We start from the raw sequence: 253541 nt of genomic DNA, 5'->3' as shown, positions 1-253541 counted from the left end.
CGCCCTCTAAAGCGCGTGTTAAGGTGTTTGAGAGCAACTACCCGCCCAGCATTCTCGCTGGGAAGCGATTCGGTTGATTAGCATAAGGATCTGAAGCCCTGACTGTCGACATAGCCTCCTTCGCATTCGACAACGTAACACGCACCACTGTTTAGCCAAAGCAAGCAGAAGAAATGGCTACAACTAGAAGATGAGCCATTATTATTATTTCTGTTTTTGTTGTTGCTGTTGCTACTGGGGTAACACATCGCACCAGAAGCTTCACAGTAAGTGGGACTGAACAATTTCAGATGACCAGTTCTGTGGACATGTCAGTGTCTTACGGTTTTCCTTGAACAATAAATTGATTATAAGCTGAGTCAGCCCTACTGACAACGCTTTTCGATTTATGTACATTTTTACTGCAACCATTCCGCCAACACTTCCTATTTATTTCATTCCTAAAGGGTTTATATTGCTGTATTCTTGTCTTTCCTTGGACATTTTTTGTATTTCCTTCTTTCGCTGATCAATTGAATTTCTTCTGTTAAAAAAGGTTCTTTCACAGTTGCCTTCCTTGGGCATAAATGTCTAACATTCGTTTCTAGGGATGCCCACTCCTCTTCAACTGAACTGTCTATTCTGGTATCTCGTTCTATATCTGTACGTCGGTACAAGGTTCGGCGTAGGTATTAACATCCATGGAGAAGAAATAAAAACTTTGAAGTTCGCCGATAATATTGTAATTCTGTCAGAGACAGCAAAGGACTTGGAAGAGCAGTTGAACGGAATGGACAGTGTCTTGAAGGAGGGTGTAAGATGAACATCAACAAAAGCAAAACGAGCATAATGGAATGTAGTCGAATTAAGTCAGGTGATGCTGAGGGAATTAGATTAGGAAATGAGACACTTAAAGTAGTAAAGGAGTTTTGCTATTTGGGGAGCAAAATAAGTGATGATGGTCGAAGTAGAGAGGATATAAAATGTAGACTGGCAATGGCAAGGAAAGCGTTTCTGAAGAAGAAAAATTTGTTAACATCGAGTATAGATTTAAATGTCAGGAAGTCATTTCTGAAAGTATTTGTGTGGAGTGTAGCCACGTATGGAAGTGAAACGTGGACGATAAATAGCTTAGACAAGAAGAGAATAGAAGCTTTCGAAATGTGGTGCTACAGAAGAATGCTGAAGATCAGATGGGTAGATCACATAACTAATGAGGAGGTATTGAATAGAATTGGGGAGAAGAGGAGCTTGTGGCACAACTTGACTAGAAGAAGGGATCGGTTGGTAGGACATGTTCTGAGACATCGAGGGATCACCAATTTAGTACTGGAGGGCAGCGTGCAGGGTAAAAATCGTAGAGGGAGACCAAGAGATGAATACGCTAAGCAGATTCAGAAGGATGTAGGATGCAGTAGGTACTGGGAGATGAAGAAGCTTGCACAGGATAGAGTAGCATGGAGAGCTGTATCGAACCAGTCTCAGGACTGAAGACCACAACAACAACAACAATAACAACAACGTCGGTACACCTTGCAATCCAATATCTGGTTTCGGAATCTCTGACTGACTACGATGTAATCCAGCTAGAACCTTCTCGTGTTTCCAGGTCATTTCCAAGTGCACCACTTCCTCTTGTGATCCTTGAACATATTACCATCTAATATTTATTACAGAACTCAAATATTCTTTCTTCTCTCTCATTTCTACTTTATTATAACGTGTGACGAGGGCCTCCCCTCGGGTAGACCGCTCGCCTGGTGCAAGTCTTTCGATTTGACGTCACTTCGGCGACTTGCGAGTCGATAGGGATGAAATGATGGTGATTAGGACAACACAACACCCAGTCCCTAAGCGGAGAAAATCTCCGACCCAGCCAGGAATCGAACCCGTGCCCTTAGGATTGATAGTCTGTCGCGCTGACCACTCAGCTATCGGGGGCGGATCTCATTTCTACTGCCAAGCACATATTACCCCGTAACCCTTCCTTTGGAATGTCAGATCTCTTAATCGGGCAGGCAGGTTAGAAAATTTAAAAAGGGAAATGGATAGGTTAAAGTTAGATATAGTGGGAATTAGTGAAGTTCGGTGGCAGGAGGAACAAGACTTTTGGTCAGGTGATTACAGGGTTATAAATACAAAATCAAATAGGGGTAATGCAGGAGTAGGTTTAATAATGAATAACAAAATAGGAGTGCGGGTTAGCTACTACAAACAGCATAGTGAACGCATTATTGTGGCCAAGATAGACACAAAGCCCATGCCTACTACAGTAGTACAAGTTTATATGCCAACTAGCTCTGCAGATGATGAAGAAATAGATGAAATGTATGACGAGATAAAAGAAATTATTCAGGTAGAGAAGGGAGACGAAAATTTAATAGTCATGGGTGACTGGAATTCGTCAGTAGGAAAAGGGAGAGAAGGAAACACAGTAGGTGAATATGGATTGGGGAGAAGAAATGAAAGAGGAAGCCGCCTTGTAGAATTTTGCACAGAGCATAACTTAATCATAGCTAACACTTGGTTCAAGAATCATAAAAGAAGGTTGTATACCTGGAAGAATCCTGGAGATACTAAAAGGTATCAGATAGATTATATAATGGTAAGACAGAGATTTAGGAACCAGGTTTTAAATTGTAAGACATTTCCAGGGGCAGATGTGGATTCTGACCACAATCTATTGGCTATGAACTGCAGAGTGAAACTGAAGAAACTGCAAAAAGGTGGGAATCTAAGGAGATGGGACCTGGATAAACTGAAAGAACCAGAGGTTGTAGAGAGTTTCAGGGAGAGCATAAGGGAACAATTGACAGGAATGGGGGAAAGAAATACAGTAGAAGAAGAATGGGTAGCTCTGAGAGATGAAGTAGTGAAGGCAGCAGATGATCAAGTAGGTAAAAAGGCGAGGGCTAGTAGAAATCCTTGGGTAACAGAAGAAATATTGAATTTAATTGATGAAAGGACAAAATATAAAAATGCAGTAAATGAAGCAGGCAAAAAGGAATACAAACGTCTCAAAAATGAGATCGACAGGAAGTGCTAAATGGCTAAGCAGTGATGGCTAGAGGACAAATGTAAGGATGTAGAGACTTGTCTCATTAGGGGTAAGATAGATACTGCCTACAGGAAAATTAAAGAGACCTTTGGTGAGAAGAGAACCACTTATATGAATATCAAGAGCTCAGATGGCAACCCAGTTCTAAGCAAAGAAGGGAAGGCAGAAAGGTGGAAGGAGTATATAGAGGGTTTACACAAGGGCGATGTACTTGAGGACAATATTATGGAAATGGAAGAGGATGTAGATGAAGACGAAATGGGAGATAAGATACTGCGTGAAGAGTTTGACAGAGCACTGAAAGACCTGAGTCGAAACAAGGCCCCGGGAGTAGACAACATTCCATTAGAACTACTGATGGCCTTGGGAGAGCCAGTCATGACAAAACTCTACCATCTGGTGAGCAAGATGTATGAGACAGGCGAAATACCCTCAGACTTCAAGAAGAATATAATAATTCCAATCCCAAAGAAAGCAGATGTTGACAGATGTGAAAATTACCGAACTATCAGTTTAATAAGTCACAGCTGCAAAATACTAACGCGAATTCTTAACAGACGAATGGAAAAACTGGTAGAAGCGGACCTCGGGGAAGATTAGTTTGGATTCCGTAGAAATATTGGAACACGTGAGGCAATACTGACCTTACGACTTATCGTAGAAGAAAGATTAAGAAAAGGCAAACCTACGTTTCTAGCATTTGTAGACTTAGAGAAAGCTTTTGACAATGTTAACTGGAATACTCTCTTTCAAATTCTGAAGGTGGCAGGTATAAAATACAGGGAGCGAAAGGCTATTTACAATTTGTACGGAAATCAGATGGCAGTTATAAGAGTCGAGGGGCATGAAAGGGAAGCAGTGATTGGGAAAGGAGTGAGACAGGGTTGTAGCCTCTCCCCGATGTTATTCAGTCTGTATATTGAGGAAGCAGTAAAGGAAACAAAAGAAAAATTCGGAGTAGGTATTAAAATTCATGGAGAAGAAGTAAAAACTTTGAGGTTCGCCGATGACATTGTAATTCTGTCAGAGACAGCAAAGGACTTGGAAGAGCAGTTGAACGGAATGGACAGTGTCTTGAAAGGAGGATATAAGATGAACATCAACAAAAGCAAAACGAGGATAATGGAATGTAGTCGAATTAAGTCGGGTGATACTGAGGGAATTAGATTAGGAAATGAGACACTTAAAGTAGTAAATGAGTTTTGCTATTTGGGGAGTAAAATAACTGATGATGGTCGAAGTAGAGAGGATATAAAATGTAGACTGGCAATGGCAAGGAAATCGTTTATGAAGAAGAGAAATTTGTTAACATCGAGTATAGATTTAAGTGTCAGAAGTCGTTTCTGAAAGTATTTGTATGGAGCGTAGCCATGTATGGAAGTGAAACATGGACGATAACTAGTTTGGACAAGAAGAGAATAGAAGCTTTCGAAATGTGGTGCTACAGAAGAATGCTGAAGATAAGGTGGGTAGATCACGTAACTAATGAGGAGGTATTGAATAGGATTGGGGAGAAGAGAAGTTTGTGGCACAACTTGACTAGAAGAAGGAATTGGTTGGTAGGACATGTTTTGAGGCATGAAGGTATCACAAATTTAGCATTGGAGGGCAGCATGGAGGGTAAAAATCGTAGAGGGAGACCAAGAGATGAATACACTAAGCAGATTCAGAAGGATGTAGGTTGCAGTAGGTACTGGGAGATGAAGAAGCTTGCACAGGATAGAGTAGCACGGAGAGCTGCATCAAACCAGTCTCAGGACTGAAGACCACAACAACAACAACAACCCTTTCTTCTATTCCTTCCTCTACAACCGCATTCCAGTTCCTCACGATTATTAGATTTTCATCCCCCTTTATATACCGAGTTACCAGTTCAACATCCTCATACACTTTACCTTCTCATTTTCTGCTTGGGATGTCGGCAGGGGCATCTGAACTAGCATTGTCGGCGTTGGTTTGCCGTCGAATCTGATAAGAACTACCTCGTCCGCGCGGTATGGCCGCGTGGTTTGAGGCGCCATATCAAGGATGGTGCGGCTCTTCCCGCCGGAGGTTCGAGTCGTCCCTAGGGCGTGTGTGTGTGTGTGTGTGTGTGTGTGTGTGTGTGTGTTGTTCTTAGCATATGTTAGTTTAAGTATTGTATTGTGTAAGTCTAGGGACCGATGACCTCAACAGTTTGGTCCCCTAGGGATTCACACACATCTGAACAACTACCCTGTCACTGAACTCCTCACAATAACTCAGTTTCTGCCCTACCTTAATACTCAAAACCATTTTCTGTTACTGTTGATAGTACCCTGTACTTGTCTGATCAGAAATCCTTAGCTTCCTTCCATTTCACTACATAACCCCTACTATATCCACTCTGAAGCTTTGCACTTTCCTTATCAGATTTTGTACTTCCCTATTACGTTCAAACTTCTGACATTGCATGCTCCGATTCGTAGAATGTTATCCCTTCATTGGTTATTCTACTCTTTTCCCATGGTTACTCCCCCTTGGCGCAAAGTACTGAAGTCCGCAGCACTGTTGTCTCCACTGTGACATCACGAGTCACTGGCCAATGGCAGCATATTGTCAAGGAGTGGGCCTATCTGCTAAATATCTACCTGCCTTGTTTATGCTTGGCCATTAGAAACCACACGCCACATCGAACCGGGCTAGTGTGCGCCGCCTGCGTACCAGCAAAGTCTGGCACAACTGACAAAGATTTTCTTTCACATAGCCGGTCGGTGTGGCCGAGCGGTTCTAGGCGCTTCAGGTTTGAATCCTGCCTCGGGCATGGATGTGTGTGATGTCCTCAGGTTAGCTAGGTTTAAGTAGTTCTAAGTTCCAGTGGACTGATGACCTCAGATGTTAAGTCCCATAGTGCTCAGAGCCATTTGAACCATTTTTCTCTCCCATACAGAGTACAGCCAAAGGAAGGCTAGTGATCACTGAATACGCACCGGGACGTCCTTGGCTCCGCTATAGTTAGTCTCAGACTTTTTAACTCATGGACTGATGACTAATCACGCTCGTGAGATCAAATGAGAAATTCTTGCGAAAGTAAGCAACGAAACTGGCAAGCAGGCCACTGAAACCACATCATCCCAAAAGCCTTGAACTAGGTTGAAAATCATACTACTTTTATTTATTTTAGTTGAATTTAGTACTTTCACTGAATGTTGTTGGCTAAAAAGAGGGAATCATGGGCGTTTGAAAATTTCATATTTTCAGGAAATAAAATACAATATTCTAATGTATTCCATGGTCACTCTTCATGTTACAGAGAAATTGTAAGTACTAATGTGGACTTATATTTTATTTCCATCGAAAATTATCGAGGCCTCCTAATTGCCTCTGTTTCTTTTCTCGAGTTAATAGTTAATATACGTACAAATATCAAATAAAGACAACAAAAAACAGAGTAATTCCAGGGAAGACCAACATACAATTTTTAGATGTAGAACTATATTGCAGATGAAACTGCACGAACTATACCATCTTTCAAGAAGGTAATGGTCTTGGCCAACGAGAATATCGTTCATGGTTTCGTGTCCAAGATCAGTTTGAGTGAAATGCATGAAGCACTCCTGAGACCACAAACGACAGCAAATACTGTGTTTCCATTTCTTCGCATTGTGGACTTCATCAAATGCAGTACGATCTACAGTTGTACAAAAACAGTATCGACATTTCGTTGGTCCATTTGTGGGAAAGGGAAAGTGTGAATTCCGAGATATTTGGTAAAGAACATTATTCAGTGACGACACAGTGTTTAACAGAAACATCCCATTTCAAACCGCTTTGTTGTATACAGTTTTGTCTCATATTTCTTATGCATGTAGACTAGTCTTGCAGATGAGACACATGTGCCAAACTGTTTGACAAGGACTGAGTAAATTGCTAAAGAATATTGACCATGTAAAAAGTCATTGAAACGTAAAACAATTTGAGACATGTTACAGGAGATAATAATTTTTTTTTAGTGATTTTCATTTCTTTATTTCAACTGTATAATCGGTCGAGTAATGTTAGTAGCTCCAGACGGCAGGGTTCATTTTAGAACTAGAACAACAGCATCAAGTGCGAGCTAAGAACACGGGCAAGCAAAATGTCAGATTACCTTGGCTGATCTTGGGGCTGAATATTGTGCACGATACTTTAAACATACTAGAGGTTGAAAATACCGCTTCAGTTGCACATTTATTTTATTATTATGACCGGTTTCAGCTCTCATAAGCCCATCCTCAGGTGTCGTGACCATGTTGTGGCCCCCTGAGCGCCGCGGTGAACGTGTACTAAGCGCGGTGTTCTACCCATGAGCGCAGACTCCATGTTCTGCGCTCAGTTGCGGCACCTGAGGATGGGCTTATGAGAGCCCGAAACCAGTCGCGATAATAAAAGAAATTTACCACTGAAGCGGTATTTTCAACCTCTAGTATAACGCTTAATTGCGGATTTTCTTCCAACAGGGTTGTTTGTACTTTAAACATACCAAAAGAAGTCCAAAGACTTTCATAGAAATGATTATTGAAATATCTCTTGTGCAGTTTGATGGTAAATTTAAATTACAGCCTAATGGTAAAATTCTGTTGTCTATCAGTGGAATTTGACTGTCTAATTTGCAATATGCTTTTAAGTAAATTGGAATATTACACTGTAACAGAAAGTGCCACAAAATGATTCATATTCTCTCTCTCTGGCTGGAAACAAATTTATCAATAGGAACGCTACCATTCACCACCCAGCTGGGAACTAATTATGTGTGACGGCCCTTAAAGTTCCATCTTAGAGCCTTTACATATTTTTACGTAAATTAATGAGCTTTCATCAGCAAAATTGCCAGATAGCAAGTTATTTTGTTTGCAGATGATACAATAAACATTGCAATGAATAAACCTCAGTATATGGCTAAAATATCACAACAAGCAAGTAGAAGAAGCTGGGATTACAACTTGATAATAAATGCAATTGGAAGGTGCACACCACAGAATTGCTGAAGCACCTAAACAAACTTTCATATGAAATGCAAATGTTGTCTGATACAGGTAACTGGTATTTTTCCCTTACCTTTTTCACTTACCTTCCATCCATAACATACAGGACAATTTTTTGGTGTAGCTCATCAATCCACACTAATTTTCGAAGTTGAAAAGTGTGCAATACAAACTATTTAAGTCAATTTAACAAAGTCTTGCAGAGTTATGTTTAAGGAACTGAGGATACTACCTAAGGCTAACCATGATATTTATTCCTTAACGAAACTTCTCATAAATAATCTTTTTTTTCCAAACTAAAGGTTCAATTCATGGGGTCAGTACTACAAATAAGATGATCTTCATGTAGATTTAACTTTACTTTGCTTCACAAACATATCCATTACTTCATGTAGATTTAACTTTACTTTGCTCCACAAAGATATCCATTACTCAGGAGCACACAGGTTTAAAATCTTGTTAGCAACCACAAAAAATTTAACTACTTATAAAGTTCACTTTAAGACGACCCTAAAGGCTTTACTGGTGGCCCACTGCTTCTACTCCACTGATGAATTTCTTGGAAGAGTCAATAGAGGTGTTTGTTATAAATAACATCAAATAAATGTGAATGATACATATAATTTACTTGTGCACATCTTGAGTGCAGTAATGCAAAACATTGTTCTAAACCTTTTTTTTATTGATGATGTGTGGCTGCAGTAACCTAATAATTATCATATAACATTAATATATTACACGACTTGTAACCAGTCTGTTAACACCTCTTAAAAGGAAATATGTTTGTAGTTTTTTGACCTGTTCTACATCTGTGAGGACAATTTCACTTATGGATATTTGCTTCTCTCTTTTTTGTGAATGTGTTTGATCTTTTCTTGTTTTATGGCATGTTCTACATCCTTAAGAATCCTCACTTTGGTGATCGAAGATGACTTGAATCGCAGAAACCAGCATTGGTTGCAATATCTTGTATTTTGGTAGTTAGTTCAGTTTCGCTGTCACATCCAGTTGGTCTCCATAAGAACACAGACGTAATGTTATGTCTGGTCTTTTTGTTGAATGCAATAATCAAAACCCATCGTAAATTTTTCAGTGTTGTTGGCTTGTAGAAACCCAATTATTTTTGTAATATTGACAATATAACCTTGGTTCACTGCATAAGATTAGCTCGTATACTGTGAATGCACACAACACAGAGCATACTGTTAGAAAATTCTTCGTTGCTACGTACATAAACCTAAATGAAAATGTATGTGAATAACTGTCACACTGCCTCGTTTAAAACCTGCTATTTGCATGTATAATATGTATTCAATAGGATGGTACACAGACATTGTCAGATGTTGGAGTGATGATGTACAGACATGAGTGATGCATTTGAACTGTGGACCACACAGTGGCAATTATCAGATTGTCATGGTGCCCATCGGCTGTGACAATCCCGTGTAAAAATGAAGGTCTTACCGAAAATACGAAACAGTAATCTCAGTTTAAAAAGAAAGAGTAATGTATTTATGTAGTAGTATTAAAAGCAAGAATTTACTGAACTCTCCAAGTATAATTCGTTTTGTGTAGCAACTTGATTTTTATTACAACTGTGTGACTTTTGTACTGATAAACTCAGTACTGGGAAATTACAGTAGGCTGCTTTTTTATTTACAAGTTGTCCTGTGTCATGAGAGTGATATTATACTGTTATTGATAGTATACGAGTAAATATACATTTATCAGGCCATCATTAGAAAGAAATTGACTTATTGTCTAATGCTAGACAAATTGTGACGATCATAAATCTGTGAGCGAGCAGCTGTGTAACATATGCTAACAATTATTATATATTTGGTGTAAGCTGTTTTTCGATGGTAGGTTATTTTAGTGGACTAATTTTGGGCGTTCACGCATCACTGGAGGTATCTCTATTACATGGGACAAATATTTCTTTGGCATAGAAATCGTTTCTGAAGAAGAAAAATTTGTTAACATCGAGTATAGATTTAAGTGTCAGGTAGTCGTTTCTGAAAGTATTTGTATGGAGTGTAGCCATGTATGGAAGTGAAACATGGACGATAACCAGTTTGGACAAGAAGAGAATAGAAGCTTTCGAAATGTGGTGCTACACAAGAATGCTGAAGATAAGGTGGGTAGATCACGTAACTAATGAGGAGGTATTGAATAGGATTGGGGAGAAGAGAAGTTTGTGGCACAACTTGACTAGAGGAAGGGATCGGCTGGTAGGACATGTTTTGAGGCATGAAGGGATCACAAATTTAGCATTGGAGGGCAGCGTGGAGCGTAAAAATCGTAGAGGGAGACCAAGAGATGAATACACTAAGCAGATTCAGAAGGATGTAGGTTGCGGTAGGTACTGGGAGATGAAGAAGCTTGCACAGGATAGAGTAGCATGGAGAGCTGCATCAAACCAGTCTCAGGACTGAAGACCACAACAATAACAACAATATTTCTTATGTTACCTGTAATACATAGTGTTTTATGAGTAAGTGGTTTTCTGTTTTATCATAATGTGACTTGCAGTACATGTACTGGTCTTGTTTGATGTTCTAGAACCAAATTATTTAAAAATTAAAAGGCAGGAAAAGTACAATTTTAAAGTTGCTTTGCACAATCAGCTAATCACAAATGTCATTGTTTTATTCGAGCTGCATATTGTGACTCACTTTACAGCTTGCCATTCATTTTACTCACAATGTATATTTGCCTAATTTGTATTAAACAAAATGAATTGTTTTTCTTTTCTCTTTGAATACGTGAACTAACTTTTAGTGTCGTCTAGCAATATGACAGTCTTCAATATGTAGCGTTAGTCATGATTTATCTGTAATTTGATTTATACGATTTTTGATTTTGTGACTTTATTTTCTTGTTTATTTTGATAAGTGCCTTTTTGTCCAGTTACTCCACTGAACAAATGAGGATTGCGTTTATTGTACAAGTTATTTGTTATTTCTAGTCTGGAACCCTGATTTTATTACATTAGTTTGTACTTGGAATGTGTAGATAAATTTTATTAGTTATTTTGGACAGAATAACTAAACTGAAGACAATTTCAAGAAGGTTAGATCAAGGTGTATTAAGTATTAGGGATAACTGGGAAAAACCAATACCATTACATTATATAACTTATTCGCCAAATGTTGAGCTACAACCGTCATCTCTGTGGCAAGATGCGGTACGATTTCGTCAGTAAGAGTACTTTGTTAGGATGATCAGCTAGTGTCACTGCTGCATTATTACATGTTGTTCGCTTTAATATCGACAAGGACATCATGGGAGGGGTGTGTATCTGTTGAAGTCATTATTTTTATCGTTATAAAACAATAATTTATTTGCTGATAACTTCATCTCTTTCCTTCTCTAGTGTAGTACATTTCAAATTTGATATATCTTAAAACACATTACATCCACACAGTACAGCGTTTACATTTAAAAAAGACGATAATGTTAATTCGAATGACGAGCAGTATACATACATTATGTCGATTATTCGAGAGTATTTTCAGATACATACACACATGGAGAAACACTGGAAGGGTATACCAGTGGCAATATTCAAATTAGGGACGGTTGGAGTCAGAAATGCGTTTTGGCGCTTTGTCTTTTAGCGTATGTCACTAAACACACACATTCTCTAGAATCATGTGTGAGCTGCGGATAAGAAGTACACTACACCAACACTGCGAGATACTCAGAGGAGCCCTTCCACTTGTATGTATACGGAAGAGGAATTTCAGTCACAACGGAAGAACAGTGATCCAACATGCTATCAACTGATGATCCCAACATCAGAAAAATCACGCATGTCAATCACATATATCACCAACTTTTGTTTCACTGTGGTACAGCCACTATAAAGCGATGTAGGTATCTGCTGTTTTGACACTTTTTTAATTTAATTTTTTGAGTTGGTAGGATTGAAATTTTGGTTCTAGTACGGAGCTCGTTAATTACCTACAAAGAATTTTGTATAAAATTCATGAGGAACAGAAATTGGATAACTATAGTGGAATCACGCTGGACTACTCCAATAGCAGACATGTACCGAGCTTATGATGTCTAAAAATGGAAGGATAATCTTCATATCTCTGATACCATTCAAATTCACAAACAGGACGAATTAACGCCAAGGAAAAGGAAGGGAAGACACAGAATTCCCATCTGCTTCTTAGGTTAATCAACTGTATAAACCAGTCCGCTTTCTGAGATTCTTGAAATGTGCTGTCATTCTCGGTAACAACACTAATGAGAATCTAGTCATCCAGTGGTCATTAGGTTAACGACCTGTCCACATAGTGTGGCTTTGTCCCTCCTTTCCAGTGCACCACTGAAGAAAGACATTGCATTCCTCCACACGTAACACACGACTCTTACGATTCAGTTGTTGTCCTGTCGAACACTCGTAAAGCTGTGTCCTTCCTTGCACACTGCTCTACTAACAATATGGGCATTATTCATCGCTACTAATTAACGTATTACTTGTCCAGTCACAAATCACAAGCACACAAAAATCGTCTGTTGGATGACCTCTGTTCCACTCATATCTCGGTCAAGTAATTTTCAACACACTTTATTCCAGTTTACGCAGCACAAATTGTGGTCTTCGCTGTAGACTGATGTTTTCTGAAGATAGATGAACGCCCAGGAACCAGGTGACGTAAATTGTGCAAACTCGTGGTGCTTTAGATCACGTGTTTTTCGCATGTTGTCGAGTTACGACGTTTGCGAACGCTACAGCTTTGATGACAACTACTGCCAATGGGACATGCCCAATTAGTTCTGCGCAGACCCCAGGTCTCCTCCCAGACTGTAAAATATTTCATATTTTGAGCCTTGTGCTCTGCTTACAATAATGCGTCTTATGCAGTCTCGTTCACATCCTCGCAGTCTTCGTATTCGGCTCTCATGAAGCCGTTTTGAAAAATTTCAAGCATCATATGTTCTAGAGGAAATGACACATAACAATGAACATGGGAGACGAACTGTGCATGTGGATGTACCCAGAGCGGTCTTACACTGGTCAGTAATTGTAAATGAAGAAGCCAGTTTCAGTTCAGTTGCACTGACAGTATTTTCTGCAGACATTATTAGTTTGTTTGGACACTTTGAAGTCAGTTAACGCTGATGGATTGTTTTATTATAGATACATGGACAAATTAAAAGTGATCATTACAATCAATTTTCGCAATATGCTAGTAGTTTTAAGAAAGCATTACTTGCTTTCATCTTTGAGCAAAAGCGTGCCCTAGTCTTCGGAGAAGGGTAATATGCTTGAGTGCTGAAGCTGAAAAACTGATGATTGCGTATGTCAAAAGGAGCTGCAATGTGGAATAGGTTCGTCTCGTGTTCCTGTCTAGCTTAATTCTGTTACTCGATAAAACTAAGTGGTTTAGGAGCTGAAATCTGCGTTGCCTGCAACGAATAACTGCTTATTGAAAATTATTTTCACATGATTGGATCTTTCTGGCAGGCATAGGTATATTTTAGCAATTTCGTTGAATCCACTGCCATCTAGAAACTGCAGCCAAGCAATCTCTCACACATATGCGAAGAATTACTGTTTATTCTATTAATTTTTAGTTGAATGAGACTGATCTGAAGATCAATTTGCAGCATCCCTGCAGTGCTTGCTGCATACTGCAATTTTTTTTTCACGTTAGTGGATCTTCTGACCTATGTTGTGTCGGCCCGATAAAATATACATTTTAGCGAATTCACTGACACTACTGTTATCTGGAATCACCACTCAAGCAATGTAATACCCACGCTGACTGGATACTGCTTTGTGAAAGACGATTCCTTGCTCCCTGATTGTATAGTGGAGTATTTTTCTTTTAACTTGTAATATTGCCTAAAATTTATCTGCGATTCTATTAATTTTTGCATGATTGAGGCTGATCTGAAGATCTAAGTCCAGTAGCATTTGTGTCCTGTTCACAGGTATGCAGGTTTGTAAAATGGCTGTTGCACATCTGAAGACACAACGGACCACTGAAAGAACTTTGGTAATCCCGAGCTCTCGCTGTACCTCTGGGGGTATTTACTAACACCGTCGTCACCTGATATCCAGCACAGGATGGCCTCATGTTGGCTGCACAGTCTTTTTTGCAGAGGTTTGCCCCAGCACCCCAATTTGTTGCTTCTCGGAATGAAAATCTGGACTCTGTGCCCATGTCGACTCTGGTGCCTTGCGAGTGAGCAGGAAGCTGGTGATACGCGGACGTGCCCAGCACGCGTGGCCTGTGGCTCTCGACAGCCCGGGCAGCAGACGCGCGAGTCGCCTTCCCTGGACCTCGGCACCAGTTGGTCCGCCCCTTTCCCCCGCCGTCCGCTGGCAGCCTGCGCTCACTGCTGGTGGTGCTGCTCGGCCGACCAGCAGTACAGCGATCAGAAGAGGTGGTGCGGCTGCTGGTGCTGCTGGTGCGGGTGGTGCGGCTTGAGCGGGTCGGCGGCCAGCAGGTAGGAGGGGAACGCCTGGTGCTGGTGGTGTTGGTGCTGGTGCTGCGGCGGCGCCTGGTGCTGGTGGTGTTGTGGCTGCGGCTGGGGCTGTGGTTGCGGAGGCTGGTGGTGGTGCTGAGCCTGCGCCGGTGACGGCTTGGGCGCCGCCTGTTGGTGTGGCAGCAGCAGAGGCGCCCACTTGGACTCCTCCAGCTTCGCCGCCGTCACTGCAACACGCGGGCCAACAGACTTCAGCAGGACAACACACACGGTAATGAAAGATAATTAAATCGAAGTATTACTATTCACAAAGTAAGGTCCGGTCGGTGGCGAAATGGAAACCAGTGTGAAAATCAAAAATGTTTTATATGAAACAGTTGGCTACACCTTCCAGCTACCGCTCTACATAGTCGCTGTTCCGACTTAGACATTAGTCGTAGTGTTCCACCAACTTTCCAATACCCTAGTCATAAAAGACAGCCGCCTCTGCTTTCCACCAATTCTCCACATTGTTCTACAGCTCGTTGTCTGTGCCAAAAACTTGTCTTTGTAGCCAGCGGTTCATGTGAGCAGAAATGAAACTCAGTAGGAGCGAAGTATGGGCAGTAATGTGGGTGATCAAACACTTTCCATCGAAATCGCTGCAGGAGCACCTTCAGTACCCCTGCAGAACGAGGCCGAGAATTGTCATGAAGAAAGAAATGCATGATAGTTATGTGAGCTGCATGACATAGGCGAAATCTCTCACCCAGCCCTCATGGTTTTCTAGGTGTCTTTATGTGCTCAGTGTGCGCCCAGAACTCAGAAGAGCGAATAGTGTACGTACTAGACACACTGCCGACAAATCTGTGCAAAGCACATTGGGTTTTCACTGTGGTTTCAGTTCGCGCCCAGTCGGACCTTACATTCCGTATATTACTGTGTGGATATGAAGGTAGTATCTGTTCCCGAAAGAACAGATACCATTGGTGGCCGTGCAGCTTCTCTACAATGAAATGATAATTAAATCGAAATCCTCGCTGCAAACAGGCGTTGATATACATAATTGGGGACATGTTGAAAATGTGTGCCCCGGCCGGGACTCGAACCCGGGATCTTACATGGCAGAGCTCTATCCATCTGAGCCGCTGAGGGCACAGAGGACAGTGTGCCTGCAGGGACCTATCCCTTGCACGCTCCCCGTGAGACCCACATTCCCAACATGTCCACACCACTAAATTCGTAGTGCGCCTAATAGGTGTTTGCCCAATTACACCTTTAAGGGATGTTGAACGAAATGATTCGGATAAGACGTCAACTGCCCAAGACTCACGGGGCTATCGACGCCGTCTGAACCCTTACCGTGCAAGCGCCTATAGGAGTACTGCAAAGTGCAAGTGTCAGACGGGAAAGAAGTATAAGGGTTGAGACACAGCAAACCGATTCGGCAGGTCGTTTGTGTACCAGATAAACTGACGGCTTGTAAGATACTTCCGCTCACTACCTTCCCCTCTTTCCACCTCTTTCCACCGACACTCCGTCCGTCACTGAGAAAGCCACCCCTAAAGCTGATGACGCTCAATCTATTTGTTTTGTTAATGTTCCTTTGTTGATGAATTTACCTTTTAACTCTCCTTTCCACACCAGTTTCGATAAGGGGAAAAATAAAAAAATAAAAAAAAGAACTTCTGAATACCGATCGAAATCGAACACTGATCCGACCGTTCGCCCAGCGCCGCTTTTGTTGAACGGGGTTAATCCTCTGGGTACACAGGCGGCAGTCGTGAAAGTTTCTTTTCTCGATTTCTCGGAAAATATGCGTTTGCGGATCCTACATATGAAAATGCTCAGATTTTAATTATTTATCGATCCCGTAAATTAGAGTGATTTTCTCAAAAAAATCTTTATCTTCCATTTTAGGGTGTCCACGAGCCACTTGTCAAACAGGGTCCAAATCGGTTGGTCAGATCAGAAAGCCTCCCTTTATGAAGCTTATAAATATTTGATTGTTAATATTCCAGCTTTTTTTCCCCTCGTTGGTGGGAACGCACAGGGAAGCCGCATGATATGGTGTTCATGTAGAGTGAAAAAACTCTTTCTTTTTCATATTCAAAACTGGTACTTCCGTCTGTTGTTAGTGTAACCTTGCCAGATGGCGGCGTACTTTCAAGTTGTCTTCCAAAAACTGTACATTGACGAACATACGAGGATTGGAACTTAAATAGTGGCAACTATTTATTCACAACCGAGACAAAAGAGTTACATGTTTGCACCTATTACTGTCCTTCAAAGTAGTCACCAGTATTGTGTAGAACCCATTGCCAGCGATGTGGAAGGCGTAGTATATCGTTAGCAGACCCTGTTCTGTTGATGGTGCGAACGGAGCGGTCTTAAGTGTGATTCTCGTGTACGACTGTGATGGTGTTATCCTAACGCATTACGTTCCTCCACGGCAGACCGTCGATGCACAGTATTACTGTTCGTTTTTGGAGCATCACCTGCTACCAGCTTTGCGGAAGAAGCGGCGACACTTTCTGCGCAACCCACCCATTTTGCACGACAATGCGGGGGCGCATACAGCGCAAGCTGTGGCTGCTCTGTTCGGTCGATGGGACTGGGAAGTACTGCACCATCCACCATACTCCCCGGACTTAAGTCCTTGTGACTTTGACTTGATTCCGAAGATGAAGGAACCACTTCGTGGCATTCGCTTCAGAACTGTTCAGAGATTCGACAGGCAGTAGACCGCTCCATTCGCACCATCAACAGAACGGGCTCTGCTAAATGTATACTACGCCTTCCACATCGCTGGCAACGGGTTCTACCCAACGCTGGTGATTACTTTGATCGACAGTAACAGGTGCAAACATGTAACTGTTTTGTATCGGTTGTCAATTAATGGTTCAAATGGCTCTGAGCACTATGGGACTTAACATCTGAGGTCATCAGTCCCCTAGAACTTACTTAAACCTAACTAACCGAAGTACATCACACACATCCATGCCCGAGGCAGGATTCGAACCTGCGACCCTGGCGGTAGCGCGGTTCCAGACTAAAGCGCCTTGAACCGCTAGGCCACACCGGCCGGTTGTCAATAAATATTTGCCACCTTTTAAGTTGCAACCCTCGTACACACGATGACTGCTCTCAACAGTAAGTGTTTGTAGTGTGACTACGTTGACCATCCCGACGTAATAAGTGATGATATTCTTGCTGGGTGTGCAGCAGAATCTTACATCTAGACACAGTATTTCCGCGGTCCATCTTTATGTGAGAAAGCTGTTTGCGAATCTCACCGGAACTGATTAATACCTATTTGCTGAAAATAACATGCCTATCCTGGGCTTGATTGTTGCGCAGGTTAAGCGTTTGGTACGCTATTCCTGCGGTACTCTTGCTTTCGGTGATTTTTTGCCTCTCTTTGTGGATTTTCCTCCTGTCTGGTTGGCTTCTGTACGCTTCTCAGGCAGCTGTAGGAGGTGTTTACTCTCACAGTAGGTCAGGCCAACGCGTGGTCGTCAGCTGACCCTCGGCCCTCTTATACGCCGCGAAAAACCATCAGCGCATACGCCAGAAATCGTCGCTGTTATCCCTAACACAAGTGAAGGTACAGCACCCCAGTGGTGAAAACTGACAAAAACGATAAAGCGCTACTGAGTGCCACCATTTGTACATTCTGGCGGCCGAGTTAACGACCGATGTTTTTTAATGTCAGATAAAAAAATATTCGAAATATTCCTTAATAGATAACCTTTGTCTCTGTTTATACTATTGTCTGACAGTCTAATTTCGATACCTTGTTTACAGCTCAGTCCAAACAGCGAGGTGCAGGGGCAATCATTTGTGTCTTACCATACAACACTTTGTGACCCTCGGTAAGGCAGTGCTCCGTGACCGCACATTTGTCAAGCTGTAGTAATCGCGTGTGTGGCGGTGATGCTCAACACATCTGTCATGAATGGTGCGAACTGTTTGGCCAATATACATTTTACCACTATAGCAACAGTTTTTTAAACCCCTGGCAGCCTCGTCTGCACCTACATCTACAAGAGTCCTCTGCAATGCACACTTAAGCGTGTGGCACAGGGTTCTTCGAACCATCTTCACATTTTCTTTACTGTTTCACACTCTAGGAGCGCCTGAGGAAACACTCTCTAGGAGCACCTGAGAAAATTAAACACTTCAGTCTTTGTGGACGATCTGTGATTTCTCTTATTTCATTACGATTTCATTTCTCCATATGTAGATTGGCGGAGGTAAACATTTTCACATTCAGAGGAGAAAGTTGATGATTGAAACTTCGTGCAAACATCTCGCCGCAACGAAAAACACCTTCGTTTCAATGATTACCACCCCACATCTCTCCGTGACACGCTCCCCTCTACTTAGCGATGATGCCCCTCTTTGAATTTTTTCGATGTCCTCTGTCAATCCAATCTAGTAAGGAGAACATACTGCACAGCAGTACTCTAACAGAGCACAATTCCTTTAAGTTTCACTTAAATACCTAATAATGCTGTTTTCACTTGATCAAAATTTGTCACATATAACATTTTTTGTGTGACGAAAGTCACAAGAAATATTCAGAACAGCAATGAGACAACTGAAACTTTTTTCTTTAAGCAGCTCCTGAATGTTTTATTTCAAACTCGTAGCTAAAGCACATCAAAGATCACTCTCCACGTTCAGGCTAGTGCGATATTTTGGTTTCATGATGGCCAGTCCAGTTTCATGCGATTTAAATAATTTATTTTTCCAACAAAAAACTATTTTTGTTTATTTTTCAAAGCCGGGTACCTGCCGTTCAATGACGTTCCAGGTGCACGGCATGCAATGAGTAGCTACTGAAGACATTACACTTTGTCACGTGCAGATTGCCTTTCTCAATAAATCATACTTAATATGATAAACCATACTTAATATATTCTTCATTGTAAAATCTTCTTTTTGCAGACATTTTCACTCTGCATATAAAAACAATAATAATCATATTCACTTCTACAGGGAACAACAACAGGCGTAATACTGAATTAAGAATGCAGAGCGCAGACTGAAGTACAGTGAGACCAAAAAGTATTGTCTGCATATCTTTTAGGAAACAAATTCTGTTTAACACGAAAAGAAATGTATACAAAATCTAAAGAGCCAGTCATGTAACAAGTACCTCGATAAGTCATTTTTGTTGAAAAGCAAGGAAAGAAATACATCCAATTCGACAGCAAGGTTAACAAAATAGAGTATTCGTCCCCCATCTGAACATGCCGAAATTTTGCGCGCAGTGATTGAACTACAACGCTAACCCACGGCACACACTACAGTCAACAGTGCGCGGCCCCATTCTATCGCCTGTTGTGGTTCTGTAAGGCGCCGATACAGTGCAATTAGCGCAATTGGCCCTAAGGGTAGTGAGACGACGCTGATCGAAAGGAAACTTATTCTGCACTTACATAATGAGTGCACATCGTCTTACGACATGCTAAAGTAGTCGGCAGACCTAAATCGACGGTTCAGTCGATAATAGATGGATTTTGTGCAACAAAATCATTAAGAAACCAACCACATACTGGACGCCCTCACACTTTGACTGATGCAGATGCGAGATTTATCGTGAAGGAAATGAAGAAGAAACCTAAAATCAGTGCTCATAAGTTGGCTGGGGAGTTAGAGTGTAGGGAAAAGAAGGTATGTGCCAACACTATCAGAAATACCTTCAAAACGTATGGGTATCGCGTCCGGGGCGCGCGCAAGAAATTTTGGGTCAGTGAACACAATCTAAAGATACGTCTTCATTTTGCGATGGAACATAGATTCAAAAAGGAAGACTTGTAGAATAGAGTAATATTTTTTGATGAGAGTAAATATAACGTACTCAGGTCGGATGGCAGGCGAATGCGGAGATGCCACGCAATCTTGTGCCAACGGTTAAACACAATGGTGGCTCCCTGATGGTGTGGGACTGTATGAGTGCTGCAGGTGTTGGAAAATTGCATTTCACAGAAGGTACAATGGATCACCATATGTGTATCAGCATTTTAAAGGACGATCTGAATCCTAGCGTCAAAAAACTAGGTCTGCAAGGAAATAATTTTTCACAAGATAACGACCCAAAGCCTACGGCTCTAAATACAAGGCTGTGGCTCGTGTACAATACCCCAAAACAACTTAACACCCCTCCTCAGAGCCCAGACATTAACCCTATTGAACACCTTTGGAAAGTACTGGAAGATAGGATCAGGAGAAGACACATTTTTAACAAAAGACACCTAAAAGTAGCACTTCAAGACAAAAGGGACAAAATTCTAGCCTCTCTGACGGCAAACTTGGTCAAGTCGATGCCCAGACGACTACAAGCAGTAATAGTTGCAAAGGGAAACCCCACTAAATATTAATTATTGTAACTGAAATCATATTTTCAGACTGTAAATTTAAAAAAATGAGCAGACGATTACATTTTGAAGTAGCCCTTGAATAAATTCTGCATTTTGTCAAATTTGCTATCGCTAAGGATGTATTTATTTCCTTGTACATCAATAAAAATGACTTTTCAAGGTTCGATGCATATGATTGGATGTTCACATTTTATGTTCCCTTCCTTTCACGTGACATATACTTAGTTTAAAAAAAAATACAACTACGAGAATACTTTTTGGACTCACTGTATGTCAGCAATCATTTGATGACGTGCGAGGCAAAACTGGTGCTGCCACCTCTACAAAAGAATGCACTCGCTAACTGTAATAAGAATGTAAAATTAAGGACAGAGAGAAACTCGGCATCGTTCGTAATGTCTTTTTTATTGCATTGCAGATCTAGATTTCAACTGGCAGCGCTATAAACACAAATAATGCAAGAATCAGACGTAGAAACATCACACTTATCAAACATCATGTCACCGCTGAACAGAATTTCAATTCCACAATCACATACCGTTATAAGCTGACCTTAGACTTATCTTAGAAGAAAGATTAAGGAAAGGGAAACCTACGTTTCTAGCATTTGTAGCCTTAGAGAAAGCTTTTGACAATGTTGACTGAAATACTCTCTTTCAAATTCTAAAGTGGCAGGGGTAAAATACAGGGAGCGAAAGGCTATTTAAAATTTGTACAGAAACCAGATGGCATGACAGGGAAGCAATGGTTGGGAAGGGAGTGAGACAGGGTTGTAGCCTCTCCCCGATGTTATTCAAAAGAAAAATTCGGAGTAGGTATTAAAATCCATGGAGAAGAAATGAAAACTTTGAGGTTCGCCGATAGCATTGTAATTCTTTCAGAGACAGCAAAGGACTTGGAAGAGCAGTTGAACGGAATGGACACTGTCATGAAAGGAGGATATAAGATGAACATCAACAAAAGCAAAACGACGATAATGGAATGTAGTCGAATTAAGTAGGGTGATGCTGATGGAATTAGATTACGAAATGAGACACTTAAAGTAGTAAATGAGTTTTGCTATTTGGGGACCAAAATAACTGATGATGGTCGAAGTAGAGAGGATATAAAATGTAGACTGGCAATGGCAAGGAAAGCCTTTCTGAAGAAGAGAAATTTGATAACATCGAGTATAGATTTAAGTGTCACGAAGTCGTTTCTGAAAGTATTTGTATGGAGTGTAGCCATGTATGGAAGTGAAACATGGACGATAAATAGCTTGGACAAGAAGAGAATAGAAACTTTCGAAATGTGGTGCTACAGAAGAATGCTGAAGATTAGATGGGTAGATCACATAACTAATGAGGAAGTATTGAATAGAATTGGGGAGCAGAGAAGTTTGTGGCACAACTTGACCAGAAGAAGGGATCGGTTGGTAGGACATGTTCTGAGACATTGATGGATTACCAATATAGTATTGGAGGGCAGCGTGGAGGGTAAAAATCGTAGAGGGAGGCCAAGAGATGAATACACTAAGCAGATTCAGAAGGATGTAGGTTGCAGTAGGTACTGGGAGATGAAGAAGCTTGCACAGGATAGAGTAGCATGGAGAGCTGCATCAAACCAGTCTCAGGACTGAAGACCACAACAACAACAGCGACAATAAGCCGAGCAATCAAAACATTGTAACCACTGCCCACCGCGACGTTGGATGCCCCCTGGTGGCGCTGCGCGCACGTGACGCAATAACAAAAGTATGCAAGCGATGCAGACACGGACGGGGAGTCACCCTGGCGAAAATATGGGCTGCAAACAGGGAAATCCATTGAGATAAGCGACTTTGACAAAGGGCAGATTATTATTACGCAGAGGCTCTGAACCAATATCTCTAAAACGGCGAAGCTGGTCGAACGTTCACTTCCTACTGCCATGAGCATCTAAGGAAAGAGGTAGGAGGACCGTGAAACTACCACTAGGCGCTAAATGGTTGGACGTCCTCGACTCGTCACAGAACGTGAGGTTCGGAGGCTTCTCTACTGATCTGTGGCATCTCTGTCGAAAGAGTACAGTGCTGGTGCACGCACAACTGTTTCGAAACACACCGTTCATCGTAAATTGTAGAACACGGAACTCCGCAGCAGACCACCCCTACGAGTTCACATGTTGGTTCAAGGGCATTGTCAGTTACAATTGCAGTGGGCACGGTACCATCGGGACTCGACCACCGGTCGATGGGATCTTGTCGGCTCTCCGGGCGAATCACGTTATAACGTCTCGTCTTGACAATATTTTTCAATATAGCAACTTTTGTTTATGTTCAACCCACGTGGGGTGTACTTTGTGAGACCAGTAACACGTGCTTATACAATTGTTTGACCCATCAGATTAATAGTAAGACGATAGAAACCAGTTCAAGGTTTTTATTTTGTAAATTGCGTTTCGATGTAATTTATTTTAATTATCAAAATTATTGTGGAGTTACACTCTTTGTGTAAACCAAGTTGACCACGTGAAGCATGTGGTGTAAGCATCAAAGTAGCCCTCAGCTATTCTTTTCGGGAAGATTTCACAGAGAGTTAGTTTGAATTTAGTATACCAGTGTGTGGTAATTTCATGACGGACAGGATTGCGCTACGAACGTAACTTCTTTGGGTGAAAATTGAATCGGTTGGTTGTGGTTAATTTCCTCTTGGATATGTTTCAACGTTCTTCTTGTGTTATTTTATGAATGCAGTGTTGTATGCAGTCTCCCAATCTTGGCTCCCTATTTGATGTGTTCCGTAAGATTACAAACTCACATTTTTACAATCCTAAATAAGGCACCAGTTTAGTTATGAATCAAGTTTGATATGCTGAAATTGTAACGGAACAATGATCAATGTTAAAATAAATGTACAAATATAAACTGATTTATTTCTTTTTATTTAAATTGTCTTTATATATATATATATATATATATATATATATATATATATCACCGGTTATCGTAAGATGAGTACTAAAAGATTTAGCTAGATGTTAGTCTGATTGGGAATTTGGTAATCTAGACTGGATACCTGGTGAAACAGTTGCGCAGTAATGCAAGGTTAACTTCCTCAGATAGCTCACAGCTTTTAACCCACTTTTATGGTCTTGAATATCAGCACCGCTTTCAGAACAAATTAATGCAACAACGTTACAACGTTTTTGCTACACTATGTCGATGGTCGTCTCGAAAGGTGGAGCGCGCCACGGACACCGGCTGGTGGGAGCATATTATGCTATAGGGGACATTCTTCTGCGCTTGTATGGGACCTGTGGTAGTAATCGAAGACTCACTGCTGGGAACCACCTACATTCCTTCATGCTTGGTTGGTTGATTTGGGGGAGGGGGTAAAACGGAGAGATCATCTGTCCCATCGGATTAGGGGAGGATGAGAAAGGAAGTCGGCCGTGCCCTTTCAAAGCACCCATCCTGGCATTTGCCTGAAGCGATTTAGGGAAATCACATAAAACCTACATCAGGATGGCTGGACGCGGATTTGAACCACCGACTACTCGAATGCGAATACAGTGTGCTAACCACTGCGCCGTCTCGCTCGGTCCCATACTTGTTTTCCCAGAAGGCAATGTCATCTTTCAGCAGTATAATTGTCGACGTCTCGGAGGCAGAACTGTGCTACGGTGGTTTGAGAAGCATTATAGTGAACTTATGTTGATGTCTCGGCGACCATATTCGCTTGATGTAAATCCTATGGAACCCATCTGGGTCACTATCGGGCTCCATCACCGCTACGCAAATCAGCGGCCCGTTATTTACACGAATTACATGACCTGTGCGTAGACATCTAATGCCAAACCTACCAACAAACTGTCGGATCCCTGATAAGCAGAATCAGTGATGTATTTCTTTCCAAAGACGGACAAACAAGCTGTAAGCAGGTGGTCATAATTTTTTGGCTCATCGGCGTATTCCAGTCTAACTAAGGCATGTACAAGTATTACTCCAACTGATCCAGGTGTTTACAAATCCATGTAGGTAACCTCGGTTTACGTCATACTAGATAGCCAACAAGACGGGGGAGGGGGGGGGGGGGTGTTGGTTGTTTGGGGGAAGAGACCAAACAGCCTGGTCATCGGTCTCATCAGATTAGGGAAGGACGTGAAGGAAGTCGGCCGTGCCCTTTGAAAGGAACCATCCCGGAATTTCCTGGAGCGATTTAGGTAAATCACGGAAAACCTAAATCAGGATGGTCGGACGCCGGTATGAACCGTCGTCCTCCCGAATGCGAGTCCAGTGTGCTAACCACTGCGCAACCTCGCTCGGTTAGATAGCCAAAACCCTCTACGTATTGCCCATATGTAAAACAATGAGTTAAGCAAGGAAAAAAATGCACATAAGAATAAAAGTAGAGTGTTTGGCTATCCAGTATGACGCAATGTAACACTTGTCAACATGAGTTTTTTTTTATTTTTTTTTATTTGTATGCCTCCATACAAAATTGTGTGTTATCATAATTACTAATTGAATTCCTTGTATTTTTACCTATAATTTTTTTGAACTTGACCCAATCTTTTACATGAGGCCAATAAATAGAGGACATTGGCTATACAGTATGACGTAAACCGACGGTACCTGTATGGCTTTGTAAACAATAGCCTGAGGTGAATTAATGTTTTTACATGCCTGAGTTAGATTAGAATATGTATCGTTATAATTACGTTCAGACTAGATGACTACTTACAACGGTATGCAATCGTGGAAACGTAACTGTGTACGACTGTGACATGTCGTTTGATGAGCGTGTTTTTCTATGTCTGAGTCATGTATTATTTGCATTTATAGCACTGATGATAGCTGCAATATCAGTTGAAGTCTGAATCTGCAATGCGATAAAAAAGACAGATGGCATTACAACCGATGCTGACCTCCTTTCTCTCCTGGATTATATCACGGTCGTGAGGCACTATCATTCACATGGAACTGAATATGATGGAGAAGATAACATCTTTGACCAGTCTGACCGGATATTTCTGTTCTGAGCTGTCTGCGCCAGCCCCCCCCCCCCCGCCCCCTCCCCTATGCACATCACATATCCCCCCCCCCCCCCCCCCAGTGGACTGCGGGCCCCAGGAAGTGAACCATTGTCCTAGATTAACGGCACGTTACCTGCCACTCTGTAACTGCTACTTGTTTAATACGCTACTGGCCATTAAAATTGCTACACCACGAAGATGACGTGATACAGACGCGAAATTTAACCGACAGGAAGAAGATGCTGTGATATGCAGATGATTAGCTTTTCAGAGCATTCACACAAGGTTGGCCCCGGTGACGACACCTACAACGTGCTGACATGAGGAAAGTTTACAACCGATTTCTCATACACAAACAGCAGTTGACCGGCGTTGCCTGGTGAAACGATGTTGTGATGCCTCGTGTAAGGAGGAGAAATGCGTACCATTACGTTTCCGACTTTGATAAAGGTCGGATTGTAGCCTATCGCGATTGCGGCTTATCGTATCGCGACATTGCTGCTCGCGTTGGTCGAGACCCAATGACTGTTAGCAGAATATGGAATCGGTGGGTTCAGGCGGGTAATACGGAACGCCGCGCTGGATCCCAATGGCCTCGTATCACTAGCAGTCGAGATGACAGGCATCTTATCCGCATGGCTGTAACGGATCGTGCAGCCACGTCTTGATCCCTGAGTCAACAGATGGGGACGTTTGCAAGTCGACAACCATCTGCACGAACAGTTCGACGACGTTTGCAGCAGCATGGACTATCAGCTCGGAGACCACGGCTGTGGTTACCCTTGACGCTGCATCACAGACAGGAGCGCCTGCGATGGTCTACTCAACTACCAACCTGGCTGCACGAATGGCAAAACGTCATTTTTTCGGATGAATCCAGGTTCCGTTTACAGCATCATGATGGTCGCATCCGTGTTTGGCGACATCGCGGTGAACGCACATTGGAAGCGTGTATTCGTCATTGCCATACTGGCGTATCACCCGGCGTGATGGTATGGGGTGCCATTGGTTACACGTCTCGGTCACCTCTTGTTCGCATTGACGGCACTTTGAACAGTGGACGTTACATTTCAGATGTGTTACGACCCGTGGCTCTACCCTTCATTCGATCCCTGCGAAACCCTACATTTCAGCAGGATAATGCACGACCGCATGTTGCAGGTCATGTACGGGCCTTTCTGGATACAGAAAATGTTCGACTGCTGCTCTGGCCAGCACATTCTCCAGATCTCTCACCAACTGAAAACGTCTGGTCAATGGTGGCCGAGCAACTGGCTCGTCACAATACGCCAGTCACTACTCTTGATGAACTGTGGTATCGTGTTGAAGCTGCATGGGCGGCTGTACCTGTACACGCCATCCAAGCTCAGTTTGACTCAATGCCCGGGCGTACCAAGGCCGTTATTACGGCCAGAGGTGGTTGTTCTGGATACTGATTTCTCAGGATCTATGCGCCCAAACTGCGTGAAAATGTGTAATCACATGTCAGTTCTAGTATAATATATTTGTTCAATGAATACCCGTTTATCATCTGCATTTCTTCTTGGTGTAGCAATGTTGCTGGCCAGTAGTGTAATTTACTAACAACGTCCGTTTCCATTTAAGCGTCAACGTCTTGCTTATGACTGCAGTGAATTCTTGGCTGCAACCGTACTTTCGTGAATGTTACTCTCGGCAATGCGAAAGTTCCTGGCTCTGATAAATGAATATTTTGCTGCTGATCTTTTTCCTTCATGCGCTGTAACCCCTGTTCCACCTCCTCAGTTTCTTAATTAATCAGTTTAGAACCCCTTGCAAGTAGGGACGAATTCGATTGCCTTACGCAGTTAAGACGGAGATTATAATTAATTTTACGGCAGACAGGGCAGAAAGAGGAGACTTTCTCCCCTCCCCTCATTCAAACGGAACGACTCCCTACCAAGCAAAAAGCTATTAAAGTTACACATTTATTGCAAATTTACTAGGTTCTTCCGCAGTGTTCTGTTCATTTGAGTCTTTTCAGTTTGAAGTTCTCATTCCGATGTAATGGTTCGCCTTGGAGTTGAAGTTGAGGTGACTAGTGTTTATTATTCAGGGACAGTGATGCACCCTTTACCGATCGCTGCCTAAACTGAGAAAACACTTTCTTTAATGAGACCGTTGCTGGGGTAAACAAAAGGAAATCAGGCGAAAAGGACGTCACTGTTCGTGGATTACAGAGAAGGCGGCAGAGGCGGCTCACAAGCTACAATTGACTTCACGGTGTTTCGCGTAACCTAGCAAACAAGGGTACGTCTCCGACTGTAGTTCTCCATTATGTCTGTTGATTACGGGCACCTGCAGTGCAAAACATAAAAAGCAACTTTATTTCTTTACGCTCATTTGATAACATTCCGGCTTTTGTCAATTAGAAATTTTTGACCTTCGCCAGGATTATTTATGGTCTTCAGCACGTGTATTTCCGTATTTTGCATTCGCTGAAAACGCACTTATTAAAGGACACACACGTTTCAGAACTGGGCGCGTTTGCACGAAATTGGCGACTGACAACCATGATACCACCGTATGGTGTACCACAACAAATACGTAATTAGCTTAAGGAACTTATGAATTCAACTATTTTCCTCAGGCCTAATGGAAGAATTTCAGCACCAGAACGTGCAAATAAATTTTTGTTTCCAATTAACAGCTGATTCGAAGGACCTCTTTGTTTGTCATCCACGGCATTTTTACAGCACAGCTGTACGTCGACGATATTCTACGCACGGTTTTTTTTTTTTTTTTTTTTTTTTTTTTGCCCTGGGCTTACATTTCAGCAAGATAATCCCCCCCCCCCCCCCCCCCCGAGAGTTTCTGCTGATCGTCTTCGTGTTTGCGAAGTTCTACCTTGGCCAGCAAGGTTGCCGGATCTCTCCCCAACTGAGAACATTTGTAACATTTCGTACAGGCCCTCCAACCACCTCGGGATTTAGACGATCCAACGCGCCAGTTGGACAGGATTTGGCACAATATTCATCTCGAGGACAGCCCACAACTCTATACAGCAGTGCCAAGCCGAAAAGCAGCTTGAATAAGGGCCAGAGGTGGACCAACTCGTTATTGACTTGCTCAATTTGTGAAGCTATCTCTCTTCAGAAACTCTCTCTCATCAATAAATCATCGAACTTCTCTCAGATTGTAATCATTTGTTCGTCTGTAAATGTGCAGCGCATCTGCTGGTTTCTGTCCCATACGAATAATTCTTTCATGGAACCTTTTTTTTCCCCGAGTGTGCTTCACGAACAGCTGCTGCTAGTGTCAAAAAATATTAAGTCACAGCTTAAACTGTAACTTTTCTGCTTTCTCTTGATCCATACGCTCATACGCTCATAACAACAACAACAACAACAACAATAATAATAATAATAATAATAGAAACAATAATATTAGAATACCGATCGATATTTGAACGTATCATATTTCCTGCTTTTTGAAAAGATCTTGAAAATTTTTAAAAATTAAAACAGACTGGCGAACTGTTTTGTGAAATGATTTGTCAAAAAGTAAAAAAATAAAATACATTAGACAAACATCTGGCGCGCCTTTAAGAATGCTCGAGACCAAATATAGCAAATGAGGTGGCGACTGAGAATTTAAAGTTCAATGTTTGACTTAGAATTTTAGGATTTTGAAGAGTACTGGAGGATATCTGTAAGGCGGAATTTCACTCAGTGGTCACCTTATGTCACTAACGTATAAGCATCTCGGCTGCTGTACATGATTTTGAGCATGTTTCACAGGCGGATAAATTGTTTCCCTAATCTATTTTATTTCTTCCTTACTGATAAATCATTTCACAAAACTTTGAGCCGATTAGATTTTTGTTTCCCAATTTTTTTATTATTCCGGGCAGAGTGTTGTCGCTATTAGGATGAAGTGGTCTTCGCAACGCACTGTGTAGTGGATTGCAGAGCATACACCTACAAGTTTCACTTATCGTGTAAAAAATATTGATAGACACCGTGTAATGGTTCTTTATTTACGTGACCATTACGGCACTCCAACCCCAGTTCTCGATACTACTTTTCTGCGGTCCGCCCCTGTTAGCTGAGTGGTCAGCGCGACAGAATGTCAATCCTAAGGGCCCGGGTTCGATTCCCGACTCGATCGGAGATTTTCTCCGCTCAGGGACTGGGTGTTGTGTTGTCCTAATCATCCCCATCGACGCGCAAGTCGCCGAAGTGGCGTCAAATCGAAAGACTTGCACCCGGCGAAAGGTCTACCCGACGGGAGGCCCTAGTCACAAGACGTACTTTTCTGCGAAGTAACAGACATATTTTTGTGACAATATTCACATTTGGTTTTATTAATGTATAGGTACTCCGATGTATCTATATATTACAGTGACATGGTTCTTGTGTGTATTCATTTCTGTGAGAATGTCATAATCTTTGACTTACTTGTAACCATTCTGGCGCGAATGCGCACAGAGCAATCTTTGTTTCACTTTGCAGAAGTTAAGTTGTTATTTCGCTTTGTAGAAGAACAGTCAAGTCTTGTGTTTGGTTAAAGTGGAAATTAAATATATCAAGATTGATACAAAACTGTTTTCTTGATGATGTGACAATTAAGAAGAAGTATATGTGAATTTACAAGAAGTTTAATAAAGATGTGGATCGTGAACACCAAGTCAAAAATAGTTTCTACCATACCATTGTTCTGATCTGGGATTGTTTGATCATTAAGAATTTCCTGAAAAACGCATTTGTTAGGTCTTCAAATATTGCTAAAATACAGATCTGGACCTTCTAGCCGTCAAAGTGGTATCACCCTAGAATCCACAAGATGAGCCATAACAACTTCGACGAAATCTACGTGGGAATCCATCCAAGATAAGTGCTAAAATTAATGACTTTTTTCCAGGTCTGACAATACCATCCACAGTCAATAACTTTGTTGTTGCCCGATAAAGCGAACATATGCTCCACGAGCAACATTATTAATCTGATTTCTAACCTACTTCGCAAGTGGTGGTATAGTTAGAACCGTCAATGAGATAAATATAGTAGCCCATTTAAACGAGCAGGAATAATCTCTCGGAAATTTCGTTTAGTTTGCCCGGTAGATGGAAAACTACATTCGGTCTTCCAATCCCAGATACTTCACAACATGGAAAACAGTACAGTGAAACACTGAGGTTGGCTCGAGAGCATTAACTGCATTTTATTTACAAATTGCATCAAACATGAGCCAGTAAATATAAATATCAACAAATCACTAGTAACGCAAACAGCACTGTAAAACTGTGCATGTGCCGACGAGAGCTCTTGTAGCACGAGCGCTGCAAAACATAATGTGCGGAATAAACATTTCAGTACAGCCGCTCGTGTCATTATGCAATATCCGATTTTGGGCACTTCAGGTTTTAAATTAATTCAGAGTCTGTTATTTTCTGTCAGAATGCTCGTCATTACGGGATTCGCGAAGTCTGCAACTGGTGCGTTCGACATTTGGCGACGAAGAACATTGACTACATCGGACCACAGATATTTACAGAACCCGCACACCCCGCTCTCAGTCGTCTTAAGATTTTACACCAATGTCTCAGTCACGTGAAGAAAACCACCAAGCAAGGGCAAAAATTGCCCGTACATTTTTCTTTCATTAAAAGGTCATAACAGAAATCCTTCTATGTTCATCGGGCTTTTTATATTTGTCTTTCACCTTAGAAAGTACTACACTATTCATTTATAGTTTAACATTTTAAAAATTGGATATAAAATACACAACTTTTATGCTCAACAGCAATTTTTGCCCTAGGTTGGTGCTAAATGTGATCACAATTCAAACTGTGTCTAAATTTCATTTGGAAACCTTGGCATGCAGTAGCTGAAGTTCAGAATACACTTTTTTGTGCAATGGAGGGGAGGGTGAATGTCTTTTATAAATGACAGTATTGTTTCTAATTAGAGTTTCTTGTAAGTTTTCAATATACCGTTACATATGTTAGTGCAAGTGTTTTTATTTCTATTTTTGAAACTTTTCCTCGAGAACACAAATTTATTGTTTATTTATTTATTAGATTAAAGAAATTAGATCATAGAAATTTTGGACAGTCTCTTCATTTCTTTATTTTCTAACCTACACAAACTTTTATTGTCCAAATCTTGACCACAGTTGCTTGTTATACGTTTTACCAGAGAAAAATAGTATATTAACTAATTATATTTTTGAGCGCCCTACATATTCGAAACATTGTTTTTGGTTATAACGTCAATGAGCACTTTTGAAAAATGGCTCTGAGCACTATGGGACTTAACTTCTAAGGTCATCAGCCTCCTAGAACTTAGAACTACTTAAACCTAACTAACCTAAGGACATCACACACATCCATGCCCGAGGCAGGATTCGAACCTGCGACCTTAGCGGTCGCGCGGTTCCAGGCTGTAGCGCCTAGAACCGCTTGGCCACCATGGCCGGCAGCACTTTGAAACTGACTTCACTTTGTAAGCACACTCACCACAAATAGTATATCACAAATTTATGGTCTATAGTAACACGGACAAGTTTTGCTCCTGGCTGGTCTTTCGTGTAACCTAAAATAACTTTGAGTTGCTACGGCTACGGACTCTGCGGGGTGGAGCCGGAAGTTACAGTTTCTCTCATATACAGTCAAGATCAAGTACTAATTCCAACAACTAAACGACATGGTTGTCAACAAAATCTTTTCGCATTCGAAGAAGAAAGTAGGTACCAGAAATTTCGTGAAAAGATATCGTCGCAATCAATAAAACTTTGTTTTAATGTCTGCCACTCGAGCTCGCGTATCATAACCGCGACACACTCGCCCCCTACTTCGCGATGATACAAAACAAACTGGCCTTTGGAATTTTTTCCAGTGTCCTCCGTCAATCCTGTCTGCTGAGGATCCCACAGCGTACAACAATACTCTTGGGGATGGAAAAGCGTAGTGTAGACTGTCTCTTCAGTAGACCTATTCCGTCTAGTGAGCGTTCTGTCAATAAAACAGTCTTTGGTTTTCCTTTCTCAGAACACTTTCTATGTGATTATTCCAATTTAAATTGTTCGCAATTGTATTCTCTAGGCATTTAGCTCAATCTACAATATTTAAATTTGTTTGATTTATCATGTAACCGAAATTTAACTGATTTTTTTTAGTACTCATGTGAAGGATCTCTCACTTTTTTTAGTGTTTAGGGCCAATTGCCACATACATTGTCTCAATCATTTTACAATTGGTTTTCATGTCCTAATGACCTTATTACACGGTAAACGACAGTATGATCAGCAAACAAACTAATAAGTCAGCTCAGATCGTTTCCTAAATAGTTTACATAGATTAACAGCAACAGAGAGCCTGTAGACGTCCTTGGGGAACTTCAGATATCACTTCTGTTTTCCTCTGTGGGCGGATTTCCATAATATTCGCGTGTTGATCAAACCTACTAGTAACAAATCTAGTAGTTTATTACAAAGTCTCAGTCGTCGGCAAGGCATGTGGCCAACTTCGATTATTGGCAGGTTACTGGGAAAATGCTGTCAATCTATAAAGGAGACAGATTATAAAAAAAAACTAGTGCATCACATCTCAGAACAACGCTCATGTGTTTGGAACCCATACAGCCAGAAGGAACGGTATAAAAAGAAGGCCGGTACGAGTAGTCACAGTTTTGACGCACAGAAATGTTGAAAATCGTGAAATTGCGGACGCTTAACATCTCGCTAAACACTTCGCACAAAATTTTGAGAAACAAAGGTATTTGTCAGCTCCTACCGTAACCAACACAACGACAAGGTCAGAATGGTTACAGCACGCACAGAGTAAGATACGTAGTCATTCTTCGTGCGCTCCATACGCAACTGGAACGGAACGAGACCCCAACATGATCTATCATATTAGGTACACTCTGCCACGCACTTTCCAGTGGTTCGTGGACTATGTCTGTATATGTACGGGGTGGGGGTGGGGGGAGGGCGTTCAATAAGTAAAGCAACACATTTTTCCCGTGGTAGCACTATACGAGGGGGTATGAAAAATCCGTGCAAATCAGAGAGCTGGCACCGCCGGCGCGTATCGAGGTCATGTTTAGTTAGTAGCATCTTTGGAAAGAACGCACACCAAGTTTCAACCATATTGGTCTATTACTTTGTGTTTGGCATTCATGTGAATCAAGGAAGCCGAGTGATTGTCTAAAAATGGACAAAGAAGAATTTCGTGTGGTGATTGAACATTACTTTATGAAAGGTAAAACGCCTCAGGAGACTAAAAGAGAAGCTTGATAAACATTATGGTGACTCTGCACCTTCGATTAGAACAGTTTGTAAATGGTTTCAAAATTTTCAGAGTTGCCATATGGGCATAAGTGATACTGAACGTTCTGGACGCCCTGTGGAGGTTACGATTCCAGAAATCATTGATAAAATCCATGATATGGTGATGGATGACAGAAGAGTTAAGGTGCGTGAGATTGCTAGTGCTGTGGGCATCTCGAATGAACGGGTACATAATATTTTGCATAAACATCTGGACATGAGAAAGCTATCTGTAAGATGTGTTCCGCGATTGCTGACGCTTGACCAAAGACGGAATCGTGTGAAGTAATGCAAGAATTCGCAGGACTTTAAGCGTCGTTTCGTCGCTGTGGATGAAAGAATGATACATCACTAGACTCCTGAGACCAAACAACAATCTAAACAATGGTTTAGCAAGGGAGATGGCTCTGAGCACTATGGGACTCAACATCTATGGTCATCAGTCCCCTAGAACTTAGAACTACTTAAACCTAACTAAACTAAGGACAGCACACAACACCCAGTCATCACGAGGCAGAGAAAATCCCTGACCCCGCCGGGAATCGAACCCGGAAACCCGGGCGTGGGAAGCGAGAGCGCTACCGCACGACCACGAGCTGCGGACTTTAGCAAGGGAGAATCTGCAACAAAAAAGCCGAAGACCAGTCCTTTGGCCGGAAAGGTTATGGCGACTCTCTTTCAGGATTCACAAGAGATAGTCCTCATCGACTATCTGAAAAAGGGTAAAACAATTACTGGAGCGTTTGAAAACCGAGCTGCAAGAAAAACGCCGGCGATTGGACCGCAAAAAAGTCCTTTTCCATCACGACAATGCACTAGCACACACCTCAGCAGTTGTGGCCGCAAAATTAATGGACATAGGATTCAAACTCGTTTCACATCCCCCCCCCCCCCACCCCCCTATTCTCCAGACTTTGCCCGCTCGGACTCCTATTTGTTCCCCAATTTGAAGAAATGGATGGCGGGACAAAGATTTTATTCAAACGAGGGGGCGATTGCAGCAACTAATACCTATTTTGCAGACTTGGACTATTCCTATTATTCGGAAGGGATCAACAAATTAGAACAGCATTGGAGGAAGTGTATAAGTCTAATAGGAGACTATGTCGAAAAATAAAAAAAGGTTTACCCCAAACACGTAAGTGGTTTTTATTTTTGCACAGACTTTTCAAACGCCCCTCGTATGTAGCCTTAAATATGGCGTCTGCAATGGAGGTGCGTTGCACGATGACGGCTGTCACTGGCGGAAAACCAGAGCATCGCAGATATTCATAGTCGCTTGCAGATTGTCTACGGAGACCTGGCAGTGAATAAAAACACAGTGAGTTCTTGGGTGAGGCGTCTGTCATCATCACAACTGCTCTTCCTGATCCGTCCTACAGCTTGGACCTCGCACCTTCCGGCTTCCATCTGTTTGGTCCTATAAAAGATGCACTCCGCGGGAAGCAGTGCATGGATGATAGGGAGTTTATTGATGCAGCAAGACATTGGCTGCGACAACGACCAGTAGTATCACGCGGACATACAGGCTCTCCTCAGTAAGATGGCGTACGGCCGTCGAATTTCACGGAGATTATATTGAAAAATAAGGTTTTGCAGTCAAAAGAGTGGGGAGTTATATGGTGTATTGGAATCCTGAAAAAAAACCTGCCTGCTTACAGGGAAAAAAAAATCTGTTCATCTTGGGTATTAGTAACCGCTTCAGCTGAAGCTGTGGTTGCCCCACCTACAAAATTGTCTGCAAAAAAAAAAAATATATTGCTTACTGAACGCCCTTCGTAGATGTTGAAAGTAAGGTAGGACTTTTGCGGCTTAATACTGGAGCCAATTCGTTGCAGATGTATATGACTCCGCTGTTATAAGCTGCGCCGTGTTCTCCCAGGGGCTGCTTCGGCATCCTTCACGCGAACCCGGTGCGTCTTTAATTTCGCCCCCTACGCCACACGGCGGCCAGTTGACAGGCGCCTTACGCCTGCCAGGACAGCAACCATCAATCCTCGCACCCTTTCACAACTTTACAGCCCATCTCCACCTTCTCCTCTCCCTCCCAACAACGGCGGAGCTTCTGGAAACAATACTGATATTCTAACAGGTATCACCGTCTGTTTTCTGGATTCCTGTCATATTCTTTCATTTATTGTTCCGAAGTACAGGGTGTAAATAATAACGGTTTACTGCGTACCACAGAGAATGAGAGACGAATAAACTTACATACGACACCTGTGGTCTATCGAGCCGGGAAACAGCCTCAAATTGGCCTACAAAAGTCACCAAAAGCTACAGCGTATGCGCACCACTCGATATTTTGGTTAAAATCGCTCTTGAATATCAGAAAACGCATGGCTCTGCACTGAAAACATGCAAAACTGACGTTTATGTAAATTTTACCTAAAAATGCTATGGATTTTAATACCACAAAATTAACAATTTAATCATTTTGTATGTCTAGCTTTCTTACTACGAAACTGCAAGTTTCGTGCATATGTTCGCAGCATTTTTCCATCAGCTTAATAAACACAACATGTGCACATAGCAGAGACTAATTACCAACAACATATTCTCCTTCTCAATTTACAACGGTCTACCAACGCAGGGGTAATTTCTCGATTGCGTGATTGTAATAATCACGTCGTTTTGAGGCTAAAAACTACTCGAGCCATGCTGGGAAAGTATTTTCATCCGGAAACGAAGTTCCTTGCGGGTTGTTCGGTAGAGAACGGAGGAGGAGATACTCTGAGGGCGGTTCTTGCCTCTTATTGGTACAATTTCTGTAGCACTTCGCCGAAACATCGCAGAACGCATTTTGTGATTAACTTGAAGCAATGCCTCCTCAACGAGAAATACACTAACGGAAGTTGTGCTACTTAAGCGAAAGTTGGTAGGTGTTTTCTACATGTGAAAGATGACTTCTGTTCGGATTCCGCGCCAGTAGCATAAAAGTGGCCCTAGTAGTGAGACTCTGAGGATCCGAATCAGGTTTGCCTTAAATACACGCTGTAACGGTCGTGAGCGTCAGGTACCTTTGAGAATAGACTTGATGAGTCGATGTTATTCAGGGATACCGTTAAGGAGCAAGAGCGCCGTTAGCAAGACCTCACTGAGTTTCAAAGATGTCGTGCAGTATTGCAGGAAGTCTCGGCATGAATGTGGCCACTGTACATGACTGTTGGCCGCAGTGGTAACGAGAACGTACGGTCGCAAGAAGACTGGTCAGGTGGCGCTATCGAGAAGGAAGACCATCGTGTTCGGCGTATGGATCTGACTCATCGTACTGCGTATGCTGCAGCAGTCTGAGCAGCAGCCGGTCGCTGTGGCCGAGCGGTTCTAGGCGCTTCAGTCCGGAACCGCGCTGCTGCTACGGTCGCAGGTTCGAAACCTGCCTTGGGCATGGACGTGTGTGATGTCCTTAGGTTAGTTAGGTTTAAGTAGTTGTAAGTCTAGGGGACTGGTGACCTCAGATGTTAAGTCCCGTGTGCTTAGAGCCATTTCTGAGCAGCAGTTGTCAACACAGTGACAGAAGAAACTGTTACAAATCAGTTACTTCATGGATAGCACAGAGGCAGACACCCTGGCCCCAAACCACTGCCATATGCGACTTCAGTGGTCGTGTGCCTAGGACCTCCCGTCGGGTAGACCGTTCGCCTGGTGCAAGTCTTTCGATTTGACGCCACTTCGGCGACTTGCGCGTCGATGGGGATGAAATGATGATGATTAGGACAAGCTGATTCTGCCTCGGTGCCAGTGATTGCCCTGTGTTGGTTAGAAGGCCAGCTGATGACCTGCAATCAAGCCCTTTGCGTGCCAGCGTACTACTGGTGTTACGGTCCGAGGTCCGATTTCGTATGACAGCAGGAGCACTCTCGTGGTAATGCCATGCTTCCTGACAGCAAATCTGTACATAAATCTGATAATTTTAGCTCCTGTGCTACCATTCATGAACAGTATTTCACTGGGTGATTTCCAGCACATACCGCTGTTGTAACCCAACGTGCTCTAAGGAGTGTGATCCCCAGACAACATTAACCGTACCTGTATTGGCCGACCAAGTTCATCAGTAACGGAACTTCATCTCACAAACTGACATCGTGCATCTGTACAACACAGGGTCTGCATGTTTGCAAGCTTGAATTCAACGTTCCGGCGGCAGACACCGGCTGGTAGCAGCATTTCAAGTTTGTAATGGCTTACCTCACGCTTATATTAACGTGTTATCCTGTAATGTTAATCATTTACATATATTACCTAGACACACATATTCCCAAAATTTCATTATTCTACATTAATTATTTTTTCATAAATTTAGACAACATTGTCTGTGACGTGCAGCGATCTGGTGCTATACTTACGTTAAAAACAACAGTCGAGATAAAAAAAAAAGGTTCAAATGGCTCTGACAAGGGAACCTCCCCATCGCACCCCCCTCAGATTTAGTTATAAGTTGGCACAGTGGATAGGCCTTGAAAAACTGAACACAGATCAATCGAGAAAACAGGAAGAAGTTGTGTGGAACTATGAAAAAAATAAGCAAAATATACAAACTGAGTAGTCCATGAGCAAGATAGGCAACATCTAGGATAGAGTAAGCTCAGGCGCGCCGTGGTGCCGTGGTTAGCGTGAGCAGCTGCGGAACGAGAAGTCCTCGGTTCAAGTCTTCCCTCGAGTGAAAAGTTTACTTTCTTTATTTTCGCAAAGTTATGATCTGTCCATTCATTCATTGACGTCTCTGTTTACTGTAATAAGTTTAGTGTCTGTGTTTTGCGACCGCACCGCAAAACCGTGCGATTAGTAGACGAAAGAACGTGCCTTTCCAATACGAACAGAAAACATTTGATCGCAAGGTCATAGGTCAACCGATTCCTCCACAGGAAAACACGTCTGATATATTCTATACGAAATTGATGACGGCATGTGCGTCACATAACAGGAATATGTTATCGACCCACCTAACTTGTACACTTGGCGAATGGGTAAAAAGATTCTTCTACCTTGCCCGATTTATGTTTTCTTGTGGATGTGATAATCACTCCCAAAAAAGTGGTGACAACATAAGAGTTTGTCACATAAACTGCAACAAATGAATGCAACAGTTTCACAGTCGCACAGTTTTCCCTGTGCTCTGTCAAAACAGATGTTTTTAACGTTTTCAAATTTTTCCGTTTATAGACCGTCAAATGCTGCATACGTCCAAGCAAATCTGAACATGTCCTGGAATTATGGATAGCGAAGTTGACTATATAAAAAATTAAACTTTTCACTCGAGGGAAGACTTGAACCAAGGACCTCTAGCTCAGTAGCTGCTCACGCTAACCACGGAACCACGGCGCTCCTGAGCTCAGACAATCCTTGATGTTACTTATCTTGCGCATGGACTACTCAGTTTGTATATTTTATTTTTTTCATCGTTCCACACAACTTCTTCCTGTTTTCTAGACTGATCTGTGTTCAGTTTTTCAAGGCCTATCCACTGTGCCAACTTATAACTAAATCTGAGAGGGGTGCGATGGGGAGGTTCCCTTGTGAGCACCTTATCATCTGAGGTCATCAGCTCCCCTAGAACTTAGAACTACTTAAACCTAATTAACCTAAAGACATCACACACATGCATGTCCGAGGCAGGATTCGAACGTGCGGCCGCAGCAGCAGCGCGGCTCCGGACTGAAGCGCCTAGAACCGCTCGGCCACAGAGGCCGGCTCTAGATCGCAATAACATTTGTTTATTGACCGGTTTCGGCTTATGCTACAAGCGTCCTCAGAATTTTTGGGTCCCCAATGACTGGTGCTGGCGGCTCCCCGGTTTTTCATGTGATACCACGATCGTAACTGAACGAGGTGGCGCAGTGGTTAGACACTGGACTCGCATTCGGGAGGACGACGGTTCAATCCCACGTCCGGCGATCCCGATTTAGGTTTTCCGTGATTTCCCTAAATCGCTCCAGGCAGATGCCGGGATGGTTCATTTCAAAGGGCGCGGCCGACTTCCTTCCCCGTCCTTCCGTAATCCGATGAGACCGATGACCCCGCTTTCTGGTCTCCTTCCCCAAACAACCCAATCCCCCCCCCCCCCCCCACGATCGTACATTGTGAGGATGGCTTAAAAATAAACGAATCTTATTTCGATCTCGACTGTTGATTTTAATCTAATTATTTGTTGGTGTTACGATTTTTTTCCGTAAGCGCATAAAACCAACCAAATATATGGGTTTAAACGGACGACGATATCCAATATAGCGTCTTCCAAGTTCATCTTGTGACGGTCGCAACGTGCATGCCTGTTATTGGCACAAAGTTTTGGAGCGTTTTGTGGAAATATCGCAGAACCTATTTTGTGTTATACGTGCAGCAATGCTTCCTCAACGTAAAATAACAGGAAGTGACGTCAGAAACTGTGGTGTCACCACCAGACAGCATACTTGCTAGGTGGTAGTCTTTAAATCGGCCGCGGTCCGTTAGTATACGTCGGACCCGCGTGTCGCCCCTGTCAGTGATTGCAGACCGAGCGCCGCCACACGGCAGGTCTAGTCTAGAGAGACTCCCTAGCACTCGCCCCAGTTGTACAGCCGACTTTGCTAGCGATGGTTCACTGTCTACATACGCTCTCATTTGCAGAGACGACAGTTTAGCATAGCCTTCAGCTACGTCATTTGCTACGACCTAGCAAGGCGCCATATTCAGTTACTATGAATGTATTCTGAACAGATAATATTGTGAATCATGTACCGTCAAGAGCGACGTTCATCATTAATGGATTAAAGTTAAGTATCAAACTAATTACGTCCGCTTTCTGAATTCTCATTCCTTGTCATGTTCCAGACCTCACGTCAGTATAGTTCTTCCCTCCTCACGCCAGCCTGCGTGAACAAAAACGCGCGCATTTCGGCCTCCACTCGTAACACGATGTTGGCTCTTCTGCTAACACAAAACAAAACTAGTACAGCTCCACGTCCACTTCGGCTTTGACGTTCCGTGAGAATGCTTTTAGACGAAGGTCGGAAGGGAAACTTCGGTGTGCACTGTTACGACGTAGAGATCAGCGTCGGCGAGCATATCGATCAGGTGTAACAGCGAGGGGAGTCGGCCAGTGGTCAGAAAGTGCTGCGGCCGGAGCTCGAACCGGGTCCCAGACGGCAGGGCCCCGGCGGCCAGCAGCGGCAGCAGTAGTGGCAGCGGCGGCCGGCACGGGCTCCCCAGCGGCGGCGCCTGACGCTAATGGAAACGAACGAGCGACGCGCTGCGGCAATTTTCTAGATTAAACGCCGAGGGGGGCGGCGGTGGGGCGGGGCGGCGCGGGGGCGGCATCGGTGCGGGGGCGGGGGCTGCGCGGGCCGCTGTCACAGCTGAGGCACGGCGTCAGCCTTCGCGGGACCGCCCACCGGCAGGCCGAGCCTACCTGCCGCTAAGTGACTACTCCCCACCCACAGGGCACAGACACCTCACTTGCTGCTGTAGTGTTCGAGATGAAGTCTGGTTTCGTGCACCTCCATCCGTAAGTCCATCCTGCGCCAGCCTATTCACACACTGAAGTGACGAAAGTGTGCACCGACGCAGATAGCGGTGCTATCCGGTATTCTAGGTACAAAAGGGCAGTGCATTGGCGGAGCTGTCATTTGTAATCAGGTAATTCACGTGAAAAGGTTTCCGACGTGTGAATTTTAAAATTTTCCCGGCGAAGTGACTGTTCAAATTTCGGGCTTCCAGCCGGTCGTCGTTCAATATTTCGCACGATATTTCAACTAGGCACCTGCCAGTCATCTTCAGGTGAGCCGTCACAGACTGGCGAAAACGTCCTCCGTTCCGCAGTATATAGCGTACTGTAACTATTCTGCGCATGCGTCGAAAACTTGATAGTTGAACCACACTGCCCGCCAGCAGCGCCCTCGCTGGTGGAATAGCGGAACTCAGTCGCCCTCTGCGTTGCTATTTGCCACGGCCGTCGACGCACTCTGTCGTCTTCGATTTGAGCAAATCGTGGAGATGATGGGATTCCATGCACTGTCCAGCTGGTAGCCGCTGTCACGGTTTAACATATTTTCCACCAGTCGTATTTCTACGGATTCTTTAATAATGGAGTCCCAGAAAGACGCTGCTGTGGACAAAATCATTGTTTTCTCATACTCCATTGAATGTCCAGTAGAAATACAATGTTCAGCAATAGCGGACTTGCTTGGCTGTAAAAGGCAGGTGTAACGTTGATGTTCAGTGCAGCGTCCTTTCACGGTGCGTGTGGTTTGACCTATGTAAGCCATACCACATTGGCACGGTATCTTGCAAATTCCGGCCTTCGTAGTAACAGATTGTCCTTAACTGATCCCACAAGGTCCGCAATCTTCGATGGTGGGCGGAAAACCACTTTTACCTGAAATTTTCAGAGGATTCTTGCTATTTTCTTCCTTTCGTTGGCAACACTTCGTTTAAAAGATACCGTGCCAATGTGGTACGCAAACTTACGTTTATGGGGGAGGGGGGGCGCAGTTTATGAAGTAAAGCCACCACGGCCGCATTAACCCTTTCGCTGCTACAGAGACGTGCTCCCCGCATTCCGCGCTGTGCGCGATTTTGTCATCACTGCACTGCTCGCCTGTGCAGACACATGGTGTTCCGACTGCTTTGACACACTTATCATTCGATTTCACAAAAACTATATGGTCCAAAAATTTGATTTTTACACATGTTCATGACTGATACCTTCCCCCCTTAAATGACTTAATTTTGTTTCGATGTTCAACGCAGTTATTGTGCAGCATTAAATGTAGTAAACCACTGCACGAAATTTTGAAGAGTTTGCAGAGGTAAAAGTCCATAGCGTATACTTTCCTTATGGTCGATTTTAGTTGCCACAAGAAATTTCAAAAAATTTCATTCAAACGAATAAAATTCATGAAATAAGACACTTCGATATTGTTTTTAAATAAAGAAAATATTAAGCACTCTACAACGTTTGAACTCAAAACTTTTCGCTTAGCAGCCAAACACTTTAACCATTGTGCTAACACAGCTTGTCATCCAACAGATTTCCTGGAGGATTTTAAAATATGAGGCAAAGTACCGACAAACACTGTTGGTATAACTATGAATTACTCACGTTTCGTCGAAGTACAATAGGAAATAAACAATTACCGCTGTTCTTTATTGCTAAAAAGCGGTTAGAGAGAATGATACAAACACCTTTCCTTGTTATCGCCTGAATTAGGAGGCTTATTACTTGTTTGGTTTAATTAATTAATAGAATATGAAGCAATTGGTATAAAGAATGCTTTTTCCAAACTTTCTATAAAAGAATTTCTGCTACCAAGACATTGCTTTTGTTCTATTACTTTATTTATGACTGAACGTTTCTAAAACTGAAGACACTCGTCTGTGCTCTGCACTGCAGTCGAGCTCTGGCAACGTCGTTCTCTGTTCATTGGCTGACTGTGCTTTGTGACGTCAGATGCGCAGAACGAACCTAAACTCGGTCGCCATCGTAAATGACGCGCACTTTAGACGCACGGGACATCGTTAGGAAATTCAATATTCCCAGATCCACGGTGTGAAGAGGCTTCAGAGAAGAATGCCGGACATTTGCCACACTTGCCCCTTCGCCAGGTAGCTTGAGTAGCGACCCCTCAGGTACGGGACGCCCTTCCTCATACTACTTCTGTCCGCTTTCAAACCGCCGTCTCCACATCTTAGACGATACAACCATTACGTAAGGGAACTACACTCCTGGAAATGGAAAAAAGAACACATTGACACCGGTGTGTCAGACCCACCATACTTGCTCCAGACACTGCGAGAGGGCTGTACAAGCAATGATCACACGCACGGCACAGCGGACACACCAGAAACCGCGGTGTTGGCCGTCGAGTGGCGCTAGCTGCGCAGCATTTGTGCACCGCCGCCGTCAGTGTCAGCCAGTTTGCCGTGGCATACGGAGCTCCATCGCAGTCTTTAACACTGGTAGCATGCCGCGACAGCGTGGACGTGAACCGTATGTGCAGTTGACGGACTTTGAGCGAGGGCGTATAGTGGGCATGCGGGAGGCCGGGTGGACGTACCGCCGAATTGCTCAACACGTGGGGCGTGAGGTCTCCACAGTACATCGATGTTGTCGCCAGTGGTCGGCGGAAGGTGCACGTGCCCGTCGACCTGGGACCGGACCGCAGCGACGCACGGATGCACGCCAAGACCGTAGGATCCTACGCAGTGCCGTAGGGGACCGCACCGCCACTTCCCAGCAAATTAGGGACACTGTTGCTCCTGGGGTATCGGCGAGGACCATTCGCAACCGTCTCCATGAAGCTGGGCTACGGTCCCGCCACCGTCAGGCCGTCTTCCGCTCACGCCCCAACATCGTGCAGCCCGCCTCCAGTGGTGTCGCGACAGGCGTGAATGGAGGGACGAATGGAGACATGTCGTCTTCAGCGATGAGAGTCGCTTCTGCCTTGGTGCCAATGATGGTCGTATGCGTGTTTGGCGCCGTGCAGGTGAGCGCCACAATCAGGACTGCATACGACCGAGGCACACAGGGCCAACACCCGGCATCATGGTGTGGGGAGCGATCTCCTACACTGGCCGTACACCACTGGTGATCGTCGAGGGGACACTGAATAGTGCACGGTACATCCAAACCGTCATCGAACCCATCGTTCTACCATTCCTAGACCGGCAAGGGAACTTGCCGTTCCAACAGGACAATGCACGTCCGCATGTATCCCGGGCCACCCAACGTGCTCTAGAAGGTGTAAGTCAACTACCCTGGCCAGCAAGATCTCCGGATCTGTCCCCCATTGAGCATGTTTGGGACTGGATGAAGCGTCGTCTCACGCGGTCTGCACGTCCAGCACGAACGCTGGTCCAACTGAGGCGCCAGGTGGAAATGGCATGGCAAGCCGTTCCACAGGACTACATCCAGCATCTCTACGATCGTCTCCATGGGAGAATAGCAGCCTGCATTGCTGCGAAAGGTGGATATACACCGTACTAGTGCCGACATTGTGCATGCTCTGTTACCTGTGTCTATGTGCCTGTGGTTCTGTCAGTGTGATCATGTGATGTATCTGACTCCAGGAATGTGTCAATAAAGTCTCCCCTTCCTGGGACAATGAATTCACGGTGTTCTTATTTCAATTTCCAGGAGTGTACTTCTTCGACGTCTTGGCGAAATACAGAACTTCTTTCCCGAAATCGAAATATTTATAACTTTTGGGAAACGAAAGCTATACCGACGATTATGTCAGTATGTAATTAGTTCTGCCAAGTATAAATATAGATCCCTCTGTCTGTACGGTAGCTTCCTTTCACGCTTACTGATTGCGATAGAAACACTCCATCGGCAGGGGAGCAACAAGTAAGGAACGATGTAAAGAGAATGTGAATGTACGCTAATAATTTCTTTTTGATCACTACATTTGTGCCTACTTTAATTACTACAACTGCATACCCAAAAGACAATAAGGAAAGAAGAAATGGGAATGTGAATGTTTGAAAAGAAGAACGACATACTCCATATTAATTTACTCTCTAAAATCCGATATCCCTTGCGGTGAAACATTAGTTAATAGAGCGTAACGGGACAATGTTCAAAACATGACTGAAAATACGTTCACTACATAGAAATAAGAACATCTATGATTGACATATCTAAAGTCGACGTACAATTTTAAAATGTTAGAAATAAGGAAATGAAGTAACACAGAATGCTATGCTTGTAACGTACGTTGTTGTTCTACATTGTTTAGCTCTGGTATTTACAGGGTCACAGAGAAAGCACCCTAGGTTTTTGAGGGAAAAGCCGTAATTGTAATGATCTGCACTACAGCAGAAACAAGACGCACAACTTAAGGAAAAATAATGTAAAGCGACATTGAAGCAGGTACTTCCTGTGACTTAGTATGGACAGAGGTTATATTCGACAACCGGAATAAATTAATAACTGGCTCCTTTTACCGACCCCCAGTCTCAGATGAAACAGTTGCAGAACAGTTCAAAGAAAACTTGAGTCTCACCACAAATAGGTACGCTACTCATACAATTACAGTTGACAGTGACTTCAATCTACCTTCCGTATGTTGACAAAAATACATTTTCAGACCCTATTGTAGATGGAAAACAACTTCCGTAATTAGAATGAAATTTTCGCTCTACAGCGGAGTGTGCGCTGATATGAAACTTCCTGGCAGATTAAAATTGTGTGCCGGACCGAGACTCGAACTCGAGACCTTTGCCTTTCGCGGGCAAGAGCTTCTGTGAAGTTTGGAAGGTAGGAGACGAGGTACTGCCAGAATTAAAGCTGTGAGAACGGGGCGTGAGTCGTGCTTGGGTAGCTCAGTTGGTAGAGCACTTGCCCGCGAAAGGCAAAGGACTCGAGTTCGAGTCTCGGTCCGGCACACAGTTTTAAACTGCCAGGAAGTTTCAACTTCCGTAACTGTTCTAAATGCTTTTTTAAAAATTATTTTTAACAATTAGATCACGAGGCCATTCAAATTGTAAATGGTTACGAAAACGCACTTGACCTCTTAACAACAAATAATCCTGAGCATCACGACGGATACAGGGATTAGTGAACACACAGTCGTAGCGAGGCTCAATTCCGTAACAAAGAAATTCACCAAAACTAAACGCGAAATATATCTATTTATAAAAGCAGCTAGAAATTCGGTTGACGTCTTTCTAAGAGAGAGACTACAATCCTTCCAAACATATGACGACCATATGTGGCTTAAGTTCAAAGAAATAGTATCAACAGCACTCGAGAGATTCATACCAAATAAATTAATAAGAGACGGAACTGATCCCCCATGGTACACAAAACACGACAGAAAGCTGCTGCAGGAGCACCGAAAAAGGCACGTATAATTTAGACGAACGCAAAACCGCCAAGACTGGCGAAGTTTTAATGAAGCTCGAAATTTGGTGCGGATTTCAATGTGAGATGCATTTAATAGTTTCCACAACGAAAGTCTCTCAAGAAATGTGGCGGAAAATCCAAAGAGATTCTGGTACTATGTGAAGTAAACCAGCGGAAAGGTTTAATAAGTATCTTCACTGCGCGACAGCGATGATGAGGAGGAGGAGGAGGGGGAGATAAGGGACCCAACCCTACGGAGCAGGTAAAATCGTGGCAAACGTCCGGCGTGGCAAATGTCCGCACACCTCAGAGAATACCACGTTTCAGGCATTACCTCTCACCGCGGACAACGCAATGGCCGGCAGCTTTCACTTTTCGATCGAGAGCAGTGGCGTTTGCGAAGACATGTCAGCCCCTACAGACTAGCAACACTGCGTGAAATAACATCAGAAATCAATGTTGGACGTACGACGAACGTATTCGTTGAGACAGTGTGGCGGAACTTAGCGTTAAAGAGGCATGGCAGCAGACGACCGATGCGAGTGCCATTGCTAACAGCAATGACCTTCAGCACCTTTCCTGGGTTCGTGACCATATCAGTTGGGCCCAAGACGACCGGAAAAGTGTAGCCTGGTCTGATAAGTCCCGATTTCAGTTGGTAACAGCTGATGGTAGGGTTAGTGTGTGTCGTAGACACCACGGAGCCATGGACCCAAACTGTCAACAAGGCTCTGTGCAAGCTAGTGGTGGCTCCATACTGGTGTGGGCTGTCTTTAGATGGAATTGACTGGGTGCTCTGGTCCAACTGAACTGATCATTCAGTGGAAATGGCGTTGTACAGCTACTTGGAGACCATTTGCAGCGTTTCATGGACTTGATGGTCCCAAACAAGAAGAGAATTTTTATGGATGACAATGCGCTATGTCACTGGGCCACTATTGCTCACGATTGGTCTGAAGCATTTTCAAGACAATTCAAGTGAACGACTTGGCCACCCAGACCGGTCGATATGAATCCCATCCAACGTTTATGGCTTATAATTGAGATGTCAGTTCGCACAGAAAATTGTGTACCAGCAACACTTTCGAAATTACGAATGGCTATACAGGCATAACGCCTTAATATTTCTGCACTGAACTTCCAACGACTTGTTGGGTCCATGCCTCGTCGAGTTACTGCAATGTATTGGGCGAAAGGAAGTCCGAAAACGATATAGCAAGGTATTCCAAGACTTTTGTCACCTCAGTGTAGTTTAATCATGTTCCGATAGGTGACAGTGCTATACTTAGCGTTCAAAATGGCGTCTATAACGGAGGTTGATGATGATGATTATGATGATGATTGGTTTGTGGGGCGCTCAACTGCGCGGTCATGAGCGCCCGTACAGAGTCCAAATTTTTACGCAGTCCGATTTTTTTCACAGTCCAATCTAGCCACTGTCACGAATGATGATGAAATTACAACAAAACACTCAGTCCCCGGACAGAGAAAATCCGCAACGCGGTCGGGAATCTAATCCGTACCCCGTGATCCAGAGGCAGCAACGCTAGCCACTTTTTTTTTTCATTTTATTCTTTGTTGATTAATATAGGTTAATATAAATTTGTTTCCTGAAACCGCGTAGCATAGACTGGAAAACATCCAGATAAGTGTCAGTAGAACACGCGCACCAAGGGTTCCGTGCAAACTTTGTGACGTGTATAGTTAGTTCATCCATCCTGAGAATAGAGAATTTCAAAGAGTTTCGTCTGTTATCGATATTGATACTGGCAAGATATCAAAATATGTGACCTAATAGGGCGTAACTTTTAACTGCATTTAAGCAGAAGCTAACTTTCTTCTTACCATGCCAAGGGACCGTAGCCATTAGTACGTTTCTTGAATTTCAACGTGATACGTTAATCCGTTCCTGAGAAAGAGAGGTCTTAACAAACGGACAGACGGACAGACAGACAGACAGTCGGATAAAGTGACAAAATAATAAGTTATTTTCGTACGATATAATTACAAATTAACAATTTTCAGATTTTTCTTCCTTGTATAGGACAACCATGTTTATTGCAAAATTTTATGATTCTACGTCAACGGGAAGTACGCTATAGGTTTCCATGAGTGACTTTCCGGGTATCAAAATATGTGACGTAATGGTCGTATCTTTTGACTACTCTGATGTAAAAGCTTAAATTTCTTACATCGTGAAGGGACCACAGACCTCAGTACGTGACATAAATTTCAACTTGATAAGTATGCTTGTTCCTGAGGAAAAAGTGTTCTTAACAGTCGGACGGACGGACAGATAGACAGACAGGAGACAATGTGATCTTATGAGGGTTCCATTTTTGCAATGAAATACGGACCCCCAAAAACATACAGTTAGTCATGGGCTGATGACTCCCGGTGTCTTTTCACTACATTAAGTTTTCATTTCATTTCCAGCTTCGGTTTGTATCGGCAGCATACGAAGAAGAGAAACACGAGGCAGCTACGCTCTCCACACAGTAGGCGGCTGCAATACATGTCATGTATTCTCTCTAGAGTGGAAAGGGGTTTGAGTCTCCTTCGACCTTTAAAAGCAATTTCGGTATGTTAACTATATTTCGTACTCTGTAATGTAGGGAATAAACGCTCCAAACGTAAACTGGCCACCGACATTTTTCACTGTAGACCTTTCAAAAATTGTGCGATGTTGTACTTGACTTTGAAGTATCATACCGACTATGAGCAAGATCGAAAACAAAACAAGTTCAGCATCATGCTGAGATCTTTGGCTATAAAATGCGGAAAAATATTTTGCTTTTACCGAACAGTTTTCTCAAAATCGAATAAGAAAGACTGCATAGCGGAGAACACGCGCGACTCCCAAAACACTGCTTTTTACTTTTTTACGCGAACGTGCGGACACTCTCATTCGAGATTATCGACGGATCACAATCAAAAGTTACGGTACTCAAAGTTATGTCCCCCGCTGAGTTCCTCGCCACATAAAAGAGCAAACAAGGACTACGGGTATCTATGCGGAATTGGTTTCGCGTTACATGGGTGATCGTGACGATTTTTGTCGAAAATCGTCACAGGAAATGAACAAAGGTTCATCACTTCAAACCGGAAACGAAACAGCAATCCATAGAGTGGCGCCACACCACCTCTCTTCCGGAGAGAAAGGTCACAGCCTCAACCTCACCCGGTAAAGTTTTGGCGATGGCTCTGAGCACTATGGGACTTAACATCTGAGGTCATCAGTCCCCGAGACTTATAACTACTTAAACCTAACTAACCTAAGGACATCACACACGCAGCCATGCCCGAGGTAGGATTCGAACCTGCGACCGTAGCACCACCGCGGTTCCGGACTGAAGCGCCTAAAACCGCTCGGTCACAGCGGCCGGCACCGATGGTCTTCCGGGTCTCTGGAGGGTTATTCTGTTGGATGTCCTCCTTCATGATGCCACAATCAACTCTGAAGTGTACTGTGCTCCCCTCAGGGAATTAAGAAACGACTTCAGCGTGTTCGTCACCACAAAAATGCAAACGAACTTCTCCTCCATGACAACGAAAGGCCTCACACAAGTCTGTGCACCCGAGAGGAATTCATAGAACTTCAATGGACTGGTTTTCCACAGCCACAGTGTATCCCGGATCTCGCACCTCCAACTTCCAACTGCTTGGCGCAATGAAGGATGCACTCCGTGGAAAGCAGTACGTGGATGACGGAGAGGCTATTTATGAAACAAGATGTTGGCTTAGACGACGACCAGTAGAGTGATACCATGCGGGCATACAAACCCTACCAGTAAGATGGCATAAGGCCGTCGCATTGAACAGAGATTACGTTGAACAATAGAGTTCTGTAGCCGAAAGAGTGGGGAATAATATGGTGTATTGGGATCCTGCATAAAAACAGCCTGCTTTCAGAAAAAACTTCACTGCTATTATTTACTGAACGCCCACTGTACATGTATTGAAACTGCTTGAAGTATTCAAGCCATGGTATCTCACTACATCTTTGTCTCCCCACACGTTCCTCCACAACCAAACTAACTGCAGTATTTCTTTATGAAGACGGTATCTGTTCTTTCGGACGTGTGCGAAAGGCGGACGTGTGCGAGATACCGTTTTCATATAGTTCAGGCTAGCCGGCCATTGACCTTGTGTGTGGATGCACACGCATTGCCTGAACTCTTACGGGACACGGTAAGACTGTCTGCCGCGATTAATGAGTGTAATGAACAGGGGCACTACGAATGTAGTGTGTGGACATTAAGTTGGGAATGTGGGTCTCACGGGGAACGTGCAAGTGATAAATCCCTACAGTCGCACTATTCTCCGCGCCCTCGGTGGCTCGGATGCTGGCACGGTAGCTCAGCGTGTTCGGTCAGAGGGCTGCGTGCTCTCTGTAATAAAAAAATTAAAAAAATGAGTCAAGGAATCAACGATCAACTTGAACTGATGTCTTGTGACGTCCGCCCAGACCAAACGCAACGAACTATATAGAAAAAAAAGATGGATAGAGCGTCTGCAATGTAAACATGAGATGCCGGGTTCGAGTCCCAGTCGGGGCACACATTTTCAACTACCCCCGTTGATGTATATCAACGCCTGTCGGCAGCTTAGGTTCTTGATTTAATCATCATTTCACAGTATTCCTTAGTGCATCAGGGTGCGTCCTATCAAATGACCCCTTTCTTTAGCTAAGTTGTGCAAAAAATTTGTTTTCTCCCCACTTCGACCCAGAACCACCTTATTAGCTACCGGATCTGCCCATCTAACCTTCAGTATTCTCCTTCAGTGCCACGTTTCAAAAGATTCTTTTTTTTGTTTGTGAACTACACTGCCTGACGAAAAATGTGAAAAATCCAGAAGGGGAGGCGGCAATGAAATGAAACTTCTCGGGCTGAGAGGGAATCTGATATTATCTCAGTCATCACAAAACCCAGTCTAACGTACAAAGATCTTACCAGAGAGTCGACAAACTTCACCCCACCGATTTGATTCATATTGACAAGGTGTGTAGGGCACAACTAGGACTTCAACATACGTAAATACGAAGACGCAACTCTCAACCGTTTTCGAGAAAATCGAGTTTTAAAATGTGAGGCTTCGTTACACAGGGTGTTTCAGAAGTCATGGTCAATATTCAGGAATATGACAAGAATGATCATTCGACAAAAAAAAAAGAAAAAAGAAAAAAAGCACGTCAAGTAAACATGGGCTCTAAAACGCATGCCTTAAGAGCTAGAGCAATTCTTGATCTTCGATACCGTGAAACAAGTACCTTCCAGTACAAGCTCTTTGCTCTCCATGTTTTGGGAAGTGGTACTATGGACCAAAACAAGAAAAAAATGTCCAGTAAACATGTGCTCTAAAATGCATACCTGAGAAGTTATGAGCGCTTAATCATCAGAAGAGTTGTGTTTCAAAGTATCGAAGATGAACAAGTGTTCATAGCTCTTAAGGTATGCGTTTTAGAGTACATGTCTACTGAACATTTTTTTCTTGTTTTAGTCCGTACTACCACTTCGCAAAATATGGAAATCAAAGAGCTTGCAGCAGAAGAGATCTGTTTCACAATATCGAAGATCAACACTTGCTCAGAGCTCTTAAGGTATCCGTTTTACAGCCGATGATCATTCCTGTCATGTCATAGAATATTGACCATCACTTCTGAAACACCCTGTATACTTTGGTATGGTCGGTAGTATTCAAGGAGTACTGAACTGAGCGTGTAAGCTGTGAGTTTCCTAACGCGAGGTCCCTGGACCAAATTTGGTCGTTGGTACTTTTTTTTATTCCCACGTTATTCTCTCAACATGCAGTCTCAAAGTAATCCCTCCCAAATGTACTTCGTTCGTGCACCCTTGCGACATTTATTTTTACATGCTGGAGAATAACCTTATAAAACTACTACGAAATTGGCCGTACATCACTGAACAGAACAGAGAGATAGCTTCTAGATAAGATTGCATAAAACCTCATTCGATCGTAAAACATCAGTCATATGTATCAATATTCCGTGATATGCTACGAGATGGGTGGTACGCCGCTGAATTGTTTGATCACCGAGAACTCTATTTATTAATGTAAACCAAGTTTGCTTTGCAATACACACAGAGAAAAATCATGCATATGTAAAAATTTGGTGTTCACCAGACCTCCTGTATGTCGCAGTAATTATTTTTCCATGTTTCTTCGAAAAGTATTATTGTGATTCGTACTGTGCTGCATAAGTTACATATTATACTTGTCATTAATGTAGATACATTCTTTTATTTTCTATCTGCTTACGAAAAAGGTTCTCTCTCCTCTTTTTCAGTATAAATATTACGTAAGTAATAAATAAACCATTAAATATTTATAATTTGCACAGTCATAACAAATCTATTGTCAGAATTACGTAGGAATGGGAAAAAAGTACCCACAGCGTATTTTATCACTGATAACTTCAGAATCCGAAAAAGAGTAATTCAGAAAACTGTGTAAAAAAAAGGCATTTCAGTACCTACAAATGCAGCACTGAAGAGCCAAAGAAATTGGTACACCGGCCTAATATCGTGTAGGACCACCGAAAATAAGCAGAAGTGCCGCAACACGACGTGGCATGGACACGACTGATGTCTGAAACAGTGCTGGAGGTAACTGACACCATTAGTCCTGCAGGGCTGTCCATAAATACGTCAGAGTACGCTGCGGTGGAGACTTTTTCTGAACAGCACGTTGCAAGGCATCCCAGATATGCTCAATAATGTTCATGTCTGGGAAGTTTCGTGGCCAGCGGAAGTGTTTAAACTCAAGTGTTCTTGGAGCCACTCTGTAGCAATTTTGGACGTGTGGAACGTCACATTGGCCTGCTGGAACTGCGCAAGTCCGTCGGAATGCACAATGGATATGAATGGATACAGGTGATCAGACAGGATGCTTACGTACATGTCACCTGTCAGAGTCGTATCTAGACGTATCAGGAGTCACACATCACTTCAACAGCACACGTCTCACACCATTACAGAGCCCCCATGAGTTTGAACAGTCCCCTGCTAACATACAGGGTCCATGGATTTATGAGGCTGTCTCCATACCCGTAGGCGTCCATCCTCTCGATACAATTTAAAACGAGACTCTTCTGACCAGGCAACATGTTTCCAGTCTTCAACAGTTCAATGTCAGTGTTGACTGGCCCAGGCGAGGCGTAAAGCTTTGTGTCGCGCAGTCATCAATGGTACACGAGCGGACCTTCGGCTCCAATAGCTCATGTCGATGATGTTTCGTTGAATGGTTCGCACGCTGACACTTGCTGATGGCCCAGCGCTGAAATCCGCAGCAATTTGCGGAAGGGTTGCACTCCTGTCAAGGTGAACGATTCTGTTCAGTCGACGTTGGTCCCGTTCTTGCAGGATCTTTTTTCGGCCGCAGCGGTGTCGGAGATTCGATGTTCTACCGGATTCGTGATATTCACGGTATCTCTGTATTTGAATACGCATGCCTATACAAGTTTCTATGGCGGTTCAGTGTATGATGGTTTGTTTGCTGCTGGATACACTTCCAGTGACGGGCTGCATGTATGTAGAGAAAAGACATTCTATTCTTCCTCAAGACAATGAAAGGTGTTCCATTGGGTTCAGGTCGGGACTCTGGGCAGCCCAGTACATTTCAGGAATGTTATTGACCACAACCATAGGCTCACAGACGCTGCTTTATAACGGGGTGCAGCGTTATGCTGATACATTCACCGTCTCCGAACTGTTCCTATGTTGTAGACAGCACTTAATACCGTAAAACGTGTCCACGCCCTTCGTCATTTATCGTTTCTTAAAAGCAATAAGGGGGCATATCCTGACAAGGAAAGACGTCCCCATGCCGTAATACAGATCTGCTGTACTTCGCTGTTGGCACTGCACATGACGGCGGGTAACGTTCTCCAGGCATTCGGCAAATCCAAACGCATTCCCACAGGGTATAGCGTGATTTATCACTCCAGATTACTCTTTTTCCAGTCATCCACTGTCCAGTGGCATCGCTCTTTACACCCTCTCAAATCACGCTTTGCAATGACTACAGAAAAGTGTGGCTTATGAGGAGCTGATCGGCTACTGTAACTAGAGTTGCGCTATACCAAAACTACGGTTCGGAGGTTTTGCTAAACTACATAAATGACGTAGTAAATGGTAGGATTATCAGTAGTATTGGTAGGATCGCTAACGAAAGAGACACAAATGAATGTTTAACAGGGAAACTGGGAGGCGATGATTTCGGTTTTTTTTTCTCTCTCTCTCTCTTTGTTTTGCACTAACTAGAACGGAAGGTCATTCAGTGTTAGTTCGTTGTGTACTCTGCATCCTCACAGAACATAAACTGCATTTTACAGCTAATAAAAATTAGTTGATCACGTATCTTCTGTGCTTTTATGCAACCAAAGTAAATACTTTCCATGCAAGTGCAGGTTACAAGCACAAACATAAAAAATATGTATACAATTATTGTCGTTATTTCGTGCTCAATACAACGTTCTTCATCATGATCAGAGGCAAGAGTTTGCTGTTATTACTGATAAATGCGAAAGTTGACTTTGAAGTACAGAAATATATTTTATATAAGTTCGACGGAGTATTGACGCCATGTTTCATACTTCCTTTTTTTTAGTTTACCTCAGTGTTCAGGAAATTGCGTTTCCTAGCGCTGTGTCATAAATCTGTACTGTTTTCTTGACGTTTATTACAACATCGCTCTGTTTCATGTTCCAAATCAACAGTTTTCGAATAAAGCCTGAATTAAGCATCGTCAAGTTCAGTTTTGCTATAAATACTGTTTAAGTAGCAAAACTATGTAGAAGGTTATATGGCTCTTTATATATCCTCACACAAATTTCTAGAAGGTTTACCGCTTCCGGTTTTTCGGGGAGTTTAGTTAGATACTGATCGTACACGTAGAAAACGCGATCGTTGTGAGGCAACACCTGATAGGATGCAAGACACCTAACGTACAGGTAACACGGACCTTAACTGACCAAAGCTACTAGGAAAGCTACCGTAGTCTACGCTTACGTATGGTAGTTTACGGTACCCTACGCTAGTTTCACTACTGTAATTCTACCCCATTCTTTATAATTCTCTACAAACAGCCATTGTGTTAGCTGGACGGACCCCGCGGCTGCTACGGTCGCAGGTTTGAATCCTGCCTCGGGCATGGATGTGTGTGATGTCCTTAGGTTAGTTAGGTTTAAGTAGTTCTAAATCTAGAGGACTGATGACCTCAGATGTTAAGTCGCATAGTGCTTAGAACCATTTGAACGATTTTTTGTTAGCTGGACTGCCGGTAGGACTTTGGAACTCACAAGTGATTCCTTTTGCTGGTTTTATGTGATTTTTTACAACCACCCTCCGCAATGGTTGAGGGTCCATGTCTGTCGTTACATGAGATCTGAATGGTCTTAGTTTAGCTCTGGTTGTTCCTTAGCTCTTCCACTTCGCAGTCGCATCAACAGTCCATTTGGGCAGCTTTAGAAGGGTTGGAATGACCCTGACGGATCTGTTCAAAAATGGTTCAAATGGCTCTAAGCACTATGGTACTTAACATCTGAAGTCATGAGTCCCCTAGACTTAGAACTACTTAAACCCAACTAACCTAAGGACAACAAACACATCTATGACCGAGGCAGGTTTCGAACCTGCGACCGTAGCAGCAGCGCGGTTCCGGACTGAAGCGCCTAGAACCGCTCGGCCACAGCGGCCGGCGACGGATTTGTTGCTTAGGTGACATCCAATAACTAGTCCACGTGAGAAGTCACAGCTCTCCTGACCGATCAAATCTGACGTTGCTGCTTCTCTACTAAGAACACAATATTCCCCTCCTCCCTGGCCGGCCCCTCTATCGTGACGTCTGGAGGTCAAGTCCGCTGTCATAGCGATGTCCGGACACTTTTCATCTGATAGTGTAGCTGTGGCTGTAAGAATGCAGTGTTGAGCAAGGGCAGCTAGGCAGATGAGGGTGAGGGTGCACTGACCGCTGCCGTTGAGCGCCTTGACGTCCGCGGCTATCTTGGCGGCGGCGTCTTTGGCGGAGGAGGCGGCGGCTGCTGTGGCGGCGGCCGGGGGCGTGGAGGCGGAGCCCGCCCCCGGCGTCTTGGCGGCGGCGCCCGCGCCCTCCTTGGTGGCCGGGGGCGGCTGCTGCTGCTGGCCCGGTCCCGCCGCCGGGCCCTGCGCACCCCCGCCGCCTCCGCCCCCGCCTCCACCCCCGCTGTCTGCACCGCCTCCGCCGGACGATTGCGCCGCCTTCTGCTGCGCGAGCCGCTCCTGCTTGCGGAACTTCGCGCGCCGGTTCTGGAACCAAACCTGCAACATAAAACGCGGTGGCATTACGCGGTGCCTTATGAAGCCAAGTGTCGCGATGGGCATGGGCGCTAACGCACAGAAAAGCACGACAATCTGCTTAGAAATATCTGGCACCTCTGCTTTGATTAGTATGTAAAAAGAATTATGGCGAAAATGCAGCGGTTTATTTTTGCCTGGCATGTTAACCACTTCTTTTGCCAAAACACAGCGGAGTTTACACAGTTTGTTAAGAGAGGAACTGCGGAAAACTGAGGTCAGTATGTTATAAAAAAGCACATCCAGCATCGTCCGGGGCTTTCAGTCACAGGCGAGTGGATGAGTTCTGCTACAACAGCTACACCCGATCTCAAGTCAGAGGAGAAAACTAACGTGTCTTGTCCCTTCGTTGTACATGTATAACAAAGCCTGTGAGGTGGCGGTAATTTTACGTGTTCTTAGCATCCTTTCAGTTTTTTCCAATATTTTGGCCATATAACGACTGAGTCGCCGACGTGGCGAGAAAAGCATCTATCCTCATCTGCAGTGGTGCCCAAAGCGATATCTTTCCAAGTTTTGCATGAACAGGTTTATTGTAAATGGAGCTAACGGGCTATCCGTTGCAATGTTGTCCATCTGGTCGTTAATGGGCCAGAAGTTCTCAATTCGGATGCGCACTTCATCATATCTGACGTCATGTATGAGCGACATAAGTACGAACACCGGAGGCAGCAATGCAGTCCAAGCATACTCTTCGCCTGTGCGAGACTTGTCTTTTGCGCAGTTAACTGAATTTTAATCTGTTGCCATCATGACCTTCAAAAAATAAAAAATAAGGGAGCGAAACACGGTTTTAGTTTGAAGGTGTGAGAGTTTTCCTGTACTTAGGATTTCCAGAGTGAACCAGAAATCCAGTGATAAACTTGCAGAGTTGATAGTGTGGACCAAAACAAGAAGAAAAGCGTCCAGTAAACATGGGCTAATGTGTATCTTAAGAACTATGAGATCTTCATCTTCGGTACTGTGAAACACTTCTCTCATAAGTTTTAAGGTCTGCATTTTAACGCCCATATTCATAGACTTTTTCTGTCCGCCTCTAAAAGTTTGTCGGTGAATTTCTGGTTCAACCTGTATAATGTTTCTTCATACGCCAGTCATATAAATAATGTACTGGTGTGCCATGTTTTAATAGAAAACCAAAACTTCTACATGGTGGCCGGAAAGTCTCTTTGCACCTGAACTAAATGCTTGTAATAACAGTGTAAGATTGTAAGATATTTAAGATTTGAACCTCGCACCCTGATCATTAATATAGCAACACCGCTCTTTAAGTAAATTGCAACGAGTGGACACCTAACTGTCAAGTGACTGATCGGGAAGGAGAATAAAGTCTGTGCATTGACCAGTTCATTCCTCGCCTTTCCTGTTTGCTGAAGGCAGTGGCAGATACTGGTCATTTCAGTTTGGAAGACTGGTCGTTTCAGTTTGGAAGAGCACGGAATACCAAATGTGTGGGGTCATGACCGGAAAACAACGTCGCTAATAGGTTTTGTGAATGATTCGGCAAGCACCAAGTTGTCAGACATTATCACATGGGAGGAGAAAGCCTATCTCCCGGAAAGTGTTTTGGACGTTCACGTTCTTTGTGCTTGATCAAACCGAAGAGGAAAATGTGCTGAAATTAATGCGTCAATGATGCGTTTACCCTGCAAGAAAACTATAAAGCGTGCTGCAGAACTTTGAATTAAAAGCAGCACAACCCAATCCACGTTAAAACGGAATTAAAACTGCAAGCATTCCGGCCAGTGGACGTCAGTGAACGAACGGATAATGACTTAAACCACCGAAGGCGTATCAAGCTGTACTGGGATAATAGCTGCGCACGTGCGGACGTTGTGGACAAATAACTCTAATTGTTATAAAATCATTAATGGTTACAACGTCTTTGTTATGCAGTGTATCTTCACAATAGAATGTCCTTCATACATGATTGCTTGTTTGAACTAAGAGACTGTCAGTGACGATTGCAGCTGTGGTAAAAATTACGAAATAAAATCGTATTCTGTGACTATGCACTGACATTAACTGTTTGCGACACATGAAAATTTGTGCCTAACCGGAACGTGAGCCCGGGCTTTTCGCTTATCGCGAGCGATAGCCTTAACCACTTCGGCTGTCTTACCACGCACCCAGGACCGACCCCAACTTCCACTGTCAAGTAGGCAAAACCCTTATGCTCGTACAATTCGTGATACCCACACAAGAAGACAAATATTACACCGTCATTTTAGCTCGCTATAAACGGCAGACCCGATTTCGAGTCCAGGTCTGGCAAAAATGTTCATGTGTGGCAAACAGGTGAATTCATTGCACAGTCACAGAATGCGAATCTATTTGGTAGTGTTATTAAAGTTACAAGGGCGTAACTGAAGGTGTAAAGGGAATACCTGGCCAGGCTGTAGAGCATGAGGTGACCCATGATAGTGTAGTGAAAAGGATAAACAACCTCCGATCTGCTTTTCTGAAATAATTAAAGAAGCAAGACAGCTGCAACCACACAAAAACCTGCGGCTCTCCGTTTTTTCTCACCCAGTGTCAGTTTATTTTCACTAACACTGCACGGAACGCCATGAAAAGTAGAACTGAATGTAGAGGGCTGTTCGTTTATTAAGGTGCGATCGGTCGCGAAATGGAAACCACAGTGAAAATGGATGTTTTATTTGCAAATGTTTGCTACACCTTCCAGATACTTCTCTACATTATCCCTTCTCCGACTTGGGCATTTGTCGTAGCACTGTACCAACTTTGCAATGCCCTCGTCGTAAAAGGCAGCGGCCTGTGCTTTCCGTCACATTTTTACGCTGGTCTGCAGTTCGTTGTCTGAGCCAAAATATGAAGTCTGTCTAAAAAGTATCCCACCTTTGATTTTCCCGCGCAAAATAGAGATGATAGCGCGGCACCACTGTAAACAGTAAACGAAGAGACCTTTATGCGCATGCGTGAATTTTGTCCGTGCCTTCCAGCGGGTCAGTCGCTGAGTGAGGTACTACACAACATGTTCGTCGGAATACCGATTCTCTCAAGACGACCAAACGCGTTGAGCAAAGATACTGCATCAAATTTTGTCACAAGCTTGGTGATTCTCAAAGCGAAACAATTCGTAAGATTCAGCAGGTGTTTGGAGAAGATACGATGGGTGTAACAGAAATTAAGGAGTGGTTCAACCCATTCAAAACCGGCCGCACATCAACGGAGAGTGACGAGCGTTCTGGCAGGCCCCAAACTGCTCGGAGTGTAGCTGTTTTTGAGAGGGTCCAAAATTTGGTGATGGCAGATCGTCGTTTGACCGTGCGGGAGATTGCCCAAGAGTTTGCAGTGAGTAAAGATTCTGGACACGTAATTTTGCGTGATGATTCGAACATGCACCTAGTGGCTGTGAAATTCGTGCCCAAGTTGTTGTCATCGGGACAAAAAGACCTCCGTTTTGACGTTGCACACTACCAACACTGATCCTGGGTTTCTGAACACTGTGATAACTGGAGATGAGTCGTGGGTGTACGGGTACGACCCAGAAACAAAAAGACAGTCGTCGCAATGTAAGCATCCCGAGTCATCAAGGCCGAAGAAAGGTGCGAAGCAAAATCAAGGTGACGCTGACTGTCCCTTCGATTCCCGTGTAATTGTGCATCACGAATACGCACCGGATGGACAAACAGTGACAAAGTAGTACTATCAAGATGTTCTCTGGCGACTTTGTGACGCAGTTCGGCGCAAAAGACTGCACATGTGGACGGCGAAAAACTGATAACTGCATCACGACAACGCTCCCGCACATTCATCCCACTTGATCCAAAATTTCTTGGCCAAACATGGAATTACAGCTGTTCGCCAACCTCCCTACTCTCCAGACATGGCTCCTTGCGACTTCTGATTGTTTCCAAAATTGAAGACGCCACCGAAAGGAGTAGAGAAGTTTTGAGAGTAGAGAAGAGATAATGCGGCACGAGGACGGAGCTGAGCACCATTCCAAAAGAAGGCTTCCAGAGTTGTTTCCAGCAGTGGAAGGATCGGTGGGCTACGTGTGTGCAAAAACAAGGGGCCTAGTTTGAAGGGATTAGGGTCCCAACCCCGTTAGGTATTCGAAATATTTTTTGTGGCCAAAGGTCGTATACTATTTTAGACAGACCTCGCATCCTCATAGCCAGTGGTTCATGAGCGGAGATGAACATAAGAGGGTGCCAAGTCCGAGCTGTATAGTGGATGATCAAATATTTCCCATCGAAAACGTCACAGGAGCATCCTCAATACTCCTGCAGCGTGCGGCCGAGACTTGCCAAGAAGAAGTAAGTGCATGGCAGGTACGTTACATGGGGTTGCGCGAGATCAGCCGAAATTTCACAGCACGACCCATGCTTCCCGGGAGACACAATTATTCCATAGATCTTTAAGTGCTAACTGCGTGCTCACAAGGGAACCTCCCCATCGCACCCCCCTCAGATTTAGCTGTAAGTTGGCACAGTGGATAGGCCTTGAAAAACTGAACACAGGTCAATCGACAAAACAGGAAGACGTTGTGTGGAACTATGAAAAAAATAACCAAAATATACAAACTGAGTAGTCCATGCGCAAGATAGGCAACATCAAGGAGATTGTGAGCTCAGGAGCGCCGTGGTTCCGTGGTTAGCGTGAGCAGCTACGGAACGAGAAGTCCTTGGTTCAAGTCTTCCCTCGAGTGAAAAGTTTACTTTCTTTATTTTCGCAAAGTTATGATCTGTCCGTTCGTTCATTGACGTCTCTGTTCACCATAATAAGTTTAGTGTATGTGTTTTGCGACCGCAGCGCAAAACCGTGCGATTAGTAGACGAAAGGACGTGCCTCTCCAATGGGAACCGAAAACATTTGATCGATAAGCGTACTAGGGACAGTACGCAACACATCACCCGACACGGTAGCTCAGTATGTTCGCTCAGAGGGTTAGCAGCCCTCTGTAATAAAAAAAAACTGAGCTAATCGATCAACAACGAACTTGAAAGGATGTCTTATGACGTACGCCACGAGCAGATGCAACGAACAAAAGCGAACAAAGTGAGATAAAAAAAAAACACATCTGTGCAAAGCTTCATGGTATTTTCACTGTCGTTTGCATACGCGTCCTATCGGACCTTGCTTTTCCAATAGCCCCCGAAGATATACATCTTCAGGTCAGCCACCTGCACGGATCATTGACTTCGACAGATAACTGCACAGTGACACCGAAGGTGTCAAGCCCCTTCACAGACAATCAGTTACCACTTCACAGTGGCCGAGGAATATCCGGCCAATAACTCGTGGAAATTTTAACCATTTGACGTGAATGGAAGCTGTAGAAGATTTTATTAACCGTCGATATTGCCTCGACCTTTTTTTCCAAATTTTTTTAGATGGATTGTTGCAGCCTGGCAGGAGCGCGCGTGCCGGAAGTTTAAACAGGGGGAAGCGTATTTTATTTTTATACGGACGAAGCTGACAGCGGCGGCAGTGAAGAGAGTTGGGGTGGGGGGCAGGGCCGTGTGCAGAGCGGAGGGAGCGAGTCACGGGGCCGAACCGCGCGCCGCCAGCACCAAAGGGTCGCAATTAGCAGTGTCAACAGCGCCGCGCGCCGCGCAGTGCAGCGCCAAGCCGCCGCGTAAAACTCGCTGATGAGTTGAGCCAACAGCCGCTTCAAACCGGCGTGCGGTGCGCGCCCTCCGCTGCCGTCGCGTCGCGTCGCAAAGCCACGGCAGGCGCGGCTCCCAGCCTCCACAGAAAACACGCCCAGACCTGCGTCGCGTTTGCCCAAAGGTCAAAACTCACCTCGCGCCACCTTTGGTTCGCTTTCCAACCCGGTAGTCCACACACACCATGCACACGTATCGCTGGACAGACGCCAACCCCGCAACTTAGAAACGGCCGAGCAACGATGCAGTAATTCCCCTACTCGAATTCTCCCACTTCCCGTTCAAATAGCAGAGCGCGTTTTCCGCCAGACTTGTACGTCCCGCAACGTCAGCCTAGAGGATGTAGCTTGTATAATCTGACACTTCAGAGAGCCAGCAATTACAAAGCTACTCAACGCGGTGTGTGCGAAGTACAGGGTTTCTCTCCTAAGAATCTTCAGACACCTTTCCCCGGAGCCTTGGCAGATATTTGCAACTTTGTTTTTGCAACGTGCAGTCAGGCCAAACAAATACCTCTAATCACGTCTTCCATCTGACGCCCAGCATATGGAAAGCGTCGATTTGTTTCCTGTTACAAACAAAATTATGATTTCACCAACTGCGACATAATCGCGTACACAAACAGTGATCCAATACTGTCAAATGTTTTTTATTCCAGTCTCTGATCACAATATCAATTCTTTAGACGATGACCGGTTTCAGTCCGTAATGACCATCCTCAGATCCTTTTTACACCATGTCCTAAAGTGATAAGGCCATAATGGCATCGACAAAACATACAAATACAATCACCACAGTTTTCACGATGCCATTATGGCCTTATCACTTTAGGACATGGTTCAAAATGGTTCAAATGGCTCTGAGCACTATGGGACTCAACTGCTGTGGTCATTAGTCCCCTAGAACTTAGAACTAGTTAAACCTAACTAACCTAAGGACATCACAAACATCCATGCCCGAGGCAGGATTCGAACCTGCGACCGTAGCGGTCTTGCGGTTCCAGACTGCAGCGCCTTTAACCACACGGCCACTTCGGCCGGCTTAGGACATGGTATCAAAAGGATCTGAGGACAGTCATTACGGACTGAAACCGGTCATCGTCTAAAGAATTGATATTGTGATCAGAGACTGGAATAAAAAACATTTAAAATTATGGCTCAAATGGCTCTAAGCACTATGGGACTTAACATCTGAGGTCATCAGTCCCCTAGACTTAGAACTACTTAAATCTAACTAACCTAAGGACATCACACATATCCATGCCCGAGGCAGGATTCGAACCTGCGACCGTAGTTGCCACGTGGCTCCGGACTGAAGCGCCTAGAACCGCTCGGCCACCGCGGCCGGCAAACAAAATTACTTTTAAAATGAAATTTTACTTGCGCGTTCAACAGAGCGGTTCCAAATTATTCCAACGCGATATTCGTTTTACCGCCCTGGCCCACTCTGACTACCAACTCCACGCAGAAGCGCGCTGCTCAATTGCTGCTGGAGTACTGATTATTCTTCGTGTTTTATTCTTCCTGTTAATATATACCACTTGACGAATATGGTGCTAGACCAATCTGGTAGCACTATATCGAATGAGCACGTAAAATTCCTATTTAAAAACTATTTTGTTTGAAACGGGAAACAAACGACGCGTTGCGTTGCCGCTGGGCGTCCTATGAAATATGTGACGAGGAGAATTTGTTTCGACTGACACTAGCTACTCGTTGCAAAAACGAAATTGCAAATATCTGCCGAAACACCAGAGAAAATACGTCTGATGACCCATAGGAGAGAGAACAGACGTACACTTTGTGATCAAAAGTATCTGGACACCTGGCGCCCTCCATCGGTAATGCTGGAATTCAGTATGGTTTTGGCCCGCCCTTAGCCTTAATAACAGCTTCCACTCTCACAGGCATACGTTCAATCAGATGTTGGAAGGTTTCTTGGGGAATGGCAGCCCATTCTTCACGGAGTGCTGCACTGAGGAGAGGTATCGATGTCGGTCAGTGAGGCCTGGCACGAAGTCGGCATTCCAAGAACTCCCAAAGGTGTTTCTACAGGATTCAGGTCAGGACTCTGTGCATACCAGTCCATTATTGTCATGTAACCACTCCGCCACAGGCTGTGCATTATGAACAGGGGCTCGATCGTATTGAAAGATGCAATCGCCATCCCCGAATGCTCGTCAACAGTGGGAAGCAAGAAGGTGATTAAAACATCAATGTTGGCCTGTGCTGTGGGAGTGCCACGCAAAACAACAAGGGGTGCAAGCCCCCTCCATGAAAAACAGGACCACACCATAACACCACCGCCTTCGAATTTTACTGTTGGCACTGCACACGCTGGCAGATGACGTTCACCGAGCATTCGTCATACCCACACCATGCCATTGTATCACCACATTGTGTACCGTGATTCGTCACTTCACACAACGTTTTTCCACTGTCCAATCGTCCAATGCTTACGCAACCTTACACCAAGCGAGGCGTCGTTTGGTGGCCGTGCGGTTCTAGGCGCTTCAGTCTGGAACCGCGTGACCGCAACGGTCGCATTTTCGAATCCTGCCTCGGGCATGGATGTGTGTGATGTCCTTAGGTTAGTTAGGTTTAATTAGTTCTAAGTTCTAGGCGACTGATGACCTCAGAAGTTAAGTCGCATAGTGCTCAGTGCCATTTGAACCATTTTGAGGCGTCGTTTGGCATTTACCGGTGTGATGTGTGCTTATGAGCGGCCGCTCGACCATGAAATCCAAGTTTTCTCAACTCCCGCATAACTGTTAAATTAGGGTAAATCTAGAGTTTGTAGATTTACAGAAAGCTTTTGACAATGTTGGCTGGAACACACACTTCCAAATTCTGAAGGTAGCAAAGATAAAATATAGGGAGCGTAAAATTATTCACCACTTGTACAGAACCCAGTTAGAAGGGTCGAAGGAAATCAATGTTTGAGAAGGGAATGAGACAGGTTTGTAGCCTAACCGCGATGTCATTCAAGCTGTGCAGTGAGCAAGCCGCAAAGAAGCCCAAAGAAAATTTGTGAAAGGCAGTTAAGTTCAGGGGAAAAAAACTTTTGAGGTTTGCCGAAGATATAGTAATTGTGCAAGAGACAACAAAGGGCTTGGAAGTACAGATGAATGGAACGGCTAGCGTCTTGAAAAGAAATTATTACATAAACATCAACAAAAGAAAAAAAGCGTTGTTATTGTTGTTGTGGTCTTCAGTCCTGAGACTGGTTTGAAGTAGCTCTCCATGTTAATCTATCCTGTGCAAGCTCCTTCATCTCCCAGTATCTACTGCAACCTACATCCTTCTGAATCTGCTTAGTGTATTCATCTCTTGGTCTCCCTCTACGGTTTTTACCCTCCACGCTGCCCTCCAATGCTAAATTTGTGATCCCTCGACGCCTCAGGACACGTCCTACCAACCGATCCCTTCTTCTAGTCAAGTTGTGCCACAAACTTCTCTTCTCCCCAATTCTATTCAATACCTCCACATTAGTTACATGATCTACCCATCTAATCTTCAGCATTCTTCTGTAGCACCACATTTCGAAAGCATCTATTCGCTTCTTGTCCAAACTACTTATCGTCCATGTTTCACTTCCATACATGGCTACACTCCATACAAATACTTTCAGAAACGACTTCCAGACACTTAAGTCTATACTCGACGTTAACAAATTTCTCTTCTTCAGAAACGATTTCCTTGCCATTGCCAGTCTACATTTTATATCCTGTCTACTTCGACCATCATCAGTTATTTTGCTCCCCAAGTAGCAAAACTCCTTTACTACTTTAAGTGTCTCATTTCCCAATCTAATTCCCTCAGCATCACCCGACTTAATTCGACTACTTTCCATTATCCTCGTTTTGCTTTTGTTGACGTTCATCTTATATCCTCCTTTCAAGACACTGTCCATTCCGTTCAACTGCTCTTCCAAGTCCTTTGCTGTCTCTGACAGAATTACAATGTCATCGGCGAACCTCAAAGTTTTTATTTCTTCTCCCTGGATTTTAATGCTTAGTCCAAATTTTTCTTTTGTTTACTTTATTGCTTGCTCAATATACAGATTGAATAACATCGGGGAGAGGCTACAGTCCTGTCCCACTCCCTTCCCAACCACTGCTTCCCTTTCATGCCCCTCGATTCTTATAACTGCCATCTGGTTTCTGTACAAATTGTAAATAGCCTTTCGCTCCCTGTATTTTACCCCTGCCACCTTTAGAATTTGAAAGAGAGTATTCCACTCAATATTGTCAAAAGCTTTCTCTAAGTCTATAAATGCTAGAAACGTAGGTTTGCCTTTCCTTAATCTATCTTCTAAGATAAGTCGTAAGGTCAGTATTGCCTCACGTGTTCCAACATTTCTACGGAATCAAAACTGATCTTCCCCGAGGTCGGTTTCTACTAGTTTTTCCATTCGTCTGTAAATAGTTCGCGTTAGTATTTTGCAGCTGTGACTTATTAAACTGATTGTTCGGTAATTTTCACATCTGTCAACACCTGCTTTCTTTGGGATTGGAATTATTATAATCTTCTTGAAGTCTGAGGGAATTTCGCCTGTCTCGTACATCTTGCTCACCAGATGGTAGAGTTTTGTCAGGACTGGCTCTCCCAAGGCCGTCAGTAGTTCTAATGGAATGTTGTCTACTCCCGGGGCATTGTTTCGTCTCAGGTATTTCAGTGCTCTGTCAAACTCTTCACGCAGTATCGTATCTCCCAGTTCATCTTCATCTACATCCTCTTCCAAAAAAAGCGTAATGGAATGTAATTCAATTAAGTCAGGTGATGCTGCCCGAATTAGATTAGAAAATGAGAAGCTAGAAATAGTAGACGAATTTTGCTATTTGGGCAGCAAAATAACTAGAGATAATATTAAATGTAGAGTGGCAACAAGAAGAAAAACATTCCCGGAAAAGAGAAATTTCTTAACATGGAATATAAATTTAAGTGTCAGGATGTTATTTGTGACAGTATCTATCTAGGACGTAGTCTTGTACGGAAATGAAGCGGTGTCGACGAGCAGATCTGACTAGAAGAGTCTAGAAGCCTTTGAAATATGGTGCTACAGAATAGTGCTGAACAAATGAGGTGCAGAATCCAACTGGACAGAAAAGAAATGTATGGCACAACCTGACTGAAAGAACGGATCGGTTGACAAGAAACGTCCTGAGGTACCAAGACATCATCAATTTAATGTTCGACGGGAGTGTGGGGGGTAAAAAAATTTAGGGCGAGACCAATGGATGATTACAGTAAGCAGGTACAAAAGGATCTGACGCTGCAGACAAAGAGGCTTGCACAGGGTAGGGTAGCGTGGGGGCCTGCATCAAACCAGTCTTCAGACGACGACGACGACGACCACCACCACCACCACCAACAAGAACAACAACAACAACAACAGCGTCAGAGCACAAAGAAGCCTGTAGTCGGCGTGTTGACTCTTCACGTGGCCTACCGCAGTTACATGCGCCCGCCAGGTGCACACAGAGAACGGTGGTTAATCCGTCAGTCGGTCCAGCAGTAGCAATGCAAGTACAACGTCTCATGCACGCCGGCTGTTTTGCAGTCTCTAAAACGATTGCCGGCCGCGGTGGTCTCGCGGTTCTAGGCGCGCAGTCCGGAGACTGCTACAGTCGCAGGTTCGAATCCTGCCCCGGGCATGGATGTGTGTGATGTCCTTAGGTTAGTTAGGTTTAAGTAGTTCTAAGTTCTAGGGGACTGATGACCACAGCTGTTAAGTCCCATAGTGCTCAGAGCCATTTGAACCTAAAACGATTGCCGGCCGCGGTGGTCTCGCGGTTCTAGGCGCGCAGTCCGGAGACTGCTACAGTCGCAGGTTCGAATCCTGCCCCGGGCATGGATGTGTGTGATGTCCTTAGGTTAGTTAGGTTTAAGTAGTTCTAAGTTCTAGGGGACTGATGACCACAGCTGTTAAGTCCCATAGTGCTCAGAGCCATTTGAACCTAAAACGATTCTGAAGTAACCACTCGGAAAAAGAAGATTGCCGGCCGCGGTGGCCGAGCGGCTCTAGGCGCTTCAGTCCGGAACCGCGCGACTGCTACGGTCGCAGGTTCAAATCCTGCCTCGGGCATGGATGTATGTGATGTCCTTAGGTTTAAGTAGTTCTAAGTTCTAGAGGACTGATGACCTCAGATGTTAAGTCCCATAGTGCTCAGAGACATTTGAACCATAAAAAAAAAAAATAGAGAGAGAGAGAGAGAGAGAGAGAGAGAGAGAGAGAGAGAGAGAGATTCTTTCGGGTCCTATAGCCTAACTGATCAGTCAGAACATTATAACCTCCTACCTAATAGCTGGTCTGTCGACCTTTGGCACGCGTAACAGCGGCGAAGCATCGTGGGATGGAAGCAGTCACCTAATACCTGTAAATTCTGGGGAGGCAAGCAACGAGCTCCGACACCACGTTCAATCGCATGCCAGATGTGTTCGATTGCGTCCTGATCTGGCGAGTGGGGGGACCAGCACATCAATTGGAACTCGCCAATGTGTTCCGCGAACCACTCCATCACACTCCTGGCCTTGTGACATGGCGCATTATCTTGCTGAAAAATGTCATTGCTGTCGAAAAATATGTTCGTCATGAAGGGGTGTACGTAGTCTGTACCAGTGTACGATATTCCTTGACCGTCATGGTGCCTTGCACGAGCTCCACTGGAGCCATGGATGTCCAAGTGAATGTTTCCCACAGCACAATGGTGTCCCCGGCAGCTTGTCTTCGTCCCACAGCAAAGGTGTCATCGCGTGGTTCCCCTGGAAGAGAACTGATTCGCGCCCTCCCATTGGCATGATGATGAAGGTATCGGGATTAATCTGGCCATGTAACATTCTTCTACTGCGCCAACGTCCAGTGCTGATGGACAGTTGCCCATTTCATTCGTAGTTGCCGATGTCGTTCTGTTAACATTGGCACATGCCTGGGTTGTCGGCAGCGGAGGTCCGTCGTTGGGAGTGTTCGGTGCACTGTGCGTTCACACACACCTGTACTCTGCCCAGCATTAAAGTCTGATGTTAGTTCCGCCACAGTTCGCCGCCTGTCCTGTTTTACCAGTGTGCCCAGCCTACGACGCCCGACATCAGCCATCCACCCACACGACTTCTTGACGTGGTTTCACATTGGTTTCGGGACGTGTTGAAGGCACTCACCACAGCCTCGTCGAACACTCGACAAGTCGTGCAGTTTCCAAAATGCTCGTGCCGAGTCTCTGGCCATCTCAATTTGCCCTCGGTCAAACTCATATCACGCGGCTTCCCCATTCTAAACACGGACAGTAGGCTGACTGGTGCTACAGGCACCGTGCATGTGTCTGACTAGCAGTCGTTCCTCGCCAGGTGACGCTGCTGCCGCCTGGACTGGTTTATATCGATAGTAGGTCGGTGGTCATAATGTTCTGGCTGATCGGTGTATTTAGAAATTAAATAACACTCGACATACAACTCGAATAGTTTACAGTGAAAAATAGGAGTCACTATGAGTTTAGATGATGATGATGATGATGATGATCATGGTTGGTTTGTGGGGCTCTAAACTGTACGGTTATCAGCGCCCGTATGAATTCCCAACTTTTGCTCAGTCAAATGTCGCCACTTTCATGAATGATGAAATAATGAGGACAACACAAACACCCAGTCATCTCAAGGCAGGTGAAAATCCCTGACCCCGCCGGGAATCGAACCCGGAACCCCGTGCTCGGGAAGCGAGAACGCGACCGCGAGACCACGAGCTGCGGTTTATGTTTAGAGCACGCTGCTGTGTACTTTATTGCGTACGAATGTAGCTAACGTGCTGAATTTGCCTTTAAACTTAGAAAGAGATCTATAGCTAAACTGGCTGACAAAAGAAGTGAAGCGCCCAAAAAGGGAGAAGGAAACGAAATGAAAGTTCACAGGTTGAGAGGGTACGAGTTGTAGAGATTAAAAATTTTGCACAGAACTTGGAAGTATGACCCCTTTTATCAGTGTCTCGCTGTACCCCATACCAAGATGCCAGCACCGTTGTGCATCTCAATAAGACTGGAAGAATGGGACCTCTCTCCACTTGTACTCGCCGACGATGGTCCTTCCACAGCATTTCCTTAAGCACAATTGCGGAGGAGGCTCTATCCATGAGAAACACCTCCATACCACAACACCAGCACCTCCGTACTTCACTGCTGGCAGATGACAGCAGGTAGCGCCCCACAGGCATCCGCCAAACCCTTCCATCAGATTGCCATAGGGCATGCCGTCATTCAAAACTCCAGATCACTCGTCTGCAGTCATCCATTAGCGTCGCTCTTTGCACCCCTTCAAGTATCCCTTAGCAACGAGTGCAGGAGCTGTGGCTTATGTGGAGTTACTCGAGTATTGTACCCCATTATTTTGAACTCCGTGCGTACAGTTACTGTAGCTGGACTGCTGGCAATACTCTGAAACTCCCCAGTGATTCCCTCTGCCTATTTTGTTCAAAATGGTTCAAATGGCTCTGAGCACTATGGGACTTAACATCTGAGGTCAGCAGTCCCCTAGACTTAGAACTACTTAAACCTAACTAACCTAAGTACAGCACACACATTAATGCCCGAGGCAGGATTCGAACCTGCGGAGCAGCCGCATTTTTCCAGACTGAAGCGCCTAGAACCGCTCGGTAGCCCCGGCCGGCTTAAACGCTCTTCCTCAAACCACGAAAGTCTTCCTGAACACACCGAGCGAGGTGGCGCAGTGGTTAGACACTGGACTCGCATTCGGGAGGACGACGGTTCAATCCCGCGTCCGGCCATCCTGATTTAGGTTTTCCGTGATTTCCCTAAATCACTCCAGGCAAATGCCGGGATGGTTCCTTTCAAAGGGCACGGCCGACTTCCTTCCCCGTCCTTCCCTAATCCGATGAGACCGATGACCTCGCTGTCTGGTCTCCTTCCCCCAAAAACCACCATCTTCCTGAACATGGACGGTCAGTAATGTCAAAACGATCCTCCTTAAAAGCCAGCCCGGGTGGCCGAGCGGTTCTAGGCGCTACAGTCTGGAACCGCGCGACCGCTACGGCCGCAGATTGAATCCTGCCTCGGGCATGGATGTGTGTGATGTCCTTAGGTTAGTTAGGTTTAAGTAGTTCTAAGTTGTAGGGGACTGATGACCTTAGAAGTTAAGTCCCATTGTGCTCAGAGCCATTTGAACAATTTGAACTTCCTTAAAAGGAGAAAACCATTTTCTTCCCGTGCTCTGTCGGGTGGCATTAGCCGCATACGCGGCGCAAATGTTTCTGGTTGCCTCCGCTGCTGTCACCCTTCTACTGAATTCAAACAGAAAAAATGTCGGAAATGTTCCGATTTCTCCAGTTGTCGCTCCATTTTCTAGTGTCCGTAGCTCCACTCACTATCTCCAAATGATAAAATGACAGTATGTAAACTGAAACAGCAATAGTGAACTACAAATAAAACATGACAATCAATAATTAAACCCACAGCACCCGGAATACAAGGCCTGTTCAATGTGTTGGAGCGAAATGCGGTTGGCATCCCTGCGCACGCCTGTGTTTAATGTGTAAGTGCGGGAAGTTTCATTCGGTATGTATGTTAGTTATTGGTTTGGTTTGGTTGTTTGGGGAAGGAGGCCAGACAGCGTGGTCATCGGTCTCATCGGATTAGGGAAGGATGGGGAAGGAAGTCGGCCGTGCCCTTTCAGAGGAACCATCCCGGCATTTGCCTGGAGTGATTTAGGGAAATCACGGAAAACCTAAATCAGGATGGCCGGACGCGGGATTGAACCGTCGTCCTCCCGAATGCGAGACCAGTGTCTAACCACTGTGCCACCTCGCTCGGTTGTTAGTTATTATTCAGTGCTGTATCGAGTATAACGCTGCATCGCACAGTTTGCGAATTTCGAGGAGCAACGCGTCTGTATTAAATTTTGCTTAAAACTCAAGAAAAACTTTACAGAGACACACCAAATGATGAAGTCTACGATGGTTAGTGCTTAAGCCGTACTCGGTGGTACAAATGGTTCACACGGTTCAAGAAAGGCCGGACGGATGTTAAAGATGACCCTCGTTCAGGACGCCCTTCGATGTATACCGACTACGCTCATTCAGGAACGTCAAGGAAATCGTGCGTGCCAATCGAAGACAGGTTGTCCGAGAGATTGCAGAAGAATGTAACATTTCATTTGGATGGAAACAGCCTGAAATGTGGTGAGGAAATTCATGGCTCTTGCATCACGATAACGCACCCGCACATTCATCCCCGATGGTACATGACTATTGCACAAAAAACGAAATCACTGTGCTGCCTCATCCTCCTTACTCCCCAGACCTGGGCCCTGCGGACGTGTTTTTTTATTTCCAAAGTTGAATTCTGAGCTAAAAGGACGAAGATTTGCAACGATAGACGAGATAAAAGAAAATTCGTATCCCAATGAAATGAATACCCCTAGCTGCAAACAGGCGTTGATATAAGTGCCGGCCAGGGTGGCCGAACGGTTCTAGGCGCTACAGTCTGGAACCGCGCGACCGCTACGGTCGCAGGTTCGAATCCTGCCTCGGGCATGGATGTGTGTGATGTCCTTAGGTTAGTTAGGCTTAAGTAGTTCTAAGTTCTAGGGGACTGATGACCTAAGATGTTAAGTCCCATAGTGCTCAGAGCCATTTGAACCATTTCGAACGGACCAACAAAGAACCTGAACGAGTGACATCGGACGTCCACCTCGAACATGGCCGAAAGAGTAGATACCATCTTCATGTTGTTGTTGTTGTTGTTGTTGTTGTTGTTGTGGTCTTCAGTCCTGAGACTGGTTTGATGCAGCTCTCCATGCTGATCTATCCTGTGCAAGCTTCTTCATCTCCCAGTACCTACTGCAGCCTACATCCTTCTGCATCTGTTTAGTGTATTCATCTCTTGGACTCCCTCTACGATTTTTACCCTCCACGCTGCCCTCCAATGCTAAATTTGTGATCCCTTGATGCCTCAGAACATGTCCTACTAACCGATCCCTTCTTCCAGTCAAGTTGTGCCACAAACTTCTCTTCTCCGCAATCCTATTCAATACCTCCTCATTAGTTATATGATCTACCCATCTAATCTTCAGCATTCTTCTGTAGCACCACATTTCAAAAGCTTCTATTCTCTTCTTGTCCAAACTATTTATCGTCCATGTTTCACTTCCATACATGGCTACACTCCATACAAATATTTTCAGGAACGACTTCTTGACACTTAAATCTATACTCGATGTTAACAAATTTCTCTTCTTCAGAAACGCTTTCCTTGCCATTGCCAGTCTACATTTTATATCCTCTCTACTTCGACCATCATCAGTTATTTTGCTCCCCAAACAGCAAAACTCCTTGACTACTTTAAGTGTCTCATTTCCTAACCTAATTCCCTCAGCATCACCCGACTTAATTCGACTACATTACATTATCCTCGTTTTGCTTTTGTTGATGTTCACCTTATACCCTCCTTTCAAGACACTGTCCATTCCGTTCAGCTGCTCTTCCAAGTCCTTTGCTGTCTCTGACAGAATTACAGTGTCATCGGCGAACCTCAAAGTTTGTATTTCTTCTCCATGGATTTTAATACCTATTCCGAATTTTTCTTTTGTTTCCTTCACTGCTTGCTCAATATACAGATTGAATAACATCGGGGATAGGCTACAACCCTGTCTCACTTCCTTCCCAACCACTGCTTCCCTTTCATGTCCCTCAACTCTTGTAACTGCCATCTGCTTTCTGTACAAATTGTAAATAGCCTTTCGCTCCCTGTATTTTACGCCTGCCACCGTCAGAACTTGAAAGAGTTATGTACAGAAAATTCGTTGACGGCACTTCGTGCGGTCCGAAAGAGGCGTACCAAGAATGCTTCCGAAAGTGGAACGGCATTGGAAACGGTGTATTAATTGTGGAGCAGAGTTATTTCGAAGGAGACCACGCACAATGAGTAAAAAGTAAACGCAGTAAATTTTTGTGAACAAAGGTCCGGAATTTTTTGAATAGAGCCGGTACCTAAATGCAGAAAAAAAAACGTTACGAACTTAAGCACCAGCGTTTCCTGTCGTTCTGGACATTGAATTCTTACACACCCTACTTATGTAGCGGTGTCGCTGCGGCCGTATCGCACGGGAGTCGGAGCTGTGACGAAAGCAGACGCCTTGTGGGGTGGTTAGGCAGGACCCACACCCCAGGTACGGGCTGGGCGTCGCTTCTGAAGGCGGACACAAGTGAGCAGACGGGCGCTACCCCGCCCGTGTTTGCTCAGGCGATTGCCGCGCACCACCCCGCTAGCAGCCACACAGCCCCCTTGTAATCACAGCAGCTCCGGCCGCGCCATGAATTATTCACGTCGGCCTATGTCAATAGCGCCAAATGGCAATAAGATACAGTACCGGGTCCGCAAAACAACCTGCCGGCCATCTGCACTCGCGCAGCCGGCAAAGGAGCAGGCGACGCCAGCGCATTAACGCGCGACCCCCGCTGTCACGCTAATCCATAAGCTATTCAGCACGCAGTTAAAAACACGGACACGCCGTACACGTTTATTTCATTCGCCTAAATGCCTGTCACAATCAACTCAGTGGAGTACTTCCCGTCTTTGCAGTAGACACTGAAAGTTAAACGAACCTCAAAACATCTTGTGTTTGCTTTTGTTTCCAACTAGCGAACCCAACAGTACTTCGCAATTGCTAAGTATGTAAGGGAAATTGATATACGTTCTAATCCCTCCACCTCCTCTGCCCATCTCCCCCGCCCTCTCTTTCTCAATCCAGCTCCTCCTTTCCCTTCCCTCTCCTCTATGTCCACCTTCTTGTTTATTGTTACTGAAAAAGAAGCCTTGGGTGGGAATTGAAGTAGCTTAAACTTGAAAGGGTCCTGTAGTCCTCTTTCATTATCATTTTCTTTGCTTCCCAATGATGCACAACTCCCTGGCCTGCGTGAGTGAATGAATGTAGTGTGTTTCATGTTGCTATACGGTGGTTTAGTCTGCTGCAGAGAATCAGCGGTGGCCGTACAGAGTGGCCAACCCTTGCAGTTTTCGGGTAGGTAAAGAGGTTTGCTCCCCTTGTGTCAAAGTTACCGGTATTAGGTTGGTGACGGAAGCCTCATCTCTGGGTTTTCCAAGCTACGGGGTAGCGTGGGAGACGTTGGAGTGTGTGAGAGGGCCAGTATGCTTCCAGCCCGCCGAGGGTCTGCAGCCGAAGTCTCTTCGAAGATGGGTGAGTTGACTTAACTGCGTGGCGCGTTGTCTCATAGCAAGATGGGAGATTTTAGCTTTTGGTCTCGCGTTTCATCTTATAAAGATTGATTTGCTGGGTCGCAGCAAGGAATGCAAGGATTTTGCAGACTTTCAGTTTGATTCCTAATGCAGACTTGACTTTGATCTGTAAGAAGACTGTAGCACAAAGGTGTTGTATATGTTGAAGCGCACTCGGTTCAGTGTAAATGTTCGTGTGCCTGCAACTGAGTGTGTGTGCATTCTAATCCTTTCCGAATCTTTGTAATTTTTGCCTCTTTGTGAATTTTCTTTGTCTAATTACTTTATGTCCGGTGCAAAACATCCATATGGGCTAATATTAAAGTTTGTTGGCCCTCTGCCATCATCATTTGTCTATTCAAATATGTCCTCTGTAAAATGTTAATTGTCCGCGACTGCGTGGTTTGATGTTACTAAAATTTGGCCACGGTATGTAGAAATTGTGTCTCCGCAAACCACGTGGGCACACGAGTCTGTTGTGAAACGTATAGCATTCCACAAGCAATTGTACGTAGTTACCAGGCAACAGCAGTTCTATAGATGCGTTACATCACTGTTTTAAGGAATAAATAATTTCGCCTGCAATCTTATACAGTGTATCGGTGTTACGTCTCCGTTACCTAAGCCATTTACCTTGTAGTTTTCCTTGTTAGTCCATCCATAGCGTTTCCATGCGCACGGGTCCAATAATTAGTGTCCCTTTTTATATACAACAAATGTTTTGGAATAGATCTTGTTTTCAGGAATGTCGCTGCAAGCTGCTCTTATGCACAGTGTTCACGCACTCTTTATTTTATTCAATATTTGATTCACGTGAACCATGCCTGGATCATATTAATAATTACATCCCATTCTTTATCACTGACTTTACAATGAAAGTTCTTTTGTGAGTTTTTCTTATGAATAAATTAAATAATTTTTCGACTCAGCGCAACCTCTACAGTTAGTGGCGACCCGATCTTTTACGTTGATTTCAATGTCAGATAGCATTTTCTTATTCAAAGTGCGGGTGGCTCTTTTAGCCATCAGGAGACATTCAAAGTGCGCTTCACGCTTCTTACACATAGCGACCTTTTCTTCACGATACTTACAAAGTGAATGGACAAATCGGCTGGGATCACCTGCAAGCGGGGTATGAGGGGGACTTCTCCAGCCTATCTGTGAGCACAGTAGCCTAAATGACAGTATTTCCCGCAGTTTCAGTCCGCGAACGGGTACGATTACAAAGTTTCGTACGATTCAGATTCCGTTGTATAATAATCATAAGCTGATATGCCATAAATACAAATTTCCTGCTTTTTTAAAAAATCGACAGCGGGGAACAGTTTTTGTTTAAAATTATATGCAAGGAGAAAGGATATATAAGTAGATGATTGGTTCCGGATGTCTTGAAACCCTCCTCGATTCTAAGCGTCAGGCAACTATCAAATGTCACTCAGACCCTTGACGTTCCCAGAAGGGATATCTAAGCAAATCTAAGGTAATAGCTCAGCGCACAGTCCATAACTGATTTAAAAAATACTGGAAGCAACTTTGCGCATGTATTCGGGTATCAAAAGGGCCATCGGGCCCACTCCCGAGAAGACTTCCCCTCTTAAGGAGATGGAATGCTGTTCCATTCTCTACTTACATCTAGTCAACATCAGCCAAATAGCAACAGGAGGAATTCCTCAACAGTCAGATGGATGCCGTGCCTACCAAGGAGCAGCTTGAGAGAGTCATTGCGCAGTTATGCTGTTCCATTCTCTACTTACATCTGGTCAACATCAGCCAAATAGCAACAGGAGGAATTCCTCAACAGTCAGCTTGCCAGGAGATGGATGCCGTGCCTACCAAGGAGCAGCTTGAGAGAGTCATTGCGCAGTTTAAATGCGGGAAATGCCCTGGTACAGACAAAATCCATACAGAACTTATCAAACTGACGCCGCGCCTCCCAGTACTCTACATTTGCCCGCCCGGTTGGCCGTGCGGTCTAACGCACAGCTTTCCGGGCGGGAACGAGCGCCTGGTCCCCGGCACGAATCCGCCCGGCGAATTTGTGTCGAGGTCCGGTGAACCGGCCAGTCTGTGGATGGTTTTTAGGAGGTTTTCCATCTGCCTCGGCGAATGCAGGCTGGTTCCCCTTATTCCGCCTCAGTTACACTATGTCGGCGATTGCGGCGCAAACAAGTTCTCCACGTACGCGTACACCACCATTACTCAACCACGCAAACATAGGGGTTACACTCGTCTGGTGTGAGACGTTCCCTGGGGGGGTCCACCGGGGGCCGAACCGCACAATAACCCTGGGTTCGGTGTGGGGCGGCGGATGGGTGAAGTGGACTGCGGTAGTCGTCGTGGGGTTGTGGTCCACTGCGGCTGCGGCAGGGACGGAGCCTCTCCGTCGTTTCTAGGTCCCCAGTTAACAAACAATAGATACAATACTCCACATTTTATTGAAATGTTGGGCTGAGGGTACTGTGCCCTAGGATATGCGCGATGCCAACATCTTCACTCAATACAAAAGGTAGAGGCGATCGCGGTGATTGCAGTTGCTGCCACGGAATTTATCTACTGAGTATCGTCGAAGAAGCGTTTGTCCGTGAGCTGCTGGGCGCACTGAAGAAGCTTGCCGAGTGTGTGTAACCTGAGTCTCAACGTGGGTTTCGAACCAGCGATCTACTACTGATATGACCTTCACACTCCGACAGAGACAAGACAAATACCACGAGCACCATTGTTCAATGCTTTTACCGACCGAAATAAAGCATTTGACACAACCAGCAAGAAGGGGTGTACTTCACTAATGAAGATAAGTGTGTCCCGAAAAACTTGAAGACAATCAGGGCTTTTCACAATGGTATGGAGGGTGCTGTGATATTTGGAGAAAGCACATCAGTTTCTTTTCTTATGCAAAGAGGAGTTCATCACGGTTGTGTACTGGCCCCTTCTTCTCGTTACTTCTCAAAACTGATTTCGGTGGAACAAACCTGGGATACATCTACTTGTAAATATGTTTTTATTCGCTGACGATGCAGCACTCATAGGAGATACTCAAAACGACCTTCAAAGTCTTGTGAACAAATTGTCTGCTGCATGCAAACCTTCTCCATGTCCGTGAATGTAAAGAAGCCTGTGATTATGGCGCAAGGATAAACAGATACGACTACCATAACAGCAAATGGCTGCTTGTTGAATGTAGTCAACATATTCTGCTACCTCAGTTCGCTGACGTCAAAACATCTTTCTCTACACGACAAAATGAACACCAGAACTGGGAAGGCGGCAAATACTTTCGGGACGCTCCGCACAGGAGTATGGGACATCAAACACCTTATGGTGACCACATAAATGCTCATTTATGCTTGCAGCGTGCTAGCATTCTCTTATATGGGGATGAGACTTGAGCATCGTACGCCAAACAAGAATGTTATTTTTATTTTATTTACGCGTCAAGTTCCGTGGGACCAAATTAAGGAGCAAATCTCCAAGTTCATGGAACGTGTCAGTACATGAAATTACTACATAAAAGTAATAACAGATAAAAATAAATGTTTATGAACCCGAAAAAAGTCAGTCCATAAGTTTAAGTAAACGCAATCAACAATGCAACAAGAATCAGCTAAATTTTCGAGAACTCTTCGACAGAATAGAAGGAGTGACCCACAAGGAAACTCTTCAGTTTCGATTTGAAAGCACGTGGATTACTGCTAAGATTTTTGAATAAGAGTGGTAGCTTACTGAAAGTGGATGCAGCAGTATACTGCATACCATTCTGCACAAGAGTTAAGGAAGTCCGATCCAAATGCAGGTTTGATTTCTGCCGAGTATTGACCGAGTGAAAGTTAATTATTCTTGGGAATAAGCTAATATTACTAATATTATTAACAATAAATGACAGTAAAGAATATAGACATATTGAGAGGCCTATGTCAAAAAATCCATACTCGTGAACATGGCTCGACAAGAGGTTCGAGAACTTACACCACTTATTGCTCGGACCGAACGTTTCTGAGGCAAAAATATCCTTTTAGAATGGGAAGAGTTACCCCAAAATATAATACCACACGACAAAAGAGAATGAAAATAAGCAAAGTAGTCTAATTTTCGTGTCGAACGATCACTCACTTCTGATACCGTTCGAATCGTAAAAATGGCACTATTAAGTGTTTGAACAAGATCCTGAATGTGGGCTTTCCACGACAGCTTACTATCTATCTGAACACCAAGAAATTTGAACTGTTCAGTTTCACTAATCATATGCCCGTTCTGTGAAATGAAAACGTCATGTTTTGTTGAATTGTGTGTTAGAAACTGTAAAAACTGAGTCTTACTGTGATTTAGCGTTAGTTCAAATGGCTCTGAGCACTATGGGACTTAACATCTGAGGTAATCAGTCCCCTAGACTTAGAGCTACTTAAACCTAACTAACCTAAGGACATCACACACATCCATGCCCGAGGCAGGATTCGAACCTGCGCCCGTAGAAGCAGCGCGGTTCCGGACTGAAGCGCCTGAAACCACTCGGCCACACCGGCCATATCGCTTATTCCAAGCATGAATATCATCACTGTTGTCAACTCACGCATTTGAGCCAGTTAAATCTTAACATGTTAGAGAGCTGAACTTAGCATCACTTTTTCAACCATAAGTTACTTCCATTAAAGCTTGTTTCGTATTTATCATTACGGTCGTTACATCTGATGTAATTTTTTGCTGAGTTATTTGTTAGTGTTTTTAACAAAATCAACCAACTTGTGCTAATAGACTCAGGAAGTTATCGTATTGTTGAATTTCATTTCACGGCTAATCATCCCCGTTTCTAATTATGCAAACTGCGATTACCCTAGTAATTGATCCATTGCTGGGCCGAAAATGAGCGCTTACTAATTCCGACGCGCACAATTTAACTATCGTGGTTCTTTAAGGGAGAGATGCAGATTAATAACTAAGTGGCATCATTTCTTACTCTCTTTAAGAGCGAAGGGGGTTCGCAAAACCACGTCATAACAGGAACTCTTTCTGTGATACGAAGTCCTCTTCCTGCCTAATCTACACTCCTGGAAATTGAAATAAGAACACCGTGAATTCATTGTCCCAGGAAGGGGAAACTTTATTCACACATTCCTGGGGTCAGATACATCACATGATCACACTGACAGAACCACAGGCACATAGACACAGGCAACAGAGCATGCACAATGTCGGCACTAGTACAGTGTATATCCACCTTTCGCAGCAATGCAGGCTGCTATTCTCCCATGGAGACGATCGTAGAGATGCTGGATGTAGTCCTGTGGAACGGCTTGCCATGCCATTTCCACCTGGCGCCTCAGTTGGACCAGCGTTCGTGCTGGACGTGCAGACCGCGTGAGACGACGCTTCATCCAGTCCCAAACATGCTCAATGGGGGACAGATCCGGAGATCTTGCTGGCCAGGGTAAATGACTTACACCTTCTAGAGCACGTTGGGTGGCACGGGATACATGCGGACGTGCATTGTCCTGTTGGAACAGCAAGTTCCCTTGCCGGTCTAGGAATGGTAGAACGATGGGTTCGATGACGGTTTGGATGTACCGTGCACTATTCAGTGTCCCCTCGACGATCACCAGTGGTGTACGGCCAGTGTAGGAGATCGCTCCCCACACCATGATGCCGGGTGTTGGCCCTGTGTGCCTCGGTCGTATGCAGTCCTGATTGTGGCGCTCACCTGCACGGCGCCAAACACGCATACGACCATCATTGGCACCAAGGCAGAAGCGACTCTCATCGCTGAAGACGACACGTCTCCATTCGTCCCTCCATTCACGCCTGTCGCGACACCACTGGAGGCGGGCTGCACGATGTTGGGGCGTGAGCGGAAGACGGCCTAACGGTGTGCGGGACCGTAGCCCAGCTTCATGGAGACGGTTGCGAATGGTCCTCGCCGATACCCCAGGAGCAACAGTGTCCCTAATTTGCTGGGAAGTGGCGGTGCGGTCCCCTGCGGCCCTGCGTAGGATCCTACGGTCTTGGCGTTCATCCGTGCGTCGCTGCGGTCCGGTCCCAGGTCGACGGGCACGTGCACCTTCCGCCGACCACTGGCGACAACATCGATGTACTGTGGAGACCTCACGCCCCACGTGTTGAGCAATTCGGCGGTACGTCCACCCGGCCTCCCGCATCCCCACTATACGCCCTCGCTCAAAGTCCGTCAACTGCACATACGGTTCACGTCCACGCTGTCGCGGCATGCTACCAGTGTTAAAGACTGCGATGGAGCTCCGTATGCCACGGCAAACTGGCTGACACTGACGGCGGCGGTGCACAAATGCTGCGCAGCTAGCGCCATTCGACGGCCAACACCGCGGTTCCTGGTGTGTCCGCTGTGCCGTGCGTGTGATTGCTTGTACAGCCCTCTCGCAGTGTCCGGAGCAAGTATGGTGGGTCTGACACACCGGTGTCAATGTGTTCTTTTTTCCATTTCCAGGAGTGTATATTAGGTATTCAAAAATGTGTCGAGTACTTTGATAGGTGGTAGTGGTCATCGAAAAAAGAAAAATAGTCCAATAAACATGGGTCCGGAAATGCATATTTTCTGCGATAAACACGTGTTTACTGGAGGTGTTGAATGTGGCGTTCATTCATGGAAATGCACCTCCCTACCCTCTGGCGTGAACATCAACAAAAGCAAAACAAGGATAATGGAATGTAGTCTAATTAATTCGGGTGATGCTGAGGGAATTAGATTAGGAAATGAGGCACTTAAAGTAGTAAAGGAGTTTTGCTATTTGGGGAGCAAAATAACTGATGATGGTCGAAGTAGAGAGGATATAAAATGTAGGCTGGCAATGGCAAGGAAAGCGTTTCTGAAGAAGAGAAATTTGTTAACATCCAGTATAGATTTAAGTGACAGGAAGTCGTTTCTGAAAGTATTCGTATGGAGTGTAGCCATGTATGGAAGTGAAACATGGACGATAAATAGTTTGGACAAGAAGAGAATAGAAGCTTTCGAAATGTGGTGCTACAGAAGAATGCTGAAGATTAGATGGGTAGATCACATAACTAATGAGGAAGTATTGAATAGGATTGGGGAGAAGAGAAGTTTGTGGCACAACTTGACCAGAAGAAGGGATCGGTTGGTAGGACATGTTCTGAGGCATCAAGGGATCACCAATTTAGTATTGGAGGGCAGCGTGGAGGGTAAAAATCGTAGAGGGAGACCAAGAGATGAATACACTAAGCAGATTCAGAAGGATGTAGGTTGCAGTAGGTACTGGGAGATGAAGAAGCTTGCACAGGATAGAGTAGCATGGAGAGCTGCATCAAACCAGTCTCAGGACTGAAGACCACAACAACAACCCTCTGGCGTAAGGAATGACGCACGCTTTGAAGAAGCCATACTGTAGTATCCGCACACTGTTCATTGGTGTGGCGTAGACCGATTCCTTCACGTGTCCCCACAACCAAAAGTCTAGGGGATTGAGGTCTGAGGAAAGAGCAAGCCAACAAGGAACAAGGTGGTGCACTTGGCTAGTTTATTGTGAATGAGAGCACTTACAGTTACCTACTTCCAACAAACTTTACATGTACAGGGTGGCGCACGAAATGTGTTACCAATTGTTTCTTTCACAATCTACGACGCACATTAGATTTACGACGCACGTTAGATATCCCGCTGCGATCTCTACAGCAGTACCAGCACAGCTTGAAAAAACAAATGAGTTACGAAATGACGTGTAATTCACGATACTGCCGCTAGGAGACTAGTACGCAGCAATGGCTGACAATGGAAGACTGACGACACAGCAACGATCGGCAATTGTGTTACTTTTTCATGAAACGAAAAGCCTTGTTCTGACTCAGCGGCGTTTTCGACAACAGTTTAACACACGATGGGTCCCTTGCAAGAAGACCATCCACAGGTTGTACGATAAATTTGTACAGGAAGGAACAGTATTGGAAGCGAAGCGACTTCGGCCTAAGCCTGTTTGTTCGCCGGAGAATATTGAAGCGGTACGAGTTGCTGTACAGAGAAGTCCCGGGAAATCGTGTAGAACGGCAGCAGTGCAACTGGGAATATCCAGATGCTCCGTTCAACGCATTCTTAAAAGTGAACTCCATATGTAACCATACAAGATGACCTGTGCACAGAAGCTCACTGAAGAACACAAGCAGCAGAGACTACTGTTTGCTCAGTGGGCGGAGGATAGGGAAGAAACTCTCAACAACGTTTGGTTTTCAAACGAGGCATATTTTCATTTAGACGGTGTGGTTAACAAACAAAATGTACGCTTTTGGGCCACTGAAAACCCACAAGTGCTTCATGAACGACAACATTATGCTACGAGGATTACAGCGTGGGCAGCAATTTCCAGTCACAGACTTATTGGACCCTTTTTCTTTGAAGAAACTGTGAACAGCGAGCGTTATTTGAGCATACTTCGCAACAGCTTATTCCACAGCTTCTTGCTACTGCCTTGCCCTTCGACACGCAGTGGTTCATGCAAGATGGAGCAAGGCCACATACTGCAAACACTGTGTTAGAGTTTTTTCACGAGCATTTCGACATGCGGATCATTTCACTCAGGTTTCCAGGTCGCTTCAATGACGGAAAAAATTGGCCCCGCAATAGCTCAGACCTCAATCCATGTGACTTTTTCTTTGGGGTTACCTAAAGGAAAAAATTTTCCCGAAACGTCCATGTGATTTAATGGAGCTCAGAAGACTTATTCTTCAAGCTTGCAGTGAAATTACGGAAGAAATGTGCCGTAGGGTAATCACTAACTTCAGTGTTCGTTTGAAGGAAGGTAGGAGACGAAATGGTGGACATACTGAGCATGTGCTGAGCTAGAACAAATCTCCATGGACGGCCCTTCATTGTAGTATATGTTCCTTTCAGATTGTATTGACAATAAAGTTTATATTCACAAACAAAATGGTAACACATTTTGTGCGCCACCCTGTAATTTCAAAACTTTACCAAACTTTTTTTATCGCTTACATGCTTAAATCAAATATCTTATACTCGTTTGTCATCAGATGTTTGAAACTCTTTATACATTGGAGCATCGGGGGTTTCCTCGTGGCTCAGAATCCAGGTCTCCGTGTCCTCGAGTATCGGCCTCCGCGCACGACCGACCGGATCGACAGATTGCGTTACCTCCGCCACAGCGTGCCGACCCGTGTGTCGCTTGCACAGCCTCTGGCTGGTTGCCCTCCCATACACGTGTGGTCAGCAAAGCGCGCCTGACTCGAATCCCTGTGGCGAGCTGATGCTTTTTTTTCTTGCTGCGTCTGAGGGCTGGACGAGCAGGCCGGAGCGGGCGATCTTTTTCGCCAGCAGCGCAGCCGGACTGGCCCGTGCCCCAGTTAGCCGTCCCGAGTTCTTCGTGGCGAGGCGCCTGATTGGCCAGCGCTGATTGCCGCCGCGGCCGCTGCGTTCGTCGCCGCCCACCCACGCAATGGCCCTGCCCCTGCCCCCTCGCCAGAAGCGGGCGCGCCACACACGCACGAGCAAAGGAGTTTTGCATCACCCCGGTTCCCAGAACAGTGGATGTTGTATCACAGACACAGTCCCTTTGACTGTTCAGAGATGACACTAAACCCGCCCGAGGATGTAAACAACCATGCATGAGCAGCGCCTGTTAGACGGAGTGGTCCGAGCCAATCAGTTCCATTCATTCTGTAAGTAGGCTGTTTAGGTTTTTATGTTGGTAACGCCACGTAGCCCTTTGTATGAAAATCACTGACTGTGCTGTGTGCAGTCTGTGGCTGGTTGGCATTGTTGAAATATTCTCTATTGTAGTGTTGGACAGTTGAATGTGAACAGCGCATAGCGTTGCGCAGTTGGAGGTGAGCCGCCAGCAGTGGTGGATGTGGGGAGAGAGATGGCAGAGTTTTGAGAGCGGATGATCTGGACGTGTGTCCATCAGAGAGAGTAAATTTGTAAGACTGGATGTCATGAACTGATATATATATATTATGACTTTTTAACACTGTTAAGGTAAATTCATTTTTGTTCTCTATCAAAATCTTTCATTTGCTAACTATGCCTTCAGTAGTTACTTTCTTTCATTTAGCTGGCAATATTGGCGCCCGCTGTATTGCAGTAGTTCCAGTAACGAAGACTTTTGTGAGGTAAGTGATTCATGAAAGGTATAGGTTATTGTTAGTCAGGGTCATTCTTTTGTAGAGATTATTAAAAGTCAGATTGCGTTGCGCTAAAAATATTGTGCGTTAGTTTAGTGATGATCAGAATAAGTAAAGAGAGAAATGTCTGAGTACTTTCAGTTTTGCTAAGCTGTTTGAAAATCAAATAATGTAAGGGGTTTATCAGCACAGTAATTCATTAATTTTTCTAAGGGACGTTTCAATTCCACCAGCAAGGAGGTACACGGCTCGTGTTGTCTGTAGTTCAACCATGCCTAGACGGTCAATACCGCGGCTCGATCGCGTGCACATTGTTACTTTGTGACAGGAAGGGCTCTCAACAAGGGAAGTGTCCAGGCGTCTCGGAGTAAACCAAAGCGATGTTGTTCGGACATTAAGGAGATGCAGAGGGACAGGAACTGACCATGACAAGCCTCCCTCAGGCCGCCCAAGGGCTACTACTGCAGTGGATGACCGCTACGTACGGATTATGGCTCAGAGGAACCCTGAACGCAACGCCACCATGTTGAATAATGCTTTTTGTGCAGCCACAGAACGTTGTGTTACGACTCGAACTGTGCGCAACAGATTGCATGGCGCAACTTTGCACTCCCGACGTCCATGGCGAGGTCCACCTTTGCAACCATGACACCCTGCAACGCGGTACAGATGGGCCCAGCAACATGCCGAATGGACCGCTCAGGATTGGCATCACGGTCTCTTAACCGATGAGTGTCGCATATGCCTTCAGCCAGACTATCGTCGGAGACGTGTTTGGAGGCAACCTGGTCAGGCTGGACGCCTTAGACACATTATCGAGCGGGAGCAGCAAGGTGGAGGTTCCCTGCTCTTTTGGGGTGGCATTAGGTGGGGCCGACGTATGCCGCTAGTGGCCATCGAAGGCGCCGTAACGTCTGTACGACACGTGAATGTCATTCTCCGACCGATAGTGCAACCATATCGGCAGCATATTGGCGAGGCATTCGTCTTCATGGACGACAATTCGCTCCCCCATCGTGCACATCTTGTGAATGACTTCCTTCAGGATAACAACATCGCTCGACTAGAGTGGCCAGCATAGTCTCGAGGCACGAACCCTATCAAACATGCCTGGGATAGATTGAAAAGGGCTGTTTATGGAGGACGTGACCCACGAACCGCTCTGAGGAATCTGCCCCGAATCGCCGTTGAGGAGTGGGACAATCAGCTCCAACACTGCCTTGATGAACTTGTGGACAGCATGCCGCGACAAATGCAGGCATGCATCAATGCAAGAGGACGTGCTACTGTGTGTTAGAAGTACCAGTGTTTACAGCAATCTGGATCCCAACTCTGAAGGTCTCGCTGTATGGTGGTACAACATGCAATGTGAGGTTTTCATGAGCAATAAAAAGGGCGGAAATGATGTTTATTTTTCCGGAACTCTCGGAACCGAGGTGATGCAAAACTTCTTTTGATGTGTGTATATAGACCCCTATGCCTTCCAACTGAAAGACTTGCTGCAGTTCCGTGAAATTATTACACTGAAGGAAAAAATCGCAACGATAAAAAACAATTTTGAGTAATGACATTTCGGGAATACATTTGTGTAGGTAACATATTTGAGTGATTGCCATTGCAAGATCATAGCTTAATGTAAGCACGAGAAAAGCCTTTGTAAATGTAAAATGCCAGTACATTAATAACGGGTGTAATCGTCAGAATGTTGAATGCAAACGTGCAAACATGCATGCATTGTGTTGCACAGGTGCCTGATGTCAGCTCGGGGATGGAGTTCCATGCCAGCTGCACTTGATCGGTCAATGCAGGGACGGTTAATGCTGGTTGTGGATGACACTGGATTTGTCGTCCAAAGATAGCGGATATGTGCTAGGTTGGAGATAGATCTGGTGACCGATCAGGCCAAGGCAACATGTCGACACTCTGAAGAGCTTGTTGGTTACAACAAAGGTATGTGGCCGAGCGTTATCCTGTTGGGAAACAGCCTCTTGGACGATGTTCATGAATGTCAGCTCAACAGATAGAATCATCAAATCATCGTATGGTCAGGGTGCGTTGGATAACCTCGAGACTGCTCCTGTTGTCATACGAAATCGCACCCCAGACCATAACTCTAGGTGTAGGTCCAGTGTGTCCAGCATGCAGACAGGTTAGCTGCAGGCCCTCAAGTGGTCCTCTTCTAACAAACACACGGGAATCACTGTCATCGAGGCAGAACCAGCTTTCATCAGAAGACACAACAGACCTCCACCCAACCTCCAACGAGCTCTCGCTTGACACCACTTAAGTCACAAATGGTGGTGGTTTAGGGTCAGTGTAATGCATGCTACAGGACATCTGGCTGGGAGCTGTCCGTTAAGTAACCGGTGTGTAATAGTTTTCTGTGTCGCTGTGATGCCAACTGCTGCTCAGATTGCTGTTGCAGATGCAGTAAGATGCGCCAGAGTCATAGGCCGAACACGATGGTCTTCCATATCGATAGTGCCACGTGGCCGTCCGGAGCCCGGTCTTCTTCGTCCGTACATTCTCGTCACCACTGCTGCCAGCTACGTACAGTGGCTACATTCCCGCCGAGTGTCTCTGCAATATCGCGGAAGAAACATCCAGCTTCTCGTAGTCCTATTGCACAACCACACTAAAACTTAGTGAAGCATTCTTGAATAGCATGAACTTTTAAGCTACCGCTTCTGTTTTGCTCATTTCTGCTGATGGGTAAGCCTGCGAGCCGAAAGCATAAGTGAAAAATTTTGCACAACGGATTTTATAACGCTAATTTGTCGCCCCGACACTTATAAGCTCTCCAGAAGGGTAAGCTTATTCTTTGCTCTGTAACATCAACCAGTCGTATGCAAATCTGGTTGGTTTCTAATCATATACTGAGGATATGCTAGAAAGTTCAGATGTGCTGACCTACAAACACTGCCTCCACCAGGTGGTTACAAACAGGAAGGAAATACACAAATAAGGAGATAATAAAATCACCAAGGAAAGTACTAGCTACGAAATGATACACTCTTCTGCAGTTTACTCTATACAAGATCACACAGTACGAACAACATTTTAGTTTTGCCTATTCACATTTGGTAATCGCTCTGTCTGGCACTGTCCTGTGATATATAATCGCGGTCGTTAATTCAAGCGCGGAACACTGACATCAGCTATGGCAATTGCAATTATATTTAGAACTACACTCGCGACTAACAACGTGAAGCCTCAGCATAGAACGAAAAAGACACGTGATTAGCAATTTACTTTACTTCCCTAACCGCCGTTGCGAATGCACGACCACTACAGTGATCTGACGCTTATCGCTGCAAAGGTTCTCGCCTCAGCGAGATAATATAAATTCTACCTCACCAAAAGCTTCCGTAAGCACCTCCACGGCTGCCGTAGAACATCAGACGATCCTCAGGCTCTCGCTACAAGTGCTCTGTCCCAGTAACGAGGTCACACACCTCGCCAGGACCCAACCTCTCTCCTCGACGCCCCAGGAACAAGTATTTCACAGTCCCTACGCTTTTTCGTAGCTACTGTTCTTTTTTCTTCCCCCCTTTAATGTGCTTGGCCAATCATGTTGCTGGAAGGCGTTCGTTTCCGAGCGCCGACCAATCTCAGTTTTGCAACCGACCGAAGCTTCCGCTCCGGCCGTTGGGAAAACCACCTACACGCCGCCACGCGTTTTGTGAGCGAGCCCCAGTGTCTTCTCCTTGTCCTCGGCCACGTGGCTCCCGCTAAGTCGCGGTCCACCCGCCTGGAGTTTCCAGGAGCTTACGGGCGCTGTTGCCTTCAGCTCTGAGGCCTGCCTGCCTCGCTTGTGTCTTTCCCGTTCTCCCGCCAGCCTCCCGTCTCCGTCCACTTCACTATCGCCCAACGTGCACATATTCTGCTACAAATTAAGATCCCTAGCCGACGTCAGCATCGTTAATGGTTTCCTGTCTCGATGTTTATACTATTAAAGGGTCTTCTTTACGGAGTGGTAGTTGTAATGTGGCTCAAAATGGCGCCACCTTACAAACTCAGCACGTCCTATCTCAAAGGTAACTGAAGCTCACGACCGTTACAGCATGTATTTAAGGCAAATCTGATTTGCGTCCTCATAGTGGCGCTATACTAGAGCCACTCTTATGCGACTGGCGCGAAATGTCAATAGACATCATCTTTCACTTATAGAAACACGCCTACCACCTTTCGTTTACGTCGCACAACTCCATTTTAGTTCTGCTATTCTTTTTCTGTCAGTGTAATAATTGTAGTTATGCAGACGAAGCCTTCTTTCACGGTTTTCGTACGACATGTGTCTTGGGTTATAAACTACAAGTGTTTGTGCTTCCAAAAGATACTTTTGGGGTGCAGGATGACGTCAGAGTAATCGATATTGGCGACTGTATTGCTTCTCTGCGGTGAATGATACTCAGCTCCCAGTCGAGACAACTACAACTGTAAATGATTTCATTTCCAATACACATTGCTGAGTCAAAATAATACCACCGCCTGCTCAGTAGCGTGTTGGTCCATATATGGAACGCTGTAGAGTGTAGAGGGACGATTCTGCGTCGCATGCGTTCTGAAAATTCTTACTACGTTTCCCAAGGAACGTAGCGTCAGGCGTCTGTGTACAGGTCTCGCAATGTCCGTAAATTACGTGCGGATGATTTGTGGGTGCGAATCTGGCACACTTCAATATCAAAGGCTCAAGGGATTCCCACTTTCACAAGAAGAGCCTTCCAAATTATATCTTTGATGTTGTCAAGACCACCTACAGGTTTTTGGCCCATCCTGAACTTCTAAAAATGTGTATTCACGGCAAAAGCCAGAGTACAAATGAATCTCTAAATTCACACATACGGATACGATGCCCTAAAAGCACATTTTCATCTACTACACATGTAAAAATTGCAACTTATTTTGCAGTTCTTGTATTTAATGATGGGGGCGTAGGGAGGATGACGGGATTAGAGAGAATGAGCTTTAAGATACGAAATGTCAGTCAATACGTCTTGAAAAAGTAGATTTACAGATGATTTATGTAACTCAAAAGTCAGTTGAAGACCTGGAAAGGAAAAAAGGCAGAAAAAAAAACAGAAGAGAAGCCTTGCACGGAAAGACTACAACGACGAGTACAAATCTGGGACCTTCCGAAGAGATGACTTAAGGAAAAAATTCCTGAAAATTCCTGAAAATTGTGTTTTTTTTTTTAAGTTCACGTACCTTTTTCTCAGAATCTATAAAGGCTAGAACTACGAAATTTATACACTTATATCTATAAACATAATATACGTAGTCTCAAGAGCAAAATTTTGAAACTCTGAATGTAAGCTGAAATATGGGGCAAAGTGCTTGGAGTTTTGCAAGAATTGTATATTATACTTACAGAGTTATTATTACAGAGTTATTATTAAAAAGTTATTAAAATTCTCCTGTTCGATATATTCAAAAAACCCCATGAGAGAAGATTGCATATAGCTAAGGGGTTTAAACAGAGAAAATTTTGTAGAAATCTCTTGAATAGTTTCTATGAAAAAGTACATATAGTATTTTTTTTAAATAAAATTTTTAAATCCCATAAAAGTTAAATATATATAGTCCAAGGAATTTAACAGTAAATGTATTAATTTCATGTAAAGCGTGGCACAAAAGTTGATTGTCGTATCTTCAAAATAGTGGATGCATCTTTTAAATAGTGGGTGTTTTTCAAGAACCACCCTCACCCTTAACGTGAACAGCTATGCATGCGGATTGTTGTGAACAAATCTTAAAACACTAAAACGGTGTCCCACTATGTAGTTCCATTCAAGTAAGTAAATTCCTGGACTGCAATCAAGTGATGAGCAATGACTTGTTCTCTGGCCATTTCTATTTACTCATTTTGCTCTTTCTGTCAGTCTTTTTATTAGAAGTATGTATTCCACGTCATCTACATTATTTGCTTCGTTTTCATTGGAGTTTAAATTTATCGCTGGATTAGTGGAGTGGAAATTATAGCGAAATGACAATGAGCGATGGAATGATCGAAGCAGACGAAATGAATTAAAATTTGTGCAGCGGCCGGGACTCGTAATCGGGTCTTCTTGATCGTTAGGCAGAAATGCTAAGCATTACACACTCCCCAACACAAACTGCAATTCGTGGCACTCAGCTTAGGTAGTTCGTGCAGCGGTAATGACTATCGTCCTGTGGTGGCGTAATGGTTAGCATTTCTGCCTAGCAAGGAAAAAGACCCGGGTTCGGGCCCCAGCCGCAGCACAAATTGTAATTCATTTTATCTGCTTCGATCACTATCGTAGATAATAAAAAGAGACTGAAGTGTCTCAGGGAATCATTTAATTATAAGAACGATGAAATGGTAAGAAACTGGGTTAGAGTGTTTAATGAAGGCCGTACTAAACGTCTACGTTTGTTTGTTTACAGCATTCTCCTTTACATACTATTTGTAACAGGTGTGTGTGTGTGTGTGTGTGTGTGTGTGTGTGTGTGTGTGTGTGTGTATGTTTGTGTAGTAGTAGTAGTAGCAGGATGATGGTGATGATGATGATGATGATGATGATGATGATAGAAGGGAGAAGGTGCAACATGATGCGGGCACATCGCCTACTCCTCGCGAATAGAGCCGAGAGGGCCGCCAAACTTTAAGGTCCCCATCTGACTGGGCGGGTCACCATCAATGCTGCGGGTGGCGACAGAATGAAGGCGCTGAAGAAGTGCCGAACGAGTGCAGACTTGAACAGCGGGCAGTTATCTGAGCGACACGACATTTCTTGCTTTTGCAGTCATGGTTGCTTTATCGTCACCCACATTGTCTTACGTGTTACAGCGGGCCGCTCATGTCACACAGAAGTATTGATCACTTTTTGCGATCAGCGAAATTGGCCACATGGCACTTAAGTTCTGTCTTTAGCTGACGTGGGACCAGTGGAGCATGTTTAGCCCTGATCGGCTGCTGGAGTACGGTTTCCATACCAAAACCTGTAGCTTAAACACCATTTATTAATTCTGATTAGAGAGAGAGAGAGAGGGAGAGAGAGAGAGAGAGAGAGAGAGAGAGAGAGAGAGAGAGAGAGATCGTTAGAAATTAAAGCAAAACTGCAAACAAGCGAAATTTACGGGAGAAGTACATCTGCCATTTGAAATAAACATTGAACCAATATCCTAGGAAGGAAATCAACTGGTATTCAGGGAAATTGTCTGGCTTCTGCTGACAATAACATGAGGGAAGCCGTAGAAATGTCCATACTTCTTGAAATGACTATCAGAAAAGAGACTAAGAAATATTGTTCGAAGAAATCATTTTACATCAGATGACAGAGTTAAATCCTTACAGGAAAATAAAGAGATGGGGCATGAAACCTGTTTTGGAAAATAAGCTTTTTCCCCGAGAACATTCAGTGGTGAGCAGGAAACAACGTTGTACGGTCAATGAAATCTTTGAAGACGATTGGATTCAATACCACATTTGTGAGGGTCTGGTCCATGACAATTGTCCCCATATAGATCTGAACCGTCTTTAATACACGTGTGATAAATGTTTCACTAAAGGTTAAACTAATATTGTAATTGAGGCCTGTGCAGATCAAAACTATAACTTAATAACGTTATTAAGAATTTTTGCTTAATTGAGTCTACTTCCTCCCAATGTGGAAACTTAGTACTAAGATTTATAGTTTTTACTTACTTTAATTTTCATGACAATTTGTCGTCCAATTAAAAATGTACCAAAAATGATCTATTCATACGTTACAACTATGGGAAACACATAAAAAAGTCGAAGAACGTACTTTCTTACGACATTGAGTTTTATATTTCTACTAGCTGAATGGGACGGAAATCGGCACGTGTGATGTAAGTGTACATGCAAAGAAATCATTACAATTTCAGAAAAATTGGATTCTTTACTCAGGAGAAAGAGTTTCACAGACTGAGCAAGTCAGTAACTGATTGCTCCACCTGTGGCCTTTATGCAAGCAGTTATTCGGCTTGTTACTTATTAACTAAGGTGTTACATGTCCTCCTGAAGGTGAGGGATACCGTGCCAAATTCTATCCAACAAGCGCGTTAGATCGTCAAAATCCCGAGCTGGTTCGAGAGCCCTGCTCACACACTTTTATAATACGTAAGGATTAAGTACTATATCAGATTATTGTTTAGTTCAGTGTGAAGAATGATCCAATAAAAACTTCAGAAAAAATTATAACTTCGAAAAAGTTTACGTGTCCGATGCCACTCCACCTTCCCTTGCGTCAGAAATGTTTGCGATGGTAAAAAGTACGAAGCGCGTTCAATAATTAATGCAACACATTTTTTTTTGAAAGCGTGTTGGTTTTGTTCAGGATTCCAGAAAACCATGTTACTGCGCACTTTTTCGGCTACAGAACTCCACTTTTCAACATAATGCGCGTTCAACGCGACGGCCTTACGTCACATTATTGGGAGAGACTGTATGCCCGACTACTGCTCGACGTCGGAGTCAACATCTTGCTGCATCAATAACATCTCCATCATCCACGTACTGCTTTCCCCGGTGTGTATCCTTCATTGGGCTAAAAAGATGGACGTCGAAAGGTGCAAGATATGGGCTGCAGAGTGGATGAGGAAGAGCAGTCCATGACATTTTGTGAGCTCCTCTCCGTTGCGCAGACTGTTATGAAGTGCTGCATTGTCATTGGGAAGGAGAGGTTCGAATGAGAGTGTCCGCACGTTCCAATACTGTAGGAGTCACAGCTACGTACGGCCGGCTGGCATCTACATCTACACCTACATGGATACTCTGCAAATCACATTTAAGTACCTGGCAGAGGGTTCATAGAACCACCTTCACAATTCTCTATTATTTCAATCCGGTATAGCGCGCGGAAAGATCGAACACCTATATCTTTCCGTACGAGCTCTGATTTCCCTTATTTGGTGATGGTTCCCCCCTATGTAGGTCAGTGCCAACAAAATATTTTCGCATTCGGAGGAGAAAGTTGGTGATACGAATGTCGTGAGAAGATTCCGTCGCAACGAAAAACGTATCCTGTATTATTTCTGTGACCCTCTCTCGCATATTTCGCGATAATACAAAACGTGCTGCCTTTCTTTAAACTTTTTCGATGTACTCCGTCAATCCTATCTGGTAAGGATCCGACACCGCGCAGCTGTTGCTATTTGCTATTTTTTTTAACGTCCCGTCGACAACGAGGTCATTAGAGACGGAGCGCAAGCTCGGGTTGGGGAAGGACGGGGAAGGAAATTGGCCGTGCCCTTTCAAAGGAACCATCCCGGCATTTGCCTGAAATGATTTAGGGAAATCACGGAAAACCTAAATCAGGATGGCTGGAGACGGGATTGAACCGTCGTCCTCCCGAATGCGAGTCCAGTGTGGACCGCGCAGCAGTATTCTAAAAGAGGACGGACAAGCGTAGTGTAGGCAGTCTCCTTAGTAGATCTGTTACATTTTCTAAGTGTCCTGCCAATAAAATGCAGTCTTTGGTTAGGCTTCCTCACGACATTTTCTGTGTGTTCCTTCCAATTTAAGTTGTTCGTAATTTTAATACCTAGGTATTTAGTTGAATTTACGGCTTTTAGATCAGACTGATTTATCATGTAACCGAAATTTAACGAGTTCCTTTTAGCAATCATGTAGATGACCTCACACTTTTCGTTATTTAGGATCAACTGCCACTTTTCGCACCGCCCAGATATCTCTTCTAAATCGTTTTACAGTTTGTTTTGATCTTCTTATGACTTTATTAATCGATAAACGACTTCGTCATCTGCAAACAACCGAAGGCGGCTGCTCAGATTGTCTCCCAAATTGTTTATATAGATAAGGAACAGCTAAGGGCCTTTAACACTACCTTGAGGAACGCCAGAAATCACTTCCGCTTTACTCGATGACTTTCCGTCAATTGCTACGGACAGTGACCTCTCTGACAGGAAGTTACAAATCCAGTCACCTAATTGAGACGATATTCCATAAGCACACAATTTTACTACTAGCCGCTTGTGTGGTACAGCGTCAAAAGCCTTCCGGAAATCGAGAAATACGGAATCAATCGGAAATCCCTTGTCAATAGCACTCCACAATTTGTGTGACTAAAGTTAGTTGCGTTTCACAAGAACGATATTTTCTAAACTCATGTTGACCTCTTACAGGTAGTTCATAATGCTCGAAAACAATGTATGTTCCAGAATCCTGCTTGCTGCATATCGACGTTAATGATATGAGTCTGTAATGAAGTGGATTACTCCTACTACCTTTCTTGAATATTTGTGTGACCTGTGCAACTTTCCAGTCTTTGGGATCTTTGATCGAGCAAACGGTTGTATAAGATTGTTAAGATGCAAACGGTTGTATAAGATTGTTAAGATGGGACAGGTCTGCGCGACCGCCTTGCGACGCTGACAGGCGTCTCGCCCGAAGACTCTCCGTGCTTTTGGTCACTGCCAGGTCTCCGTAGACATTCTGCAAACGCCTGTGAATATCTGTGACGATCTGGTTTTCCGCCAAAAGAAATTCAATGATATATGTCTGCTTGGAACACACCTCCCTTACAGACGCCATTTTGAAGGCCACGTATAGCACCACAACCTATCGGAGCTTCATGAAACTATAGCGGCTGAAGCGACGTGCTATAACAAATTCCACATTTTTTCAGCCGAAACTGGTGAAGAAAACAATGTGTTGTATTGCACTACTGGCCATTAAAATTGCTACACCAAGAAGAAATGCAGATGATAAACGGGTATTCATTGGACAAATATATTATACTAGAACTGACATGTGATTACATTTTCACGCAAATTGGGTGCATAGATCCTGAGAAATCAGTACCCAGAACAACCGCCTCTGGCCGTAATAACGGCCTTGATAGAACTTGGGCATTGAGTCAAACAGAGTTTGGATGGCGCGAGTCGGCCGGTGTGGCCGAGCGGTTCTAGGCGCTTCAGTCTGGAACCGCGCGACCGCTACGGTCGCAGGTTCGAATCCTGCCTCGAGCATGGATGTGTGTGATGTCCTTAGGTTAGTTAGGTTTAAGTAGTTCTAAGTTCTAGGGGACTGATGACCTAAGCATCAAGGTTAGTGACTGGCGGATTGTGACGAGCCAGTTGCTCGGCCACCATTGACCAGACGTTTTCACTTGGTGAGAGATCTGGAGAATGTGCTGGCCAGGCCAGCAGTCGAATCTTTTCTGTATCCAGAAAGGCCAGTACAGGACCTGCAACATACGGTCGTGCATTATCCTGCTGAAATGTAGGGTTTCGCAGGGATCGAATGAAGGGCAGAGCGACGGGTCGTAACACATCTGAAATGTAACGTCCACTGTTCAAAGTGCCGTCAATGCGAACAAGAGGCCACCGAGACGTGTAACCAATGGCACCCCATACCATCACGCCGGGTGATACGCCAGAATGGCGATGACGGATACACGCTTCCAATGTGCGTTCACCGCGATGTCGCCAAACACGGATGCGACCATCATGATGCTGTAAACAGAACCTGGATTCATCCGAAAAAATCACGTTTTGCCATTGGTGCACCCAGGTTCGTCGTTGGGTACACCATCGCTGGCACTCCTGTCTGTGATGCAGCGTCAAGGGTAACCGCAGCCGTGGTCTCCGAGCTGATAGTCCATGCTGCTGCAAACGTCGTCTAACTGTTCGTGCAGATGGTTGTCGTCTTGCAAACGTCCCCATCTGTTGACTCAGGGATCGAGACGTGGCTGAACAATCCGTTACAGCCATGCGGATAAGATGCCTGTCATCTCGACTGCTAGTGATACGAGGCAGTTGGGATCCAGCACGGCGTTCCGTATTACCCTCCCGAACCAACCGATTCCATATTCTGCTAACAGTCATTGGATCTCGACCAACGCGAGCAGCAATGTCGCGATACGATAATCCGCAATCAAAGTCGGAAACGTGATGGTACGCATTTCTCCTCCTTACACGAGGCATCACAACAACATTTCACCAGGCAACGCCGGTCAACTGCTGTTTGTGTATGAGAAATCGGTTGGAAACTTTCCTCACGTCAGCACGTTGTAGGTGTCGCCACCGGCGCCAACCTTGTGTGAATGCTCTGGAAAGCTAATCATTTGCATATCACAGCATCTTCTTCCTGTCGGTTAAATTTCGCGTCTGTAGCATGTCACCTCCGTGGTGTCGCAATTTTAATGGTCAGTAGTGTACCTATTGAAGGCCCCTCATAGGTATTGAAGTCCTGTGGTGGTGTTACAAATCTTCACTATTCGCTCACTGCCTCAAGACACCGTTGTCTCGATTGGAAGCGGTTACCGAATCAGCAGGACCCCCCAGCGGTCCTTCCCACACCCAGCACCGCCCCCATCCGTCGTCGCCGCCCTGTGACAAGGCCTCCCTTGTTCCGTTCCCGCCCCTACCGTCTTCCCCGACTTTACACGTCCCTACGCAAGACGCCCCCAGAATTTATCCCGTCGCGCCGGGGAGTCCGCTCCGTAACTTTGCGCGTTTCCTATCCTTTCTTCCGTCCCCTCCTTTTTTCCTTCGGCGACTGAAATATAGGCGCGGCCTATCATCGGGGACAAATATTAAGGGAGAAAGAAGCGGTGGCACTCCGCCAGGCTCCGTTTGCCAGAACTGGGACGCCGGGCGTCCCAAGGAAGCTCCGAGCTGGAAGCCGGCTGCCTACTTAATTATGACCGCCGCTACCGCCAGCCAAGGCAGTCGGCAATGTTTGTCTGTCTCCACAGGGGAAGGGAGTGGGAACTACTTGCCAACTTATTGACTTCAGCATGGAAGCTCCCTGTAATGTTTGCTGTATTATAGGCTCCGATGTCAGGTCGAGCAACGTGTAATCAACTACACTGCGCAACACAATTAAAGCAACACATTTTCGAAACGCCGTAATTATCTTCTGTTGCGACGTAGATCGAAATTTGGCCCAAAACTGCCTCCAGCCTCCCTTTGTATTGGTATAAAACCGTGGCGCCCTGCGTCTTCACCCTCGTGCCCAGCGATGTTTCCAATAGCAACGTGTCGACACATGCGAAAGATAGGCCAGAGAACAGAAGTTCATGTCGTAAGTAGGCTCTTTAGGTTTTTATGTTGGTAACGCCACGTAGCGCTCTGTATGAAAATCACTGACTGTGCTGTGTGCAGTCGGTGGCTGGTTGGCATTGTTGGAATATTCACTATTTTAGTGTTAGGCAGTTGGATGTGAACAGCACGTAGCGTTGTGCTGTTGGAGGTGAGCCGCCAGCAGTGGTGGATGCGCAGAGAGAGATGCCAGAGTTTTGAGAGGTTACTATAAGAGGACGACCTGGATGTGTGTCCGCACAGAAAAAAGAAATTTGTAAAGATGGATCTCATGAACTGATAGATATATATACAGGATGACTTTCTAACATTATTAAGGTAAATACCTTGTTCTCTATCAAAATCTTTCATTTGCTAACTATGCCTATCAGTAGTTAGAATCTTTTATTTAGCTGGCAGTATTGGCGCTGTTTTGCAGTAGTTCGAGTAACGAAGATTTTTGTGAGGTAAGTGATTCATCATAGGTATAGGTTATTGTTAGTCAGGGCCATTCTTTTGTAGGGATTATTGAAAGTCAGATTGCGTTGCGCTAAAAATATTGTGTGTCAGTTCAGTGTTGATCAGAATAAGTAAAGAGAGAAATGTCTACGTTCAGTTTTGCTCAGCTGTTTGAAAATCAAATAACGTAAGAGGTTTTCCAGCACCGTCATTTTTAAATTTTTCGAAGGGGACGTTTCAATGTGAGGTGTAAGGTGGGTTAATGATGTCACAATGATGTAAAATTTCACCAAAATACTGCCCAACGCCACCGTGGGCACTTCACACCCCTGTTACCCACATTTCACCCCCTCCTTTTGAAGTCTCTCAATTGGTGGTCAGAACCGCGACGCTCACCGTTGAAATCGAGCAGTTTTCTTACGGGTGGCCGAGAAAAACATTTCAGACGCATTTCCGCTCAGAATCGACAGGAAAAGACCTCAGGAACTGGTATGAAGCGCGCCAACGAAACCACCCCTTTTGGGCATTGATTCCCACACATTTCTCGGTCGGAAACGACACTTCCCAACGTGATGAGCAATGGGACGCCATTCTTGAAAAGCTTCGACATTGCTGACACTCTTTGGACGATTGAACCCTTCTACACACATCAAAAAAAGGTTTGCATCACCTCGGTTCCGAAAGGTCCGGAACCTGTACAGAAAATTGGAATACAGATCAACATAAACATCATTCCTGCCCTTTTTGTTGCTCATGAAAACCACAAAAAAAAAGAAATGGCTCTGAGCACTATGCGACTCAACTTCTGAGGTCATCAGTCGCCTAGAACTTAGAATTAATTAAACCTAACTAACCTAAGGACATCACACACATCCATGCCCGAGACAGGATTCGAACCTGCGATCGTAGCGGTCGCTCGGCTCCAGACTGTAGCGCCTAGAACCGCACGGCCACTCCGGCCGGCATACCAAAAGCAGAGCGCTGGAAAATGCCAACGAATGTTTTGCCAATTATGGTATTCTGACCTGTATTGGTTCACAAAATGACAAGCATGTCATAATTGAAAAACAAACGAGTAGTAGTGCAACATACTTCAAATACAGACCATACCATTCTGTAGCGTCAATGGCACGTTGCAATGCTGATGGATGACTTACTACGGCTGGGTGACTTATGTTGGAAGGTACAGTAACGGTGGAATATTTCGCGCTTTAGCAGTCAAAACATTGGATAAGGCATGCAGGCCTTGATATTTCATTTGCGTAGGTATTAGTGCGCGATTACTTTTCGGTATCTTCATCCTATAAGGTAAACATTTGTGAACAGTTAGGCTTTTAGATACGTGACAACCGTTCGCGTGGCAGAAGCTGCCACCACCATGGAGTATGAAAAACTGCGTGCCTTCGTGGCCCCCTCGCGATCCACACCTTCCGCCGACACTGAACTTGTGTCGTGAACGAAACCAAACAGCGGTCCCCCCAGCGCCGCAGACGGCAGATGGAAGGATAACAGCGCCCGCGTGTGCCCTCCTGCTCATGACAGATGTGTGCTGTCACCCCCCGTCTTGCTGTGCAGAGGAAAACCAAACACTACGCCCACGCTGATACGTGGCTCAAACGACACTTCTACAACAGCGCGAAATGAAAGATGGAAACCTTGAAGCAATGGTTCCCCATGAAATAAGTCTTACTCTTATACGACATACGTTTTTCGCTATGTATGATCTTAACCCTTGCCGCTCGACCTGTGGGGCACTTCAGACCGCGTAAATATCACAACAGCCTTCAATTCGCTATAACTCGTATGTCGGGGCTTTCATCGTCGTATTTCCTGTACTGAAGTGTTCTGACATCTGTTGGCAAGCGATAAACTCTAAGCAAACGCACTTGTCGAAAGCACACAGCTATTGTTTGAAGCAATTCCTAAAGCACCAAGTCATTTGTGACTGTAATAATAAAGCCGGCCGCATTGGCCGAGCGGTTCTAGGCGCTACAGTCTGGAGCCGCGCGACCGCTACGGTCGCGGGTTCGAGTCCTGCCTCGGGCATGGATGTGTGTGATGTCCTTCGGTTAGTTAGGTTTAAAGGGGACTGATGACCTCAGAAGTTAAGCCCCATAGTGCTCAGAGCCATTTTGTAATAATAAAAAAGAAAGGTGGAGTTGATATATCTGACCAGTATTTTGTATTTTCAGCTTCATCACGAAATCAAAAAATGGTGGAGTAAGATGATTTTCTGGCTGTTGGAGGTAGCAGTAGCCACACAACTTCATTCTGTACAATCTGGATACTACTTGCAACAAGAAACCCAAGCTGGGCCACAGGAGACAGAGTGTGGCACTTCTGAAAGCTCTTGTTGGAAATGTAAGGAACAGAAACGGAAGAAAGAGGGGAAGACCACCTACCGTCGACGGCGAGGAGTGACTATCAAAGTAGCATAATTTCATTAACTGAGAAGAGTGACAATAAGGATTCTGCTGTTTGCAGTAACAGGAAGGTAAAAAGGTGGTAGAAGGGAACTATTTATTACTCCAACACATGTTCCAGAAAACCTGGTCTCTATCTAGGTGAATGTTTCGAAAAGTACCACACCTTGAAGAAATATAACGCCTAAATGACGAAATACGTGAAATGAAAGACCAAAACATTTTCAGTGTTACAATGTATGTGCAATTTGTTTTATTGTTTAATTTATAGTTAGCCATGGCATAGTATCATTTTTATGTAACAGAAGTTATTTTCAGTGCAAATATTACGATTGCAGTGGCAGTGAGGAGTGACAAAAAAAGGCGAATGGAAAGAGTTAACTATACATTTACTGTAACGTTTTAAATTACGTAAAGGAGAGCAATATCTTGTGTGAGCTTAATACGTACACGGACTCGCAAAACCTATCCACCATTTTTAGTGTCTCATTTTCTAATCTAATTCCCTCAACATAGCATAATTTAAGCAACTACATTTCTTTGTGCTTGTTCTACTTTTGCTGATATTCATCTTATATCCTCTTCCAACACACTATCAATTTTGTTCAGCTGCTCTTCCAAGTTCTTTGCTGTCTATGGAAGTATGACATCGGCAAACTTCAAAGTTTTTCTTTCTTCTCCCTGAACTTTAATTCCCTCTCAAAATTTCTCCTTGGTTTCTTTTACTGCTTGGTCAGCGTAACATTGTTAATAGGTCACAATAATGTGTCGCTCCCTTCTCTAGCACTGCTTCCATCTTGTTGCTCCACTTCCATCTTGTTTTTCGACTATTTGATCTGCAATCTGGTTTCTGTGCAAGTTTTAGATAACCTTTTGCTGCTGTGTTTTACCATTGCTACCTTCAGAGTTTCTATGAGTGTATTCCAGTCAACACTGTTAAACCGTCCTCCAAATTTAGAAATGCTATAAATGATGCTTAGTCTTTCTTTAACCTTCCTGCTACAAATAAGATGTTGTTGTTGTTGTTGTTGTTGTCTTCAGTCCTGAGACTGGTTTGATGCAGCTCTCCATGCTACTCTATCCTGTGCAAGCTTCCTCATCTCCCGGTACTTACTGCAACCTACATCCTTCTGAATCTGCTTAGTGTATTCATCTATTGGTCTCCCTCTACGATTTTTACCCTCCACAGGATCATTATTACCTCCGCGTGTTTCTGAGTTTCTCCAGGACCCAAAATACTCTTCCCAGAGGTCGGTTTCTGTCAGTTTCTCCATTCTTCAGTAGATAATTTGCGACAATATTTTATAACCGTGATTTATGTAACTGATGGTTCTGTAGTAGTCACACCTGTCACGATTTCCCTTCTTTGGAACTGGAATTATTAGAGTTTTCTTGGTCGGCCGGTATGGCCGAGCGGTTCTAGGCGCTTCAGTCTGGAACCGCGCGACCGCTACGGTCGCAGGTTCGAATCCTGCCTCGGGCATAAATGTGTGTGATGTCCTTAGGTTAGTTAGGTTTAAGTAGTTCTAAGGGGCTGATGACCTCAGGTGTTAAGTCCCATAGTACTCAGAGCCATTTGAACCATAGAGTTTTCATTAACTCTGAGGGTTTTTCGCCTGTCTCATTAGCCTCCAGGCCAACTGCAACAGTTTTGTCATGGTTGACTCACAATAAATCTGAGGGGCCTTGTCTGGACTCAGAATTACGCACTGCACATTAAACTGCGCTACAGTGTAAAACGATTATTTATCGTAATAAAGAACTGTAATTTAAACAGTTTGTACCGCATTTAAGGGTAGATTCTTTTAAAACTAAACATAAACGTATTGTGTGCTAAGGAAGCAAATCGTAGTATACTTTTCTGGAGGGGCAAATTGGAGGAAAGTGGGGTAAGACTGGGAATTGGGTGAAACTAGGTACCATATTTCTGATGCTCTCTAGTGGAGAAATTCAGAATTACACTCCACTAGTCAAGAAGAAAGAGCGATCTTATTGGCTTGTTACTCTTCAGTTCACAGCGTCCGTGAAGGTAAGTTTTGGTTTTAAACTGCGATTATTTCATTCTCATTACACTTGCAATAACTCTATTTAGCCATGAAAGTTAGATGATTAGTAAACATTTATACACTATCAAACAACAGAGACTTGGCTCAATAATAGTGTGCTTTTGTTTCGTTTTCATAGCCTCTGCACTCGGGGTAAGACCAGGTCTTTGAGTGGAGACAAGACCGGGCAGTGCTCCACAATATAATATTGCACTACAAACTTGTGCTTCTCGACAGATGCAAACAAACTTTTGTGTTCTGGTTTTGAAAGTTTATTGTGTTTTCTATGCCATCTAGAGATAAACCACTTCTCTTGATTTTGGACGAGTATGTCACACATACGAAGAGCCTCAATCTGATCAACTTTGACCGAGGAAAAAATGTTACCCTGTTGTGCTTGCTACAACATTGTTCCTCCACAGAATGCAGTCGTTGGACGTGATCCTCATGGCTCCTTTGAGCACCAACAAGAAGTTCGTCAATGGCTTGCAACACATCCTGTAAGGGCTGTGAGCTTTCATCAGGCAGCTGTTTTCTTCGAATGTAAAATGGGTTCAAGAAAGCGGGAATTTTTCCACTCAACAGAATTATGTTTCCAGACCACCTGTTTGGCCCTTCAACAACTAGGAAATAGCCCTGATCCTCCAGAGGTAACTACCATTCCAGAGAAAGAGTCTATTTTTAGCATAAAACCCTACTCTAGAAGTGAACTCCGAGGGGAAATCTCAGTCCTGAGGAGGACCCTGCTTCAACAAAAAATCCTGCACCACAAACTAAGGGTAAACCTGAAAATCTAGTTAAGTGCCAGTCTCATTTTAGAAACCAAGAATTTTGTATCGGTTACGAGCGAGGTCTGCTGCTCTGAAAGTTGAAACCACAAGCTTTTGGGAGTGAGATCTTGGATACGTCGCCCGGGTTTGTGCTATCACTCAAAGACATTAAGCCGCCACCTAGAGTGGCAAACAAGGGAACAGTAACAAATGGCAAAAGACGGGGGAAATCTGTCGTTTTAAGATGCTCGTCACATAAAACTGGAAAGGAATGTCAAATAAAACAAAATAAAAAATACGTGAGTAAATGATATCAAGGAACAGAAAGTTTTTTTTTTTTTTTTGGAGACTCAAAAAAGCAGAAAAAGACGCCTTAAAGTAAATCAGTAAAAACGAGACGCGAGTAAAAAACCAACATGAAAAAGGAGTGTCATTAAAAAATTCTCAGTCCTTCGACAATGATGTTATGGACGAAGACGATTAAATGCCAGTCAGACGTCAGCTGCTTGTATTGTGGCGACCTATTTTCGAACTGAAAAGGAGAGGGTTGGACTCAAGACGGAAAATGTCTTTGCTGGGCCCACGAAAGCTGAAGTGGAGAAGCTGAGAACTGTTGCTCAACACGTGAATTTTGTGAATAATATTATTGTTAATTAAATCATATTTCAATAAATATTTCTGCTGCTTTTCCAATGAAAATCTTTTTGTCCTGTATTTCCATGAAGTGTACCCGCTCGTAACGTAGTAGTGAGCTAAGACCTGGTCATTTGACTTTTTCTAAAAGCTATGACTTTTCAGTAATAATATATATTGTATCGAATTAAACATTGCGTATTTTTAGTGAATATGACAATTTATAGGATATGACAATTTATAGGTTATGACAATCTATAGGTAATATAGTTTTGCTCCAAAGGGTCTTGGAGTATTAGCTTCCCGATCTTACCCCACTTTTCCCTCCTACATTGCACAAATGTAGACTGACTGTACGGGAAGTAATTTTGGAGTCACCGACTGAGGGGTATAACCGTAAAGTAATGGACTCGCAAGCAGTAAGACCGAGGTTCTAAACTGCCTACGGCCAGGCTATTCTGATGTAGGTTTTCCAGGGTTTCTATAATTCCTTTAGGGAAAATACTGGAACGTTCCTTTTCAAAAGGACACGGTGATTATTCCCTACCTGCATTACTGAACGACTAAAACGGTGCACTGTCTCTGTTGATAGTTGCCTATTTAACGGTTTCCGGAGGCAACGAAAATTTACTTTTCAATACTATATTAGTTGCTGACCGAATTAAAAAATGTAAGATAAACTACTCGTTAAGAGGTACACTCTTGCATTGCAAGTTTAACACAATCATTAGGTTCCCCATGTTCGGAGAATACTGATTCCGCAAGTGTTATTCAATTAATGAAAAGACACTCCAATTGTTTAGGACACTCCAATTGTTTAGGACACTCCAATTGTAAAGTGCCCTCCGCCACACACCGTTGGGTGGCTTGCGGAGTATAAATGTAGATGTAGATGTTTAATTAGAAGTTTATTAAGTTCACGCGACTGGTTTCGGCCTTTATACACTGTCGGAAAAAAATTGCAACACTAAGAAGGACTTGTGCTACATAAACGAAAGTAGGTAGACGTGTTTCTACATCTGAAAGATGAAGTCTATTCAAATTTTGCGCTAGTCGCTAGTAGCGCAACTATGAAGATATAAATTAGCTTTGCTTTAAATACACTGTGTGACCGTCGTGAGCGTTAGCTTCCTTTGCGATTGGACGTGGTGACTTGATGTTAGTCAAGAATGCCTTTAAGGCGACGGAAATGCCATTATCAAAACCTCACTCAGCTTGAACGTGGTTGTGTAATAGGGCTAAATGACGTTGGATGTTCCTTCTCCGAGACTGCAGAAAGATTTGGCAGGAATACAGCCACTGCAGGCGATTGGTGACGGAGGTGATTACGAGAATCTATTGTCGCATGAAGACCGGGATCTGGACGAGCACGTGGTATTACCGAGAGATATTACCATTGTGTTCGGCGTATAGCTCTGGCGCACCCTATTGCATCTGCAGCAGCAGTTTGGGCAACCATTGGCACCACAGTGACTCAAAGAACTGTTACAAATCGGTTACTTCAAGGACAGATCGCCGGCCGCGGTGGTCTAGCGGTTCTAGGCGCTCAGTCCGGAACCGCGTGACTGCTACGGTCGCAGGTTCGAATCCTGCCTCGGGCATGGATGTGTGTGATGTCCTTAGGTTAGTTAGGTTTAAGTAGTTCTAAGTTCTAGGGGACTGATGACCACAGATGTTAAGTCCCATAGTGCTCAGAGCCATTTGAACCATTTTTGAAGGACAGATCCGAGCCAGACACTGTAATGTGCACACCACTGACCCCTAAACCACCGCCATTGGCGACTTCAGTGGTATCAAGCGAGAGCTCACTGGAGAGCAGGATGGAGGTCTGTTGTTTTCTGATGAAAGTTGGTTCTGCCTCGGTGCCTTTGTGAAGAGGGCAGTTGAAGGGCTGCAACCAACCTGTCTGTGTGTTAGACAGACTGGACCTACACCTGGAGTTGTAGTCTGGAGAGGGATTTCGTGTAACAGCAGCAGCACTCACGTTGTTATCCCGCGCAACCTGACTGTAAAATAGTAAGTTAGGCCGCTGATTCGACCTGTTGCGCTGCCATTCATGAATTTCAGGGTTTTTTTTTCCAACAGGATAACGCTCGCCCACACACCGCTGTTGTAACCCAACACGCTGTTCACAGTGTCGACATGTTATCTTGGCCTGCTCGGTCACCAGATCCGTCTCCAATCGAGCATATAAGGGACATGATCGGACGACAACGCCAGCGTCATCCGCTCACCAGCATAACCGTCCTACTTTGACCGATCAAGTGCAACAGGCATGGAACTCCATCCCACAAACTGACATCCGGCACCTGTACAGCACAATGCATGCACGTTTTAACTCTTGCATTCAACATTACACCGGTTATTAATGTATCAGCATTACAAATATGCAATGGCTTATCTTGCGCTTTCATTAATCTTGTGATCTTGCAATGTTAATCAGTTACATATGTTGCCTAGACAAAAGTATTCCCGAAATTCATTACTCTACATTAATTATTTTTTTACGTATTAGGCTATAGTCAAGTGCATATGAAACTGCCATATGTTAATAAATAATATAATGGATACAGAAACCAGATGGCAGTTATAAAAGTCGAGGGGCATGAAAGGGAAGCAGTGGTTCGGAAGGGAGTGAGACAGGGTTGTAATCTATCCCCGATGTTATTCAAACTGTATATTGAGCAAGCAGTAAAGGAAACAAAAGAAAAATTTGGAGTAGGAATTAAAATCCATGGAGAAGAAATAAAAACTTTGAGGTTCGCCGATGACATTGTAATTCTGTCAGAGACAGCAAAGGACATGGAAGAGCAACTGTACGGAATGGAGAGTATCTTGAAAGGAAGATATAATATGAAAATCAACAAAAGCAAAACGAGGATAATGGAATGTAGTCGAATTAAATCGGGTGATGCTGCGTGAATTAGATTAGGAAATGAGACACTTAAAGTAGTAAATAAGTTTTGCTATTTGGGGAGCAAAATAAGTGATGATGGTCGAAGTAGAGAGGATATAAAATGCAGACTGGCGATGGCAAGGAAAGCATTTCTGAAGAAGAGAAATTTCTTAAGATTGAGTATTGATTTAAATTTCAGGAAGTCGTTTCTGAAAGTATTTGTATGGAGTGTAGCTATGTGTGGATGTGAAACATGGACGATAAATATTTTAGACAAGAAGAGAATAGAAGCTTTCGAAATGTGGTGCTATGAAGAATGCTGAAGATTAGATGAGTAGATCACATAACTAATGAGGAGGTACTGAATAGGATTGGGGAGAAGAGGAGTTTGTGGCACAACTTGACCAGAAGAAGGGATCGGTTGGTAGGACACGTTCTGAGGCATCAAGGGATCACCAATTTAGTATTGGAGGGCAGCGTGGAGGGTAATCGTAGAGGGAGACCAAGAGATGAATACAGTAAGAAAATTCAGAAGGATGTAGGTTGCAGTAGGTACTGGGAGATGAAGGAGGTTGTACAGGATAGAGTAGCATGGAGAGCTGCATCAAACCAGGCTCAGGACTGAAGACCAAAACAACAACAACATTCATTTTTTGTTACATAACAGGAGATGAGAGAAAACGTTTATATTTGTACATTACAAGCGCAGGAAGAATATGTAATTTACATGATGCTGTAGAGAAGCAACGTCAAATGATCATAACATTAGGAGTCACATGCATCTAAAAAGTTTCGCGCTCAATGACGTTACGAGAAAAATGGGCGTGTCGTAACTATAAAAATTGTACAATGCGATCCATTACAACTGTTAAAATGCTTTACCTTGAAAGAGTCTGCCGTGTTCCGGAATTACAACAGCGTATTTTTTCCAATAATGAGCAAAATTTACAATCACACGAAAAAAAGTCAAGGAAAAGACCTGTAACGAGCGATGCAAGTTAAGGAACACAAATTTTTTGGATCTGTCCCGCCCAGTTATTGAAAAGTTTCTTTAAAGATAGTCCACAAGTTCGCAGCCGCAGCTAGTTGCTTGCGAACACACTTTCGTAAGCAGTCGACGATGCGTCCAAATTATGCTAGAGCCGTCATCAGTTCATGGTGGTTCAAGTTTTACTCGTTAGAAGTTGCACCTTTACGCTTCACTAGAACGCCGCGTCCCATGCAACTGTATTACACCTTCCCTTAATTCCCAACAATTTCTTTCAGTATTTATTTATAGTACGTGAGGTTCGGGATTCAAATATGAATCGAGCAAAGCAGTTCGATGAAACATTCAAAAATTCTCGAGAAAATCGATTTTGAACTTTTTCGAGCGTCTTTAATATCATAAGGTGATGTTGTTTATTCAACAGGCAGCGTGGGTTCGTAGAAGGTTGTTGGCCTGTCATGTACGGGACCAGTGTTCGAATCACTACACGAAGCAAATTTTTTAAACAAAGGCGCACGTTCTATGACGTCTCGAAACTGGTAATCGCTGGATGGCTGGTTCGAGGTTAATTTTGGTTATTTTTTCGTTTTTTTGTTCAGTTCGAATACCTACGTCGTTTCAATATAAAATTAATGAAATATATACTAATTAACATATATATATAATTGTAATTTTTATGAAAAAATGGCATCATCTTATTCCCCATTACATATACACACAAAAATCATGCGTTCATTGCAGATATAAATTTTTAATTACTGATATTTTATAAAAAATTGTTATGTAAGTTGGTTCAGATAGCTCTGAGCACTATGGGACTTAACTTCTGAGGTCATGATTCGAACCTGCGACCGTAGCGGTCGCGCGGCTCCAGACTGTAGAGCCTAGAACCGCTCGGCCACCCCGGCCGGCTATGTAAGTTGTTTCGAACTAAAAAACTTACAAATTAATTTTTTTCATCTTTGTGTGTTTTACGTTTCAAGGAAATGATCACACAACAGAACAGATTTTCTGTTTGAAAATCGACCACAGCTTGGAATCGAAAACACGCAGCGCCTTGTGGCAGGCGAGCATTCTATCATACAGGCCATCGAAAATAATGACTCTGCTGTTTGCTATTAAGACGCTCGGAAAGTCCAAAGTAGATTTTCTCGAGAGTTTGTGAGAGTTGAATCGAACTGCTTAACCCGATTGATACAATGACGGAAAAAAATAGGAACCCAAAAATTAATTACTGTAGAGTAATGAAATTTGCGGGAATACATTTATCTAGGTAACATATTCAAGTTATTAACACTGGGAGATCCTTGGTTAATGTAAGCGCGAGGAAAGCAATTCCAAACGTGAAATGCTGCTACATTAATAACTACATTAATAACTACATTAATAACTACATTAATAACTTAATAATCATGCAAACAAGCATGCATTGTGCTGTACAGGTGCCGGATGTCGCTTTTTGGGATGGAGTTCCATGCCTCTCACACTCAGACGGTCAATACGGGGACGGTTAAAACTGGTTAAGGATGACGCTGGAGCTCTCGTCCGATCATGTCCTATATATGCTGGACTGGAGACGGATCTGGTGCTCGAGCAGTCCAAGGCAACATGGCGGCACTGTGTAGAGCATGTTGGGTCACAACAGCGGTATCTGGGCGAGCGTTATCCAAACGCTGTTCATGAAAGGCAGCACAGCAGGTCGAAACACCAGATTGACGTACAAGCAGTCAGGGTGCGGGGATAACCATGAGAATGCTCTTGCTGTTATAAGAAATCGCACCCAGAACATAAATCCATGTGTAGGTGCAGTGTGTCTAACACGCAGACAGGATCTACATATACATCTACATTTACACTCCGCAAGCCACCCAACGGTGTGTGGCGGAGGGCACTTTACGTGCCACTGTCATTACCTCCCTTTCCTGTTCCAGTCGCGTATGGTTCGCGGGAAGAACGACTGTCTGAAACCCTCCGTGCGCGCTCTAAACTCTCTAATTTTACATTCGTGATCTCCTCGGGAGGTATAAGTAGGGGGAAGCAATATATTCGATACTTCATCCAGAAACGCACCCTCTCGAAACCTGGCGAGCAAGCTACACCGCCATGCAGAGCGCCTCTCTTGCAGAGTCTGCCACTTGAGTTTATTAAACATCTCCGTAACGCTATCACAGTCACCAAATAACCCTGTGACGAAACGCGCCGCTCTTCTTTGGATCTTCTCTATCTCCTCCGTCAGACCGATCTGGTACGGATCCCACACTGATGAGCAATACTCAAGTATAGGTCGAACGAGTGTTTTGTAAGCCACCTCCTTTGTTGATGGACTACATTTTCTAAGCACTCTCCCAATGAATCTCAACCTGGTACCCACCTTACCAACAATTAATTTTATATTATCATTCCACTTCAAATCGTTCCGCACGCATACTCCCAGATATTTTACAGAAGTAACTGCTACCAGTGTTTGTTCCGCTATCATATAATCATACAATAAAGGATCCTTCTTTCTATGTATTAGCAATACATTACATTTGTCTATGTTAAGGGTCAGTTGCCACTCCCAGCACCAAGTGCCTATCCGCTGCAGATCTTCCTACATTTCGCTACAATTTTCTAATGCTGCAACTTCTCTGTATACTACAGCATCATCCGCGAAAAGCCGCAGGATGGTTGCAGGCCTTCAAGTGGCCTCACTATAACCAACACACGACCATCACTCGCACTGAGACAGAACCAGGTTTCATCAGCAAACACAACTCTTCTCTCCAATGAGCTCTCGCTTGATACCACAGAAGCCGCAAATGGCAGCGGTTTGGGGGGGGGGGGGGGGGGGGTCAGTGATGTGCACATTACCGAGCGTCAGGTTCGGAGCTGTCCTTGAAGTAACCGATTTGTAAAAGTTCTTTGAGTCACTGTGGTGCCAACTATTGCTCAAACTGCTGCTGCAGATGCCGCAGGGTGCGCCAGAGCTTTACGCCGAACACAATGGCAATATCTCTCGGTAATGCCACGTGGTCGTCCAGAGCCCGGTCTTCTCGCGACAATAGATTATCGTTCGTTGTGTCACTGTGCTACATCTACATCCATACTCCGCGAGCCACCTGACGGTGTGTGGCGGAGGGTACCTTTAGTACCTCTATCGGTTCTCCCTTCGATTCCAGTCTCGTATTGTTCGTGGAAAGAAGGATTGTCGGTATGCGTCTCTGTGGGCTCTAATCTCTCTGATTTTATCCTCATGGTCTCTTCGCGAGATATACGTAGGAGGGAGCAATATACTGCTTGACTCCTCGGTGAAGATATGTTCTCGAAACTTCAACAACAGCCCGTACCGAACTCCTGAGCGTCTCTTCTGCAGAGTCTTCCACTGGAGTTTATCTATCATCTCCGTAACGCTTTCGCGATTACTAAATGATCCTTTAACGAAGCGCGCTGCTCTCCGTTGGATCTTCTCTATCTCTTCTATCAACCCTATCTGGTAGGGATCCCTTACTGCTGTGCAGTATTCAAGCAGTGGGCGAACAAGTGTACTGTAACCTACTTCCTTTGTTTTAGGATTACATTTCCTTAGGATTCTTCCAATGTATCTCAGTCTGGCATCTGCTTTACCGACGATCAACTTTTTATGATCATTCCATTTTAAATCACTCCTAATGCGTACTCCCAGATAATTTATGGAATTAACTGCTTACAGTCGCTGACCTGCTATATTGTAACTAAATGATAAGGGATCTGTCTTTCTATGTATTCGCAGCACATTACACTCGTCTACATTGAGATGCAATTGTCATTCCCTACACCATGCGTCAATTCGCTGCAGATCCTCTTGTATTTCAGTACAATTTTCCATTGTTACAACCTCTCGATATACCACAGCACCATCCGCAAAAAGCCTCAGTGAACTTCCGATGTCATCCACAGGGTCATTTATGTATATTATGAATAGCAATGGTCCTACGACACTCCCCTGCGGCACACCTGAAATCAATCTTACTTCGGAAGACTTCTCTCCATTGAGAATGAGATGCTGCGTTCTGTTATCTAGGAACTCTTCAATCCATTCACACAATTGGTCTGATAGTCCATATGCTCTTACTTTGTTCATTAAACGACTGTGGGGAACTGTATCGAGCGCCTTGCGGAAGTAAAGAAACACGGCATCTACCTGCGAACCCGTGTCTAACACTCAGGACCATTACAGCCTGTATTTCAAGCATATCTCATTCGTATCCTCGAAGAGGCGCTACTGGCGCTCCTCTTATGCATCTTTCACATGTAGCCGGCCAGTGTGGCCGAGAGGATCTAGGCGCTTCAGTTTGGAACCGCGCGACCGCTACCGTCGCAGGTTCGAATCCTGCCTCGGGCATGGATGTGTGTGATGTCCTTAGGTTAGTTAGGTTTAAGTAGTTTTAAGTTCTAGAGGACTGATGACCTCAGATGTTAAATCCCATAGTGCTCTGAGCCATTTAAACCCTTTTTTTCAGATGTAGAAACAACCCTACCAATTTTCTTCTATGTCGCACAACTACCTCTTGGTGTTGCAATTTCTTCCGTCATTGTATTTGAGTTCTGAACTTCACGTACCATAAATATAAAAAAATATAAAAAATCCCATTTCCAGGTTGTCTCCTTGTCAGAATTTGTCTCTCTGTCAGTGGACTCTTCAGATACTCTTATAATTCCTGGACTGTTTTAGAATACACAGAGATTTTTCTCCAGTACGTTCAATTTACCTCGCTAGTATCGAAGCTATAACTCACAGTCGTGAAGGTTGACAAAAAGATGTATAGTCTTACCGTCGCTTTAGCGTTGTAAAGGCTGACGGAAGGCTTTTGGATATGCAATAAAGCGACGGAGGCGCAGCGACGTTTTACTGGTGGGAGCAGGTAGGTGGGTGGGGCGGAGCGCAGTCAGTGCGCCGTGGCTTTACTGCCCGCGCGCGCGCATGCAGATGCGGCAGTAAAACTTTGCGGCCACCGTAATGGCCGGCTTTTACGGCCGCGACCGCAGCCGCCGCCGCCTAATGCACTCGCGACGTCGTAGTGGGCGCCGCTGCTTACCGCCTCTGTACGCCGTGGCCGGCCAGCCCTGCCCTTCTTTCCCCTTGGCGGAAGGAAACAAGGCTCCGCTACTGTGCACGCTTCCCCCTCCACCGTTGCTGCTGTCACGTCTCGGCGCGTATTCAAAACGCTTTTCGTGTAACTCAGGGCCGGCCACGGCCTGCAGCGCGTGTAGGCAGCGGGCGTGCCAAAACCCATAGTGTGACCCGGCTTTGCTCGGTCTTTCTGCATCTACATCTACATCCATACTCCGCAAGTCACCTGACGGTGTGTGGCGGAGGGTACCTTGAGTACCTCTATCGGTTCTCCCTTCTATTCCAGTCTCGTATTGTTCGTGGAAAGAAGGATTGTCGGTATGCCTCTGTGTGGGCTCTAATCTCTCTGATTTTATCCTCACGGTCTCTTCGCGAGATATACGTAGGAGGGAGCAATATACTGCTTGACTCCTCGGTGAAGATATGTTCTCGAAACTTCAACAAAAGCCCGTACCGAGCTACTGAGCGTCTCTCTTGCAGAGTCTTCCACTGCAGTTTATCTATCATCTCCGTAACAATTTCGCAATTACTAAATGATCCTGTAACGAAGCGCGCTGGTCTCCGCTCGATCCTCTCCATCTCCTCTATCAACCCTATCTGAAATACCCGAAACAGCGCGACATTCCATTTTGGATTGCGGTGCGGTATTTTGCTGTCGGTATAACTCTATGGGTTCGGCAGAACCTTGGAGTCAGATCTGTTTACCCTTCACTACTTCTTCGTGGTATGAGGGACGTTCACAGTTTCAGTGGCTGTTTGCAAAAAAAGGGGCGATCTATCGACAAAATCCTTCAAAATGAATGGGAATCACAGAAGAGACGCGTGAGAATTCTCAGTTCGCAGATGATGCAGTTGTCTATACCAAAGTAGCAACGCCAGGAGATAGTAAGAATTTGCAGAACGACCTGTATAGAACTGATAAATGGTGCAGGCTCTGGCAGTTGATCCTGAACGTAAATAAATGTAACATATTGCGCATACGTAGGAAAAGAAAGCCACTACTGTACAGCTACACTATCGATGACAAACAGCTGGAGACAGCGTCTGCCGTAAAATATCTAGGCGTAACTATCCAGAGCGACCTTGAGTGCAATGACCACATAAAACCGATAGTGGGAAAAGCAGATACCAGACTCAAATTAATCGGAAGAATCTCAAGAAAATGTAACTCATCCATGAAAGAAGTGGCTTATAAGGCGTTTGTTCGCCCGATTCTTGAGTACTGTTCATCTATTTGGGATCCCTATCTGGTAAGACTGACAGAGGATATACAGGGTGTTACAAAAAGGTGTGGACAAACTTTCAGGAGTTCGATTCCCGGCGGGGTCAGGGATTTTCTCTGCCTCGTGATGGCTGTGTGTTGTGTGATGTCCTTAGGTTAGTCAGGTTTAAGTAGTTCTAAGTTCTAGGGGACTGATGACCATAGATGTTAAGTCCCATAGTGCTCAGAGCCATTTGAACCAAACTTTCAGGAAACATTCCTCACACACAAAGAAAGAAAATATGTTATGCGGACATGTGTCCGGAAACGCTTACTTTCCATGTTAGAGCTCATTATATTACTTCTCTTCAAATCACATTAATCATGGACTGGAAACACACAGCAACAGAACGTACCAGCGTGACTTCAAACACTTTGTTACAGGAAATGTTGAAAATGTCCTCCGTTAGCGAAGATACATGCATCCACCCTCCGTCGCACGGAATCCCTGATGCGCTGATGCAACCTGGAGAATGGCGTATTGTATCACAGCCGTCCACAATACGAGCACGAAGAGTCTCTACATTTGGTACCGGGATTGCGCAGACAAGAGCTTTCAAATGCCCCCATAAATGAAAGTCAAGAGGGTTGAGGTCAGGAGAGCATGGAGGCCATGGAATTGGTTCGGCTCTACCAATCCGTCGGTCACCGAATCTATTGTTGAGAAGCGTACGAACACTTGGACTGAAATGTGCAGGAGCTCCATTGTGCATGAACCACATCTTGTGTCGTACTTGTAAAGGCACATGTTCTAGCAGCAAAGGTAGAGTATCCCGTATGAAATCATGATAACGTGCTCCATTGAGCGTAGGTGGAAGAACATGGGGCCCAATCAAGACATCACCAACAATGCCTGCCCAAACGTTCACAGAAAAGCTGTGTTGATGACGCGATTGCACAATGGCGTGCGGATTCTCGTCAGCCCACGCATGTTGATTGTGAAAATTTACAATTGGATCACGTTGGAATGATGCCTCATCCGTAAAGAGAGCATTTGCACTGAAATGAGGATTGACACATTGTTGGATGAACCATTCGCAGAAGTGTACCCGTGGAGGCCAATCAGCTGCTGATAGTGCCTGCACACGCTGTACATGGTACGGACACAACTGGTTCTCCCGTAGCACTCTCCATACAGTGACGTGGTCAATGTTACCTTGTACAGCAGCAACTTCTCTGACGCTGACATCAGGGTTATCGTCAACTACACGAAGAATTGCCTCGTCCATTGCAGATGTCCTCGTCGTTCAAGATCTTCCCCAGCCGCGAGTCATAGGCCGGAATGTTCCGTTCTCCCTAAGACGCCGATCAATTGCTTCGAACGTCTTCCTGTCGTGACACCTTCGTTTTGGAAATCTGTCTCGATACAAACGTACCGCGTCACGGCTATCGCCCCGTGCTAATCCATACATCAAATGGGCATCTGCCAACTCCGCATTTGTAAACATTGCACTGACTGCAAAACCACGTTCGTGATGAACACTAACCTGTTGATGCTACGTACTGATGAGCTTGATGCTAGTACTGTAGAGCAAGGAGTCGCATGTCAACACAAGCATCGAAGTCAACATAATCTTCCTTCAATTGGGCCAACTGACGGTGAATCGAGGAAGTACAGTACATACTGACGAAACTAAAATGAGCTCTAACATGGAAATTAAGCGTTTCCGAACACATGTCCACATAACATCTTTTCTTTATTTGTGTGTGAGGAATGTTTCCTGAAAGTTTGGCCGTACCTTTTTGCAACACCCTGTAGAGAAGATCCAACGAAGAGCGGCCGTTTCGTCACGGGATCTTCTAGCTGGCGAGAGAGCTTTACGGAGATGCTAAACCAACTCCACTAACAGACGATACAAGGGGGGTGTTGTGCATCACAGAGAGATTTACTATTGAAATTTCGGGCCAGTACTTTTCAGGAGGAGTCGGATAACATATTACTTCCCCCACATACATCTCGCGTATCACTAGGAGAAAATTCGATAAGTTAGAGCCAATACAGAGGCTCACCGACAATCATTCTTCCCACGTACTATTCGCGAGTGGAACAGAGTTGGAGGGATCAATAAGTGGTACCGAAAGTACCATACGCCACACACCATTAGGTGGCTTGCGGAGTATGATGTAGATGTAGAAGCGACAGGTACTGCTTATTTGCTACGAAACGACTTTGCAATACCAAGCAGAAAGAATTTAAAGATTTAGTTGACAATAAAAGAGCAAAACATCATAACGATCGACAAATGGGATCCATTGTTCTGTACAGCAAGGAGCACTTTGCGCTAAATTTGCAAGCATGAAGTTCTTGAAGAAATTGTTGATACAAATAGTAAAACTCCTGATGTCACACCCACTATTCCATTGTCAATTGCAACAGTTTTCAATAGAAATGAACGATGAGTACGGAGACTTCATATATTACTGCAAAGTACATTGGTTAAGTCAAGGAGCACGTATGGAACGATTTTTCGATTTAAATTTAAATCTCGCTATTGTTGAATTTGTGACGGAAAAAGGAGTGCAGGAATGAAAATTAGAACATCCGGAATCAATTGCAGACGTCGTATTTTGAGTGGCTGCCCACAGTAAGAAACTGCAAAGTAATTTGATTGGTTGGTTTAAAAGGGGGGAAAGGGACCAAATTGCTTGGTCATCGGTCCTGCAAAGTGATTTCTTTCTGATTTGATGGAGATTCATTTAAAAAGAAAATCTGATAAAATCCAGTTCCCTTTGCCTACTGGCGTTAGAGAAAGGGCGAGATTTGAAGGATTCATTGTGGCCCTCCAAGAATCACAACGACAGTTTTATAAAGATTTTGAGGACACTCCAGATCGTTTGCCGTTTAGGTTGATAGTGCTTTGTGCATGTGCAGATGTAACTGACTGGCAACAAGGTAATTCCAGTTTTAATTACAAATCTTTTCATGTTAGAACCGTCCAGAACGTGTACATTGTTTTTCTCAGGTAGATTTTCCAAGTCTCCATGAGATTGCAAATGTGCTACAATATTTCGATCGACATATTAGTGTGAAAGACATTTTTCCAATTATGAAACTAAATAAGTCACAATTACGTCGCATCTCTAGTGCGAAAGTCTGTAAAATTGTCTGCATCTGTCCGTAGAACGTCAGTTTGTAAAATATAAAAATTATATTTTGTCTTCAGCGCGCCAAAAATAATTAATTAATACCGAAAACTTATTTTGTTTGTGCTACTCTGTAGAAAACTAACATTCTGAGCCCGTGGTTGTGTACAAAATACAGATTGAGTCTCACAGAGAACATTACAGTAAGCAGTCACTTTTTATTTATTTAAATAGCGCCGTTACCGGTTTCGAACCGACAGGTTCTTTTGCATGCCAGAGAGCCGGACAGGTGTATCATTTTTCGGAAGTTGGATGGGAAAGTTAGCATTCAATTAAGAAAGCTCGAATGGCTCTGAGCACTATGGGACTTAACTTCTGAGGTCATCAGTCCCCTAGAACTTAGAATTACTTAAACCTAACGACATCACACACATCCATGCCCGAGACAGGATTCGATCCTGCGACCGTAGCGGTCGCGCGGTTCCGGACTGTAGCACCTAGAACCGCTCGGCCGGCTAAGAAAGCAATGTTGAGTGTTGTAAAAAACAGTGTAAATGTGTTAATATTTGAATAATAACCAAACAGGATACATCAATGAGAAGTGTCGACTACTATCATTGTCAGTACTATAGATCTTGCCCTCTGTAGATACAGAGACTAAGCTGGGCAGGTGGCATCCCGCAAGAAGCACAATCACAGGTTCGAAATGACAGCGTAGCAGCCTCCACCGAAAAAGATCCCACGACCGACGAGCTGTCTTCTGCGCTGGGGACACAACTTTAGAAGACGACAAGCTGGTGGAAAGAACGGTCAGAGACTCTTATTCAATCTCCCCAGATCTCCCCAGCTTCCAGATCTGACTTCCAAAGGGACCCACAATTTATACCATCGAAATGCAAACACTCGCTGCCTTCTTTGATACCCGTTGGTCAGCCTCTCCTGACATCGACTGGTGAATTCCGCTATATACCTTTGATATGATAGTGTAGAATGCCGCAGTTTAGAGAGCGCCGCTAAAAGAGTGCTAACGTAGGTTACGTCTCCACCGGGGCACATAAGGTTTAGCACAGTAGCTGGCCAAAGCGTTAAAATTCAGTGCCCTGTATGTCAGAACCGCGTAGACAGCAGCGGATTCCCTGCAGCCGACTCACAGCCAGAGTGGAACTGCATTTTCATAAAAGCGACAGCCCCGCCGAGCGCGCCGCCTAGGTTGTATTTTTTACGGCTCCCCAAACGCCGGCAGACTTCGGAGGAACTTTCGGCGGCCGGCGAGGCGACAAAGGCGCCGATGGCTTACGGAGCGCCTGCCAGGACCGCGCGTGCGCGCCACTAGCTTCCCGGGGTGTTTCATATGTATGAAGTGAGCAAGCGCCCGCACACGCAAATATGGCAGCCAAGCTGCCACGCGGCGTGCAAACGCTTGTTATTCATCGCCGCCGCGGCTCCTTCCTACACTCTTGGAGAGCTGCCGTTATCTACGGCAGTCACAGCTCCTGCAAAAGCTACGAGGGTGAGTCAAATGAAAACCGGAAATTTGTAACAACAATCAAAATTTCGCGCTGTTATCCCGTAAGTTGGCAAGCGTGCTACAAACAGCGTGCAGAATGTCATGTAGGTGGCGGCATAGTGCAGATGCACACATACCGTCGGAGTATTAGTGTAAGGGAAGGTGTCATCAGAAAATATTACGAGTAGATACAAGCTCCCAGGTAGACGCCATTTTCCTTGACTTCCGGAAGGCGTTCGATGCAGTTCCGCACTGTCGCCTGATAAAGTAAGAGCCTACGGAATATCAGACCAGCTGTGTGGGTGGATTGAAGAGTTTTTAGCAAACAGAACACAGTATGTTGTTCTCAATGGAGAGACATCTACAGACATTAAAGTAACCTCTGTCGTGCCATAGGAGAGTGTTATGGGACCATTGCTTTTCATAATATATATATATATATATAAATGACCTAGTAGATAGTGTCGGAAGTTCCATGCGGCTTTTCGTGGATGATGCTGTAGTATACAGACAAGTTGCAGCATTAGAAAATTTCAGGAGTGGCAACTGACCCTTAACATAGACAAATGCAATGTATTGCGAATACATAGAAAAAAGGATCCTTTAGTGTATGAAAATATGATAGTGGAACAAACACTGGTAGCAGTTACTTCTGTAAAATATCTGGGAGTATGCGTACGGAACGATTTGAAGTGGAATGATCATATAAAATTAACTGTTGGTAAGGCGGGTGCCAGATTGAGATTCATTGGGAGAGTCCTTAGAAAATGTAGTCCAGCAACAAAGGAGGTGGCTTACAAAACACTCGTTCAACATACACTTGGGTATTGCTCATCAGTGTGGGATCCGTACCAGGTCGGGTTGACAGAGGAGATACCGAAGATCCAACGAAGAGCGGCGCGTTTCGTCACAGGGTTATCTGGTAAGCGTGATAGCGTTACGGACATGTTTAGCAAACTCAAGTGGCAGACACTGTAAGAGAGGCGCTCTGTATCGCGGTGTAGCTTGCTGTCCAGGTTTCGAGAGGGTGCGTTTCTGGACGAGGTATCGAATGTATTGCTTCCCCCTACTTATACCTCCCGAGGAGACCACGAATGTAAAATTAGAGAGATTCGAGCGCGCACGGAGGCTTTCCGGCAGTCGTACTTCCCGCGAACCATACGCGACTGGAACAGGAAAGGGAGGTAATGACAGTGGCACGTAAAGTGCCCTCCGCCGCACACCGTTGGGTGGCTTGCGGAGTATAAATGTAGATGTATATTGCTGTCAGCAGGTGTCCTTTTGCAACATGACAACGCAAGGCCCCACACTTCCTGTACAACAGTTGCAACAATCACAGACCTGCATTTTGAGTGTCTTCCTCATCCACCATACTCATCAGACCTTGCCCCAAGTGATTTCCAAATGTTTGGACCACTCAAAGACGCAATGGGATGAAAGAACTTCCGTTCTGATGAAGAGGTACGCCGTAGGGTGCACGGACCACTAAAAGAATTTTTTTCTAAAGGAGTTTATGCACTTTGTAAGCGCTGGAGTACTTGCATTGAGCGTGGTGGAGATTATGCTGAAACGTGATACAGCTTTGTACCACTTCTGCACAATAAATAATATTTAAAAAAATATTTAAGGTTTTCATTTGACTCACCCTCGTATTTCACACCTGAAGCACCTAATTGTCTGAACAGCAATGATACACTGGAAACCAGAAAGATAAGTCGAATTGATTATTCGCAATTAAGAGGGGCGCTCACCAAGCAGTGTAAGATATTTTCCCTCGGCTAATTTCGATCGCAAAAAATGCAGAATCTGTTGTGGAACATCGTGGAGTATTCCCGCGTCAGCCGCTATACTTTCATAAAGTTCCGATACGTGGCGGTGCTTCCCGTAGCCTTCAAACTGGCCTCTGTAAAGCAGTTGCGTTCCAAATGGTTTAAATGGCTGCAAGCACTATGGGACTTAACATCTGAGGTCATCAGTCCCCTAGAACTTAAAACTACTTAAACCTAACATCACACACTTCCATGCCCGAGGCAGGATTCAAACCTGCGACTGTTGCGGTCGCGCGGTTCCAGACTGAAGCCAGTACGTTGTCCTCGATGGTGAGTGTTCATCGGAGGTGAGGGTATCATCTGGAGTGCCCCAGGGAAGTGTGGTAGGTCCGTTGTTGTTTTCTATCTACATAAATGATCTTTTGTATAGGGTGGATAGCAATGGGCGGCTGTTTGCTGATGATGCTGTGGTGTACGGGAAGGTGTCGTCGTTGAGTGACTGTAGGAGGATACAAGATGACTTGGACAGGATTTGTGATTGGTGTAAAGAATGGCAGCTAACTCTAAATATAGATAAATGTATATTAATGCAGATGAATACGAAAAAGAATCCCGTAATGTTTGAATACTCCATTAGTAGTGAAGCGCTTGATACAGCCACGTCGATTAAATATTTGGGCGTAACATTGTAGAACGATATGAAGTGGGACAAGCATGTAATGGCAGTTGTGGGGAAGGCGGATAGTCGTCTTCGGTTCAATGGTAGAATTTTGGGAAGATGTGGTTCATCTGTAAAGGAGACCGTTTATAGAACGCTGTTGCGACCTATTCTTAAGTACTGCTCGAGCGTTTGGGATCCGTATCAGGTCGGATTGAGGATGGACATAGAAGCAATGCGATTCAGAGGCGGGCTGCTTGATTTGTTTCTGGTAGGTTTGATCATCACGCGAGTGTTACGGAAATGCTTCAGGAACTCAGGTGGGAGTCTCTAGAGGAAAGGAGGCGTTCTTTTCGTGAATCGCTACTGAGGAAATTTAGAGAACCAGCATTTGAGGCTGACTGCAGTACAGTTTTACTGCTGCCAATTTATATTTCGCGGAAAGACCACAAAGATAAGATAAGAGAGATTAGGGCTCGTACAGAGGCATATAGGCAGTCATTTTTCCCTCGTTCTGTTTGGGAGTGGAACAGGGAGAGAAGACGCTAGTTGTGGTACGAGGTACCCTCCGCCACGCACCGTATGGTGGATTGCTGAGTATGTATGTAGAAGTAGATGTAGAAGCGCCTAGAACCGCTCGGCCACACCGGCCGACAGGTACGTTCCAAGCAGAGAGCTATCGTGAGTTTCTTTTGACGGAAAGCCAGAGATATTCATAGGCGCTTGCAGACGTCTACTGAGACGTGGCAGTGATCAAAAGCAAGGTGAGTCGTCAGGCGAGACGTTGTCATCATCGGAACAAGGTAGTGCAGACCTGTCCGATGTCCTGCGTGCCGGCCGGCCGGCTCTGAATCCTGTACTGCTGGAACGTGCGGATACTCTCATTCGAGGAGATCGACTGATGACAATCAAACATCTCGCTGAACAACTGGATGTCTTTGTTGGTAATGCTGATACACTTGCCCACCGGTTAGGGTACTCAAAGCTGTATGTCCGCTAGGTTCATCGACGCCTAACACAAGACCACAAAGAATAACGAATTTGTCCCAACGAAGGATGCACTCCGAGGGGAAGCATTACGTGTGTGATGAGGAGATTATTGATACAACAAGACGTTGGCTCCGGCGCCGACTAGTCGGCTGATACTATAGGACATGCATGCCAGGAGATTAGGTTGAAAAATAGGATTTTTTAGTCAAAAGTGTGGGGAATAATTGGTGTATTGGAAACCCGAATAAATCCAGCCTGCATTCAGAAAAAAATGTGTTGTATTACTTACTGAACGCCTCGTACCAATACGATTTCAGAAAAGTGAGAGTGTTAGAAATGCACTAATAGTTCTACTTTCCCATTTTCAGTGCAAAATAAGAGGAGAGCATTTCTCGTAATTTACGTTATCCAATAAATTGCTCAAAAGAAGAAGTTCTTCGAGATACTCACGACTTGCATACTTGATGGTTTTTACACAGCAAACCACTTTCTCCGGGAAATTCATTTTCCTGCGTAAGCTACTGTTTTATTTGTAGTAAACACTCTATTTCATAATTTAGCGATTAGCTAATTTCGCTCCTTTGAATATTATCGATTTACTTGGGTACGGCGGCTTCAAGCAGAAATAAAAACTAAACAAGTGCGAGTAGGGTTCCGTATAAACTTACATCTTCATCTGCATCTACATCTACAATCCATAGATACTCCGCAAGTTACTATACGGTGTGGCGGAGGGTACCCTATACCACAACTTGACATTTCCTTTCCTGTTCGACTTGAAAATAGAGCGAGTGAAAAACGACTATCTATATGCCTCCGTATGAGTCCTATCTCTCTAATCAAATCTTCGTAATCCTTACACGCAATTTATGTTAGCGGCAGCAGAATCTTTCAGCAGTCAGCTTCAAATGCCGGTTCTCTAAATTTTCTCAGTAGTGTTTGTCGAAAAGAACGTCACCTTCCCTCCAGGGATTCCCATTTGAATTTCCGAAGCATCTCCGTAGCACAAATTGTTCGAACCCACCGCAAACAACTGTAGTAGCCCGCCCCTGAATTGTTTCTATGCCTTCCTTCAATCCGAACCGGTACAGATCCCAAATACTGTAGCAGTACTGAAGAACAGGTCGCACCACTCTATCCTAAAATTCTGTGGCCGAGCGGTTCTAGGCGTTTCAGTCTGGAACCGCGCTGCTGCAACGGTCGCAGGCTCGAATCCTGCCTCACGCATGGATATGTGTGATGTCCTTAAGTTAGTTAGGTTTAAGTAGTTGTAAGTCTAGGGGACTGATGACCTCAGATGTTAAGTCCAATATCGAAGAACTTGCTTGATCTTTGTCATACGACTGCGACCCCGATAAGAATCAGGCGTATATGGACAGCGATGATGTTCCACTGATTACAACGTTAGGGTCGTTAGTCTAGCGAGAGAGAATCCACGGTGGAGTTTGGTAACTCGTCGTAATAAATGAATCATTAAATACTGATAAATTGCACAGTCATACAAAATCTGTTGTTAAAATTACGTGGAAATGAAACAAAAGAAAATACAGCGACCTCGCGCTGATGTTAGCGACCATGCAAGACATTAAAGTACGCCTATGATTTTTAAACTCGATTTTATGGAAAATGGTTGAGAGTTGTTTTTTCTTGTTTACATATGTCGAAGTCCAAGTCATCTCGTACACACCATATCGGTATGAATGAAATCAGTGAGGGGAAGGTACTATGGTTCTGTTGTGAGTTCCGAAAGTGGGTTTTACCTTGAGGCGATAGCGTGCACGCTGGCTGAAGAGTGTGGGCACGAGAGTTTCAACGAAAATACGTTGAAGATTCTACTAACAGAACATTAGAGTTCTCTGCCTCGTGATGACTGGGTGTTGTGTGTTGTCCTTAGGTTAGTTAGGTTTAAGTAGTTCTAAGTTCTAGGGGACTGATGACCATAGATGTTAAAAGTCCCATAGTGCTCAGAGCCATTTTTGAACATTAGAGAAATCGTGGCGATGAGACGAGCTCACTGCAACCCCAAGGAAGACTGTAGGATAATAATAATAATAATAATAATAACAATAATAATAATAATAATAATAATAATAATATTGTTCTGAATTATGGCAGGCGACAAAATTAGTAACAAATAAACCAGTGGAGCAATCTGAGCATGTAATGCATTTTATCAAAGCTGTTGACAGCAGCAAACATCGCAATTAATTACATTTCAAATCAGGCATGTATATAAAGAATTACAGACAATTTAATAAAAGTCGATATGCAAATGCGTCAGTATTATTACTCCTCCACAGTACACGTAACATTAAGACCGTAGACATTTAGTGGATGAGTAATCACAGTCAGCTATTTGACTAGTATTTATAATTTTTAATTAATTTTTGTCGCACTGGAAGCTTGAAAGTACACATGCTTCGCGAATTTTATTAATAATTCGTTTAATAGTGTGTCGATATTTTAATGAGACTTCGCTATGGGATAGAGATATTTTTTTGTCTTCAATTATCAAAGATATACATGTAATTAACTTTAAATTTGAATTAACTGTGTGGTCGATGTGCTGCGTGTGTTAGATTAACGTTCATTGGACTCTCGGAAACACGTGAGATAATACCGCAAAATTTGTCTCGAACTAGAATAATTTTGTCGGCGTGAGTTTACAGCCTCCAACTTGCCACAGGACTTCAGAGTATTTGACTGTGTTTTAATGACAGATTATGTGCGACTATACCAACTTTAATTTTGACTGCTTGCGTTCAGCCAGCTCTGAACTGTAATTATTTTCGTGCATTCGATATTTATATTCGTGCATGATAAAATTGTTGGATGTTTTTCACGTTGGATGTTTTTCATGTTTATTGAGAATTACGAACTGAGTACACGTCTCGATTGCTTCTGATTTTGTGAATTAGTGTGCAGTTAGATTACTTTGCTCGCACACATTTCAGCATTCTAAACTCTGCTCGACTACTTAAATTAAGCATTACTTGTTTTATTTGAAACTGGAAATATCTGTCAGGTCCCCATTCTCGTACGTGCAAACTTTTTATAAACACTCTTTGGTTTAAACTGTGGTTTAGTCTACATAATTAACCTACGGCGCTTTATCTATTATTTCAGATATTTTCCAGTAATTTATTTATACTTTTTACTAATGTCTGTGTGCTAAATAGGAGTTTGACGAATATTTTTATGTTAAATATTTGTGGTTTGAATGACCGTGCATAACCAACCAATACATTCGGGCAAAAAGAACGAGTCATTCCAAGAAATAATTAGGTCATGCTCTGCCATCTCTGACTGCGGCCTGTATAAAACAGCCGGTGTGCTCGTAGTACGGAGATCGTGGTCACAATATAGTATATAGTATACTATCACCTACATACTAAAAAATTTTCACGACTTGTTTCAGATGGCTTAAGGACCCGTTATCAATGCATCCTACAAAAATTCAAAAGCTAAAGAGCAAGCCTTCTTTCATACTGCGTTTTCGTCTATACTTCTTTTTGTTTGATTACACGCTGTTTGAAAGCTATATTTTATATTGTGAGTACAGTGGAACCTCGTTTGTCCGGACCAGGAGGAACCGCAGGTCATCCAGATTATTGAGCATCCAGATAATCCGGAAATTAAGAAAATGAGTTTAAATACACTTAAATAACCAGGAAGCTCCTTTCGAGATATATTCGTATGTCCTTCATGCCCAGCACGATCACCTAGGCAATTCGCCAGTATCAGCTGGGCAGCAGTTGTTCAAACCTGGCGTTTCCAATAACCCATTATTTTAAGCAGCTGCGTTGTTTCCACCGTAGGCGCCCTAATGACCTCAGATTGAGCACCAGCTTCGTCAGCTAAGTTATCATCAATATCGTCATTCTCTTCAGATGGACCAACGGTGACGAGTCAGGAATCATCATTTTGAGACAAAGTCATCAATTTCTTTCCGTTTATTCCTCGAACGTGATACTGTTGAATTTCAAACACCAAATTCAGTAACAATGTTTCCCACAATTCTCCTTTATCCGTCCTACGCAGTGCATCTAACATTTTGTTTTTGGACGCAATTACCCTCTTTCTCTTAGGCATCATTTTAACACTCGCTACAAACGAGGGTGAGAGTTTTTTCAACCGAAAATATCTCAAAGGGGCGATATAAGTTTGCGATTCCTACGATAAGTGATCAGTGTTTTAACATGGAAGGAAACCACATTAATGATGGACAATTAACTCTCTAACAGCACCGTATTATGCGATTCACAGTAATTTCTATTACACTCACTTAAACATTTCCTTCATGCGTCCATCATCATATAGTGATATGACAATAGGGGCTTGCATCATGCCGTTGAGTTGCCTGGCAGGCTTCATTGTTCGAAGGCGAAGACCGATCAAACCCACACAGTTCTCTCGATAAGAAATTACGTATAACAAGGGAAATGATGGGTAAAATATCTCACGCAGTTTAACAGTTAACGTAAGACCACGAATAGTATCGGTTGTTGTCCTCTGAACAATCCGACTTTAGCCGCTGAAACACATTAAATATACAATTCAAATTATGTATCTTATAAGGAGACAGTATGGTTTTCCCTTTAAATAATGAATTCGAGAAGTTATAGTGAGATAGATAAGTATTAAGCCAGCAAATTACAATGTATCCTAACTTACATGTTGACAGTACAAACTCTCTCAAATAAAAGTCAAGATGTGATTCTTGACTTGGGAGAAATCAAATGGGTACTCAAAGTGGCAGATTCAACGTGCTCTCCGCCCAACCACTACAGCACAACCTGTGGAGACGGATGAAATCACGAGTGAGGAGGTAGGCGTTGCATTTATTGGCCGGCCAGAGTGGCCGAGCGGTTGAAGGCGCTACAGTCTGGAACCGCACGACCGCTACGGTCGCAGGTTCGAATCCTGCCTCGGGCATGGATGTGTGTGATGTCCTTAGGTTAGTTAGGTTTACGTAGTTCTAAGTTCTAGGGGACTTATGACCACAGCAGTTGAGTCCCATAGTGCTCAGAGCCACTGCATTTATTCCATATACAGGCGCACTAACGGGGAAAATCGCCCGCATTTTGAAGAAACACCGGGTCGGAACTGTGTTTTGTCCTCCGAATAAAATTCGTGCACTGGTGGGGAGCGCCAAAGATGACCTCGGTTTGAGGAAGGCCGGCGTGTACCAGATTCCGAGTCAATGTGGCAAGTCAGACGATGCGTACCGTCGAGGATCGATGCCGTGAACACCAGAGGCACACTCGACTGATGTATCCGAGCAAGTCGGCAAACGCTGAAGATTGTTTGTCGGAAAATCACGCTATGGAGTATGACCGCGCGAGGATTCTGGTACAGATGTCGAGATAATGGGACAGCGTTGTTAGAGAGGCCATCGAAATTCGCACCAATGACGACCTCATAAACCGTGACTGTGGCTATAACCTTAGCAAGGCTTGGGAACCAGCGATTGGGTTAATCAAGAGTAAATCGAGCAAACGTATAGTTGTGACGACCACGGCGGACAGAGCCATCACTCCGACGTCATCTCAGACGCCGTCGCAATCTGTTCCACCGCGCGACCGTGGAGCGGGGCGCGGACTACGGAGGGAGCGCGCCGCAGGCGGAGGGTATTTAAATCGGCCGCCGCCGCGACCGAACCCAGTTCCCTCTGAGCAGCCACAGCGTACGGATCTCCGTGCCGGCACGTTCACAGGAGCTCAGTCCGTCAGTTCACATGATGATGGCGACATGTATGATCGCCGAAATGTTGTGTCCGTTGGACACTTTAGACCGGCAGTACACCCGTGGATATTTTGATTAAAAGTCAAGATGGTAGCTCGATGGCAAATGAAATGAAACCCTATGACTGTAGACACCTTTATATATATATATATATATATATGTTTCCTTCGATGCTGAGGTGCTATTCCACTACAGCTGGAGAGCCTCTGCAATGGTATTCGAGTTTAGTGGGAATACCAAGTGGGCTAATGCGTGAATGAAAATTTTGATTGAGGAGGGAGGCGTGCCACGGTCGTCCGTGCAGTTGCTCAAAGCCATTGTGCCACAGTGGCGTAGTAGTTAGCGCTTCTATCTAATGAGCAGGAGGCCCAGATTTGAACCCCGGCCTTGGTTCTAGGCAGTGTGCGATTTGTGCTTTTACCAGTGGGCGGGGGGGGGGGGGGGGGGGATGTCATATAGGGTTAGTATAAATATACATGTTACTAGCTTGGATCGTGGCGTTACCCATGGTTAAACAGTTATTTATAAATAGATGTTAATGCCGAAACTCACTATTCATGCGTATGCACTATCAGAAAAGCCATCCCTTGTTGTATCTTTAAAAGTACATTATAGGTAAAGCTTATTTACAGAATCATCTACATACAGGTATACGAGGGGAATTCAAAAAGTATAGGCACATTTGTGAAAAGCTGTACTTATTCTGATGATAGAAAACTGAAACATGCGTTATTTTTCTACGTAACCTCCCTGGACTTCAATGCAGTTTTCCCGACGTTTTACGAGTTTTCAGTAAATACGTTTCTCGGTTGCATCTGTAACCAATTTTGCACCGCAGCAATGACGTCTTCATCACTTTCAAATCTTCTTCCCTGTAGTGCTTCCGTTAAGGGTCAAAACATGTGAAAATCGCTTGGAGCCAGGTCTGGACTGTTTGGTGGATGTTCCAGCACCTCGAATCTCAACTCCTTTAATGCGTCGGCTGTCCGTTTGGCAGAATGTGGGTGAGCGTTATCTTGCTGCAGGATGACACCTCTTCACAGTTTTCCACGACGTTTGGATCTGATTGCAGGTTTTAGTTTCGTACGCAACACATCACATCCACCATACAATACAGACCTGGCTCTAAAGAGTCGTTTACGCTGGGGCGACGTCTTGCAACATTGTGGCATGCTATGGAAATGTGGCGTACGTCGTCTTGTCATTTAGTTCTAAATGTTTTGAAATGCTTAACTACTACATAACACTTTTTCTCAAAATTAATAAGCAAAGGTGGTGGTGGTTAGTGTTTAACGTCCCGTCGACAACGAGGTCATTAGAGACGGAGCGCAAGCTCGGGTTAGGGAAGGATTGGGAAGGAAATCGGCCGTGCCCTTTCAAAGGAACCATCCCGGCATTTGCCTGAAACGATTTAGGGAAATCACGGAAAACCTAAATCAGGATGGCCGGAGACGGTATTGAACCGTCGTCCTCCCGAATGCGAGTCCAGTGTGCTAACCACTGCGCCACCTCGCTCGGTAATAAGCAAACTTATTAATAGTATTAATAGTAAACTTTCATTGTTCGGCTCCACAAATTTGAATTATATGTAAAGTCTTACTCCAGTGAGTGGGAAATAAACATCCCAGGTTGGGATGCATAAACTAAAACCAGAAGAGGGGATGGTCTGATGCAGAGGGGGGGAAATCCCCCCATCCCCCCTGCAAATCGCACACTGGTTCTAGGCACTTCAGTATGGAACCGAGCGACCGCTACGGTCGCAGGTTCGAATCCTGCCTCGGGCATGGATGTGTGTGATGTACCTTAGGTTAGTTAGGTTTAAGTAGTTTTAAGTTCTGGGGACTATGACCTCAGATGTTAAGTCCCACAGTGCTCAGAGTCATTTTCATTCGTCACTTCAGTTCGAACATTTACATCATCGATGAGAAATCAAACATCTATCATTTTTCTCAGCAACATTATTTTAACATTTTCTACACCTGGAAGATTCGATGCTTTTAGCACAATTATAAAAGTGTTCTTTGGTTCGTCGAGAAGTAATAGCTTTCATCACATAATTTTTTTATGAATAAATTGTGCTCTTATAAAGTACCATTACGAAGATCAGTCATGTGATAAGAAACTGTTACCGCGTAAAGTCAAGCGCCGGTACGCCAGTCGGGAACGATAGAGAAGAGATGGCTGTGAGAAGACGTCAGCCAACCGCTCGCTGACCGACACCTCTACAGGACGACAATGCGACAGCAGTCGCCTCTATGCGAAGAGGACATAAGCGTCGCGCCCAACTTTTTTTTTTATTTATTTTTTATTTTGTTCGGTATTGTTAGGTTCGTTTTGGTCTGGGCGGACGTCACATGACATCCATTCAAGTTGGTCGACGATTCTTTTACGCAGTGTGTGTGTGTGTGTTGTTTTTTTTTTTTTTTTTTTTTTTTTTTTTTTTTTTTTTTTTTTTTTTTTTTTTTTTTTTTTTTTTACAGAGGACAATCGGCCCTCTGACGGCACACGCTGAGCTACAGGGCCGGCAGCGGCCGCGGCCAGTTCTACAGTAGCACAGGCACCTGTATAGCGGCGACTTAGAATTGTTCGCACTGAGAACATTGCTTATTTTGCATGTCGCCCTTTGCTGGCCACACATCTGTACTACAAAATGTTAAGTATCTGTAAATTTCATTTCGTAATAAAACTCATTAACACTATTTGCTTGAATTGTTGTCAAGAGATCCGAGAAAGCAGGTTTCCTAGACTCTCCATCTTTGATGACTATGCAGAATTCAACAGAAACTAAGAAAAGAATAAGAGGAAACGCATCACAGTCTGCGTACTGGATAACTACGCAAGAAAGGAAGAATGAATTGATTGATTGTTGGTGTTAATAACGATCATCCCCCTTTACCTCCTCAGCATTACTGCGGATGACGTGTCACTGAGCACATTCGTTCTGTGCATACAGTACACGTGAGGCGCCTAGTTGTTTCTACTGCACTGTGCGGAATACGAAGGTTCTGTTATAGTTCACTAATCTGCTGTCTTCAAGTCGATGTCCCCAGCGCAGAAAATAGCACGCAGGTCGTAGGTTCTGTATCTTGAGGCTGAAACTGACTTTTAGCGAGGTACTGTTCTGAAATAATGTATCACTTCTTTGGAATGCCACTCACGTATTTTAATATAGCCACACGAGAAGACCACATGATCTTCACACAACACCTTCTGATACAGCAAACACAATGTTTACGAAAATGTATCCTTACACTATTTGTGGCACGTGTCTGTGCCTCATGACTACCGGAGTGAATCTTTTAATACTGAATACTGGCAAACACATCCTACCACAGACAACATGACTGTTCTTCTCGACTGCCTAATCCAGAGTGACGAACAGCCCGAAACACTTCGCGCGCCATACCAGAAAAGGTGTGATCCGAACGCTTCCGAAGTGCTTCGTCTGTAGTTTCGTCAGTCTTTTGTTTTTGATTTAAATTGTTTTTAATAATTCTAAAATGAATGATTGATTGATAGTCAGCTATTGAGAGATATTTATATTAAAAAGTGAAGTCATTCCAATGAGTAGTTTAACTAATAATAATAACTATACTTTAACGTTTTGGCGCCCTTGCTCCGAACATAGCAGCCAATCACAGAGCAGCAGCATTATGCAGGCGGTGTTTCTCACGGGAATGGTACCGAATGTAACATCTGCCACAGGTACCTCACACCGCATTTCGTCATCTATATACTTCTTGCATCTCCACTGCTCTGGGAACAGCTTCTTGGAGCCTAATATGATGGCTGACTAAGCCAGAAATATTACATAACGATCTGTAGAGTTTAGTTTGTAATGGAAAATACTTACATTAAACATTTGCACTCAGTCCGCACCTATACATTAACACACACATCCTTATCTCACATACGTGCGTGGAAAGGAATGAGAATCATCCTGGGATTCTGTACGTATGTTAGAGTATACGTTTATATGCCTATTAAGTCGCTCGAACAATACCAGGGGAAATAATAATCTGTCTCCGGCTTTCGTTACGAGTCTTAATATAGACACCAGTACATGTTCCAGACCTCAACATGTCGTTGTCGCAGCGATAGTTCTGCGAACAGACCAGGTAAACAATGACAGCACTGTCTAAAAGATAGGAGATGGTGGTGGTGGTGTGTTGGGGCTTATGGGCGCTCAACATCGAGGTCATCAGCGCACTAGCACACATTACAAGGAACGAATGTGGACAGACCTAAGAAAACTAAAGCACATACTCAAAGAAAGCAGGAAAAGAAGGAAAATGCTACATAAGAAAGTAAAACCTAAGGAAAGGGGAAACATAGCAACAAGAATGTCACAGGAAATTGTTATTGGCTGGCCACTTACATAAAATATGGGCGAGCTTGTCACACAGTGCACAAATTAAAATCCTCTCCCTAAAATCTTTGTAAAAACATTTGACAGGGCACAGAACCTTTTCATCAACTACAAACCTGTCGCAAATTTTAGAAATCATATTGTATTCGTATGAAAGGAAAACGACAGGCGATAAACAGAAATTAAACAGCGCAGCTCTACCACAAAATTGTGATTTCTACCCTATTTACATCTGTGGGTGAGGATATGCGTAACCGTTTGCATCTTTTTAGTTTCCACTCACTGATAATTCACCAAAAGGATAACAGTCATTTCGAGCACGTGCTTCAAGAGCTGCAAGCGAACGCAATGACTAATATACACACGTGCGGATAATGGGGGTGTAAGTTATTTTGATGCTTTAGAACATACGAAAGCTAAGTTAATCGGCAAACAGTATAGAGTAAATGGTACAATACAAATGTGAAACTTTAATTCAGGTAACTGTTATGATGACAATGGAGTGACAAGTCTTGCTGATCAGATTAGGTGGGATCACATTAACATTTGCAAGGTTAACAGGTATCGTTTATATTGGGTCTCAGGAGTTTGATATCAAATGTTATGAAGAGACGCTGTGAGAACCTATTTCCCAACCTTAGCAAACAGGCATCACACAAGCGCGAAGGCGTGAAACAACAGAAACGATAAATATTAGTAATCCCCGTTAACTAGCTGCCGATCAGCCTAACGCAACACTGCATATTTGTATTTCTGTCATTGCGAAACAAAACACTAGGTGACTAATCCTCAGAATATATGGTGAGTAAAGAACACGTTTGCAAAAACAATAGGAAGCTGCTGTTGTTATGTAGGAGAACAGTCAGCTCTGGGAAAAACCTTTTTTATTAAGATTCTGTCGCCATAGCGTTCACCGGACTTCCAATGACAATCAACACGTATTACAGCGCGAAAATGATTCGAGGTAGTATGCATGAAGCAACCATGCCCTCTAAAGATCATTCAGTAAATCATGGAAATCTAAATTAAAATTACAACAGACTCTGAACATTGCTACCGTATTTACGTACTATAAGACGCTACGGACTATAAGTCGCATCTTAATTTTTAAGCACTATTTTAAAAAGCAGCATGTTTAACATTTTTATTATTACATTGCAAAGCTAGAAAAAAAACCTTAGTTTATAAAGTCGAACTGACCTTTAAAACACTTGAAAATTGTCATATGAACATTGTTGTTTTTCTTCCTCTTCCTATTCGCCGTCATCATTGTTCTCTTCGCATGTAAGATGGTCTTCACTGCAAAATCTATAGCTTTACTTATGCTCACTTCTTGAAAGATTTAACAATAATGTCTTCTGTCATTCTAGACCACGACTGTTTTATCCACTGACACACTTGTTTGATTGTAGGTCGTTTTAAGGCTCCCTTCGGTGCGAATTCATGTTGGGTTTCATCCATCATCCATTTGTTCCATTCCTCTCTCATATACATTTTAAATGGTTGATTTATCGAGACATCAACAGGTTGCAATTGTGAAGCCCTTCCGGAATAACAGCAAACTCTGTATTCCCCTGTCTCAATTTCTCTCTTACAGAATTTTTCTAATGACTGCTAAACTAATCTAGCGCAATTCAGTTTTGATGTCCATGTTGTATTTTTCGGATATAATCTGTAAACTGTGTACAGAACGCTGAAAGTAGTCCTACGACAGTACTACAAAAGTAAAGCATTTAGCTTTGTTTTTCTATTGACTTGAATGAAGCGTGTGGCATTGGTCTCCACATTTGGATGAGTTTATCCATATAAATAATAAACAAGAGTGGTAAAAAGACAGCATCCCTGTCGTACTCCTGCACTTATTCTGCCCCTTTCTCCTCTTCCTCGACACAGAGTTAATTTGTGTTTGAAAAATAAAATTCTAGGCTATAAACTGTTCTTTCTGGAAGAAACATACCTATCTGGAGAATCCACCAGGTATACAAAAACAATGGGAGTGATAAATAACATAATGAAACATTACCTAGTCCAGAAGGACACCAGAATACGCCATCATATGACCTTAGCAAGACCTAAGCTGTGCTATGGCAGTGAAACCTGGTCAATAAAGGCAAAAGATTCGAATACACTAACATAATGTGAAATCAAATTTTCGTGACGAGCAGGTGTTTACATTAACTCCGATCGCTATGGGATGAAGATTTGTTGAAGGAACTTAAAATGCAACCCATTACACATCACAGTCAGAACAACTGGAGAAAACATCTACAGCGAAAGAGCTCAAAGAGGACCCCAAAATCCAAGCTACACTGCCACCCAAGGGTGTAAGACCGCTCGCTTGGCCAGTGCAAAGTGGAAGGAGAACTTCTCGATGAGACCTTAACAGATCAGGAGGCCTGATACCTGGAAGGAAGATGATGGAACAGCGTCTTAAAATGGCGAGTAATTTAAAACTGGGTAACATTTCTCCTTGCCTATTGCTAGCAGTCAGTGTCTCCTGCTCCTGTGCAGTTCGCCTTTTTTAGCTGAGTAATAACGTGTTAGCGGGCCGGGGTTCGATATCCGGTTGGGTGGGTGATCTTCTCCGTTCGTGGACTGGGTGTTGTGTTGTCCTCATCATCATTTCATCATCACCGACACGCAAGTCGCCCAGTGTGGCATCACCTGAAATAAGACCTGCAACTCGAGAACTTCCACGAATGGGGCCTCACGGCCATCAGTGCCACACGATCACTTTTTTTTTGTTTACTTCTGTTTATATACTTAAAACTTACAAGCCGGACTGAATGGTAAAAGTGATGACGGGATGTTGTTGCATATTATAACTGCCGTGTAAATAGGCCAATATGGATGGGTACTCTTCTATTTTTGTCATTCAGTTTACACGCCTGGTACGACGCTATTGCTACTCCCACTTCTGGTAAATCCAGTACTAGTGGACAGAGAGAGACTGCAGACAGACTCAAGGATACAAAGTTATGTTTCATTTTATATTGTTTGATGCGTTATAGGCTGTTCACCCACCTACGCAGACCGACAGACACAGACACAACAGTGGTCCGTTTTCGACACCAACAAGCTGCACTCCATACAAAACTCTTTATCCTTCTTTCTTCATTATGTCCAGTTAAAGAGCGCGTTTGAATTTGTTAGCTTGTTCTGACAGTTATACAAAACTCTTTACTATTTTTTCGTAAATGTTTATTTAAAGAACTACAGAAAATACTACTCCGCCCGTAAAATATATTTTTTTGCAAACACAATCCATGTTTTCACTTCTTGACTAGCTGAGTACCGGTCGTTGCCCAGTATCTATTCATTCCAGTTCTATTAGTCCATCTCCTCCTGCCTCTTCACTCTACGCAACTCTCCCCCCCTCCTTTCTCTCCATCTCCTCTCCCTTTCTCTGATCATCTCCTCCTCTTCCTCTCTCCGTCCATCTTCTCCTTACTCCTCTCCAATTGCCCAACTCTTCCTTCACCCTCTTCTCTGTTCACGTTATCACTCCGATCCCAACTGGAAGTTGCTGATTCCTACCCCAACAATATTATTTTTTCAAGATAGTAACTAATATGTGTACCAAGTCTGGTTGAAATCGTTTCTCATCTATTTAACACATTTGTACTCATACTTCACTTGTATCTCAAGCGATTTCACCCTGCAGTTTCGTTTCCACGCAGCTCAATGTTTATGACATCATACTACCTAAAGTATGTATCGTACAATGATATAGTTTTGCAAGTACAACTATCGGTACATGTGTCGCGAAGAGAGTTAGTGCTAAGGAAATAAGAAATTGAAAGGTCATGCCTGATGCCGTATTTTACTGAATGAACATTGATAAACGTTTTTCATTTCTTACTTTTAACAAGATCTGAAGAGACAGACGCTGGTCACTACCTTGCAGCTGTACTAAATGTATGAAATTTATCCGCAGTTGCAGAATCTTTCTGACATTGGCAACATTTGGTATGAATATGTTACTTATTGGTGACACACTGAAATTTGTGCCGCGCCAGGACTCGGACCTGGATTTCCCGCGTGTCGTGGGCTGTCGCCTTAACAACTTCGACTATCCGATCACGCCTCCAGGAATGATCCAAAATTCCATTAATCATGCTCTCTACGACCCCATTGTAGCTAATGTCAGAAAGATTCCGCAATTTCGCATGAATTTCATACATACAGTGCAGCTGCAAGACCGTGACCCATGTCTGTTTCTCCAGACATTGTTAAAAATTAGTTTTACAAGCCTCGACGGACAAAATAACAGTCGTAATATTAATGTTGAATACGCCTGCCTCCTTGAAACTCTGTGCTGGGAATCCAAGTGAAGTTGGGAGCCGTGGGGTCACAGACAGCAGAGTCCGTGACATATGGAAGTGTGGGTCGGTCCTGGAAGCGTGATCGGATAGCCGAGGTGGTTAAGGCGACTGCTCGCGACAAGGGGAAATCCGGGTCCGAGAACCAGTCCAGTACAAATTTTCATGCATCACTAATAGAAAATATCTTCATACCTAATGCAGCTAATGTCAGAAAGATTCCGCAAATTCGAATAAGTTTCAAACTTTTTTTTCCTTTCATTATTTTGTGAAAGGTGTGACAGAAAAAAGTATTGTTAAGGTTAAAAATTATATGTAAAATAAGTCACTAAGTTCTCAAATGCTGGTTGAATAAAGCCTGTCTACACTCGCGTCTTTTTCACCCCTGCTCCTTTGAGAGGTAGTGTGCTCTTACGCACATTCCAGGCAGTATGTGATATGTGTACCGGTTATTTCGCATCCTATGTATCTGCAGTTATCAACTTGTTTCGGGAACTCATCACAATTTTTCGCTTTTTTCTTCCTTGGTTGGCTTCTAGTCTTCTTGGTCTTTATCTTCATACCATATTCTTCCCACTGGTATTTAGTTCTTGTAACATACGAGGACTGTCCAGAAAGTAAGTTCCGATTGATCGCGAAATGGAAACCACAGTGAAAATCAGAAATGTTTTATTTTTAACAGTTAGCTACACCATCCAGCTACTTCTCTACGTAGTCGCCGTTCTGACTTAGACATTTGTCGTAGCTTTGTACCAACTTTCCAAAACCCTCATCATAGAAGACAGCCGCCAGTGCTATCCGCCAGTTCTCTGCGCTGGCCTACAGCTCGTTGTTTGTGCCAGAATGTTGTCTTCATAGCCAGCGTTTCATGTGAGCAGAGATGACACTCAGAGGGAGACAATTACGGGCTGTATTGTGGGTAATCAAACATTTCCAATTGAAAACGATGCAGGAGCATCTTCATTGCCCCTGCAGAATGCGGCTGAGAATTGTCTTGAAGAAGAAACCGCACGACACTTATGTAATGTTGGCTGCATAGCTTCAGGCGAAATTTCTCACCAGGCCCTCGTACTTGGCGGGAGACACTATTTCTAGACATCTTTACGCGCTCACTGTGAGCTCAGAAGTGACAAGAGCGACGTGATGCTATCTAGGGTAATGCTAGAGACACTGCCCAACACAAATGTGCAAAGCTTTATCGGATTTTCAAAGTCGTTTCCATTTCGCGACCGATCGGAACTTACTTTCTGGACACCCCTCGTATTATCAACTGCATTTTCATTGCACTTAGCAACACCATGTCAAAAGCATCTCTATACATTTGATTATTCTTCCTGTTATTTATATAACATAGTAAATAAATTGCTTATGCCATGAAGTCTGTGCGAAGCGGGAACATTACCGTGTGCAGGGTGAAGTTAAATAGACGCCTCTTTAAACAGCTGAATGATAGTCCGTTTGCGCATTTGCTCTGCACCGTGAGCACAGCGCCGTGTTGCTGTGCGAATAAATGGTCCGCGAACGGGGACGGCGTTGCAAGCCAAGTCGGTCGGTGGGGGATGTACTGTAAGTACAGTGGATGGGCTGTATTAGCAGGCTGTCGCCGCCCAGGGGTAGCGGAACTGCAGAGCTGTCGGGATCGAATGGAGCCGTGAACGCTGACAATGCAGGCACCTGCGCGGGACCACGCACCCCTTGTAAACAGCGCGTTAGGCACTTGTTTGGCGACAAAGCGCGCCTGCCACAGCTGCCGGGGGGAGATCGCGCGGAACTACCGCTCTCTGCCACTGACTCACTCCACCCAGCACGGGCGCAAAGTGGCAGAGCCAACCGGTTCGTCACGCTGCGCTGCCCGCTGCCCGTCATAATCAACACTCCGCGTCTCAACTGGAGGAGACCCACACTCGCTCACTTGAACTACGCAATTTATCACGTGGCACGTCGTAAATGTGTAATGAGTATATTAACCCATAGCGCTTTGGTACAGATGGTCTGCCCCTCCGGCGGGAGCTGTATGGTCACAGAAACACGTTATTCGGGATACAGATTCAGATTGTCATAGGAGTTCAAGGAAAGCTGGCTGGGAGGAATACACTGAAGTCCTTTTCAAAGAGGGCAGAGGTAATCCTACTCCACCTGACGCAAGAATCAATCCAGTCAGTCCTGAAATCACAAAGAGTGAAGTGGTGCATGCCATTAAACTGCAGAAGAAGGGTATATTCAGCGGTCAGGATGGAGTTCATGTTGAATTTGCTAAAATTTTAAGCTGAACAGGGGCCGACTGGCCTCAGTCTCCTAACGACGTTGCACCAGGAAAGATACTTTATGACTGCTGAGATCGACTTAACATTTCTGCGAATCATACGCAAACGGATTTACAAGAAACGAGAGTCCCAAATGGATACAATCTACTTTGGCTTCCAAAGTGGGGTTGGAAGTACTGAAGCACTCTTCTCCTTAAATGTACTAGTGCGGAGGCGATGAGCTACGGAGACCGTAAAGAAGTCTCTGACTGCGTGAGATACAAAAAGATGAGGACCTTAAGATTCTCTGGCAATGAGCAAAAACGATATATGCATCATCAGCGAGCTGTATTGAATTCAGACCGCAGATGTAGACGCTGACCAGAATAGTACACTCATGCTCATAAATTAGGGATAATTACAGAATGTGGTGCCACACAACGTGGCACTAGACAAAACTGGGGCTAATAGTATAGGCACATAGAGAACACATACGACGCAGATCTGTAAGTCCACGGTACTGGTGATAAGTTGAGGAAACCGTCCCGAAACACATGGCTACAAAACGCCACTGTTTCCCGCGCATGTACCCCGACATCAGTATGGGATATGATCACCATGCACACGTATACAGGCCGCACAACGGGTTGGCACACTCTGGATCAGGTGGTCGAGCAGCTGCTGGGGTATAGCCTCCCATTCTTGCACCAGTGCCTGTCGGATCTTCTGAAGTGTCCTTGGAGTTTGAAGACGAGCAGCGATACGTCGACCGAGAGCATGCCAGACGTGTGCGATGGGGTTTAGGACTGGAGAACAGGCAGGCCACTCCATTCGCCTGATATCTTCTCTTTCAAGGTACTCCTCCACAATGGCATCTCGGTGGGGCCGTGCGTTATCATCCATCAGGAGGAAGGTGGGACTCACTGCACCCCTGAAAAGGCTGACATACTGGCGCGTAATGACGTCCCGATACACCTGACTTGTTACAGTTCCTCTGTCAACGACATGCAGGGGCGTACGTGCACCAATCATAATCCCACCTCACACTATCAAACCACGACCTCCATACAGGTCCCTTTCAAGGACATTAAGGGGTTGGTATCTGGTTCCTAGTTCACGCCAGATGAAAACCCGGCGAGAATCACTGGTCAGACTATACCTGGACTCGTCCGTGAACATAACCTGGGACCATGTACTGTGTTCTTGAACCAGGCTTTACGGGCTCTCCTGTGACCAGGGGTCAGGGGAATGCACCTTGCAGGTCTCCGGGCGAATAAACCATGCCTGTTCAGTAGTCTGTAGACTGTGTGTCTGGACAACAGTTCCAGTGGCTGCGGTAAGGTACCGAGCAAGGCTACCTGCAGAACTCCGTGGCCGTCTGTGGGCACTGATGGTGAGATATCGGTCTTCTTGTGGTGTTGTACACTGTGGACGTTCCGTACTGCCGGAATCGTTGCCATAATCTTGAGATCACACTTTGTGGCACACGGAGGGCCCGTGCTACGACCTGCTGTGTTTGAGAAGCCTCCAATCGCCCTAGTATTCTACCCCTCATAAGGCGTCAATACGTGTTCTTTGAGCCATTTTCAACACACAGTCCGCATTGTCACGTCTGAAAACGTCTGCACACTTACTCGCTGCACTGTACTCTGATAAGCACCAACACACCTCTGCGTGTGTGGGCTGCTGCCAGCGCCACCGAGCGACGACCGCAGGTCAAATGCACCGCTTGGTCATACCCCGAGGTGATTTAAGCCCGCAAACCGCCAACCAGAGCGATATTTCACCATGTATCAGCATTATCCTTAATTTATGAGCATGAGTGTAGAAGCGAGTACAATCAGTAAAGGCTGTAGTTAGGTCTGTACACTACCACCTCTCTTGTTTAACATTTACTCCGAAGCAATTTTCAGGCAAGTGTTGCCGGAAGCAAGCAACATGTCCAATGTGAACAGAAAGATGATTAACGCTATTAGGTAAACAGATGAACCGTTGTCATAGCAAGTGGTCTACCTGTGCTCCACCACATGGTAGACTATTTAGTTCAGCGCAATGAAGAGTTTGGCTTGTTTGTCAACACTTCCAAAACCTGTGTTGTACTCTTCTCTAAGAGAGGAATCCAAGCAATCTTGTCAATAAAGGGGAATAAGACTGAACAAATATCCTCCCTGAAGTACTTGGGCACTGTGATCCGTGAGCTGTGCGACTTCAAGAAAGAGATCAGATCTAAAATACAACAGCACAGGAACAATTTATTAGCTTGAAAAAACAGATCGTATCTTATTCTCTGAGACTGTGAATGGTTCATTGTTATGTGTTCTCCATTCTTCTCTATTGTTGCGGAAGTTGGACCGTTGACAAGTGTCTAGCGAAAAGAACTGAAGCTTCTGAAATGTATCTGTAACGCCGTTTCATGCGCTTACCTTGGGTGTTGAAAATTTCAAACGAAGAACTCGTTGATCGGATGAAAAAGAAAAAAGAAATATCGCTCACTGTAATACAAACGAGAACTCAATATCTAGGACACGAAAGATACCAATTATTACAAATCACCATAGAAGGGGAAACTACAAGGGAAAATATGTATTGGAAGACAAAGGAACTAGTGGCTGGAGGACATTCGGAAATACATAACTGCACGTCATTCCATGCTGCAACGTCACGCAGAGTTGTCTATGTGGACCCCGAATTTTGCAACATCACGTCCAGATTTGGCTACGTGGACCACCATAATCCTTCACGAGAAAACGCATTAAGAAGAAGATTCAATTCAGATACCGCCTGTGCAGCAGTAACTGTACAGTTATGTTTGTTAAGACTGAGACAGAAGAAAATACAGAACGCACGCTACCGAAAAGTCTAGGCCCACGATGATTGCTGCACTGGCTACGTATTTGGATGCATCGGTGGTCAAACCCTCATCATTTACCAAACTGATGATTCCTTGACGGCTTTGAGGATACAGTGTACGGCAAATTTTTCTTTGCGAGTGGGTGTTGGAGCGCGAGAAAGACAGAATATCCACAGTGACAGATGAGACGTAGTGTGTGCGGCACCAACAAGTCAATTTACCTAATCATTCTTAAATATTTGTTTTCACAAGTTTCTTTTTAAGGTGTTTATAGATTCACGATGTATAAAATTTCCACTCCCGGAAGGCTCAGTGCCGGCAATGACCGATTACTAGACCACTAAATACTAGTCAGTGCCTGTTGTCAGAGAATATCAAAACATACAAGCTAAACACGTTAAGGCTCGAGCGGAATTCGACCAAACCGGTGGCCTCTCATTGTTAAAATTGCAATCGTCCGAAAAACGCAATTGGATTGCTTTAGCTCGTATTTACAGCTGATATGAAGCAGACGTTTTTCTCTTTAAATCCGAAATAAGTGAACTGAAAGTAGGCAAAGAAAATAACTGATGTTTGCTGATCATAGAAGCCATATAGACTTCTGCTTCATTATTGGGAACGTAGATTAATCAGAGCCAACGCCAGGATTGCCTTTTTTTAAATAGTTGAATTTTTTAAAATTCAGATCTTAGGGTGTGTGCATATGCACTTTATCATAAATGAACAGAAATGCTCAGTAACGCATCTGCGTTTGTACACTGCTAGCAAAGATAAAAAAAATACCAGCAGTATGGCGACAGGATGTCTGAGCACAGCCCTCATGGGGCTACTTTATAACTGGTTCCTTCATTCATTGATAGTTCAATGACCTAGACCACAAATGTACATCAAGTGGGCCAGAATCTACGTCAACATCACTGACCTAGGTCGCAAACGTAAGCGCGCCAGACAGTTGGCAGCCATATTACTAATAACAGTTCTTCATTGTATTTAAAAAGATTAAATTCTGCATTTTTTATTAAAATAGTTCCTTTTAATTTTAATTTTCTTAAAAACATTGTTGTTTGCAGTTTACACAAAGATACATGTATATGAAAACCTATCACATAAACTACGGATTGAATGCTCTCAGTTGCTAAGTGACAAACCTGAGTATTGAAAAACACTACTACTAATTGAAAAATTGGGTGAAGTGTTGAACCACTTTAATTTACAGCTAAATTACATGGTCAGAAGCAATACGAACCCACATTATTGCACTATTTCTGTCTGAGCCATCCCGACTGAAATAGCGTAACCGAGGTAGAATACTTTTCAGAGGTCACTTTTTTTAACACACACACACACACACACACACACACACACACACAACACAGAGAGAGAGAGAGAGAGAGAGAGAGAGAGAGAGAGAGAGAGAGAGAGAGAGAGAGAGAGATAATTAATTTAATTGGATTTTGTTTTTCTGTGAATTCTGTCAGAGACTGACAGTTGATAAATTTATTAGAAAGGAAAAAACGTTTGGATAAGCTGGCTTTGCACCACATAGGATAGATATTTAAAATCTACTAAGTAAAATCAGTAACAATCTAGGTTGTATGGCTTCAGTCACCATCTGCAAAGAATTACACATATTATTTTCCATACTACGACAGTCTAAAGCGCACCACAGCAAAAATGTTCAAATGTGTATGAAATCTTATGGGACTTAACTGCTAAGGTCATCAGTCCCTAAGCTTACACACTACTTAACCTAAATTATCCTAAGGACAAACACACACACCCATGCCCGAGGGAGGACTCGAACCTCCTCCGGGACCAGCCGCTCATTCCACGACTGCAGCACTTTAGACCGCTCGGTTAATTCCGAGCGGCACGCACCACAGCGCCATGGCATTTAAAAAAAAAGTAAGAACCTGAATTTGAAGTGTAGTGTAACAAGCACGACAACACCAGCTATCGCTGGAGTCAAAAAGGACAATTGTTTCATTCACAGCTAATTGCCTGGGCGCGGATTTTTGCAGAAGACATAAAAGGTCCAAAAGCTTCGAAACCTGGTAACACGTTATTTGCCTCGGGAGTGTCCTGTCAATTTGTTCGTCAAGTTGTGCCACGAATTTCATTTCTCTGCACTTCGATCCAGTACCTCCGCATTAGTTTTCGGATCTGCTCAACTAACCTTCGGAATTCTTCTACAGCAGAAAATTTTAAACTCATTTATTCTCTTACTGTCTGTTTATTGTCCACGTTTCACTTCCGTACAAGGCTACAGTGCAGACAAATACCTCCAGAAAGCTTTACCTTAACACTTAAATTTAGATTCCATAGTAAAATATTTCTATTTTTCTTAAAAGTTTGTTTTGCTGTCGGCAAATTGCGTTTTATATACTCTCTGCATCGGCCATAGGCAGTTGATTTTTTGCTAAAACAGTAAAACTCATCTATCACATTTAATGTTGCATTTCCTCACCTAATTCACTCAGTATCGTCTGCGTTAATCAGACTATATTCCCTGTATCTTGCTTTACTTCTGTCCATATTCATACCTCTTTTCAAGATACTGTCCATTCCTCTTAACTGATCTTCCTAGTCTTTTGCCGTCTCCGACAGAATCGGAATGCCAGAGGCATGCGTCAAAACTTTTACTTCTTGTCTGTGCATCGCAATTCAGTATCCAAATTTCTTCTTGGTTTCCTTCACCGTGTGTTCAATGTCCAGATTGAACGACATCAGTGATAGGCCATAACCCCGTCTCGCTCCCTTTGCAAGTAGTGTTTCCATTTCATGTCTCTTGTCTTACAGCTGCAGTCTGATTTCTGTACTTTATTCGTACTACGTTCAGAATGCCTTTAATGCATCTCTAAATGGTAATTTTCCGTTTCCGTTGCATTTTGCGCAGCAGTTCTGTCCTGAGACATACACAGGTGATGTCCAAGATAGAAAGAGTTAAGGAAATTCCATTGTTAGAAAGATACGTAGGGTACTTATGCAACGAAGAAAAATACAAGTAAGCTAGAGTAGTACGATTTATGGCGATCTGTTGATTTGATTTTTGTAGCCTTACGATGCTCCTGAAGAATATTAAAAGAAACAACCCAGCAGCTCTTAACTACTCAGTGGTTGAGGACCGGTAGTAATTTCTTTGACGTTAACTGTGACAGAGGCTGGAAATAAAAATACCGTACGTAAATTTATTGGTGACTATCTTAGCGCCCGCTGCTTCGCTCGCGTAAACTGTATGGCACGCAGAGATTTTTTTTTTTGTTTTTATTTAATCAAATTATTAAATTGTAACACTGCCTAAGCTTTTCAGGCTGATTAAGGCCATATAAGCACGGTCTTTTGCGAAAGATTTTCTGACAAAAAAGCGATTGTGGTAGCTGGAGTCCAAAGTTTTTACCAATCATGCCTTTTGTGCTCTTGTGGAGATATTTACACAACAACTTTCATTCCCTAAGAGATATTTTTTTATATCTAACCTAGAATGAAATACCAATTCTTTTAATGTAATGAAATATTTTCCTAAAAATTTTCTATCCCTTATTGCACTATCTTAGGGGCTGAATTTCCAGAAACAGTAAGCCACGTATTTTTTTTTATTTCTAACGGAGAAGTCAAAAACCAATTGTCACAGATGTAGCCTTAAAAACCTTTAGTAGTTCTTTGGTAATTATTAATCATAAAAAAAACTTTCACCCACTACTTTATCCCCTTAGTGGTTGAATTTCCACAAATGCTGGATTTTTTTTTTTTTTTTTTTTTTTTTTTTTTTTTTTTTTTTTTTTTTTTTTACAGCTTAGAAAGCAAATACCAACCTTCGTAGTTCTAACTTCAAAATTCCCTTAATAGCGACTTACTTTCAAAAAACCTTTCAGCCCCTATTTCAACCCCTTAGGAATGGGATTTCGGCCAATCCCTTCTTAAACGATGCCTACAGTATAAGATCCACATCCTCTCCAGACTTCAAATTTCTATCCTTAGCGGTTTGTGCTGGGCGATGATGAGTCAGCGAAACACTCTGACCCTATTTCACCCCCTTAGGGCTTGAATTTCCAAGAGCAGTGAAACATTTATTTTTTTTCCTAGCTGAGAAGCCAAAATAAATTTTCATAGATTTAACTTTAAAAATGCTTTCATCACAAAATATTTTCATAAAAAATCTCATCTCCTATTTCTTCCCCTTAGGAATTCAGTTTCCAAAAACACTGAAAGACGTAATTTTTTTATTATAACCGAGAAGTTAAATATAAATTTTCACAGAAGTAGTTTCGAAAATACCTTAGTAGTTCTTTAATAACGCTTTCACCTAGTATTTCACCCTCCTAGGGTCATATTTCCAAAAATGCTGAAATATCTATTCTTTATTTCTGATCGATAAACCAGATACTACACTATCTAGGTCTGGCTTCAAAGTTGCCTTGACAGCGACATTTTTCAAATTATCCGTCATCCCCTATTTCAGCACCCTTAGGGTTTGAATTTCGAAAAATCCCTTCTTAATAGCCTGCAGTATAAGATCCACACTTTCTCCAAATTTCACGTTTCTATCCATAGCGGTTTACGCTGAGCCATGATAAGTCAGTCAGTTAGTCAGTAGATAGCCTTTTATATATGGATATTAATTCAATTAACCCAGACATAATCCATTTAATCCCTCGGTTTCTTGGCACTTGTGCTGTGGATCTCACAGCTCACACACACTCACAAACGACGTGCGACAATAAAGTAATGAGACTTACTTTCTTTGCATGATATGGCAACCCTGCAGGCTTGCGTAGGAACAATATCTTTGACCTTGGTCCATAAACTGCTTCTAGTCCAAGCAGCACATCGATGCAACTGCTCAGCTGTGAGTTTTGTTGCAATAAGTTAACACGTGTTTATGTCTCTCGTCACGGAAATGGAACCGCATAATATTGCGCAATGATATTCCACTTCTTTTTGCGTTAAATTGGGTGAAAACGCGATGACAGCTTACGGTAAGCTTCAGAAGGCTTTTGGAGAGGAGGTTATGTCAAGAGCTCAAGTTTATTGTTGGCATCATAAAATGTTTAGTGAAGTCAGAACGAATGTTGAAGGTGAAGACTGCAGTGGACAATCATCAACCTCACGGATGGATGTCAACTTGGCCAGGGTGCGTGAACTCGTACGATCTCATTGAAGATTATCCGTGAAAATGATTGCAGAAGAACTGAACACCAATCGAGAAACGACTCATCTAATAATAACTGAAGATCTTGGTACGAGAAAGATTTGTGCAAAAATGGTCCCCAAAAATCTCACACCACAACAGCGAGAAACATGGAAAAATGTGGCACCCGATCTGTTAGAGCAAACGGAAATCAATACAGACTTGTTGAGCCATGTTGTCACTGGTGATGAAAGTTGGTTTTTTCAGTACGATCCAGCGACAAAACGCAAAGTTCGCAATGGTGTTCAAAGGGATTATCCAGACCAAAAAAATTTCGCATGTCAAAGTCAAAAGTGAAATGCATGCTTGTGTGCTGCTTTGATTCCAAGGGAATTGTTCATAAACAGTGGGAGCCTCCTGGACAAACAGTTAAGCAATATTACTACAAAGACATTTTAGAAAGACTTCGTAAAAGAGTTCTTCGTATCCTTGCCAACATTACTGATAATTGGATTCTGCATCACGATAATGCGCCATCTTATACTGCTTTGTCAGTACTGGAATTTTTAACCTCAAAACAAATTTCAGTACTACCACAGCCACCTTATTCACCAGATATCGCTCCGTGCGACTTTTTTCTATTTCCACAAGTCAAAACGGCAATATGTCCAAAAAGTTGTGACAAGGGTCTTGGAGGATATTACAGAAGATGAGTTCCAGAAATGTTACCATCAATGGCAGAAGCGCTGGAAAAAGTGTGTGCAACCAGAAAGGAACTACTTTGAAGAAGACAACACAAAACTTGACTAAAACGATAAGCAACATTTTTTTTTCACATCAGTCTCATTACTTTTGTAAGACGCCGTGGTCTCCTGACCTTCATTGCTTATATATTCCACCCTCACAATCAAATTCCGCACATCAAGTCGCTTCATTCGAACCCAAACTCGATAAGATAAAGTCAATGTTGTATGAATTCATGTCAACGATATGCAATTAACAAGTAAGAGCACCGTGGTTGAAATAATCGAGGCTGGCGTACACACATACATTCCAGACACGACGGTCACAGAACCTTTTAGTTCGGGAGAGAAACTGCACAACGGGACGCCGGTCCCTTCAGAGGACGACCCAGCCTATGTCGGCCGGTGACCGCCCATGTAGCGGACAGCGTGGGCCCGAGTGAAAGGGGGGAACGACCCTGTGTTCGGCTTAAAAGCAAATTCCGCTATATTGTGTGGGTGCGGCCAGCCTACGCATTCTTTACACATAGCACGCAGTTTCAGAGATTTTCACAGGGAGACGGCAAACGCCAATGCTACAGGTTTCCAGACTGGTCGCCTTAAACGAAACGTCATTCTCCCGTTTTTGAAGAGCAATGCTGATTGGCAGACGATATTTCTGACGCCTTGAGCTGAAGGAATAATGGAAAAGACCGAAAGATATACCCCTTCACGTCTGGCGTGGAGAAGTGCCGTTCCGTTGTCGCTCTTGGAGCGAGGAACAAGTCTCTCCTAAGTACTTCACTGGGAGAGCACCTCTGTCGAGAGCGTATCTAAGTGCTACTCTATATTGAGTCCTTGCGATTAAGCATTGTTCACTGTGTTGGCCGACACACTTATTGTGCGGTGTGAACGGACAGAGTTATAGTTAAAAGCCTGCGAGCGAATTTTGAGTGGCATCGCGGTGGACTGGTTATCTGACCGGTGTACCATGCCAATAGTTAGACTAGGGGCGAATAGGAGTCTTTGACTTCATCAAGGTGTAGGGAGAGTTTGACTGGCAAAGGTCAATCCAGATAGAACGAGAGTTATCTTATTTGTCAGCAGCGAGCGGCGCAGACAGCAGTCATCGCAGCTTACGGTATTGTGCGCTACAGCTATTGCGAGCCCAATATTTCCTCCACAACAGTACACTTCACTGCACTTCACACGCGACAGCCTCGACCGTACCTAGCAACATTCTAAAGGATAATTATTCAAGTCGAGTAGGCGCGCCTCTCAGCCATTCTGCCAAGTCAACAACCATCTTAAAATTTGTATAGAAATTTCATTAGCGAATCCTATCCTTGAGAGGTAACATCACATTCCGAAAAGAACCAGGACATAACTTGTTCAATTCATAACTAAAAGTGCCATTGTGATTTTTCAGAATTTTTGGAAAATAAATAATAACTTCCGTTAGTTTCATGTTTTTCTTACACTAACTAGCACTGCTCCAGTACCCAAGTATCCCACTAGTTACGTAAGAAATTTTGTGAATTTTTGTGTCATTTCCTTACAGCGGACGACTCCAGAAGATATTGATTGCTGAAAGTTTTTCAGGCATTTCTCTTTAGAACGTTAGGAGCGTCTGTGTGCCTTCTGTAGTAGTGTGGGGGTGGAAATTGCATCTTGCAGGAGCCACAGGGTAAAGGGTACATCTCAGATTAATCCGTTGCGCAGAATAACAGATCAACCCCACACCTCTGACTTTATTGTCGCACCTCGTAAGATATCTATCTTCTGCTATCTCTTCGGATCGCTGCATCGTCCATGCATCTCGCGTCAACAACACCAAAACTTAGACGAAAGCTTTCTAAACTGCTAGCGGCTGAAAGGAGACGAAGCGAATTTGACGGTTCGCTGAAGAAATCGACAACAAGCGGTACACGAGTGAACAACGGCGAATGCCAACCGCGGACGATCGAATGCCTTTTGCGTTAGCGGGCGTAGCGTTTGCCCCAGGGAGAATTCCCGTTCCCTGTTGCACATTCGCCTTGGCGTAAAGGGGGCTCGGGCTGCGAAGCAGCGTACGAGGTGCCGCGAAACCGAGTAGGGTGGTGCTAGAGTCTGTCGGTAAATTGAAGAGCGAGCGAGCGAGTCCCCACTCTTCCAACCCAGCTACGTCACAAGGCGCTTCTACAGGCTGTTTCACAGCGTAGTACCGGCCCTGCCGCGGCGCGCGCTTTGAATCTGTGGCGACGCCGTGTACAGATACGTCTCGGCTGCGTTTATTTTTAGACAAATACATGAAGACCACAAGGAATAGAAAAAATGAAAGTTTCTTCCGGAACACAACATTATAGAGTAAATAATATTAACATAAGAACGGAGATCAGGATTCTACTACAAACATAGATCCGAATGCCTGTTCATGTGAATGTATGTTCCTGTATTGCTATTCGCAAATCTGTAGAATTTAAGGCTTTAAGGCTTGTGTTTCTACTAAAAGGTAGACGTTTTCCTTGAAAGACTGCACTGAATCTTTACAATTCTTGCAACACGAAAAGTGTTTAAAAAGTAAGCAGAAATTTATAATTTTGTGTGTTATATTAGTCCGATTTGCACTACTTTTTTTGCTACTGTCTTCGTAAACATGTCTCAAAAGTATGCGTACAATGTTATGCATATTAGGTATTTACTCTGTTGTCAGCTGTCATACAGGTTACATGTGTTTTGGTAGCACCAACGATTATTTGATTTGTATAAAAATAGATTAGAAAGAATCTGTATCAAATTTTGTTATAAGAATGGAATGAAGTGTATGAAATTTTCAGAAATGTTAAATATTGCTTTTGGTGAGCCTGTTATGAGTGAACCAAGAGCATACAAATGGTATAAACATTTCAAAGCTGGCCTTAAAGGACAGCGGTTTTACAAGCATGGATGAGATTAAAAATGCACAGTTAAGAGACCTATAAACTATCCCGAAGAAACAGTTCCTAAAGTGTTTCGGGAATTTGAAAAAGCACTGGCATACGTGTTTAATATGTAATGAGGAATGTTTTGAAGAGAATAACACTGCTGTAGATTAACAAATAAACTTCTTACTAAAAAATAAAAATTAATATGTGAACGCACATCGTATGTCAAGCCTTTTTCTTAGAAGTTCAGAATCGGTGCACATGTTTCGAAGAAAATTTTAGCAGTGTTTAGAATAGCTATTGCGCACATGTTTTAAGCAATATGTCTTAGAATCAGATGAATAGTGATCGAGATAGAGATTTAGTGTTCCAGAAGCATCAAAGGTATTGCGTGATTTTGATATTGTCTATAACGGTGGGTTTCCTCCCAAAATTATTAGTTTTCCTTCGTGGCGATTCCAGTAAACTATGCAGCTTATTTTCGCGTTCCTTCCTTATGAGTCCTATTGGGCGAGGCTGATGTTTGCATAAATTGCAGCCCTTTGATTGGGACTGATAATATTAGCCAACAGTTCTTTTTGGGACGCCTCTTTAATACACGCTATAATAACATTAGAGACGATCGAACGCTCGTTACTCCCCAAATACCTCCTCTTCTTCGTATTCTGCACATTTTCTTGCAATGCTAGACGTTTATCCATCACTTCCGGATGTCTAAGTATATCAATGAGTATACAAAGTTAGCTCACTGACACTGGCAACTAAGATCCCACGAACAGAAACGACATATATCACTGCACGCCGATCTACGCCGCTAGACAGGTAACGGGCAACAGATTTTGGGTGCCCATGGAGGCCGGTGGCAGCGTTCTTCCGGGAAAGGCCACTTCCCCCACCAAAAGCGCTACTCGCTCTTGAGTTTACAGACAGACTATACACGCAGGGTCCTGGCTGGTTGTGGGGTGCTGTGAGCGGGCGCAGAGTCGCGCCGGCGGCTGGCTACGTGCTCTCTGCGCGTCTGGGTGCCAGCCGCGTCGCGAGGTTCTGCTGCTGCTAATGGAAATTGCGACTGCTGCGCGGCGCGCCTTGTAATTCGATTTGCGCCGGCGCGATATAGGAGCGCGCCGAGATATTAAAACTGTCATCTCCGGCGAGCGGACGGACCGGACGGCGCGATGAGAATTGCGTATTTATCGAGACGATAAGCCGGACACCGGAAATATTGGAACGTCGGCCGAAAACGAACGACAAAAAAAAACGCACGCAAAAAGTGTCGCCGGAGGGAACGGCGGGGTGCAATAACAGAGTCGCCGAGCGGATCATCCACCAGCGCCGGATAAATGATTGAGTGTGCGCCGCGTAGCTCCACAGTCCTCTGCGTGTGGGAGGAGGTGTGTATTAGTACCAGGCTGTCGCGGCGAGGACACGGCGCCGATATGTTCTTGAGCACAAATAGCTCGTACCAAAGCTACGTGTATAGTATGGTCGTAATTCAACTTCCGCTATTTGAGCCAATGTAGACGGAAATTATTTACCGTATAGGTACAGAACTTTACAGAAATAAAATACATTGAATGTATTCGCAATTGCGACTATGGACAATCATCAGCTGTAGAATCTTCAACCTGTACTCGTACATCCATTATGTACGCTACTGCCCATTAAAATTGCTACACCAAGAAGAAATGCAGATAAACAGGTATTCATTGGACAAATATATTATACTAGAACTGACATGTGATATTTTCACGCAATTTGGCTGCATAGATCCTGAGAAATCAGTACACAGAACAACCACCGCTGGCCGTAATAACAGCCTTGATACGCCTGGGTATTGAGTGAGAGCTTGGATGGCGTGTACAGGTACAGCTGCCCATGCAGCTTCAACACGATATCACAGTTCATCAACAGTAGTGACTGGCGTATTGTGACGAGCCAGTTGCTCGGTTACCATTGACCAGACGTTTTCAGTTGGTGAGGGATCTGGAGAATGTGCTGGGCAGGGCAGTAGTCGAACATTTTCTGTATCCAGAAAGGCCCGTACAGGACCTGCAACAAGCGGTCGTGCATTATCTTGCTGAAATGTAGGGTTTCGCAGGGATCGAGTGAAGGGTGAAGCCACGGGTCGTAACACAACTGAAATGTAACGTCCACTGTTCAAAGTGCCGTCAATGCGAACAAGAGGTGACCGAGAAGTGTAACCAATGGCAACCCACACCATCACGCCAGGTCATACGCCAGTACGGTGATGACGAATACACGCTTCCAATGTGCGTTCACCGCGATGTCGCCAAACACAGAATCTGGATTCGTCCGAAAAAATGACCCAGGTTCGTCGTTGAGTACACCATCGCAGGCGCTCCTGTCTGTCATGTAGCGTCAAGGGTAGCCGCAGCCGTGGTCTCCGAGCTGATAGTCCATTCTGCTGCAAACGTCGTAGAACTGTTCGTGCAGATGGTTTTGTCTTGCAAACGTCCCCATCTGCTGACTCAGGGATCGAGACGTGGCTGCACGATCCGTTACAGCCATGAGGATAAGATGCCTGTCATCTCGACTGCTAGTGATACGGGGGCGTTGGGATCCAGCACGGCGTTCCGTATTATCCTCCTGAACCCATCGATTCCATATTCTGCTAACAGTCATTGGATCTCGACCAACGCGAGCAGCAATGTCGCGAAACGATAAACCGAAATCGCGATAGGCTACAATCCGACCTTTATCAAAGTCGGAAACGTGATGTTACGCATTTCTCCACCTTACACGAGGCATCACAACAACGTCTCACCAGGCAACGTCGGCCAACTGCTGTTTGTGTATGAGAAATCGGTTGTAAACTTTCCTCATGTCAGCACGTTGTAGGTGTCGCCAACGGCGCCAACCTTGTGTGAATGCTCTGAAAAGCTAATCATTTGCATATCACAGCATCTTTTTCCTGTCAGTTAAATTGCGCGTCTGTAGCATGTCATCTTCGTGGTGTAGCAATTTTAATGTCCAGTCGTGTATTTAGGAATTGCGGATATGGACAATCATCAGCCGTAGAACGGAATGACGGCAACGAAAATTTGTGTCGGACCGCGAGTCGCACCCGCATTTCCCGCTTATAGCTAGCAGACGCTTTACTATTTGGCTATTTGTGCACGACTCACGACTAGACTCTAGCTTCCATATGTTGTCGACCAAGCGTCTACGACTTGTACATCCATTATGTATATTCATGTACAAGTGAGACTTGAAATTCGCTTGCACTGTGTCGGCGGATAAATATGATACTTCAATGCCTGTGTTGTTATGAATTACGATGCTTAGTTCCTTTGGGCATGCATGCATGCCCAAACAAAAAGACACTGTGGCGACTACATCCGTTATGAAATAGATTAAATATACTCGCAGTTGCGAATGTGGACAACCATCAACTGTAGAACGAAATTTTTGTGCCGGACCAGGCTTCAAATACGGATTGCATTTCCAAAGAACCTACGCATCGTAATTCAGAATAACACAGTCACTCCAGTATCGTTTTACAGGAAGGATGTTCAGACTGCGAGGTGCGGGATTTGCATTGTTAGTAGTGTTTGGCACGGAAACTCATTCACACTGCCACAGTCAAATTCAAGTCATGCTAGAGACAGAGGTGCAAGGAGTAACAGATCCGGTACGTCGCAAGTGTGTGAGCTCGTCGACACATTTCGACACTGTCTGCTGAGTCAGGAGACGCACTCAGCAGGAAGGAGACTGCGACAGAAAATCGAAGGATGTGAGACAAACATATTCGGTAACTCGTAAGACATGTCGCAAGAAACTCTCTCTTTCACAAGAGCACATAACAAGGAATCGACAAAGCAGATGTAAGGTGGCAGAATAAATGGTCAGATTCGCACCTTACATGAGAGCTTTACACATCGCAACGAGAAGGTGAATATGGCATCTAACGTAATTCGGCGGTTATGAGAACATTTGCCTTTCAGTATTCATTGCAAAAAGGGATGACAGTCAATCAACGGTAATTAACACACCATTCCTATACAATGCACGTCTTTGAGCGGAAGGTGGAGCAGGCAATGCGAGTCATTTTCAGTTTGAAAAGCCAGGTTGACAACAGCGTAGCAAAGGTGGGCTGCGGGGGTTACGACGGAAACCACTTAAAGGGGTGGCAGGAGGAAAGTCAGTGACCCTGACCAGGTGATTCAGGAGGGTGGACCGTGTGTATTGGCACATCTGCACAAGGAACAGAGAAAAAGGTTTAGAAAGCTGTGTTTTGGAATTCCAACGGGGTACGAACAAAAACTAGTAAAGCATTTCGATCACGAGTCCAGCGAGTGCGACACACGAAAAGGTAAATTTACTTTAGACGTTTAGAACGTGCACAAAACGTCCAACTGGCGGAAACGCACTAGGAAGGAGAGAAATACTGAAGTTTCGACGCAGTTTGATAGAAGGGACATTGCAATTGGTAGAGAGAGTTTCCACAAAATAAGAGGAATGCTCCTATTGGTCGAAAAAGGTCTTGACATGAAGAATGAATGAACCCAAGTGGGGGAGGAAGTTCCGCCACGAGGAGGACAAGAGAGAAATTTTCTGGGGGGCCTCTTCTCTGAACTAGCGTCAAGTGCAGAATGGAACAATTAACACTCTGTACAATGCAGAGAAGAAATTTGTGCACACTGCGTTCACAGCGGCTGCACTTCAGCTAGAGATTAGCTGTAGCAAAGTTTAGCTCCAACTGTGGAGAAACGAACCAGCCAAATTAGTTAATTGTTCTTGTGAGAACAGAAGGGGCACTATAATATGTACAGTGCTCCAACCATGTGCGTGTACACTGCCACATACTAAGACTAGGGCTGAGTCCATGTTTTCTTGCGTAATGAGAAACATAGGGAAAGTTTCAGCTGGAATGTTCAGCAAAGGCCTGATTAGTTTTGTAGGAATTTCAGTGGGATAGAGCGGTCTTGCAGTTGGCAGATCGTTGCAACTTAAGGTAAATACCGCGTGCAGTGCCGTAAACTTTGTTGGTTCACCAGCTTGCGTCCACTGTAAACTCGAGCGGTTGTGGGTAATCTGCGCTCAAATTTGTCACATAACTAACCATCCACCGTAGATTTCGTTGTCATCCTAAATAGTACCAAACTTAGAACTGGAATCGGACGATTTTCGTGGTACTGACCAACATCATAGCGTACGTGTAGGTGTAATTTTGTAAAGAAACTTCCAATTAAACTTTCATATTATTGCGCTTAGGACTAATGTTCTTTCAGAGAGTTAATATTTAATAGTGTTGTGTATAGGAGTATTTCACTTTTTGATGTTGGCGAGATGCGTTATCCATTGCGCTGTTTTTATGTTGTCGAGTTGAAAACTGTGTAGAAGCTGTAATTTTTGTGCTAAAATTTGCGACATCAAAATTGTCATTTCAACTTACACAGTTGTTCTCAATTATGGAATAAGCACCCACCTCACACAATTAACAGCCTATTAAGTAAATACAGCAGTGTAAAGAACAGATTTTGTCACTACGAATCAAGTCTAGCGTCACAGCGTCATGTTAGCTCCCTTTAAATACCCAGGCTCTCATCACAACTTGATCGTTGGGATGGATGGGATGCCATTCACATTATTAGCATTCGATTCCATGATTAACATATTGTAGTGAATCTACACTGATCATCTAGAACGTTAAGATCACCGACCTACTATCAGTATAAACCCACCCAGGCGATAGCACCATCACCTGGTGAGGAATGAATGCTTGTCACACATGTACATTGCATGTAATATCAATGAGTATACTGTCCGTTTATAGAATGGGAAACACGTGTGTTTGATCTGAGTTTGACCGAGGGCAGACTGTGATAGCCTCATGGCTTGGCACAAGCATTTTGGAAACTGCAGGACTTATCGGGCGTTCCAGGAGTGCTGTGGTGAGTGTCTTCAACACGTGGGAAAACCAAGGTGAAACCACATCCAAATGCCGTGGGGTTGGGCCGCAACCCATCTTACAAATGTCGGACATCGTAGGCTGGACAGACTGGTCAAACAGGACAGGCGGCGAACTGTGACTGAACTAACATCAGACTTTAATGCTGGGCAGAGTACAAGTGTGTCTGAAAACACAGCGCACCGAACACTCCTAACGGTGGGCCTCCACAGCAGAAGACCCTTGCATGTGCCAATGTTAACACCACGACATCGGTAACTACGATTCAAATGGGCATGTGACTATCGACAGTCGACACTGGCGCAGTGATCTTCTTGACGGGAGAGCTCGTATCTGCCATCTTCCAGGGGGACAACTCCTTGATACCTGTACTGCAGGACGGAGACAAACTGGCGGCTGCTCTATTATACTCTGGAAACATTCACGTGGGCATCCATGGGTCCTGTGGAGCTCGTGCACAGCACCATGATGACCAAGGAGTATCGACACCAGCTGAAGACCACGTACAACCCCTTCATAACGATTATGTTACCAGACAGCAGTGGCATTGTTCAACAATGTAATGCTCCATGTCACAAGGCCAGGAGTGTGACAGAGTGGTTCGAGGAACACAGTGGCGAGTTCCATCTGATTCCAGCCCCGTAACTCGCTAGATCTAAACCCAACTGAACACACTCAGATGTGATTGAATGTGTTGTCAGAGCTCATCACCCCCTTCCCTGGAATTAACAGCAAGTAGGTTATTTGTGAGTGCAGATGTGGCGCCAACTCCCTCCAGCGACCTACCAAGGCCCCACTGATTCTATGCAATGAAGTGTTGCCACTGTTATCCGTGTCCGCCCCCGGTAGCTGAGTGGTCAGCACGGCAGAATGTCATACCTAACGGCCCGGGTTCGATTCCCGGTTGGTCGGAGACTTTCTCCACTCAGGGACTGGGTGTTGTGTTGTCCTTATCATGATCATTTCATCCCCATCCACACGCAAATCGCCACAGTGGCGTCAAGTTGAAAGACTTGCACCAGGCGAACGGTCTGCCCAACGGGCATTTCCATTTCCACTGTTATCCGTGACAGAGGTTGATATACCGGTTATTAATTTGGTGATCATAATGTTCAAGCTCATCACTGTATGTCCCATATGCTGCAGAACAGTCTATGAACTAGAAGGCGATGTACTCGAGATGATGGTCTTCACCTGGTGAACTTTACACTGCTCACCACCTACCATATACCGATGGAAGAACTTACTATCTTTCGACAACACCACATCGCAGGGTGGTGCCAGGACTAAATTTCAACGTGGAAGTCAGCAAAAGGGCCGCCTTGGGTCCAAATACCCTTCCAACTCTCACGTGTTACCTGGTGCTGAAACTTACCAGGCAGCAGGGAGGAGCTCAATCGAGCACACTACTACTGAGTCACGTACATTGTCGATGGGTCAACGAAGGTTATCACAGAATTCGGAGTGAGACCGAGGACACTTCAGCAACCAGTGCGATATTACTTCGCACTCAGCAACGGCCGCCCCTGCTCGTCGGTAACTTCACACGGCACTAGGGTCACTAATTCCCCTGAGCGTGCAATTGCTGAGCTCACTGTACACACGTCAGCTAGAATCCAACAAGCAACTGCATAAGCTACAACCGACGCTGATGCGGAAGAACAGCGACTTGGGTCCAAATTAAGCGGTGTTGGGCTTGGCTAGCGCTTGTATGGGTCATCGTCAGGGTCTGTCGATTGCTGTTGGGCGTTCAAAGTCTGTTCGGACGGTGATTGTTTAGTAGCTAACCGTAGGCAGCACGGGATGTGGACGACCTGTGATTACCTGGAATTTAAGGTGTGGTTACCTAAAAGAACTTGTGAATAAATGGACTCTAATAATGTTTTATCAGCGTTGAGGAAGCTTCCCAACGGGTATCCTGACTTCACACAGAGGTGTCACTGCTCGGTCCAGTTATAGTAGTGTCAGTGTCTTATCTTGGTGTTAGGCGCCGGTACTGGTATGGCGATGGAGGACTGATATGTAAGCACCGTTGTGCATTACAGTTGCAGACAACAAACGTGGGTGTGGATGAGGTGAGCAGAGCTTTACTCGTAAAACTGTTTTGTCAAAACAACAACAGAAGTGCTGTTGCTCTTTGACAAAACCGACGCATTAAAGGAATACAGAGACATTTAACATATTCTGCACCTAGGTTGACGAGTGTGATTCGGAAGTTAGAATTAACTGGCAGTTTGGGAATTGCGCCACGAATTGTTGGAGAAGTTACTGTTGTCATGGCGGATAAGGCCGTACACAATGTGCAATCTTCAACCAGTCCCGAGTTGTGTCACGACAGCTGAATGTTCACGGTCCACCGGTCGAAAAGCACTGCTGACAACTGTTATTCAGCTATCGTGGATGCAGATGGTCATCACTTTGAGCAACGTTTGTAACCTCAAACATAAAGGCGGCACGCAGTTAACACATGTCACTCTCTCATGTGGACATTAGAAAGTGTTTGTTTCAATGTTTTATTTGTTATTTCTCTTCCACATGTCCTTACAAATACTTCCACAAATTTTCATTGTCCTACGATCACTCGTTTCTTATGGGGACCCTCTCAAGTAGCAACATTGTAATATACAGGGTGTTTAAAAAATGACCGGTATATTTGAAACGGCAATAAAAACTAAACGAGCAGCGATAGAAATACACCGTTTGTTGCAATATGCTTGGGACAACAGTACATTTTCAGGCGGACAAACTTTCGAAATTACAGTAGTTACAATTTTCAACAACAGGTAGCGCTGCAAGTGATGTGAAAGATATAGAAGACAATGCAGTCTGTGGGTGCGCCATTCTGTACGTCGTCTTTCTGCTGTAAGCGTGTGCTGTTCACAACGTGCAAGTGTGCTGTAGACAACATGGTTTATTCCTTAGAACAGAGGATTTTTCTGGTGTTGGAATTCCACCGCCTAGAACACAGTGTTGTTGCAACAAGACGAAGTTTTCAACGGAGGTTTAATGTAACCAAAGGACCGAAAAGCGATACAATAAAGGATCTGTTTGAAAAATTTCAACGGACTGGGAACGTGACGGATGAACGTGCTGGAAAGGTAGGGCGACCGCGTACGGCAACCAGAGGGCAACGCGCAGCTAGTGCAGCAGGTGATCCAACAGCGGCCTCGGGTTTCCGTTCGCCGTGTTGCAGCTGCGGTCCAAATGACGCCAATGTCCACGTATCGTCTCATGCGCCAGAGTTTACACCTCTATCCATACAAAATTCAAACGCTGCAACCCCTCAGCGCCGCTACCATTGCTGCACGAGAGACATTCGCTAACGATATAGTGCACAGGATTGATGACGGCGATATGCATGTGGGCAGCATTTGGTTTACTGACGAAGCTTATTTTTACCTGGACGGCTTCGTCAATAAACAGAACTGGCGCATATGGGGAACCGAAAAGCCCCATGTTGCAGTCCCATCGTCCCTGCATCCTCAAAAAGTACTGGTCTGGGCCGCCATTTCTTCCAAAGGAATCATTGGCCCATTTTTCAGATCCGAAACGATTACTGCATCACGCTATCTGGACATTCTTCGTGAATTTGTGGCGGTACAAACTGCCTTAGACGACACTGCGAACACCTCGTGGTTTATGCAAGATGGTGCCCGGCCACATCGCACGGCCGACGTCTTTAATTTCCTGAATGAATATTTCGATGATCGTGTGATTGCTTTGGGCTATCCGAAACATACAGGAGGCGGCGTGGATTGGCCTCCCTATTCGCCAGACATGAACCCCTGTGACTTCTTTCTGTGGGGACACTTGAAAGACCAGGTGTACCGCCAGAATCCAGAAACAATTGAACAGCTGAAGCAGTACATCTCATCTGCATGTGAAGCCATTCCGCCACACACGTTGTCAAAGGTTTCGGGTAATTTCATTCAGAGACTACACCATATTATTGCTACGCATGGTGGATATGTGGAAAATATCGTACTATAGAGTTTCCCAGACCGCAGCGCCATCTGTTGTTGAAAATTGTAACTACTGTAATTTCGAAAGTTTGTCTGCCTGAAAATGTACTGTTGTCCCAAGCATATTGCAACAAACGGTGTATTTCTATCGCTGCTCGTTTAGTTTTTATTGCCGTTTCAAATATACTGGTCATTTTTGAAACACCCTGTAACTACCCTGTATTTTGCCTCCCGAGTCAGCAGTCTAACTTCTATAGGGTTAAACTCTTAATACATGGAACTTCTATGTACACTATTAAAATATGAACCCTATTGTTAATTTGAATTGCTTTCCTCGATCTAATAAGCAGTCATTCCAGCAGTATGGTAACTGCCGTAAGGTGTGCCTACGATATCTAACTATCCAATCCTCCTGTGTGGGCTCTCTGTGACTGGAAGGGCCTCTGTCGTGAACTAGCAGTTCCATTAATCTGAGCAAATGCAACTGAAATTGTCGGAAGTGGCTACTCAGGAAATCAGAACGTAGGTGATGGAGAGCTTGCATAAGCAACAGGGGCACTAACTGTCTTCCCGAGCTGGCTAACCCAGGGTGCACGCCAAATACTGTCCTGGTAAATCAGAGAACACAAATATTTAAAATTGCAGTCAACATTTCTAGGAGATCGAGATGAGATTGACTGATACAAGAAAGCCAGAATTTAGTATGTTCCCGTCAGATCACCGAAGTTAATAGCTGTCGGGCGTGACCGGCACTTGGATGGGTGACCATCCGCGCCGCCATGCACTGTTGCCATTTTTCTGGGTGCATTCAGCCTCGTGATGCCAATTGAGGAGCTACTCGACCAAATAGTAACGGCTCCGGTCAAAGAAAACCATCATAACGACCGGGAGAGCGGTGTGCTAACCACACGCCCCTCCTACCTACATCCTCAGATGAGGATGACACGGCGGTCGGATGGTCCCGATGGGCCACTTGTGGCCTGAAGGAGGAGTGCTGCTGCTGCGGAATTTAATATAAGCAAATATTGAAAACTAATAGCAGAAGTCCGATATTAAGCTGTGTTGGGCTTGGTTAATACTTTTATGCGTCATCGTCAAGGTCTGCCGAGTGCTGTTGGGCGTCCAAGGTCTGTTCGGATGGTGTTTTGTTTAGTAACGGTAGGCAGCACGGGATATGGACAACCTGCGATTACCTGGAATTTAAGGTGTTGTTAGCTAAAAGAGCGACTCTCTGCCCACGACTGTCCCAATTCTCGTTGAGACCTATCGGAGACCTGCTCGAATTCCATCTTGAATAGCTGGTTTGTAAGAAATCGCTTTTGCAGATAAAACTGCAATTTCCCAATATGCTACTATTGAAAAGAAGCGCACCAATTTGCTTTAACTACAATTGAAATTTGCCATTCTACTGCATAGCACCAAACATTTTCACTCCCAGGTATGTGACTGACATTAGTTGCAACTCGCTAAATGTGTAGATTACTACGATCTTAAGTTCCAAAAAATAAACGATTTTACAATTCTCTCCGTTAAGTATTAGTTATCACAAGGTTGATTCTCTGGTAAATTCACACTCAGTATGACTACAGTTATTATTAGGTAACACCTCATAGACTGCAGAGCTTATAGTCACAGCTTCGTGGTCACCCAGTATTTTAAAACGCAGAAGAAGCACGTGCCAAGGATGGGTCTAGCGCGCACGTGTCTATCGGGGCAGTGGCGAGTGACGTCACGCCGGCTCTCCACGGGTGGTGGCTAATTGCGAGTCCGGTGCGGTTGACGGATGATGACGGAGAGGGGCGCGGAGGCAAAAACCAGCGGCCATCTATCAGCCCTGGCGCTGCCGGCACTCGCTTGCAACACGTTCTCATTTGCTGGCCAGGCGACTAACGTCACAGTAGACGCGAGAAGAAAGGCGGTCACCTGAAGCGACGGGAGATGATGGTTCGATACAACCATCGACAACAACGTGATTGACAAGTACATTAGTTTAACGATACATTTAAAAAATAAAAGCAACACGAAACTGGCTAGACAGACGAGTTAATCTAATCACTTTATAATGAAAGACTGAATGATAAATCATTCTGACACACTGGCTTTGTTCGGATTGGGTAAAATCCATACATATTATAAAAGTGGACATACGCACATATGTACGTACGTACGTAGTATGTACATGCCTATTTATGCATGCATTAAACTCAAAAGAAAAACTTCAAAAAGCCAAGGTCGCTATAAAACATTTATTTCGATAATTAGTTTCGGTAAGACTACGTTACTATATTGGTATTTGCAACGGATAGAACCAAGCTAACAGGCTAATGGGTTTAGAGTCAAGTATAACAATGTACATAAGTAGTTGCGCATACACTTGGAAAAGTAACGTAACTTATTACCTAAAAATTCACCAGATCTTCTCCATCTGTGATATGTATCGTGTCACATCACGAATATGCATGTGAAGATCATAAAAATCATTGGATATCGGCATGTCAAATTTAAAATAAACAATATGTACAAACATAAGAATAGTGCTCCGAATACAAGTGCTCATGCTCACACAACAGCCGACTACGGACTGAGATGCAGAGTAAACACAACAATTATTAATAAACTAACCAGGTGGAACTGAGATACTGCAATTTTGAATCGTTTTGCGTAAAGCACAGGCATGAATACAGGGTGGTCCATTGATCGTGACCGGGCCAAATATCTCACGAAATAAGCGTCAAACGAAAAAACTAAAAAGAACGAAACTCGTCTAGCTTGAAGGGGGAAACCAGATGGCGCTATGGTTGGCCCGATAGATGGCGCTGCCATAGGTCAAACGAATATAAACTGCGTATTTTTAAATAGGAACCCCCATTTTTATTACATATTCGTGTAGCACGTAAAGAAATATGAATGTTTTAGTTTGACCACTTTTTTCGCTTTGTGATAAGATGGCGCTGTAATAGTCACAAACATATGGCTCATAATTTTAGACGAACCGTTGGTAACAGGTAGGTTTTTTAAATTAAAATAGAGAACGTAAGTACGTTTGAACATTTTATTTCGGTTGTTCCAATGTGATACATGTTTACGTTACCGCTGTTGGTGAATGACGCTTCGTCGCTAATTAGAACGCGTGCAAAAAATCTGTCATCTTCCCGTAATTTCTCTTGTGCCCAGTGGCAGAACTGTACATGACATTCAAAGTCGTCGCCATGCAATTCCTGGTGCATGGAAATATGGGATGGGTGCAATCGATGTTGATGTAGCATTCTCAACACCGACGTTTTTGAGATTCCCGATTCTCGCGCGATTTGTCTGCTAATGATGTGCAGATTAGCCGCGACAGCAGCTAAAACACCTCCTTGGGCATCATCATTTGTTGCAGGTCGTGGTTGACATTTCACATGTGGCTGAACACTTCCTGTTTCCTTAAATAACGTAATTATCCGGCGAACGGTCCGTACACTTGGGTGATGTCCAGGATACCGAGCAGCATACATAGCACACGCCCGATGGGCATTTTGATCACAATAGCCATACATCAACACGATATCGACCTTTTCCGCAATTGGTAAACGGTCCATTTCAACACGGATGATGTATCACAAAGCAAATACCGTCTGCACTGGCGGGATGTTACGTGATACTACGTACTTATACATTTGTGACTATTACAGCGCCATCTATCACAAAGCGAAAAAAGTGGTCCAAGGAAAACATTTATATTTCTTTACGTACTATACGAATATGTAATGAAAAATGTGGGTTCCTATCTTAAAAAACGGAGTTGATATCCGTTAGACCTATGGCAGCGCCATCTAGCGGGCCAACCATAGCGCCATCTGGTTTCCCCCTTCAAGCTAGACGAGATTCTTTGAAGTTTTTTTCGTTTGAGGCTTATGTCGTGAGATATTTGGCCCGGTCACTATCAATGAACCACCCTGTATATACAGAGGCGACAGAAGTCATGTGATAGCTATATGCAAAGATACAGACGATAGTAGCATTGGCGAAGCTGTCATTTGTATTCAGGCGATTCATATAAAAAGGTTTCCAATGTGATTGTGGCAGCACGACGGTAATTGACTGTCTTTGAACGTGGACTGGTTATTAAACCTACACGCAAGGGACATTTCGTTTCGGAAATCGTTAGCGACTTTAATATTTCGAGATCCACGTGTCAGGAGAGTGCCGAGAATACAAAATTTCAGGCATTACCTCCCTCTAGGACAACGAAGCGCCCGACGGTCTTCACTTTGGCGCCCGAGAACAGCAGCGTTTGCGCACAGTTCTCATTGTTAACACTCAACATTGCGTAAAATGACGGCAGAAATCAGTGTGGGACATACGACGAACGTACCCTTTAGAACGGCGGGACGAAATATGGTCATAATGGTGAAAGGGTCCTGTAGCCACCTTTCATTGCCAACTCTCGTAGTGGTCAAGTCGGCAAAGAGGTTTCCGCTACTTGTGAGAAATCCACCTGCGTTAGGTTGGTGGTGGAAATGGCATCCTGGGGTTTTCCGGTCCACGCGGAGCGTGGAAGAGGCTGGAGAAGCGGGAGGCAGTCTGCCGCCGGTACGGGATGCGTACACAGCTGTGCTCCAGTCGAAGAAGGGTGAGTTGGACTGACCGCGTGGCGCGTTGTCACATAGAGAGGGGAGCTTTTAGCTTTTGGTCTCGAATTTCGTCTTATAAAGATTTACTTGCTGGGTTGCAGCAGGGAATGCAAGGCTTTTGTAGACTTTCAGTTTGATTCCCAATGCAGTCTTGACTTTGATCCGTGAGAGGAACGCGGCACAAAGGAGTTGCATATGTTGAAGTGCCCTCGGTTCAGTGTGAAGGTTTATGTGCCTACAACTGTGTGTGTATGCTTCTAATCTTTTCCGGATCTTGGTAATTTTTGTGTATTTGTGAATTTTCTTTGTCTCATGTGATTAAAATTTGGCCACGGTCCATAGAAATTGTCTCCGCGGACCGAGTGGGCACGCGAGTCTGTTATGAAACGTATAGTATTTCACAAGCAATTGTACATAGTTAGCACGCAACAGCAGTCTATAGATGCACTACATCAATGTTTTAAGGAATAAATAATTTTGCCTTCAATCTTATCTTGTGTACCGATGTTACGTCGCCGTTACCTTCGCCATTTACCTTGTAGTTTTCCTTGTTGGCCCACCTATAGCGTTTCCATGTGCACAGGTGTAGTGATTAGTGTCCCTTTTTTATCTGAAACAAATGCTCTGGAATAGATCGTGTTTTCACGAATCTTGCTACAGGCTGCACTTACGCATGGTGTTCACGCCCTATTTACTTTACTCAATATTTGATTCACGGGAAGAATGCCTGGATCATATTAATAGCTACATCCCATTCTTTATCAATGACTTTACAATGAATGTTCTTTTGTGAGTTTTTCTTATTAATAAATTAAGTAATTTTCCGACTCAGTGCTACCTCTTCTTTGTCGTGTGGCTAGAGTTGGTGGCGACCCTATCTTTTATATGGATTTCAGTGTCAAATAGCATTTTCTTATTCAAAGTGCGCGTGGCTCTTTTAGCTATCAGGATACATTCAAAGGGCGCTTCATGCTTCTTGCACATAGCGTCCTTTTATTCACGCCACTTACAATGGCTATGGCAACATCGGTTGCAGCGTCTCTTCTGGGCCCATCGGTTGGACCCTCGAAGTCCGGAAAACCGTGGGCTGGTCAAATCAGTCCTGATTTCAGTTGGTAAAAACTGATGGTAGGGTTGGAGTGTGACGTACACCTTACGAAGCCATGGACGAAAGTTGTTAACAAGGCATCCTGCAAGCTTGTTTTGGCTTCATAGTGGTGTGCGATATTTTATATGGAATGGACTGGGTCCTCTAGTCTAGGTGAACCGATCGTTGAGTGGGAATGGCTATGTTAGGCTATTTGGAGACCATTTTCAGATACTGATGAACTTCATGTTCCCAAACAACGATGTCATGTCACCGGGCTACAATTGTTCGTGACTGATTTGAAGAACATTCTGGACAATTCGAGAGTGTGATTTGGCCACCCAGATCGCCCGTCATGTATCCCATCGAACATTCATGGAACGTAATCGAGAGGTCAGTTCGTGCACAGACAAAACGAGATACAGAAAGGAGTTAATCTAATCTCTTTAGTGAATGACTGAATGGTAATATTCTGACACACTGGCTGGGTTTGAACTGGTTAAAATATCTCTATACTTCGTTTCCATTACTGAGCGTTTTCAACTAAGAAGCCATTTTCAGATATTAGTGTATTATAATACATCAAATTGGGCATATCTGGATTAGAACAAAAGGATTAATCGAATCGTACTAATAAGTACGTCATCACGGATTTCGTCGAAATTGACAGAAGTGGTAGCTCCAGACGGCAAGCGTTTTGAAAAACTAGTATTTTAGGCCTAGGCTGGATGAGACACGAGCCCTTAACGTTAGTCTAGCTTCCGGGCAACGGTTAGCGCAATGGAAAAAGTACACATGGTAATTCGAGGGACGTGGGTACGAGTCCATAAGCAGTAACTTTTTTCTTTTTTTATTTCCAATTTTTATGCTACTTGTACTGTAAATTAATCTAAATGACGCTCAATACACTGTATTTACTAAGATTTTCTTAAAAGGCATGAAAAGTAAAAGCAGGGAGAAAATCGAAATTGCAAATAAAATTTCCAGTGAAGGATTGTAAAGGTGCACAAGGAAACTTCTTACATAAAAGTAGACAATTTCATTATCTTACAGCTGATGATTTATACGTCCTTAGGCGATACTGATCATAAAAATAAGCCGGCCGCGGTGGCCGTGCGGTTCTAGGCGCTCCAGTCCGGAGCCGCACTGTTGCTACGGTCGCAGGTTCGAATCCTGCCTCGGGCATGGGTGTATGTGATGTCCTTAGGTTAGTTAGGTTTAAGTAGTTCTAAGTTCTAGGGGACTGATGACCACAGCAGTTGAGTCCCATAGTGCTCAGAGCCATTTTTTTCATAAAAATAGGGGAAGAAATAATTTTCTCGGCATCTTGCAAACGTTATAAAGCCAACATTTTTACTATTACATAGTTGTTTTACATACATGAAAGGTTCTCTCTCGTCGAACAGTTTGGCAACAAAGCAAGTGTAACGCATCATTTCTCCAAATATGGCGAGAACAGGTGACCAAATTCTTCACCTGAAGATAAAAATAGACATCGCAGTGTTCACTATCGGACCGCTTTTTAGGTTAATCCCATCTTGGAAATTTATTTGCAATCCCAAATTTTCCTTTTGTCTTGTATTTTGATCCTTTTTACGAAAATCTTAATAAATACAATATATTGTGCGTTATTTCGATTTATCTGCGGTTTAAGTGAAATAGAAAATAAAAAGAAATTTCGCCAAGGGCCTCGAACCCACGACCCACGCGCTCTTTCCTCTGCGCTTACCGCTACCCGGGGGATAAGCTGACGTTTTGGCTCCATGCCTCGCCCGACCCGTGCCAAAAATTTCTATTTTTGTCACTTTCATTTCTGACTAAGCTCTGCGTGTAGACTACCATAAATTTGTACGAAATCGATGACGAAGAGTGGGCTTGATCCCCTTGTAAGGTCAAAATGGTAGGCGATCATCCAGACTTCACAGTTAAACACATAGCATTGAGTATTCACTGGTATTTTACATCGCCCTTGCTCGTCTGGTCTGCAACACGGGGATGATAGTATACAGGGCGTCCCAGGAGGAATGGTCAACAATCATTCGAAATAAAAGATGTCTAGTAAACATGGACTCTGAAATACTTTCATTAAGAACTACGAGAACTGCTTCATCTTCGATACTGCTAAAGAATCTCTCCTACCCAAGCTATTTGCTTTCCATGAAAAAAAGTCCAGCAAAAATGGGCCCTATTATACATAACTTAGGAGCTGAACACTTTTTCATTTTCACTACTGAGACACATCTCTGCTAATGAACAAGTGCTCATAGCTCTTAAGGTATGCATTTTAGAGCCCACGTTTACTAGATTTTTTTTTTTTTTTTTGTTTAGAATGATCGATCCTGTCATACCACTGAACACTGACCATATCCGGTGGAACATCGTGTGTAAGGAAAGAAAGTGAGGAAAAGAATTATGACTCACCAGGATATGAAATTTGCAGATGCTAAACATTACTTAGGAACGGAATGATTTTAGAAAGGAAATGTATGGCAAGCGTGTGTCCCTTTTGGTGCGGAAAAAAAAATCTATACAATATCAAAAAAACCAACAACAAATAAATCGACAAACGAAGTACATGAGCTAGCAAATCAAATGAAGGTAACTCCCAGGTCGAAATTTCCGTAATGTAATGGGAGGTAGAAGATGTACTGCAGTGAGATACTTCACTGCCAGCCGCTGTGGCCGAACGGTTCTAGGCGCCTCAGTCTGCAACCGCGCTGCTGCTACGGTGGCAGGTTCGAGTCCTGCCTAGGGCATGGATGTGTGTGATGTCCTTAGGTTAGTTACGTTTTAAGTACTTCTAAGTCTAGGAGACTGATGACCTCAGATGTTCTGTCTTACAGTGCCTAGAGCCATCTGAACCATTTTGATACTGCACTGCTACACATTATATAAGGCACTTATATTTCTGCTGGAAGGTAACGTAGATGAAGATTCCTGACTACATCAATGGCTATGTGTCAGTGTCACTGCCAGCAGAAACCTCTGGCCGTGCGGAGTGGCTGCGCGGTTTGAGGTGCCATGTCACGGACTGCACTGCCCCTCCTGCCGAAGGTTCGAGTCCTCCCTCGGGCATGGGTGTGTGTGTTGTTCTTAGCACAAGTTAGTTGAAGTTAGCTTAAGCAGTGTGTATAAGTAAAGAGACTGCTTTCCTTTGCAAGATGTGGCAACCCTGCAGGCTTGCGTAGGGACAATATATCTGACCTTGGTCTATAGGCTGCTTCTAGTCCAAGCGGCACATCGGTGCAACTGCTCAATCGTGAGCTGTGCTGTAGTAAGTTAATATGTGTTTGTGTCTCTCATCACGGGAATGGAACCGCATAATATTTCGCATCAGTATGGTATTCCTTTTTGCGTAAAATTGGGTGAAAACGCGACAACTTACGGTAAGCTTCAGAAGGCTTTTGGAGAGGAGGTTATGTTGAGCTCAAGTTTTTCGTTGGCATAAAATGTTTAGTGAAGGCACAACGAATTTTGAAGATGAAGATCGCAGTGGACGGCCATCAACTTCATGGACGAATGTCAACTTGGCCAGGGTGCGTGAACTCGTACGATCTGATGGAAGATTATCTGTGAAAATGATTGCAGAAGAACTGAACATCTTGGTACGAGAAAGATTTGAGCAAAAATGGTAGCCAAAAATCTCACACCACAACAGCGAGAAACACGGAAAATGTGGCAGCCGATCTGTTAGAGCAAACGGAAATCAATCTAGAATTTTTGAGCCGTGTTATCACTGGTGATGAAAGTTGGTTTTTTCAGTGCGATCCGGAGACAAAACCCCAAAGTTCGTAATGGTGCTCAAAGGGATCACCCAGACCAAAAAAAGCTCACATGTCAAAGTCAAAAGTGAAATGCATGCTTGTGCGCTTCTTTAATTCCAAGGGAATTGTTCATAAAGAGTGGGTGCCTCCTGGACAAACAGTTAACCAATATTACTACAAAGAAATTTTAGAAAGACTTCGTAAAAGAGTTCTTCGTGTCCGTGCGAACACTGCTGATAATTGGATTCTGCATCACGATAATGCGCCATCCCATACTGCTCTGTCAGTACAGCAATTTTTAACGTCAAAACAAATTTCAGTACTACCACAGCCATCTTATTCACCAGATATCGCTCCGTGAGACTTTTTTCTATTTCCAAGAGTCAAAACTGCGGTCAAGGGACACCATTTTCAAACAACACAAGGTGTCCAAAAAACTGTGACGAGGGTTTTGGAGGATATTACAGAAGATGAGCTCCAGAAATGTTACCATCAATGGCAGAAGCGCTGGAAAAAGTGTGTGCAATCAGAAGGGAACGACTTTGAAGAAGACAACACTAAACTTGACTAAAACGGTAAGCAACATTTTTTTCACATCAGTCTTATTACTTCATTGTCACACCTCGTATGATGGAATAAGACGCTGCCATGACCTAGCGCAGCTAGTGCGCGTGGTATTCCGTCACATTCGCAATCCAGCTGACCAAGTTCAGCCTCATATTGCCCTAGCAACGGTAGTCTCAGTCCAAGCAAACCAAACTATCGTCTCTGTGCCCTGTCGCACAAAAGAACGTAGAAAACACTCTGCATGTAGTCGATGCTCAACATCACAAGGAACTGCTAAAACGCCAAGGTCGCGCAGATAACCACCCGGAAATGAATACAAGAAAGTCGTGTTGCTTAGATTCTTGTTGCTATGAGCATGCCCCATTTACAATTGCCTTAGGGAATCACTTGAAATCCTATTTGACTTACTCAGGATACGTAAGTTAACTGTGCCAAAAACTAAACATCGAAACGGTGTCAAGAAGCTATCCTATGCCAATCCCTTCCTTTAAAATTAGTTATGCCACGAGTGGATGGTTGAGTTGAAGACACGACGCCGAACTAGCAAGGTGTTGGACATGCCACACCTCACCAGTGAAGCCTATTCAAATGGCTCTGAGCACTTTGGGACTTAACATCTGAGGTCATCAGTCCCCTAGAACTTAGAACTACTTAAACCTAACTAACCTAAGGACATCACACACATCCATGCCCGAAGCAGGATTCGTACCTGTGACCGTAGCGGTCGCGCAGTTCCAGGCTGAAGCGCCTAGAAGCGCTCGGCCACACTGGCCGGCGGAAGCCTGTAGTATCAACGTTCGATACCACACTTGTTACGGGTTGCAGATATCGACCGCGTTCCGTAACAGATATCGCTGGACCCGCGAGTCGCGACTAGCGCCGCTCCGCGGCTTGTGACAAGCATCTAGCGATCTCTCGTCCAGTCTTGCTCGGGACGTCAACTAGGAATGTAGCATAGCCTTCAGCTGATAGCAAGCAACCTCTAACAAGGCTCTTAGTCAAGTATGGTATATAAGTAATGCCTCTCTAGGTATCAGTTCGTAATTATATGTATGCAGCATATGAAGAAGCCTGCAACACAAGTACAATATATATTATTTTTTACCAACGACTACAAATTATTTCAGTCTTTGCAGATACAGAATAAGCAGCCAGCGCCTTACCGACTTCACTGGCAAACCTGCAATGTAGCCGGCCTCTGTGGCCGAGCGGTTCTAGGCGCTTCAGTCCGGAACCGCGCTGCCGCTACGGTCGCAGGTTCGAATCCTGCCCCGGGCATGGATGTGTGTGATATCCTTAGGTTAGTTAGGTTTATGTAGTTCTAAGTTCTAGGGGGCTCATGACCTCAGATGTTAAGTCCCATAGTGTTCCGAGCCATTTGAACCTGTAATGCATGTTTCTATTCAGCATTAGCCACCTTTCACAACGACTGACGACGAGAACCATAACAAAGCCGATCACTAAAAACTGGCGTTGTCTGCCTGTACGTCTGCTCCTCTCGAGTTGTCATCAACCATGGTCTTTTCGAATCTTCGTCTCCCGACAGCTCACGCAGCCAGCGGTTACGGTAGCCATCCGAGAGCTGGCAAATCACCCTCAATTCATTATTATTCAGCTTTACATCAACTGACAGTTCTGCCATAAAAAGATCTCCCCAGTTGACACCCTGGAACAATGATTCTAGCTGCCTATTTGCAGAAAAGTTATCTGCCTCTTTTGTAGTAAAAACATCTATATTTCATTGGTCTATTAGTATTTAGGCTTTTAAAAGCATAGTAAAACGCGAACAAGCTTCGTAGTCATCCAGCGCCTGCATCAGATTCCGTGGGAATTAGGCGCCTTGACGGCCAATGCATCTACACCCTATTGTCCCCTTTGCGGTAAGCTTTCATATGGTCACATTAGCGGCGGTGGAGAGTTTTACACCCCCGACATGAATGGGATGTTTCGGTTCAAGGAATGGGCATTTACGAGCGGGCGTTCAATTAGTAATGCACCACAATTTTTTCTGGAAGCATGTTTATTTTATTCAGGATTACAATGCACTATATAACTCCCCACTCTCTTGGTTACAAAACTCTATTTTTCGACATAACCTCCAATCAATACGGCGGTCTTGCGTCACCTCATTAGGAAGGCCTATACGCATGGTACTGCTCTTCTGGTCGAAGGCAACGTCTTGTTGCTTCAATAACGTCCAAATTACCTACGTAGTGCTTTCCGTGGAGTGTAACCTTCACTGGGCCAAAGAGATTAAAGTCGGGAGGTGCGAGATCTGGGCTGTAGGGTGGATGAGGAAGAACAGTTCAGTGAAGTTCTGTGAGCTCCTGTCGGATGCGCAGTATTGTGTGAGGCATTGCTTTGCTATTGCTATGGAGAAGGAGAAGTTCGCATGAGAGAACGACCGGCCGGTATGTGGGACATCAAACAAGTTTACGCGACCATGTTGCGATGATGAGAAATCTCTCAACCGACGACCCACCGTGTTTTTGTTCACTACCAGGCCACCGTAGACATTTTGCAAGTGCCTACGAATACAAGCGATGCTCTGCTTTTTCGCCAAAAGAAACTGAATGACAGCTCTCTGCTTAGACCGCACTTGCGTTGCAGATGCTACTTTGAAAGCTTCTTATAAGGCTGCCATCGATCGGAATTGGATGAAATTAAGGGCTGAAGGGGGAATATTGCACGATGTCCCACAACAAATTCCGAATTTTTTTCAACCGAAACTGGCTGAGAAGAAATGTGATGCATTACTTACTGAACATCCCTCGTAACATTGCGATATAAAGGGCAGCTTATTTTCTTTTTCATATTGTGGAGGAAAGATTTTAATTCTTGCAAAGTAAGTTTCGTGAATGGTAACGCAATCAATTTATCATTGTCCGTGGCATAAATTTCGTGGAAATAAAAGCAATCATTTTGAAATTACAGTCGTACAGAAGGTGCATCTAATGCTTTTTATTTGATACGTGTTGCAAACACGACATTCAACAGCGTTTTTCATAGTTAGTTAATGGAATTAATATATATTATGTTCTCAAGCTGGAAAATGTAGAAATCCATAACCACATAAAATAGCTTCTGTAGGTTGGCCTAACAAAAGTACCACTACATCTTTATCGAACATTCAGCGAGAAAATCGCAGTGTTCCTGTAAAGTGAATAACACCTTATGAGGTCAGATGTGTATCTGAAATTAGATGAAATAATTTACTGATTCATACCATTTTTTGTGTAACCAGACACATTGCTGCTGCTTAAGGGGGTTGTTCACTGTGTGATCAGTTTTGTAGTAATACTTCAATAGAGCGCTCAATGCGCCGTAACAGGAAAACGGCAATTTGAGGAAAACAGGAGATGGGAATGTAACGTGAGGTGGCCAGCGGTTGGGAATGGTGTTGTGTGGCGGAGCCTGCAGCAGCCCGGTCACAGCCGTCACGAACTCGGGCAGGCGAGCGCCCCGTGTTTGCTGCTGGCAAACGCGACACCTGCCGGCAAACATTTAGACTGTCAACAGCGCCGTGTGCCGGCAGACACCTGCAGCCCCTGGGGGCGGCCGCCCACTGTGGCTGCGTGTGCTCTGCCACGTAGTGCCAACTCACCCGCTCAACAGCAAGTGCGTGCCCCTTATCCCACAACAGCAGTCTGCTGCGGCAGCTCGAGTTGTCAGGTGGTGTTCGGCCATATGTATCCAAATCTGACCTGTCCGTGTTTTATTAGGCTTTGTAGCACTGAAGTAGAGAACGCAGAACTAAGTCCCGTTGAAAGCTAATGATGAGGAATATATGTAAGAAGGCATAAGGAGATACATATGAAGATCTCGGCTGAGTGGTATGCGATAGTTGACGAGTAACAATTAAAAAATAGTTGACGAGTAACAAAAAATAGTTGACGAGTAACAAGTAAAAACGTGGTAAGTGGTGTGCTTCATTCGTATTAGTTGATACTTTCACGATAAAACGAGAAACGACAGCTCTGTTTCTAATTACAGGTTCTCAGTAATGGCAACTTTACCAGTATCTGTGAACGTAAACAGTGGTAGGCGCCAAAAACCTGGCAGCCAGCAGTGGTAACACGTGCGGTGTTCGTGACAGGAAAATGCTTTACAGGGACCATCTGTATAAATATGAATACAATATAGATAACTACGACTCAGATAAAGGTCCTGAATATCTTCCTCAACCCGAATGCGCTTCGAAAGCTATTGGTAATCATGTAGCCGCGCGGGATTAGCCGAGCGTCTTAGGCGCTGCAGTCATGGACTGTGCGACTGGTCCCGGCGGAGGTTCGAGTCCTCCCTCGGGCATGGGTGTGTGTGTTTGTCCTTAGGATAATTTAGGTTAAGTAGTGTGTAAGCTTAGGGACTGATGACCTTAGCAGTTAAGTCCCATAAGATTTCACACACATTTGAACATTTTTGTAACCATGTAATGTGAATAATTATTTAAGGAAGTGAATAATAATAAGTTGAATACCTTACCATCGTTTGCATAAATTTTGTGTGACAGTGTGGGGACAGAAAATGTTAAGGGACACTACAACCTTAACATTCTTTATGTGCCTTAGTAAGGCGACAGTTAAATTAATTTTGTATTGTGCTGAATCATAGATTAAGTTCTGATGTTGTTATACCTACTTAATTAACGCGATAATTGGTAATACGAATCATTGTATCAGAAACTGAAACAATCTGAATGTTTTGAATTTGTATCTTTGAGAGGTTTCACAGTAATGTTTCTATAACTCGCCCAGCAAATAAAGAGTGGTAAGTCGATGCGAACCCATGTTATATACTCAGTCTGCAAGTAAACAATGAAAAGCAGCCCTTCATGTATTTCTGAGAATAAGATTTTGGATAGAATTTACGATTTTAAAAATACAAACTTTCTCTAGAAATATTTGAAAACAGTTACTCCTCTGAATTAAAAGAAAATCACAGTGGATGCATTTTAAGTACATATTTTATGATATGTTATTGAAACTTCACTGAGAAATCTCTCAAAACAAATAACTTGTTCCTTACCACTGTTTACGGCCGACGTCTTCATGTAGGTACACTAACAAATGTTACTATTATGCTTGTGCCCTATGTTTTTCTTGGTAGGTAGAATGAGCCTAACATACTAAGTCGCAACCATGCAGAGCGAGAGAGGCAATGTAAACGGTCCACTCACATTAATGTGACCACAACCTATACTCGACGTCAGTGTGCAGTAACCACTGACAGGTGGCAGCACTGGCAGTCGTGGGCGTATAAATCAAGTTGAGAGGACACAGAAAACAGTGCAGTTGTTGTCGTAATGCGGAAACGATTCGGTTTGTCTGACGTCCAAAAGAGCACGATCGTTGGCTTTCAATCCAAGAGTGGGAATATTTCCGAAACGACCAAGTTTATAAGCTTTTTGCGTACCGTCCTGTAAAAGTATATCGTCAGTGGCAAAATGACATCCAAAATCTGTGGCAAGGCAAATGTGGTTCACCACGGGTCATAGATGACAGGGATGAACGACGGCGGCGGAGATGTTTACGTGTGAACGGACGTGCAACTGTTGAACAAATAACCCCCCCATGGACTAAGGGACTACCAACAGTGGCTCCTACACAACCTTCCTGCGAACGCTGCTATGTATGGTCCTCCGCAGCTGGCGCCTAGCTCATGCACGCATGCCGCTAACTTTTTGTCGGCGACAAAGGTCGGAATCTGCACGCTAGTACCACAACTGGACGTTCACTGAGTGGCGACAGGTGGACATTTCAGATGAATCACATTTTGTGCTCCATCAGACAGGTGGCCGTTAGATCGTCGGAGGCTACAGGCTGGAGAAGGGTGCATTATGTCTCGGGAATGTTTTCGTGGCAGTTCTTGGGTGACCGCTTCATTCTGGAAGGCACAAAAATGCATCTACCTTTGGGGACGATGTCCATACCTACAGTATATGGACAGTGGTATCTACCAGCAGATAATGCAAAGTGTCACACACCTCGCAGAGTACGTGGTTGGCTCGAAGAGCATCAGTATGTCGTACTCCCATGGTCACCAAACTCCCCGGATTTAAACCCAAAGAGAATCTGTGGCACTACTTCGATGGGGCTGTTAGTGCCATGGGTCCTGAACCGAGAAAGCCGGAGCAGTGGTTCGGCATGGCTCCACATCCTTCTCGGCACATTCCAGAGCCTCACTGACACTCTTCCTGTACTTCTCGCAGCGGTCTGCACTGCAAAAGATCATTATACGGGCTTTTGACAGGTTGTCACAATGTGAGTGGACAGTGTAGAATTAAATGTGTCAATCAGCCGATGACAATGCGCCCCATCCCGCCACTCTCGCACGCCGCTCCTAGTCGTGTTGAGAGACGCAGGTGTGAATGAGAGGGTCTGCACTACGCCTGCGGCTGGGGAGTGTGTCGCGCGTTCTTTCGCACGCGACGGCGTTCGTTCTTTCACTGATTGGCAGACATTTTTCGTAAGATTGTATTTGCTTTTTTTCTAGTTACTGGTATTAACATGCTATTCTTACGTGTTACCGCTAAACTACTTCGCCGTACATGGTCAAAATTTGTTTACTGATCTCAAACACTTGCGCAACTGCAAAGTGACACAGCTGCAAACAAAAAAAATGTTGTTGTTGTATAATTTTAAATTATCCTGTTAAGAGTTCCACGAAATCAGTTGTCATCAGAAAGAAATTTTCTTGATAAATGGGGGGGGGGGGGGGGGGGGGTTGGAGGGCAAGGCAACGTGACAGAGAGGGCATTGTTTATCCTCTACCACTAACATGCCAAATCTATATTAACATGCCGACCTCAAGAGGATACTAGGTAAAGGCCAGGAAAAAGAAGAAAATCAACAAGAATGAAACAGATGTGACTTTGCTTTCAGCTTGAAAAGTAATTTCAATATATTAGCCACATTTCTTATGAATTAACACGTTCGCTGCCACTGTAATTGGCCTTGCGTTGCCACGTAACCAATTATTTTCTTAATAGACTCTCAAACTGTATTGCTAAAAGTAATGTAAAATGTATTTATTTTATAAGTAAAAGATAAAATTTACTCTTGTGGATTTTTTTTTTTTTTTTTTTGGGGGGGGGGGTCGCACTAAGGCGTCAGTGGCATATCAGGCCACATTCTGTAGCGGGTGGCCATGGACGCGCTAGTGCGTCTCATTTATTTTTCCTGAAAATTTTGACAGTTTAGAGTAATACATTTTTATTTTATATTCAAAAATAAAACGAAGCATGCTACTGACAAACGACATATTTATTGAACAAAAAAAAATAGTGGAAACAGCATTCAAAAACAAACACAAGATGTTGAAGAAACTTCTGAAACACAATGTATGTCAAATCTCAGAAAAGATACAATCAAGAACTTTAACGATTACACTCAAAAAAATAAAATAAATACAAAGTTCAAGAATAGTACCTACACATAACTGTCGAAAAATGAAAGAAGAACGAAAGTGCTATCTGCCTTTAGAGGTGGTGAATAACACAATTCAAACAATACCCTGCTTTATTTGGGCAATCTGGACAATCGTAAATCGTGTCTGTCCGTTGTCTCGGCTGGCGCATGATCTGCACTTTTTTCCAGTTGATTCTCGTTTTACCACAACATGTTGGGGATTTCTGACTGGCCGTTCTTCCTGCTTTTGCGGCAATAGTGCTCTTATAATACTGTGTCTGAATTCTTGGAGGGGCATATTTGTGCCATAATAATTATTATGTACGGCATGTGCGTTTGTCCGCATCTTTTTCATAACACGGGATAAAAAAGTTTTTGTACCAGCGTATGGTTTTTCGTTTAGAGAGGTAATATGATAACATCTGATCGTGCCGATCAACTACCGACATAAATTTATTGTAGTTTACAATGGCCAAGGGCTTAGATTTCTTCTCCTTTGTTTTCAAACTCAACCATTTCATTTGTAAATGCATTAGAAATGTAGCAAACCTCCCTCTTATCACGCCAGTTACCTATCCGCAAATCTGGCATGGGCTTCACCTTTTCGTAATTTTGCTTTCTGTATTTCCTTGGATGTATCCTTCCTATTCGCCCTCAGAGTTCCGTGCAGTGAGTCTTCTTATCCAGGAGCAACTTAGCCAATGCGAAGCTATTATAGTAATTGTCCATGTACACGTGGTGACCAGCACTCAACTTTTCATCCAGTAAATGAAGAACAATTTCTTGCCCTTGGCCTCTTCCTCCTAAATCGTCCAGCATGCCAGTGTATACCACGAGGTTTAGGACCATTCCAGTGGGAGTTGTCAAAATATATAGCTTTATGCCATATTTGTGCTTTTTATTTTTGATGTATTGGCGGAAAAGTAATCTTCCACGCCAAAGGATCATCGATTCGTTCAGTGACAGTTCCCGTTCAGGGTAGTACACTTGGCACGTTCTTTCATTGAAAAAATTGATAACTAGACGCATTTTATACAACATGTCGGATAGTTTTGGTCCGCCCTGTTTTGGATTTTCAGAAAAATGCAATGCACGTAGTATTAGAAGAAAACGATTTCGTGAAATTCTATCGGCAATTCCTTTCACGTGAAGTACGTGGTCCTTTTTCCTATAGTCCTGCAACTTCCTCGTCTTTACATTTCCCATGTGCAGGAAAATTCCCAAGAACGCTAACAATTCGCCAACCGCCACATCTTTCAAACAATTTATTCGTGATTATTCTTTGGTTCCCACAGAAAGGAATAATTCAATTGCGTTTGTATTTGTTCCTTCTACAACTTTCAATAGAAATTCGTCTGTCAGCAAAAGACGAAAATAATGTAAGGGAGTGTTTCTTGTTGGTTGAATTAGCAGTCCCTCATTTTTTATAAACGGGCAATTTACCATTCCAACTGGCTCGCTTTCCCATGCAACACTTGTATCAGCTACGTTACCACTTGTTACCACTCCTTCCCTTTCCCTGTCGCTTGGGTTCACAGCCATTTACAGTCTCATCTAAAGCAAACTCGGCTCCGTCAGACTCCTCACTGGATTCCACGCGTCCTCCCCACTGGCCAATTCCGTTTCCGAATCGCTTGCTTCTAATATTCGTAATAATTCCGCATCCGTTAGTTTTTGTACGTTTGTTGTGTCCGTTATTTTACGTTTCTCAGGCTCTGAAGGGCCTGCCTTGTCACGATTGTTTTCCATTTTCAGTCCCACGACAGAGAAAAACTGCAGGGTAAAAAAGCGAACCGCACCCGTAAAAATTAAAAACAATTCGTTCTTAGAGTGCCTGCGCAATAACCTTTACCGAATGGCTGTGTCCGACTAAACCGTGGTGCCTCGCAACAGCTGAGACTCTCGCCGCGCAGGCGCGTCCACGGCATGTGCGCCAGTATCGGCCGGACGCGCTGGTGCGCCGATGGCAGCGAACGTGTTAATGTATAGTCTAACTGCATCACACTAGCAAGTGACTACATGTATCATGCAAACTATAGAAATGAGTTACTTAAGTTGGAAACATCCTTATAACCCTGATTAACAAAGGAGAGAGAACCAGTCTACGGTCAGGTGGAAGCTACAAGACATGCAATTAACAACCTCTTTTTAATCAAACTATTTCTTCAAAACAACATGTGAATGATTTAGTTCCCCTGTGCGCATCATGAAGAAACGCGGCGCCGCGCAGCTGCCCAGCAGAAAACGCCATATGTCACAAGATTTATGCGCGATTTCAGACGCTGAGGCCTTCGCGACGTGGTTTCTGCCGCATCAGTGTGGAGAGCGCCGAACAACTAGGCCCATGGTTTTTATGCAGTTTCCCACAAATATTGCCGCTCCCTAAAGCCTGCCGCCCTAGGAAGTTACCCAGTTTGTCTCCCCTTCGCGCCCAAAATACGGTCCTGGTCAATAAATTGTGTGTGTCCTGGCAATCCGTGAGTCCTCGGTTATAGTTGTGAACTCATGTACTCGCTCTCCCTTTTATGCAATTGTACCCGGCAACCGACTGAGTGACGGGGTTTCAGTTAAACGGACAACGGTGATGACTGGCGAGCGTAAGGGGACGTCGAGTTCAGACATGACGTCGTAGAAGCCGTTCTACATCTACATCCATACTCCGCAAGCCACCTGACGGTGTGTGGCGGAGGGTGCCTTGACTACCTCTATCGGATCTCCCTTCTATTCCAGTCTCGTATTGTTTGTGGAAAGAAAGATTGTCGGTATGCTTCTGTGTGGTCTCTGATCTCTCTGATTTTATCCTCATGCTCTCTTCGCGAGATATACGTAGGAGGGAGCAATATACTGCTTGACTCTTCGGTGAAGGTATGTTCTCGAAACTTCAACAAAAGCCCGTACCGAGCTCCTGAGCGTCTCTCCTGCAGAGTCTTCCACTGGAGTTTATCTATCATCTCCGTAACGCTTTCGCGATTACTAAATGATCCTGTAACGAAGCGCGCTGCTCTCCGTTGGATCTTCTCTATCTCTTCTATCAACCCTATCTGGTACGGATCCCACACTGCTTAGCAGTATTCAAGCAGTGGGCGAACAAGCGTACTGTAACCTACTTCCTTTGTTTTCGGATTGCATTTCCTTAGGATTCTTCCAATGAAACTCAGTCTGGCATCTGCTTTACCGACAATCAACGTTGGCGAGTTTAAAGGGATCTATAGTGACCACCCGTGCCGATGATGTACCAGCCATTGCAGGGCACATACATTCGCTGTCCTCGTAGACTCAGTCCGTTCTAGCGCACGCTCCCTCGCACTAAGTCGGCAGAAGACAGGCAGAGCTGTCGCCTCGGATAGACAGTCTGCACGAACGAGGGTCCGTGCCACCTCGCGTGGTTCTTCCGGCCCAGTGAACAGCGTCACGCAGTTGAATGGGGCAGGGTAGAGCAAGGCAGAGGGGGAGGGGGCACGCATCTCACATCACATCTGCCGCTCACTGCAGCCGCAGCCCTCAAAGAGCCGGCCGGCGCCTTCTACTCAGTCCTGATGGGCAGACGGTGCCGTTTCGCCAGTGGGCAAGCAGAATGCCTGCTGGAACCCTCCGCGTCCTCACGAACGGTGCCTCTTTTGTGACGACTGTTGGCAGCACTGACGGCGCGTAATGTTCAGTACCATGTGAATTATGATCCATATAACAAATGCATGTAATCTCACTAGTTGCCTTTAAAGACCCGCGAGGCTCAGGAGCATACGGGCACTGAATAAAGGAACATTTCAAACTTATCATTTATTCTGAATATACAGTTTTCTATTTCTCTTCGTATTTAATCCACATAGAGAGCGCAGTTTTTCATCTAATTTCATTTCAGTAAGTGTTTTCGAGGACTCAGCTATAGTATTTTTATAGTTGCATCCAATGATTTAAACGGTCATCCAAAGTCCGTTAACATTTGACAATGCACTAATTCACGGAATACTGTAAGTAGAGAGGTAGAATTTAATACACATGCCTGAAATGACATAGGGTTTTACTGAAAACAAAAACAAGTGAAAAAATTCGCCAATACATGGTGTTAAGACGGCAACACGTCCGTGTCGCCACATAAGGAACGGGCATGAAATCAACTGTAATGAGCTCATTCCTAGCCTGGCTGATAAACTCCTGCTGGAAGGTACGACGGCTGCATCACATACTGCTACAAGTGTGACAGATCTCAAGCGCACATTGTTTTGTTTGGTGAGGATCGCATGCTGACTCGCCATGCCCGTTGTACTTGGCCTTCGAGGTCCTCACACCTCAATTCCTGCCATAATTGGTTCTGATGGTAATTGAAGTCGCAAGTCTACGGCGATCATCCGACATCAATGTTGTTGATGTTGTGGTCATCAGTCTTGAGACTGGTTTGATGCAGCTCTCCATGCTACTCTATCCTGTGCAAGCTTCTTCATCTCCCAGTACCTACTGCAACCTACATCCTTCTGAATCTGCTTAGTGTATTTATCTCTTGGTCTCCCTCTACGATTTTTACCCTCCACGCTGCCCTCCAATGCTAAATTTGTGATCCCTTGATGCCTCAAAACATGTCCTACCAACCGGTCCCTTCTTCTTGTCAGGTTATGCCACAAACTCCACTTCTCCCCAATTCTATTCAATACCTACTCATTAGTTATATGATCTACCCATCTAATCTTCAGCATTCTTCTGTAGCACCACATTTCGAAAGCTTCTATTCTCTTCTTGTCTAAACTATTTATCGTCCACGTTTCACTTCCATACATGGCTACACTCCATACAAGTACTTTCAGAAACGACTTCCTGACACTTAAATGTATACTCGATGTTAACAAATTTCTCTTCTTCAGAAACGATTTCCTTGCCATTGCCAGTCTACATTTTATATCCTCTCTACTTCGACCATCATCAGTTATTTTACTCCCTAAATAGCAAAACTTCTTTACTACTTTAAGTGTCTCATTTCCTAATCTAATCCCCTCAGCATCACCCGATTTAATTTGACTACATTCAATTATCCTCGTTTTGCTTTTGTTGATGTTCATCTTATATCCTCCTTTCAAGACACTGTCCATTCCATTCAACTGCTGTTCCAAGTGCTTTGCTGTCTCTGACAGAATTACAATGTCATCGGCGAACCTCAAAGTTTTTATTTCTTCTCCATGGATTTTAATTCCTACTCCGAATTTTTCTTATGTTTCCTTTACTGCTTGCTCAATATACAGATTGAATAACATCGGGGAGAGGCTACAACCCTGTCTCACTCCTTTCCCAACCACTGCTTCCCTTTCATGCCCCTCGACTCTTATAACTGCCATCTGGTTTCTGTACAAATTGTAAATAGCTTTTCGCTCCCTGTATTTTACCCCTGCCACCTTCAGAATTTGAAAGAGAGTCTTCCAGTTAATGTTGTCAAAAGCTTTCTCTAAGTCTACAAATGCTAGAAATGTAGGTTTGCCTTTTCTTAATCTTTCTTCTAAGATAAGTCGTAAGGTTGGTATTGCCTCACGTGTTCCAACATTTCTACGGAATCCAAACTGATCTTCCCCGAGGTCGGCTTCTACCAGTTTTTCCATTCGTCTGTAAAGAATTCGCGTTAGTATTTTGCAGCTGTGACTTATTAAACTGATAGTTCGGCAATTTTCACATCTGTCAACACCTGCTTTCTTTGGGATTGGAATTATTATATTCTTCTTGAAGTCTGAGGGTATTTCGCCTGTTTCATACATCTTGCTCACCAGATGGTAGAGTTTTGTCAGGACTGGCTCTCCCAAGGCCGTCAGTAGTTCCAATGGAATGTTGTCTACTCCGGGGGCCTAGTTTCGACTCAGGTCCTTCAGTGCTCTGTCAAACTCTTCACGCAGTATCGTATCTCCCATTTCATCTTCATCTACATCCTCTTCCATTTCCATAATATTGTCCTCAAGTACATCGCCCTTGTATAGACCCTCTATATACTCCTTCCACCTTTCTGCTTTCCCTTCTTTGCTTAGAACTGGATTTCCATCTGAGCTCTTGATGTACATACATGTGGTTCTCTTATCTCCAAAGGTCTCTTTAATTTTCCTGTAGGCAGTATCTATCTTACCCCTAGTGAGATAAGCCTCTACATCCTTACATTTGTCCTCTAGCCATCCATGCTTAGCCATTTTGCACTTCCTGTCGATCTCATTTTTGAGACGTTTGTATTCCTTTTTGCCTGCTTCATTTACTGCATTTTTATAATTTTTATATTTTGTCCTTTCATCAATTAAATTCAATATTTCTTCGGTTACCCAAGGATTTCTATTAGCCCTCGTCTTTTTACCTACTTGATCCTCTGCTGCCTTCACTACTTCATCCCTCAGAGCTACCTATTCTTCTTCTACTGTATTTCTTTCCCCCATTCCTGTCAATTGTTCCCCTATGCTCTCCCTGAAACTCTGTACAACCTCTGGTTCTTTCAGTTTATCCAGGTCCCATCTCCTTAAATTCCCGCCTTTTTGCAGTTTCTTCAGTTTCAATCTGCAGTTCATAACCAATAGATTGTGGTCAGAATCCACATCTCCCCCTGGAAATGTCTTACAATTTAAAACCTGGTTCCTAAATCTCTGTCTTACCATTATGTAATCTATCTGATACCTTTTAGTGTCTCCAGGATTCTTCCAGGTATACAACCTTCTTTCATGATTCTTGAACCAAGTGTTAGCTATGATTAGGACGTTCCGTCGACAACGAGATCATTAACGACGGCGCACAAGCTCGTATTAGTGTAGGATCGAGAAAGAAAGCGGCGGTGCCTTTTCGACGGAACTATCCCGGCATTTGCCTTAAGCGACTTAGGGGCATCACGGAAAACCTAGATTAGGATGGCCGCACACGGGTTTGATACGCCGTCCTTCCGAATGCGAATCCAGTGTGCTAACCACTGCGCTACCCCGCGCGGTGTGGTGCTAAGAGACAATATCCGACTGCAGTTTCTCACCATACCTATTGATATGCTGTACAGCGCTGCTCACAACATCCCTCGACTACAGGTATTGTTGCTGAATGACCGTCATCATGATGGCCATTTGTTATAAATAACATAGTCTTTGCTAAAAATCAATTATTGTGCTAATTATTGCTTTTATATCATATAAAGCGCCGTCTTTTGGTTATTTAGCGCACTTATTTGGATTTCAAAAAAATCCATGTTCTTCAAACACGTGTGTGAATTTTTACCTCTCTACCTACATTATTCCGTGAAGCATTGAATTTACAAATGTTGACGGTCTTTTGGGTCACCCTGTACTTCAAACGAACAGGGAAAAGCTATATTCGAGTGGACGGATCTAAACAAGAAACATACTCCCCAACAAACGAGATCAATGTTTCCCCAGTGAACCATCTCGTTCGATATTTTATCCGCTCTAGTGTAGGATTTTCGCTACATAAAAAGTTGCAACAGTGCTTCAGTGTATATCGTAGTGTTTCTCAAGCGACTTCAAAATATTCGTCTGTGAGTCACATGAGTAGCCATGCGTGTCACCGGAAGTCCCAACGGGCGAGGAACGTGGTCTTAAAACAATATGTAAAGCAGTATGTTTGCAGGAATTGTTGGAAATCACGGCTATTCTCCTCAATTACACAACCAGGTGGAACGTTACAGATAAAAACCCTGTCTGGGCTCAGGTCATCGCAGACGCGCAGTAGCTCAATAGTATAAGGATTGAGAAAGGAAACGATTTGTTTTGGTATAAGGACGCATACCAGAATTTGCCCAAAGTGGTTTAGCAAAACCTAAGCAGCCTAAATATGTACAAGTATGACTTACTCTGTGATAACGGTCTTTACCCTTACTGGTTTACCCCCTGGCGTTCCCGTGCTATTTCATTTGCTAGGCCATACACGGAATGTGCTTCTCGTAGTTCAGCCCACAGGAAGAAATCCATGTCTCAGCTTCACGCCTTATAGGACACACAAATTGTGCGCGCACCACAGTATTAAATCCAGTATAAGTACTGGGCATCCCATAACTAACCGGATAATACGCGAACACATGTTACTGAAAATAGCAATTGTTACGTGGTTTTCCCGATAACAGTGAAGCACAGATCAGACTGGTTGGTTGGTTGAATGATTGATTTGCGGGAGGGGACCAAACAGCGAGGTCAATGGTCCCATCGGCTTAGGGAAGGAGGGGAAGGAAGTCGGCCGTGCCATTTCAAAGGAACCATCCCGGCATTTGCCTAAAGTACTTAGGGAAATCACGGTAAACATGAAAAACGATGGCGGGACGCGGGTCACAGATCAGACTTGCTGTCTTCATATCTGTACGAGTTGGAGAGCTCACCTATAAGGCGCATGACTAAAACTACGATTATCATTTCTCCCTTTCCGTCTTCCATTCGCGGATTGTGCCCGAGAACTTTATTTTTTTACATTTTCTCTTTCTGGTCATTTCACGAGGCTCCTGTGGGAGGAAGAAATACGAGGGCTTTTTTTTTCTCCAATGTCCGATCGGTCGCGAAATTAAAACCGCAGTGAAAATGCTACCCCGCGGATGTGTTGCGCAGTGTGTCTGGTACACTAGTCGATCGTGTGACGTTGCACTTTTCAGTTAAGTTCGTACAGTGAGCACGTTAAGATGCCTGGAAGCCCGACAACACTTTAATGGAGATCATCTTTCTTTGGGGACTTCTATGGAAAAGATCTGGTATTAAGGTATGTAGAAATGCATGCTGAATAAGTGTCTGTTAGGTATTTAGAGGACGTTCATGGGTATAGAAGTAACACAGAAATATCTCAGAATGACTTACGTCTCTTGTTCTACATGAAATTACGTAACGCACTGTTTTGTTAACGTTCATACATTTTGTGTGCGATAGGGGAGAGTGGGTAAGTCTGGTGCAGAGGGTAAAATGACGCACGTCAATATGTCTGTGAGAGCTAGTCTTATCTGATCGGTGCTGCCATTTGGAGCTCAGAACGCGGGAACCGTTACTTGCTAGTTTTCGATGCCAAGAGTAAGAGTGTATTTTGTCTCAGTTTCTTCTAATATTTGATCTCTATTTTCTAAGAGGTAAACCATTTCCTCTCATGTTAAAATACAAGTTTTTGTTGCTATGCCTATCTCTGCACATTAACACTCACGATTATGCATCATTTCTCTTAAGCAAAGCGTGAGGATGGAACTATAGTATTATTTAAACCGTGCCTGTTGGGGTAATTTAACGCACAGAGGCCCAGTGCGTTATTTTACCCCGCTCCAGTTTCACACTAATAACAGTAGGTAGCTAAATGAGATACGTTTATGTATATTTAATGAAAGTCAAAATAACATTGTGTATCTTTTTTGTAAGAATGGTCCCCTCTGTTCAGATACTGAGGACGACCACCCTTAAAACAGAGAGAGCTTCTTGGATGGCGGGTGAATGAAGAAATGCCGTCAGTGCTCTTTCGAGCGCCATCCAGCACAACACGTAAGACGCAGACCTGTACGTAGTATGTGGTGAATTCAGCAAAGATGGCACGGAATGGTATCGATGTATTTAATGTGCTTTTTGGTGTCATTCTAAATATAGTTGGTGGGACTCTCCTGAAAACTATAAATATGACTGCGGCCTGAAGAATTATTAGTTATTTTACAGATATACAAGAGACCAATTACTGGATACGCTTATACTCGAGTCTTTTTTGTCGCTATTTTATAAGAAAACTATTATTATTGTTTCGTATCTATTCCATAGTTAGTTACGCCGAATTTTCGCAATTTTCTTTTTGTAAACTATGCTTTTCAGTGTTTTGCTTAGTAAACATAATATTCAGTAGATATATTTTGTACTATAAGAAGTATGGTTTAAATACCTTACGCCACTCCTTGCTCCAATTTCCCTCACTTACTTCGTCATTTTACCAGGTACGTCGGGTCGAGTAAAATGACATAATGCAATGATCTCATAATTATCGGTTATTTTCTAAGACTGTAGTTGTATATTTACGATTTTACGATATGTTACAGTCTAGTAAACACATGCGGCTAATGCTATACGACATTTGGAGCCTCTAGGAATTTTAGAATAAAGGTTATAGCCCAAATCCTTCTGATAAAATAGCGACAAAAAAGACTCGAGTATAAGCGTATTCAGTAATTGGTCTCTTGTATATCTGTAAAATAACTAATAATTCTTCAGACCAGAGTCATATTTATAGTTTTCAGGAGAGTCCCACCGACTATAGAAAGTTGTCTTCAAAGTAACATTGATGGAGAGAGTGTAGAGTTTCCATTCACCCTTCTTAGATCCTCTACAGCGCGATGAACCACGCTTAGCGAAATACGCACTGCGCGACAAAAATGTGAGGCATCCGGAAATGTTATTCCGTACACATAAACATCACTGGCGGGTATGTATATCATTAGACTTGCAATTCACTGTTGCTAGTGGAACGGCCACCGGAGCGCTTTTGTGTCCTTCGTGCTTAGTGTTGTTACCAGGCCGGATAGGGAATTTAACGGGAGTGAACAGCGTCTAATGTTGAGTGGTCACTGTAAAGTACACGGAGATGCCACATACTCTTGTGAGACAGCGTTGTCAGCACCTGACACATTTTGAATCTCCATTTGGCCAGCTGGATGAATCACACAATATCCAAATCTGAAGAGGATTTGGATGTTGCAGTGGCCCATTGTTGGACTGTATGGGAACATGAGGGAGGCAACTCGTCGTCAAGATTCCTGTTGACCACTTCTGACCACCAATAGAGGATCATCGTATTGAGCACAAAGCATAGTGTAACTCCTTCATAACTATGCTTGCCGTGTAATCGACACCCTGCAATATTCTCTGTCATCCTCAGCCACTGGTCCGAGACTAGCAACAGCGAGACTTCCTCGACATGTCTGGGTGTTTGTACTGTCCCCATCATTTCACCATCATTCCTCCAAGTGACGAGATTGGACTGAGCAAAGGTTGGAATTTGTACGGGCGTTGATAACCGCGCAATTGAGCGCCCCACAAACCAAACGCCACCACCACCACCACCACCACCACCACTTGTGGATTACCCTACCATGCATTGGGGGCCGATAACATCACAACACAAAACGGTTGCTTATATTGTGATGCCGTGATTGGGAACCATGGACTGAGATCGCATTGTGTTCAGTGACGACTGGCAGTCCTGCTGTGATATAGATCACCATCATCGGCGAGTATGGCAGCTACTTGCGGGGAGGTCCCATTCTTTCAATCTTTTGGAGAGACACAGTGGTATTACTCTCGGTGTCATGGTGTGGGGAACCATCAGGCAGAGCTTTAGGTCACAGCTGGTAGTGACTGAGTGTACTCTGATAGCACAGTGGTATGTCAAGTACAACTTCCGTCCTCGTATGTTACCTCTCACACAATAGTATTATGGTGGCCACTTTTCAACATGACAGTACTCATCAATGTAAGGCACGTGTCTCTATGAACAGTCTGCGGGATGTTGAGGTACTAGCTTGGCCACCAAAATATCCAGATCTGTCCGACAATGACTGGAACCATCTTCGACATCATTTCTATCTGACTGCCGGTATCTGGGATATCAGGTACTAGGTACAACAGTTGTGGTCCAGTTTACTTGAGAGGATACAGAGGCTTCGTGATAGCCTTCTCAACCAAATCAGTGCATGAATGCAAGCCAGATGCACTCATTTTGATAAAGGGCATCATATTGGTAGGTGGGCTCATACTGCCACGTTCTTTGTACATTTGACTCAATTCCGTAGTCACTGAAATAACGTAATATACGCTTTCTGTCAAGCAGTGTGTATGGTACCCCTTATTTGCAGAAAAGAGTACAGTTATTTTATTTCCAGTTTTGCTATTTCACATGCGTGAAGTGTATACATCAGCGCTGCGGTACCTACAGGGTAAGGAGAGAGCGGTAGGTTCCCACGCTGGCTAACAGAGGCGGTTGACCATCTGGCGCTTTCAAAGTCAGTGGTATGGGGTGGCGATGCAGAAATCGCTCGTGACGTCAGCAAAGAGATACGTAGGGAAGTTACATGTATTCTAGCGCGAATCAAGTAATTGTTATTAATAAATACTCGCTAACAAAAGTTGGCTTTAGTCATTCAGATATTAGAAGGAGTCTCCAGGTCAAAAATACTATCTTTCAGAAATTTTACAATGCCAGGATACGTTGATGTTAATAGTTAAATGAATAACTTTGGCATAACCGAAGATGTACGATCTTACACGAACCAAACCGATTGTACGCTCATGTAACAGACTGGGTGCCACAGTCGACAGTCGTCGATAGGATCCCTTTCGATCTAGTCTTGGGATAGACCACGCTCCCCTACCATTAATAGTTAGGTTATAATCAGCGTGAAAAAGTTCATTTTACAGTGTTTCTTAAATAAACGCACCATAATGGCATCCCGTACGTAAAACGTAGACAGTAGTATTGCACTTCCAGAATCTGACGCCGCTGCCATGGCTCAGCTAGGGACATAAAACCACGAGAGCATCTCCACATAACAGGTAGGAAGAATTCCTACGTGGCGGCTCACTAAGTCACTTCAAGAACATACTAGCTTAGTTATCACAAAACTCGGGTAATAAAGCGTGGGCAGTTATATCATACGCACCTTATACAACCGTCTACGGACGCGCCAGCTAAAGTCACATTTCTGGAGGTTTAGTGCTCCAAGATGCTACTCCAGGCGGGTGTAAAATGAATGTGCTCAACGGAAAAATAATAAACGCTAAAATGATGATATGGCCCTGCGTGACTACTCCCCGAAGCGGATCTTAGGATCTCTTAATTCTCTAAATTACAATCTAAACATAAATGAATGATGAAGGCAACTAATCATACTAAATGAAAAACGTTGTTGTTTAATGTATTTTTATTATAGATTAAATGCAACCCTTTAAGTACGATTGCCTATATTTCCTAACTAAAATTACTAATCAATTGCCCAACTCTGCCTCTTATTATGACTGCACGACCTAATATCAGCAACGCGAAATGACTGACATTATCTACCTACCAAACTCTTGAAGACACTACTTTCAAACATGATCTACGGTGGTGTGGAACCTCACTGGAAATAAACTAACGTGATCACAGCTGTTTAGCTTCATAGCCCTAGTAAGCCGAAGCAATTTGCGATATCACCGTATGTACTGTGTCCGGTGCAGCGAAGTGATGGTTCTCGTACTCGTTTGCGACGATGGAAGAACTCCCGCCACAAATAAGTCTTTCGAACACTAGGACGGCAGAAGGCGGTCCTCTGACTAATATACTCTAATACTGTCTTCTTCTCCCTGTGTTCTACAGACGAGAAACGCGAGCTCCCAGCTACAAGGACTGAGTTCAGATAACGTCTCAACGTAAGTACAGGCAGAGGAAGTGCTCTCAATTACTGAACGCTGCATACTCAACGACGACTTCCAACACGGATGGGAAGTCCAGGGTCGTATAGGTTCGCTACAGTACAGTGCCGAACTGTTCTAACTATGAACTCTCCTGAGAGCAAAGACAGCAAGTCCGTCTGTACCAACAAAAAACTGATACTGAGCGACCGTCACACACGGGCGCTCACAACGGAAGACCACATCTCTCCACCGCTGGCCTCCCAGCGGGGCTCAGCTCCCCACCATCGTAATTCCGAAAACGAATCATATTCCCGAAACCACGGTATAGCCGCCCTCTCTACAGATTCTTCCGAACGCCGACCAACCATATTTTAGTCTTTTGTCGTCCAGCGCGAAAAGTTTGCGAGGAAATACCTATACTCACACAATGGTAAGCTTCTGAGTAAAAAGCCTTGGAAATAACCCAGTCTGCGTGGTTTCCGAGGTGCCGCTTCTTCGTTCCTCTCACCTGCGTCCAAGATCTGCAAAGTTCGCAAGTATTAACCGGCTATCTTTCTGGCCCTATTACAATATCGGCCGGTCGCGACTCTATTGTGCCCCAGCGCTCAGGTGTCCCAACATCCATCTTGCTACTTCCTGTGTTTAAGCAGAACCAACACACCTGTGTGGGCCTTCCATCCAGGGCTTGAGTTCTGCCTGCCATTTAATTTCCACTGGCGTTCCAACCTCTAGTAGTATAGGCAATCATTCATTACGCCGTTTTTATAATAAAGACACTCCGTCACCTTTCATGCAATAAACGTTAACAATTATTTACAAGGCGTACATGACAATGAAGCTTCCTGGCAGATTAAAACTGTGTGCCGTACTGACACTCCAACTCGGGACCTGGAAACATCCCTCAGGCTGTGGCTAAGCCATGTCTCCGCAATATACTTTCTTTCAGCAGTGCTAGTTCTGCTAGGTTCGCAGGAGAGCTGCTGTAAAGTTTGGAAGGTAGGAGACGAGGTACTGGCAGAAGTAAAGCTGTGAGGACGGGGCGTGTGTCGTGCTGGGGTAGCTCAGATGGTAGAGCACTTGCCCGCGAAAGGCATAGGTCCCGAGTTCGAGTCTCGGTCCGGCACACAGTTTTAATCTGCCAGGAAGTTTCATATCAGCGCACACTCCGCTGCAGAGTGGAAATCTCATTCTCGTATGTGACAATGTCAGTCTCCTTTAAATATTCATATACAGGGTGAGTCACCTAACATTACCGCTGGATATATTTCGTAAACCACATCAAATACTGACGAACCGATTCCACAGACCGAACGTGAGGAGAGGGGCTAGTGTAATTGGTTAATACAAACCATAAAAAAATGCACGGAAGTATGTTTTTTAACACAAACCTACGTTTTTTTTAAATGGAACCTCGTTAGTTTTGTTAGCACATCTGAACATATAAACAAATACGTTATCAGCGCCGTTTGTTGCATTGTAAAATGTTAATTACATCCGGAGATATTGTAACCTAAAGTTGACACTTGAGTACCACTCCTCCGCTGTTCGATCGTGTGTATCGGAGAGCACCGAATTACGTAGTGATCCAAAGGGAACGGTGATGGACCTTAGGTACAGAAGAGACTGGAACAGCACATTACGTCCACATGCTAACACCTTTTTATTGGTCTTTTTCACTGACGCACATGTACATTACCATGAGGGGTGAGGTACACGTACACACGTGGTTTCCGTTTTCGATTACCGAGTGGAATAGAGTTTGTCCGTCAGGCCAATAGATGTTCAATGTGGTGGCCATCATTTGCTGCACACAATTGCAATCTCTGGCGTAATGAATGTCGTACACGCCGCAGTACATCTGGTGTAATGTCGCCGCAGGCTGCCACAATACGTTGTTTCATATCCTCTGGGGTTGTAGGCACGTCACGGTACGCACGGTACATGACGGCCACCACATTGAACATCTATTGGCCTGACATGTCGGGACACACTCTATTCCGCTCCTTAATTGAAAACGGAAACCACGTGTGTACGTGTACTTCATCCCTCATGGTAATGTACATGTGCGTCAGTGAAAAAGACCAATAAAAAGGTGTTAGCATCTGGACGTAATGTGATGTTCCAGTCTCTTCTGTACCTAAGGTCCATCACCGTTCCCTTTGGATCCCTACGTAATTCGGTGCTCTCCGATACACATGATCGAACAGCGGAGGAGTGGTACTCAAGCGTCAACTTTAGGTTACAATATCTCCAGATGTAATTAACATTTTACAATGCAACAAACGGCACTGATTATGTATTTGTTTATATGTTCAGATGTGCTAACAAAACTAACGTGGTTCCATTTAAAAAAAACGTAGGTTTGTGTTAAAAGCATACTTCCGTGCATTTTTGTATGGTTTGTATTAACCAATTACACTAGCCCCTCTCCTCACGTTCGGTCTGTGGAATCGGTTCGTCAGTATTTGATGTGGTTTACGAAATATATCCAGCGGTAACGTTAGGTGACTCACCCTGTATACGATGTACAACCTATCAAATGATATCTAATTGTGGTTGTAGTTCACGGCAAAGTATGTAGATGAGTGCTTGTAAGGTGCGAAATAGTAGCCACCTCACAGTGCAAGAGAGGGGGTTCTTGCAAGTGCATCACTGTTTCTATTCTTGCACCTAATTTTCATGCTGGAAATTATAATGTGAGTTACTTGCGTAGGCGCACCTGTACCTCTGCGTAGGCACTCACAATGTGACGTCAGGCTTGCCCCCTTCCAAGTAGGTCTCAGCTGAACGCTTGCGGTGGCTTTTAACGGAGCGCTCTACTCATCACGGACTCCGCGATCATTTTAACAGTTTGATATCTGAATGGGTGTTTCAACATTTTTTCTTCTTAGCAATCACATCAGCGTCTAGTATCAATAGCTGTCTCTAGTGGTACAAAGCGAGATACGGAAAGATAGACGAAGACTTACAGCAGCGAATGACTGTAAGATGTGATGTTGGGGAATATGACATTGCACGTTCACCTCCGGCTGGGATGGTGGAGCAGCGAGAGTGATCGGCGCACGCAGCCGTAAATCCTGTCGTTGTTTACGTGGCGTGGCGTTCGCTGCGACGCCGTCGCTCACCGACGTCTCCCTGATTTACGACTCAGGGCGGACGCCGCTGGGAACGCGTCTCTAGCTGCGACCGTGTCGCCGCTGGCATCCATCATCGAAACCGGAGATCCACTGTCCTGGCACGAGACGTCCCGCACAATAACACTGAAATATATGCCATGTCGAAAAACTGCGAGTCAAAACTCGTGACGGTAATAGACCAATATTTGGTGGATACCCTTGCGTCGGAGGACTGTGAAATGCGAATGACCCTATCAGACAACTCGTGTAATGATACAACGTAGGATGTGTGATCATAAAGGCATCTATCTTGCACTAAGAGGCGTATTCGGAAAGTAAAGTCCGATTAGGCGCGAAATGGAAACCACTGTGAAAATCCGATGGAACTTCGCACAGATGTGTCGGGCAGTGCCTTTTAGTACGCCTGTCGATAGTTTCACGTCGCTCTTTTCAGTCCAGAGAACAAAGTGCTCACGTAGAAATGCCTATAACAACAGCGTCTCCGCCGGCTGGAGTGGCCGAGCGGTTCTAGGCGTTACATTCTGGAACTGCGCGACGGCTACGATCGCAGGTCCGAATCCTGCCTCGGGCATGGATGTGTGTGATGTCCTTAGGTTAGTTAGGTTTAAGTAGTTCTACGTTCTAGGGGACTGATGACCTCAGACGTTAAGTCCCATAGTGCTCAGAGCCATTTGAACCATTTGAACAGTGTCTCCCGCCAAGTATGTGGATCTGGTGAGGGATTTCGCCTGAAGCTATGCAGCCCGCTTAACATAAATGTCATGAGTTTCTTTTTTCAAGACAATTTTCAGCTGCATTCTGCAGGGGCAATGAAGACGCTCTGCAGCGTTTTCGGTGGGAGGTGTTTGATCACCCACAATACAGCCCTTAAATGGCTCCCTCCGTTGTTCATCTCTGCTCAGTCCGCCCCCAGTAGCTGAATGGTCAGCGCGACAGAACGTCAATCTTAAGGGCCCAGGTTCGATTTCCGGCTGGGTTGGAGATTTTCTCCGCTCAGGGACCGGGTATTGTGTTGTCCTAATCATAATCATTTCATCACCATCGACGCGCAAGTCGCTGAAGTGGCGTCAAATCGAAAGACTTGCACCAGGGGAATGGTCTACCCGACGGGAGGCCATAGTCACACGACATTCACATTTATCTCTGCTCACATGAACCGCTGGCTAAGAAAACAACATTTTGGCACAAACAACGAAAGGCAGACCAGCATAGAGAACTGGCGGAATGCGCAGGCGGCTGCTTTCTGTGACGAGTGTGCTGGAAAGTTTGTACAACGCCATTGTAAATGTCTAAATCGGAGCGAAGACTTTTAGAGGGGTAGCTGGAAGGTGTGGCTAACTGTTATGAATAATTTTTTTTTTTTATTTTCAAAGTGGTTTTCATTTCGCTACCGATCGGATCTTACTTTCCGAACAGCCCTCGCAAAAAATTAATTAATTAATTTCTGTGTCTTAATTGGTTTCTGGACGACGTCCAACGTATGACTAGTTTCTAGCGTTTGAATAAGTGCAAGTGGTAAATACAAGGAATTGCAATCTCGCAGGAGAAGGAAATATTCTCTTCACAAAATAACTGTTTACATTATAATTAGTTTTTAATATAAACTACTGGCCATTGAAATTGCTACACCAAGAAAAAATGCAGATGATAAACGGGTATTCATTGTACAAATATATTATACTAGAACTGACATATGATTACATTTTCACGGAATTTGGGTTCATAGATCCTGAGAAATGAGTACCCAGAACAGCCACCTCTGGGCTTAATAATGGCCTTGATACGCCTGGGCATTGAGTCAAACAGAGGCTTGGATGGCATGTACAGATACAGCTGCCCATGCAGCTTCAACACGATACCACAGTTCATCAAGAGTAGTGACTGGCGTATTGTGACGAGCCAGTTGCTCGGTCACCATTGACCAGACGTTTTCAATTGGTGAGAGATCTGCAGAATGTGCTGCCCAGGGCAGCAGTCTAACATTTTCTGTATCCAGAAGGGCCCGTACAGGACCTGCAACATGCGGTCGTGCATTATCTAGCTGAAATGTAGGGTTTCATAGGGATCGAATGAAGGGTAGAGCCACGGGTCGTAACGCATCTGAAATGTAACGTCCACCGTTCAAAGTGCCGTCAATGCGAACACAAGGTGACTGTGACGTGTAACCAATGGCACCCCATACCATCACGCCAGGTGATACGCCAGTACGGTGATGACGAAAACACGCTTCCAATGTGCGTTCACCGCGATGTCGCCAAACACGGATGCGACATCATGATGCTGTAAACAGAACCTGGATTCATCCGAAACAATGACGTTTTGCCATTCGTGCGCCCAGGTTCGTCGTTGGGTACACCATCGCAGGCGCTCCTGTCTGTGATGCAGCGTCAGGGGTAGCCCCAGCCATGGTTGTCGTCTCGCAAACGTCCTCATCTGTTCACTCAGGGATCGAGACGTGGCTGCACGATCCGTTACAGCCATGCGGATAAGATGCCTGTCATCTCGACTGCTAGCGATACGAGGCCGTTGGGATCCAGCACGGCGTTCCGTATTATCCTCCTGAACCCACCGATTCCATATTCTGCTAACAGTCATTGGATCTCGACCAACGCGAGCAGCAATGTCGCGATACGATAAACCGAAATCGCTATAGGCTACAATCCGACCTTTATCAAAGTCGGAAACGTGATGTTACGCATTTCTCCTCCTTACACGAGTCATCATAACAACGTTTCAGCAGGCAACGCACTTCAACTGCTGTTTGTGTATGAGAAATCGGTTGGAAACTTTCCTCATGTCAGCACGTTGTAGGTGTCGCCTCCGGCGCCAACCTTGTGTGAATGCTCTGAAAAGCTAGTAATTTGCATATCACAACATCATCTTCCTGTCGGTTAAATTTCGCGTCTGTAGCAAGTCATCTTCGTGGTGCAGCAATTTCAATGGCCAGTAGTGTAATACGCTTTTATGTAGGAATAAAAAGTATAAAATAATTTTGATGTCTTCTCACAGGTTCCTAACCAGATATAGATAGTTCTGAAGATCTGTGATTATGAATTTTTATTAGTTATGAAAATATAAAATTTTTAGGCCTTTGTGGCCACTTGCCCACGAACTGCGTGTTGGGTTCTCCATCGAAATCTTCGACAATACAAACGTAGGATTCCGCGGCCATTGTCACATTCAATAAAATTTTTCTGGATTTGTGACCGCATTGTCAATATTTATAAAACTACCGACAGAATAGACACCGCTCATATACACTAACAGAAAAAAAGATCACAACACACAGAAGGAGCTGTGTGACATAAACGAAAGTTGATAGGCGTCTTTCTACATTTAAAAGATGGTTATTCAAATTCCACACCAGTGGCACAAGAGTAGCGCTGGTATCGCGACAATGAAGGTTGAAATCTGGTTTACTTTAAATACACGTTGTCACGGTCGTCAGCTGACCGCTCTGGGACTTAACTTCTGAGGTTATCAGTCCCCTAGAACTTAGAACTACTTAAACCTAACTAACCTAAGGACATCACACACATCCATTCCCGAGGCAGGATTCGAAACTGCGACCGTTGCGGTCGCTCGGTTCCGGACTGTAGCGCCTAGAACCGCTCGGCCACTCCGGCCGGCTCGATCACCAGACCTGTGTCCGATCGAGTACATATGGGACACCATCAGAGAACAAATCCACCGTCATTCATACCCAGCAGCCTCTGGATCATGGGGTCCTGGATTCGATTCCCGGCGAGGTTGGGGATTTTCTCTGCCCGGGGACTGCATGTTTGTGCTGTCCTTATCATTTCATCATCATCATCATCATCATCATCACAATCAGCATTAACCAGTCCCGTATTGAGCTATCGAAATGCAACAGTCATGGAATTACATCCCATAAACTGGCATCCAGCACTTGGGGGTAGAACACACAACCGACCCAGGCGAGGGATAAAGCTTTGTGTCGTGCAGTCATATGAGTGATCCTTCCTCTCCGAAAGCCCATATCGATGATATCCTTTGAATAGTTCGCACGTTGACACTTGTTGATGGCCCAGCATTGAAGTCTGCAACAATTTGAGGAAGGGTTGCACTTCTGTCACGACGAACGATTCTTTTCAGTCGTCTTTGGTCCCGTTCTTGCAGGATCTTTTTCCGGCCGCAGCGATGTCGGAGATTTAATGTTTTACCAGATTCCTGATATTCACGATATTATAAATTTCGTTACATCAAAAGAACTTTGCGTACCTGTTGAAGCTCCTCAAATGGCATGAACTGCAAATTGATGTGGCATTTGCATGCAAGACTTTGTTTGTGGATGAAGAATCCCTTACAAATCATGGGGACATCAGTCTAAGGAAATCTTCGAACCAATGATTAGTAGCAATCCACCCTGTCTGAGAGACCGGATGTCCATAACGTTCCATTATCATTTCAAAACATCATTACTGAGATATTGCTAGATTATTGTGGTTTGTTGTAAAAGTTTAGCAGCTCTCAGTGTACCCACATTTGGATGATTACATTCAACATTCTGGCGGTTACACAGGTTGTACCAGCATTTCACATTTACAATGGCTTATGTCGCGCTTACCCATTAACCTGTGGTCTTACAATGTTAATTCTTTAAACATGTTACCCAGACAAATGTATTCTCGAAATTTCGTCACTCTAAATAATTTTTTTCCGTCAGTGTACATTTCCGTAGCCAATGAGATTACCGGTTTACATCTGCGTCTATATGGTTACTCTGCAAATCACCTGGCGGAGGGTTCATCGAACCACCTTCACAATAATTCTCTATTATTCCACTCCCGATCAGCGCGCGGAAAAAAACTAACACCTATATCTTTCCGTGCCAGCTCCGATTTCCCTTATTTTATTATGATCGTTTCTCCCTATGGATGTCGGCGTCGATAAAATATTTTCGATTTCAGAGCTGGTGATCGAAATTTCGTGGTAAAATTTCGCCGCAGTGGAAAACGCCTTTGTTTTAACGGTTCCCATCTCAGATCCTGTATCATGTCGCGTAACTTACGGGATTTGCAAGGTTACGGAGAACTCTCCGTGACGTCGCTAGGGCTACCTGTCAGATGTAGCAGGCTACGGTTCAGTTCAGGGTACCTACCCATCCGACGTTCTTAAATGAGAGCTCTCAGGTGACGGAACTAGAGGAGAGCCGTTGGCGGCGAGTCGGTAATGAGGATGGCGGTGGACGGCACGTAAAACAGCCGGAGTCCCGGCAGAGGCGCAGGTGGCGCGGGCGCTGAAGGCGCGGCACTCAAGCCGCCTGAATTAGTAAGTAGGCTGTCGCCGGCTGCATACTTCATACCGCCGACGCCGCCGCCACTGGCCCGTGGGCGCCGCTCCCAGCACTTCGCACGCCTACACCTCTTCCGTGGACGTTCTTTGCAACTCGCCACTTTGGCAAGAGCATCGCTCATTCTGTGGCTGGTGGAGGCGGATTACGAAGCTGAATGAAGAATGACTGGATAATTAATTTGGCTATCCGTTTTTCTTGTTTTCCTAAAAATGGCGATATTAAATCTCACTTGAGAATCTTCTGCTGTCCCGAACGCGGAGGCATCAGGCTCCATCACATCTAGTGACAGTGAAAGGGTACAGTACCGCCCGACATTGAAAATAGGTATTTTTTGTAATAACAACCCAATTTCACTTAATACACTGAAGCCGGATACGCGTAGGAAATAAGAACAGTTTATTTATTTAATTGATCACATGTGCACTCCCACAAAATAAATCCCTATATCCAATTTGGTGAGATCTGCGAAATGAATGAATGTATGGTCGTCTGCTAACCGCAGGTAGTGAATGTGCAATATATGATCATCTTTGAGACGGTCCTTTGGTCACTTTTGGTGGAACCAAAGAGATGAAATTTACCTGAGCTTTGAGCACCTGAAATGTGGCTCACCAATACGGTAGCAAGGTGCTCCCCTACCTCGGCGGAAGTGCGAGGTGACCTGAAGAACGGCCATGTTTCAGTACTCTGGCGCTGGATCTTGTGTTGGTAAGAACTTGTGCTCCATAAAGACAAAAGAGTGGAGAGAATGGTATGGATGTGAAATACTTAAGCGTAGCTTGGAATAATAATTTCTCTATTTCAGGAACTTTTGTGGGGAGAATTAAATGTCAGGCAGGTAATATCAAGGGGAGCGTAGTAACCTTTGGAAGTGACCAACGGTCACAATGAAACCACGTGTAGCAATAAGTTGAAATACTTCCGAGTGCTAAAGTTAAGCAGAATTACTGGCGAGTGTACTATAAGTTGGCAATATTTAAGAAATGGCATGTGCAGGACTTGAAATTAGAAACGAGTACTTCCACATGGTGAGTACTGTGTGAGTCTCAATCTTTGTATGAGACAAAGGATAAAGAGAATTACTCGTCCATGGTATCAGTTGAAGACTCGCGTGTGTGACGAATATGTTCTTAATATTACCTTTGCGTGCTATGTTTCCGTGTGACGCTGGATTCAAACTGTAATACTCTGAGAGAGGAGCAAGATGAGTCAGCCGTCTATCCAGCAACGCCACTTGGCTTGCATTGCACAGGAAGACGTGCATATATCCTCCAGAGTTCATAGTAGGAAAGAAAAGTTACGAAGTGGGGCAGTGTCGTGTGAAACTAGGATGAATACTAATTGAAGTGGGAAAGCTGCAAGTGAAGGGATTCTAACGTTGTGACTATTCTTTGTGATGTATTGTATGTTGCCAGTGTGATGTATTTCATGTAATATAAGTATGTGTGGTTTGCATGGGAGAGTAGCAAGATAGGTTCAGAAGCAATGGGTTATGCATGTTCCTTTTTGTACCCCTCAGCCTGGAGGAAATTTTCGTGATGATGGGTGTGAGAGTCGAAGTGTGAGATATAGCAAAAGATCCACCATCCTATCCAGGAAGTTCACTGTACCGTTAGATAATTACGAGACCATAAGATAGAGAATCACCAATGTAAAGCCATGCCCACTGGGCGGAGTTTCTCACGTGTAATTGTTGTACAAAATGTAATGGTGTGTTTAGGTTATCTTTGAATCATAATAGAATTTATCGGAATAAAAAGGATAGTGAAAAGAAAAGGATTGGTGGCCTTGTTCTTCGAATAGTGTGTAGTCATGATATCCAGAATTTATAATGTGTGCGCCATTCACATTCAGTGCGATGGCCACGTGTTGATCAAAGCCGTTGGGTAAGAAAGAAAATGTATTTCCAGTGCGTAGTGAACAGCCAGAGTTGTGTAAATTACTAATAGATGTGCGTTATCCGTTTCCGTTGCGAATTATTCAAACAGGAGAATAATTTGTAGCTTTACTGTGGGTACTAGAGCTCATAATCAGTCACTGATGTTTTTGCGAGAAATAAGAATAAGTCCACTCGCTTGGCAGACCATTCATCTTGCAGGCCTGACTGCTTGATGCCACAGTATGAGCAAGGCATGTGGGTGCCTCTCAACAGCTTCTCTATACGGAACTGTCGCCTCGTTTCTTATTCAGTTTACTGGCGTCACTAAGTTGCTGGCTTGCCTGTCCGTGAATGGCAGCAGCAGCGCGTATCGATAAGAGCACTGTCGTGTTATCTTTGAAGCGACCGCTGGTATTTCCGGCTCGTCGTGTGTCGGCAGTTCAGTCGGGATTGAGCACCAGTGAGCTCCAGACAGCGAGTACTCGCCCGTCGGTTTCTGGGCCCCTTCAGTTGGTCATCTTGCGGGACGTGGGTCGGTTCCTCGGTTGTGCGGAGACGTCGGGTGCCCAATGGCCAAGTGTTCCCTCTGCATGGTTGGGTCCGAGGCAGTGTCTCTGGGTCGGCGTGCGTCCGAAGTTCAGTCGGGACGCAGCGCCAGTGAGGTCCAGTCAGAAGGAGACTGGAGCGGAATCGACCATTGGTTGGTCGTTCGGTCGGTCGTCTCATCGGGCGACGTGTATTTGGTCTTTTGACCGTTTCTGGGCCTCATCAGTTGGTCATCTTGCCGGACGTGGGTCGGTTCCTTCCTCGTGCAGAGATGACGGGCGGCCAATGGGCAAGTGTTACCTCTGGATGGCTGGGTCCGAGCCAGTGTGCCTGGATGCAGTGTCTCCGAGTTCCGAACGGAGATAGAGTTGAGTCAGGATGGAGCTGCAGTGAGGTCCGGACAGCCGAGACTCGCCCGGCTGTTGCTGACACACATGACTTGAGTGGGGACGACCTTGGTTGGTCGTTCGGTCAGTCTTCTCATCGGACGACGTATATTTGGTTTGCGACCGATTCGGGTTCTCTGTGTGTTTCGACTTGTCATTCGTCCTGGTTGTTCCACAGTGATTGCTTTTACGATTGTTCGAGTTCTTGTGGAAGTGTTTTCGTGGAACTGTGTCTAGCTTGTGTAATTTCGACTGAACAGTTATGTTAATGCTGTCAGCGTATTGAGTAGGCAGTCGGTCGGTTGGGACAGAGCAGCGAGGAAGTCTCCGCGGCGAGGTCAGTAGTGTAGTGTTCCGCAGTGTGTTTTTCCTCGTCGTGTTGATGCTGTCCGTACCAACAGCCTTTGGTGTTGTTCATATTTTCGAGTGGTTATTGTGTCTTGGCTGTTTTTAGACGCCAATTTTGAAGACGTAGTGCTGCTGGTATCTTCGTCCTCGGGTGATATTTTCCGTTGTCGTGCCGTTGGTCGACGCAGCGGAATTGATTAGGTTGTTGGTCGGTCCTTCAGCCGTCCCTGCGTCGGGTTGTCATCTGATTACGTGATCTTACTCTTGACTGCCTATCTCACCTAACCTTACGTTAGAGTTACCTCCTCAGGCCGACCCTTGGAACACTTCTGAGCACCATTGTTCTGTTGTTTTTAGATTGTGATTTTTGTCTCCAGTACTGTGAGAGGCCTTCAACCGCCTATTAATTTAGTTTGTTTTAATTATAAATAAGGTATTTTGAAAATTCACTTGTTTAAAACCTTTTTAAAATTTCTTCTCTATTGGATATTCTTGTTATTCAGGACTTAAGCCTCAGTTCTTCTGTGGCCAGTGTGTGTCCTTCAGCCGAGTATTTATGTAAGATTTTCTTTTTTAAGTAAGGCCTTCAGCCGCGTGTATTTCTTAAACCAATTGTAACAACTTGTGTTCGGGCTTTCAGCCGTATTGTTTTGAATCCTTTTAAGGGCATGTGTGACTAAGTGTTTTGAGGAAAATAAAGTTTGTGTGTTATGTGCAACTGACAGTAGCTGATTTTGACCCCTTTCCACAACGATAACCTGATCCGCTCTGTCCTGCGAAACCAGACTTCATTGGGTTTCAGCGATTAATCGATGAACCAAGAGACAACAGGAGGAATCCACAGAGACAGATCTGATACGATGTTGCACAGATTCTGCCTAGGCAACACGTTACGTGTGCTTCTACATATACTCCACAAGTCACCGTACAGTGCTTGGTGGAGGGTCCTCTATATCGCTACTAGTCATTTCATTTCCTGTTCCACTCGAAAAGAGAGCAAGGGAAAAACGACTGTCTCTCTGCGCCCTAGTTTCTCGAATCTCATCTTCGTGGTCCTTACGAGCAATATATGTTGGCGGCAGTATAACAGTTTGGCAGTCAGCTTCAAATGCCGGTTCACTAAATTTTCTCAATACTGTTTCTCGAAAAGAACGCTCCAGGGATTCCCATTTGACTTCCTGAAGCATCTCCGTAACATTTACGTGTTGTTCGAACCTACCGGAACCGTGCGACTGCTACGGTCGCAGGTTCGAATCCTGCTTCGGGCATGGATGTGTGTGATGTCCTTAGGTTAGTTAGGTTTAAGTACTTCTAAGTTCTAGGGGACTGATGACCTGAGATGTTAAGTCCCAAAGCGCTCAGAGCCATTTGAACCATTTTTTTTAACCTACCGGTGACAAATCTAGCAGCCCGCCTCTGAATTGCTGAATCCCAAACACTCGAATAGTACTCGAGAATAGGTCGCATGTGTGTCCTATATACGGTCTCCTTTACAGGTGAATCTCTCTTTCCCAAAATTCTCCCAATAAAACAAAGTCGACCAGTCGCCTTCCCTGTCACAGTTCTCTCATGCTCGTTCCATTTGCAACGTTACGTCCAGATATTTAAAAGATTTGATTGTGTTAAGCAGGACACTAGTAATACTGTAACCGAACATTACAGGCTTGTTCTTCCTACTCATCCTCGGTAACTCACATTTTTCTGCAGTTAGAGCTAGCTGCCATTCGTGACAACAACTAGAAATTTTGTCTAAGTCGTCTTGTATCTTCCTACAGTCACTTAACTTCGACACCTTGAAAGGGTACAGTACCGCCCGACATTGAAAATAGATACAACATACTTCATTATTTTTGTCAGAACAACACTTTTTTTTTATAAAATAACTCAATTTCAATTAATACAGCGAAGCCAGATACCAGTGTGGGAAAGAATGACAATTTATTTATTTAATTGATCACATGTGCACTCCCACAAAGTAAATCCCTACATCCAGTTTGGTGAGATCTGTGAAATGAATGAATGTATGCTCATCTGCTAACCGCAGATAGTGAATGTGAATATATGATCATCTTTGAGTCGATCCTTTGGGCACCTTTGGTGGGACCAAAGAGATGAAATTTACCAGAGCTTTGAGCGCCTGAAATGTGGCTGACCAATACAGTAGCAGGGTGCTCCCCCACTTCGACAGAGGTGTGAGAGGACCTAGAGAACGGCCATGTTTCAGCACTCTGCCGCTGGATGTTGTGCTGTTACGACCTGTTTTAGTTGTGCTCCGTAATGACAAAAGAGTGGAGACATGGTATGCATGTGGAATATTTAAGAGTAGTTTCAAATAATAATTTCTCTATTTCAGGAACTTTTGTGGGGAGAATGAAATGTCAGGGAGGTAATATTAATGGGATTGTAGTAATCTTCGGAAGTGACCAACGGCCACAATGAAACCACGTGTAGCAATAAGTTGAAATACTTCCGTGTGCTTAAGTTAAGTTCAATTACTAGCGTGTGTACAATAAGTTGAAATATTTAAGAAATGGCGTGTGTACCATAAGTTGAAATATTTAAGAAATGGCGTGTGCAGGATTTGAAATTAGAGACGAGTACTTCCACGTGGTGAGTACTGTGTGAGCCTCAAACTGTGTATGAGACAAAAGATAAAGAGAAGTACTCGTCCATGGTATCAGTTGAGGACTCGCGTGTGTGAAGAATACGTTCTTAATATTACTTTGCGTGATATGATTCCGTGTGACGCTAGATTCAAACTCTGAGAGAGAAGCAAGGTGAGTCGGCCGTCTATCCAGCAACGCCACTTGGCTTGCATCGCACAGGGAGACGTGCAAATATCTCCAGAGTTCAGAGTAGGAAAGTAGAATTGCAAAGTGGGGCAGTGTCGTGTGAAACTGGGATAAATACTAATTGAAGTGTGAAAGCTCAAAGTGCCGGCCGAAGTGGCCGTGCGGTTCTAGGCGCTGCAGTCTGGAACCGCGAGACCGCTACGGTCGCAGGTTCGAATCCTGCCTCGGGCATGGATGTGTGTGCTGTCATTAGGTTAGTTAGGTTTAACTAGTTCTAAGTTCTAGGGGACTAATGACCTCAGAAGTTGAGTCCCATAGTGCTCAGAGCCATTTTAAAAAAAGCTGAAAGTGATAGTGTTGTGACTATTTTGTGTTTTGTATTCCATGTCGTAGTGTGGTGTATGTCATGTAATTTGGGTATGTGTGGTTTGCATGGGAGAGTAGCAAGGTAGTTTCAAAAGATTAGTGGGTTATGCTTGTTCCTTCGGTACCGCTCGGTCTGGAGGAACGTTTCGTGATGATGAATGTGAGAGTCGAAGTGTGAGGTATAATAAAAGATCCACCATCCTATCCAGAAAGTGCACTGTAGCGTTAAATAATTACGAGACCATAATATAGAGATTCACCAATGTAAAGCCATGCCCACTGGGCGGAATTTCTCATGTGTTATTGTTGTAGGTTATAGAATTTGTGTGTTTAGGTTAGAGAATTTATCGGAATAAATAAGATGGTGAAAAGAAAAAGATTGGTGGACTTTTCCTTCGAATTGTATGTTGTCATAATGTACCGAATTTATAATGTGTGCGCCATTCATATTCAGTGCGGTGGCCACGTGTTGACAAAATCCGTTAAATAAAAGACAGAAAGAAAATGTGGTATTGCCAGTGCGTAGTGTACAGTCAGAGTTCTGTAAATTACTGATAGTCAGATGCGTGTTTCCGTTGCGTATTAATCATGTAGGAGAATAACTCGTAACTTAAGTGTGAGTACTAGAGTTCATGTTACTCGATAAATAAGAATGAATCCACTCGCTTGGCAGACCACTCGTCTTGCAGGCCTGACTGCTTGATGCCACAGTATGAGCAAGGCATGTGGGTGCCTCTCAACCTTACCGTACATCAAAGCAGCATCAGCAAACAACCGCAGATTGCTGCGTACCCTGTCCGCCAAATCATCAAAAATAGCGCTCCTCTCACATTTCTATGGGGCACTACTGACGATACTCTTGTCTCTGATGAACACTCTCCGCCGAGATCAAAATATTGGGTTCTCTTACATTAGAATTTTCGAGCCACTCAGATATCTGGGAGATTATTCCATATGCTCGTACTTTCGTTAACGGCCTGCAGTGGGGCACCGTATCAAACGCCTTCCGGAAATCTAGAAATATGAAATCTGTCTGTTGCCCTTCATCCATTGTTCGCAGTATATCATGTGAGAAAAGGCCAAGCGGAGTTTCGTATGAGGGGTGCTTTCTAAAACCATCCTGATTCGTGGACATAAGGTTCTCAGTCTCAAGGCAGTTTATTATATTCGAACTGAGAATATCTTCAATTCTGCAGCAGACCGAAATTAGGGACAGCCTGTTGCAGGTAAATAGTGGATACTGCTCACCAACAAAGTCAAGAGACTGGCAAAACTCGTCCTGTTGCATGTCAAATGCAACAAATTACGGACATAATTTTGAATACATTACATGTATTCGCAATTGTGAATAGGGCCAACCATCAGCTGCAGAATGGAATGACGACAGTGAAAATTTGTGTCGGAGCGGAACTCGAACCCGGATTTCCCGCTTATTCCCGCTTATCGGGAGCGGTCGCCATACCATTCAGGTATCCGTACACGACTCATGGGCAGACCCAGACTTCCATATGTCGTCAACCGTGTGTCAAAAACCTGTACTCGTACATCAATTATGTTATCCATTTGTGGTGTTGGACAACTCCTGAGGAGTTACACTGCACGCAGTCTGCGCACTTCAGACTCGGAGGCGCTTGATCAAACCATAATTACGGGCGCCTTTTTTATATTGAAAATTTAAAATAAAGTTCAAACTACGATCAGTCATAATGCCCAAACAGATCCTTTGTATGTCCTTTCATTGTCTCGAAAAAATCCAAACATCGCCTATTTTTTGCTTATTTGAATGATAAAAATGGTTCAAATGGCTCTGAGCAATATGGGACTCAACGTCTGAGGTCATCAGTCCGGTAGAACTTAGAACTACTTAAACCTAACTAACCTAAGGACATCACACACAACCATGCCCGAGGCACAATTCGAACCTGCGACCGTAGCGGTCGCGCGGTTCCAGACTGAAGCGCCTAGAACTGCTCGGCCACACCGGCCGGCATTTGAATGATAACCTGGCCTTAAGCGAACTGCGGAAACCGTGGATAACCTGGATGGGTGGAAGGTGAACTGAAACCTCTTCCTCGCAAAAGCGAATTCAGCGTCTTGTGATATTTCCTTCACTTCAGCTTCCATTTATTACTGCCAGTGGATGTTTACAGTCGAGAAGGGGGCTCTACAAGCACGAAGTGCAGTTTACCGAAGTTCACTCCCGAAGGAGTGTGCCTCAAGTGAGACGATGATCTCTCTATCACGACAGCAGCAGAGCTCTTAAGCTGGTGGTCGTTCGCACCGTTTCCGGCGAAGTAACGATACGGGAAACGTGTCCCCGTGGCGATGTGGGCGCAGTTTTACAGCTGAGCTGCACTCACTGTCCCGCTATGGCTCGTAAGATCGCCTCGAGATGGCGACATGCAGCCGAAAGGGGCTGGACACACCCCACGGCTGCGTCGTTTAACTGCCAGAGGCGTGAAACGTCCGACAAATCTCAACAGCGGACGCTTCGATCGCACGACGTCGGTGGATTAATTCGAAGCGTAAACGATAAGGATAAAATACGAAAATTTGTTGGTAATGTCTTTTCATGGGCGGATCTGTCTGACGTATGATGTGCAAAATGTTCGAGAAATCTCAGCATCGCACGAAATGCTTTCAGGATGTAGGACGATTAATTTGTGAGTGCAACGTTATCTGATTGCGGCGTTGGTTTACGTATACTGTACTCTTCTCTCTGCGAATCAGTTTCTCCTTTGCAAAGCACGCACGTAATTTCTGGCGTGTTTCACTTGAGGAGCTAATGAAAATGTAAACAAGGAAGGATGTGAAAGCCTTTTGTTTAAATGATATCGATATATATCGGCAATATTTTTTATCCTGACGTATCGATATATCAATATCAAAATGGCAATATCGAGTGCCGATATTTATATTTTATATTACTTTTTTCAGAATTTTCAGTAAATATTTGAAGTTGTTCACTTGAAACTGTAGTAGAACATAATTTTACTTTCACTGTGTGAGGGGGTCTTTTTGAGCTTTAATTACATCCAACCTTTCTCCTGGTCTGTGTGAAGCAAGTTTAAGCGGCACAAAAGAAGAAATCCGACTGCACAGTGGTGGGGGTTGAGAATGGAATAACAATATTTTCGATGTTGTGAAGAAATAGCACACCAGATGCGTTGGAAAAAAAAAAAAATTAACGCAACTAGTGTGAAATTTCTTCACATCGGCAGTCTTCAAAAGAGTTGCCGAAAATGATGAACAAAAATCTAAATGACTAAACTGGTCTTCATGGTGGGCGGAGACGTGTAAGGGGAAATGCTGATGTAATCGGCGCTTGGCGCTACCAAAAGCTTAACGCAGTTTTGAAACTACAGCTGCCAGGTCGCTGGCGTTGACAGAAAACAAATAAACAGGGAAGTGGGCATGAGGTGTTCCGGACAAATCCGATGTGTTACGAAACCGAACGACGGACCCATCGGACACCTTTTATTGTGCCACTTACATGCAGTTATACTACGCGTATCCGGACACCCCCAAAAACATACTTTTTCATATTAGGTGCAGTGTGTTGCCACCTACTTCCAGGTGCCCCATATCAGCGACCTCAGTAGTCATTAGACATTGTGAGAGAACAGAATTGAGCGCTCCACGGAACTCACGGACTTCGAACGTGGTCGGGTGATTGGGTGTCACTTGTATCATACGTCTGTACGTGTGATTTCTACACTCCTAAATATTCCTAGGTCCACTGTTTCCGATGTGATAGTGAAGTGGAAACGTGAAGGAATACGTACAGTACAAAAGCGTACAGGCTGACCTCGTCTATTGATTGAAGAGGGTCGTTATGTGTAATAAGCAGACATCTATCCAGACCATCTCACAGGAATTCCAAACTGCATCAAGATCCACTGCACGTACTATGACAGTTAGCGGGGGTCAGAAAACTTGGATTTCATGGTCGAGCGGCTGCTCATAAGCCACACATCACGCCAGTAGATGTCAAATTACGCCTCGCTTGGTGCAAAGTGCGTAAACATTGGACGATTGAACAGTAGAAAAACGCTGTTTGGAGTGCCGAATCACAGAGCACAATGTGGCGATCCGATGGCAGGGTGCGGGTATGGCGAATGCCCGCTGAACGTCATCTGTCAGCGTGTGTAGTGCCAACAGTAAAATTCCTAGGCGGTGGCGTTATTGTGTGGTCGTGTTTTTCATGATTCAAAATGGTTCAAATGGCTCTGAGCACTATGGGACTTAACATCTGTCGTCATCAGTCCCATAGAACTTAGAACTACTTAAACCCAACTAACCTAAGGACATCACACACATCCATGCCCGAGGCTGGATTCGAACCTGCGACCGTAGCGGTCACGTTTTCATGGAGGGGGAGTGCACTCGTTGTTGTTTTGGGTGGCTCTATCATAGCACAGGCCTACAGTGATGTTTTTAAGCACCTTCTTGTTTCCCACTATTGAAGAGCAATTCGGGGATGGCAATTGCATCTTTCAACACGATCGAGCAGCTGTTCATAATGCACGACATGTGACGGAGTGGTCACACGACAATAACATCCCTGTAGTGGACTGGCCTTAACAGACTCCTGATCTGAATCCTGTAGAGCACCTTTGGGATGTTTTGGAACGCCGACTTCGTGCCAGGCCTCGCCGACCGACATCGATACCTCTCCTCAGTGCAGCACTCCGTGAAGAATGGGCTGCCACTCCCCAAGAAACCTGCCAGCACCTGACCGAACGTACGCCTGCGAGAGTGGAAGCTGTCATCAAGTCTAAGGGTGGGCCAACACCATATTGAATTCCAGCATTGCCGATGGAGGGCAGCACGAACTTGTAAGCCATTTTCAGCCAGGTGTCCGGATACTTTTGATCACATAGTGTACCTTTGACAGCAAATGGTTATCGCCACGCGTGAACGTGCATCGTTTTCCTTTCCGTTCTTGCTATCATGAGGTGGATGAGCAGGCTACTAGCTTCTTGATGTACAGAATATCTAATAATATAATAATATTTAAGTATACAGCTCTAAAACTAGCAGTAAATTTACCATGTGCAGCCGATATTTTTGAAGGCAGGTACGTCGATATCTTTTCCGTCTATATATCGGTATCGACACTTTACCCGATAAACTGAGGGCCGATAACGATATCTTTTAAAAAAATATGAACAGTCCTATCAGTTACGGTTTTTTTTAAGACAACATCAAAGTTGTTGTGGAGATAACATTTTTCACATCATTTGTGGATAGAGCAGAGCCCTCTATCTTTCGTGGTAGGGACGCCGTTGCCACGGGCGATAGTATATATCAAGCGCTCTCTAGCCTGTGTGGTTGGGACGCTGTCGTCATGGTAGCCGCTTCGTATAAGTCGTCTGCTGTAACACCATCTTTGCGTGGCGTACGTTGTTATGGTAACGGCGTACCATAACCATATTACAACTGGAACAAACTTTAAAATTTACGATTTCTTGCTTAAGCATGTAACTACCGTTGGTCACCGTGAGGGCGTTCCCGTCTGCCCACGTGTTGTTGACCGTTATTTAAGCTCATGCAGAGAACCAACCATGCATAGTTACCAACCGTGCACAGGCAGGGTGAAGACTCCAGCGAACGACCAAATGGGTATAAAAATCCATTTATTTATGTAACTTTTACTAATTGCTTGTAGATTACGTACATGATTACTTACTAATATTACAACTTTACAGTGTAAATTGCCCTGAAGATTACCCCATCGCGGGTTGAAACCGGTTGGCGACAAAGTAAATAATGCGACTGTGACTGCCAGTTTGATTAATTGAGTACCAGTTACGACTGCACTGGGCGCGGGGTCACAGAGATCGGACAGTATATTGAATGACAACGGGTCGCCTGGTCGGATGAATCATGTTTCTTGTTACACCTGGCTGATGGTCACCATACCAGCGAATGTCTGCTCGAAACAATGGAAGACATCATTGCAGCTGTGGACTACTTTAGGATGCGAATCACTTGCATCCCTTCATACCTGATGCCTTCCCCGGCAGCGATGGCGTCTTCCAACAGGATAAATGTCCGTGTCACAAGGCCAGAGTGGCGTAACACTTGTTTCACGAGCACGATAGTGAACTATCGTCGATTTTTTGGCCATCAAATTCGCCTTACATGAACCAGACTCAACGAGTCGCTATCGGACGCCTGCTACGCACCCACTAACACCAACTCATAATTTACGAGAACTGCGTGACTAGAGCGTAGACTTCTGATGTCGCATACCTCCGGTAACCTACAAACGACTTGTCGAATGTATGTCATGCTGTACAGTATTGGGCTCCAGAGGAGGACCAACTCGCTATTAACGAGGAAGTCATATTGTTTTGGCAAATCAGTGTTTATTGCTTCAAGGAAAATTTTGGCTTTTGCCTAGAGATACCCGATTTGTGTTTTTTGTGATTGTGTTAGACAGTAGTTTGCTTGTGTATTCTTAAAATAATGGAGTACTCTCTTTTAAGTACTGAAAGTAGCAGGGGTAAATGAAGGGAAAAAAACTCTATTTACAATTTGTACAGAAACCACACGACAGTTATAAAGAGTCGAGGGGCATGAAAGGGAAGCAGTGGTTGAGAAGGGAATTGGAGAAGTTTGTAGCCATTCTCCGATGTTATTCAGTCTGTACATTGAGCAAGCAATAAAAGAAACCAATGAAAAGGTTGGAATAGGAATTGGAGTTCTGGGAGAAGAAATAAAAACTTTGACGTTTGCCGATAACATTGCGATTCTGTCAGGGACAGCAAAGGACTTGGAAGTGCAGTCTAACGGTATGAACAGTGTCTTGAAACGAGGATATAAGCTTAAATATCAATAAAAGCAAAACAAGGATAATGGATCGTAGTCGAATTGAATCAGGTGGAGCTGAGGGAATTAGACATGGAAACGAGACTCCGAAAATAGGAGATAAATGTTGATATTTTTGGCAGCAGAATAACTTACGACGGCCGAAGTGGAGACGCGAAATGTATTAGCATAATCCAAAATAGATGTTAGAAAGTCTCTTCTGAAACTATTTGCCTGGATGGTAAACAGTTTAGACAGCAAAAGAATAGGAGCTTTCGAAATGTGGTGCTACAAAAGGATGCTGAAGGTTAGGTGGGTAGATGTCGTAAGTAATGAGGAGTTACTGATAGAATAGGAGAGATAAGAAATTTGTGGCACAACTTTAGTAAAAGATGGGATAGGTCGATTGGACACTTTCTGAGAAATCAAGGGATCACAAATATAGCGTTGCAGGGAAGTGTGGAAGGTAACAATCATAGAGGGAGACCAAGAGATGAATACAGTAAGCAGATTCAGAAGTATAGAGGTTGCAGCAGTTATTCGGAGATGAAGAGCCTTATACAGGATTGAGTAGCATGGAGAGCTGCATCAAATAAGTCTTCAGTCTGAAGACCGCAACAACAGTTTTAAAATACCGATAGCACAGAACTGCAGTTCATGGCTCGTAGAAAATAAACTAACGTTAAATCACAGTAAGACTCAGTTCTTACAGTTTCTAACACACATTTCAACAAAACCTGACGTTTTAATTTCACAGAACGGGCATATAATTAGTGAAATTGAACAGTTCAAATTTCTAGGTGTTCAGATAGTTAGTAAGCTGTCGTGGAAAGCCCACGTTCAGGATCTTGTTCAAAGACTTAATACTGCCATTTTCACTATTCGAACGGTATCAGAAGTGAGTGATACTTCGACACGAAAATTAGTCTACTTTGCTTATTTTAATTCGCTTATGTCATATGGTATTATATTTTGGGGTAACTCTTCCCATTCTACAAGGATATTTTTGGCACAGAAACGGCGGTTCGGGCAATAAGTGGTGTGAGTTCACGAACCTCTTGTCGACCTCTCTTCAGGAGTCTGGGTATTTTGCCATTGGCCTCTGAATATGTATATTCCTTATTGTCGTTTCTTGTTACCAATATTAGTCTATTCCCAAGAATAAGCCGCTTTCACTCGGTTAATACTCGGCAGAAATCAAACCTGCATTTGGATCGTACTTCCTTAACTCTAGTGCAAAAAGGTGTGCAGTATACTGCTGCATCCATTTTCAATAAGCTGCCACTCGAATTCAAAAATCTTAGCAGTACTCCACGCGCTTTCAAATCGAAACTGAAGAGTTTCCTCATGGGTCACTCCTCCTTTTCTCTCGAGGAGTTCCTTGAAAAATTAATGGCTTGGTTCAAATGGCTCTGAGCACTATGGGACTTAACTGCTGTGGTGATCAGTCACCTAGAACTTAGAACTACTTAAACCTACCTAACCTAAGGACATCACACACAGCCATGCCCGAGGCAGGATTCGAACCTGCGACCGTGGCGGTCTCGCGGTTCCAGACTGTAGCGCCAAGAACCGCTCGGCCACTCAGGCCAGCTGAAAAATTAAGCTGATTCATATTGTATTGCTGATAGCGTTTACTTAAACTTATGGACTGACATTTTTCGGGTTTAATGAACACTTGTTTTTATCTGTTATTACTTTTATGTTGTAATTTCATGTACTGACACGTTCCATGACCTTGGTGATTTGATCCTCAATTTGATCCTAGGGAACTTGACGTGTAAATAAAAAAATAATAATAATTAAAAAAAAAAACAGAGAAATGACTAAGATGGGTGGCAAAACACATACATTTTCGTATTTGAAAAACTTGTATTGTTGGTTTTAGCGGTTAGAGCTTAGGTATATCCTTTGTCTGCGACAAAATAATGTAAGGATGGATCGAATAGTAGGTGGTACTGCGGCGTGCAGCCGCCTCCGAACACTAGATTCAAATGACTCGCGTAACACCTGCCTAGACCAGAATATGCAGTGTGCGACTTCTGTCAGGAGCGTTCTGCTCACGTTTTCGTAACTGCAACACAGAATAGTTTTCGGCGGCGCGCCACTGCTTCGCTTCCATGCGGAAAGGCGACAATTGCATTGTCATATTGGTATATATTACAGCAGCTTTCGGACTGCAGGGCGACGCATGATGTACAACAGAGTACAATAATTACAGTGATTCGCGCGCGGCAGAAAAATGTGCCGGCGGCTATGGCGCGCGCCGACGTTATTGGATTAGCAGAGTGCAGCCGCCGCCGGTGTGTGGGTGGGCGGTGGCCGCAGCGGGGTACCTGCGTGGCCGCAGATTTGCCAGCGCGCCGTGTTTTATGGCGCCGACTCGCCGGACTTCTTTTTTCCCCGGCCGGGAAAAATGTGGTGTGTAATGTGCGCCGTGATTAGTGGGCTAGCCACAGCGCTTCATCACGGGGTCGGCCAGCCCCCAAGGACTCTGTTCTCGTCTAGGAATGCAACGGAGCTGCTTCTGCCAGAACAAGAGTCTTGAGTCAGACGCTACGCAATTGTTTTTTTCCGAATCAGAAGTTGTACTTCCGTAGTTATCCTTCCAGAATAGCAGCTGCACTGCATAAAATTTTCTGTTCATTCATAGACGAAACATAAGTAGTTTCAGCGCAGATTTTTTAAAGGTAAAAGGAGAATGAATGATTGGTTCAAATGGTTCTGAGCACTATGGCAATCAACATCTTAGGTCATAAGTCCCCTAGAACTTAGAACTACTTAAACCTAACTAACCTAAGGACATCACACACACCCATGCCCGAGGCAGGATTCGAACCTGCGACCGTAGCAGCCTCGCGGTTCCTGACTGCAGCGCCAGAACCGCACGGCCACCGCGGCCGGCAATGAATGATTCCATGAGACAATGGGAAGAGGTTAAATTAAACCAAACGATTCCAGAAATGATCATTTATGCTTACGACGATGTGACGGCGCAGTAATATACAGGGTGATTCAAAAAGAATACCACAACTTTAGGAATTTAAAACTCTGCAACGACAAAAGGCAGAGCTAAGCACTATCTGTCGGCGAATTAAGGAAGCTATAAAGTTTCATTTAGTTGTACATTTGTTCGCTTGAGGCGCTGTTGACTAGGCGTCAGCGTCAGTGCATGCTAAGATGGCGACCGCTCAACAGAAAGCTTTTTGTGTTATTGAGTACGGCAGAAGTGAATCGACGACGGTTGTTCAGCGTGCATTTCGAACGAAGTATGGTGTTAAACCTCCTGATAGGTGGTGTATTAATCTTGGTATAAACAGTTTACAGAGAATGGGTGTTTGTGCAAAGGCAAAAGTTCTGGACGGCCGAGAACGAGTGATGAAAATATAGCACGCATCCAGCAAGCATTTGTTCGCAGCCCAGGAAAATCGACTCGCAGAGCTAGCAGAGAGCTGCAAATTCCACAATCAACTGTATGGAGAGTCCTACGAAAAAGGTTAGTTACGAAACCTTATCGTCTGAAATTGGTTCAAGCACTGTCTGCAGCTGATAAGATTAAAAGAATCGATTTCTGTGATTTTATCCTTGCTCAAAAGGAAACAGATGAATCTTTCGTTTCAAAGATTGTGTTTAGTGATGAAGCAACTTTCCACACTAACGGGAAAGTCAACCGTCACAATGTCTGTATATGGGGCACTGAGAATCCGCGGGAAACAACTCAGTATGAACGTGACTCGCCTAAGGTGAACGTTTTCTGTGCCATTTCAGCCAATAAAGTTTTTGGTCCCTTTTTCTTCGAAGGTGCTACTGTAACTGGACTACAGTATCTGGAGATGTTAGAGAATTGGCTGTTCCCTCAGCTCGAACAAGAAGCACAACAATTCATATTTCAGCAGGATGGAGCGCCACCACATTGGCACTAATCTGTCCGTAACTACCTGAACGTCAACTACCCGAGGCGATGGATCGGCCGCCAGGCAGCCCGTGACAGAGCACTTCATCACTGGCCTCCAAGAAGCCCTGATCTTACCCCCTGCGATTTTTTCTTATGGGGGTATGTTAAGGATATGGTGTTTCGGCCACCTCTCCCAGCCACCATTGATGATTTGAAACGAGAAATAACAGCAGCTATCCAAACTGTTACGCCTGATATGCTACAGAGAGTGTGGAACGAGTTGGAGTATCGGGTTGATATTGCTCATGTGTCTGGAGGGGGCCATATTGAACATCTCTGAACTTGTTTTTGAGTGAAAAAAAAAACCTTTTTAAATACTCTTTGTAATGATGTATAACAGAAGGTTATATTATGTTTCTTTCATTAAATACACATTTTTAAAGTTGTGGTATTCTTTTTGAATCACCCTGTACTTTTATTCATTCGCTCCTAAAATACACTGACGGAAAAAACATCGCACCACCAAGGAATAATCAACGTACAGTATTAAAATTTCAGGAATACACCTTTCTAGGAAAAGTATGGAAGCGATTAATGTTCCAAGGATCATAGCTTAAATGAGAGAAAAGTCACTGCAAATGTAAAATGCTGGTTTGGGAGAGTTCATTCGTTTGTTCAGGAGGGGAGGCCGACAATGTTTGCCCATTATTTCGTTAATGTTCATAGTTATGGTGATATTTACATGCAAGTAAGACACTGCGCGAAATTCGAAGAAGTTTTCAATGAAAAATTGGGGTCGCTATGATTTTGTATTCGATGCATATTACGTAACATGTGGCTGTGTACAAAATTTAGCTGACACACTGAAGTTTGAGTGGAGGACTCTGTCTGTCACCAACATTGAGAAATGGAAATGAGCGTATGGCATCGTTGGCCGGGAGGCCCCATTCGGGGAAGTTGGGCCGCCAAGTGCCAGTCTTACTTCAGTCGACGCCACATTGGGAGACTTGCGCGCCGGTGATGAGGATGAAATGACGATGACAACATAAAATCCAGTCCCCGAGCGGAGAAAATCTCCAACCCGGCCGGGAATCGAGCCCGGGCCCGCTGCAAGGGAGGTACGCACGTTACCACCCAGCTAAGCTGGCGGACAACGTTCAGAAAAATTGATGTGACGTAGCACACTCGTCTGCGATCGCGCAGCGCCAGTGATAAAGCCAGATTGATACATCCAAGCGTTCCTCATATTTCATAGGCGATTTGAGATATCGTAATGAGATTTCGCCAAATAATAGCACACAAAGAGGAGAATATCTTGCAGTATGGTTATTATGCAAAACTTCACTATCTACCATGTTATTCCACTAACTACAGACACTTTCGATGAAACAATGTAATTTTTAGGGGCCACCGATGGCTGGTGAAACGAAAATGGGTTTTTGAAACAGCATAAGTGAAGACATTACATGTTTATTCTTGTACCAAGGATGTTTTTTTTCATAAGGTATTGACCTTAATTTTCCTCAGATATCGACTTAATAAAATCAATATATCAATGCTTCAGATTTCCTTTGCAGTTGCATCTGCATAGCATGTTAGTGACGTTGCAGTCTGTAATCTCTGCTGTGCAAATTTTAACATGACAAAAAGAGACTTTTAGATTTCACTCAAAATTAACCACGCTTGACGCTTCTCTTAAAGTTACAAAAGGTTAAAAAACCAGGCAAAAGTAAGTCGCTCCTTTTGCAACATTTTCAGCGGAATTCTTTCTAGATACTAACCAAAGCAGAGGTGACAATAGATTTTTTCCAATGCTCACTATGCTAGTGTGGGCGTGGAGGGGATCCACTTAATATTTACAAAAAAAAATGTGAGCGTAGGCTTCAGTTTAGTCAGTGCTCGGCATTTCCCATACAGCATCTATCCATAACCCCCACGATTATTACTGTGCCCACGCAATGGGAAGTCAATGAATAGCGGTCCCATGCAGTCAAAGAAAGAGGTCAGCATGACTTTGGCTGAGCTGCCGTACACGGCTTTGGATTTTTTCGGCGGGGTGGGGCTGGGAGGGGGGCGAATCCATGTGCTTTCATTGTTGGTTCCGACGCTACAGCTCAAAATGGTGACACCATGGTCATCTACGGCGACAATAGAGGACTATAAACGATATTCTCCGTAGTGATGCTATTCTAGACGCCACAGTGCGCCGTTCCGTTCAACTTCTGCTTCTTCGTCAGCTCACTGCATACATATTTTCTGGAACTAAAGATGCTCTGTCACGATGGCGTAAGCGCTACAGTGACTGGTGTCCCACATGAGCCGAGCGTCTTCACCATCTGCTGTCGATCATTTCTGACGGCAGCATCACCACAGCAGTGACTGAATGTGTAATGACACGATAAGGCTGTCCTTGCCGACTGCTGTATTTCAATGACAACAGACCTTCTAGAAAGGATTTATTCCACACAAACATACTGTGTTCGCCATGAACAGCAGACATTTGGACAAGAATTTGAATTCATGACACTCTTTCCGCGGTCATAAACAGCGCTACACCTCGCTGATTCTATTTGCCGTCCTCCATAGTGAAGTCAGACGCGCACACAACTCGCTGACCTCACATCGAGCACGTGCGAGAGTCAAATGGCACAGCGGTGAGTGCTCGCGCTGTTCCTATCTAACCAACACAATCCGCATTGTTTTCGTTTGACTGGCCCTTCTGCCGGGTGTCTCTCCTAAGCGGGCCCTTGCAGTCAAAGGAGGACATCAGCATGACATCAGGGATGATGCACCTGACGACAATTTCGTTTTCGCATTGTGTAGCTGGAGTCAGCGCAAACAATTACTTCTAGTCACGTCCTTCAAGCGACGCGTAGTGGAAACAGAAAGTGTCAGTTTGTTTTCTATTACAAAGAAAATGACTTTGTGTCGTAATTTTACGTGTCCATTCGACAGCGCGTTGACAAATTAGTCTATCCTATATTTGTTTGATCAATATGTATCAACACGTACAGTAAACACGAAGAATAAACAGTTATCCAGCAGCGCTGCATGCTTGATGCTAGCAGTCACCGCGGACCAGGGCAGTGCTATCGCTGGTGGAGTACTGTTTATCCTTTCGAGTTTTACTGTCCCTGTTAATTCTTATCGATAAAACAAACGTCTCACTAGACGAACCTGGGACCGCTCTATCGACTGGGAAGGTACTATTCCGCTTTAAAAATGGTTTTGTTTGTAATGTCCCAAACTGACGCTATTCGCCGACATTGGGCGTCGCATGACAGACTTGTTGAGCAATATTCGTTTGGGCTCACTGCACCTTTACAGTTCAAAAACGAAACTGCAAATATGTGCCGAAACACAAGAGAAAATGAGCCTAATGACTCTTAGGAGAGAGAACCTGTACAATACCGCTATTTCGGATCCCGATACTACTTGATGAAAGTTGCGTGTCTAACAACTTCAAGGGACATCTAAAATTTAATTTCAGTTCTTCGAGTAATTCTACATCTACATTTATACTATATATTCAATACCTCATCCAGAGACGCACCCTCTCGAAACCTGGACAGCAAGCTACACCGCGATGCAGAGCGCCGCTCTTGCAGAGTCTGCCACTTGAGTTTGCTAAACATCTCCGTAACGCTATCACGCTTACCAAATAACCCTGTGACGAAACGCGCCGCTCTTCTTTGGATCTTCTGTACCTCCTCCGTCAATCCGACCTGGTACGGATCCCACACTGATGAGCAATACTCAAGTATAGGTCGAACGAGAGCTTTGTAAGCCACCTCCTTTGTTGATGGACTACATTTTCTAAGGACTCTCCCAATGAATCTCAACCTGGCACCCGCCTTACCAACAATTAATTTTATATGACCATTCCACTTCAAATCGTTCCGCACGCATACTCCCAGATATATTACAGAAGTAACTGCTACCAGTGTTTGTTCCGCTATCATATAATCATACAATAAAGGATCCTTCTTTCTATGTATTCGCAATACATTACATTTATCTATGTTGCGGGTCAGTTTTCACTCCCTGCACTCAGTGCCTATCCGCTGCAGATCTTCCTGCATTTCGCTGCAATTTTCTAATGCTGCAACTTCTCTGTATACTACAGCATCATCCACGAAAAGCCGCATGGAACTTCCGACACTATCCACTAGGTCATTTATATATATTGTGAAAAGCAATGGTCCCATAACAGTCCCCTGTGGCACGCAAGAGGTTACTTTAAAGTCTGTAGACGTCTCTCCATTGAGAACAACATGCTCTGTGACTGAATCGAAAAATTTAAAGTGCTGTCATAATCTACTCATTAAGAGGTACAAACTGACCTAAAAGATTAACATCTAATAAAAGTACTACCACGCACGAACTGAAACTGTGGGCCTGGTTGCTCCTAGCCACAGTGACTGATAGGCACCATTCCTCTTACTACATGTTAACGGTTTCCTTTTTATAAGCGGTTTTTTAAGCTAATTAACTTTGTGGCAGCTGGAATATGCTTATTCAGACTCGCATGTTCACGAATTACTTTTGTTTCCTGGAGTATACGATAGCTCATTTCCTTGACTTTTAGCATCAGTTACTTGCTTGAGAATGTTTGTGATCATAAAGAGGATGCTAGAAAGAGTGACAGTAATATACTTAAATATCCTCAACATTTCGCGGCCCTGTCAGCAACTGTATAAATTTTAATTATCAACAACCTCAGTTGCACCGTTTACCTAGAATTTACCTAGGTTTCAGTCGCGATAACCCAACCTTCTTCAGAATAACAGTAACTACCGTTTGTCCATAGTGGACATCGTCAAGCTAAAACCACAAATCCATAAATTATCTTCAGACTATAAAACTTACCTGGAACTGCCTCGGCCCCACTTCGCGACCGAGATGCGGCAGCCACGAGTGCTGTACTGGAACTGACAGTCTGACGATAATTTATGGATTTGTAGTTTTAGCTGGCCATGTCCACTATGGACAAACGGTAGTTACTATTATTCTGAAGAAGGTTGGGTTATCCCGAATGAAACCTAGGTAAATTCTAGGTAAACGGTGCCAGCTGAGGCTGTTGATTATTAAAATTAACAGTAATATACAGTTAAATGACGGTTTGTTCCTTCAAAAAATAATGCATGACTGCAGCTCTGCACCATCGAAAAACTTTTTGCATTGGTGCAGTTTAGTTCGGATATACAGATTTATACACTCAGATATCGTGAACACTTCACAATGAATGGAATGTACGTAAATAAATTTGTGGTAATTAAATTGGTAGATCACTCATTAAGATGTGCTTTACATGTGTATCAGCCGAAGGAACAAATAGTGTGAAAGGAACACTTAATAGATAAAAGCCCGCCCGGTTGGCCGTGCGGTCTAACGCAATGCTTTCCGGGCGGGAAGGAGCGCCTGGTCCCCGGCACGAATCCGCCCGGCCAGTCTGTGGATGGTTTTTAGGCGGTTTTCCATCAGCCTCGGCGAATGTGGGCTGGTTCCCCTTATTCCGCCTCGTTCACACTATGTAGGCGATTGCTGCGCAAACAAGTTCTCCACGTGAAACTTCCTGGCAGATTAAAACTGTGTTGCGGACCGAGACTCGAACTCGGGACCTTTCCTTTCTTCCAGGAGTGCTAATTCTGCAAGGTTCGCAGGAGAGCTTCTGTGAAGTTTGGAAGGTAGGAGTCCAGGTACTGGCGGAATTAAAGCTGTGAGGACGGAGCGTGAGTCGTGCTTGGGTAGCTCAGTCGGGAGGGCGTTTGCCCGCGAAAGGCAAAGGTCCCGAGTTTGAGTCTCGGTCCGGCACACAGTTTTAATCTGCCAGGAAGTTTCGTATCAGCGCACACTCCGCTGTAGAGTGAAAATTTCATTTAAGTTCTCCACGTACGCGTACACCACCATTACTCTACCACGCAAACATAGGGGCTACACTCGTCTCGTGTGAGACGTTCCCTGGGGGGTCCACCGGGGGCCGAATCGCACAATAACCCTGGGTTCGGTGTGGGGCGGCGGAGGGGTGAAGTGGACTGCGGTAGTCGTCGTGAGGTTGTGGACCACTGCGGCTGCGGCGGAAACGGAGCCTCTGCGTCGTTACTAGGTCTCCGGTTAACATACGAGGGCCGTTCAGAAAGTAACCTCCGATTGATTTAAAAAAATACACCAAGTTAAATAAAAATATTTTAATATATACATCTTACAACTACATCTTTGCACTATTTTTCTACATAGTCTCCATAGCGATTGAGGCACTTATCGTATCTCTTCACAAGCTCTGAAATTCCTTCTGCATAAAAATCACCCGCTTGTGCCTGGAGCCAGCCTGTGACCGCATCTTTGAGCTCTTCGTCGTCATCAAACCGCTGTGACCCGAGCCATTTCTTCAAATGCATGAAGAGGTGATAATCACTTGGCGCCAGGTCTGGGCTGTAAGGTGGATGGTTGATAACGTCCCACTTGAAGGACTCAAGAAGGGCCGTTGCTCTGCGAGCAGAGTGAGGACGGGCGTTATCGTGCAAAAAAACGATACCGGAAGTCAGCATACCACGGCGTTTGTTCTGTATAGCCCGTCGTAACTTTTTTATTGTTTCACAGTACACGTCTTGATTAATGGTCGTACCACGTTCCATGAATTCAACCAACAACACCCCTTTGGCATCCCAAAACACCGTTGCCATCAGTTTTCTGGCAGAAAAATCTTGCGAGGCTTTTCTTGGTTTGGTAGGCGAATTTGAATGTGCCCACATTTTTGATTGTTCTTTTGTCTCAGGGTTCACGTACTTAATCCAGGTTTCGTCACCGGTCACGATTCTGTTTAACAATGGTTCTCCTTCGTCCTCATAACGTGACAGAAAGTCTAAAGCAGAGGCCATTCTTTGAGTTTTGTGGTGGTCGGTAAGAATTTTGGGCACCTATCGTGCACAGAACTTACGGTAACCCAATCTTGCTGTCACTATCTCGTACAAGAGAGTCTTAGAAATCTGTGGAAAACCAGTAGACAACTCCGACATTGAGAAACGTCGATTTTCACGAACTTTTGCATCAACTGTCTGAACGAGTTCGTCAGTCACCAAAGATGGTCTATCACTCCTCTCTTCATCATGAACGTTTTCTCGTCCACTTTTAAATAAACGTACCCATTCATGGACAACTCCTTCACTCATAACTCTTGGTCCGTACACGGCACAAAGCTCACGATGAATAGCTGCTGCAGAATATCCTTTGGCTGTAAAAAACCTTATGACAGCACGCACTTCACATTTGGCGGGGTTTTCTATTGCAGCACACATTTCAAACTGCCACAAAAACTAAACTAGCGCAGGTACAACGTTCACTCGACCACGGCTTGATGCCGACTGACCTGTTGAGTGCGTGAACGCACAGATGGCGTCGCTACTCCCCCCACAACCCGCACTGTGAGCAATCGGAGGTTACTTTCTGAACCGCCCTCGTACAATACAATAATAGATAAAAGGTACAAAAATTTCTCCATTCCACCACAAATGATGCAAGCAATTGCTACTGATACCATGTAGTGTATCGAGTCTCATATTGGAACAGTCGTGAGGTTGGAGACGCTGTTGGCAAAAAGTGAGAACGGTGATCCGTGCCTACCTGTACCCTGGCCTCTGTGAGGTCGATCTTCATGGCGATCTCCTCCCGCGTGTAGATGTCGGGGTAGTGCGTCTCCTGGAAGGCGCGCTCCAGCTCCTTCAGCTGGGCCGACGTGAAGGTGGTGCGGATGCGGCGCTGCTTGCGCTTCTCCGTCAGCACGCCCTCGTGGCCCGGGTACACCTTGTACGGCAGGCCCGCTGCAACACACCACCCTGTCACACACTTCACTCACCCATCCTCATACAGCTAACCTAACAACCTCATACATACGAGGTGCGGCTAGAAAAAAACCGGACTGATGCTGGAAAAAACATTTATTTACAATTATTTACAACTTCATGTTATCTCCTTCAATGTACTCTCCTCCTCGGTCTCTACACCGCTCCATACGAATTTTCCACTGTTCATATCAATGCTGCAGATCATTTTCGGTAAGTCCATACATTACTTCCGTCGCTTTTTCTTTTACTGCTTCAACAGTCTCAAATCTAGTTCCTTTCAAAGCTGACTTGACTTTAGGGAAAAGAAAAAAGTCACAGGGGGCCAAATCAGGTGAGTAGGGTGGATGATCTAAGATGGGAATGTTGTGTTTTGCCAAAAAACGTCTTCACTGACAACGCACTGTGAGCTGGGGCTTTGTCTTGGTGAATGATCCATGACTTTTTTCTCCACAAATCGTTCCGTTTTCTCCGTACTCGCTCACGTAGGGTAGCCAGGACGCTAATGTAGTAATGCTGATTCACTGTTTGTCCCTCTGGTACCCAATCAATGTGCACAATCCCTTTGATGTCAAAAAAAACAATCATCATTGCCTTGAATTTCGATTTTGACATTCGTGCTTTCTTTTGTCGTGGAGAACCAGGAGTTTTCCAATGCATCGATTGGCGTTTAGTTTCGGGATCGTAAGTAACCCACCCCCCCCCCCCCCCCCCCATGAACCATGGACCTTGCCGTTGGTGGGGGGGCTTGCGTGCCTCAGCGATACAGATACCCGTACCGTAGGTGCAACCACAACAGAGGGGTATCTGTTGAGAGGCCAGACAAACGTGTGGTTCCTGAAGAGGGGCAGCAGCCTTTTCAGTAGTTGCAAGGGCAACAGTCTGGATGATTGATCTGGCCTTATAACAATAACCAAAACGGCCTTGCTGTGCTGGTACTGCGAACGGCTGAAAGCAAGGGGAAACTACAGCCGTAATTTTTCCCGAGGGCATGCAGCTTTACTGTATGATTACATGATGATGGCGTCCTCTTGGGTAAAATATTCCGGAGGTAAAATAGTCCCCCATTCGGATCTCCGGGCGGGGACTACTCAAGAGGATGTCGTTATCAGGAGAAAGAAAACTGGCGTTCTACGGATTGGAGCGTGGAATGTCAGATCCCTTAATCGGGCAGGTAGGTTAGAAAATTTAAAAAGGGAAATGGATAGGTTGAAGTTAGATATAGTGGGAATTAGTGAAGTTCGGTGGCAGGAGGAACAAGACTTCTGGTCAGGTGACTACAGGGTTATAAACACAAAATCAAATAGGGGTAATGCAGGAGTAGGTTTAATAATGAATAGGAAAATAGGAATGCGGGTTAGCTACTACAAACAGCATAGTGAACGCATTATTGTGGCCAAGATAGATACGAAGCCCACGCCTACTACAGTAGTACAAGTTTATATGCCAACTAGCTCTGCAGATGACGAAGAAATTGAAGAAATGTATGATGAAATAAAAGAAATTATTCAGATTGTGAAGGGAGACGATAATTTAATAGTCATGGGTGACTGGAATTCGAGTGTAGGAAAAGGGAGAGAAGGAAACATAGTAGGTGAATATGGATTGGGGGACAGAAATGAAAGAGGAAGCCGCCTGGTCGAATTTTGCACAGAGCACAACATAATCATAACTAACACTTGGTTTAAGAATCATGAAAGAAGGTTGTATACATGGAAGAACCCTGGAGATACTAAGAGGTATCAGATAGATTATATAATGGTAAGACAGAGATTTAGGAACCAGGTTTTAAATTGTAAGACATTTCCAGGGGCAGATGTGGACTCTGACCACAATCTATTGGTTATGACCTGTAGATTAAAACTGAAGAAACTGCAAAAAGGTGGGAATTTAAGGAGATGGGACCTGGATAAACTAAAAGAACCAGACGTTGTACAGAGTTTCAGGGAGAGCATAAGGGAACAATTGACAGGAATGGGGAAAACAAATACAGTAGAAGAAGAATGGGTAGCTTTGAGGGATGAAGTAGTGAAGGCAGCAGAGGATCAAGTAGGTAAAAAGACGAGGGCTAGTAGAAATCCTTGGGTAACAGAAGAAATATTGAATTTAATTGATGAAAGGAGAAAATATAAAAATGCAGCAAGTGAAACAGGCAAAAAGGAATACAAACGTCTCAAAAATGAGATCGACAGGAAGTGCAAAATGGCTAAGCAGGGATGGCTAGAGGACAAATGTAAGGATGTAGAGGCCTATCTCACTAGGGGTAAGATAGATACCGCCTACAGGAAAATTAAAGCGACCTTTGGAGATAAGAGAACGACTTGTATGAATATCAAGAGCTCAGATGGAAACCCAGTTCTAAGCAAAGAAGGGAAAGCAGAAAGGTGGAAGGAGTATATAGAGGGTCTATACAAGGGCGATGTACTTGAGGACAATATTATGGAAATGGAAGAGGATGTAGATGAAGATGAAATGGGAGATATGATACTGCGTGAAGAGTTTGACAGAGCACTGAAAGACCTGAGTCGAAACAAGGCCCCCGGAGTAGACAATATTCCATTGGAACTACTGACGGCCGTGGGAGAGCCAGTCCTGACAAAACTCTACCATCTGGTGAGCAAGATGTATGAAACAGGCGAAATACCCTCAGACTTCAAGAAGAATATAATAATTCCAATCCCAAAGAAAGCAGGTGTTGACAGATGTGAAAATTACCGAACTATCAGCTTAGTAAGTCACAGCTGGAAAATACTAACACGAATTCTTTACAGACGAATGGAAAAACTAGTAGAAGCCAACCTCGGGGAAGATCAGTTTGGATTGCGTAGAAACACTGGAACACGTGAGGCAATACTGACCTTACGACTTATCTTAGAAGAAAGATTAAGGAAAGGCAAACCTACGTTTCTAGCATTTGTAGACTTAGAGAAAGCTTTTGACAATGTTGACTGGAATACTCTCTTTCAAATTCCGAAGGTGGCAGGGGTAAAATACAGGGAGCGAAAGGCTATTTACAATTTGTACAGAAACCAGATGGCAGTTATAAGAGTCGAGGGACATGAAAGGGAAGCAGTGGTTGGGAAGGGAGTAAGGCAGGGTTGTAGCCTCTCCCCGATGTTGTTCAATCTGTATATTGAGCAAGCAGTAAAGGAAACAAAAGAAAAATTCGGAGTAGGTATTAAAATTCATGGAGAAGAAATAAAAACTTTGAGGTTCGCCGATGACATTGTAATTCTGTCAGAGACAGCAAAGGACTTGGAAGAGCAGTTGAATGGAATGGACAGTGTCTTGAAAGGAGGATATAAGATGAACATCAACAAAAGCAAAACAAGGATAATGGAATGTAGTCTAATTAAGTCGGGTGATGCTGAGGGAATTAGATTAGGAAATGAGGCACTTAAAGTAGTAAAGGAGTTTTGCTATTTGGGGAGCAAAATAACTGATGATGGTCGAAGTAGAGAGGATATAAAATGTAGGCTGGCAATGGCAAGGAAAGCGTTTCTGAAGAAGAGAAATTTGTTAACATCTAGTATTGATTTAAGTGTCAGGAAGTCATTTCTGAAAGTATTCGTATGGAGTGTAGCCATGTATGGAAGTGAAACATGGACAATAAATAGTTTGGACAAGAAGAGAATAGAAGCTTTCGAAATGTGGTGCTACAGATGAATGCTGAAGATTAGATGGGTAGATCACATAACCAATGAGGAAGTATTGAATAGGATTGGGGAGAAGAGAAGTTTGTGGCACAACTTGACCAGAAGAAGGGATCGGTTGGTAGGACATGTTCTGAGGCATCAAGGGATCAGCAATTTAGTATTGGAGGGCAGCGTGGAGGGTAAAAATCGTAGAGGGAGACCAAGAGATGAATACACTAAGCAGATTCAGAAGGATGTAGGTTGCAGTAGGTACTGGGAGATGAATAAGCTTGCACAGGATAGAGTAGCATGGAGAGCTGCATCAAACCAGTCTCAGGACTGAAGACCACAACAACAACAACAACAACAACAACAACAACAAGTAAAAAACCACGATTCATCGCAAGTAATAACGTTTTGTCAGAAGTTTGGATCACTTTCAATGTTTTCCAGGATGTCAGAACAAATCATTCTTCGGCGTTCCTTCTGTTCAATTGTGAGACACTTTGGAACCATTTTTGAACACACTTTGTTCATGTTGAAACTTTCATGAAGAATCTGCCGAACACTTTCCTTGTCAACTCCTGTTAACTCAGACACTGCTCTGATTGTTAAACGGCGATCTTGTCGAACAAGTTTACCGATTTTTTCAATGTTTGCATCAGTTTTTGCTGACAATGGTCTGCCAGTGCGAGTGTCATCACTGGTGTCTTCGCGGCCATCTTTAAATCGTTTAAACCACTCAAACACTTGTGTTCGCGATAAACAATCATCGCCGTACACTTGTTGTAACATTACAAACGTTTCACTTGCAGATTTTCCTAGTTTGAAACAAAATTTGATGTTAACACGCTGTTCTTTCTGTACACTCAACATTTTCCGACGCACAGACAAAACGTCAACTACTTAAAAGAGACGCCACGGGTAGACTGAGTGCAGGAGGCAGATGAAACTCGAGCAGTAGGCGGAGCGAGAGTCACGTGACAGGCCACGCGACTTTCAGCCTTATTGCATTCGTTTTATTGATTCACCAGTACTAGTCCGGTTTTTTTCTAGCCACACCTCGTACGAGACTTCTAGCACTACTGAGGAACCACAGCGCTATACAAAACAACAACGAGATACGTAAATTGGAAGCAAAATCAGCATTGGCAGTATTTTGTTGTTTTATTGTCAGCAAAATCGATTTTAGGACACTCTCATTCTCAGTGCTAGAAGTTAAAAATTTTCACATAACGATCAGAGAGTATAAAACCAAAAATCACAACTACATCTGCGTATGAACATAACAGCTGGTAGAAACATACCTGTAATATACAATTAAAATTGCTAGGCACTGGTATCATCAAGCTATAACCACAAGCCTAGAGCGATCACATAAACTGAGGCCGCTGTCTACATGCACCTGTTCAGCAGACCTCGGTGTGACAGGGCTTGGAACGCCCTCTGTGTGACATGTGGCACGTGAAGACTTAATATTATTGGTTTTGCAAGATATTAACACAAAATACGTCTTGTGCATTTGTGACTCATGAAGTAACTCAAATTTAAAATATACGTAAAAAAAACATAGACGAATGGGGAAGGAACATCTAAAATACACTGGCGTATTGTTTTTTTTGTTTTTAATCAACTTACAAAACATAAGACAGATCGATAATAAGTTGTCAGAGTGCAGGGCAACTAAAAGAGAAAAAGAAAAGGAAAAAAGAATAATATATGAATAACATGAAATGAGGTATAACACAGTTTTTTAAAAAAACATCTGGCGTGAGAAGTTAGAAGTACAACGTTCGTGATTTACGTAAACTGTTACGTTAAGACTAAGGAGTCAAATATAAAAATAGTAATAGTACGAAAATGCCGTTACGTAATAATTAAAATGCCGTGAAACACAATATTCATCATAAAAAAGTTTTGAAGGTGTAGACAAACAATTTTGTTATCATATTTAACCGACATGATGACGATGTACATCTCGTTTGTCCCTTTGGACAAGCTAACATTATTATAACAATGGTTATACGCTTCCGCATGAGCACTGGAAGCCCATAACCATTGTTATAATAATTTTAGCTTGTCCATAGGTATGTTCCTACCAACTGTTATGTTTATACGCAGACGTAGCTGTGATTTTTGGTTTTATACTCTCTGATCGTTACGTGAAAATTTTTAACTTCTAACACTGAGGATGGTCACTAAGTGACCGAAAATCGATTTTGCTGACAATAAAACAACAAAATACGGCCAATGCTGATTTTGCTTCCAATTCCATCCACTATTTGGTCGTGGTGCACACAACAAGCCATGAAGTCGCCAATCAGTAAGAGATAAGTAAAGTAACATAAGATACGCTGAAGTGACGAAAGTCATGGGATAGCGATAGGTACATATACATATGGCGCTAGTATTGAGTACACAATGTATAAAAGGGCAGTAAATTGGAGGAGCTGTCACTTGTACACAGGTGAGCCATGTGAAAATGTTTCCGACTCTGTTATAGCCGCACCACGGAAATTAACAGACTGAACGCGGGATGGTAATTGGAGCCAGACGCAAGGGGCATTCCATTTCGGAAATCGATAGGGAATTCAATATTTCAAGCGCCACAGTGTCAAGAGTGTGCAGAAAAGAACACATTTCAGGCGTTTCATCTCACCACTGACAAAGCAGTGGCCGACGGCCTTCATTTAACGATCGAGAGCAGCGCCGTTTGCGTAGAGTTGTCAGTGCTAACAGAAAGGAAACACTGAGAGAAATAAGAGCAGATATCAATGTGGGACAAACAAACGAACGTGTCCTTCAGGACCATGCGGTGAAATTTAGCGTTAATGGGCTGTGGCAAAAGACGACCCATGCGAGTGCATTTACCAACAGCGCAACATCGCCTGCTGCGCCTCCCCTGAGATCGGTTGGATCCCAGACGAGTGGAAAACCATGGTTTGGCCATATGAGTTCCGATTTCAGTTGGTAACAGCTGATGGTAGGGTTCGAGTGTGACGCAGACCCCACACAGCCATGGACCCGAGTTGTCAACAACGCACTTCGCAAGCTGGTGGTTGCTCCTTAATGATGTGGGCTCTGTTTACAAGGCTTGGACTGGGTCCTCTGGTCCAACTGAACCGACCACTGACTGGAGATGGTTATGTTTGGCTACTTGGAGACCATTTGCACACATTCATAGACTTCATGTTCCCAAACAACAATGGAAATTTTGTTGTGACCGTAGAAAATTTTAATTTTTATTCTTGCTTTTGTGACCATAATAAGAGTCCAAACTCCATAGGCAAACAGTCAGCCGACATTAGGAAATAGTCCACCATGACGTAGGGACAAGATAAGCGGCGGAGGCTGCCAAGTATGGCTTGTTGATCAAATAACTTAGTGTTTGACTTCCTGCCAGAGGAAGCAGCATGAATCAAACTTGCGCAATGGAAGAGAAAAACACCAGGGCGATGATACAGCAAGAGTGAGTGCCAGTCACGTGCGGAAAAGACTCGTGTGGAACCAAATTAAGATAGAAATGAAAGTGTCGTGTGGAACCGAAGGCATTCTTGCGCAAGCCGATCAATTAGAAACGAGGGCGTCGTGTGGAACCATAGGCATTCTTGTGCAATCTGATCACTTAGAAATGAAAGGGTCGTGTGAAACAAATTAACTCGCGTGCACCCAAGTACATGAGAAACGAAATAAAAGGCCAGGCAGCGGAATAGCTAGAGGCAGAGATTCAGATGCAGATTCAGAGCCAGTGCCGGCAGTTTGGAGATTCCACAGCGTGTCGCCAGCGGGGCCGAGTAGGCCCTTAGCAGCCGATACAGCTGATAAAGACTTCAACTACGAGAAGACGGTGATAGACTCTGGTAGACACTCAGGAACTGCAAGTCAAGTAGGATTTTTATAGTTTCACTGGAATAGTATTGAACAGAGGCTGTCAGTATTTGTCTCAATTACTTAGAGAGATTTCAGTGCTAACCAAGAACAAGTGATTGCTTGTACTTGTTTCTTATATGTACCGGCAATTAGCTTTGAAGAAGCAAGTCCGAATAAATAGACTGAATCTTACTAAGGGGTTTATGGTCCAACACTTCACATAAGTATATGTGAGAATAAACTTGATAGAAACTAACCGATCTTTTCTGCCTTTTGCAATTCTGTAATCTATTTTCAGGAAACTTATTTGCTTCAAACCAAGGAGATTCTCTCCCTCTCATCTCCGATATAAAGGTTGACAGCAATTTATAACTAACCCATTGTCGTTAACGTCCCGATTGCGCTACGCAGTTCGCACTTACTTCATTCTGGTACAGTGAGGCTGTGCTGGGACGCGACAATTTTATGGATGACAACGCGCCATGTCGCCGTGGAACAATGGTTCGCGATTGGTCTGAAGAACATCCTGCATAATTCGAGCCAATGGTTTGGCCACCTAGATCACCCAAAATGAATCTCATCGAACATTTATGGGACGTAATCGAGAGGTTAGTTTGTACACAAACGTTGTTGACTGCCGTGCGGAGGACGTGGGTTCGATTCCTAGTACTGAAGGGAAATTTCCTTGGTGGAAGTACTGTGAACGGGGTGCACTCAGCCCCTGTGAGGTCAATTGAGGCTCCAGGTCACGAAAAACGACAACGGCAGGGAGAGCGGTGTGCTGAGCACACGCCCCTTCATAGCGCATCCAATGACGTTACTGGCGGAGGATGACACGGCGGTCGGTCGGTACAGATGGGCCACCAGGGTTGTGGAGAGAGGTTTTTTTTACCGTCTGTATATGGTTCAAATGGCTCTGAGCACTATGCGACTTAACTTCTGACGTCATCAGTCGCCTAGAACTTAGAACTAGTTAAACCTAACTAACCTAAGGACATCACATACATCCATGCCCGAGGCAGGATTCGAAACTGCGACCGTAGCGGTCGCTAGGCTCCAGACTGTAGCGCCTAGAACCGCACGGCCACTCCGGCCGGCGTCTGTGTATGCGAGGCCTTTCGAGTAGACGACAATTCTTCGGAATTGTTGAGATCCACGAGTCAACTAACCATGATTAGTGTGTGTAACCCGCTCTATGCGGGGTAAAAGACGTATGCAAACAGCTTTAAGCTTAAAGAAGAATGCAATAATGCTGATCTGAAAGTTGACAGCTGTGAATATTACCGATTATCCATTTAATATGTCATGCCTGCAACTATCTATAGAAGGAAAGAAGGAATAATAGAAACAGATTAGGGAAAGATCATTTAGCGTTCCAGAGAAACGTAGCACAGGCGAAGCAACACTGACCCTACGACGTATCTTAGAAGACAGGCTGGAGAAAGAAAAACGTACGTCTATAGTATTTTTAGTATCTGCAGCCGTTCTTTCTCAGATGGTACTTAAATGACATGTATCACTTATACTGTCCATGTTTCATATGTTCTTATCCACAAACTGAAAATAATTACAGGGTGGCTATAATTAAACTTTGAAGCTTGAGCCAATGTTGACGGAAAACTATTTATCGCATGTGTTGAATCTTGCCTTGACGGTCAAAATGTGGGGTCTAGGAAGCCTGCCTTCTCGGATCGCTGGACAACATTCAAACAAATCGTATTAATGAGTATTATTACGAAATGAACAGTGACAATACTTAACTTTGACAATAACACACAAGCGTCGCAAGCAAAGGGCAACATACAATTCCTAATACGAGGGGCGTTTGAAAAGTCCATGCAAAGTCCGTGCGCATCGAGGCCATGTTTAGTTAGTAGCATCTTTGGAAAGAACGCACACCAAGTTTCAGCCATATTGGTCTATTACTTTGTGTTTGGCATTCGTGTGAATCAACGAAGTCGAGTGATTGTCAAAAAATGGACGAAGAAGAATTTCGTGTGGTGATTAAACATTACTGTATGAAAGGCAAAACGCCTCAGGAGACTAAAGAGAAGCTTGATAAACATTACAGTGACTCTGCACCTTCGATTAGAACAATTTATAAGTGGTTTCAAAATTTTCGGAGTGGCCATGCAGGCACAAGTAATGCTGAACGTTCTGGACGCCCTGTGGATGTTCGACTCCAGAAGAGTTAAGGTGTTTGAGATTGCTAGTGCTGGTGGCATTTCGAATGAACGGGTACATAATATTGTGCATAAACATTAGGACATGAGAAAGCTATCTGCAAAAAGAGTTCCGCGATTGCTCACGCTTGACCAAAAACGGATTCATGTGAAGTTTTGCAAGGATGGTTTGCAGCTGTTCGGGAAGAATCCGCAGGACTTTAGGCGTCTTTTCGTCACTGTGGATGAAACACGGATACATTACTATACCCCTGAGACCAAACAACAATCTAAACAATGGGTCCAACAACAATCTAAACAATGGGTCAAACAACAATCTAAACAATGGGTCAAACAACAATCTAAACAATGGGTCACCAAGGGAGAATCTGCACCAAAAAAGGCGAAGACCATTCCTTCAGCCAGAAAGGTTATGGCGACTGTCTTTTGGGATTCGCAAGGGATAATCCTCATCGACTATCTGGAAAATGGTAAAACTATTACAGGTGCATATTATTCAACGTTACTAGACCGTTTGAAAACCGAGCTGCAAGAAAAACGCCGGCGATTGGATCGAAAAAAAGTATTTTTTCCATCACGACAATGCACCAGCACACGCCTCAGCAGTTGCGGTTGCAAAATTAATGGAAATAGGATTCCAACTCGTTTCACATCCCCCCCCCCCCCTATTATCTAGACTTGGCTCCCTCGGACTACTATTTGTTCCCCAATTTGAAGAAATGGCTGGCGGGACAAAGATTTTATTCTATCGAGGAGGTGATTGCAGCAACTAATAGCTATTTTGCAGACTTGGACAATTCCTATTATTCGGAAGGGATCAACAAATTAGAACAGCGTTGGACGAAGTGTGTAAGTCTAAAAGGAGACTATGTCGAAAAATAAAAAAAAAAGATTTATCCCCAAACACGGAAGCACTTTTTATTTTTGCGCGGACTTTTCAAACGCTCCTCGTACAGTTGACTGTTCTCTGTTCAGGTCGCTACTCGTGAAACTCCAGTAGAACTGGGGCGCGGCGCTTATGCCCTCTCTGCTCTTTCTCGTTCCCAACTGCCGCGCCGGCGCTTGGCTTTACGCCGTAACAGTGTGGGTACCCAACTTCATAGGAATGATGTTCAGACTGTGCGCTGCAGGATTTGCATTGTTAGAGCGTAAAGTGATGCAGAATGACTCTATTGCAACGTGATGCTGTCGCGCTTACTAAATGAACCTGTAACAAAACGCGCTGCTCTTCTCTGGATCTTCTATATTTCCTATATAAAGCCCTTGATAGGACACACACTGAGACGCAAGGGCATAATTAACTGGGTAAGAAACATACAAGGTAAGCGTTGTAGAGGGCAAGCAATCCTTGAATGTGTTGATTGGGTTCAAATGTATGCAGACTCCGGTAGTTATGCAGGTTTGTAAAGACTTTCACAAGAGAGAACAGCGTGCAGAGTTGATGAAACTATTTTGAACGTGAGGGTTTGGGACTCTCTCTATTAGCAACTCTTTGCTGACTGTGTAGAAAACCATTCGATGGCCTGCTACTCTCCCCCGCATCTCTAAATAAATTTACTGTGTGAGGCGGCTGTATGCTAAGACACTGGACCGGCATTCGGCAGACGGCGGTTGGAGACCTTACAGATTTAGGTTTTAGTGTGGTTTACATACACTGCCGAAGGCAACTGCCGGGATGGTTTCCTTTGAAGTTAATTCGATTCAGTTCCTTCCTCCATTCCAGTCTGTACTCCGTCTCTAGTGACCGTATCTACGACGGAACATTAAACCCTAATATTCCTTTCTTCTCGATAAAGTTTTGGGGATAGTGTGAAACCGTGCAGACCAGCCGTAATCTGCTGTTATCTTTGGGTCAATATGACCCGGAAAAAGCATGATCTTTCATAAATCCTTTATTTTTATACGCTAGCTCTCGAAATTTAACGACTTTGTTTATCAATACATTCCCACTGACTGGAATACTCTCTTTCAAATTCTAAAGGTGGCAGGGGTAAAATACAGGGAGCGAAAGGCTATTTACAATTTGTACAGAAACCAGATGGCAGTTATAAGAGTCGAGGGACATGAAAGGGAAGCAGTGGTTGGGGAGGGAGTAAGACAGGGTTGTAGCCTCTCCCCGATGTTGTTCAATCTGTATATTGAGCAAGCAGTAAAGGAAACAAAAGAAAAATTCGGAGTAGGTATTAAAATCCATGGAGAAGAAATAAAAACCTTGAGGTTCGCCGATGACACTGTAATTCTGTCAGAGACAGCAAAGGACTTGGAAGAGAAGTTGAATGGAATGGACAGTGTCTTGAAAGGAGGATATAAGATGAACATCAACAAAAGCAAAACGAGGATAATGGAATGTAGTCTAATTAAATCGGGTGATGCTGAGGGAATTAGATTAGGAAATGAGCCACTTAAAGTAGTAAAGGAGTTTTGCTATTTGGGGAGCAAAATAACTGATGATGGTCGAAGTAGAGAGGATATAAAATGTAGGCTGGCAATGGCAAGGAAAGCGTTTTTGAAGAAGAGAAATTTGTTAACATCCAGTATTGATTTAAGTGTCAGGAAGTCATTTCTGAAAGTATTCGTATGGAGTGTAGCCATGTATGGAAGTGAAACATGGACAATAAATAGTTTGGACAAGAAGAGAATAGAAGCTTTCGAAATGTGGTGCTACAGAAGAATGCTGAAGATTAGATGGGTAGATCACATAACTAATGAGGAAGTATTGAATAGGATTGGGGAGAAGGGAAGTTTGTGGCACAACTTGACTAGAAGAAGGAATCGGTTGGTAGGACATGTTCTGAGGCATCAAGGGATCACCAATTTAGTATTGGAGGGCAGCGTGGAGGGTAAAAATCGTAGAGGGAGACCAAGAGATGAATACACTAAGCAGATTCAGAAGGATGTAGGTTGCAGTAGGTACTGGGAGATGAAAAAGCTTGCACAGGATAGAGTAGCATGGAGAGCTGCATCAAAACAGTCTCAGGACTGAAGACCACAACAACAACAACAACAACTTAAGTCTCAAATGAAAAAAAAAGTTTTTCTACACTTTGTTGTACCTTAATTTTCTACACATGGTGAGAGCTGAAAAGAATGATAACAAATTACACTTGAAGCCAGTATTAGTTTGTTAGTATCGGATGGGGTGCTTAAATGGTACGGTTAATCAACGAAGTCTGTGGAATCCAGAAACACGTAGTGCTGCCGTTTATTCCATAATCTCAACGAAACGGATCACTTGCATCTCACTGTATTAGGCTTCGCTGCCAAGTCTGATCGAAGAGCACGAAAAGCAAATGACATTAGCACCTGTAAGAGTTGTTGAGGAAACGATACACTCACGTGACAAAAGTCATGACATACCTCCTGACGTGGTGTCGGACATCCTTTTGCTCTGCACAGTGTAGCAATTCGACGAGGCAGCGACTCGACAAGTCGCCCGAAATCGCCAGCAGAACTACTGGGCCATGCTGCCTCTGTACTAGTGCACTATTGCGGTACTATTGCCGGTGCAGGACTTTGTGCACGAATTGACCTGACGATTATGTCCCATAAATGTTCGACAGGACTCACGGCGGGCGATCTGAGTGGCAAATCATTCGCTCGAATTGTCCAGAATGTTCTTCAAATCAACTGCGTAAAATTGTGGCCTGGTAACACGGCGCATTATCAACCATAAAAATTCCATCGTTGTAATCCATTAATGGCTGCAAATGGTCTCCAAGTAGCCGATCATAACCATTTCCGGTCAATGATCGGTTCAGTTGGGCCAGAGCTCATGCTCATTCCATGTAAAGACAGCACGCAACATTACTAGGCACCACTAGCTTCCACAGTGCTTTGTTGGCAACTTGTGTCCATGGCTTCGTGGGATATGCGCCACACTTGAACCCTACTATCAGCTCTTAACAACTGGAATTGGAACCCATCCGACCAGAACACTGTTTTCCAGTCGTCTAGGATCCAACGGATATGAGCGCAGAAGAGACACTGCAGGGGATGTCGTGCACTTAGCAAAGGCAATCTTCTGCAATAGCCCATTAACGCCAAATTTCGTAGCACTGAGCTGACGGACACGTTCATCGTACGTCCCACATTGATTTCTGCGGCAATTTCACACAGTACTGCTTGTCTGATAACACAGACACCTCTACACAAACGCCGCTGCTCTCGGTCGTTAAATGAAGGCAGTTGCCACCGCGTTGTCCGTGGTGAGAGAATGTCTGAAATTTGTTATTCTCGGCACAGTCCTGACACTGCGGAACTCAGAATATTGAATTCCCTACCGATTTCCGATATGGGATGTACCACGCGTCTAGCTGTAACTACCATTTCGCGTTCGAAGTCGGTTAATTCCCGTAGTGCGGCCGTAATCAGGTTGGAAACCGTTTCACATGAATCACCTGAGCATCAATGACAGCCCGCCAATGCATTGCCCTTTAATACCTTGTTTACGCGATACAACCACTATTTCTACACTACTGGCCATTAAAATTGCCACACCAAGAAGAAATGCGTATGGTAAACGGGTATTCATTGGAAAAATATATTATACTAGAACTGACATGTGATTACATTTTCACGCAATTTGGGTGCATAGATCCAGAGAAATCGGTATCCAGAACAACCACCTCTGGCCGTAATAACGACCTCGATACGAATGGCATTGAGGCAAACAGAGCTTGGATGGCGTGTACAGTACAGCTGCCCATGCAGTTTCAACACGATACCACAGTTCATCAGGAGTAGTGACTGCCGTATTGTGACGAGCCAGTTGCTCGGCGGGGTGAGAGATCCGGAGAATGCGCTGGCCAGGGCAGCAGTCGAACATTTTCTGTATCCAGAAAGGCCCGTACAGGACCTGCAACATGCGGTCGTGCATTATCCTGCTGAAATATAGGGTTTCGCAGGGATCGAATGAAGGGTAGAGCCACGGGTCGTAACACATCTGAAATGTAACGTCCACTGTTCAAAGTGCCGACAATGCGAAGACGAGCTGACCGAGACGTGTAAACAATGGCACCCCATACTATCACGCTAGGTGATACGCCAGTATGGCGATGACGAATACACGCTTCCAATGTCCATTCACCGCGATGTTGCCAAACACGGATGCGACCATCATGATGCTGTAAACAGAACCTGGATGCATCCGAAAAAAAAAATGACGTTTTGCCATTCGTGCACCCAGGTTCGTCGTCGAGTGCACCATCGCAGGCGCTCCTGTCTGTGATGCAGCGTCAATGGTAACCGCAGCCATGGTCTCCAAGCTGACAGTCCATGCTGCTGCAAACGTCGTCGAACTGTTCGTGCAGATGGTTGTTGTCTTGCAAACGTCCCCATCTGTCGACTCAGGGATCGAGACGTGGCTGCACGATCCGTTACAGCCATGCGGGTAAGATGCCTGTCATCTCGGTTGCTAGATATACGAGGCCGTTGGGATCCAACATGGCGTTCCGTATTACCCTCCTGAGCCCACCGATTGCATATTTTGCTAACAGTCATTGGATCTCGATCGACGAGAGCAGCAATGTCGCGATACCATAAACCGCAATCGCGATAGGCTACAATCCGACCTTTTATCAAAGTCAGAAAGGTGATGGTACGCATTTCTCCTCCTTACACGAGGCATCACGACAACGTTTCACCAGGCAACGCAGGTCAACTGCAGTTTTTGTATGAGAAATCGGTTGGAAACTTTCCTCATGTCAGCACGTTGCAGGTGTCGCCACTGGCGCCAACCTTGTGTGAATGCTCTGAAAAGCTAATCATTCGCATATCACAGCATCTTCTTCCTGTCGGTTAAATTTCGCGTCTGTAGGATGTCGTCTTCGTGGTGCAGCAATTTTAATGGCCAGTAGTGTACATGCGCACATCGCTATCGCATGACTATTGTCACTTCTGAGTAGTTTTTTTAAGGAAAGGAGCAGGGTTAAGGACGCGTCGCTACACCAGAGGGTTGAGGCGGTCTCGCTCAGCGTCGGTGCGCGTCGTGGGAGCCGTGCGGTCTGGCGGCGCGTGTCTCGGGTCGATGCCGGCTGTGGGCTGGCTGGTGAGTGGCGAGCGGCGGCAGTCGTTCCCGCGGCGCAAGACGCCGAGCCGCCTCCAACGTCAGCTCGGCTATTGATCGCGCGGGCGCCGACCACCGCCTCGGCTGCGCGTCTTTTGCCGCCTGGGCGACACTTTCCGCATCGGAGGCAAGCGAATGCGAGATCGTACCGATAGTCGCTACAAGGGCCGACGCTGGCGGAAATCTGACCGAATCCCTCACGCTGATATCCTGGCGCTCTCGTCTGGCGATTCATTCTGAAATAAATATGCAACCAGTTCTTGGGTTTTTCATACGACTTTTTGTACCATTAATATGTTTTCGAGCCACTGCAGGTTCATCATCAGATGCAGGTGTTACAGGAACATACAAAGAAACTGGTACAGCTGCCTAATACCGTGTAGAGCCCCTTCAAGCACGCAGAAGTGCGGGCAGCACGACGTGGCATTGACTCGACTAATGTCTGAAGTAGTGCTGGAGGGAATTAACACCGTCAATCCTGCAGGGCTGTCCACAGATCCGTAAGACTTCCAGGAGGTGGAGATCTTTTCTGAACAGCACGTTGCAATGCATCCCAGATATGCTGAACAATGTTCGTGTCTGGGGAGTTTCGGGGCCAGCGGAAGTGTTTCAACTCAGAAGAGTGTTCCTGAAGCCACACTGTAGAAAAGAAATGGTTCAAATGGCTCTGAGCACCATGGGACTTAACATCTCAGGTCATCAGTCCCCTACACTAACAACTATATAAACCTTACTAGCCTAAGGACATCACACACATCCATGCCCGAGGCAGAATTCGAATCTGCGACTGTAGCAGCAGCACAGTTCCTGACTGAAGCGCCTAGATCCGCTCGGCCACAGCGGCCGGCTACTCTGTAGCAATTCTGGACGTGTGGGGTGTCGTATTGTCTTTGTGGAATTGCCCAAGTCCGTCGGAATGCACAATGGACAAGAATCGATGTAGGTGATCAGATAGGATGCTTACGTACGTGTCACCTGTCAGAGTCGTATCTAGACGTTCAGGGGTCCCGTATCATTTCAACAGACAACGCCCCACACCATTACAGACCCAACACCAGCTTCAACAGTTCCCTGCTGACATGCAAGGTGCATGGATTCAAGAGTTTGTCTCCCTACCCGTGCACGTCAATCAGCTCGATACAATTTGAAACGAGACTCGTCCGGCCAACCAACATGTTTCCAGTCATCAACAATCCAATGTCAGGGTTGACGGGCCCAGGCGAGGTCTAAAACTTCGTGTCGTGGAGTCATCAAGGGAACACGAGTGGGCCTTAGGCTGCGAAAGCCCATATCGATGATGTTTCGTTTAATGGTTCGCACTCTGACACTTCTTGATGGCCCAGCATTGAAATCTGCAGCAATTTGCGGTTGCACTTCTCTCGCGTTGAACGATTCTCTTCAGTCATCTTTTGTCCCGTTCTTGCAAGATGTTTTTCCGGCAGCAGCGATGTCGGAGACTTGATGTTTTACCGGATTGCTGATATTCACGGAACACTCGTGAAATGGTCGTACGGAAAAATTTCCACTTCATAGCTAACTCTGAAATGTTGTGTCCCATCGTTCGTGCGCCGACTATAACACCACGTTCAAACTCAGTTAAATTTTGATAAACTGCCACTCTAGCAGCAGTAACCGATCTAACAACTGCGCCAAACACGTGTCTTATACAGGCGTTGCCTCCGCAGCGCCGTATTCTGCTTGTTTACGCATCTCTGTATTTGAATACGCATGCCTGTGCCAGTTTCTTTGGCGCTTCAGTGTATATTGTGGACAAAGTGTATTTGACGCTGTGGTGATGCGGCTAGAGAAGATGTCGGAAATGTAGTTATCAATAACGAAATGTGTACGAAACGGAAATGTTATTATGTTTTGGGTAATTGCAATACACTGCGTCGTGCTGCGCATAGTAAATTAGTTACAATAATGTACATTTCAGGTAATACACTCAATATACACATTATTTAGCTGCGCTTGGTTTTACACTTACTCGCACAGAATAACGCTCACTCACATTTCCTTCAAACGTGACGTCATTTTGACGTCACGGCAAAATCGACAACCGCAGAAATTACTATCGACTTTCGTTACCGTTCGGTACGGGCGCCTCACAAGACTCATGGCAGCGTATCGGAGATTTAACACTTCGTTCTCGGTACGATCTATTATAATTACTGTCGTAAATCGACATCATACACCAATTTTTTGATGGTTAATGCTTTCAGAACTGAGTTCTTATAATTAATGATAAATTTTCCGTGCGCCGTTAACTTGAAACGACATACTATAAGTTATAATACAAGTGTGTTTCATGCTTAATTGCAAATTATTAACATGTCACCATTATCGTAAAATGTCAGTTAATAATGCATCAATAATACAAGCCTTCAGGAGGCACTATGATAACCAAGACAGGGAACTACTATCACATGACGAAGTGCTATCATAATGGATAATGTTGTGCTTTAAGGAGTTGAAGAGTGTGAGGTTCGCGTCCCGTTACATCCAGCTTTTTTACCCCATCTTAGCATTGGTGACACATTCTGGGACTTGCCTCCGAATCTAATACAAGTATATTCTGCAAAGTTCGATGCTATTTACATTTCTGTAGTGATTAGATACCGAAGAATGAAGTAGATATTTGGCGATTTCCCGGTGTGCGGTTAGGCCTGAATCTAAGAGAACAGCTTAAATTCCTACGACTGAAAGGGGCAGCAATAAAATTCACATTTGGCTCTCTATTTCCTAATGTGTGGCGATTTGCAAGTGTGTGTTTTGCCAGGAACCTAAGACGACAACTTAAATTGCTGCAAGTGAGATGAAGAGTAATAACATTTATATTCTTCCTTGTAGCTCTGTCGATAGAAATTACTGCGGTTGTCGATATTGCGTGTGGCACCAAAATGATGCAACGTTTGCAGAAAGTTTTGTGGAATGAGTGTTACTCCACAACAGAAGGAAAACACTGGATGTTATTACAAAGAATATGAACATGATAGATATCACACTTTGCCACACATGATCCTTGGCTTGAGATGCAGTGCGTTATAGTATAATACTTACAAGCACAGGTGATATATTTAAGTGAATCTTGCTGGCTATAGGAGTGTTCTTATATTGGTAATATACACGTACTATGGATTAAAAGTTACAGAAAAATTGAAAAGTGAGTGAAGTATCTGCTACGTAATTGAAGACTGAACGAGTTGCAGAATGCCATAGTTGTTACATGATTAGTAGAATATAATTTATGCAGGGAGATATATATTTCTTATTATTATCATTATTTGCTTTTTCGTACCAGGTGTCTTGGAAATTCTGCAAGAAAAATTTCTGCACTGTTCATTACGGATTTCTGAGGCGACCTTAGCTTGTGAATGTAAATCAACAACGTGTCGCACAGAAAGATTGTCATTGACATCACCACCAGAATGTTCACTGATGAGCAGCATGTGACGCAAAACAAGACTTCCTTAAGCCTTTGAGTCCGAGGGCATCCATATGATCTTTGCAGAGAGTTGCAAAATTTCATTATCGATAAGTAAATTTCCGTCATTTTCGCTAGCATCATCACCACAACATATAGCTACACTTGGTCCACTTTTTGTAACACATCCATCTGATGATGAGCCTGTAGTGACTCGAAAACACGTTAATGGCACAATAAATCGTATCACGAAAACGAAGAAACGCGGCTGGTTGCATCTTTATTCCCAAATAAATCGCCAATTTAAATCGCAGTTGCAGCTCCTCATCCATAATGGATATACGTACTGCAGTAACTATTGTTGCCAAGGCATGGGAGACCACGCCCAGTTCACTTCAAAATAATACGAATACGCAGCAGATCTACAGGGTGTTACAAAAATGATGCCACGTGACTTTCAGGAAACATTCTTCACACACAAATAAAGAACATATGTTATGTGGACATGTGTCCGGAAACGCTTGATTTCCATGTTAGAGCTCATTTTAGTTTCGTCAGTATGTACTGTTCTTCCTCGATTCACCGCCAGTTGGCCCAATTGAAGGAAGGTAATGTTGACTTCGGTGCTTGTGTTGACATGCGACTCATTGCTCTACAGTACTAGCATCAAGCACATCAGTACGTAGCATCAACACGTTAGTGTTCATCACGAACGTGGTTTTGCAGTCAGTGCAATGTTTACAAATGCGGAGTTGGCAGATGCCCATTTGATGTATGGATTAGCACGGGGCAATAGCCGTGGCGCGGTACGTTTGTATCGAGACAGATTTCCAGAACGAAGGTGTCCCGACAGGAAGACGTTCGAAGCAGTTGATCGGCGTCTTAGGGAGCACGGAACATTCCAGCCTATGACTCGCGACTGGGGAACACCTAGAACGACGAGGACACCTGCAATGGACGAGGCAATTCTTCGTGCAGTTGACGATAACCCTAATGTCAGCGTCAGAGAAGTTGCTGCTGTACAAGGTAACGTTGACCACGTCACTGTATGGATAGTGCTACGGGAGAACCAGTTGTTTCCGTAACATGTACAGCGTGTGCAGGCACTATTAGCAGCTGATTTGCCTCCACGGGTACACTTCTGCGAATGGTTCATCCAACAATGTGTCAATCCTCATTTCAGTGCAAATGTTCTCTTTACGGATGAGGCTTCATTCCAACGTGATCAAATTGTAAATTTTCACAATCAACATGTGTGGGCTGACGAGAATCCGCCCGCAATTGTGCAATCACGTCAACAACACAAATTTTCTGTGAACGTTTGGGCAGGCCTGTTGGTGATGTCTTGATTGGGCCCCATGTTCTTCCACCTACGCTCAATGGAGCACGTTATCATGATTTCATACGGGATACTCTACCTGTGCTGCTAGAACATGTGCCTTTGCAAGTACGACACAACATGTGGTTCATGCACGATGGATCTCCTGCACATTTCAGTCGAAGTGTTCGAACGCTTCTCAACAACAGATTCGTTGACCGATGGATTGGTAGAGGCGGACCAATTCCATAGCCTCCACGCTCTTCTGACCTCAACCCCCTTGACTTTCATTTATGAGGGCATTTGAAAGCTCTTGTCTACGCAACCCCGGTACCAAATGTAGAGGCTCTTCGTGCTCGTATTGTGGACGGCTGTGATACAGTACGCCATTCTCCAGGGCTGCATCAGCGCATCAGGGATTCCATGCGACGGAGGGTGGATGTATGTATCCTCGTTAACGGAGGACATTTTGAACATTTCATGTAACAAAGTGTTTGAAGTCACGCTGGTACGTTCTGTTGCTGTGTGTTTCCATTCCATGAGTAATGTGATTTGAAGAGAAGTAATAAAATGAGCTCTAACATGGAAAGTAAGCGTTTCCGGACACATGTCCACATAACATATTGTCTTTCTTTGTGTGTGAGGAATGTTTCCTGAAAGTTTGGCCGTACCTTTTTGTAACATCCTGTATATGCAACGTGATTGCGAAACCCAGACCAACACAAGGATTTTCTTTTTTTCCACAACGGATAATAAGTGCTGTTTCCTCCGTTTTCATTTCTGTGACCAAACAGATAAAGCTTGCTTTCCAATTTAAATGCAATCGTATCTAATTAAAGAAGGTCCGCCTTCTCGCAGGAACACAATTTTCTGTTTTGCTTATTTCCAAAACATGTGTAACCATAGTGGTGGTACTTTAAAAGCTTTTTCTTATTTTCTCTTTCATTGTTTCTGAGGTATATGCCTACAGATTTTATGTATGTTACGAATAATTTCACATCAAATTTTGTTGTCCTTTAGATTCCATATGTAATTTTACCGTATTTGAATTATGTCCGCCCTGTGGCTGTGCCAACAAAAATCAGCATATGCAACACAGGGTTGTGAATTGAATTTTTGTTTAGGATATTATCTCTAAACTATGTATTCTGGTAAAATACTGGCACATGCCCCCTTTTTCGCTTACCACTGCTGTAATTGACCTGTTCTGAGCTGCAGTTGATTATTTGACTGCTAGATGTGTTATTGTCTTTATGTTTAAGATGATCTATGGGAATCGGTAAAATTTCGTGAGAATTTGATTTGAAAAACTGTTTGGTGTGGTTTGCTGCTTACAGATTGTGTTACGGGTTTTTATCAGCGTTTACTTATGCTTTCTCGTGCTTATTGGCGAATTATGGATGCAACTGTGTTGTAAGCCACAGCAATAGTTTCAGGATTACATTGTAAACGAAAATTCAATTCATAAGTTGCTCTGACATATGCCGGACTGAGAGTCGAACTCGGGATCTCATCCCAGAGTGTTAGTTCTGCAAAATTCGCAGAAGACCTTCTGTGAAGTTTGGAAGGTGGGAGACGAGGTACTGGGGGAACTGACGCTGTGAGGAAGAGTCGCGACTCGTGCTTGGGTAGCTCAGTCGATAGAGCACTTGCCAACGAAAGCCATACGTCCCGAGTTCGAATCTCGGCCCCGCACGTAGTTTCAATCTGCCAGAAAGTTTCATATTAGCGCACACTAGATTCCTAACTTGCATAAAATTACTATGCATATATTTTAGAAACAATAAAAGACAAAAATCCACTGAAATGTATTGAAACATGTTTGGGGTTGAAGGAAACAGAAAACTGTGTTGTAGTAAAATAGCGGATTCTCTTTAATTCATTATTAGTTTCTGCAAGCACGGTAACGAGCTCAAAATTGTATTAAATACAATCGATTTGCCGGCCGAAGTGGCCGCGCGGTTCTGGCGCTGCAGTCTGGAACCGCGAGACCGCTACGGTCGCAGGTTCGAATCCCGCCTCGGGCATGGATGTGTGCGATGTCCTTAGGTTAGTTAGGTTTCACTAGTTCTAAGTTCTAGGGGACTAATGTCCTCAGCAGTTGAGTCCCATAGTGCTCAGAGCCATTTGAGCCACAATCGATTTCTGAGCCACAACGCTTTATCTTCAGGCAGTAAAAGCGAGAATATCTGTAGAATACACCCACAACATGAGGCAACCCATCCAGTGCGTCAACAGTTATCAACTGATGGGTCCAACTTAAATTAAATTTTAGACAGATTTTGCGGAAATTGCGTGTTCTCAAGTCCATTATTACGAACAACTTAAATTGGATGGGACACACAGAAAATGTTGTGGGAAGGCTAACCAAAGACTGCGTTTTACTGGCAGGACACTTAGAAAATGTAACAGACCTACGAAGGAGACTGCCTACACTACGCTTGTCCATCCTCTTTTAGAATACTGCTGCGCGGTGTGGGATCCCTACCACATAGGGCTGACGGAGTACATCCAAAAAGTTCAAAGAAATATGGAAAAGAGTGTCACAGAAATGATACAGGATTCATTAAAAGAAAGGCGTTTCTTGTTGCGACGGACTCTTCTCACAAAATCCCAAACACCAACTTTCTCCTCCGAATGCGAAAATATTTGGTTGACACCGACTTACATAGGGAGGAACGATCACCACGATAAAATAAGGGAGATCAGAGCTCGTACGGAAAGATATAGGTGTTCATTCTTTCCGCGCGCTGCACGAGATTGGAATAATAGAGAATTGTGAAGGTGGTTCGATGAACCCTCTGCCAGGCACATGAATGTGATTTGCAGAGTATCCATGTAGATGTAGATAATATCACGAATTGGGAACATTAGGGTAACGCGAAACCCAGTCACCGCTCTCGTAAGTCTAAGAAATGAGATGAAGGGGATTGAGCAACTGTGAAGCGCACTGTACAAAAAAATAGACATTTGATGTACGGTTGTCATCAGAACGAGTGTTGGTCTGTGTTCAACTAGGCACGATACCTTTGGAGGAAGTACACCCCCGCCTTACTTCCAGCCTTGAACTGCCTCACCATCTAGGAAATTTATTGACAACTACAGCCGTAAACGTTGGTTGCTTCTCTCCGGAGTTCAGTGATATAATGAACATCAGAGTCGAAATAAGACTTTGTGAACGAAATATATAAAGTGTAGAGGAAAAATTAGTAATCACAATTAGACCTGTATTTTTTTTAATCTTAACTATCCTGGTAGAATTTCAATAGTTCAGATAGGAGCTGTTTGGAAAGGTGAAATAACAATTAATCTGCTAACGATACTGAGCTGTAATAGCTCAATCACGATTATTGTTAATTCCAGCAAACTTAATAATATATTCGTAATGGTTCGAACGTCAAACGACTCCGGTACATTGAACTTTTTACTTGGCAAAATCTTGCCTGTGGCCTTTAACTTTTAGAGGAAGGAGATCGCAACACCAACGAAAACAATAATAAATGCACGAAGAGGAAGAAATAAAACAACATGTCTTAGCGAATAAGTGCCTAACAACACTGACAAGGGAACCTCCCCATCGCACCCCCCTCAGATTTAGTTATAAGTTGGCACAGTGGATAGGCGTTGAAAAACTGAACATAGATCAATCGAGAAAACAGTAAGAACTTGTGTAGAACTATGAAAAAAATAAGCAAAATATACAAACTGAGTAGTCCATGCACAAGATAGGCAACATCAAGGATAGTGTGAGCTGAGGAGCGCCGTGGTCCCGTGGTTAGCGTGAGCAGCTGCGGAAAGAGAGGTCTTTGGTTCAAGTCTTCCCTCGAGTGAAAAGTTTACTTTCTTTAATTTTGCAAAGTTATGATCTGTCCGTTCGTTCATTGACGTCTCTGTTCACTGTAATAAGTTTAGTGTCTGTGCGATTAGTAGACGAAAGGACGTGCCTCTCCAATGGGAACCGAAAACATTTGATCGCAAGGTCATACGTCAATTGATTCCCCCACAGGAAAACACGTCTGATATATTCCATACGACACTGGTGACGGCATGTACGTCAAATGACAGGAATATGTTGACGACTGACGTCGTGTGTTTCGATGTTTGTTTAGGTGTAGCGTCCCCATACTACGGCGCAGTTACCTCGCATCGGACGGACGGACGGACAGATAATAACTGTCTGAAAATAAAAAAATTAAACTTTTCATTTGAGGGAAGACTTGAACCAAGGGCCTCTCGTTCCGCAGCTGCTCACGCTAACCACGGGACCACGGCGCTCCTGAGTTCACAGTGTCCTTGATGTTACTTATCTTGCGCATGGACTACTCAGTTTGTATATTTTGTTTATTTTTTTCATAGTTCCACACAACTTCTTCCTGTTTTCTCGATTGATCTGTGTTCAGTTTTCAAGGCCTATCCACTGTGCGAAATTATAACTAAATCTGAGAGGGGTGCGATGGGGAGATTCCCTTGTGAGAAACACAACTGAAGGATGACTTTCGAAACTCCGTAGTTATCTCCCATTGCAACGCAGAACTTTGAAATTTGGCTCAAAGGCGCCCACGACGTTTCTCTGTAATGGTGCAAAAGCCTGGCATCCTACGACTTCATGCTCTAACACGACAACGCTTCAAACAGCAAGGTCTCGACACCATACTAAACAAAGGACGGAACTCAGGAGTTCTTGTGAGGGTAATGATGCCACATTGGCACTAAATTTTACTATAACTCTGCCCAACGCCACCGTTGATGTGTCACACGAAGGTCGGCATACACCATCTTATCCACACTCCACCCTTTCACTTGACGTATTTGCGGTGGAAATCGGAATAGCGGCACCCGGCATTGATTCAAGTGGTTTTCTTGTTGGGTAGCCGATCAAGACATTTCAGACACCTCAGAAGGTGACATTAAAGCGTCAACGAAGTAACCCCCTTCTTCCCGCGTTGATCCCCACACATTTCGTGGTCGAGTTCGATGAGTAGCAGGACGACGTTCGTAGCAATCTTTGACGCTCCTGGACGTTTCATCCGTTCTCTAAGAACACAGTGGGGCTGCATCCCCATGAACGTGATGGCACCCATTTGGGGTGCAGCGCGACCACTATTTTTGCTCTTGTGTGCAGGCTGGAAACACTATGGACTGTTCAAAACCATTCAATGAAACTTGAAGATGATGCGAAGCAGCGTAGGGTGGTTACGCATTCTCAGCCCTCCTGATTCGCGTGCCCCTGTGGTGTGATTTTTTTTGGGGAGGGAGGGAGGGGAGGGGAGGGATGTGCGACATTGATTCATGCGTAAACAACACGGTAAAGAGCCCCTCTAAGCTCCCCCAGTTCGACAATAGCCGGACATCTTTATTGAGAAGTTTAAAATTGTATCTGTACTGGGACAACCCGTGAGTAGTCCCACAGGAATGCTAGCACGCATTTGGGACCGCAAAGGTGTTGAGGAATTGCCTGCCTGCCGGCGCACACGTCGTCTAGTCTCGCTACAGGAACGTTTTAAACTTTTTTTTTAATTAAAAGCTAGTTTTCAAACTTACAACATACTCATAACATCCTTTGGTAGCATTTTCGATATGTGTAGATGTTTTCATAAAATTTTGCAAGAAAATAAAACTTTTCTCCAGTTGTCAAGCTTTTTCCATTCATTGACAGGAGCACTCCATTTCACCCCTCAGGTAGTTAGCAACTAACGAGGCTATTATTTATATTTTTTATCCTGAAATATTTTACTGATCTAGTATCATGTTCCTGAATATACAAGGGCATGCTGGAAAGTAATGCCTCCGAATTTTTTTAATGTCAATGCTCCTGAATGTTTTTAAATAAAATAAACTTTATTAACCAGAATGAGATTTTCACTGTGCAGCGGAGTGTGCGCTGATATGAAACTTCCTGGCAGATTAAAACTGTGTGCCGGACCGAGACTCGAACTCGGGACGTTGCCTTTCGCAGGCAAGTGACCTACCATTTTTTTTTTTTTTTTAAATCTTATTTTGTTCGATGTTGTTCGTTGCATCGGCTCGAGGCGGACGTCGTAAGACATTCGTTTAAGTTCGTTGTTGATCAATTAACTCAGTTTTTTTATTACAGAGGGCAGCTAACCCTCTGACCGAACACGCTGAGCTACCGTGCCGGCTACCACTGAGCTACTCAAGCACGACTCACGCCCCGTCCTCACAGCTTTACTTCTGCCAGTACCTCGTCTCCTACCGCTAGATGTACATCTGGTAATCGGGGGCTCAATAACGAGTTCGAGTCTCGGTCCGGCACACAGTTTTAATCTGCCAGGAAGTTTCAAACTTTATTAACGTTCTACTTCATTATTCTTCTTGTCTACACACTTATTTCTCAACATTTCTGGCGACGAACAAATTACTCCCAACGAGGGACCATTTTCTTAGATATCGTCACTGTGGAATGTTTGAATTTGTTACCTCTGCTTGCACCGCTTCATCAATATCAAAGTAAAGTCCTCGTAGCTGTTCTTAAAGCTTTAGAAACAAATGAAAATATGATGGGGCGAAGTTGGGACTGTATGGAGGATCGGTGACAGAGAGCCCAAGGCTTGGACTGTTGCAGATGTCGCAGCGCTAGTGGTCTGGCATTGTGGCGCTGAAGGACAGCGGGTGTGGGCGAACTTTTCGAATTCGAAACTCTATTGCAGCCCGCTGTTCCTCACGCACCGACGTAGCTCGTTACGAAGCGTCACCCTGCACGCTACAACTCGGATCCCTCTAGGGGCAGAGTGTTGCAACTTGAGACAGCGAGAAAGCCGACCGAGCAATACGCACGACATGTAATACCGCAACTGATAGTGAGAACAGAACAAAAATTAGCTGGCATTACTTTTTAGGAAGCCTTAGCATTAGATATCAGAATA

The 253541-nt window shown here is 44.1% G+C and overlaps 1 protein-coding gene across 1 annotated transcript; it reads right to left on the bottom strand.

Moving 5' to 3' along the window:
- Window positions 1-28125: 28125 nt before the first annotated feature.
- On the bottom strand, window positions 28126-226181 carry LOC124805551 (paired mesoderm homeobox protein 2B-like). Its single transcript, XM_047266118.1, has 5 exons — window positions 226178-226181; window positions 225946-226142; window positions 57210-57269; window positions 56942-57134; window positions 28126-28148 (listed from the first exon to the last, which is right to left on the bottom strand). The coding sequence occupies exons 1-5, from the start codon at window positions 226179-226181 to the stop codon at window positions 28126-28128; spliced, it is 477 nt and encodes a 158-aa protein (XP_047122074.1).
- Between the last annotated feature and the right edge of the window lie 27360 nt (window positions 226182-253541).

Source organism: Schistocerca piceifrons, chromosome 7, assembly GCF_021461385.2.
Source record: "Schistocerca piceifrons isolate TAMUIC-IGC-003096 chromosome 7, iqSchPice1.1, whole genome shotgun sequence".
NCBI classification, from domain to species: domain Eukaryota; kingdom Metazoa; phylum Arthropoda; class Insecta; order Orthoptera; family Acrididae; genus Schistocerca; species Schistocerca piceifrons.
Note: the sequence above shows the minus strand (reverse complement) of the source record. Positions and strands in the feature narration are given on the sequence as shown.

Bases quoted from the DNA above. Each gene is read 5' to 3' on its own strand.
- LOC124805551 (XM_047266118.1), bottom strand. The intron at 57,135-57,209 runs GCGGCGCAATCG...GGGGGTGCGCAG, and splicing joins AGCGGCTCGCGCAGCAGAAG to GGCCCGGCGGCGGGACCGGG. The intron at 28,149-56,941 runs GTCAGTGCACCC...TTTGCACTGCAG, and splicing joins CAAGGCGCTCAACGGCAGCG to GTGCCCGTAATCAACAGACA.